Here is a 247,027-nt window from a genome sequence, read left to right on the forward strand (position 1 = left end):
CTGCGAAGGCCGCGGGTGGCGATGGCGTCCTCAGTCGCCAGGGGGCGGTGTCGGGCCACAGTGGGACCTGGCGCCTGGTTCGGGCTCTACTTGCCGCAGCTTCCCGCTGGCCTACTACCGGGACCTGGAGGCTGAAGCTCGGATCCCACTGGCTCAGGCCAGTGCCTCGCTTTCTTCCCAGGGATGTCTCTGTGATCAAGGGACACCCCGTCCCTCTATAAACTCTTGGGCCCCGCGAAGCACAGTCAACGTCCTCGTCTCTCGTACCCCCGTTGTGGGCCTTTGCAAAATGGCTCCGTCTCCCCAAGCCTCAGTTTCCCCTTGTGTCGCCTGAGAGAAGGTGGTTAGGAGGACACAGAGATCCAGGCCCTGTCAGCTGGGGGGCCTCAAGAGGGAGTGTACACTTGCATACCTAGGGGCCGCTGTTACCCCTAAGAGTTGTCTGAACTGTGCAACCTGGGCCTGGCCCAGCCCTCTGGCCTCAGTTTCCCCTTCTGACTCACTTCACTGTAAACAGCAGCTATTTATTGAGCACAGCCCCAAAACCAATAGTGGAAAATAATGGAGGAAATAATGTGGGGGCTGGCTCCCAGGCCACTCTCTGCCCCCCTGGCCTAGGTGTGCTGTAGGCCCAGGGTCTGAGGCCAGAGCCTGTCTCCAGCTCTCACCACACCCAAGCCCTTGTTCCACATTCCCAGGCCTGAGGGCACAGGCCACACTCAAGGCCACACAGCTAGGCAGGAGTCCAGCTCCAATGTGCTGGGAGGGTCAGGGAGAGGGTGAGTGGACCTTCTCAGCTGCCTTCCTGCTCCTGCCACCTTCCTGGCCCCAGCGAGGCCAGAGGTGGCCTCCACCCAGAGGAGCTAGGTCTGTCCTGGGGACCTGGATGGACCGTAGCTGATCTCTCTCCTTGTGCCCAAGGCACCCTAGCAGCTAAGATTCTAGTGCAGCTTCCTGTGGCCAGTCTGGAGGGTGCCAAGGATGTGAGGCTGGCCTGACCATCCCAGGCCTACCCTTCCCCCCACTAGCGCTATCCTACCCCACCCACTTGCCTGATTAACTCTTACTCCACTTAGTCATCGTAATTTACAGGGCATCCTCCAGGCAGGGCCTGACAGGCCCCACCCTGTGGGCTGACACAAGAAACCTCCATCTAGCAAGACACTGGGGGAGCTCCTGTAGCCTGGTGACACTTGAAAGAAGGATGAGTATCCCAGGCAGTGGGGACTACGCGTGCAGGAGACCAGAAGCCTGAAGATCCAAGGTTGCCTGCCAGTGGCAAGGGAAGGATCTGGCCTTAAGGCAGGGTGGGAGCTTTAGTCTGAAGTGGGCAGCCAAGGAGGGCTTTAAACAAAGGGTTTATTTTCTCCTGTTCTGTGATCCCACTGTTTATACCAAACACCCCCCCCTTTTTTTTTTGTAACAAAGTTACTAAAGTCTACTTTATTTAGGTTGATACAGGTATATATTAGTTTTTTTAGTTTAATGCAAAGTTTAATTGTGAATATCACTTTATCTTCCACATCCTAGAAACAAAACAGTGTGAGTTTTACTGTGCTAGTTTAAGAAATCCATTCCATAAAGAAATCCATTCCATACAGAAATCCATTCTATACAGAAATGCTGTTGTTTTACTAGAGTTTAAAACTTTACAATCAAATCACTTTACCTTAAAGAAACCTTTAAAGATTAGCATAATATCCTGTAAAAAACTAATTTATGATGTATATCAACAAAACTTGACCCCACTCTCTCCAATAATAAAAACATGTTTTTCTAAATTGTTACTTTTTAAACGATGTGAAAGTATTGAAAATTGGTTGCTGCTGTTAGAATCATCTTGTTTGGAGAAAAATATTCTGTGCTTTACCACTTGCTGCCATGCCTTACAGAGGTAGGGTCTATAGTCTACATCCACATCACATGGGCGTCTAAAGGCAGAAGGCTCTTCTGGTGAGCTAGAGGTTTTCTGCATTAAAGTTTGTGTTGTTGCAACAAGAACCAAGCGATACTCATTTACAAGTTTCTCTAAGAATTGAGAACATTTCTTTAGAGTAGACTCCTGTAAGTTAATGCTCTCTCCTCCATTGACCAGGTCTATCCAGTAGAAGGCTGATAGGCTATCCACAATCAAAAGGCAGAGAGAGGGATGACTACAAAATAAGGTTTCTAGTGAATAAAGTGTAAGAAGTAAGTGTGTGCTACTACTGCAATATGCCAAAAAAAATCTTCCAAGGCAGCATTTTATGACTTCTTCAGAGCTTTCAGATAGTCTATGCTCAAGAACTGTGACAAGTCGAAGCATATCAAAATGGTGATCTGTGTCAATAAATGAGACTTCTACTTCCAGCCCGCCTTCTGACTTTGGAAGTATACATCGTGCTGTTAAATGGTAAAGCATTTCTGTTTTTCCTGTTCCTTCTGGACCATGAAATTCAACAATATGACCATGCACAGGTGAATCTTCATCAGCAAACAGATTTGGTTCTATTTCTTTCAAGGAACTTCTACCTTCAAGTTGGGCAGGGAGCTCAGTCCCAGACTCGGTCCTATGGAAGTCACTACTCATCACCCCGAAGGCTCGGAGCACGACGAACTCAACCTTCCCGCCACCGACGCCATTTATTGACTCAAAACACCCCCTTTGGTAGGGTTAAGTCCCTGACCCCCTCTTCACATTGGTATGCAATTATTTAAGGAAAAGAGGTGTGGGTCTGATAGAAACTCATGAAACCAAAGTCATCCTGGGGATGGGATGGAACTCACAGGGTCTCTTTCCCTTCTCTGACCCTCAGCTTCCCTACCTTTAGTGTGGGGCTGACAATTAGACCTAGCTCACTGGGCAAGCCAATAAGGTAATGACCATGAAACAGCATTTGCCAGTGGGACCTGTCTCTTTAAAAACCTACCTGACCAGGGCGGCGCCTGTGGCTCAGTCGGTAAAGTGCCAGCCCCATATATGGAGGGTGGTGGGTTCAAACCCGGCCCAAGCCAAACTGCAACCAAAAAATATCCGGGCGTTGTGGCGGGCACCTGTAGTCCCAGCTACTCGGGAGGCTGAGGCAAGAGAATCGCTTAAGCCCAGGAGTTGGAGGTTGCTATGAGCTGTGTGAGGCCACGGCACTCTACCGAGGGCCATAAAGTGAGACTCTGTCTCTACAAAAAAAAAAAAAAAAACCTACCTGACCAGCCTAAGCCAGAGCAAGACCCCATCTCTAAAAATAGCTGGGCATTGTGGCAAGCGCCTGTAGTCCTAGCTACTCCGAAGGCAAAAGAATCACTTGAGCCCAGGAGTTTGAGGTTGCCGTGAGCTATGATGCACTCTGCAGAGGGCAACAAAGTAAAACTGAGTCAAAAAAATAAAAAAAAAACCCTACCTTAATCACAAAAATAACATTTGACCCTGTGTCCCTTTTGAAAGATTCAAACTATATAGATATAAAGTACAGGGAATACAAGCTAAAAGGGGGTCCCTTCCTTCTTCCTAGATTGCCTCCCCGGGTACTACCTTCGACAGATCAGTGTGTGACTTCTAGGACATTGTTTTTTGTTTTTGAGACAGAGTCTTACTCTGTCACCCTGGGTAGACTGCCGTTGCATCATAGCTAACAGCAACCTCAAATTCTTCCGCTCAAGTGATCCTCTTGCCTCAGCCTCCCGAGTAGCTGAAACTACAGGAGCTTGCCACAACACCTAGTTGGCTTCCAGTATTTGTGAAACAATACATATACTGGCCAGGTGCACTCATGCCTGTAATCCTAGCACTCTGGGAGCCCAAGGCAGGTGGATTACTTGAGGTCATGAGTTCGAGACCAGCCTGAGCAAGAGAGGGAGACCCCATCTCTACTAAAAATAGAAAAATTAGGGGGGCGTTGTGGCAGGTGCCTGTAGTCCCACTACTCTGGAGGCTGAGGCAAGAGGATCGCTTGAGCCCAAGAGTTTGAGATGCTGTGAACTATGATGATACCACTGCACTCATCAATAGAGTGAGACAGTCTCAAAAATAGAAGCTCAGTTATTGGAGCAAGCTTCATGTAAGTATGGCTATGTCCTTAGAGGACTCAGCAGATGTTAGTGTTATCTCCAGTGACAGATGAGGAAACCTGGGCTCTAAGTTCTTGCCTGTGGCCCCACAATAGTTGGCTCATGCATCAGGCAGATGTTGGCCATATCGCTTACCTTCTAAATCAAGACCTGTTGTGAGGGAAAGGGATACTATTATAATTACTAATACATAATTATGCTGGGAAGGTAGGGACTATCCTGGGCAAATCCTCTAGTTAGTTAAGGATTTTTCTTTCTTTCTTTTCTTTTTTTTTAGAGACAGAGTCTCACTTTGTAGAATGCTGTAGCATCACAGCTCACAGCAACCTCCAGCTCTTGGGCTTAGGCAATTCTCTTGCCTCAGCCTCCTGAGTATCTGGGACTACAAGCACTTGCCACAACGCCCGGCTATTTTTTTGTTGGAGTTTGGCTGGGGCTGGGTTCGAACCCGCCACCGTTGGTATATGGGGCCAGTGCCCTACTCACTGAGCCACAGGCACCACCCTAGTTAAGACTTTTTCAAGTGATAGACCCATTTCCAACAGGCCAAAGCAAAAAAGATAATTTGTCAACTCATGAATGGTAAACATCAGGTCCTCAGGCATGGCTGGATGCAGGGATCCTACTGAGGGCAAGAGCATAGTCTCAGCATGTGAGGGAAATGATCCCCTGGCTCTAGGCTCACAACTGGTGCTCCCAGCAAGCCCCAAAGTGGAACAGGAGCCAGCTTCTGTACAGCAAAACTCACAGCTGGGAAGGATCCTTCATGATTATTTTACCCCTTTGATGATCACCTAAGTAGTTTCCAGTTTCCATTATCAAAAATACATGGCGGTGCCTGTGGCTCAAAGAGGTAGGCCGCCAGCCCCATATGTCGGAGGTGGCGGCCAAAAACTAAAAAAAAAAAAAATGCAGCAGTGAGGCTGGGCACCTGTGGCTAGGGTGCCAGCCACATACACCGGAGCTGGCGATTTGAACCCAGCCTGGGCCTGCCAAACAACAACTACACCCCCCAAATAGCCGGGTGTTGTAGCAGGCACCTGTAATCACAGCTACTTGGGAGGCTGAGGCAAGAGAATTACTTAAGCCCAAGAGTTTGAGGTTGCTGTGAGCTGTGACACCACAGCACTCTACCCAGAGCAACAGCTTGAGACTCTGTATCAAAAAAAAAAAAAAAAAGAAAGAAAAAGAAAAAGAACAATGCAGCAGTGAGGCCAAGGTGGCTCACACCTGTAATCCTAGCACTCTGAGAGGCTCTGAGGTGGATGGATGGCTTGAGCTCAAGAGTTCAAGACCAGCCTAAGCAAGAGCAAGACCCCCATCTCTCCTAAAAATAGAAAAACTAGCCAGGCATGATGGCAGGCACCTGTAGTCCCAGCTACTTAGGGCTGAGGCAAGAGAATTGCTTGAGCCCAAGAGTTTGAGGTTGCTGTGAGCTTTGAACCCACAGCTCTTTACCCAGGGCAACAGAATGAGAATGTCTCAAAAAAAAAAAAAAAATGCAGCAGTGACTCCACCCCTTTAGTACTTGGTAGTCACCCATACCTCTTCAAAGGCTTAATAATGAAATATAAAATTCATTCTGAATTCTTTTATGAAACATTAAAAAATTAAGCAAGTAAACAAGAACCACAGCAGTGAGCACTGTATCTGTAACTTGGCACATGAACAGATATTTGCCTGGGATTAGATGCCTACATGAGGAATGGCTGTGCCCAACAGCATGAGCATTTTCCCTGCAGGGGATGCCTTTCCTGTGGGGGTCATCAGTGCCTGAGTGCTGACCTTGCCAGCACAGGCTGGGATCAATCTACTTGGCTTTTGCCAAAAGGCAAAACAAGAAGTTGTACATTTGCTGGTTCCTGGTACAACTGAATACCTTCATGTGTTTCTTGGCCCACGTGGGAATTGCCTATTCATGCCCCTTGCCATTTTCCTCCTGGGTTTGTCTTTCTCACTAGGAGGAGCTCTTTGTACACTCAAAATTTTACTCCTTTGCTATGTTGTGGGACTCTTTGGCCTTTTATTATTTATTTATTGATTGATTGATTTAGAGACAGAGTCTCACTATGTCGCCCTCGGTGGAATGCTGTGGTGTCATAGCTCACAGCAACCTTAAACTCTTGGGCTTAAGTGATTCTCTTGCCTCAGCCTGCCAAGAAGCTGGGACTACAGGTGCCCGCCACAATGCCCGTCTATTTTTTTGTTGGAATTGTCATTGTTGTTTAGCTGGCCTGGCCTGGGTTTGAACCTGCCAGCCTTGGTGCATGTGGCCAGCGACGTAACCACTGTGCTATGGGCACTGAGCCTGTTTGGCTTTTTAGATGTTCCTGTCCTTATCTAGTTTTGTCCTGGTTTTAGTCTATACTGGCTTCTGAGGCTGAACTCTGGAAGATCAATTGGGTGAGATGGGGAGGAGGTGGGAGCAAGGAGGTGGGCCAAGAGGCTCAGGGTGCAGGTGCAGATCCTTAAAGACCAGGTGAGCTTTGGCCTGCTCCACCCAGGTGGGAGGGCAGGACCTAGGTAGGGTGGGAGTGGGCAGTGGGACACTCGGCCTCTCACCTGGTCCTGGCCACTTCCCATTCTACCCTTACTGGTCTTGCCACCTGGATGGAACACCTTCCTTCTGAAACCTGAAAGTCCACATTTCACAGATAAGTGAGTGGGGCTCAGACAGGTGGAGTTACTCAGCCCAAGCCTCAAGGCTGCTGAGCAGCCAATTAGGTAGAACCAGCTTGTGTCCTTCCCTGAGGAAGCTGCTGCCGCCTCCATCTATACTCAGAGTAGCCCCTGAATGGTGCTCCCAGGCCAGTCATCTGCCATGTACCCCCTGCTCTGATGACAGGCTCCACACACCTTGCTGGGCCAAGCAGGAACTCAGGTCAGGAAGCATCTGTGTATAGTCAGTGAATGATCCCATATCCTCTGGCCACATATGTACCATCCTTCTCACTCTCAACAGGTGACCAAGGAAACACAAACCACCAGAGTTCTCCACACACCCTCAGCTGCATCTGTGCCCACCACTTTGCCTTCCCAAGACCTATCCACGGGGCGGCGTCTGGAGTAGGGCGCCGGCCCCATATGCCGAATGTAATGTGGTGGGTTCAAACCCAGTCCTGGCCAAAAACTGCAAAAAAGAAAGAACTATCCACGCCCCCAGCTGATGGTACCCCTCACATGGGCAGGCCCTGCCCCTGCTGCCTCCTCCAGGTCATCAGCTCTTCTGCATCACTGGTGTTTTGGTCCATCCATGCTGTGCACACACAAGCATGCCAGGCACACACATGGCTGTGTATGCTGCATGCTACTCATGCACACAATGCATTGGTGCCCTTGTGGGTGTGTTCACATGCTCATGCACACCCACATACATGCACATATGCCAGCACAGGCTGGGATCAATCTACTTGGCTTTTGCCAAAAGGCAAAACAAGAAGTTGTACATTTGCTGGTTCCTGGTACAACTGAATACCTTCATGTGTTTCTTGGCCCACGTGGGAATTGCCTATTCATGCCCCTTGCCATTTTCCTCCTGGGTTTGTCTTTCTCACTAGGAGGGTTTTGGTCCATCCATGCACATAACAGGCATGCACATGTTATTCCATGATTTCATTCTTTTTTTTTTTTTTGTAGAGACAGAGTCTCACTTTACGGCCCTCGGTAGAGTGCCGTGGCCTCACACAGCTCATAGCAACCTCCAACTCCTGGGCTTAAGCGATTCTCTTGCCTCAGCCTCCCGAGTAGCTGGGACTACAGGCGCCCGCCACAAAACGCCCGGCTATTTTTTGGTTGCAGTTTGGCTGGGCCGGGTTTGAACCCCCCCACTCTCGGTATATGGGGCCGGCGCCTTACCGACTGAGCCACAGGCGCCACCCCACGATTTCATTCTTTAACCCCACTTGCCCTCCATCTCCCACCCCTTTCTCTACTCCTGTCACAACTCTCTCTTCCCTCTCCTGACACGTTCCGAAACCTTCTTCTCCAAACAGGCTTCACCTTACACTCCATGACCTTTTGTAAAGGGCATTGTGACCTCCATGTTGCCAAATCTGCATTTATCCCTGTTGACCACTCCCTTATCTTTGGAACACTGTGGCCTGCAGTAACCTTGTGCCTTTTTGTCCTCTGAGGTTCTTACCTACCTCCTTTGTTAGAAGCCTCGGGTTCCAACCTTGGGCCCCCACTTATCTTTCCCCCTGGGTATCTCAGGCTTAAAGTACCTCCTTAATATCCATGACCCCAGCTGCCTGCCATGGGGCAGGGCTTTTCCTGGACTGCCACTGCCACAGACTCCTGTGGGCTCTCCTCCCCACGCCCGCATTTCAGCTTTCCTAGACACTTGGGAAGCATCCTAGACTCTCCTCTTCTCACATTCACACCCCAGTGGGCACAGGGTGCCCCATGCTGCCCCTGGGCCCTTGTCCCAAGGAAGAGGGAGTGGTCAGCCGAGACAAATATGGATTTGGCCTCTATCAGGCCTTTCTCTACCCTTTGCGGTTCTTTTTAGCAGCCAGAGCGAGCCTGAAGAAGCCTAAGGCAACTGCACAGTTCCTCTGCTGAGAGCCCACTGGTTCCCCTGGCCACCCTCTGTACCTGAAGCTCCCCATATCTTTCTGAGCTCATGGGCTGTGTTCCCTACCTGGACACACACAGACTCCTGTCTTGGTGGACAAATTCCTCCACAGTGAGGGCTGGCGGGAGGAAGGTATGCTTTGGTCCAGCAGGAGCATAACACAGTGCAAGGTCAAATCCTATTCCAAGATAGTAAGACCCTCTATCCCCTCTCCAACCTTGGGACTTTTCTAGGTGTCTCTGGAAGTTGTGCTCTACCCACTTCTCCTTCTCCAGGATCCTGCCCCTTCATAGCTGTTCACACTGTCTGCTGGGTTGCCTGGGGGCAGCCACGCAGCCTATGAACTCGCAGTGGAGGAGCATGCCCAGCCCCAGCACTGCTGCCCCCAACCTTCCCAGGCACAGACCCCGCCACTGCCTCCTGGAGGCGTGGGCAGGGATGTGCACAGCAGCACTGGGAGGTCACACTCATGCCTGGAATAGGGGACAGCTTTCACCAATAAGAGACTCTGCAGTAGAGACATGACTGGGACCTGAAGGGCAGGTACCCCTGAGGATAAAGCTAAAAGTGACATCGGGAGAAAAAAGGCAAGCCTGTCTGGCACCACAATGGAGCGTGTTAACAATGTCAGGCACCACTGCCACCCCAGGAAAGACCCTCCATAGCTGGAGGATTAGCACACAGCACTTTAGGTTCACCCCGGTGTTATTTTTAAACTGGGTCATGGCTCCTAGGCATTCATTATTATTTTTGTATGTAAGCCTGAAATAACTCACTTAACTAAATAACTCCCAAACCCCTTCTTTCTTCACCTGCTTGTCCCTAGGAGAAAATCCAAGCTCCTCACTGAGCATTAGAGGCCCAGTGGGACCTGACCCTACCCTGACCTCTGTAGCCTCTCTCTGCCATGCTCCTGGCCTTTGCTCCAGCTGTGACCTCTGCCAGAAACGCCTCTCCCCTTTTCCCTTACCCCTGATCTTTCTGGCTAAGTCTATGTCACCAGGCAGCGTCTAAGAGGTGGAGAAATAGGATCAGACTTAACTTTTAGAAAGAGGACTCTGGGATCCTCAGAGAGGAGGGCAAGTGAGGAGGAGAGAAGGAAGGCACTTGCTCTAAGGCCAAATGTCCTGGCAGCTCCAGGAACTTTTCACCTTCAGCCCACTGGTAGCCACAGACATAGCTGGGTCTCAGCTCCAGCCCTCAGAATCAAATGGGGGAAGGGAGTGGGAGCCATAGGGAGTCCCCAGGATCTTTGCTTCCCCACCAGCATACTCAGATGTCCTGAAGGGGCAAGTTGGGTGAAACCCAAGGGAAACTATGGCCTGGAGAAGGGAGAAGACTCATGGAAAGCTGGGGTAAAGGACTCTGATTTCAAGCCTAGTGCTCTCTTGTATCTCTGAGCCCTGGCTGATGAGGTTCCAGGGAACTTCTGAGAGGGATAGTATGGCTTACAAGGTCCCATGCACTGAGAGACCAGTGGGACAGGGCTGTTTTTGTTTGTTTTGCCTTAGTGTGCTCCTGGAAGGTACATGTATGGCAAGATGTATGTGAATGCCTGCTTGCTTTGAGGTGCCAGCTCTGACCCTCTCTGGGACTCAGAGCCTTGTTTGCCTCCTAGGGTTGTCCACGCAGCCTCTCAGGGCACAGTTGCACGGGACAACCAGCTTGTGTGTGCATGTGTGTGTCTGGGAGTGGGTGGTCATGGGGCTGGGGTAGGGGCCTGCCTAGGTCAGTTTAGAAGGCCCTGGTGACTCTGACCCAGAGCCCCCATTCCTAACCCTGACTGGCCGAGGGTAGGAGGGCATAGAGGAGCCAGGATAGGGCTGAGTGTGCAGAAGTGTGTCCCTGGGTCAGGTCCCCTCCCACCTAGGCAGAGGCAGGGGGCTGGGTGAGATGATCTTGGAAGGTGGAGACGGCAACATTGGGGGCTGGGGGATAAGGGTGGGAAAGGGAACCAGAAAGAGCCTCCACATGGAATGTGGGGAGTTTCACCACAGAGACCATGGCTGCCTGTCTCAGAGAATGAGGGTGAGGGGGGCTCCAGGTAAAAGGGCCCCTCTAAGAGGATAGGTGGGGCCTTGGCTGAGCAGTCATTGCCTCTCTCTGGCTTTTAATGTCAATATCTGTAAAACAGACCTGGAACTCCCAGCCACTGGGGTATGAGTGCATATATTAATGGTCTGGGAATGGACACCAGACAGACTGATCCCAGGTTCCTGAGCTCCCAGGTAATGACCCCAAATCCCGGACCCCTTGTGAGGGGTCGGAGTTGAGGAGCTCCAATTCACCACAAATGTCTGCAGAACAGCAGGGGGAGGCCTAGCTTCCTTCCTAGCAGCTCCTCACTTGGAGGCATTCCCTTCATCCTTCCCAGTGCTGATTTTCTGTCAGATGAACTGGGGTCATAATTCCCACTGCTAGTTAGTGGTGGTTGTGAAAATGAAGTAAATCAGGGCGGCGCCTGTGGCTCAGTCGGTAAGGCGCTGGCCCCATATACCGAGGGTGGCGGGTTCAAACCCGGCCCTGGCCAAACTGCAACCAAAAAATAGCCAGGCACTGTGGCTGGTGCCTGTAGTCCCAGCTACTTGGGAGGCTGAGGCAAGAGAATCGCTTAAGCCAGGAGTTGGAGGTTGCTGTGAGCTGTGTGAGGCCACGGCACTCTACTGAGGGGCATAAAGTGAGACTCTGTCTCTACAAAAAAAAAAAAAAAAAAAAAGAAAATGAAGTAAATCAGGTGTGTTGAGACAGAGAAGGGCAAAGTGGGCATGCATAAATAGCTATTTTAGACTGTGAGGTGGCCTGCATTTATAATCCCCAGGTTTGGGAGGTCAGCTTAGGAAGATCAGTTGAGGCCAGGAGTTGGAGACCAGCCTGGGCAACACAGCAAGACTCTATCTCTAAACAAACAAACAAATTAACCGGAGGTGGTCCCACTCGCCTGTACTTCCAAGTCCCAAATATTTGGGAGCATGTGGCAAGAGGATTGCTTGAGCCCATAAGTTTGAGGGTTTGTGAGCTATGATGATGCCACTGTACTCCAGCCTCAGAGCAACAGAAGGAAACTTCGTCTCAAAAAAAAAAAAAAAAAGCTGTCCTCATCCCTTCCTGGAAGGATCCATCTCCTCCTGGAAGGATCAGCTTGAAGCAGGGGCTAGCTTTGCCAAGATCCTGCCCCGTCAGAACGCAGAGGGGGCCCTTAGGAGTTAACAGCTCCTACCTCTAGACGGAGGTTGCACGTATAGATTGGAAAACAGGCCTGAGCAGGTTTTTCCCAAGGTCACGGAAGGTCAGGGCAGAGGGAACATGGCAACGAATTAAATACTGTATGGCCAGTTAAGTTATGCACCGCGGAAAGCAGGGTTCCTACGTCCGCGCGACCAGACTTTCCCTGAGAAGCGGTCCAGCCGCCCCCCACCCACTCACACCGCCTCCCCCCGCCCCCCCCGGCCTGGGCCGCCAGAAACCCAGAGCGCCAGAAACCCGCTCGGGTTCTGGGAGCCCTGCCCGCCTCCTCCAGACTCACCCCGCCCCCGTCGCGGCCCCGCCCCTCTTCTCCAGTTCCCCTCTCCCCAGGCCCCCAGCGTTCGCTCAAGTTTTCCGAAGTTTTCCGCAGGTCCAGCTGTGCGCCCCGCCTGCCGGCCGATGACGTAACAATGGTGCAGCGTGGCGACCAATGGGCGGTGGCGGGGGCTGGCGGCGCGAGCCAATGGCTGCCGCGGACCGTCCCGCGGTCCTGCCCGGCCCGGGCCGCACTGCGCCGTCCGCCGGCCGCCGCCAGCCGCCGGCTTCGGTACAGCCGCTCAGCAATCCGGTGGCGGCGGCTCAGAGCGCGGCCGTGGCGGGCGCGGGCGGCGGCGGCGGCTCCCTCCCGTCCGTTCATCGTGGGACCTTCGCCTGCGGGGACGGCGCGCGCTCCTCCTGCGGCCCCTAGGTTCCCCACGGTGAGCCCTCTTTCCCAGCCCGCTCAGCACGCGTCCGCCGCCCCCCTATACCCTTCGGCACGTGCGGTCGCAGGTGCAGACTTCGCCGCTCAGGTCACTACCCCGCCGATAACCCGGGCTCGACTCCTATTTCTGCGGCGGCCCGAGTTCGAGCTGCCCGCCGCGAGGGGACGCGGAGGAGCTGGCACGCGGTATCGGGCGCCCGGCTTTGCCCTGTGTGGCCCAGCCCCCCATTCACCGACCTGCGGCCGTAACCCTGCCCAGTGACGTGGGGCGGCCGAACTTTACATAACCTGCCTGGCGCCCGGCGGGGACCCACACAGGGTACACCTGGGGCGCTGAGGCCCAGGCTGGGGGACGGGGCCCCAGTCACGGTGTTGCCCCCAAAGGCACTGTGGCTGCAGCCCACCCCACCATGCCTGTGACAGTGACCCAGTGTGTGTGGACACGGCCTGTCTGCTGTCCCAGGCCAGTAGGGAGCTTGGGCCTGAGCTAGAGTCAAGCCTGGGCTCAGGTTGGGACTGGGGGCTCAGAGGAGGTGGTCGGAGCTCAAGTTGGGATCCCTATGGGTTGGGTGTCCCCACTACACCTGGAATGAGTCCAAAATGGGCGCAGGAGACCTGGGTTCTAGGCTTTGCTCTACTGTGACTTGCTCACTGACCTTGGACTAGCTTGTCCCTTGCTGGAAAATGGGATGGCACCATCCGCTTCATGAAGTAGTGGGTGGGCTCAAGAGAAGCAGTGTACCTGGAGGGGACTGCAGGTTGCATAGAGCACCCTCCGCACCAGTCTCTAGGCTGACTTCACCCTCCTGCCTCCTCCCAGGAGCCGGGAATGCTGACAACGCAGCAAACCTGTTTGTGGATGGAGGGCTGGAATCACTCCCTGGACTGCTACGGGAGCACACAGCCAGAGGTCGTCCACACCACACCCATTTCTTACAGATAAGGAAGATGAGGTTCAGCAAGAAAAAGTGATAGACCCATAGCCACAGAACTTGGTGATTGCGGTGCAGGGACCTGGTAAGTGTGAGTCTAGATCACTCCTCTGGTCTGGGGAGAGGCCTCAGGGCTCCGCTCAGGAGTCAGGGGTAAGGGATTAGGGTTGAGTTGGGGATAAGGGGGGCAGGGAGCTTAGGCCGAAGAATGGATTTGGCTGAGCTTCCCCAGCTTTCCTGCTCTCCTCCTGGACTTTATTTGGGTTGGATAGACCTGGCCCAGATGGGAGCAAAACCTCTTTCAGTGGGGTGAAGAGGGGTAGAGGGACTGTGAGGGCATGGGCAGGGAGGGGCAGATGCCAGAGAGAAAGGAAGTTTCAGGGAGGGGGATCAAGTGCAGCTAGATCAAGGATGACAATGGTAGTTCTGGGTAGGAGAGAATGGAGCTGTCGGGAGTGCCTATTAGGTACCCAAGTGAGGGATAGATGGATCTTCTCTCCTCCCTCCATTTCCCAGATTGAGGGGGGTGGCCAAGACCCTCTGCTCGTCTCACTGTGGCCACCTCCGTAGGTGTGCCATTGTCGCAGGGCCCATGCCTTGAGGCCTGGAGGCGCCAGGTGGCCAGCATGCCGTGGGACGCGCGGCGGCCAGGGGGTGGCGCAGAAGGTGGACCAGAGCGCCCGGGAGCAGCGCGCTCACAAGCACAGAAGCAGTGTCGCAAGTCGTCGTTCGCCTTCTACCAGGCGGTGCGCGACCTGCTTCCGGTGTGGCTTCTGGAGGACATGCGCGCCAGCGAGGCCTTCCACTGGGATGAGAGAGGGCGCCCTGCTGCCTATTCCCCCTCCGAGGCGTTGCTCTACGCGCTGGTACACGACCACCAGGCGTATGCGCACTACCTACTGGCCACGTTTCCACGGCGTGCGTTGGCACCGCCCAGTGCTGGCTTCCACTGCTGCTCCGCGCCGGGGCCACACGTGATGCTGGCTGTGCGTTACAACCGTGTGGGCATCCTACGCCGCATCCTGCGCACCCTGCGCGACTTCCCTGCTGATGAGCGTGCGCGTGTGCTGGACAGGCGAGGCTGTAGCCGAGTGGAGGGCGGCGGCACGTCGCTGCACGTGGCCTGCGAGCTGTTGCGCCCTGAGTGCCTCTTCCTGCTGCTTGGCCATGGTGCCTCACCTGGCCTGCGTGATGGCAGTGGTCTCACACCGTTCGAGCTGCTGCTTCGCCAGCTGGGTCGTGATGCTGAGGCCACGGATGCTGATGCCTCTGCTGGGACTCCGACTGTGCCCGGGGAGCCGCGCCAGCGCCCCCTGCTGTTGCTCGACCTGCTGGCATTGTATACCCCCACGGGCGCCGCTGGCTTGGCTCACCGTGAACTGCTGGGCGACCGACTACGCTGGCAGCGGCTACTGGGTGAAGACAAGTTCCAGTGGCTGGCAGGCCTGGCACCGCCCTCGCTCTTTGCGCGCGCCTTGCAGGTGCTGGTCACCGCCATCTCCCCCGTCCGCTTCCCTGAGGCCCTGGACGAGCTACCGCTGCCGCCCTTCCTGCAGCCGTTGGACCTCACGGGCAAGGGCTAGACCCCGAGGATGGCCTAGGCAGTAGAGTTGGGGACAAAAAAATATTTTTCAGAACATTGTACCTGGCACTTTACATATATTGATTTCTCTACACCAGAATCTCTGCCTCTTCTATTGCCCACATGGGTGGCTGGGCCCAGGCGGTCAGGTGGCCTCCAAGCGGCAGGTTTTCTGGGTGCTGCTGGGCCCGTGCTCGGATCTCTGCCCAACCCTGGAAAAGGGTGAGAATCAGCTTCCCACCTTTGATGTAGTACCTCAGGGAAGGTGTGGCAGAGGGGGTGACAGCTGAGTGTAAGCAACAAGTCTGGCCTTGTGTGCAATCAGCATTTAGGGCCTTGTAAACTCCTGACAAGGGCTTGGACTTGATCTTCAGGGCTAGGGAGGGCTGGGCAGGCCCACTCAGCTTGGGGAGCGACATAACTCAAGCTCCTTCTCTACCTTGTTCCCAACCTGGCCACCAACTCCTGGGGTATCTTTATGGCTCCCACTCTTTCTGACCCCAACTCACCCAGGCCTGGGTTTGTCTGTTACCAGCTTTTCTTCCTCCCACCCTCCACCAAGCTGACATCAGGTCCTGAGGCTCTTGCCTCTCACCTCTGCGGTTACAGTGGCCACAGTCCTGGCCACTGGCTACTGGCTGCCTGCCCCTCAGTGGGGTTAGATGTGCCTTCTAGGCCCATCCTTTTTTCTCCACCTCCAGAGGGGGCCTGGGTGGGTTTCCTGGCTGCCCTCTAGTGGGTGTTAGGTGGTGCCCATGGGTGACCAGAAGGGTGGCTGCATCAACCTGTGGGCCAGATTCTCAGCCTGGAGAGCTGTTTTCTTCAGGAAGGTTCTCAATATAGAGACTTTTTTTTTTTTTTTGAGACAAAGTCTCACCGTGTCGCCCTCTGTAGAATGCTATGGCGTCATAGCTCACAGCAACCTTAAACTCTTGGGCTTAAGTGATTCTCTTGCCTCAGCCTCCCCAATAGCTGGGACTACAGGCACCCGGCACAATGCCCAGCGATTTTTTGGTTGCAGTTGTCATTGTTTAGCAGACCGGGGCCAGGCTCAAACTCACCAGCTTTGGTGTATGTGGCCCGTGTCCTATTCACTGAGCTATGGGCACCGAGCCAATATAGAGACTTAATAACGAACACCCTATGATCATTCAGGACACAGGCTTGGCTGAGAAACTGGGTCCATGTCCTGAGGAGCCTTGAGACTGGGGAGGACAGCCAGGCTGTGCTGCCTGGGAATTCTGCTGGGTGGTGAAATTTAACCAGCACCAGCATGGGTTGGAGGGCTGTGAAGTCCTGCCAAAAGCAGAGGGGTAAACGTCTGCTGATGGAGAGTGACCAGTCTTAGCTTGGTGTGGTGGTTGTGGTAGGTGTCTACAGGCTTAGCTACCTGGAAGGCTGAGGTGGGAGGATCACTTTAGTCCAGGAGTTGGAGGCTTCGTGAGCTGTAATTGTGCCACTGCATTCAAGTCTGGGCAACAGGGCAAGACCCTGTCTAAAAAGTGACTAGCCGGATGCCGTGCCTCAAAAACCTGTAATTGTAGTTTTTGGGAGGCCAAGACAGATTACTACAGGTCAGGAGTTTGAGACCAGCCTGAGCAAGAGCCAGACCCTATCTCTAAAAACCAGCTGGATGTTATGGTGGGTGCCTATAGTCTCAGCTACTCGGGAGGCAAGACAAGAGGATCACTTGAGCTCAGGAGTTGGAGGTTGCTGTGAACCATGACGCCATAGCACTCTACCAAGGACGACATAGTGACATTCTTGTCTCAAAAAAAAAAAAATCAGTAGAATGACTAGCCCGGCTGGGTGTCACCCCCTGCCCACCATGTCCCTAATGCCCCTGAGGGGCGGAAGGGTCCAGGGTGCTAGGCCACACAAGAGGGTGAGGAAGCAGCCTGGACCTACCATCCTCTTTCAGGGTGACCTTGGCACCCCTGCGCCCTGGGCCTTACAGTTTTCCTATCAGGGTTTTTCCTTTCAAGAGATTTTGGATCAGCTTCTTGTACCCTATTTGCCCTGAAAAGGGTGTAATTCCCATTCTTGGGAAGTGTGGGGCAGGAGGGAGGGGAAAGGGGATAGGGTACTCAGCCTTCTGATTGAATGTAGACTCCAGGCCAGAGTGAGGACTCCCTTCTGCTGTGTGTCCTTGGCCTGTTAAATAGTCTCTCTGAACCTTTGTACTTGGCGTAGTGGACACTAACATCTTTATAAGCCCCCAACCTTGGGCATCAGGGGCACCTATTCCTTTAGTCTAGAAGATCTCAGTCCTCAGATCAGGTATATCATGGAGATGAGGGGGTTGATTTCCTTTCTTTGGAGGAAATGAAAGTGGAGACTGGAGTGACCCAGGGACAGGCAGTGGTTGCTGGGGCTGGGCCTGTAGGGCCCTAATACCTCAGCAGTTTTAGCCTAGAAAGCCTGGCCACCTAGTGTGGGGGTGAAAGCATAGTGTGCAGACTTACCACATCTCCCCAGGGCTTGGCCCCCCTCCACTGCCCCTCTAGATCTACAGTTACCCCTTGGATAACACCTTCATTGACCCCCTAGATTAGGGAGTGGTCCAGGAGCTGCCTGCCCTCAGGGGGGTCTGCCTGGCTAGGTATGCCCCAGAAGGGAGCCCCACAGAGCCCATTGTCAGGTGACCAGAAAGAGACACCTGGCCTGGTCCTAGAATGCAGGGTGAGGACTGCTAGAGGAATTGTGGGCAACACAGTAGGAGGGAAGCCTGGGCCATTGGCCTCTAACATCACCAGTTTGAGGGGGGCAGTAGGGAGGTGGGAGGAAGCAGAGGCCCAGCTTGGGAGAGGTGAGGCCAGCATCCCACAGCCCTACAGCAGCAGAGCAATGTACTGTGGAACTGCATCTCATTAGGACACCTGTCTCAGTCACCCCACTACCACCACTGGGAACAGAGGATCTAGAGAAAGGTACAGGGCAGATAAGAAGAGCCTTGGGTTATCTGGTGGCTGCTGTTGGTCAGAGGGAGGAAGGGAGGCAGGGCGGGTCTCAGCATAAGCCTTATCAGTCCCCTAGGCTCTCTGGCCTCAGTCATCGTTATCACCCTGGCCATGAGGTTGCAGGACAGAGGCCAGAACCCGTGCAGGTAACCCTTGGCAGATAGCAACTTGACTCTCAGCTGTTGGCAGGTGACCTTGACAGCTTCTCAAAGGCAACCACTACCCAGAACAAGACTCATTTTTCTCTGGGGCAAAGCATATTGGTTCATTTGTTTGGTTCATTAATTCCACCAGTTTCTAAGAAAAACCTGGCTATGGCCAGTTCTGCCCCTTTCCTTATACCCACCTAGGTGCCCAGTGTTCCTAAGGGTCCTGAGCCCTAACCCCAGTTAAGAGTTCAGGGGCCAGGCCTGGATGTGGTGGCTCACACCTGTAATCCTAGCATTCCGGGAGGGTGAGGTGGATGGATTGCTTGAACTCAGGAGTTCCAGACCAGTCTGAGTAAGAGCAAGACCCTACCTAAAAATAGCCAGGAGTTGTGGCAGACCTGTAGTCCCAGCTACATGGGAGGCTAAGGCAAAAGAATTACTTCAGCCCTAGATTTTGAGGTTGCTGTGAAATGTGATGCCACAGTACTCAACCAAGAGTGACAAAGTGAGACTCTGCTAAAAAAAAAAAAAAAAGTTCAGGGGCCAGAATTTGTGGAACTGATACCTGTTAGGACAGTTAAGGCTGAGCCATGCCAGAGCCACCTTCACTTCCCCAAGGTCTCGTGCTAAAACCTGAAAGGGACCTGGTAGGACAGTCTGCTGTCAGGTGGCCTGGGCAAGGTGGCCATGATGCGGGGGACGGAGACCTGTCCCTTCCTTTACTGTTGGTGACATGACCCTGCTTGGTCTGCTTCTGCCTGGGGCTAGCTGTACTTGCTTTGCATGCCACCTTCATGTGTAGTTTTCCTACTGAGACTTTCCTTTTTTCAGATTTCTTCATCAACTTGAAAATACTGTATTAAGAGCAGTTTCCAGTTACGTCTAATACTGTTAAGAACAAGATGCTTCCTGGAAGTCAGGAAAACAAGCTTAGTCACAGAAGGCCACTCCAGAATTGAGCTTTTCTTCAAGGGAAGTAACCGTAATGGAGCCATGCCCTTGGCAGTGCTTGGTTCTGCCCTGTTATTTTTAAAATTCAGGTATAACTTACATGTGATAAAATGCACAGACTTTGTGTGTACTCTGACGACTTGTGACAAATGTCTACACATGGATGACCACCACCCCAGTCAAAATAGAGGTGAACTTTATTTTCTATTGTATTTTCTTTTTCTCAGAGACAGTTTCCTTTCCCTCTGTCACCTGGCTAGAGTGCAGTTGTGTTTCCATAGCTCATTGCAACCTCAAACTCCTGGGTTCAAGTGATCCTCCTGCCTCAGCCTCCCAAGTAGCTGGGACTACCAGTGCCTGCCACACGACCAGGCTAGTTTTTCTGTTTTTAGCAGAGACAGGATCTTGTTCTTGTTCAAGCTGGTCTCCAACTCCTGAGCTCAAGTGATCCTCATGCCTTAGCCTCCCAGAGTGCTAGGATTACGGGTGTGAGCCAGTGTGCCCAGCTTCTATTTTCTATTTTAAAAGAATTTCCTTCTGTTTGTGAAATTCATGCTCGCTGCAGAATACTTGGATTATGCAGAGAAGTCCAGGGCAAGGTATGGTAGGGCCCTGTTGTGGAACATTGACCTGTGCCACTCCTTGGGTGGCTTCTAGAGGCAGAACCCCTAAATGTTCATGAACAAAGGGGCTGACTAACTTTCTCATCACACAACCACTGCTAGCATTTTGGCATAATTGTTTTATAGATTTTTCTGTGCACATTTTTTTCTATGTATATTTTTACATATGTGAAATTAGATCACTTACAGTTTCTATTTTTAACCTTTTATCCTTAGTTTCAGCATTTCTCTATATTGTAAAACACTTCTGTAAATATGATTTTTAAGAAGTCTTTAGTGTTTTTTTTTTCTTTTTACTTTTTAAAGGTAATTTATCTGGAAATTGGAAGGGTCAAAAGACAAAAAAAGCATACACAAAACACTCCATTTAAAAGTAAATCTGTAACTTGAAAAAAAAAGTCTGAGCAAAGTACATAGTTTTATAGTAACCATAAAAAATTCCAGCAACTGGTTGAGGTTTTTGCATCAGTTGGTACATGTGGTAAACAGCATTCCCATGAAAAGCTTTCTGTCCTTCAGCTGTATTGTGTCCAAAGGTAACTTTAGTGAGGATATAAGGTTCATGACTTCTAGGGTTAATGCCATCCACTCAGGCAAACTGACATATCCCTGACCAACTCTAGGGATGTATGAGCACACTTCATGGGGGTGAGAATCAGTTTTGGAGGTTTTAAAAAGATATTTGAATTTTTGCCCCTAATCAAAAAGTGTTTTGCCATCTGGTTTACATTCAAGACCTAGCTGGCTCATAATTCCCATTCTTGTGGATTAGGAAACTTCATCATGAGATTTGAGATATATTGGTTTGGAAAGTTTTCTCAGTTTCTCTTGGCTTCGAAGTCCCCGACCTTGAAGAGGGGTAAGGCCCATTGGAGGCAGATGAATTGGCCGAGGATAAGGAATCTGGTAATGTTCCAATTTCAATCCTGGCTGTGCATTCATCTATACACTGTTTAATCAGGTCTGTGTCTATGAGATTTTTGTTTTTCTGCAACAGTGTTCTAGCTTCATTTAGTATATGCTGTTTTTCTTTGACGGTGTCTTCCATCTGCCCTGATGCTGCCTGCCATCTCCTTGCAAGCCTGAAAATGCTGCGGTAGAGGCCAAGAACTTCTTGTCGTGTTGCTGTTGTCATCTTGGCGACGGCTTCATACGTCTTTGTGTACGTCATGACGCAATCTTCCACTCGTTTTCTTCCTTTCCCCGCCCCTCTCCCATTCTCTCTCCTGGAGCAGGCCAAGTCTTTAGTGTTTATTTTGTGGTTTTTGTGATAACTCAAGTAGCATTAATAACATAAAACAACTTAACGTGAGTACTTGGGCATAGTGGCATGCAACTGCAGTCCCAGCTACGCTGGAGGCTGAGGTAGGAGAACTAAACCCAGAAGTTAGAGGCTGTAGTCCACTATAAACACACCTGTGAATGGCCACTGTACTCCAAACTGGGCAACACAGCAAGACCCGCTCTTTCTCTCAAAAAAAAAAAAAAAAAAAAAAAATTCTCATGCGTGCTCTCGTGCCCTCCCACTGTCTGCCATGGATGGCAGAGTAAGAAGGCTCTTGTAGGTGTGGGCCCCTCAACCTTGGACTTCCCAGTCTCCAAAACTTTAATAAATAAATTTCCTTATAAAAATAAAAGAAAAACAAGTTAATGTTAGAGAGAACCAAATTTTTAAAATGTAAAATTTATTTTTGGAATAAATAATACATTTACATGGCTCAAAATTCAAAAGATACACAAAGATATATACTACAGGTAACCACTGTGACCAGCTTCTTGTGACAAATAGAGAACTTGTTTTTTTCTGCCCCTCCTGGAATTATGAAAAATTTCAAACCAACCAAAAGTTTAAAAAGTATATACTCTTCAACATTTGCATTACCTCCCTTCTCTATGTATGTGTGTGTATACACACACACGTGTGATTTCCTACACAACCATCTTACTATGACAAACCAAAGAAATTCTACCTTGACACAGTTAAGATCCTGTACAGTGCTACTGCAGATATTTCCCCCATGAGCTTTGTGACAGCTACAAATTATTTCATCGACATCACTGTTCCCAAATGCCAGGCTGTTTTCAGTGTTTCCTGACTATAAACAAGGCTGTGCTGTATGTCCTGCTCTGATTTAGGATGTGTTCTTGAAGACAGATTTAAAGAGGTGGAGCTTGTACACAGACTGGGGCTCTCAGCAGGGCTGTGCTAACAGGGTTCCCCAAGCCACTCCTCTCACACCTCTGCCTTGGGTGCTGGGTGCCTGGGCTAGTGGTCTTTCTGTTGTCACAAAGTGTGCTTTGATCTCCATCATCCATATTCAACTCTTAAATATTCTTCCTGGTTTTACAAGTTTTTAAGGTAAATATTCAACATTAATTCATATTAGTTGCAATTATTTTCCTTTTTGATTTTATGTGGGGTGTTCAGTTTGCAATATTTTTACATTTTGAAGAAATCAAATCTGTATACTTAATTTCCTGTCACTTCTGAGTTTAGAAAACCTTTGCCATCCAGAAATCAGATACGGTTTTCCCTAGTTTTTTTTTTTTTTTTTTTAGACAGACTCTCAAGCTGTCCCTCTTGGTAAAGTGCTGTAGCGTCATAACTCACAGCAACCTCCAACTCTTCGGCCCAAATGATCCTCTTGTCTTAGTTTTCCTATTTTTAGTAGAGACTGGGGTCTCGCTTTTTCTCAGGCTGGTCTTGAACTCATGAGCTCAAGCTATCCACCAGCCTTGGCCTCCCAGAGTGCTAGGATTATAGGTGTGAGCAACATGGCCCAGCCTAGGTTTTCCCATTTGATTCCCGGGTCTGGGCACAGTGGCTCATGCCTGTAATCCCAGCACTTGGGAGGCCAAGGTGGGTGTATTGCCTGAGCTCACAGGTTCAAGACCAGCCTGGGGTCAGTGAGTGGCTCAGTGAGTGGGGCGCCAGCCCCATATACCGAGCATGGCGGGTTTGAACCTGGCCCTGGCCAAACTGCCAACAAAAAAATAGCTGGGCATCGTGGCAGGTGCCTGTAGTTCCAGCCACTCGGGAGGCTGAGGGAGGAGAATCGCCTAAGCCCAAGAGCTGGAGGTTGCTTTGAACTATGATGCCACAGCACTCTACTGAGGGTGACAAAGTGAGACTCTATCTCTAAAAAAAAAAAAAAAGATCAGCCTGAGCCAGAGCAAGACCTTGTCTCTAAAAAAAAAAAAAAAAAAATAGCTGGGGCTCGGCACCTGTGGCTCAAGCAGCTAAGGTGCCAGCCACATACACGAACTGGCAGGTTCGAATCCAGCCCCAGGGCCCGCCAAACAATGACGGCTGCAACCAAAAAACAGCTGGGCGTTGTGGCGGGCGCCTGTAGTCTTGGGAGGCAGAGGCAGGAGAATCGCTTGAGCCCAGGAGTTGGAGGTTGCTGTGAGCTGTGATGTAATGGAACTCTACCCAGGGCGACAGCGTGAGGCTCTGTCTCAAAAAAAAAAAAAAAAATAGCTGGGTGCCTGTAGTCCCAGCTACTTGGGAGGCTGAGGCAAGAGAATCACTTGAGCCTAAGAGTTTGATGTTGCTGTGAGCTATGATGCCACGCACTCTTCCAAGGGTGACCAAATGAGACTGTCTCAAAAAAAAAAAGATGATTGCTTAATCCATTTAATACTTTTTGGCCCACATTAGTTGTGAAATCACCTCCCTCCCATATGTGCGATCCTTTCTTAAGATAACTCCCTGTGGACCTTGCTGGGCTGCCTGGCTTCACTAGTCCTTCCGTGGTCTGGGCCCATGTCACAGTCAACACACAGGCCCTGTAGGGGCTCCTACGGAGCCATCACTCTTAGCAGTCCTCACCTGTTTCTTCTTCCCCAGACCAGCAAAGGACAGTGAGGTGACATCAATAGCATGGGTTCAGTTCCACAGAATTGGATTCCAATCCCATTGCTTCCTGTGTGACTTTGAGCATGTTGTTTACCCTGAGTCTCTTTGGGGCTAACAATATTTACCTGGCAGGCTTCAGTGAGAAGGATGTGAAGCTATGAGCAACTCATCCAGCACAGTCCAGGGCATTCTCAGGCACTAATGTTATCTCATGAAGTCTTCCCTGCCTCCCCCGAACAAAAAAAATTCAAATGTGGATTTTGACCAAAATTGAGTTAAATCTACAAATTCCTTTGGAAAAGAATGTCTTTGTATAACATATTTAGTCTTCCATCCAGGAATGTGAAGCTTATCGTCCTTTATTCAAGTTTCTTTTATATCTCCTGTAAAGCTTAGCCATTGTTGGCACAGGCTGACGTTTCTTGTTAAGGTCATTCCTGGTACACTATGTGTCTCGCTGGTGTTCTGGATGTGACCTTTTTGCATGCTAGTTTCCAGTAGGGGACTTCTAGTGTGTGGTTTCATTTGTTGGCTGGAGACACAGAACCTTGGCTGCCCCCAAAGCCTGCCTGCAGTTCTGCGAGGAGATAGCCCAGCCTCACCTCAGTGTGTCCTTCACAGGGCCTACTGAGGTATGGCTAGCTCTCCCGTGGTTATTCCCTCATAACAGCCACCTGGGCAAACTGGTGTGTGTCTTGGCAGTGACTGTGCTAGGAGATCAAGTCTGTGACACACTCCACTGACAGTGGGGCTGGGGTGGCAGATTCTCCCATGCATAGCTCTGGTGTCTGTAGATGGCACCTATTCATGGCTCAAGTATCAGACTTGACCAGGTTTGGAAAAAGTCTAGTTTATTGCACTGTTTCAAAGCACAACTAAAAATTAAAACCAGAAAGGAAACTATAAAGCACTGAAGCTACAAGTAGTTTAAAAGTTACCAACTAGCTGTGGGTATAACTGCACTGAGCCCTGTGAGTTGAGTAGAGCGCTGCCATTCGTGAGGAACAGGCAAGGCACAGCCAACCCAGGAGAGAGCAGCCCAGCCTCAGCGGCCTCTGCTGTCACCAAACTTTTAAAAAGGGCTCTATAAAAGTGGAAGTGTGAATTAAGATCTGAGATTTCAGCATCTTGTCCTCATTTAGACCTGGAAGACCTCCATCTTCATGGCTGGCTGGGTCCTGTCAGAGAACATATTTTATTTCTCTCCACCTGTGGCTGGCAGGGGTTGGGGAGGGTGGGTCCCTGACACTCTCACTTAGTAAAAAACAGGCATCAAGTAACTGGGTCTGGGCCAGAGGCAAGCTAAAAACAGCAGCGACCTGGAGTCCTGCCTTGGAGCTGCTGTGGGGGTGGGGAAGGGCAGTGGGCTTGGGCCAGCCTTGTCCTGAAGCTCTGATACAGATGGGAAGAATGGGTGCTGCCCTGGACTCCAGGGACCCAGGCTGACAGGGTACTGCCACAGCAGGCCCTGGTTTCACCTCCCTGGGGATGTCAACCCAAAGGCTGCCCCCTGGAGCTAGGGGCAGGTCCCGTGACACTCTGTAAGTCCAGGGATGTGCTGAACATGCCTGCCTCTTTGAAGCTACAGGCAAGGACAGTATAGGATCAGGATAAACCACGGGAAAGGACAAAAGGCCTTACAAGAAATGTTTTCAGAAAATACATTTCTCTTCTAAATTTGTAAGATTTGATTTCAAATGAGGTATCTTATATAGGTTTGTAGTACAACAAACAAAAAAGGCAATAATTAGTAGAGTCATCCTCTGAGGATGCGTCTGGTTTTATGATATCTGCTAGCAGCATTAAATATCATTCCCAAGGTATTTCTAAGTTAGCCACCATGGCTGAGTTCCCCATGTCAGCACCCTCCTGTGCCATCCCTGCCAAGGATACACATGCACACTTCCGCATTCTATTTGTATCCATCGGCCTTTATTGTTCTGTCTGAAGTGTGTTCCCCAGGAGGTAGGAGCTTGCCCTATGTATGGGTGGTGAGGGTCTGGCATTGTGGGGCACATGTGCGGCATGTTCTCCATCCTGGCACAGTTGGCCCTGGTGGGCCATCTGGAGCATCTGGGATGGGGTGTGCCCAGAACCTGCATCTTGGGTAGAGGGGTCTAGGATGGAGACAAAGCCATCACTGAGCATACTCAGGGCTGGAAGTGCTAACTTTTACTTGGTTTAGCCTGGGGCTGTGATCAGAACTAATCCCTGTACCAACCTCCCAGGTGTGTCCCCTACTCCTGGCTCTGGCTCATCCTGTCCATGGAAGTCTTCCACCAAGGGAACCTGGAATTGTTTGTTGGTGAGAACAGGACTGCAGCACACGGGTAATGGTAGTGCATGCAACTGGGCAGCGGCTACTGTCTCCCCAAACTCCCCCCACCCAGACAACCTTGGCAAGAGTTCAAAGGTGCTGTCGCCACAGCAACTGCTCCAATTGTTGCAGAGGCTGTGGCTTTGGAAGGAGACAGAAACAAACATGGATGAAAGCAAGTACTCAAGTGTCCAACATGACCAGAGGTGTCTGGACAAGGGCTGAGTGGCATGTACACCAGGAAGTGATTCAGAAACCCACAGGGTCCACTACTGGAGTCTGGCTCCCTCCTGCTCCCATGGCTCCTTCAGATGACCTCCCATTCATCCTCCAGGTCCTCGGGGTGGGGGGTGGTGGACCGGCTGCTCTTCTGAGTGACATATGAGTGGCTAAACGTCTTTGTCAGCCGCTGGAGCAGGTAGCCAGGAGGGCCAACTGCCCACAGCTCATCAGATGCGGTCACTGCAGGGACAACAGCCAATCACACACTTGTCAGTTATGCAGACTGGGGAAAAGAGCACAGATGGAATCAGAAGCCTGGGTCTGGGTCTGGCCAAAGTCCAGCTATGGGGCCCTGGACAAGCCACTTCTCCAGTCTGTGATTCCTTCTCTCAACTTTAAGTCAGGTGTCACAGTACCCTGTCCTTTTCCTAGGAGATTCCAGCAGAGCCTGGTGTCTGGGTCCCTGCAGGGAGAGTAATGGCTTCTGTTCTCACTTTGGGAGAGTGGAACTCAATGGAACAGCTTCTTTTTTTTTTTTTTTGCGGTTTTTGACCGGGGCTGCGTTTAAACCCACCACCTCCGGCATATGGGGCTGGCGCCCTACTCCTTTGAGCCACAGGTGCCACCCGGAACAGCTTCTTTTTTTGATACAGAGTTTCATTTTGTTGGCCTCCCGTAGAGTGTTGTCATAGTTCACAGCAACCTCAAACTCTTGGACTTAAGAGATCCTCTTGCCTCAGACTCCCAAGAAGCTGGGACTATAGGCACCTACCCCCATGCCCAGATATTTTTAGAGACAGGGTCTCACTTTGTTCATGCTGGTCTCGAACTCCTGAGCTCAGGCAATCTGACTGCTTTAGCCTCTCAGAGTGTTAGGATTACAGGCATGAGCCGCTGCACCTGGCCACTGGTGCAGCCTCTTCAAGAGCCCCTGAGGACCCCCAAGGGAACACCACAACCTAGCCCACTGAGCCCCAGCACCTGCCTGTGAAACATGACACGTTTCCCGGAATTTTCTTCCAGTAGTCTCCAGCAGGGTTTTTGTCTGTGATTCCATACCGTCGGGCAAGATCACCATTTGGACAGCGGGCCCACACAGTTCTGGTGCTCAGTGCCAGCTGGGAGGCCTGCAGCCCTGTAGGAAATAGGGAGTCCCTCCTCAGCACCCCCTGCAGATAGGCAGGACCACCACTTCCCATGAGCCTGCTCTCTCCTGAAGCTGCATTCATTCACAGAGCATCCTGGTGGTGACAGAGTGCCCAGCACCAGGCTGGACATGGAGGGGGAGTGAGGCAAAGCATGCCTAGTTGGCCATGCCTGGTGGATGTCTGTTTGCTGGTTCCTACCTGGCACGTGCTCCCAGTCGGTCCCCACAGGCATTTCTTCAGTGATCCCTACTCGAACGTGCACGTTCCACCGGCTGTCGAGTGCCCACAGCATCTGGTCATTGGGGCTGGAATGGACACTGACCAATGTGACCCCGGCAGGCTGGAAGCCAAAAGGGACTTTTGTCAGGGAAGGAGGGGTGTGGTGATGGGAAGAAGGATAGGAGGCTTGGGGAACCAAGATGAGCCGTGGGCAGCACACATCTGACTCAGGACAGGAGGGGCAGCAGTGGCGGTACTGGGAAGGGGGAGTGGACATGGCTTTACCCTTGGTAACACAGGGAAGGAAGAGCTCTTCAATTATCCTCAGAGTGTTGCAGAAATCAGATCCGGGATGGCCCAAACACTAGCCAGATGCCCATGGGGGTGGGGAACCTACGGCCTTCTGATTTCAAGATTGTTCTTTTTTAAGCACTAAAGGAGGCAAGAAGAGCTTCATCTTCTCTGCTATACCCTTTTAAAAAAAAGTATTTGTACTATAAAATTTGGATTCAGTCAAAAGGCAACACTTAAGGACCTAGGAGGGCACATGTTGCCCTATAGCCACAGGTTCTCCAGCCCTGGATGGTCCAAAAGGAAAATGAAGGAACAAAAGGTGGTGGCAGTGGTGGCGGCGGTGGTGGTGGGGGCAAAATGCAGGTTACCCTGGCCTAGTTCTTAAGAGTCTTTGTCCACATTCAACATCTCCAGGCTGCCCACCCATAACCAGAGGCAACCTCCATGCTAGTGAGGGCAAAGGTACCTGGAGGGTCTGGGCCTCTGATCACTGGCAGTGGTGGTGGGTGACCCAAGCCCCCAGAGTCAGGCTGTTCCCTACTGCCTGATACTGCCCAATTTTCTGGACTTCACAGTTGTCCCTGTTGTCTCTGTAGTTTGGGGTCCTGTCTCCCTGTCAGCCTTGCCTGGCCCAAGTGGGACATCAGGTAGATGATAACCACTCAGCTCTCTCTTGGGACTGCCATGAATATGGGGTCACCCTGTGCACCTCCCATCACACTCCATCTACACAGGGCTCTGGTCACATGCCCCTGCCTGGCTGCCTTCTCTCCTCACCCAGTGGCACTCTGGGCAGGGGCTTCCTACCAGAGACCAGATGAACGAACAAATAAAGTGCCCTCCTGGGGGGGCACCAAGTCCCTGCATCTCAGTCCCAGAGCCAGATATTCAATTAGGACACAGAAGATGAATAGAGACACAACAGTGAGAAGGGCAGCACATTTCTACCTGTTATTGACCCTGAGAACTCCTGAAGCTGGCATCTGCCTTGTCTGCATCTTGGCCCTCTAAGGAACATCTAGTCCTCCTAAGACCGCTGCTGAGCTCAGTGGGCCAAAGTTCAGGGTCATGTCCAAAACTAACCCCCGGATGTACCCATTGAGTTCACAGGGAACAACACCTACACCCACTCTACCTTGAGAATGGGAAAGCCAGGGCAGCAATCAGGGACATAGGCAGCAGTGCAGCCCAGGAGAGTGGGGCAGGCCAGGTAAGGACCACACAGAGAGCACCCAGCTTGCCTGCTGACTCTTGGCTTGGGTGGTGGTGGGACTCTGTGTTCTAGAATCACATGTGCTTATGCATTTCTTTTTTTTTGAGACAGTCTCACTATTTCGCCCTCAGTAGAGTGCTGTGGTGTCATAGCTCACAGCAACCTCAAACTCTTGGGCTTAAGTGATTCTCTTGCCTCAGCCTCCCAAGTAGCTGGGACTATAGGCTCCCGCCACAACGCCTGGCTATTTCTTTGTTGCAGTTGTCATTGTTGTTTAGCTGGCCTGGGCCGGGTTTGAACCCGCCAGCCTGGATGTATGTGGCTGGTGCCCTACTCACTGAGCATAGGCGCCGCCCTGGTATGCGTTTCTATTTGTTGCCTTCCCCTATGAGCAGCAGCCACCTGCTTAGCTTTGTTTAATCTACACTTGGTAGCCATGGAACCCCTTTTCTGGATATTACATTTACTTCCTTTCATGAACCTAGGGTTCAGTAGTGCAAATCCTGAGCCAGGTCCTCCATTCTACCAAGGATGAAGGGTAGGGAGGTGGTGCTACAATTGCACATTGGGGGCTGGGCAGAGAGGGCAGGGATGCCAGCCTGCCAGCATGGCAGCATTGAGAGGGGCCGCCTCAGCCCTCCAACCCACCCCTCAAAAAAAGAACAAACCATGGAGTCCTCTGTGGGTGTGGTATCCACCTGCAAGCCATGGCCTCTCTGAACTAAGAAGCATTGAACACTTTCAAGGAAGAACAGCAAACACTAAAAGCATCCTCTGCTGTGGTAGATTATAGATGCTGTGAATTTTTCAGCCCCACTGAGGACTGAGGCCTACAGCCTGTTCTCTGGCTTCTGAACTGTGACTTCTTAGGCCAGCAGAGCATGGTTATGCAGTAGCAGCACCTGTTCCCCTTCTCAGAGCCCAGGCAGGCTGTGAGGAGCTCCCTCTGTCCCTCCCCACTCAGTGAGGCAACATGGAGGGGAAGGGAAAGGAATACTCAGTCTATGGCTGGTGGGTCCCTCACCCCTGCCTCCTGCCAGGGCCCCAGACATGATTCAGAGACAGCCGTCTTTGCTGGACTTTACCTGCTATCCTGAACCAGAGTCATGAGATGGAGCAATAACAAACTGCGGCTTGAAGTCTCTAACTTCTGGAGGAGTATGTTATAGACAATAAGGACAATGGAAAGACAGAGAAGGTGAATTTGGGGAGGGTGCTTGAGAACAGAGAAGATGGCAGTGGAGCCACCACAGGGAAGAGACCGAGATGGACACCAGAAAGGCAGAGGATGGCCACTCCATGGCCAGGCAGCCCCATGCTGTGCCCCTTCTCTCTTCTTTAAATGTAACCTCAAAAATATCTCTGAAATATGAAACTTCCCAGTCTCCCACCTCTGCCCCTGCTGTGAGCCTCCACCCCTCATCAGGCTTTGCCAGGACCTGTTGGACCCCCCCCCCCCCTTACTGCTAGAAGACTCTAGAATAGAATACAGTGGGAATTCCCGGCAAAGCCCAACCTCACCTGCAGCCCCATCTCCTCCTCAACCAGTACTTCCTTCCTGGCACACATGCCCCAACATGCCTTGCTCACCTGGCAAACTCCTACCCATATCGTGAGCCCATTCAAGTTTCCTGCCCAGTCTCAGGAGGGCCCCTGAGTCCTTGTGAGCACTCTGCAGGCAGAGGCCACGACTGCTCACTCTGAGGGCTCTGGCTGATGAGGAAGTACCTGGAAATGAGCCACAGCCACTTGCTTCTCTCTGAAACATCCCCTGAGTCCCCAGCTCCTCACTTGCTCTTGTCCTATAAAAATGTTTTATTGAAGGATAACATACATTAAAAAGGTACACAACTCCTAAGTGTACAGCCTGACGAGTTTCCTGACAAGTGCCCCTGTGTAGCCAGCATTAGATGAAAAAGCCAGTGAGCCATAGCTCCAGATCCCACCCGTGCCCCTGACTGGCTGGCCACACTCCCAATACCAGAGCCCGGCCTGTCTGGATCTAACCTCTCCTCAGACAGAGGAGGCTTGACTCTGAAAGAAATACAGGTACTCCCCTCAGGCCCTTCCTGGAGGTGGGATGTCTGGCCTGCAGACACCCTAGAGAAAGCCTCCAGGAAGAGGGGGATCCAGGCCAGATGTCAGAGGACAGGAGCAGGAAAATGGTCTGAATAGGCTCAGAGCCCGTAGCATAGTGGTTACCAAGCCAGCCAAACACAACAAGGGTGGTGGGTTCGAACCTGGCCCAGGCCAGCTAAACAACTGCAACAACAACAAAACAGCCGAACGTTCTGGTGGGTGCCTGTAGTCCCAGCTACTTGGGAGGCTGAGGCAAGAGAATTGCTTAAGCCCAAGAGTTGGAGGTTGCTGTGAGCTATGATGCCATAGCACTCTACCAAGGGTGACATAGTAAGACACTGTCTCAAAAAAAAGAAAATGGTCTGAATAAAAGTACACAGAGACTCCAATTAATGCTAAGAGGAAAAGCAAGGCCTTCTTATGACTGCATCTCAGTGTATTGTCTTGTGGCATGCCTTTACCTAGCATTTCTCAGGCTGAGTTCTGTGGAACACTAAGCTATCCTCCCTACTGGTGGGGCTCCTGTAGCCCAAGGTCTCTTATCAATTGTCTCCTGGACACCTTGATTTGGAGCTGCGCAATCATCTGTTCAAGAAACGTTGGGCTCTGTGCTAGGTGTTGAGGAAACCTCAACTGCAAAGGAAAAATCTGTGTATGCTCTCTTAGAGCGGGGAGGGTGGGACTCAGGCCAGATAAACCAATGCCATATTGTGTACCAGGAAGAAAAGGGCTAGAAGAACATCCTGACCGTGACCTTGAGTAGAGGAGAGAATGGTCCTGCTGACACATAGGGAAGAGTGTACCAGTAGGCCCAGCACAGACCGAGGGTGGGCTGCAGACTGAGGGAGTAAGTATAATTTCATTCTGAGTAAGGTGGAAGCCACCAGAAGGTTCTGAAAAGAGGAGAGACATGAACTAGTGCATGTTGTGATAGGATCCTTCTAGGGACTGTGAGGACGGGCTGTAGAGAAGGGTGAGTGGAACAGGAACCGTATTCTGGAAGCTGGTACAATAATCCAGGGGGTGGTGGTGGAGGTCCTAAGAAGAACCCATGGGACACTGGCATGGGGATCCTGTGTGTGAATGGGACTCTTTCAGAGTAGGCACCAAGCCACTCTGGGATACTCAGCATACTGTGGTTGGTAAATGAACCAGGGAAAGTGAAGACTGGGATGTGCCTCAGCTGAGAGAAAAAACAAAAGCTTGAAAGTTGGTAAACTGAGGGTAGCTTTGCTGGCTACCCTCTGGGCTGAGTGGGTGACAATGGAGAGGCCAGTCTAGCCTGCTTGGCAGCCTTACCTGGCTAAGCTCTGGGCACACCCAGGAGTATCCTGAGGTGATGCCTGCCAGGTCTTCAAGACCAGGTCCAGGCCAGACACTTGGGAAGATAATTTGCTATCAGGTCAGAAACAATGAAAATCCCTGGACTGCAGAGCAAATGGCTTCATCTTCCTCTGAAGAAAACAGGTTTTTTTTATAGGTCTCATGGTATAGTTCTCAGTGGGAAATAGCACAGGATATTGGGAACAGAGAATTCTGCTCTGCATGTTTACTTAAAATAAACAATAGGTTCTGCTGTGGTTAACAGATGGCCATACTGTGCCCTGTTCTTGTCACCATAACTTGATTCATTAGTAGCCTCACTGTACCTTTGCTGTACTTAATGAACTTTTATTTATTTATTTTTTTTTTGGTTTTTGGCCGGGGCTGGGTTTGAACCCGCCACCTCTGGCATATGGGACCGGCGCCCTACTCCTTGAGCCACAGGCGCCGCCCTGAACTTTTATTTATTTATTTTTTTGAGACAGAGCCTCAAGCTGTCACCCTGGTAGAGTGCCATGGCATCACAGCTCACAGCAACCTCCAACTGCTGGGCTCAAGCGATTCTCCTGCCTCCGCCTCTCAAGTAGCTGGGACTATAGGGACCTGCCACAATGCCCGGCTATTTTTTGGTTGCAACTGTCGTTGTTGTTTGGAGGGCCCGGGCTGGATTTGAACCCGCAAGCTCAGGTGTATGTGCTTGGTGCCTTAGCCACTTGAGTCACAGGCACTGAGCCTCTTTTTTTTTTTTGAGACAGAGTCTCAAACTGTCAACCTTAGTAGAGTGCTGTGGCATCAACCTCCAACTCTTGGGCTTAAGTGATTCTCTTGCCTCAGCCTCCCAAGTAGCTGGGACTCCAGGTGCCCATGACAACACCCAGCTATTTTTTGGTTATAATTGTCATTGTGGTTTGGCAGGCCCAGGCTGGATTCGAACCTTCCAGCTCCAGTGTACGTGGCTGGCACCCTAGGCGCGGAGCTACAGGTGCCAAGCTGAACTCAGATCTTTTTTAAAATCTGTCACCTTTGGATTTGCTTTTCTGTTTTGACTAGTGTTTATTTTTTCAGATGTACCATTATAGTAAATGACTCCACCAAAATAGTGTATGTTCTTCTTGGGCCTGTTCTGAAGGCACAGAGAACTTCTGCCTGAGTCTGGTGCCTTCTGGTTATCAGCTGTGTGTAATAGCAGCTCACTGTCTTTATGTCTATACCAGAAAGTCTAGGGCTAAATAAATCCTTATTTATTTATTTATTTATTTATTTCTTTGAGACAGAGCCTCAAGCTGTCGCCCTGGGTAGAATGCTGTGGCATTAAGCTCACAGCAACCTCCAACTCCTGGGCTCAAGCAATTCTCCTGCCTCCACCTCCCAAGTAGCTGGGATTATAGGCACCTGCCACAATGCCCGGCTATTGTTTTGGTTGCAGCCGTCATTGTTATTTGGTGGGCCCGGGCTGGATTCGGATTCGAACCTGCCAGCTCAGGTGTATGTGGCTGGCGCCTTAGTCGCTTGAGCCACAGACACCAAGCCTATTTATTTTTTTGAGACAGAGCCTCAAGCTATTGCTCTGGGTAGAGTGATGTGGCATCACAGCTCACAGCAACCTCCAACACCTGGGCTTAAGTGATTCTCCTGTCTCCAGCTCCCAAGTAGCTGGGACTACAGGCACCCGCCAAAACGCCGGCTATTTTTTGGTTCCAGCCGTCATTGTTGTTTCGTGGGCTCAGGCTGGATTTGAACCCACCAGCTCAGGTGTATGTGGCTGGCACCTTAGCCGCTTGAGCCACAGGCACCGAGCCAATAAACCCTTATTTAAACAGAGGAAACCCAAACATACTCAAAGGCTTTCAGGCACAGCAGGCATCACTCAGGGCCACATACTGTATGACTCCATTTTACAAAATGTCCAGAAGAGGAAAAACCTTAGAGAAAGTGTGGCCAGGGTCTGGGGAGGGAAGAATGGGAAGTAGAGGGTTTTTGGAAGATGAAAATCTTCTGGAACTAGATAGTAAAGATGGTTGCACAATAATGTCAATGTACTAAGTGGAACTAATGGCAATTTTTTTTTTTTTTTTTGAGACAGAGTCTCACTTGGTCACCCTTGGTAGAGTGCCATAGCATCATAGCTCACAGCAAACTCTTGGGCTCAAGAGATTCTCTTGCCTCAGCCGCCGAAGTAGCTGGGACTATAGGCGCCCACCACAATGCCTGGCTATTTTTAGAGGCAGGGTCTCGCTCTGGCTCAGGCTGATCTCGAACCTGTGAGCTCAGGCAATCCACCTGCTGGGATTACAGGTATGAGCCACTGCGCCCAGCCTACTAATGGCAAATTTTATGTGTATTTTGTCACAATTTTAAAATAAATAAATAAGCCTTGGTGGTTGTGATGGTACTATAGTTTTGCAGTTACCATTGTGGGGAACTGGTAAAGGGTACTCTGGATCTCTATTATAGCTTTCTTTTTTTTTTTTTTTTTTGAGACAAGAGTCTCATTCTGTCGCCTTCAGGAGAGTGCCGTGGCATCACAGCTCACAGCAACCTCCAACTCTTCGGCTTAAGCAATTCTCTTGCCTCAGCCTTCCCAAGTAGCTGAGACTATAGGCACCCGCCACAACATCCAGCTATTTTTTTGTTGTAGTTACCACTGCTATTTTAGCTGGCCAGGGCCAGGTTCAAACCTGCCACCCTCGGTATACGGGGCTGGCGCCCTACCCACTGAGCCACAGGCCAAGGATCTCTATTATATCTTATATGTGCTGAGAATCTACAGTTAACTTAATAAAAAATCTCAATTAATAAAAGAAATTTGGGCTCAGTGCTTATACCTCAGGAACCATATACATCAGGGCTGGCAGGTTCAAACCTGGCCTGGGCCTGCCAAACGACAATGATAATTACAATCAAAAAATAGCCGGGTGTTGTGGCAGGTGCCTATAGTCCCAGCTATTTGGGAGGCTGAGGCAAGAGAATTGCTTATGCCCAAGAGTTTGAGGTTGTTGTGAGCTGTGACGTCACCACACTCTACTGAGGTCAACATACTGAGACTCTGTCTCATAAAAAAAAAAGAAATTTGGTTTATCATATCCAAAATTTTGCCTTATTCATATTCAAAATTTCATAAAAATGGGCCAGGCATGGTGGCTCACGCCTGTAGTTCCAGTGCTGTGAGAGGCCGAGGCGGGTGGATTGCCTGAGCTCAGAGGTTCGAGACCAGTGTGAGTAGCAGTGAGCCAGAGTAAGACCCCGTCTCTACTAACATCAAAAACAGCCGGACGTTGTGGGCATCTGGGGAGGCAACAGGAAAGAGCATCGCCAGAGGAAGAAGAAAATGAACAAAAACCGAAGAAGTATGAACAAGCAAACTGAAATTAAAAAAAAAAAAAAAAACAACAATAAAATTTCATGAAAATGAAAAAAGAAATGCAATTTGTAGAATGGAGTAAATAGAGAATTTAAGATTTAAAACATATATAAAGCACTTGAATGCTTTGCATACAGGCACTTAGCAGTCATAAATTTATACTGTTACAAATAAAGACACTTTTGCTGTAAAAAAAAAAAAAAAAAAAAAAAAAAAAAAAGATTTAAAACAGACCAGGCATGGTGGCTCTTGCCTGTAATCTTTTTTTTTTGTGTGTGTGTTTTTTGGCCGGGGCTGGGTTTGAACCCGCCACCTCCGGCATATGGGACCGGCGCCCTACTCCTTGAGCCACAGGCGCCGCCCTCTTGCCTGTAATCTTAACATCTGCCAGGGCTACAAGACTCTGTCTCAGGTAAAGAAAATAGAAATAATTTGGAAATATTAAAAAATTATGTAAAGTCTTGTTAAGCCGAGAGAGAGAGAACAAACGTGTGTGTTCTGTGCATGTGGAAGTGAGCAGGCAGGCACATATGTGCTTATTTTTCTTTTTTTTAGAGACAAAGTCTCACTTTGTCATCCTTTGGTAGAGAGCTGTGGTGTCACAGCTCACAGCAACTTCCAGCTCTTGGGCTCAGGCGATTCTCTTGCCTCAGCCTCCCGAGTAGCTGGGACTACAGGTGCCCACCATAGTACTCAGCTATTTCTTGTTGCAGTTTGGCTGGGGCCGGGTTCAAACCCGCCACCCTCAGTATATGGGGCCAGCACCCTACTCACTGAGCCACAGGTGCCGCCTGTATGTGCTTACTTTTAAGTGTCCTTTAAACATGGGTTATAGGTTGGGTGAGGGGGAGGAAGCCATGCCCCCTTTCTGGGAGAGTCCAGTGATTTAATTCCAGCCATTGATGTGCTTGGATATTTATAGATCAAAGGATCTATAAATAGATAGATTTATTTATAGAAATAAATAAATCTCAAGGCTATAAGATTTCTCTTAAAAAAAGACCTCATGAGGGAAAAAGCCAAGCTGCTATCCCATGTTCTCAAAAGGCAAAAATTCAGGCAGTGCCTATAGCTCAGTGGGTAGGGCACCGGCCACATACATGGAGGCTGGCGGGTTTGAACCCAGCCTGGGCCAGCTAAAGCAACAATGACAACTGTAATAACAACAACAACAAAAAATAGTGGGGCATTGTGGTGGGTGCCTGTAGTCCAGCTACTTGGGAAGCTGAGGCAAGAGAACCACTTAAGTCCAAGAGTTTGAGGTTGCTGTGAGCTATGATGCCACAGCACTCTACCAAGGATGACATAGTGAGATTGTATCAAAAAAAAAAGTCTCAGTGTCTGTGGTTCAAGCGACTAAGGTGCCACTCCTGAGCTGGTATGTTCAAATCCAGCCCGGGCCCGCCAAACAACAATGACGGCTGCAACAAAAAATAGCCGGGTGTTGTGGCAGGTGCCTGTAGTCTCAGCTACTTGGAAGGTGGAGATAGGAGAACTGCTTGAGCCCAGAAGTTGGAGGTTGCTGTGAGCTGTGATGTCACAGCACTCCTCCCGGGGTGGCAGCTTGAGGCTCTGTCTCAAAAACAAACAAAAATAAATTAAAAAAAGGCAAAAACTCTAGGAACATAACTAATTATTATTGACAAGACTGTATGTTCTGGGGCTGGTGAGGTGGCTCAAGGAGTAGGATGCCAGCCCCATATACTGGAGGTGGCAGGTTCAAACCCGGCCCTGACCAAAAATAAAAAAAATAAATTAAAAAAAAAAAAAAGAATGTATGTTCTTTATTTTTGACCACCAGTAGTACAGGATAAACCACTGCATTATTTTGTTCTATTATCAACATACTCTCTAGGTCAGTGGTTCTCAACCTTCCTAATTAACGTGTTGTTACAAATGGAAAAAAGGGGTTGTGACCCACAGGTTAAGAATCGCTGCTTCTAGACAGAATTTATTGAGACCCTGACTAGACACAAGAGTTCAAGTTAAGATATGAAGTTTTCATGTCACAGACTATTCCCAAAGTGCAGAGGAGGGCCCTGCTGTTGTGTACACACACCTGCCGCCCTCAGTGAGTGTTCTCAAATTAAGAAATTTATCTTGGTGATCACATGCAGTGAAAATGCTGTGTCATTTAGATAACATGAGCTATAAACATGACAAGTTGTTTCCTGGGATCAAGGCAAATTTGTTTTTGAGTCAATGGACAATAGACTTGTTAATTATGACTCCAATGCCTCTTCTGGTATATTTGCCCAAGAGGAATTTGTCTGACTACAGCCACTAAGCCACTAGACTAACGTGATCAGACCACACACTCCTTGGGGAAATGAGTCTGGTAACTGCAGATGCTGGAAGACTACAGCGAGGGTTCCACTGCTACTCACCTCCAGGACATGCACTGGCACCTTCACTAGTGGAAAAGTGCACAGACCGGAAGTCATCCCAGTCCAACTCACCCTGTGATTTTCACTAGCATGCACTTTCTCTCCATTTTTACCAGACTGCAAGCTCCATGAGGACAGGACTACACCTGCCTCCTCCCATGCACACACAGTGCCTGGTGCACAGTAGGACCTTTACCTGCTCAGTGACTAACGGACCCACAGGAAGCCCCGCAGTGTGTTCTGGCTGAACCTCTCTGGAGACCTCCCAACTGGTCTCCCCATGCTGAACCACCCTCCCTGGCTGCCAACATCCTTGTCATCTGCCCCAGGCATCTGGCTGCCCTACCTACCAGCCCAAGGGCTCCCCATCTAGGTGTCACTACCCTCCACACTGCCCTCAGTTTAGGCTGGGGGGCTCACAGGGGACCAACCACACTTCTCATTTTCATCACTCTTGAAGCTCCAAGTGTTGTGGCTTTCCACAGAGTCACTGCTTGAGAAATATGAAAGAAATTGGCAAACTAGAGGATAGCAAGGCCCGGTAACTCCAAAACAGTAACTTGGAGAAAAAGGAGACTATAACAGGCTCAAGAGAAAACAATGCCTCTTACTAACAAAAACTCTTTTCAAGGGTTCACAGAGACCATTTTGGGCTGAAAGGGACCTGGGAGACCAGCTAAGCCCGACTCTTTCACATTCTGGGTAAGGGAAGGGATGTGCAGGGCCAGGGTTGAGTCTAGAATGTAGGTAGCTGGGGCACAGGCTAGAGTACTTCAAACTAGATGCAGCTGAGTTTTTATCATAAGGCAGTGGTTCTCAACCTTCCTAATGCCGCAATGTATTTTCATTGTGAAAAAGGGATCACAACCCACAGGTTGAGAACCGCTGTCAGAAGGAGCTTCAACATGCATGTGCACACATGTGCACACACTCACACAAGTACTCACACATTTCCCTCAGCCAGAATGTGTGTAAACAGAGGCTGAAAGAAAAAAACATTGAAAATTTCACAGCTGAAGGAACTGTTTGTTAGAGACAAATCATTTTGGTAAGGACCTTACGGTATCTGACCTTGGATAGAATTTAGCAGGCATATTTTGGAAACATTAAGGAGGACTGACGAGACAGCCTGCTTGGCAGCACCAAGAGTCACCTGGGCAAGACGCCTTCAGGAAATACCCTAACTCAGATGAGTAGTGATTATCAAAGTGACATGTTGTGCCTTCTACATCACGTTTACTCTGTCCTCCAAAGTTATCTTCCCCCAATCCCTCTATCTCTGTTTTAACATTTAATCCACTTAAAATTTGGCACATCCTGAATTCTGCTTTCCCTTAAGATTCAGGGTCCCCACCACACACCACGCTGCTGCTGTGGGTCAGTAGAGCTCTTAGGAGTCACTGAGGTGTGTGGGTTTGTAGGGTCTTTTGTCACATAACCCTGCGGTGGTTGTACTTTCTTTTATTCTAGTCTATGCCTTCTAATTTCAGATAAGCTTGAAAACCAGAAGCCAATGTTAACAGACCTGTAATTAAAGTAACAGTGGATTCTCAGGGCAAAGGCTGACACACCAGGAGGAGGAAGCAGGAAGCAGGAAGCCAGGTGACCTTGACCTGTGAGGCTCCTGGACTCTGACTCTGGGGGGAGGTGGGTCCTGGCTGCTCAGGGGCCTGCTCTGCTAAGTCCTTGGTCCTCACCAGCCTGACGACCAGCAGTTTTCCAACTGAGGCTTGCATAGCCCAGCTCTGTGGGGCTACCTCAGGGGCCCTGCGGAAGGCATCCCGGAGAGTTTCATGGAAGCAGCTTTGTTGTTACCTGTTGAACACATGTGGCTTAAGTACAAGATTTTATTTGGAGAATAGGTCTCACTGTTAACAATGTTTGAAAACTGGGCCAGGCATGGTGAATCATGCCTGTAATGATAGCACTCTGGAAGGCTGAGGTGGGACGATCACTTGAGCTCAGGAGTTCCAGACCAGCCTGAGCAAGAGCAAGAGCAAGAGCAAGAGCAAGAGCAAGACCCTATCTCTACTAAAAACAGAAAAAATAGCGCAGCCTTGTGGCGGGGACCTGTAGTCTCAGCTACTCAGGAATCTAAGACAGGAGGATCACTTGAGCCAAGAGTTTGAGGATGCTATGACCTAGGCTGACACTAGGGTGCTCTAGCCTGGGGCAACACAGTGAGACTCTTGCCTCAAAAAACAAAACAAAATAAAACTAAACAAACAATGTTTGAAAACTGATGGCCTAGCCAAGTAGGGGTCCAGATGCTGGGTTCTGGACGGAGAGATGCTTCTCTGCTTCTTTCTTCTGGTTGGCGGACTGTGAAGCTAGATCCACTCCCTGGTGACCCCTTCTGCACTGGCTCTAGTGCTTGTGTAGGCCTCTGCATCTGGTCTTTGAAGCACAACTTCAGAGTCCAGCACGAAATGGCATCTGTTAATTGAGGGGGATGTGCTAAAGAAAAACACTCAGAAGTAGGTTTCCTGAGTGGCTGTCACAGTCTGTCATTCCTGAGCAGGGGCTGGCAAAGCCACCTGTGACCTCTCTTCCTGTCCACCCTCCAGATCCTGTCACTGATATGGTCCAGGATGATTACACCCGTGGTCAGTGTTAGGGCTCCCATGCTGCTATGAGACCACAATAGCAGATCCCACAGGCACTGCTGCAGGTACCCTCTGAGAGCTTGTCACCTAGCACTGAGGTCCTGCTCCACTACTGCTTCTATAGGTAGGCTCTGGCACTGGCCTTTTGGTGAGTACAGATTAAGAGGAAAAGGTCTCTGAGATGATCTTTCCCCTCTGCTCCTCCAGGGTCAGGCACCAGTGAGGGCTCCATGTAGCCTCTGTGCTGCTCACAATGTTACTGGGACACATGTATGTCAGGATGGTACTGGCTTCTTTGGGTCTTTGTTTTAACCACTGGGTATGCAGTTGTCAAAGTCTGCACACAGTTGTTAAAGGCCTGCTGCAGAAGTGAGGGCATCCCATCTACACCTATGATTCTTCTCTAGGAATCACAGCCTCCCAGAATGAGAGATAAGGTTAGAGTCCAATATCCTAGAGAAGGAAAATATTTCCTCAGAAGAGATTTTGAAGGAGAAGAGAGCTCAAAACCAATTAACAGGGATCAAACGGAGATAGAGGGGAAAAAGGCAACATGGAAAAAAATAAAAGGAAGTTCCAAAAAATAATTTAAATTTCTTCAAAATGGAACTGGTTCTGTCTGACACCATTCGATATCATTTTTGGAGGTCTTATATTTTTACTGCAGGCAGCACAGTTGTGTTGATCAAACAACTTATCATACAATAGGAAGCCTTACCAACACCTAACTACCACTCAAAGAAGTTTTGAGGATTAACAGAAAACAGTGGATATACTCTAATGATTTATATACCACCAGTACTGAGGAGTTGAAAAGGATGACCTATACCTGTGGTTCTCAGCATTAGATATGTACAAGAGTCACCTGTAAAGCTTTGAAAAAACCAGAGAGGTTTCAGGGCAACGATGACAAAACAAACATGCACATCTACTCTTTTACTCCCTTTTGAACAAAATTATTGTAAGAGAAAGAGTTAAAGAAGAAAAAGAAAAAGAAAAAAGATCAGGGAGGGGCGGCGCCTGTGGCTCAGTCGGTAAGGCGCCAGCCCCATATACTGAGGGTGGCGGGTTCAAACCCGGCCCCGGCCAAACTGCAACCAAAAAATAGCCGGGCGTTGTGGCGGGCGCCTGTAGTCCCAGCTACTCGGGAGGCTGAGGCAAGAGAATGGCTTGGGCCCAGGAGTTGGAGGTTGCTGTGAGCTGTGTGAGGCCACGGCACTCTACGGAGGGCCATAAAGTGAGACTCTGTCTCTACAAAAAAAAAAAAAAAAAAGATTAGGGAGATTGAGAGGAGGAAATAGCCATACAATTTTGGAAGCTGGAAGGTAGATAGAAAGCAGTAAGGACTTAGCAGGCTCCAGAAGGGTGAAAGTAGCTGGGAGTGGGGGGTCTTTAGCCCAGCAGCCCAGTCACATTGCTCTCAGGGCTTCCAATCAGCCGTTTTGTGCCTCACTCTTAAAACGAGGGATGCTGACATTGAAAGAAAGCCTCTGTCACAGAAAAGACAAAATAGGGCAGCGCCCGTAGCTCAGTGGGTAGGGTGCTGACCACATGCACTGAGGCTGGTGGGTGTGAACCTGGCGCGGGCCAGCTAAAACAACGACAACTGCAACAATACAAAAAAGATGGGTGTTGTGGTGGGCACCTATAGTCCCAGCTACTTGGGAGGCTGAGGCAAGAGAATCATTTGAGCCCAAGAATTTGAGGTTGCTGTGAACTGTGATGCCATAGCACTCTACCCAGGGTGACAGCTTGAGAATCTGTCTCAAAAAAAAGAAAAGAAAAGAAAAAAGAAAAGACAAAATAAATGGACAGAAACCAGGCAACTCAGAGGACATGGAAACCATGCAGAAAGAAGAAACTCTAAAAACATCCTCGAGGAGACAAGAGAAGACTCCACAACCATAAAACAACAATCAGAACTTTCAGAAATTAAAAATATGATCATGGAAATAATCTGATAGGATTGGGGGAATGAAGTTAAAAATGTCTTTTAGAAAGTAGGATAAAAGCATAAATAGAATAGAAGAGAAAAGATAAGAAAAGCAGAGGCTAGTTTAGGAAGTCTACAACACAAAAGGAAATATTCCAGCAAGAGCATACAGAAAACAAGAGGGTCAGAGATATAATGGGGTCACCAGCAGAGTGATAGGATATTTTCCAGAACAAAGGACACAAGTTCCCAGCAGAAAGGATGAAAGAGGCCCTCACCAAGGCATATCACTATATATCTGTTCTTAGAACACTGGGAACAAAAAGATCTTACAAACTCTTAGAGAGAAAAAAATGGGTTGAATATCAAGGATCAGGCATCAGAATGGCCTTAGGCTTTTTAATAGCAATACTGGAAGTCAGGAGATGGTGGAAGAAGACCTTCCAACTTCTAAAGGAAAACGATTTCCAACCTAGACTGCTATAGCCAGCCAAGGTCAAGGGTAAACACAGATGAAAGAAGTTCACTCACCCCAAACCCATCCTCAGACTGGAGGATAAACTCCATCAAAACCAAGGAAAGAGGAAAACCAGGCGTCCAGGAAAGAAAGGCTCCACCACAAAAAGCTGACCCTAGGAAAGAAAGGCTCTACTACAAATAGCTGGACCCCAGGCAGAGGGACAGCAAGCCAACCTAGTGCCAGCCAACAGGGTCCAGTAAAGATCCTGATGAGATGGAGATGGGATCTGACATGTCCAAATGAAGGGGGAGGAGATTGAGACAGAGATTGGGGTTGAACATGTAATATTGCCCCAGATGACAAACAAGACGGTCATCAAGTCCAGGGAAAATAAAGTCACACAGGTGTGGCTGATCTCCTGCCCCAGCTTTGCAGAGCCCCTCCTCACAGCATAGCCATGCTGGGTAAGCTGTAGCTATGGGAGGGTGGGTGTGTGGTGCTGACAGGGTAAGGTGATGTGAGAGCTTTGTACCCTTCTCTTCCAGTGAAGAGTCAATCAAAAACACTTAGGGCTAGAAGGATCAACAATGGCTCCCAAAGAAGTTATTCACAGATATATAGCTGAAAGAACTGCTAGTTCTTTAGAGACAAGTGGGTAGGAGACACTTCTTTACACCTTATAGATCCAGCTGACTTGTCAACCTACAGTATTACTGTGATTAAAAATAAAAACCAACCAAAATGTCCAGGCCCCACCCCAGACCTGCTAAATTCGTACCTTCAGGGAAGGGGACAAGACCTGGACATTGTTATAAATAACCTCCTCAGATGGTCTTAATATGGATCTGACCCTTCAGTTTACTGATAGGAAAATGAAGGGGCAGTGATTTTAGGGAACAATCCCAAGGTCACTTGGTCTCACATACAAAAAAGAAAATACACATACTGGTTCAAGTTCTGCTCCCCATGGGAACAGTCCTGGCTGGCAGGGCCCTGGTGTGTAGCTGATGCCCTACCGCAGAGGTGGCCACATCCCATCTTCCCACTGCTCTGTCTAAGGCACCTACATCCAGACCAGCTGGAAGGAATCTCTTGTGGCATCATGGATAGAAGCAACGCTGAGGCCTAACCAGGGTGACCAACAGTGCCAAAAGGCACATATACAGGTGACTGGTCCAGTCACTGAGGGAGATTAATGAGATTACAGTATGGATCAGTTTCCCTTGCTAAAAAACATTCTATGTCAGGTTCCCCACATCTACTCCATCCCAGCCTCAAATCTCACAGATGTCTACCACTGATACAGCAATCTAGGCCAAAAAATTTCCATGGTTCACTACAGACCTTTGTCACTTGGATCCTGCCAAGCCCTACTGAAGAGTCTTCACTGACACCTACTACCTGTGGAACTGACCACAGAGTCTTCAGGCCAAGAGTCAAGGTCTTCTAAAGATGACGCAAAGGATATCTTGAATCTTTGCTTGCCTACAATATCCTTTCTGCATCCTGTCATTCCAGAGGTTTGCTACCAGGATTTATTTAGTATTCAGAGGCAGGAGAAGCTCATGTTTCCCAGTGCTCAGGAGGGTCCCAACAATGGACTGTCTTGTCTAAACCACAAGAGAACTGTACTTTTCCTAACTAAGGAACACTGGGCCAGACTTGCTAGACACTGAAAATGCTTACTGAGTTCAAACATTAGCCTGTCCACAGAAACTAGAGTTGGGTCCCTTAGCACCTGTATTTCTTTTCTTCCATAACCTCCTGCTCCCTCTTCTTTTGGTTATTTATCTTAATTCCAGAGATAGCTTCACTCTTTTCTGTTCCTTCTGCAACAGTTGACACAATGTAGGGAACCCTACCATGTTCATTTAATTTTATTTTACAGTTTGATAAATATTAAAAACAGCTCTACAGAAGTACAACTGACATATATTATACTGCAGGCATTTAAGGTACACAATTCAATGAGCTCGGAGATATGCATCTGCTCATGAAGCCATTGACACATTGCCCCTGGAAATCTCTCCATGCCCCCTCCAACCAATCCCCAAGCAACTATTGATCTGAGTTGGCATTTTCTAAAATTTTTTATTTTATTTTTTTTGAGACAGAGTCTCACTATGTCACCCTTGACAGAGTGCCGTAGCGTCACAGCACATAGCAACCTCAAACTCTTGGAAGATTCTCTTGCCTCAGCCTTCCAAGTAGCTGGGACTACAGGTGCCCACCACAGCGCCCAGCTATTTTTTGTTTGCAGTTGTCATTGTTTAGCTGGGCTGGCCTGGGTTTGAACCCGCCAGCCTCGCTGCATGTGGCCGGCGACGTAACCACTGTGCTACAGGTGCTAGGCCTCTAAAATTTTAAATAAATAAAATTTGTCAACAAATTTAGACAATTTTCAGCTGTATTTCTTCTTTTTTTCCCTGTCATTCTCCTTTTTTCCTTTAGGACTTTGATTTCATTTATACGAGGCTACTTGAGGTGGTCCAATGTTGCGCTAATACTCTGAATGCTTCTCAGTCTTTTTTCTCTCTGTGCTTCAATCTGGATAGGTTTCATACAGCTAGGTCTTCAAGCTCACTAATCTTTTCTTTTTTTTTTTTTTTTGTAGAGACAGAGTCTCACTGTACCGCCCTTGGTAGAGTGCCGTGGCGTCACACGGCTCACAGCAACCTCTAACTCTCGGGCTTACGTGATTCTCTTGCCTCAGCCTCCCGAGTAGCTGGGACTACAGGATCTTTTCTTCTGCAATGTCTACTCTACCATAAATCTTATCCAGTATATTTTTCAGATCAAGATTTTGTCATTTTTATCCCTAGAAGCTTGAGTTTCTAATATACTCCATTTTTCTACTTAAAATACTCAATCTTTCTCCTAGCTTTTTTTTTTTTTTTTTTTGAGACAGAGTCTCACTGTGTCACCCTTGGTAGAGTGTCATGTTGTCATAGCTCACAGCAACCTCAAACTCTTGGGCCCAAGTGATTTACATGCTCAGCCTCTCAAATAGCTGGGACTACAGATACCTGCCACACTGCCCAGCTATTTTTAGAGATGGGGTCTTGCTCTGGCTCAGGCTGGTCTCGAACTTGTGAGCTAAGGCCATTTACCTGCCTCGGCCTCCCAGAGTGCTAGGATTACAGGTATGGGCCATTGTGCCCGTTTTTCCTAGCTGCTGTTTCTTCTTCTTCATCTTTTTCTTTTTTTTCAGTTTTTGGCTGGGGCTGGGTTTGAACCCGCCACTCTGGCATATGGGGCCGGTGCCCTACCCCTTTGAGCCATAGGTGCCGCCCCACTTTTTTTTATTTTTTATTTTTATTGTTGGGGATTCATTGAGGGTACAAAGAACCAGGTTCCACTGATTGCATTTGTTACCTCTTATAATTGTGTCCTCTTATAATTGTGTCCCGTCCCCATCTCTTAGTTTCTTGAACACATAAAATAACAACTATTTTCATGTCATGTCTAAATTTCACCATCTGAGTTATTTCTGGATCGGTTTCTATCACTAGAGTATTTCCCCTCCTTCACTGGAGGTCATATTTTCCTGCCTAGTAAATTTCGATTGGATACCAATGTGAATTTTACCTTGTTGGTGTTGAATATTTTTGTAATTTATAAATATTCTTGAGCTTTGTTCTAAGATGTTGTTCACTAGGAATAGTGTGATCTTTTAGAGTCTTGCTTTTAAACTTTGGCAGGCAGGACCAGAGCTGCATTTAGTATAAGGCTAATTTTGTTTCATAACTGAGGCAAAATGCTCCTGAGTATATATGGTCCAGTTATGGCTAGAAGGAGCTGCCCAACAGAAGACCTCCTGGCTGGTCACTGTGTCACAGACTTCTTCCTCAAACATGGTCTAATCAGGCTACCTGGACTGGTCTTCAGTGGTCCCATAGCAGAAACAAGATAGCAATGCCAGGCGTTAGCCCAGGTTTGCTGGTTCGGCCCCTCCTGCACCCTGGGAAAGGGTGCCTTCTTGCCAGTGTCCATGCCTCATGCTCCCTCTACTTAGAATGTCCTCTGTCCTGCCTGCCTGCCACCCTCCTACTCACCTCTTGAGTTCCTACACCATTACCACCATTATCAGCTCTTGTAAGAGCCTGCTGAGCTTAAGACCCCAATAGCACATCCCCCTCACTGCCAGTTCCGACAAGACTCTGCTCACAGCTCTAGAAAGACAAAGGCCAGAATTTCTGCTTTAAGAGCCCAGTAGTCTGTGTCTCCATTGGAGTCGGTGAATGGCACCTGGATGGGACTACTCTTGCAACACTGCTCTGCACACCATGGGCCTTGAGGACAAGGGGCTGAGGAGTCCTGGCAAGACCACTGACTACACTGAGGCCAGGGACTTGTTTTCTCCAGGTTGTGCTTCTCTCACCTATAGAAGGCAGTGGCTAAGTTGTATGTTTCCCAAAATCTCCTTATAGCTCTAAAATTATTTGTGTGGGGTGGAAGAAGAGGGGAGGACGACTTACAGGGGTTCAGATTTTTATGGGGTGGGAGGGTCCAAAGAGGTCCCCTAGAGCAGACAGGTGCACAATGACCCACAAAAAAATAGGCCCTTTGTGAAAGAGACATATTATTCTCCCTGATTATAAAAAAGTTTCCAGCCCATTATTGGGGGGGGAGGATATGGAAAAGAGACATGAGTATTGTAACAACTCATAATCCCTTGATTTAAAATCATAATTTTTGTTGTAGTTTCTTCTAGGTTTCTAGTGGGATCTTACTGTTTTATTTTGTAAAATTGAAACCATACCACAGATACCATTTCAGAGGATACTGAGAGCAAAATAGAAACGGATAGCACTCAGTGGGTACATTTGAAGACACAGGCAGGGTTCTGGATGTTGCACACCCTGGTAGCAGCTGGGAGGGCACCTCCTTTCTTCCCATGAGGAGGCCAAGCACAGAAAGCCTCAGGGCAAGGTCTGCTAAGTGGCAAAGGCTGGCTTGAGAGCCACTAATCCACTTGAACGGCTCTCCATATCCATATCCTCCAGACACGATTTTAAATGGCCTTTCAGAGTCCATCCTCAATTATTTATAGTATCTGTAATTGTGAGGCCGGGCGCAATGGCTCATGCCTGTAATCCTAGCACTCTGGAAAGTCAAGGGGGGGTGGATTGCTTGAGCTCAGGAGTTCAAGACCAACCTGAGCAACAGTGATATTCTGTCTCAACTAAAAACTAGAAAAATTGGCTGAGCATTGTGGTGGGTGCTTGTAGGTCCAGCTACTCGGGACGCTGAGGCAGGAGGATCCCTTGACCCCAGGAGTTTGAGATTGCTGTGAACTAGGTTGACACCATGGCACTATACCTGGGGATAAGAGTGAGGCTCTGTCTCAAAAAAAAAAAAAAAAAAAAAATCTGTAAATACAAAATATCTGTAATTGTAATGATTTGCAAAGGGGACTTTTTACCACAAGAGCCAGGTGTCACATCTATTCTTACCACATACAATTTCACTGTATGACTATTGCAGAATCACATTTCACTATTATAAATAATATAACAATGGATAGTTTGGGGGACATTCCTGGTTATTTTCTACTAAGATTGATTCTTAGTAAATTGCTCAGAATTAAGAACTATTTATTCCACAAGTTCATTATAATACAATTAGAAAATAGATGTCAACTAAAGGGAGAAAAAAACCCCAGCCATAACAGCACCACCCAATATAACTACTTTAACATTTGCTATATATATTTATAGACTTTTTCAACATATATATAAGATTTTTTTACAGCAAATTGGAATCATATCAAATATGCTGCTTGTAACTGGTGCTTTTACTTAGCATATTATGAACATCTCTCCATGGGAATAAAAACTCTCTGTGGGCTGGGCACCTGTAGCTCAGCTGTTAGGGCACCAACCACATGCACTGGGGCTGGTGGGTTTGAACCCAGCCCAGGCCTGCTAAACAAACAAACAAACAAAAAATAGCTGGGTGTTGTGGTCCCAGCTACTAGGGAGGTTGAGGCAAAAGAATCGCTTGAGCCCAAGAGTTTGAGGTTGCTGTGAGCTATGATAAAACTGCACTCTACAGAGGGCAACGAAGTGAGACTCTGTCTCAATAAAAAAAAAAAATAATAAAATAAAAGCTCTCTGTGAAGTAATGCATAAAAGTTATAGAGTATTTAACAAAAGAAAAATACCATAATTTAACCTCCACACCTTCATAGTAAATCCTTGGTAACATACCCCTTAAGGATCAAGAGACTTTCTAGACCCTAACAGTATAATTAGTAACTTTTTTTCTTTCTCTTGAAAAGTGAAAGGGGGGACTCTTGCTCAGCGCCTGTACACAGTGGTTATGGTGCCAGCCACATACATTGAGGCTGGCAGGTTTGAACCTGGCCCGGGCCAGCTAAAATAAGAATGACAACTGCAACGAAAAAATAGACAGGTGTTGTGGCAGACACCTGTAGTCCCAGCTACTTGGAAGTCTTAGGCAAGAGACTCAATTAAGCCCAAGAGTTTGAGGTTGCTGTGAGCCTTGACACCAAGGCACTCTACCCAGGGCAACGTAGTAAGACTCTGTCTCAAAAAAAAAAAAAAAAAAAAAAAAAAAGGTGGGGACTCTCCAATAGCATTTCTGTCTTCTGCAGTGGCACATGAAACTCTGTAGTGCCTGTCACAGAAGAAAGCAGCTTCACTGCTGCAAGGAGGATGCAGTGTGTGGGGTAACTTCTTTGTGAAATGTGTGTCCAGAAATGAGGCCGACTTGCTATTTAGTGTTATGGGGATTTTTCTGAGACAGTCTTGCTCTGTTGCCCAGGCTAGAGTGCTGTGGCATCAGCCTAGCTCTCAGCAACTTCAAACTCCTGGGCTTAAGCAATCCTCCTGTCCTAGCCTGAGTAGCTAGGACTACAGGCATCTTATAGCACGCCCAGCTAATTTTTCTATTTTTAGTATAAACAGGGTCTCACTCTTTTTTTTTTTTGTAGAGACAGAGTCTCACTTTATGGCCCTCGGTAGAGTGCCATGGCATCACACGGCTCACAGCAACCTCAAACTCCTGGGCTTAAGCGATTCTCTTGCCTCAGCCTCCTGAGTAGCTGGGACTACAGGCGCCCGCCACAACCCCCAGCTATTTTTTGGTTGCAGTTCAGTCAGGGCTGGGTTTGAACCTGCCGCCCTTGGTTTATGGGGCCGGCGCCTTACCAACTGAGCCACAGGCGCCGCCCGACAGGGTCTCACTCTTAATCAAGCTGGTCTGGAACTCTTGAGCTCAAGAGATACTCCTTTCTCAGCTTCCCAGAGTACTAGGATTATAGGAGTGAGCCACTGTCAGGCCTATTTAGTGTTTTTCATCAGGAAATGGAGATAGATTTAACCCCCAAATGAGGAAAGAAAGCTCTAAGTATACCCATGGCCCAGCATATTTATTTTAGAGGGAATAAAGCCTAAAACTCTTAGAGGCAGGCACTTAGTTGTACCTACAGAGCTTGGCTTTGGGTTGTGGGTGCCCCCTTCCCTGGCTGTCTTTGTCCCATGGTGAGTGGGCTCCCAGCTGGGTGGGAACATGGCTGCTCAGACATCTGAAGTAATCCCACCTTCACCAGAAGGGTGAATGAAGGAAGAACATCAAGTACTGCTCAGCACTGTCTAAAAACAGGAGTAAAGGGAAGCAAACTCCTTTCCTTGGCTTCTGTCCTGATGATTCAACGAAAGGCTTAGCTCAGGTGGTGGTGGGGGTCTTCTCTCACATGAGTGTTTTTCTTTTTTCGAGACAGAGTCTTACTTTGTCACCCCTGATAGAGTGCTGTGGTGTCACAGCTCCGAGCAGCCTCAGACTCCTGGGCTCAAGTGATTCTCTTGCCTCAGCCTCCCAAGTAGCCGGGATTATAGGTGCTGGCTATTTTTAGAGGTGGGGGGGGGTCTTGTTCTAGCTAACGCTGGTCTTGAACTCACGAGCTCAGGCAATCCACCTGCCTTGGCCTCCTGGAGTGCTGGGATTACAGGTGTGAGCCACCGTGCCCAGGCATTTAGATTAGAAGTTTTTCTAATGAAAGCTTCCTGTTTTTAGGTGTGAACTTTGCTAAAGATCTTGATGTGTAAGGTTCCATCCTGCTACATCCCTGCCTACAGCATCTATGAGGACTGTCAGACAGCACTTTCACAAGCATTATTATCCATCTTTCTTGTTGAGACAGGATCTTGCTTCGTGCACTAGAGTGCAGTAACATTATCATAGCTCACAACTTCAAGCTCCTGAGCTCAAGTGATTCTCCTGCTTCAGCCTCCTGAGTAGCTGGAACAATAGGCATGCATCACTATGCCTGGCTAATTTATTTTCATTTTTATTTTGTAGATGGGGTCAACTTGCTGTGTTGCTCAGGCTGGTCTTGAACTCCTGGCCTTAGGCAATTCCCCTACCCCAGCTTCCCCAAGTGTTAGCATTGCATGGTGCGAGCCACCCATGTCTGGTTTCATCTTAATATTTTATTCTTCCTTATTCAGCTAACTAAAAATACCTCAAGAAACTGAATTTAAAATATATATTTTTCAATGTTAGTTTGGCTATTTGCCAATTATATTAGTCTTGGTTTTCCAAGCTCCTCTTTTCTAGGCAAAGCTGATAATTCAGAGTAAATGATCCTTGCACAACCAAGGGTGCAAGTACATGTGGAACAAAACAGCTGGAAGCAGGGCCCTCTCACCATGTGAGGCAGGAGCAGAGGGGTTAGAACAGAGGGGACTCTGCTCCAGCGAACATATGGGATGCACAGAAGGATAGCCTGAAAGAGAAGGTAGGCTAGACTGGGTGCCAAAGGCTAGTCTCTCACTGCCACTATTCAAGCACATAGGCCCACAGGACACGAACCATTACATTAGCAACTGGGCTAGTTTTGAGGTTTCTCTAAAACGGACAGAAACAGCAAACTACAAACTCCTAAGATGCTACGGACGACTATATTTTCTCCAAATCCTTCCAAATGTTAACAAGTCTGTGAGTCATTTGTTTTGAATAAATTGTTAAAACTTTACCCCAATACTACTATAGGAGGGAGGTTTCATCAGAGAAGAGCACAAGAAATAAAAATAGAGAAGCTGTTGCTAATTTTAAAAGATTTCGGTTGCTTCACTTCATGTACCCTTAGCATCCATTCCCTGCTTCCATTTCTGTTTCAACTGCAAATACATCCTATATACAGACAAAGAAACTGAAGAACAAATGAAATGAAGTACAGGGTGGACATAAAGTTCATGGGTGATTTAAAGTAGTTTAAATTGGCTTGGCGCTTGTAGCTCAAGCGGCTAAGGCACCAGCCATATCCACCAGAGCTGGCGGGTTTGAATTCAGCCCGGGCCTGCCAAACAACAATGACAACAACAACAACAAAAAAAAAATAGCCAGGCGTTGTGGCGGGCGCCTGTAGTCCCAACTACTTGGGAGGCTGAGGCAGGAGAATTGCTTGAGCCCAAGAGTTGGAGGTTGCTGTGAGCTGTGATGTCACAGTACTCTACTCTACTCAGGGGGACAGCTTGAGGCTGTCTCAAAAAATAAAATAGGTTTAAATTTAAAATATTTTAAATCATCCATGAACTTTATGTCCGCCCTGCATAATAGAAAAGATGTCGAAGCAGACAGAATAGTGCACAGATTGTACACTCCAGTCCCAGAAGATGGGGAACTGCCTCAAATCCCCCACCTCGGATGACATCTCCCTGCTTCATGAGTCTCTGTCCCACTGCGCTAGCTTTGGCGAGGAGACCGAGCCAGATCAGGAGCCGCCAACACCATATCAGGTTTAAAAGATGATATAGTGTGAATGAATCTCATACATTATGGTAAATGGAAGGAAGCCAACATAAAGGGTCACATTGCATTTATAGAAAAGATACAAAACAGGAACCAGTGCCAGTTCCAGTCTATCATCCAACACCTAGTCAGACTCGCCTAGCAACCCAGCTGACTGAAGAGGAACAAATTAGGATAGCTCAAAGAATAGGCCTTATCCAGCATCTGCCTAAGGCAGTTTATGACCCTGGAAGAGAAGGATCAGAGAAGATCTGGGAGTGTGTGATCTGTATGATGGACTTGGTTTATGGGGACCCAATTCGATTTCTGCCGTGCATGCACATCTATCACCTGAACTGTATAGATGACTGGTTGACGAGATCCTTCACGTGCCCCTCCTGCACGGAGCCAGTTGATGCAGCACTGCTTTCATCCTAGGAGACTAATTGAGCCAGGGTCTCTCATCTGACTTCAAGTGAACCATCATTTTTGGGTGGTTTTGATCTTTTGTCATTGAGCCCAAAGAGCCAAGAATTAGGAATTAAGATCATGCACAAAAGTTTCCTAAAAATTCCTGGATGGCTGCAGATGTTGGGGGAAAGTATGTGATATTTTAGAAACTTAGTGGGAAAAGTAGGATGGTATTTTTATGTAAAGCCTTGACCCAGTGTTTAAAAATATAATTGTATTTAGATCTTGTTATTGCTCCAGTACATAAGAATTGCGTAAAGTGTTACAGCCGCTGTATATGTTTAAATTGTGTGTGTGTCGAAGATTAGGAAAAGATAGTAGTTATTTTTCCTAAATGAAATAACTTTTTTCTTCCCTCTACCCAAATTCTTTTCTGAAGTTGCTGGCACTTGGGTCAAGGTTTTATTAAAAGATACATTTTGTGGCTCAAAGGAGTAGGTTGCTGGCCCCATATGCTGGAGGTGGCGGGTTCAAGCTCAGCCCTGGCCAAAAAAAAATTGCAAAAGATACATTTTATAACACTGGCACAAAAAAGGTAGTTTTAAGCTTGTTTGAACAGTTCTTTTTTTTCACTGAAAATGGAATTCATTGCCTTAGGTCTTTTTAAATAGTGTATTATTATTGTTGGGGCTGGCTCTATGCTTGAAAACCAGTTTATTTATAACCTGTGTAAGTGCTATATTCCGTTTGCAGTTAGGAAATGCAGAATTCAAAGTGATCTCCTAGCTTGTAAGCAAACTGAGATGCACTATCCCTTTTCTATAAAAAATGAGTTAATGTGTCAAGAAATAAATTCTAGTAAAGTGGAGTTTAAAGATTACCCTTTCCTGTATGTGTTTAATAATTTTGGTTGTTAATATGGTGATAATTGAAAGTCAAGGTAAATTTTAAATATTAAGAATTCTGATTTATCGAGCTTGAATTATGCCACCATGTTTATGTAAAAAATGAAGGTGGCACCATGGTGAAACTTAAGGAAGTTTCAACTGCTTCTCAGTTGTAACAATTTTGGTTTTTTATCTTTCCTGTGACTTCCTTCCCTCTTGTCTTGACCATAGCAAAAGGATATTGCATCTCCCGTTACTGTAGTGCTAAGGTTAGTGAAGTTATAGAAAACACATCTCAGTCTCTGTTTCTTGGAAAGGTATCTATTAAGTCCTTCTAGCTTACTGACAAGACTAAACAGTGAGAATAAAGATAAATGTGTTTCATGTTTTGCACACAAATGCAGAATTTGTATAACCACATGACTTCATAGTTGTGATCTCAAAAAAGAAGGAATTCCTCCTTTGTCTTTTTTTTTCCTTGCAGTTACTGTAAGAATACTTTAAATCTCTAAGCTTCTGAAGTGTTTAGAGGTAGCGATGATTTAGTAAAGATGTAGTAGTAATGTTTTATCCATTTAGCATGTGTTTGTTTTTCCTTATGTACTCAAAGGTGACTTGTCCGGCTCAGTAATATTACAGCTAAAAATCATTCGTTAGCAAAAGGAGAAGCAGTCTCATCCTAACAGAAATCAGAAGTGTTTCTTCTCATTATTTTATACTGAGTTGGATATTTGCCTCTAACCCTTTTCTACATGGCAAAATTTAAGTATCGTGAGAGTTCATCATAATTGCATTAGAGAGGAATTTAGTATGTCATGGTACTTTGTAAAGATTTGACATTCAACTGTAGTATCTGTATGTTGGTTAATTTCCTTATGAACTCCATGATGGAAAGACTTCACAGTGAATTTGAAAGAAATTAGATTATCAGGTTCTGTTAAATTGTTACATGTATCTTGCTTAAATTTCTGTTTATTAATTTATATATACCCAATTACATAAAGCAAATTTGGAGGAAACAAAAAAAAAAAAAGAGGTCAACTGTGATACAAATATGTAAATTCCTGACTTTGCAAATTAATGATCTTCTCTCTCTCTCTCTTTTTTTTGAGACAGAATTTCACTTTATTCCCATTGGCAAAGTGCTATGGCATCACAGCTCACAGCAACCTCAAACCCTTGGGCTAAAGTGATCCTCTTGCCTCAGCCTTCTGAGTACCTGGGACTACAGGTGCCCGCCACAATGCCCCAAATGGGTTCCCACGTGGAACCAGGCCAGGGTCAGTAAAGCTATTTTTTTTAGAGATGGGGGTCTCAAACTCCTGAGCTCAAGCAATCCACCTACCTTGGCCTCTCCAAATTAATGAATTTTCATCTTTCCACTTACTCCTCATCTCATTCTTTTCAGACCCTCAGCAATTAAAGAAATTAACATGTGTAAAGGTCACCATCCTGTGACACATCACCACAGCACTGTGCTCCACTGTGGTTCTGGCAATTAGTATCCTGGCCCTGGCCTGGGGCCTCAGAGCCATAAAGGGGCCCAAGTCAGAGAGTCACACACATAGGTCTGTGTCCCAGCTCCAGGACCTACTAGCGATGAGCCCTCAGGCAACTTTCTTAACCTCTAAGATGGGGTTTTCTTTTTTTTTTTTCAGTTTTTTGGCCAGGGCTGGGCTCCAGCATATGGGGCTGGCGCCCTACTCCTTTGAGCCACAGGCGCTGCCCTAAGCTGGGGTTTTCTATCTGTCAAACGTAGATAGAAATAGCTACTTTCTGGGTTATTATTGGGGGGAAAGATGTGTTTAGGCACTTAGCCTGGCACAAAGTAAATATCCCACAGCACAACCTGTCATCACTTATTTTTTATTTATTTATTTATTTTGAGACAGAGTCTTACTATGTTGCCCTCGGTAGAGTGCTATGGTGTCACAGTTCACAGCAAGCTCAAACTCTTGGGCTTAAGCAATTCTCCTGCCTCAGCCTCCCGAGTAGCTGGAACTACAGGCATCCGCCACCATGCCTAGCTATTTTTTTGTTGTAGTTGTCATTGCTGTTTGGCAGGCCTGGGCTGGGTTCAAATCCGTTAGCCCCGGTGTATGTGGCCAGCACCCTAGCTGCTGAGCTACAGGCACCGAGTCTATTTTTATTTTTTTGACATCATTTATTTTTAAATAAATAGAGACAGGGTCTTGCTCTTGCTTAAGCTGGTCTTGAACTCTTGGCCTCAAGTGATCTTCCTACCTAGGCCTCCCAGACTGCTAATATTATAGGCATGAGCCACTGCACTTGGCCCGGTCATACTTCTGATCTCAGCAAACTAAGTAGGCAGTCTAGCAGCCTGGGAGAAGGATGCCCTCCTCAGACCATGGGGAGCCCCAAGGGACAATGCCTGGGAGTTGGCAGGCCTGGGTCCTTGTCTGGGCTCAGTCACACTAGTGTGATGCTCGATAAGCTGCTGGACTACTCTGAGGAAAACATTTCCTCATAAGTGAAAGAGAACTCTCCTTGACTTTTCTACTTCTCAAGATAAAAAAGGGTTAAGGACAAGGCAGTGCTTGGAAAAGCCCAGTACAAAGGCCTGTACATATATAAAGCCTGATTTTATTCTTCCCACAGGAACCAATTTGAAAAGTATTTTGTGGGGCGGCACCTGTGGCTCAGTGAGTAGGGTGCCAGCCCCATATACCAAGGGTGGTGGGTTCAAACCCAGACCCAGCCAAACTGCAACAAAAATAATAGCCAGGCGTTGTGGTGGACGCCTGTAATCCCAGCTACTCGGGAGGCTGAGGCAAGAGAATCATGTAAGCCCAAGAGCTGGAGGTTGCTGTGAGCCGTGTGACGCCATGGCACTCCACGGAGGGTGGTAAAGTGAGACTCTGTCGCTACAAAAAAAAAAAAAAGAAAAGTATTTTGCATCTACAGAATGGATGGGCAAAGAAATTTCTTCTGTAGTGCGCTAAAGGTTAACCAAATGAGAAAATGTGGCTCCATTCAGCGGAACTACTGGAAATAATTAATGTTTAACAGTCCATTGAGCAATCACTACTTTATTCAGAGCACAGCTTTGAGGTCTTTTCATGTGAATTTGTTCTATTTTGGCCATTTTCCTGGGCAAAGCTGTTGATCACCATAGTCAATAACGCAGGCTAAATAAAGCTTTCTTCCCTCATTCTAGCTTTGCTTCCTAGAGATTATTCTAGAATCTATATGGAGACAGGAATGGGAATCGTGGTTTCCAATGGTACTCAGTGTAACCCCACTGGCAGGTACCTGTGTGGCCCGAGGCTGTAGGTGTGCAGCAAGCAGAGGCACAGGCAGCTCCAGGTCCAAGCCTGGCTGCTCTCTGCCAGCCCCACTCTCCTATATCCTGGCCTGTGGCTCACTGGGAAAGGATGAGGTGAGCCATTTGACAATGTTCTTTGCCATAACAAGTACTGCAAACCTAGCTCTTGCACTTACCATCCCTTTAATGACCCTGGCCTGTTTCCATGTGGGGGCCCTACAAACTTTACAACCCAATGTTACTGAAGGCACCATTAACTATAAAGAACACTGCTTGGAGCTATCAGAATGATAACACTATCAGCAAAGCTCTGTGCACAACAATGTGTAATAATAGAGATTAGAGTTTAGATGAAATAGAAATTAGAAAAACAATAGAGAAAAATGAACAAAATCAGAAGGAAGTGTTTTGAAAAGATCAACATTAACAAACAATTACACTGGTTAAGGCAAAAAGAAAGCTTTGGGAGGCTGAGGAAGGAGGACTGCTTGAGACCAGGAGTTTGAGACCAGCCTCACCAACATGCCAACACCACCAAAATAAAAATAAATTAAAAAAGAGAAAGAAGATTTAAATTATTAAAATCAGAAACGAAAGAGAGGACATTACTACCAACCCTATGGAAATAAAAAAGACAATAAGAAAATACTATGGGCCAGGTGAGGTGGCTCACACCTGTAATCCTAGCACTCTGGGAGGCCACGGCAGGCAGATTGCTTGAGCTCAGGAGTTCAAGACCAGCCTGAGTAAGACCAAGATTCCATCTCTACTAAATAGAAAAACCAGGCTAGGTGCAGTGGCTCACTCCTATAATCCTAGCACTCTGGGAGGCTGAGATGGGTGGATGCTTGAGTGCACAAGTTCAAGACCAGCCTGAGCAAGAGTGAGACCTTATCTATACTAAAAATAGAAAAACTGAAGAGAATCGCTTGAGCCCAAGAGCTGGAGGTTGTTGTGAGCTATGATGATGCCATGGCGCTCTACCCAGGGTGACAGCTTGAGACTCTGTCTCGAATGAATGAATGAATGAATGAATAAATAAATAAATGGTGTGCACCTGAAGTCCCAGTTACTTGGGAGGCTGAGGCAAGAGGATCACTTGAGCCAGGAATTTGAGGTCGCTGTGAGCTATGATGCCACGGTACTCTACCCAGGGCAACAGAGTAAGACTCTATCTCAAAAAAAAAAAAAAAAAAAAGAAATAAAAATAAAAAGAATCAAAGGATGTGAATACATAGTTTTTTGTTTTTTGAGAAAGGTCTTGCTCTGTTGCTAGAGTGAGTCATCAATCATAGTTCATCACAACTTCAAACTCCTATGATCCTTTTGACTCTGCCTTTCAAATAGCTAAGACTACAGGCCCAGGCCACCATGCCCAGTTAATTTTTGAATTTTTTGTAGAGATGGGGCCTTGCTATGTTGCTTAGGCTGGTCTCAAATTTCTGGCCTCAAGTGATCCTCCTGCTTTGGCCTCCCAAAGTGCTAGTAAGGGGATTAGCCAATGTGCCTAGCCAATACAGAAGAAATGAACACATTAGGTCAATGCAAATCAAAACCACAATGAGGTACCACATTATACCTACCAGGATGACTAGAATAAAAAAAAAATGGACAAAACAGCTGGGTGTTGTGGCTCATACCTGCAATCCTAGCACTTTGGGAGACTGAGGTGGGAAGATCACATGAGCTAATGAGTTCAAGACCAGCTCAAGCAAGAGGGAGACCCTGTCACTACTAAAAATAGAAAAATTAGCCACATGTTGTGGCAGGTACCTGCAATCCCAGCTACTTGGGAGGCTTAGGCAGGAGGATCACTTGAGCCTAGGAGAGTGAGGTTGCAGTGAGCTATTATGACATCACTGCACTCTATCCCATACAACAGAGTAAGACCTTGTCTCCTAAATAAGTCAGTTATATATACAATCAACATATGACTGTAATTCCACTTATAGGTATACATCCAATAGAACCAAATCCATATTTCTTCACAAAGACTTGTACACAAATGTTCACTGCAGCATTGTTCATAGTAGCCAAGAAGTAGAAATAATTCAGATTTTTACCAATTGACAAACAGAAAAATAAATGTGGTCTATCTACAAGATAGCATGTTATTCAATCATAAAAAGGAATAATGAACTAATACAAGCTACAACATTGGTGGTTTCTGAAAACATGATAGTAAGTGAAAAAAGGGCCACATATTATATGGTACAACTTACATAAAATGTCCCAGATAGAAAAAGCTATAGAAATAGAAAGATCAGTGGTTGCCATGGGTTGAGGCGTTGAGGATTGTTCGAGAAAAGGGACTGATAATGGGTAAGGGGTTTTACAGGGAGTGATAAAAATGCTCTGAAATTGGATAATGGTGATTATTGCACAACTTTGGGAATGTACTAAGAACCACTGAGTTATGTATTGTAAAAGAGTACATTTTATGGTGTATGGATTATAACTCTTCAAAGAAATAATACAAAGTTGTTAGAAGAAAAAAGGAATATGTTGACCAGTGATGTACAAAAAGAGTCCACCTGGCTGCAGGCATCAATAGAGTATAAGAACAATAATGAAACTGACTGTAAATTAGCTTACTTTTCATTATCAGTGGATACTGGCTATGCTGAACAATGTCAGTGATAAATATTCTCCATGCAGGGTGGACTGCTCCCAGTGTGCCACTATTAACATGCCAATATGTGCAGAGGAAAACAGAACATGTATCATAATTCATTATGTATAACCTCATGTTTGCAGAGTCTTTCCTTCCTTCCTTCCCTCCCTCCTCCCTTCATTTATTTTTTACAGACAGAGTCTCACTTTGTCACCCTTGGTAAGAGTGCCATGGCGTCACAACTCATAGCAACCTTGAACTCTAGGACTCAAGCAATTCTCTCTCTCTTTTTTATTAATATTAAATCATAGTTGTGTACATTAATGCGATCATGGGGCACCATACATTGGTTTTATAAACAGTTTGACACATTTTCATCACACTGGTTAACATAGCCTTCCTGGCATTTTCTTAGTTATTGTGTTAAGACAATTATATTCTACAAGGGAACACTTCTGCGCTGCTGGTGGGAATGCAAATTAATACGTTCCTTCTGGAAAGATGTTTGGAGAACACTTAGAGATCTAAAAATACACCTGCCATTCAATCCTATAATTCCTCTACTAGATATATACCCAGAAGACCAAAAATCACATTACAACAAAGATATTTGCACCAGAATGTTTATTGCAGCCCAATTCAGAATTGCTAAGTCATGGAAAAAGCCCAAGTGCCCATCAATCCATGAATGGATTAATAAACTGTGGTATATGTACACCATGGAATATTACGCAGCCTTAAAGAAAGATGGAGACTTTACCTCTTTCATGTTTACATGGATGGAGCTGGAACATATTCTTCTTAGGAAAGTATCTCAAGAATGGAAGAAAAAGTATCCAATGTACTCAGCCCTACTATGAAACTAATTTTTGGCTTTCATATGAAAGCTATAATCCAGTTATAACCTAAGAATATGGGGAATGGGGAGAGAGAGGGAAGGGAGGGGGGAGGATAGGTGGAGGGAGGGTAATAGGTGGGACTACACCTGCGATGCATCTCTTTTTTTTTTTTTATCTCCCTCAGTAGAGTGCTGTGACATCACACAGCTCACAGCAACCTCCAACTCCTGGGTGTAGGCGATTCTCTTGCCTCAGCCTCCGGAGTAGCTGGGACTACAGGCACCCGCCACAATGCCCCGCTGTTAGAGACGAGGTCTCACTTTGGCTTAGACTAGTCTTGAAGAAATCCACCTGCTTCAGCCTTCCAGAGTGCAAGTATTACAGGCATGAGCCACCTCATCCAGCTCTTATGCAGAGTACTTTATAGTTCACAAAGTGCTGTCACAGATCTTACTGTCCCCACAGCCCTGAAAGGAGGAAGAGCCACCCCACCAGGACACAAAGCCTTTCTATAGCCATAACCACTAACATCTATGGAACTGCCACAGAACTCAGGACCAAACTCCTAATCTCAGTCAGAGTGTCTCAGCGCACTGCCCAGTCTGATGGGCAGCACTGATGTCTTTGTAACCAGCCCTGCACTTTGTCCTACATCTCAGCCACCTTATTCCTGTGGGCTCGCAATGCCTAGAAAGCAGATGGTCACAAACAAAGGCATTTACCGAAACTCTTGATTTCTTTTCTGACTTTACTTTTTTCTTTTTATAAATCCTTATTTGTCAAGCTTTATTTTTCCAACTAAAGCCATAATTACATGGAATGTCTACAATAAAACCAAAGACTAATCTAAATCACACATAATTTTCACAAATGTGTACACTGAAGATTTTACCTTAGTTTGCTTGACATTTATTTCTGACTTTACTTAAGGGCCCTCTGTTCAAGAACTAACCACTCTCCCCACACCTACCTCCACACAGGGCAACTTCATATCTTTTCCAACAAAGTCACAAGCTGGGGACCACCAGGGGTCTGAAAAAATAACTCACTAAATCACAGGCCCTAATTATAAATTTTAACAGAAATATACTTAGTACAGGAACCAAACCTACTAAAACTTTAGGGATAACTAAATAGTGTGCTAAAATCAAACATCAACTTGTGATTTGGGTGGTGAAACAGTCAAGAGAACAAAAACACCGAACGTTAGAATACACTGTCAACTGAAATATGGCAGAAGTCAGGCAGGGATGGGTGGATAGGAAATAGAATTTCTTCAACAAACCAGAGATGGCACTTCAAAAATGCTGGAGAGAGCATTTCTTTTTTTTTTGTAGAGACAGAGTCTCACTTTATGGCCCTCAGTAGAGTGCCATGGCATCACAAAGCTCACAGCAACCTCCAACTCCTGGGCTTAAGCGTTTCTCTTGCCTCAGCCTCCTGAGTAGTGGAGAGAGCATTTCTGTGACTAGATTTTAAGTGACCTTTACTTTCTTCTTTGTAGTTTTGGGCATGGACTTAAAAAAAAAAAAAAAAAAAAAAAGAGGTGTTCATTTTGTAAAACGTCAGAAACAAAATATTTTTAGTTTGAAAGGGGATAACTTAAGTGTCGGCTCAGATAATATTTAATAATCCGTCCAACTCTAAACTTCACAAATATCAAATTCCATGCTAATCGCTTCTCGGCCTTTTGGCTAAGATCAAGTGTAAATTCCATGTTAAAGATGACAAAGATGGAGAGTGTGCTGGCCCTGGGGACATGTTCCTCCCTCCATTCACTGGGTGGCCTGTAGAGGCAGTTGTGGTCCTTTTCACCCGTAACAGTATTTTAACAGCTTCTATCTCACTGAGGAGCAAGTTTCCACTAGTTACCATTTGCTTACCTGCACAGGTGGCTCAATCATTATCCAGGCAGGAAGCATCAGACTGGGATTTAAAGGCTGGGTTCCTACCCGGAAATAAACTCCACCCTTGGAATCACAGGCCCAGATGTGCTGATTTCCACATGCCAAGCTTGTCAGTTTTATAGCTCCTGTAGACAAATAAAGAAAAAATACACATACTATAATTACATTTGTACAATGACTAAGTTTTCTTTTAATCTATGAACTTTGATTTTTATCCTTCAAAGAGAGAGATGAGGCTGCACTTTTAGTTGACCTCTGATGCTGAGTCATCTGTTTCAGTCCATCCACATTGGGTATGTGCTCCTTGGCTGGGCTGAGATTTATTCTTTTTTTAATTTTTCTTTTAAGACAGAGTTTTCCTCTGTCATCCTGGGTAGCATGCCAAGGTATCACCATAGCTCACAGCAATTTCAAACTCCTGGGTTTCAGTGAACCTCTTGCCACAGGCTCCCAAGTAGCTGGGACTACAGGTAGGTAACAGGTGCCTTAACAGCTGGTTGGTTTTTCTATTTTTAGTGGAGATGGTATCTCACTCTTGCTGAGGCTGGTCTCGAACTCCTGAGCTCAAGCAATCCACTTGCCTTGGCCTCCCAGAGTGCTGAAGGCCTCTGGCTGTCCTGCCACCTGCCAGGTACCACATGGCGTTCCTTCTAGGCTATAAGCAAAGTACCCTGGGATTTATATCTCAAGGTGGGTACCAATGTCAGCTTCATTAGACAGGTGACTATTACTAGCAAATTCTAGATTTGGAAAGAGGGAATTCATATTTATCGATAATCTTGATCTTAATTAGAATTAAGAAAGGCTAGGAGGGGCAGTTCACACCTATAATCCTAGTGCTCTGGGAAGCCAAGCAGGAGTGAGGGGTGGGAGCCGGTTCACCTGGGCTCAGGAGTGCCAGACCCTATTTCTCCAAAAAAAACAAACAAACAAAAAACCCCCCAAAAACAATGGTTAGAGCACTGGCCCTGTTCCCCGGGGTGGTGGGTTTGAACCTGGCTGCCTGGCCTGCTAAACAAAAACAAAAACAAAACAAAAAAATTGAAAAAACTAGTCGGGTATTGCGGCAGGCACCTATAGGGTCAGCTACCAGAGAGGTTGAGGGAAGAGGATCACTTCAGTTTGAGGTTGCTTTGTGCTACGATGACACCAGGACATTCTAAATTCTACTCAGGATAATAGAGTGAAACTGTCTCAAAAAAAAAAAGAAAAGAAAAGAAAAGAAAAACACCCATAAAATTAAGATTATCATAAAAGGAAAGGAAATGCAAAGTACACTTTTTTTTTTTTTTTATTGTTGGGGATTCATTGAGGGTACAATAAGCCAGGTTACACTGATTGTAATTGTTAGGTAAAGTCCCTCTTGCAATCATGTCTTGCCCCCATAAAGTGTGACACACACCAAGGCCAAAGTACACCTTTTAATAAAAGAGATTACACTTGCTAATAGTCTATCTTGCAAAAAAAGCAACAGTCGTTACTGGAGTGCTGGAGGACAGGTTCTCAGCAAGTTCTTTATGTCCTCATTTCAAACTTCACAATAATGATGAACAGATATCACCCCACTTCACACATGAGGCCACTGCCATTCACACCTCATGAAGAGATTTGCCCAAGATCAAATGGCTAGTCTTTTGTCAGATGCATGTACTGTGAATGTAGTCTGTAGCTTGCTTTTTCAATTATTTTTTATTTATTTATTTTTTTTGTAGAGACAGAGTCTCACTTTATGGTCCTCAGTAGAGTGCCATGGCATTATAGGGGCAGTTCACAGCTCACAGCAACCTCCAACTCCTGGGCTTAAGTGATTCTCTTGCCTCAGCCTCCCAAGTAGCTGGGGCTACAGGCGCCAGCCACAACGCCCAACTATTTTTTGGTTGCAGTTCAGCTGGGGCCGGGTTTGAACCCACCACCCTCGGTATATGGGGCCGGCGCCTTACCGAGCCACAGGCGCCGCCCGCTTTTTCAATTATTTAACAGTGTGTTTTGATGAAAAATTTTTAATTTTGATTTTTTATTTATTTATTTATTTTTGGTTTTTGGCCAGGGCTAGGTTTGAACCCACCACCTCTGGCATATGGGACTGGCGCCCTACTCCTTGAGCCACAGGCGCCACCCTTAATTTTGATTTTTAAGCACAGAAAAAAAGGTGTACAGTTACATTAGCTGGTGGTGCTGCCTGAGGATGGAGTTTGGGTAAGACACTGCCCCAAGGCTGGGTGTGCGCTCATGCCATGAACCCAGAGGCACTGCCTTCCCACAGGTGATGCTGATGTCAGATGCAGCCCATGTGAGTGTACTAAAACATGCAGGCATGATTCTGCCATGTGGAAATCTCATCATGCCTTCGGTTATGATATCAACTTAAACCTGCCAATGTACTACTACACGAAAAATTATCATTATTCCTTTGTGCATTTCCTAAAAATGATGATTTCTTTTAATTAATTAACTAAAATGAATTGTATTCTTCTCTTTCATTGATCTTGCACAGAATGTCTTACCAGGGACACCCTAGAAGGAGTGTATATTGAGGGCAACTACGATCTATGCTGCTGGAAAATAAATCTTAAAATAACACAAAAGAACTCCTGGAATTCTTATATTACATATGAAAAGATCTATACAAGTCAAAATAAAATACCTTCAGCAGTAAACTCCAGAAACAGCTGAAACAAATGCTAATTTAAAATTATTTTATGGGCCGGGTTCGATGACTCATATCTGTAATCCTAGCACTCTGGGAGGCCAAGGTAAGCAGATCCCTTGAGTTGAGGAGTTGGAGACCAGCCTGAGCACGAACAAGACCCTGTCTCTACCAAAAATAGAAAAAAAAAAAATTAGCCCGGCATTATGGTGGCTGCCTGTAGTGCCAGCTACTCAGAAGGCTGAGCCAGGAAAAATTGCTTAAACAGGCTGCTTGAGCTCAGGAGTTCAAGACCAGCCTGAGCAAGATTGAGACCCTGTCTCTATTAAAAAATAGAAAAACCGAGGCAAGAGGATCTCTTGAGTCCAAGAGTTTGAGGTTGCTATGAGCTATGACCCCATGGCACTCAACCCAGAGAGACCCAGTGAAATGCTGTCTCAAAAAAATTAATAATTAATTAAAAATAAATAAAAATTATTTCACATTGGATTTTCTTTTTTTTTTTTTTTTGAGAGAGTCTTACTTTGTCATACTTGGTAGAGTGCTGTGGTTTCACAGAAACCTCAAACTCATGGGGATAAGTGATTCTCTTGTGTTAGCCTCCCAAGTAACAGGGACTACAGGTGCCCACCACAACGCCTGGCTATTTTTAGAGATGAGGTCTCACTCTGGCTCAGACTGGTCTTGAACCTGTGAGCTCAGGCAATCCACCCACCATGTCCTTCCAGAGTGCTAGAATTAAAGGCTTGACCCAACACACCTGGCCCCACATTGGAATCTTTGACTGTCCCTAAGAGGAACTCCAGGCAGTGGTGATCATGCTAACAAAGTCACACGGTGACAAAAACACTCTGGCTAGCATCTCCAGTTAGCAGTAAATAGCAACACTGCCAATACTGAAAATGCAGTTCATATTGCAAGGTGGACTTCTTTTTAGAATGTAAAAGCCTACTTAAAGATACACTTTGGTCATAAACCATCTTACTCTAAGTTGAAGAGACAGGCCAAAGATGGAAGTTTAACTGAGGGCAGTTTTTTACCTTACTTCAAGTCTCAATCAGGCTGCCTAAATGCATAAAGTCTATGTGTCTGTGCCATATGGAGATGGTCAGAGACTTTGGCCCCCTGCAAACACTTCCTGGCTCTCAGATCCCCTTGGAGTTAGGTAGGGCCCCATGACTAGTTCTGATGATAGGCTGTGAGCACGGTGATATGTCACTTCCAAACTGAAGCACCACAGAGCTGTCACAGGGCCTTCCCAGCTCTTCCCCTGCTGCAGGGACCAAGACTGTGGAGCCACAGAGGTGGATCAGGAAACTACCACTCAGAGGACCCACACAGTGCAGCTGACTTACACGGAGCATAGCCCACTGTGTGAAGTCACTGCTGTCTGGGTCTTGCTACTACAGTGTAACCCAGCCTAACACACTGAAATTTTTTGACCTGCCCTTGTTTTCTTTTTCTCTCATTAAAAAAAATTTTTTTTTTAGATCTGAAAGCAATGGCATTGGTATTTTAATGAGGATTGTGTTGAATCTGTTAATCACTCTGGGTAGTATAGTCATTTTAACAATGTAGTTTCTGCTGATCCATGAGCATCATGTCTTTCCATCTATGTACATCCTCTTTTCTCTCCTCAGTGTTTCATAGTTCTCCCTATAGAGGTCTTTTACCTCCTTCATTAAATATATTCCTAGATATTTTCTTTTCTTCTTTTTTTTTTTTTTCTGGAGACAGAGTCTCACTTTACTGCCCTCGGTAGAGTGCTGTGGCATCACGCGGCTCACAGCAACCTCTAACTCTTGGGCTTATGCGATTCTCTTGCCTCAGCCTCCCGAGCATCTGGGACTACAGGTGCCTGCCATAACACCCAGCTATTTTTTTGTTGCAGTTTGGCCGGGGCTGGGTTTGAACCCGCCACCCTCGGCATATGGGGCCAGCGCCCTGCTCACTGAGCCACAGGCGCCGCCCGATATTTTATTTTCTTTGTCATTGTTGTGAAAGGTATCACATCTTTGATTCACAGCTTGACTGTTGTTGGCATATATGAAAGCTGTTTTGTGTACAGTGATTTTGTAACCTGAGACTTTGCTAAATTCATTTATGATTTTCCAGGAGTGTTTTGGTTGAATCTTTGGGGTTTTCTTTTTTTTTGAGACAGAGTCTCACTATGTTGCCCTTGGTAGAGTGCCATGGCATCACAGCTCATAGCAACCTCAAACTCTTGGGCTTCAGCGATTCTCTTGCCTCAGCCTCCCAAGTAGCTGGGACTACAGGTGCCCACAACAACGCTGGGCTATTTTTTGGTTGTAGTTGTCATTGTTGTTTGGCAGGCCTGGGCTGGGTTTGAATCTGCCAGCTCCGGTGTATGTGGCTGGCGCCCTAGCTGCTGAGCTACAGGTGCTGAGCCAGGGGTTTTCTATCTACAAGATCGTATCATCAGCAAAGAGTGATAGTTTGACCACCTCCTCCCACATTTGAATACCCTTCATTTCCTTCTTTTGCCTGATTGCTCTGGCTAGGACTTCCAGTACTATTAAGTGGTGAAAATGGGCAACCTTGTCTGCTTCCAGTTCTAAGCAGGAATGCTTTTAATGTTTCTGTGTTCAATATGATGTTGGCTATGAGTTTAACATATATAACGTTTATAATTTTGAGGTATGTTCTAAATCTACTAATATTTTTAAGTGTTTTTTTTTGTTGTTGTTGTTGTTGAGATAGAGTACTACCCTATGCCCTGAGCAGAATGCAACGGCGTCGGAGCTCGCTGCAACCTCAGACTCAGGCTGTGGGCATCCTGCTGCCTCAGCCCCCAAAGCCGCTGGAATTACAGGCGCTTGTCCACGGTGCCCAGCTGGGTTTTTCTGTTTTTTTTCATGAGTCAGGGTCTCATTCTCACTCAGACAAGCCTCAAATTCCTGAGCTCAAGCAATCCTTCTGCCTCAGCCTCCCACAGTGCTGAGATTACAGGCATGAGCCACTATGCCCGGCTTTTTAAGTGTTCTTATAAAAGGGTGCTGAGGCCAGGTGTGGTGGCTCACTTCTGTAATCCTAACATTCTAGCAGGCACAGGTGGGTGGACTGCTTGAGCTCAGGATTTTGAGACCTGCCTGAGCAAGAATAAGACCGCATCTCTAAAAACAGTCAGGCATTGTGGCAGGTATCTGTAGTCCCAGCTACAGGGGAGGATGAGGAAAGAGGATCTCTTGAACCCAAAAGTTTGAGGTTGTTGTAAGCTATGATGCCACAGAACTCTACCTCTGGCAATAGATTAAGATTCTAAAAAAAAGATGGTGCTGAATTTTGTCAAATACTTTTTCTGCATCTATTTAAAGGTCTTTGTTTTACATCTATTTTGTTCACAATTATGTTGTGAATTACATTTATAGATTTGTATATGTTGAACCATCCTTGCATTTCTGGGGTACAGCCCACCTGTTTGTGATTTTTTTGATGTGCAGCTGAATTCAGTTTGCTAAGATTTTATTGAAAAATTTTGCATCTAGGCTCGGCGCCTGTGGCTCAAGCGGCTAAGGCGCCAGCCACATACACCTGAGCTGGCAGGTTCAAATCCAGCCTGGGCCCACCAAACAACAATGATGGCTGCAACCAAAAAAAAAGTCGGGCGTTGTGGTAGGCGCCTGTAGTCCCAGCTACTTGGGAGGCAGAGGCAAGAGAATCGCTTGAGCCCAGGAGTTGGAGGTTGCTGTGAGCTGTGATGCCATGGCACTCTACCCAGGGCAACAGCTTGAGGCTCTGTCAAAAAAAAAAGAAAAGAAAAGAAAAATTTTGTATCTATATTCATAAGGGATATTGGTCTGTAGTTTTCTTTTTTAGTTGCATCCTTTCCTGGCTTTACTACCAAGGTAATATTGACTTTAAAGGGAGGATTCCTTCCTTCTCAATGTTATGGAATACTTCCTGCAGTACAGATACAAGCTTTTCTTTGCAGGTGTGCTAAAATTCATGTGCGGTACCATCTGGTCTGGTGTTTTGTATAAAATCAGGAAAGACTCCAAATAACCAATGTAACCTTAGGTAATAAGAATAAGGCATGAGGCATCACTTCACCAGACTTCAAGTTATACAAGTTTATAGGAACCAAAACATCATGGTACTAGCGCAAGAACAGAGACATAGACCTATGGATTAGAAAAGATAACCCAAAGATGAAACCATCCTTGTATTCCCAACTGACTTTTTACAAAGCAGATAAAAACATATGCTGGGGAAAAGAATTCTTATTTAATAAATGGTGCTGGGAAAACAGGATAGCCACAAGTAAAAGACTGAAATAGAATCCGCACCTCTTACCGCTCACAAAAATTAATTTATGATGGATAAAAGACTTAAACCCAAGGCATGAAACTATAAGAAATATAGAAGGAAATGCTGGAAAAACTCCTTATAAATAATTGGCCAGGGAAAGAATTTATGAAGAAGACCCCCAAAGCAATTATAAATAAATAGGACCTGATCATATTAAGAAGTTACTGCACAGCCAAAGACACAATCAATAAACATACAACCTACAAATGGGAGAAATTATTTGCATGCTATATATCTAATAAAGAGCTGAGAACCAGGATCTACAAGGAACTCAAATTAACAACAACAAAAATCTGATGCCTGTAGCACAGTGGTTCTGGTGCCAGCAGCAAACACTGAGGGTGGTGGGTTTGAACTTGGCCTGGGCCAGCTAAACAACAATGACAACTGCAGCAAAAAATAGCCAGGTGTTAGAAAAAAATCAAACAACACCATTAAAAAGTGGGCAAAGTGGGCAAAATGGGCTTGGCATGTTGGCTCACACCTGTAACTGTAGTTCGCTAGGAGGCTGAGGTTTGTAGATCGTCTTGACCAGCCATAGCCAGAGCGAGACCCTATCTCTAAAAACAGCAGGGTGTTGTAGTCCTAGCTACTTGGGAGGCTGTGACAAGAGGATTGCTTAAGCCCAAGAGTTTGAGGTTACTATGAGCCATGATGCTACAGCACTCTACAGAGGGTGACAAAGTGAGACTCTGTCTCAAAAAAAAAAAAAAAAAAAAAAGTGGGGCAGAGATCAGGTTGTAGCGAAGAGCCTTAGGAGGCATTTTCTCTTGGCTTTTAGAGATCAAATAGAATAAATACTATTTATCTATTTATTTATTTTTTTGCAGTTTTTGTCCAGGGCTGGGTTTGAACCTGCCGCCTCTAGCATATGGGGCTGGCGTCCTATTCCTTTGAGCCACAGGCGCCACCTAAACACTCTTTTTCTTAAGCAGCCCTGTTCTTTGCAATCAGAAGATACTAACCATGAAACTGAGCAAGATGGTGGCCAAGTAACAGCATCCTTGCAACTGGGCATGGGGAGACTGGGGAGAGGAGACTCTAGGCATCTCTGACTGGTGTGATCTGCCCAGAAACATCCTTTTGGGGACACAGGGGACTCAGCAAGAGACTTCTGCACCCCATGAGGAGGACAAAAGCAGTGGAGAACTGGACTCATTGAAACCCTAGTCCAGAGGCACAGTAATTTGAAGAGCAAGAGGAAGTGAAAGGAAAATTAGGGCAAGAAAACAGTAAAAGAGGCGGCACCTGTGGCTCAGTGAGTAGGGCGCCGGCCCCACATGCCGACAGTGGTGGGTTTGAGCCCAGCCCCGGCCAAACTGCAACAAAAAAAGTAGCCGGGCGTTGTGGCGGGCGCCTGTAGTCCCAGCTGCTCGGGAGGCTGAGGCAAGAGAATCACATAAGCCCAAGAGTTTGAGGTTGCTGTGAGCTGTGTGACGCCACAGCACTCTACCTGAGGGAGGTACAGTGAGACTCTGTCTCTACAAAAAAGAAAACAGTAAAAGAAAACTCATGAGGAAGAATCTGCAGAAAAATCCTGGCAACAAGAAAAACAAGTCCAGAGCAACCCCACCAAGGGACCATAAGGTAGCTACTGCAGAGGATCCCACCTATAAAGAAATGTTAGAAATGACAGAAAGGGAATTTAGAATACAGATGATGAAAACAATGAAGGAAATGATGGAAACAATGAAGGAAACTGCTGAGAAAGTGGAAAATAACCAAAAGGAAATCCAAAAACAGAACCAAATAAGAGATGAACAATATGAAGAAAATAGAAAGAATATAGCAGAGCTGAAGGAACTGAAGCAATTAGGGAACTTAAAGATGCAATAGAAAGTATTAACATATTAGATCATAAAGAAGAAAGAATCTCAGAGGTAGAGGACAAAGCTCTTGAGATAAGTCAGTTAAAGAGGCAGAAAAGAAGAGAGAGAAAGCAGAAAGTTCACTGACAGAATTATGAGACTTTATGAAGCATTCAAACGTAAGAGTTATAGGTATCCCAGAAGGGGAAAAAGAATGTCCCAGGGGAATGGAAGCCATACTAGAGAATATAATAAATGAAAATTTCCCAAATGTCACCAAAGACTCTGACACACTCCTTTCAGATCCCAGGTGGCCTCCACTCTAGCAGAGCTTCTCCAAGACACATTGTGATGAACCTGTCCAAAGTCAAGACGAAAGAAAAGATTCTGCAGGCTGCCAGGAGTAAGCACCAGTTGACTTACAGGGGAAAATCCATCAGGGTCACTGCAGACTTCTCTAATGAAACTTTTCAAGCCAGAAGACAATGGTCATCTACCTTAAATCTACTTAAACAGAACAATTTCCAGCCCAGAATTCTACATCCTGCTAAGCTAAGCTTTAAAATTGGCAGAGAAATCAAATCATTTACTGATATACAAACATTGAGGAAATTCGCCACAAGACCAGTTCTACAAGAAATACTTCAACCTGTTCTACACACTGACCATCACAATAGATCAACACCAAAGTAAGAACTCAGTAATTAAAGGACAGACCCAAACTTCCACACTGATGCAAAAGATAAAACTAAGAAATGGACTCTCACAAAATAAGATAAATAGAACACTACCACACTTATCAATTATCTCAATAAATGTTAATGGCTTGAATTCCCCATTGAAGGGGCATAGATTGGCTGACTGGGTTAAAAAACACAAGCCATCCATTTGCTATCTGCAGGAAACATACCTAGCTTCAAAAGACAAATTAAAACTCCGAGTTAAGGGTTGGAAGACAATTTTTCAGGGGTTGCAATCTTATTTTCAGATATATGTGGATTTAAAGCAACTAAAGTCAAAAAAGACAAAGACAGTCACTTCATATTGGTCAAAGGAAAAATACAACAAGAAGACGTTTCAATTCTAAATATTTACGCACCCAACTTAAATGCTCCCAGATTCTTGAAACAGACCTTACTCAGTCTGAGCAATATGATATCTGATAATACCATAATAACAGGGGACTTTAACACACTCCTCTCGCAGAGCTAGACAGATCCTCTAAACACAAATTAAACAAAGATATAAGGGACTTAAATGAGACCCTAGAACAACTGTGCTTGATAGACGCATATAGAACACTCCATCCCAAAGATAAAGAATATACATTCTTCTCATTGCCCCATGGAACATTCTCCAAAATTGATCATATCCTAGGCCACAAAACAAACCTCAACAGAATAAAAAGAATTGAAATTTTACCTTGTATCTTCTCAGACCACAAGGTAATAAAGGCAGAACTCAATTCCAACAAAGACGTTCAACCCCACACAAAGGCATGGAAATTAAACAACCTTCTGTTGAATGACAGTTGGGTGCAGGAAGAAATAAAAGAGGAAATCATTAACTCCCTTGAGCATAACAACAATGAAGACACACGCTACCAAAACCTGTGGGATACTGCAAAAGCAGTTCTGAGAGGAAAATTTATCATTTCAGATGCCTACATTTGAAAAACAGAAAGAGAGCGCATCAACAAACTCACAAGCCATCTTATGGAATTAGAAAAAGAAGAACAGGGTGGTGCCTGTGGCTCAGTGGGTGAGGCACTGGCCCCATATACCGAGGGTGGCAGGTTCAAACCCAACTCTGGCCAAATTGCAACAAAAAAATAGCTGGGTGTTGTGGTGGGCACCTGTAGTCCCAGCTACTCGGGAGGCTGAGGCAAGAGAATCGCCTAAGCCCAAGGATTTGGAGGTTGCTGTGAGCTGTGACGCCGTGGCACTCTACCGAGGGTTAATAAGTGAGACCCTGTCTTGAAAAAAAAAAAAAAGAAAAAGAAGAACAATCTAAGCCTACATCCAGCAGAAGAAAAGAAATATCCAAAATTAAATCAGACATCAATGAAACTGAAAACAAAAGATTGAGAAAATTAATGAAATAAGGAGTTGGTTTTTTGAAAAAATTAATAAAATAGATAAACCTTTGGCAAGACTAACTAGAAAGAGAAAAGTAAAATCTCTAGTAATCCCAATCAGAAATGATAAAGGGGAAATAACTGATGCCACAGAGATACAAGAGATCATCTCTGAATACTACCAGAAACTCTATGCTCAGAAATTTGACAATGTGAAAGAAATGAATCAATATTTGGAATCACACCCTCTTCCTAGACTTAGCCAGGATTAAATAGAGCTCCTGAACAGACCAATTTCAAGCACTGAGATTAAAGAAACAATAAAAAATCTTCCAACAAAAAAATGTCCTGGTTCGGATGGCTTCACACCAGAATTCTATTTTTTTTTTTTTTTGTGGTTTTTGGCAGGGGCTGGGTTTGAACCCACCACCTCCAGCATATGGCGCCAGCATCCTACTCCTTTGAGCCATAGGCACTGCCCTTCACACCAGAATTCTATCAAACCTTCAAGGAAGAGGTTATTCCTGTACTGCAGAAATTATTCCAAAAAATTGAGGAGGAAGGAATCTTCCCCAACACGTTCTACAAAGCAAACATCACCCTGATACCAAAACCAGGAAAAGACCCAACTAAAAAGGAAATGCATCTATGGTGCATCTTACAAGGGTACATGTGAAACTTACTAAATGTAAAATGTAAATGTCTTAACACAATAACTAAGAAAATGCCATGAAGGCTATGTTAACCAGTTTGATGAAAATATTTAAAAGTGTAAACCAGTATATTGTACTCCATGACTGCATTAATGTACATAGCTATGATTTAATAAAAAAAAAATCCTAGCCAATAGATTACAGCTTATCATCAAAAAAGTGATACATCATGATCAAGTAGGTTTCATCCCAAGGATGCAAGCCTGGTTTAATATACGCAAGTCCATAAACGTTATCCCCCTTTATTAACAGAAGCAAAAACAAAAACCATATGATCCTCTCAATAGATGAAAAAGCATTCGATAAAATCCAGTATCTTTTTCTAATTAGAACACTGAAGAGTATAGGCATATGTGGCACATTTCTTAAACTGACTGAAGCTATCTATGACAAACCCACAGTTAATATTTTACTGAATGGAGTAAAACTGAAAGCTTTTCCTTTTTTTTTTTTTTTCTGTAGAGACAGAGTCTCACTTTATGGCCCTTGGTAGAGTGCCGTGGCATCACACAGTTCACAGCAACCTCCAACTCCTGGGCTTAAGCGATTCTCTTGCCTCAGCCTCTCGAGTAGCTGGGACTACAGGCGCCCGCCACAACACCAGGCTATTTTTTTTTTTGGTTGCAGTTCAGCCGGGGCCGGGTTTGAACCAGCCACCCTCGGTATATGGGGCGGGCGCCCTACCGACTGAGCCACAGGCGCCGCCCCAGCTTTTCCTCTTAGAACTGGAACCAGACAAGGTTGTCCTCTGTCACCTTTACTATTCAACATAGTGCTGGAAGTTCTAGCCAATACAATTAGGCAAGACAAGGAAATAAAGGGCATCCAAATGGGAGCAGAGGAGGTCAAACTCTCCCTCTTTGCTGACGATATGATCTTATACTTAGAGAACCCCAAAGACTCAACCACAAGACTCCTGGAAGTCATCAAAAAACAGAGTAATGTCTCAGGATATAAAATCAATGTCCACAAGTCAAAAGCCTTTGTGCATGGCAATGACAGTCAAGATGAGAGGCTAATTAAGGACACAACTCCCTTTACCATAGCTTCAAAGAAAATGAAATACCTAGGAATATACCTAACAAAGGAGGTGAAGGACCTCTATGAAGAAAATTATGAAATCCTAAGAAAGGAAATAGCAGAGGATATTAACAAACGGAAGAACATACCATGCTCATGGCTGGGAAGAATCAACATTGTTAAAATGTCTATGCTTTCCAAAGCAATCCACCGATTCAATGCCATCCCATTAAAATACCAATATCATACTTTCAAGACTTGGAAAAAATTATTCTGCATTTTGTATGGAACCAAAAAAATACCCGTATAGTTAAGGCAGTTCTTAGGAAATGAAACTAACATCTTACAACCATCTAATCTTTGATAAACCAAACAAGAACATAACTTGGGGGAAAGACTCCTTATTCAATAAACGGTGCTGGGAGAACTGGATACCCACATGTAAAAGACTGAAACTGGACCCACACCTTTCTCCACTCACAAAAATTGATTCAAGAAAGGTGGCGCCTGTAGCTCAGTGAGTGGGGCGCAGGGCCCATGTGCCGAGGATGGTGGGTTCAAACCCTGCCCTGGCCAAACTGCAAAAAAAGAAATGGCCAGGCATCGTGGCAGGTGCCTGTAGTCCCAGCTGCTTGGGAGGCTGGGGCAGGAGAATCGCCTAAGCCCAAGGATTTGGAGATTGCTGTGAACTGTGATGCCACAGCACTCTACCGAGGGTTAGTAAGTGAGACTCAAAAAAAAAAAATTGATTTAAGATGGCTAAAGGACTTAAATCTAAGGCATGAAACAATAAAAATCCTCAAAAAAAGCATAGGAAAAATACTGGAAGATAATGACTTGGGGAAAGACTTCATGAAGAAGAATGCTGGGCGGTGCCTGTGGCTCAAAGGGGTAGGGTGCTGGCCCCATATGCCAGAGGTGGCGGGTTCAAACCCAGCCCCGGCCAAAAACTGCAAAAGAAAAAAAAAAAAAAAAAAGACTGCCGTGGCAATTGCAACAACAAAAATAAACAAATGAGACTTAATTAAACTGAAAAGCTTCTGTACAGCTAAGGAGACAACAACCAAAGCAAATACACAACCTACACAATAGGAAAGGATATTTGCGTGTTTTGAATCAGACAAGAGCTTGATAATTAGGATCTATACAGAACTCAAATTAATCCACATGAAAAAAGCCAACAATAGGGCCACACCTGTGGCTCAAAGGGGTAGGGTGCCGGCCCCATATGCCGGAGGTGGTGGGTTCAAACCCAGCCCGGGCCAGAAACTGCAAAAAAAAAAAAAGCCAACAATCCCATATATCAAAGGGCAAGAGACATGAATAGAACCTTCTCTAAAGAAGACAGACGAATGGCTAACAAACATACAAAAAAATGCCCACCATCCCTAATTATTAGAGAAATGCAAATCAAAACCACCCTGAGATACTATCTAACCCCAGCGAGAATGGCCCACATCACAAAATCTCAAAACTGCAGATGCTGGCGTGGATGTGGAGAGAAGGGAACACTTTTACACTGCTGGTGGGACTGCAAACTAATACAACCTTTTTGGAAGGAAGTATGGAGAAACCTCAAAGCACTCAAGCTAGACCTCCCATTTGATCCTGCAATCCCATTACTGGGCATCTACCCAGAAGGAAAGAAATCCTTTTATCATAAGGACACTTGTACTAGACTGTTTATGCAGCTCAATTTACAATTGCCAAAATGTGGAAACAGCTTAAATGCCCACCAACCCAGGAATGGATTAACAAGCTGTGGTATAGGTACACCCTGGAATACTAAATACAGTGATTAAAAAAAAAAAAGGAGACTTTACAGCCTTTCTATTAACCTGGATGGAAGTGGAACACATTCTTCTTAGTAAAGCATCACAAGAATAGAGAAGCATGAATCCTATGTACTCAATTTTGATATGGGGACAATTAATGACAATTAATGACACGGTGGGGGTGGGGGTGGGGGTGGGGGAAGGGGAGAGCAGAGAGAAAGGAGGAGGGAGGTGTGGGGGTAAGGAAGAGCAGAGAGAGGGAAGGAGGGAGGGGGGTAGGGTCTTGGTGTGCCATACCTTTTGGAGGCAAGACACGATTGTAAGAGGGACTTTACCTAACAAATGCAATCAGTGTAACCTGGTTTCTTGTACCCTCAATGAATCCCCAACAATAAAAAAAAATAAAAAGTGGGGCAAAATCCTATGGTGCAGAACTTAAGAAAAAAAGGTAGGTAAAAGAGATGAATAGAAACTTCAAGTGAAGACAGTCTAATGGGCAAGAAACACATGAAAAAATGTTCAACATCTCTAATTATCAGGGAAATAAAAATCAAAACCACATCAGTGTGAACTGGTTTCTTGTACCCTCAATGAATCCCCAACAATTAAAAAAATGAAATAAAATAAAAAAACCACAACGAGATGTCATCTAACTCTAGTGAGAACAGCTCTTACCAAAAAGTCCCCAAAGAGTAAGTGCTGGTGTGGATGCAGTGTACACACTGTTGGTGGTACTACAAACTAGTACAACCTCTACGGAAAGTGGTATGGAGATACCTCAAAGAACTGAGTAGACCTACCATTTGATCCAGCAATTCCACTACTAGGTATTAACCTAAAGGAAAAAAAGTCATTTTATCCAAAAGACATTCCCATTGAATGTTTGTAGCCCCACATTCACAATTTCAAAGACATGGAAAGAACCCAACTGCCCATCGATAGAGCACTACTCAGCCATAAAAAAATGGTGATCTAGTATCTTTTGTAATAACCTCAAAGGAACTGAAGATCATTTTTCTAAGTGAAGTATTGCAAGAATGGAAAAACAAACACCACGTGTACTCAATACCAAATTGGAACTAGTCAATGAACACTTATGCACACATATGGAAGCAAAACTCAACCAGAATCAAGTAGGTGGGAAGGGAGAAGGAGGGGTTAAGTTAATTCACAGCTAGATGTTAAAACGCACACATTCTGGGTGAAGGGCACACTTAGAATTTTGACTTACGATGTACAAAAGCAAAATTACATAACCAAAATATGTACCCCTATAATCTGAAATTTAAGAAAAAAAAGGTTTTAGGTCAGGATTGGTGGCTCTCACCTGTATCCTAGCACTTTGGGAGGCTGAGGCAGGAGGACTGCTTGAGGCCTCAAGAGTTCGAGACCAGCGTGAACAAGAGACACTGTCTCTACTAAAAATAGAAAAATTAGCCAGGTGCAATGGCATGCATCTGTAGTCTTAGCTACTTGGGAGGCTCAGAGGCTAAGGCAGGAGGATCGCTTTAGCCCAGGAATTCAAGACTATCCTACAGAAGACAACAAGGTCCTGTCTCTACAAAAAATAGAAAAATTAGCCAGGCACGTTGGTATGCGCCTATAGTCCCAGCTACTCTGGAGGTTGAGGCAGGAGGATCACTTGAGCCCGGAGTTTGAAGTTGCAGTGAAGTATGATGATGCCACCACACTCCAGCAACAGAGTGAGACTCTGTCTCAGACTGGAACTACAGGCTTGCAACACCAACCGTAGCTAACTTTTCTATTTATCTGTACAAATAGCGGGGGTCTTGGTCTTGCTCAAGCTGGTCTCAAATTCACGAGCTCAAGTGATCCTCCCTCCTTGGACTCCCAGAGTGCTAAGACTATAGGTGTGAGCTACCACGCTTGGTCTGGATTATTCTCTAAATATATGTTTTAGAACAATAAGTGGCACTTATTTGATGTTTCACTATTTATAAAATGCTGCATAAATTATTGCATAGCTGGGAGTTGTGGCAGATTCCTCAGCTACTCAGGAGGTTGAGGCAAGAGGATCTCTTGAGCCCAAGAGTTTGAGGTTGCTGTGAGGTATGACTCCACGGCACTCTACCTAGGGTGACAGAGTGAGACTCAGTCTCAAAAATTATATATAAATAAATAACTCCATAAAATAATCCTAAGTAAATAAATTGACACTTCATGTTTCTTTATTAAATACTATGACCTGATGAATTAAATTAAAAATCATACTAGTTTGCTAAATATTCTATTGACTGACATAATGCATATTTATGTGCACTGGTAAATGAAATGTTATGAGCATCTTACATTATCTGCTAGGTGATGTAAAGTTTCCTCCAATAACTAGAATTTTTTTTTTTTGGAGACAGAGCCTCAAGCTGTCTGTCACCCTGGGTAGAGTGTCATGGCATCACAGCTCACGGCAACCTCCAACTCCTGGGCTCAAGCGATTCTCTTGCCTCCGCCTCCCAAGTAGCTGGGACTACAGGCACCCACTACAACGTCCGGCTATTTTTTTTTTTGGTTGCAGTCATCATTGTTGTTTGGAGGGCCCAGGCTGGATTTGAACCTGCCAGCTCAGGTGAATGTGGCTGGTGCTTAGCCACTTCAGCCATAGGCACCAAGCCACTAGGATTGTAATATTAATAAATCCATGCAAAATTTCATATTCAGTCTCTACAATTGGGTTCAGTAACCAGCTATTTAAGAATTCTCTTAATTTAATCTTAAAGCAGTAACTGACTCAGTAATTTGTACAGGGGTGGAAAGAAGAAAAATGTATTTTTTTTTTAAGGCAAAGTCTCATTCTGTTGCCCAGGCTAGAGTGTTATGGTGTCAGTCTAGCTCACAGCAACCTCAAACTCTGAGTTCAAGTGACCCTTCTGCCTCAGCCTCCCAAGTAGCCAGGACTACAGGCAACTGCCACCAAATCTGGCTAATTTTTTCTATTTTTAATTAATTAATTTAGAGACAGAGTCTTACTATGTTGCCCTTGGTAGAGTGCCATTGAGTTACAGCTCACAGCAACCTCAGACTTTTGGGCTTAAGTGATTCTCTTGCCTCAGCCTCCCAAGTAGCTGGGACTATAGGCCCCCGCCACAATGCCCAGCTATTTTTTTGTTATAGTTGTCATTGTTGCTTAGCAGGCCCAGGCCAGGTTTGAACCTGTGAGCCCCAGTGTATGTGGCTGGCGCCCTAACCACTGAGCTACAGGTGTCGAGCCGAACTGGTCTGAGCCAGGAAGGCAGCTTGAGCTGTGCTGGAAGCAAGAGGTGGGAGGCCCAGGAGAACTGGCTCCAGCAGTGTGAAACCTATCACAATGCCATTCACACTGTATAATGCTCCCCTGGGAGGGGCTGGGGCCAGGAAATAGCTCTGCTTCATCCAAAGTGTGCAAACGAGCACAGCCTCCCATAGTGCTCAAGATTTAGGAGTGGGGAGAACATACTATGCCCTGGTCTTTTACTCTTCCCAAAGAGTCTAGCAGTTATCTCCTAATTAGTCTGAGTAGGGGTTGCTAGAGAAAGGCTCAAGACCAATAGGGTGTCTGAACTCTGAACAAATGAGGCTTCACAGGCAGGCAGCAGGGTCATCCAGCACCAATGTCAGGCTGCTCTCAGCCTCAGTCTCACCTTGTCAGTCACTGTCAGTAACTGGGTAGAGAGGACAAAGGCTCTCACAAAGCTAGAAGGTAACCAGTAGGTCTAAAGGATAATCAAAGTTGCCCTGGAAAAATCCCTAGCTTTGGAACAGAGCTTGTGTTTTTTTTTTAAGAGACAGGGTCTTGCTCTGTCTCCTAGACTGGAGTACAAGGGCGTGATCACAAGGTAGCTCAAGGTAGCCTCAAATTCCTAGGCTCAAGTGATCTCACCTTAGCTTCCCGAGTACTTAGGACTATAGGTGCATGCCACCATGACTATAGGTGCATGCCAATTTTCATTTAATTTTTTTTTGTTTGTTTTTTATTGTTGGGGATTCACTGAGGGTACAATAAGCCAGGTTACATTGATTGCAATTGTTAGACAAAGTCCCTCTTGCAATCATGTCTTGCCCCCATAAAGTGTGACACACACCAAGTAATTTTTTTTTTTAAGAGATGGGGTCTTGCTCAATGAATCCCCAACAATAAAAAAAATAAATGAATAAAAAAAAAAAAAAAAAAGAGATGGGGTCTTGCTATGTTGCCCAGACTGGTCTCAAATCCTGGGCTCAAGTGATCTTTCTGCCTTGGCCTCCTGAGTGCTGGGATTACAGGAGTGAGCCACTATGCTCAGCCAAAGTTTGCTTCTTTATTTGGTAATCAGCTCGCTTCTTTAGCTAGCTACATTATGTTCAGGGGACTTGTCAGACAAAAGAATGTGACGTCTAAACATCACTCTGGAGAAGCCCTGGCGCTGAGGATGCTGAGCACTGCTGTCCTGGCTCAGGCTTGTCCCAGGCAATGCCCATTGTTCAGAGTGGTGAGAGGCCTCCATCAGCAGGAATCACACAGATACTGCAATTCAGCCAAGGGATGGGTGAGGAGGGAGACAAACAGCTTTCCCTCTCTTATTGAATTCTTTCTTTTCCTCTTCTTTGTTTTTTTTTTCTGGGTGAATACATGTGGTTGAGTTCGCAAACATTAAATACTTGTGCAATTCAAGCCCACTACATAACCAACAAAATGCTGCTGTCAGTCTAAAGAATGGGAAACCTGACAACAGGGAAGCATTCCTCAGTACTAATGAAAGCTCAAGGCTCACCCGACCCCTAGGAACCAATTGGCACAGTTTCCACCTTTAGACTAACCACACTTAAGGTGCTGGTTGATCAAGAATTTATTCAGAGAATAAGCTAATGTTGTGGGTTTATTTTATTATTTCTTGGGATATGAATAAATTATTTACAAACAGCACTGCACTTCTCAGCCTACTCCATTTAACTCTTGAGGGGAGATGCAGAGAAAGCAGTGCAGTAGATGCACATCACCTCTCCTGGTGGCATGAGAACTGACACCCACACTCACTGAGCAGGTGCTCGGTGCCACTCCTTGGAGGAGACAGACAAGTGTGGCATTGATCCTCTCACAGGGCACATCCACGTTTTCAGATTTCAAAGTCACAAAGCTTTGTCCCACCCTCAAACAGACTGACAGAAAAGCGTCAAAAGCATTTTATGCAGTTCTTAGTGACAACTTCATGTGGGTATATGCTTCCTCCTTAGGTTGTGAAAACCTCACAAATTGACAAAATTAAGAGGTCCATTTAATCTGGAAGAGTGGCCAACTGAACTCCTGAAATCCAGCAACTTACAAACATCATCCAAGACCTGACAAGCTGAACACAGTCTGGAAGCCTCTGTCAGATGTCTTGCCCTGATATAGTTTGGTGGCAGTCAGGACACTGGCAAGCATACTCACGAAAGAGCCGTACCTAGTTGGGAAAGGTCCAGCTTGGTCCAGTGCATGCCTGTGGGGCAGCTCTTGGAGAGTGTCCGGATAAACACCTGGCCGAAGTTGTCCAGGGCCCACAGCGCATCCTGGCAGGCAGCATAGGCCCTCATCTCAGTGTCGGGAGGCAGCTGTACTGTAGAGGGACGGGACTGTGCACTGTGGGCACTGATGCTGCACAGGTCCTTGCTGCTCTGACATAGCCACAAGGAGCTTCCTGCAGAAAGTTTTACATTTGTCATTGAAGTGCTCTGTCTGTACTGAGCCACCCACCCTAAACACACAAGGCAGCCTCTGCCTCCCGGAAGATACCCAAATCTGGCTGTAGACACCAGCCAAACCCACACCATAGGAGCACACCATAGTAAGCATCCTATACTTGAAGTAAGAAGGCAGAGGAAAACACCATGAACATGCCTGAAATATTTTAAGGAAATGAAAACAGGGCTTATGAGATTTTATGAAGGCTATAATGTTGGTTTAGCAGCTCTGACCTCTCATTTACAATAGACAGGGAAGTTTTTTATTTGAACAAAGGCACCAGAACATTTTAATATGGAATGTTACGTTTCACTAAAAGGAAAGGACTATTGAATCAGTCCCCTGAAGGGAATAAGGATCAGCAAGTCCTCAGAAGGATAGCACCAAGGAGCTCTCCCTGTCTTTCTGGTGATGGGGCTGAGGGGTGGGCCAGCTGCTGCAGAAGGCTTTGGAGGCTGGAAATCCTTCTTTTCCCATCCTTGCCTCACAATTACAGCCTTTCATTCTGTTGTTTTTTTTTTTTTGAGACAAAGAGTTTCATTACGTTGGCTGGTAGGGTACCATGGTGTCACAGCTCACGGCAACCTCAAACTTTTAGGCTTAAGCGATTCTCTTGCCTCAGTCTCCCAAGTATCTAGGACTACAGGCACCCGCCACAACGTCTGGCTATTTTTTGGTTGTAACTGTCATTGTTGTTTGCGGGCTCGTGCTGGGTTTGAACCCGCCAGCTCTGGTGTATGTGGCTGGCGCCCTAGCCACTGAACTACAAGGCACTGAGCCTCATTCTCTCTGTTTTTATAGGGTCCTTTAGGTTTAACAGGTTCTGTTTAAGATCAAAATTGTCCTTGGGGAAGTTAAAACCTTACAATATTACATTCTTTCTTTCTTTATTATTTTTTTTATATATATATATTTTTTTGTAGAGACAGAGTTTCACTTTATGGCCCTAGGTAGAGTGCTATGGCATCGCACAGCTCACAGCAACCTCCAACTCCTGGGCTTAAGCAATTCTCTTGCCTCAGCCTCCCAAGTAGCTGGGACTACAGGCGCCTGCCACAACACCCGGCTATTTTTTTGTTGTAGTTCTGCCGGGGCTGGGTTTGAACCTGCCACCCTCGGTATATGGGGCCGGCACCTTACCGACTGAGCCACAGGTGCCGCCCCACTTTCTTTCTTTTTTTTTTTGTAGAGACAAGAGTCTCACTTTATAGCCCTCGGCAGAGTGCCGTGGCATCACACAGCTCACAGCAACCTCTAACTCCTGGGCTTCAGCGATTCTCCTGCCTCAGCCTCCCGAGTAAGCTGGGACTACAGGCGCCCGCCACAACGCCCGGCTATTTTTTGGTTGCAGTTCAGCCGGGGCCGGGTTTGAAACCGCCACCCTCGGTATATGGGGCCGGCGCCTTACTGACTGAGCTACAGGCGCCGCCCACAATATTACTTTCTGAAGTATTTTCTACAACCTGTGGCCAGATATGTCTTGGAATTCACCCTTTTTTGATTCTGAAAACTTAAGGTAATGGCTATGCCACGGCTTTATTTAACAGCCAAGAAAGAACCAGGCAGCTGCTCCAGGGAGGGGCAATAATGTTCCTGTAGCAGCACCTACACAGAATCACAATCAACAGGATAGAAGGACTGTAAGTTGCCCCACATCAGATTAGGCCAAGTTTCAGTACCAAATTAATTTGTGCCAAACTTGAGAAATAACTTAGCATTTTCAGAGATTTTTAGATTTAAGAATTGTGAACAGGGCAATCTGGAGAGTTAAGAATTTATTGTACTGACCAACTTGCCCACATCCTAGTGGGACTAGTGGTTTGAACTAACCAAACTGCTTTCTCTTAACCATAGACTTCATAGTGTGTTCCCATTTAATCTTCAGTGGAATACTGGGAGGAGGTACTACTATTTTCCAGAGAGGTCACCTGACCACCTGGCACCAGCTTACTGGGTGGAGCATTGCCTTTTCTGGCTCCAAACCCCATGTTCCGTGAGGGACTATGAGCTCTGCCCAGAGTGCAAGTCCATGGGAGTATCCCCTGTAGGAAAAGTCTGCCTGTTTGGGGTATAAATGTGGGCCTCATAGCCACAAACTGTGAATAAGAGGGAAAGAGAGTCCTAAGAGGTGACAGAAAAATTCACCAGGGGAAATGGGAAGGTGTCAAAGAAGCAATGGTCCTGTAATATGTCATACAGCAGGAAGTCACACTGTACAATCTCCTCCTTCAGAAGGATGTTCTGCCTTTAGACCCCTTTAGCTTCACCATGCCAGATCCCTTTTAGGGGATCTCCTGGCCAGGCCTATCTATCTTAGGGACCTTTGGTTCAGCTAATAAGGGCTTCTGGCCCATGACCCCACCATGTCTACAATCTCAGAGATCCAAGCAGCTGCACCTCTATCACCAGCTAGGCATGGTCACAGGGTGGTTCTCAATGGCCAATCTGTACACTAGATTTCCCAACAAGGCTAAGACTGACCAACCTTCCTTTGTGGGAGCAGCAGAAGCCAAGACAAAGGCCCATTTTGTAGCAGAAGCTGTCCCACGGGGAACAATATTATTCCAGTAGGTGCCTGGAAAAAAGAAATAGGAAGAGTATGTTGAAGAAAAACACAATAACAAAAACACTTCAGAGTTTACATAGCTGGCCTTCAAGCCCTCTTCCAGCTAACTGCAGAGTGTCCTTCACTTAAGCAATGAGCCTGTATAGTATAACATTTCTTTTTCTCTGAACACCATCAAACAGAGAGACATCTTCCCCAAGGTAAGAAGAGATTGGAGAAATTCACAAAGCAGGGAGTTTACTCCCAGAAACAAACTCCCACAACTCATGGAGTCAGACCTATATTCACAGACCTGACCAAAGCCTCGTATAATATTTATTTATTTTTTTACCTTTTTTTTTTTTGAGACAGAGTCTTGTTTTGTCATTCTTAGTAGAGTACCATGATGTCGTAGCTCACAGCAACCTCAAATTCTTGGGCTCAAACAATTCTCTTGCCTCAGCCTCCCAAGCAGCTGGGACTACAGGTGCCTGCCACAATATCCAGCTATTTTTAGAAATGGGGTCTCGCTCTAGCTCAGGCTGGTCTCAAACTTGTGAAGTGAGGCAACCCACTCGTGCCTTGGCCTGTTGCTAGGATTGTAGGCCTGAGCTACCTCATCTGGCCTAGAATACTTTTTAAAATCACATTTATTGGGTGGTGCCTGTGGCTCAGTGGGTAGGGCGTTGGCCCCATATACCGAGGGTGGCGGCTTCAAACCTGGCTCCGGCCAAACTGCAACAAAAAAATAGCCGGGCATTGTGGCTGGCACCTGTAGTCCCAGGTACTTGGGAGGCTGAGGCAAGAGAATCGCCTAAGCCCAGGAGTTGGAGGTTGCTGTGACACCACAGCACTCTACTGAGGGTGACAAAGTGAAACTCTGTCTACAAAAAAAAAAAAAATCACATGTATTTATTTTGTTGCTGCTGCTTGTTTTTGAGACAGAGTCTCACTTGATCACCCTGGGTAGAGTGCTGTGGTGTCATAGCTCACAGCAACCTCAAACTCTTGGGCTCAAGAGATTCTCCTGCCTCAGCCTCCTGAGTAGCTAGGACTACAGGGGCCTGCCATGACGATTTTTCAAATTTTAGTAGAAATGGGGTCTCGCTCTTGCTCGGGCTGGTTGTGAGCTCCTGAGCTCAAGCAATCCACCTGCCTCAGTGTTCCAGAATGCTAGGATTTACAGGCATGAGTCACCACACCCAGTTCTTGTATAATATTTTTAACAGTGGCAATAATTTTCCCTCTGGGAATTAGACAATTCTCTCTTATTAGGCTCTTTAGGTTTGGATGGATTTTTCCATTTAAAATGTGAAGTTATTAATATAAAAAATGAGCTCCATTTTTTTTTAATAGAGACAGAGTCTCATTTTGTCGCCCTCAGAAGAGTGCTGTGGCGTCACAGCTCACAGCAACCTCCAGCTCTTGGGCTTAGGCGATTCTCTTGCCTCAGCCTCCCGAGTAGCTGGGACTACAGGCACCCTCCACAACACCTGGCTATTGGCTATTTTTTTGTTGCAGTTTGGTCGGGGCCGGGTTCAAACCGCCACCCTTGGTATATGGGGCCGGCGCCCTATCAGAGCCACAGGTACCGCCCCATTTGTTTTTCTTATATCATAATCGGTTTCCAGGGGAAACACACTATCCAGACATGGGGATCAAAATTTTATGAGCACTAGATTTAAAACAAAGGGAGAAACTACTCATAAAGTATAATGAGTACCTCCATTATAGACATTTTATACCATTGGCACTAAATTATCCTTTCAAGTTATCCTGAAGCTTTTTTTTCAATGCTGGCTTTAAAGTAAAGCTGCCTATAAAGCCAATGTAAAAACTGAAGCAATTCACCTACCTATGAGACTTCCTTTAGCAACATGGAATTCATTCTTGCCTGAGGAGATCCAGACACCGCTGTTATTGACTCCTAGAAGGCTCGGCTGGCACTGAAGCTGCTGAGACCAAAATGCCATACGCAGTTTATCTGCTACCTTTTCTACAGGTGCTTGGGCTGCTGTGGCCACTGAGTGTGTGGCGTGGATTATTGTCTGGAACAAGCTGCACTGGTCAAACACCACATAGTCTGTGATGCTCACCTGGAAGTAGACGAGTAGAAACCCTGCTATCAGTGAAGTCACAAGTGCCTGCTCTCTGCCTTTGAGGGAGAGTTCTGGGTTTGCCTCCATACTTCTGAATTTCTAGTGAACAAGATGATCAAATACTCAGACACAAACTGTGCACTGGTGCATGTGTGAAGAGACTAAACCAAGCATAGCAGGATACCACCAAACTGCTAACTATAACTCGTTCTGAGGGCTGGATTCAAAGAAATGGAAGAAAATATTCTAATTTTATTTTACACACTTTTATATTTATATAAAACCCGTTATATGAACTGTTATAAAAACGTGTTGTTTTGTGATTAAATATCACTTCCTTATGCCCCTTCTAAACAATCTTTTATTCTAATCAGAGTAAGAACAACTTTGCTTTTAAATTCAGGTATTTCCAGTGAAAACAGTGTATAATACTTAGAATCAAAACAGGGATTTAAAAAGGTATGGTAAGTAGGATAAACTAATTTATGATCTAATCTGGGACTACTAATAATAATGCCATGTCAATAGCATAAAAATAGAACCATCCTGGGCATTTAAAATCTAACCCTAGCTCAAATGCATCAACCACTTCTATAACGTTCCTGAAAAGCATCTATAAAAACACCTCCAGAGAGACTTCTCCAATCACCTCCCCTGAGAGAAACTTCTCCCTTGTCAGGAAGCTCTGATAGTAAGGAAGTTCTTTGTAAGATGAGCCAAAATCTGATTCTGCATGACTGTCACTCAAATTTCTGCAATGCCGTGTTTGATCACAGAGAACATCACTAGCATAAATGCTGTACTCATGGACAGCTCCATGCAGGCCCTATTCCCACGTCATGAATGATGACATGTTGCATCAAAGTGACATCACTATTGCAAACCTAATTTATAATAAACGAAAACAAATAAAAAGGAAATTATTGTACAAGTCAGTACTGCCCTGCCCCTTCTGGTCTTTGGAAGGGTTCACACTGACTACGATCCACTGCCCTAAGTGAAGTTTATGCCAAGGCTTTAACCTCATTGGGGCCCCAGATCTCACTGCAGAGCCTGGAGCCCTATTTTGCTCTCTCATGGGGGTCCCAGCCTGAATGCCAAGGAAACGACCCTCTGGAGACTTGGATACACTACAGTGCCTCTTGGAGACTTGCAGCACAGAATCTGTGATAGACAGCTCAAGAACTCTGCACTTGGTTGGCACTCAGCTCACCACGGGGAGCTGTGACTCTGCCAAAGCCACACACAAAGTCTGTGACAGACTCAGCCCTATCACTCACTGCAGATAGGCCGGACAAAAATTAAAAGAAAGAAAAGAAACATTTTGCACTCAAACATAACACTGGCTGTAACACTATAAATAAGTCTGATAGTATTTAAAATAAATCTGCGGGCTTGGTGCCCGTAGCACAGTGGTTACAGCGCCAGCCACATACACCCAGGCTGATGGGTTCAAACCTGGCCTGGGACAGCTAAACAACAATGAAGACTGCAACAAAAAATAGCTGGGCATTGTGGTGGGCGCCTGTAGTCCCAGCTTCTTGGGAGGCTGAGGCAAGAGAATCGCTTAAGCCCAAGAGTTTGCTGTGAGCTGTGACACCATGGCATTCTACCAAGGGTGACATAGTGAGACTCTGTCTCAAAAAAAAAAAAAAAAAAAAAAAAAAATCTGCTTCCAAGTACCTAATAGATGGTTCTTTCAAATTTCTCCAAAGATACTGTTCTGAATATCATGATAAAACAATATTTAATTTTCTTCTTTCTACTTAAAAACAACTTAGTACACATGTATACATACAAGTCTATGTATATATGGTTATAAGTGCACAGAAGGTATTTTAAAATCATTTGCATAACTTTATCAAATATTACCTAGTATATTAAATTACAGACATATGTATACAATACACATATTTATCAAAAAGCAAACAGAACTTATTTTTCCATTCTCATCTGAAAGACCTAAGAATAGCCAATATAAGACAAGTCTTCAAAAAAGTCCAATAAATAATACTTGAACCAATGAAGGCCAGGTGCAGTGGCTCACACTTATAATCCTAGCACTCTGAGAAGCTAAGGCAGGAGGATCCCTTGAGCTCAGGAGTTTGAGACCAGCCTGAGCAAAAGCAAGACCCTGTCTCTGCTAAAAATTAGCTAGGCATCATGGCAGGCTCCCTGTAGTTCCAGCTATCCAGGAGGCTCAGGCTGGAGGATCCCTTGAATCCAGGAGTTTGAGGTTGCTGTGAATTAGGCTAATGCCAGGGCACTCTATCCTGGGCAGCAGAGTGAGCCCCTATTTCACAAAAAACAAAACAAGGGGCCAGGTGCGGTGGCTCGAGCCTGTAATCCTAGTACTTTGAGAGGCCGAGGGGGATGGATTGCCTGAGCTCATGGGTTTGATTCCAGCCTGAACAAGAGTGAGCTCCATCTCTAAAAAGAGAGGCTGGGCATTATGGGGCACACCTATAGTCTCAGCTGCTTGGGAAGCTAAAGCAAGAGAATTGCTTGAGCCCAAGAGTTTGAGGTTGCTATGAGCTATGACACCACGGCACTCTACTGAGGGTGACAAAGTAAGACTCTGTCTCAAACAAAACAAAACTCTAAACCAATGAAGACATAATACTTAAGAGACATCACATATTTCACAACTGTTGACTGTCAGTGCAACCTTACCTACCACACTGGAAGACTGTGGAAGCTATGCTAATACTAATGGAACCAAAAAGGGGGAAAAGTAGACTCCACTGAAAATCCATTCTAGGCCACTCTGGCTGAGGCCAAATCACATGAAGTTAGCTTGATTATACTCTCCTCCTTTTTCTCAAAGTGTTTCCTTTTCTGGTAGCATGTGAGAAAATTCTCCTCTCTTTGCTGAAATAACATTTACTTAGACACCTTTCAAATACTCAGAGATAGATGAATTTAATTGGGTTGGGTTTGGTTTTCAAACCTATTGTCTAGCCTCTAAGTGCATTTGTCAGAATTAAACATCATATAACATGAAAAATGAGTACTGACTAATTCAATGTCTTTAAGAAAAAGAGAGGGGTATGAAAAGGTAGAGTGGACCCCCCCTACCCCCAGCAAGGAAGACCCCTAGCATGTGGCCACAGAGCTGAAAACCTACTTGCCACCAATGGTCTTCATCTCCTTGGGGCTTCTTAGAAATAATGCCAGTTCTAAACCACAGGTTTCCATGGATATCCAGGGCCCAGAGAGTCTGCTGATCTCCAAGAGTTATGCAGACAGGCTCTAAAGCTTGCCTTTCACTGAAAACAAGGAAAAGAACATGGGAGTCAGTACCCGCACACAGCATGCCCAGCAGGTCTAAAACTGTGGCACAGAGTGTCTGCTGGTGGGCATGGTGTGGGAAAAGGATCGTGACTCTCCTCACAAGGAATGGATCATCGAGTGCTAGGAAGGAAGTTTGAGTGTGAGTTAAATTACCGTGCAATATAAATTGACTAAATGTGTGATAGGTTCTGAAAGATATACTGCTGACCCAGAATGGTAGGGAACTGTCTCAAGAAAAAAGTAAGAAGGCACAAAAGGAATTCAAGACCTATGAGTGCCATCTCTCTAGTCCCTCCTTTACCAAGGGAGCAACTGCAAATTCCCCCAACATGTCAGGCTGAGTTGTGCAGAGGCTTCCCTCTCTACCAAGTATTCCCTTTCCCTCCTTCCATCTGGGGAAGTATTCCTCAGTTTCACAGCTCCATTGAGGGCCCACTCTGCATGCTGCCTTTCTGACCTCTGCAGTTGGAGTCTACATCTCTTTTGGCACTTCGTGCTCCACACTCTTATTTAGAATCATCTATACCCTCTGGTCCTTACTGTGTATGTGGCTCCCCACTAGACTAAGGAATAGTTAGGGCAGGGCTTAGTCCCAGTCATCTTGGCACACCCAGTCAGGATAGTGCTGACTCAAACAGGGATTCACTAAAAGTTTATCAGGTTGTTGAATTTAAATCAAGAATACCTTAATCTAGTTTTTCTAAGGATTATTAATATTTCAACACTAGTAAAATGATTTGATGGCAGTTCTATAATAAAATATTGAATGGTAAGCAGTAGCCTAATATATTATAGCTCAGAGATCAATTTTAATTGACTAGGACAGAAATAAAGAAAAATATGTGGATCTAAGCCATCATAGACTCTAAACAGAAACTATCCAACAATGAGGAGTCTGAAAAGAGCCCAGGAAGACAGGCTCATGGCTCTATGATGTTCTGAGTTACATGGAGGGCAGCAGCGTTTTATGTATTTATTTATTTATTTTTTTGTAGAGACAGAGTTTCACTTTATGGCCCTCGGTACAGTGCCATGGCATCGCACAGCTCACAGCAACCTCCAACTCCTGGGCTTAAGCGATTCTCTTGCCTCAGCCTCCCGAGTAGCTGGGACTACAGGCGTCCACCACGACACCCGGCTATTTTTGTTGTTGTTGCAGTTCAGCCGGGGCCGGGTTTGAACCCTCCACCCTCGGTATATGGGGCCGGTGCCTTATTGACTGAGCCACAGGTGCAGCCCAAGGTAGCAGAGTTTTTTAAAAACTGAGCTCTGATCCAGTTCCCCGGCTGGTGGTGAGGCAGACAGAGTGTCTCTAAGACTTGGCCGCTGAAGTTGGCTCTGGATTCAAGAGAACACTATTACCAGAGCCTTCAGGGGACTGGGTTTGCCTAGAAACAGGCTCACATGGTGCCTTACAAAGAGTCAAGCTGACAAGAGTGATGAGAGGAACAAATAACATGCTGCAGAAGTCCCTGCCCATGCAGGTACCTGACGATGTCACACTTCCACTGCTCCCCTTCTGGACAGAAGCTGCTCACACCCTCCCGGTACAAGAGGGCCCTCTGCTCCGTCAGCGCCCACACCACGCTGTTTCGGGCTGTGATCTGGGACAGCGGGTAGGGACAGTCAACCTTTACGGCTCTGGCGCAGGGGCGATCCACGCTAAGACCTGCCAGGAAGGTGGGAAGAAGACCCCAAAGACACACAATCAGGAAATCAGGACTTCACATCTCATTTTGATTCTGTTGTTGGCTTCTTTTTCTTTGTTTTGATACTTTATGTTCTTTCATAACAATAACTGCTTTTTCTAAGCAGTTATAACATCTACTTGAAGCAGTTCTGGACATTCTGAAAGCTGAAGACACAACAACTCAGAATTTTCCAGTTTCCCAAAGTAGATTAAGAAGTTCTGAGAGAACATGAAAGCCAAGAGCAGGAGAGCAGCCAACAAACCCCAGAGGCTACAGACAACCCAGACCTCTCTTACCCTCAGGTGGTGACCCTCATAACCTCAGGGAGCAGAGGGGGCTCGCCAGCCATCCCTATAGAGAGAGTTCCAACACAGCAGCCCCTCCGGTCTGCTTTAACCCGGGCCAATCTTCCAGGCCAATCTTTCATCTTCCAAATGAAAACCTGAATTTCCCAGTTGAAGTCTGAGGTCCACCACAATGCAAGGCTATGGCAGGGCCAGAGCTCAAGGTCCCTGACTCTCCATCCAGTGCTCTTCCCCTTGCCTCTTTGTGAACTACCAGTAAAGAGTGTTTAAATGAGCTCAACGGCCACTCCTAAGAAAGCTGGCAGAGCAGCTGTCACAAAAAACCCATATTCCTTACTCTTAATTAAGTCCCAGTACTCAAATTTGCTCTCTCACTAATCACAAAAGGATCAATCACAGCCCTTGGGTTGTATCTCCTTACACTAAACTAGTTGGGACTCACCTGAAGGGACTCGCCTAGGCCAACCCCTGGAGACTCTAATCCCATAGGTCTGGGTAGGGCCAGGCTCAGCTGAAATCAGTGCCCTGGTGAGTCTTCTGACAGTACTGATTAAGAGGTTATCCTCTTCTCAACCCTACCCCAGAAGCAACCACTTCCCCCATGACCAAAACCCAAATGTCCTGGAAGCTAGATGTGCACATGCCTTGCCAGAGCCATTTTCATTTAAAGGAAGACATAGGAGCTAGAATAAAGGCCAGGGCTCAAGGTTCTTACACATCTGGGCAAGGACCTTCCATCTCAAAAATCGTTCTCAGCTAACAGTTCATAACAGAGATTAAAACATTCTCTTGGAATCAGCAATATTAAATGGTTAGCAGATTGATCTTCGCATAAATCCAAAATAGCCTTTTGACAATCAAAAAGAACTCCTGCCCCACAATCCTTCCCAGACACTGATAAATTACATTGCTTGTGGAAAACCATTTCCCATTTTGCTGACAGTATATAAACACTATCATTGCTGTTTACTTTTAATAAACAAGTCTCACTGTGCCACTTCCAGAAGCTAAAGGCTTCCCCAAGGGCAGTTTCCTAGGACAAGCTGAACTGCTATTTAGACCAAATTATTTCTTCTTGTTTTTTCCTGATACACATGTAAATAAGTATATAGGAGCTAAGCTTTGATCTGGCTGAAAAAAAAAATGCAGCCAATTATGCTTAAAGGAGGAAATGATTCTTTTTATTATTATTCTTTTATTTATTTATTTTAGTGAGTAATACTAGCTTTTATCTTATGATGGAGGAAATGATTCAAATGTCATTTCTCTGTATTCTTTCCTCCTAAGATTGGATATTGCAGCATAGGTGATATGCAATAGTTAGCCATAGGAGAATAAAATCCTATTTCTGTAACTCAGGATAATCCTATTAATCCTATGTTAAATCTGTGTCAGTAACAGGAAACTGCTAACACATTTCAAATGGCAAATACTCTACCCAGAAGTGTTTTAATTTAAACTGATTGTTTTGCCTTTTAGTTATTGTGACTGTTATAAACATGTTTCTGCCAAATCAGGGTGCACCAGAGGCAGTGATACTAGGGCTGGCAGTCATGAGTGCAGCCTCTCACCTGTCTGCAGGTACAGGTCCCCGCTCGTTCTGATGATCCAAGCTGTGTCATCACTCAGGGCCACAAACACTGCCTGGGGCAGGGCTTCATACCAGTGCCGCTTCCCCTTGATGGTGACCTTCCCACAGGCAAAAGCTCGGTTAGATTTCTGTTCAATCTTCCAGAGAAGGGCTCCTGTGGAAACAAAAATAATCTTCAATGCCCAATAAATATTAGAATTATCTACAGGAAAAATGTTCATTCTGGGCACTGCAGGGGATAGAGATTTCTTTTTCTATTTTTTTTTGTAGAGACAGAGTCTCACTGTACCGCCCTCGGGTAGAGTGCCGAGGCGTCACACGACTCACAGCAACCTCTAACTCTTGGGCTTAGGCGATTCTCTTGCCTCAGCCTCCCAAGCAGCTGGGACTACAGACGCCCGCCACAACGCCCGGCTATTTTTTGTTACAGTTTGGCCGGGGCTGGGTTTGAACCCGCCACCCTCGGCATATGGGGCCGGTGCCCTACTCACTGAGCCACAGGCGTCGCCCAGGGATAGAGATTTCTAAAACAAATTCTGTGGCGTATACTCCAACTGGTTTGACCCCTAGGCCACCTACCAGAGGTGCAGCTTTGGATGTCATGTCACTGAATGTTTCCAAGCCTCACTTTCCTCATTTGTGAAGTAGGGCTCTCATCTACCTTACAGTGATTTTCCTAAGACTAGAGTTAAGAACACATCAGCAGTATAGCACATAGAGCTGGGCACCGTAGGCGCTCATCACTTGGGCAGAAGAGTTATGATCACATCATCAGGTGTGGTGAGATAAATACTCAAATAAACATCACGAGGCAGAATCTAGTACCCTAGAAAAGACTGAAAACGTCCTCCAGGGATTCAAAGAGATGAAGCACTTCTGGACAGCTAAATGGAAAAGATGGATAAAAAGGATGCATTTGAGCTGGGTGTGCCTGTTTTCAATCAGAAGGGGATTCTGGGTCGGGTGTGGTGGCTCACGCCTGTAGTCCCAGCGCTGTGGGAGGCCGAGGCAGGTGGATTGCCTGAGCTCAGAGGTTTGAGACCAGTATGAGCAGCAGTGAGCCAGAGTAAGACCCTGTCTCTACTAACATCAAAAACAGCTGGACGTTGTGGTGGGCATCTATAATCCCAGCTACTGGGGAGGCAAAGGGACGGAGCATCGCCAGAGGAACAAGAAAATGAACAACAAAAAAGAGTACTTCAAACGAAGAAGAATGAACAAGCAAGCTGAAATTAAAAATTAAAAAATAATAATAAAAAGAAGGGGATTCTGATGATCAGAGATAAAAGAAGACAGGGGAGGAGGAAGGGAATACAGGCAAGCACTTTAAATGGAAGCTGTAGTCCAGGCTGATATGAGCAAAGAGGAAGAAGCACCAGGGAATCACCAAGAGTGTAGCCAGGCTAGGCTAGAGTTGTCTGTTGAATATCTACTCGTGTGGCACCAGGAAAAACATGGGCTGAGAATGTTAAACTCAGGAAGACAGAGAGTTCCAAGTAGCACAACAAGGGACTGAATGGTTTGGAAATACAAAGTAATTAATATAATCAGGGAAGAACTGACTTTTCTAAATGGCTAGGGAGTGGAACCCAAAGGTAAAGATCAAACAGGTAAACACAAACAGGAAAAGAATTATAACACATGATTGTATAATATCAGCTAATGGAGTGGGCTGTTATTTCAGCTAGTCTCTATGGAAAAATATCTTTCAAAAAAGCAGTGGAAGGGGTGGCGCCTGTGGCTCAGTCGGTAAGGTGCCAGCCCCATATACCATATACCGAGGGTGGCGGGTTCAAACCTGGCCCCGGCCAAATTGCAACCAAAAAATAGCTGGGCGTTGTGGCAGGTGCCTGTAGTCCCAGCTACTCAGAAGGCTGAGGCAAGAGAATCGCTTAAGCCCAGGAGTTGGAGGTTGCTGTGAGCTGTGTGATGCCACGGCACTCTACCGAGGGCCATAAAGTGAGACTCTGTCTCTACAAAAAAAAAAAAAAAAAAGGCAGTGAAAGAAAGCAAGTATAGGGTGGTGCCTGTGCTCAGTGAGTAGTGCGCCGACCACATATATCGAAGGTGGAGGGTTTGAACTCGGCCCTGGTCAAACTGCAACAAAAAATTGGCAGGGCGTTGTGGTAGGCACCTGTAGTCCCAGCTACTCAGGAGGCTGAGGCAAGAGAATCGCCTAAGCCCAGGAGCTGGAGCTTGCTGTGAGCTGTGACACCATGGCACTCTGCCAAGGGCAACCAAATGACACTCTGTCTCAAAAAAAAAAAAGAAAAAGAAAAAGAAAGAAAGTATAACGACTCTGAACAGACTACTTATTTATTTATTTATTTATTTATGAAACAGAAGTTAACTTTGTCACCCTCAGTATAATGCCATGGCGTCATAGCTCACAGCAACCTCAAACTCTTGGGCTTAAGCAATCCTCTTCCTTAGCATCCCTAGTAGCTGTGATTGCAGGCACCTGCCACAGTACCTGACTGGTTTTTTTTTTTAAGAGACATTCTTGCTCAGACTGGTGTTAAACTCCTGAGCTCAAGCAATCCACCCATCTGGGCCTCCTACAGTGCTAGGATTACAGGCAAGAGCCATTGTGCTCAGCCTGAACACACTAATATTTTCTTTTTTTTTTTTTTTTGTGGTTTTTGGCCAGGGCTGGGTTTGAACCCGCCACCTCCGGCATATGGGACTGACGCCCTACTCCTTGAGCCACAGGCACCGCCCCCACACTAATATTTTCAATAGTCACAAAGACCAGGGAAGGGAAATTCATCCAGTAACTAAAATTACATAACTATAAAGTTATAAAGGGCAGGTCCAAAGCCATAGACTCGGCTTTGTCTAACTTCTACTCCAACCTCCTTACAGTAAGCCAGTTATTTGGAGGTTAAAACAAAACAAAACAAAAACCTAAGAAAACAAAAATTCTACTAGAATGGTACAGAATGGCCAACACTGAGAAAAAACAAACAAATGATTCCATTTAGATAAAGGAGGTCTTTAAGCCTACTAATACCTCATTCAGGAAATTCAGCTCCAATTCACTAAAAATGGCCTAATAATGGCCTGAAAGAATGAATGGACTTTTCCTTTTACAGTCAGGGAATAGATTATACACCAAAGCAGATGGCTCATTAAAAAAGAATTGCTAAAAAGGCAGCCAAATAATTGTAATATATCCAAGAAACCCATAGGCACATCTTCATTAGTTTATTTGCTATAAAGCAACCCTGAGAAACAAAAACACATTTTATATTTATAAGCAGTTAGCATTCAAATATTCCTAAAAAAACACACCCTCAACATTCAAAACTTTTTGTATAGCTCACAAAAATTTATTTATGGGTTACCATTGCAATTAATAAAAAAACTAAAGCTCAAACTGAATTTACACCATGAATTGATGTCAAACCCTGGGCAAGAGGCAAGTGTGCTGAACGCACAGCAGTGGAAACCTGACACTGACACAAGAAAGTCACGTGCTAAGACGTCTGCACCTAGAGCTGGGCATTGGGGAGCCAGGAGGCGAACCTGAGGGTGAGACTGCCACCTGCTGGACAGCATCTTCAAACTTCTGCCAGCGCAGCCCAGCGCTTGGCAGTGCACTGCAGAATAGGCCGCCTTTGTAGTCCAGGCACCAAATATACTTCTCCGAGACCGCCAAGCTGAGTATGCCATAGCCAGGACCTGAGTAGCCCATCCAGCTTTCTGCAAACTAACAAGGAGAGAGCCTGGTGAGTTCTACTGTTATCAACAAAAAAGTGAAGTGAGCAGAGTATCATGAAAATGATATAGCTGAAAGAATCTTTGAGAAGTCATGTTGAAACCCTCTACCCCTGCTATCTTTGTATATCCCTCTAATAGAAACCCTCTGAAATGGGAGCCGTTGTCTCCTTGGTAAAGACCCCATAACATCCCTAGATAACACTTTGTCCTATAAAAACATCCTTCCTAAGGTATTACTTGGAGTGCTGTATCTCCTTACAAAGGATCTGGTTTTATTCTATAGGTATACTTCACTTTACACAAAGAGGTGTGCTCTTTAACTTCTGTGTGCAAATCAATTCTCTGTAGTCTGATCATTACAGACTCATTGAAGAAGCAACACCACCACTAGTTTTTTGTTTGGTTTTTTTTTGCAGTTTTTGGCCAGGGCTGGGTTTGAACCCACCACCTCTAGCATATGGGGCCAGCGCCCTACCCCTTTGAGCCACAGGTGCCACCCACCACTAGTTTTTTTCACAATATTTTTTCTTTTTTGAGACAGAGTCTCACTTTGTCACCCTGGGTAGAGTGCTCTGGTGTCACAGCTCACAGCAACCTCAAATTCTTGGGCTCAAGTGATCCTTTTGCCTCAACCTCCTGAGTAGCTGGGACTACAGGCATCCACCACAACACTCGGCTATTTTTAGAGACCTGGCTCTTGCTCAGTCTGGTCTTGAACTTCTGAGTGCAAGCAATCCACCTGCCTCGGCCTCCCACAGTGCTAGGATTACAGGTATAAGCCATCATGCCCGGCCCTTTATCATATTTTTTTGAGCACTGATCCAATCAGAAACATGGCATGGTATATAGCAAAGGCTGCGGGGAGCTTGGCTAAGACACCTTGTCTCAATTTTGTAGACTAGGGTTTCATTGCTAGGATTCTTCTCAAAAGCAAAGCTAAATAAAGTTTCTATACTTTAATAATTTTTTAAAACTTCAATGAAAATCAATGTATTTGCACAAATACCCATATAGAAGTTAAATGCTTCAAAGAGAATGGTGTCCAACCCTTCTCAATCCCGCCTTGCTCCCTCTGGCAATCCTTATTCCCTCCTCTTCCTCCACAGGAAAAAAAAAAGTCCACAATTTTTTTGGCTTTCCAGCTCTCTGGAGGGAGAGAAAGTTTGGGAGAAGTTCTCTTCAAAGGGCCAGAATTCCTTGCACCTAAGTAAGGTCTACTCTGGATATTTAAATTCTCAATACCCCATCTCACAGTCTGCCTTGGTTGATAACTGTCATTGGCTCAGTACCCTCATTGAGTCCCACTCAATGGCAATGACCTGAGCATGTATCCAGCTCTAAGAGACTCTGAGGCTCACAAAGACAGGATCCACAACTGGCTGCCATCTGCACTATGGTATCCTCCATACAAACATAGAGCTTGACAAGTGAGGGCACTCAAGAACCACTAGGTTGAACAGATGAGCACAGGATGACTGATAAAAGCCCAACCTCCTGGCATTTTGTCTCAAAAGAAGCAGTAGTTTTCACTTTTGAGGCACAACAGCACAGAGTATGAGAGGGGGTCCTGGGGCCTGCTCTGCCTCTCACTTGCTATGTGACCTTGCACAAGCCACTGAACTATTCTGGGCCTCAATTTCTTCCCTGTAAAATGGGGACAACACTATATTTATTTCATAGTTTGCTTTTTTAGAGAAATAAATGGGTTGAACTTGAAAGTGCTTAGCAAGTATGGTGCCCCATGATCGCATTAATGTACACAGCTATGATTTAATAATAATAATAAAAAAAGAAAGTGCTTAGCAAGGCATTTCCACATCACAAGAGCTGACCAAATCTCATACAATGTTAGCATGAGAGAACCCAGTGGGACACATGGGGAAAGATATTTGGCTTAAGTACACAGTTGTAACCCACAGCTTACATCGACAATTAGTAGGAAATGTTAAAATACAGTTTTAAAACCAAAGACATCCAATAATAACTACTTGCTTTAGAAAGTAAGCACATTAAAAATATTTTTTCTTTAATATAAAATGCTCAGGAACAGTTAATTATCTCCTAATGATGTGGGCTAGGAGAAGCCACTGAAGACTAGATACCCCAAACATGGCTCCCACACAACTTTCAGGGGAGCCCTGGGACTGCAATTCAGTGGTGGAGGAGACAGTGGTTCTGGAAATTGCCTTGTTTGTGCTGATGGTTCCTCAGAGATGTTCATTTGAGGAGATATAGGAGTCTCATACCACAGCCAGGATGGTCACATAAAAAAAAAATAATAATAGCAACAGGAGTCTCAGCCTTAAAATTGTTCACAGGTTTCTCTACTCCACTGGTGGACAGTCTTCTGCCACTGGTTTTCTGAGATAACCCCAGGTCAATTCAGCTTTTGTTGATAAAGTGGGTAGTGGACTCCACACAAAAACATTTTTTGGGACAGAGTCATGCTCTGTTGCCCAGACTAGAATGCCATGGCATGAGAGTCAGCCTAGCTCACAGCAACCTCAAATTTCTGGGTTCAAGCGATCCTCTTGCCTTAGCCTCTCTAGTAGGTGTGACTATAGGAATGTACCACCGTGCTCAGCTAATTTTTTCTATTTTTAGTTGAGTAACTCCTGAACTCAAGGGATCCTCCTGCCTCAGCCTCCCAGAGTACTAGGATTATAGGCGTGAGTCACCACACCTGGCCCATCACAATAAAAGTTTTAAAAAAGTATCTGGGTATGATGGCGTACACCTAGAGTCTCAGCTACTTGATAGTCTTGAGATGGAAGGATTGTTTGAGCCCAGGAACTTAAGCTGCAGTGAGCTATGATTTCACCGTTGCACTCCAACCTGGGCAAAAGAGTGATATCCTGTCTCTAAAAATAAAAACTAAACAGGCCAAGTGTGGTAGCTCATGATCCTAGCACTCTGGGAAGCTGAGGCAGGCAGATTCCCTTGAGCTCAGGAGTTTGAGACCAGACTGAGCAAGAGTAAGATCCTGTTTCTACTAAGAATGGAAAAATTAGCTGGGCATTGTGGTGAATGCCTATGGTAGTCCCAGCTACTTCAGAGGTTGAGGCAGGAGGACTGTATGAATCCAGAAGTTTGAGGTTGAGGTTGCTGTGAACTAGGGGGATGCCACGGCACTCTAGTCTGGGCAACACAGTAAGACTCTGTCTCAAAAATAAAAACCAAATCACACAAAAAATTTTGGCCTACAGCTTTTCAATGAGAATATAATTTCTTTTCATAAGAAAGAAAATAATCAGTCTTGCTAATCATTCCCCTTAAGTAAGAAAGAAACCTTAGATACTACCTTTCCCACTGCCTAAGCCCACCCACATACCTGATCTGACTTAAGTAGTCCCATGTCATCTGCTCCAGGCTGGCTCAGGTCCTGCACGGAGCGACTAGCTCCAAGCTCTGTCATGCTTGTCTCTGAGGCTGAAGATGGAAGCCCGTGGGCATAGATGTCCTCCTCATCACTGGATGTCAATGCCTGTTCCCGTGAAGGGTATTCAAGCCAAGGCTCATGGGTACAGGCCGCCAATGCAGAGATGGGAGTTAACTGTCCTCCCATGCCCCCCAAATCACATTCATAAGTGGACATTTCCTCCTGACCTCTGTCACTGTCAGTGACAGTATGCCAGGGGTTTGAGCCAAGGTAGCTAGGGGCCCCCACGGTGGTTAGGATATCCTGCTCCTTACTGGGCTCCTCAGCACTGCCTTCATCAGTTCTAGTTCCAGGCAGCCACTGTTCATGCTCGGCAGCTGGGACCCAGGTGAGGCTGGAAGGCACCATGAGTGAGTCGAGAAGGGAGGCTTCTGAAAAAGTGCTTTGGGGGTTATTGGACTCTACACCCTCCCCATCATGGGCCTCAGCAGAGTGCTCCTGTTCTTGGATGGGTAACTGTTTGCTATTTGGTCTACCATCTGCAGGACAAGGCTCCTCTTCCAGCTCTGTGACATCATCGCCTTCTACCTCTCCCCTAGGGAGCAAGGGTAAACTCAACATTCCACCGAGTGGCTCCAGCCCATGTGCATGGTTGCAGCGTAGAATTTCAGTTCTAATCTCATTTTCTTCATCCATTAAGACAGGACCAGAGTCAGGTACTGCCGGAACACTAAATGTTTCACGGTCAGTATTTTTTTGCAAGATACCATTCACCTCAACACTGAGGTTGCTTTCTTGGTCAGGAGACTCTGTGCTCAAGTGATCCACACTACTGCCCAGAGCACCTGAGCTCATGGATAGCAAGTCTGCGTTCAAGGATTGGGGACTGTCCCCAGGAAACTCGGAGCAGGGAGTTGACTCCAGGGAACTGTGACAGGTACTCCTGCTTCCACCTTCTAATTCAAAATAAGAACATTCAAAATAAGGCAGGACTCTACATGAAGATTAAGAAACTGAGTTAAAAACAAATTTTTGGCTCAAGAAAACAAATATTTTGAACAAAGGGTATTTTGTGGATAAAAAATAAACCTTGTAAGTACAAATTATTCCAACACAGGGATGATTTACATGTATGCAAATATCAGACACACCAATAGGCTCTAACGCTTCACTCAAGAAATACTAAAAAAACAAAGTGAGATGCTCAACTGTATCACAGACCAAATTTTAAAAATTTTAAAATGCTTAAGAATCTGATAAAATTTTCCTTCAATATTGCAGTGATAGTTAGCTAGACAGGCTTAATAGGCACCAACAATTAAAAAGTTAAAACAATTTTCAATGTTAAATCCTGTATTTGGTAACATATCCAATACTAAATGTAAAAGATCTCATCATACAACAGTGCAAATTGTCTTCCTATTTCCATGACCTTCCACCCATGTTCACAGAATCTCTGTTTTAATGGTATGCATAAATAAACATTTTTATTTTAATATTGAAAAATAAAAGACCTAGACCCTTTAAAATGGGGTTCTGTCATTGAACCTTGTAGAGACATATATGTGTATGTATTATCTGTTAATGTGTGAAATACATTCCTTTGGTGAAGGAATGCATTTGTTTTCTGAAGACCTCTGCTTTCCAACCAACGTGCCAGCACTCATTCAGGGGGAAGCAGCATTCCTAGCATGGGCAGATGTGCAAAACTCCCAAAGCATTGGTAAGACTGCCCCCCAGTGAGCTGTATGAGCTGGTGGGTACTTAGCTACAGCTGGTACCTGTCTTCTTCTTCTTCTTCTTTTTCACTCTGATAGGTTTCACAACAAGCTCCTGATCAAAGTCTTCAGAGCTAATGATGCTGAATCTCTGCGAGGAGGGCTGGCCACCATTGCCCGACTCGGGGGCTGCCTGAAGTTCGGGCAGCAGGAGCCCAGAGCTGCTGTTGGTAGAGTTGAGCGAGCTGCTCCTGCTCCTCGGCTCGCTGGGCACTGAGCTGGTCACAGAGGAGCCTCTGAGCCTTGTCTCAGGAACTGTGGCCCCCACTGGTTTCTCCACATGCTGCACGTGGACTTGCTGTGAACATCCTGACATCTCCAGACCATCTCTCACTGAGAAAGAAGAATTGAACTTTACCACTAGTAATCCAAGAGAAAGTCAATGTGCACTGATTCGGGCTTACTAGCCCTGATACTAACTGCCACAGAGGGAATTAAGGTTCCAGCCTGCTCAAGAACTGAACAATTCTAAGTTCATAGAAATCAGCAAAACTAAAAGAAGTGCACAAAAGATTCTGAGAAATAGTTTTTGTTATCCTGGAAACTCATAGATCAAAATCAGTAAAATAATTTGCCATATCCATGTCTTGTAAATAACTCAATAGTAAGTTAATGCCACTAAGAATATATCATTTCTCCCTTCAACTTACAAATTCTTTATAAAGGAGAGATGCCCATGTATAAAAAACAGGTTTAGTTATACTTCAGACTGTGCCTTGAATATACTTTAATATTACTCAAAGGGTATTTGAAAAATATATGTGTCTATATAACTAAATTTCTTCTTTTTTTTTTTGAGACAGAGTTTTACTGGGTAGAGTGCCACGGTGTAACAGCTCACACCAACCTTAAACTCTTGGGCTCAAGTGATCCTCTTGCCTCAGCCTCCCGAGTAGTTGGGACTACAGGTGCCCATATGGCTAGTCTTTCTATTTTTAATAGAGATGGGGTCTCGCTATTGCTCAGGTTAGTTTGGAACTCCTGAGCTCAAACGATCCTCCTGCCTTGGCCTCCCAGAGTACAACGATTATAGGTATGAGCCATTGTGCTTGGCTATAACTAAATTTCTTGAAATTCAAGAAGGGAAAGGTAATTTTCCACTACAACAAACTCAAGACAGAGAAGTACATTAACGAAGTCAGCACCAGTGCAAACAGAGTGGAATGAGGATCAGGCTGCAGAACACAAATCTCTGCACTCTGTCCCCAAGACACAGGGCGGTGAGTTTCCCTAGCAGTGGACTCATCCTTCTCTCAACATGACACAAGGTTACTATAGCCAGAATGGTTCCAGTTACAAGACTGCAGCCCACTCTGATCCATTCAGCCATCCTTTCATTACTGAGTATTCACTGTATCCCAGACACAGTTTCAGGTTCTGAGATATGGCGGTCAATAAGACATAGGAATTCCTGCCCTTGTGTGCCCAAATTCTAGAGGGGTTGTTCATGAGAGGCAGACTGGGGGCTACCAGAGTGTGCACCAAAGACTGGAGGGGCAGGACTCTGCTCTGAAGTGACTTGTTGAAGATTATGTAAGTTAGCAGCAATCTACAGCTATGCTTTCTAATTTGGCAGCCACTAACCACACATAGCTATTTGAATTCACATTAATTAAAATTAAAGGCCTTTTATGATTCAGTTCTTCCACTACATTCATTACATCGCAAGTACCCAGCAGCCACGTGTAGACAGGGGCCACCTATGAGACAGTGCAGATGCAGAGCACGTGCATCACTGTAGAAGATCTACTGAACAGCAGGGGTCAGGGTTTAGCCTCTTGGCTCCATGCCACTCCTCTTTCTGTAAGTCACATTGCGCCTTGATTGTATTGCCTTAGGGGGCCTAGCTCATGAATTCAAGAATCAGAGCTTATTCTTTCATTATAAAAATTATGATTTCAAAATATTCATCCCAACTTGCCTTTTATAACTTAAGAGGTAAATGGCAGCAATGAGGAGAATGATGAAGGGGCCTGCACAGCTGTTGTCACCATCAGGAGTAAGTTCACTGATAAGACAAATATATAAAGTATCACAGATGTGTACACAAGAATATATATGAAGATTCTTTGGTCTTTAAAGTCTGGGATTTATGAATTACACAAAAAAAGTCAAAAGCATAGAGAATCTCACCAGGTGCGGTGGCATGCAACTGTACTCCCAAATACTTGGGAGGCTGAGGTGGGAGATGGCTTGATCCCAGGAGTTCAAGACCAGCTCGGGCAACACAGTCAGACCTCATTCCTCTCTCTCTCATTTTAAGATGGGGTCTCACTCTGTTGGCCAAGCTGGAGGGCAGTGACTCAGTCATAGTTCACCACAGCCTTGAACTCCTCAGCTCAAGCAATCCTCTTTCCTCAGCCTCCTGAGTAGGTGACACTACTGGCATGTGCCACCATACTCAGCTGATTTTATATTTTTTAGTAGAGATGGGGTCTTGCTATGTTGCCCAGGCTAGACCCCACCTCTTAAAAAGAACACAAGGAAGGGCAGCGCCTGTGGCTCAAAGGAATAGGGCGCCGGCCCCATATGCCGGAGGTGGCGGGTTCAAACCCAGCCCCGGCCAAAAACTGCAAAAAAAAAAAAAAAATACAAGGAAGTATGGTGCTAAGGGTAAAAAAGTACGTCCCAGATGACAGATTTAAATCTTCTACAATCTTATGCAAATCTATGTCTTTTGGCATATTAGTCTTGCATACTTGGACATAGCAAAAAGGATCAGTAAAGCAATTTCTGGCTGAAGTGGTGGCTCATGTTTGTAATCCTAGCACTCTGGGAGGCTAAGATGGGAGGTTCATTTGAGTTCAGGAGTTTGAGACCAGCTTGAGCAACAGCAAGACTCTGTCTCTATTTAAAAAATAGAAAAATTAGCTGCGTAGGTGCCTGTAATTCTAGCTTGGTGGAGGAAGGAATACTTGAATCCAGGAATCTGAAGTTGCTGTGAGCAAGGCTGACACCTTGGCGCTCTGGCCTGGGTAACTGAGTGAGACTCTGTCTCAAAAAAAAAAAAAAAAAAGTAAAGCAGTTTCTGTTTTCCCCTGTTTACCCAACCTCCCTATCTTCCATACCCATGAAAGCAACTCTACCAAATTGGAGACCCTGTCTGATGAAAGCCTTAAAGTCAGTAACTTTCAAGAAATGTATTATAAACATTACTTTAAGAACCATAAGGAATCCTCCAAGTCCCCCTTGCTTAAATAAAGTTGCAATAGTTCAGTAACATAATGGTAAGTCTAATAGGCCAGACAAGGTCGACTGCCTGAGCTCATGGGTTCAAGACCAGACTGGGAAAGAGCAAGACCCGGTCTCTAAAAATAGCAGGGTGTTGTGGCGGGCACCTGTAGACCCAGCTACTTAGGAGGCTGAGGCAAGAGAATCACTTGAGCCCAAGAGTTTGACATTGCTGTGAGCTATGACATCACAGTACTCTACCAAGGGCAACAAAGAAAGACTCTTATGTCAAAAAAAAAAAAAAGAGGGGGAGGGGGTTTACAAATTAAAACTTGTGATTACATACAACAGAGTACTATATTCCCATCACATACATAATGAATACAAACCTATTGATGTGAGTCCTTCAGGCCTGCTTGAAATTCTTATAATGTTCCTATCTCCCTTTAAGAAAAATATTTCATTTTCTGTGCAGGAAACAGACACAATATCACCTGCTCCTTCCAAACCAGCAATTGTGGCCTGTCAAAAAACAAAACCACAAAACCAGACAATAGTAATAATTCAAAGCATAAAAAACATGTATAAGAATCCAAATAAGCCAAACGATAATTGTACTTTGTTACAACAACTTTCTGAAAATTCTTAGAGTAAATCAATCAAGTGAGTAGGAGTTTGAGAGACTCCCTTACGGGATGGGACCTCTGCTGTCTGCAGCCTACCCGTCACCTTTGTTCTTATCCCTGCTTCAAGTTTACAGGCCAATTGAATACTAATCCTTCATGTTCATGTGTCTGGAGTGTGTGTTTCTCTGGGCTTGAATTCCTTTCCTCTCCCTGTTCACTGAGGAGTTCCACTTAGAGCCATATACCATTTCCTTGAGAAGCCGTCCCTGACAAGCTCATCTTGGCAATGCCCAGGGCTCCCCAGTAGCTCATAGCACTTTTTCCAAATCTCCATTTGGTACCTCACTCCTGGGCTAGAATAATGTGCAGGCACATCTAGATTCCCCTACTATGTACTCCTGTGGGAGAGAATAGAGTGTACTGCAACTCATTATTTTTGAATGAAAAATAAAAGTAGGGAAGATTCCATCAGCATCCTATGAGAGCAGATGGCAACAAAACAAAGGGCATCCTGAGCTGACACTGACTTAAAGACAGTTCTTGTGTTTCAGTCAATAGCACAAATAAAATAGTTTAATGGAAACGATAAAGAGTATCTAAGTTCATTGCTATTTTTTTCTTTTTTTGAGACAGAGTCTAAAGCTATCACCCTATATAGCATGCCATGGCATCACAGCTCACAGCAACTTCAAACTCTTGGGCATGAACAATTCTCTTGCTTCAGACTCCCAAGTAGCTGGGACTACAGGTCCCCACCAGAACACCCGGCTGTTTTTTTTGTTGTTGCAATTATCATTGTTGTTTTAGCTGGCCCAGGCTGGATTCAAACCTGCCAGCTTTGGTGTATGTGGCCAGCATCCTACTCACTGAGCTATGAGCACCATCATCATTGCTAATTTTTTTTTAAAAAGTCTGATCAACAGCTGGAAACATGAGATTAATTTCTGAAAGCTATTAATCACACTGCCTAGAGACAGTCCACACTCTGATGGTAACTGGCAATGTCTGATCATAAACAGTCCCTCTGTCTCCATTTCACTGCCTATAAAATGAACTTAATTATACCTACTGGGTAAAGCATCAAATAAGCGTTCAGATGAAAGAAGTGATATGCAATTACAAAGTATCATGATGCCACTAATTAATAAGCACATACAAGTTCAACAAGTATCCAGAGAAAAAAGAAAAGTTCTCTTAACTGAGGAAAGAGTACAAAATGTCCTCCGAAATATCCCTTATAAAAGAAACAAACTCAGGGCTAAAAGGCACTTTGGTAATTCCCTAATCCAATACTCCCCCATCCTTACCCTATTTTATAGATAAGGAAACCAATTTCAGGCAGATGAGAGTCCTAGTTAAAGGCAGAACTAGGCTAGAAGATTCTAGTCTGCTTCTGCTCTATTAGGTCGCTTTTCTTTCTACCAAAGCAGTATTACTAGTCATGGCTGATAATAGTAATTAAGAAGGTTTCAATGAAATGCATGTAAATTCCTTTTCTGCTGACATATGCCAAATAAGAAAATCCTTTACTTCCCATAGTCAGGCTCTCTTATGAAAGAAAAGGGTGTTTGTCAGAAGCCTACTGAACTCAAGAAGATGAGCAAGATGGGGCCTCGTTAAGAGTCTGAAGCTGAGGAGTGGGAGGGTGAGGCAGGGAGATTATTTTAAAAAGCGCAAAAGCTATCAACAATCACAGGAACCATCTTATGGAACTGGAAAAAGAGGAACAATCTAATTCCAAACCTAGCAGAAGAAAATAAATAACTTAAATTAAATCAAAGGTTAATGAAATTGAAAGCAAAAGAATCATTCAGAAAATTAATGAAACAAAAAGTTGGGTTTTTGAAAAAATAAATAAAATTGACAAACCTTTGGTCAGATTAACTAGAAACAGAAAAGTAAAATCTTTAATAACCTCAGTCAGAAACAATAAAGAGGAAATAACAGATGCCACAGAGCTACAAGAGCATCTCTGAGCACTACAAGAAACTTTATGCCCAGAAATTTGATAATGTGGGAGGAAATAATTAATACCTGGAATCACACCTTCTCCCTAGACTTAACCAAGAAGAAATAGATCTCCTGAATAGACCAATTTCAAACACTGAGATCAAAGAAACAATAAAAAATTTCCCAACAAAAAAATGCCCTGGTCCAGATGGCTTCACACCAGAATTCTATCAAACCTTCAAAGAGCTTATACTCATACTGCAGAAATTATTCCAAAAAATTGAGAAGGAAGGAATCTTCCTCAATATGTTTATGAAGCAAACATCACCCTGATACCAAAACCAGGAAAGACCCAACTAAAAAGGAGAACTTCAGACCAATTTCATTAATGACTACAGATGCAAAATTCTCAATAAACTCCTAGCCAATAGGTTAGAACTTCACAGTAAAAAAATTATACATTATGATCAAGTAGGTTTCATCCCAGGGATGCAAGGCTGGTTTAACATACGCAATTCCATAAATGTAATTCACCATATCAAGAGAAGCAAAAACAAAGACCATATGATCCTCTCAATAGATGAAGAAAAATCATTAGATAAAATTCAGCTTCGTTTTCTAATTAGAACACTTAAGAGTACAGGCATAGGTGGTACATTTCTTAAACTGATCAAAGCCATCTATGACAAGGCCACAGCTAATATTACACTGAATGGAGTAAAAGGGAAAGCTTTTTTTTTTTTGTAGAGACAGAGTCTCACTTTACTGCCCTTGGGGTAGAGTGCCGTGGTGTCACATGGCTCACAGCAACCTCCAGCTCTTGGGCTTATGTGATTCTCTTGCCTCAGCCTCCCGAGCAGCTGGGACTACAGGCGCCCGCCACAACGCCCGGCTATTTTTTTGTTGCAGTTTGGCGGGACTGGGTTTGAACCCGCCACCCTGGGTATATGGGGCCGGTGCCCTACTCACTGAGCCACAGGCCCCGCCCAGGGAAAGCTTTTTCACTTAGAACTGGAACCAGACAAGGTTGTCTTCTATTGCCACCACTATTCAACATAATATTGGAAGCTAATACAATCAGGCAAGAGAAGGAAATAAAGGGCATCCAGATGGGGGGCAGAGGAGGTCAAACTCTCACTCTTTGCTGATGATACGATCTTAGAGAACTCCAAAGACTCAACCACAAGACTCCTGGAAGTAATCAAAAAATACAGTAATACCTCAGTATATAAAATCAATGTCCACAAATCAGTAGCCTTTTTATATGCCAATAACAGCCAAATTGAGAAGCTAATCGAGGACACAATTCCCTTCACAGTAGCTTCGATTAAAAAAAAAAGCAACAAAAAAACCTAGGAATATACATAACAAAAGAGGTGAAGGACCTCTATAAAGAAAATTACAAGACCCTAAGAAAAGAAATAGGAGGAGATATTAACAAATGGAAGAACATACCAGCTCATGGTATGGGAATAATCAACATTGTTAAATGTTGGGAATAATCTGGGAATAATCAACATTGTTAAAATGTCTATACTTTCCAAAGCAATCTATAGATTCAATACAATCCCTATTAAAATACCAACATCATACTTTAAAGATTTGGAAAAAATAATTCTTCATTTTGTATGGAATCAGAAAAAAACTCGTATAGCCAAGGCAGTTCTTAGTAATAAAAATAAAGCTGGGGGGATCACCCTACCATACATTAGGCTATACTATAGGGCCACAGTAATCAAAATAGCATGATAGTAGCACAAAAATAGAGACATAGACATTTGGAACTGAATAGAAAACCATGAGATGAAACTAACATTATACAACCACCTGATTTTTGATAAACCAAACAAAAACATACAATGGGGAAAAGAATCCCTATTAAATAAATGGTGTTGGGAGAACTGGATAACCACATGTAAAAGAGTGAAACTGTACCCACACCTCTCACCGCTTACAAAAATTGATTCAAGATGAATAAAATACTTAAATCTAAGGCATGAAACATTAAAAATCCTTGAAGTGTGGGGAAAACACTTGAAGATATCATCCAGGGGAAAGCTTTTATGAAGAAGACTTCCATGGCAATTATAACAACAAAAACAAACAAATGGGACTTGATTAAACTGAATAGCTGCTGTACAGCTAAGGAGACAATAACCAAAGCAAATAGACAACCTTCAGAAAAGATATTCACATATTATGAATCGGACAAAAACTTGATAACTAGGATCTATAGAGAACTCAAATTGATCGACAAAAAGAGTCAACAATCCCATATATCATTGGGCAAGAGACATGAACTCTCTAAGGAAGACAGATGAATGGCTAACAAACTATGAAAAAAATGATCATTGTCCCTAATGATCAGAGAAATGCAAATCAAAACTACCCTGAGAGAACACCTAACCCCAGTGAGAATGGCCCACATCACAAAGTCACAAAGCTGTAGACACTGGAGTGGATGTAGAGAGAAGGAAATACTTTTACACTGCTGGTGGGACTGCAAACTAGTACAACCTTTTTGGAAGGAAGTATGGAGAATCCTCAAAAAACTCAAATTAGACCTCCCATTTGATCCTGCAATCCAATTACTGGGCATTTACCCAGAGGGAAAAAAAATCCTTTTACCATAAGGACATTTGCAGTAGACTTTTTTTTTCTGAGACAGAGTCTCACTTTGTTGCCCTAAGTAGAGTGCTGTGGTATCACAGCTCACAGCAACGTCCAGCTCTTGAGCTTAGGCGATTCTCTTGCCTCAGCCTCCCAAGTAGCTAGGACTACAGGCACCTGCCACAACGCCTGCCTATTTTTTTGTTGTAGTTTGGCTGGGGTGGGGCTGGCACCCTACTCACTGAGCCACAGGCACCGCCCTGCACTAGACTTTTTTTTTTTTTTTTTTGTAGAGACAGAGTCTCACTTTATGGCCCTCAGTAGAGTGCCGTGGCCTCACACAGCTCACAACAACCTCCAACTCCTGGGCTTAAGCGATTCTCTTGCCTCAGCCTCCTGAGCAGCTGGGACTACAGGCGCCCACCACAACGCCCGGCTATTTTTTGGTTGCAGTTTGGCCGGGGCTGGGTTTGAACCCGCCACCCTCAGTATATGGGGCCGGCGCCCTACCAACTGAGCCATAGGAGCCGCCCTGCACTAGACTTTTTATCACAGCTCAATTTACAATCACCCAAATGTGGAAACAACCTAAATGCCCACCAACCCAGGAATGGATTAATAAGCTAGGGTATATGTATACCATACAATACTATTCAGCCATTGAAAGAGATGGAGACTTTACATCTTTTGTATTACCTAGAGATGGAATGCATTCTTCTTAGTAAAGCATCACAAGAAGGGAGAAGCAAGAATCCAATTTACTCAATTCTATTTTTTTTTGAGACAGTCTCACTTTGTCACCCTCAGTACAGTGCTGTGGCATCAACCTCAAACTCTTGGGCTTAGGCAATTCTCTTACCTCAGCCTCCCAAGTAGCTGGGACTACAGGCACCCTCCACAATGCCTGGCTATTTTTTGTTGTCATTGTCATTGTTGTTTGGCAGGCCCGGGCCGGTTCGAACCCATCAGCCCAGGTATATGTGGCTGGCGTCCTAACTGCTGAGCTACAGATGCTGAGCCCAATTTACTCAATTCTAATATGAAGGTAGTCGATGATCTAATACAAGGTGGGGAGTAGATGAATGAGGGAGCAGGGAGAGGGGAGGAGTGTGGGGGAGTCATGGGGTATGGCACACCTTTTGGGGGCAGGACACAATTATAAGAGGGACTTTACCTAACAAAGGCAATCAGTCAAACCTAATTCTTTGTACCCTCAATGAATCCCAAACAATTAAAAAAAAAAAAAAAAGAGCAAAAGCTCTGCTCTTGAGATAAGGAGAAACTGAAATTGAATGGCTTTGTATTAAGTCTCTAGATCTGAGCTAAGTATAGTGGTGGGCCCCTATAGCCCCAGCTGCTTGGGAGTCTGAGGTGGGAGGATCTCTTGAGCCCAGGGCTTTGAGTCCAGCCTGGGCAACATAGCAACCCCCTGTATCTTAAAAATAAATAAATAAAGTTCCTAAATCCTTCTCTAATGGTAATCTGCTATCATCGTGATTTAAGCAGAAACTGTTGCCTACCAATGCTGGAAACTTGCCCAAGATATGTCATCAAATAAAAGCAAAAGAAAAAAAGGCAAAATGATATAGCCCCATAAAGGTAAGAATAGTCAGAAAAATATTACCCCCCAAAAAAATAGAAAAGAAAAAAAGATGATACAAATAGATTATAAAGAACACAAAATTTCTTGGCAGCAGATAGGATTGTGAATAACAAAACCTAATTATTTCTTCAAATTTACAAAAATTATGAAATCTTCATTTGAGTCCCTGACTGGCCCAAAGGAACAAGTAAAGCATTAGAATCAAAACTGCTCCTTTTATCATTCTAAGTGCTCTGAAGCAGGACAGCTTGTAGATAAACATTCTCTTGCCTACAGAAACAAAGGATGTGGTACAATCCCTTTGCTTACCTGGTTGATGGTGTCTAGAAGATAGATACTATATTCATTCCAGCTCAATACCCAGCCTTCTTGAAAGAAACAGGAAACCAGCCCCAGGTGCTTCTCAGGTAAGGTGCAACCTCCCCTGTCTGAGGATTCCAAACGCGGGTACAGTTCAAAAGGCTTGACTCCTCCAGCAAAAACATCTTTTAAAATAAATGTGGCTTGAACAGTTCCATGGACATCAGCCTTCCATAGCCGGAGCCCAGGCCGTGATGCGTACAAGGTTAGATCACTTTGCTTACAGAGTCCTGGTATAAAACAAGCACCAAATTTCCCAGTACTAAAATTAGAAGAAAGAAAGAAAAACAGATGTGGACTGATTTAAAGTAATACAGTTGTCAACTCCGATATTAACTATAATAATTTTTTGGCTAAACCTAGGAATTAATTTTTCCTCTTTTATACTTTTTGATTTTTTGATACTTAAACCCCACTGTCATCACTGTACCCAGAGGCCCTCCCTCACACACCTTCACAAGTATATGGCTCACTGAGCACATGCTCTGGTTCCATGAGAACCATTCACTGAGTACCTGTAGCAATGTGCTACATCTGGCATTTTACTGCCACTCTCCTGGGTAATCCTCAGGACGTGCAAATGGGGGCAAGTACAGTCCTGTGCTGTCTAAAGATGTTTTTGGTCAAGGACAAACTGCATATACATGTACGATGGTGGTGCCATAATCTCATAATACCGTTATTTTTGCTGTAGCTTTTCTATTTTTAGATATACAAATACTTACAATTGTGCTACAATTGCCTATAGCATTCAATATACCGTGCAGGTTGATAGCCTGGGTGTGTAGGAGGTTGTACTATTTAGGTTTGAGCAAATCCACTCAATGGATTTGAGTTGAGTTCACACAATGGTGAAATTACCTCATGATGCATTTCTCAGAGCATATCATGGTCATTAAGGTGCATGACTATATTACAACTTCCATTTCACAGCAGAGGAAACTGAGGAAGGTGATAAATCCAGGTCTGTCCTGTCCATCATCTCCCTGCTCTGAAGTTCTATTCCTTGGGACGTCTGATTGCTGTGTTCACTCCAGTGTCCTGATAGAATGAGGTTCACGTCTAGAGTCACAGCAACCCATCTATTTTGTTGTCCATTCAGAATTTCTTTAAAACTATCAAAGTTTCTAATTTTCCTTCTAGTTCCCAAGTTTGATTTTTTTTTTCTTTTTTAAATTATGAAATATCTGACACAAGCAAAAGAATGTTATAGAGAGAGTCAGGCTCATTTAAAAATGTTCTGAGAAATGTGTCATTAGACAATTTCATCCTTTTGTGAACATCACAAACCTGGATGGTAGAGCCTACTACATATCTAGGTTGTATGGTACAGCCTATTGCTCCTTGGCTACAAACCTGTACACAGCATGTAACTGTACTGAGTACTGTAGCCCACTGTATACAGTAGGAGGCATTTGTGTATCTAAACATGTTTTAATATAGAAAAGGTAATGACACATGGTGCTGCAACATTACAACAGTAACAGAAATTTTCTAGCTCCATTAAAATCTCATGGGACTATCGTTGTATATGTGGCCCACTGTTGACTGAAATGTTGTCATACAGTGCATGACTGTGTATATATAGCTATGAAGCCTAATAATAAAACAGACACCCAGGAACTCATTCCCCTATACAATGTAGGAAATTCCTGTTCCTATGCAATTTAGGAAATAAATCATTAGCCACTCCAGGATGCTCTCTCATGCTTTTAGTATTTCTTGTCTTCTCCTGCCCCACATATGACTACTGGATTGAATTTTTCATTCATCATTCCCTTGCTTATATGGATAGTTAATGTACATATCTATTCATCCGTAAACATTATATAACTCAGTACTGTTTATCTTTCATTTTCATAAAAAAGTATGATGCTAACTGTATACTTTAACAACTTGTTTTTTTTTTTTCATTTAATATTATGTTTTTAGGGCTGGGCAAAGTGGCTCATGCCTGTAATCTCAGCACTTGGGAGACTGAGGAGGGTAGACTGAGCTCACAGGTTTGAGACCTACCTGAGCCAGAGCAAGATGCTATCTCTAAACAAAGTAGTTGGGCACGTGGCAGGCACCTGTAGTCCCAGCTACTTGGAAGGCTGAGGCAAGAGAATCGCATGAGCCCAAGAGCTACAGGTTGCTGTGACCTATGATACAAGGGTGCTCTACTGAGGGTGACAAAATGAGACTCTGTCTCAAAAAGGAAAAAAAAAAACATTGTTTCTAAGATTCATCCTTGTTGATAAAAAGGAACTATGGTGCTTGTTCATTTTCAGTGTTCTGTAGCCCAGTAAGCTGTCCTTGCTTAACACTGTCCATAAGTTCTTAGATACTGACTGAGCCAGGCGAAGTGGCTCACACCTGTAATCCTAGTACTTTGAGAGGCTGAGGTGGTGGATTGCTCTGAGCTCACAGATTTGAGACCAGCCTGAGCAAGAGCGAGACCCCATCTCTAAAAAGACAGCTGGGCATTGTGGCAGGCGCCTATAGTCCCATCTACTTGGGAGGCTGAGGCAAGAGAATCACTTGAGCCCAAGAGTTTGAGGTTGCTGTGAGCTATGACATCATGGCACTCTACCAAGGGCAATAAAGTGAGACTCTCGCCTCAAAAAAAGAAAAGAAAGAAAGAAAGAAAGAAACTATGACTGTAAGTAAAACAATCTAAAGCAGAAGTTTGGATAACATCGTTTCCCTTAATGTTGTTTCATTATAACATAGATGGGGACTAAAATTATTTTCATCATATGTCATTTCACTTCAAGTCACTGTTTCCAAGAATGTACTGACAACATTAAGACTTACCATACTCCACAATTTATTCATTCTTTGTGGATAGATATTTGAGTTGTTACTTTTTATTTTGAACTATAGTATGAATAAGTATTGTTGCACATATCTCCGAGCACCATGGTCCCCAACCCCTGGGTTGTGGACCATACCAGTCCATGGACTACTGGAATCAGGCTACCTAGCAAGACGTGAGTGGGCGTGAGGCCAGTGAGCAAATCTTCATCTGTATTTATAGCCACCCCCATTACTCATATCAGCATCTGAGCCTTGCCTCCTGTCAGATCAGCAGTAGCATTAGATTCTCACAGGAACATGAACCCTACTATAAACTACACATGTGAGGGATCTAAGTTATGCCCTCATTATGAGAATCTAATACCTGATGATCTGAGGTGGAGCTGAGGTGGTAATACTAGTGCTGGGATCATCTAGTTGAAGGAAAACAAGCTCAGGGCTCCCACTGATTCTGTATTATGGAGAGTTTTATAATTATTTCATAACATATTACAATGTAATATTAATAGAAATAAAGTAAACAATAAATATCATGTACTTGAATCATCCCCAAAGTCCCTCCGACCTCTATGGAACAGGGTCTTTGGTGCCAAAAAGGTTGAGGACTGGTCCTAGCATACATATCTAAGAGTTTGCAAAGGATATTTCAGGAGTAGAGTTGTTGGGTTGCTGGGAACATAGTCAAGTTTAGATGACAAATTCAAACTTTTTCTAATGTGATTATATCAAGCTGTACGCCCATAAGCAACTTGAGTTCTCTTTATTACACATATATTTTTTTTCTTGAGATAGAGTCTCACTTTGTCACCCTTGGTAGAGTGCTATGGTGTCACAGCTCACAGCAACTTTCAACTCTTGGGCTTAAGCGATTCTCTTGCCCCACCCTCCCAAGTAGCTGGGACTACAGGCGCCTACCACAACACCTGGCTATTTTTTTTAGAGACGGGGTCTCACTCTTGCTCAGGCTGGTCTCAAACCTGTGAGCTCAGGGCAATCCATCTGCCTCGGACTCCCAGAGTGCTAGGATTACAGGCATGAGCCAACGCACCCAGCCCCTTTATTTAACATCTTTGTGAACACTCAGACTTCTACCAGAGTTCAAATTTAAGAGTTTCAGTTCAAACCTAAGCTTTGTTGGTTTTCTCTTCCAAATATTTCTCAGACTGTAAAAAGTAGAAAGAGTGCTGGCTTTAGAGGGATGCCTGGCTTAATGTCCAGCTTTGACATTTAACAGGTGTGTGATATATGTAGTTATTTAACCTTTCTAGATTTAACCTTTCCCAATCTGTAAACCTGCCATAAATCCTATCTAAAAGGCAGAGGTGAAGCACAAAAAGCAAAGCCTGTAACACTGTCAGCCCCCACAAACACTCAACTGCCCTGAATAAGACTGCAGGCAGCTTCACCTATGTTACCACTACATGCTTGACACAATGTATGTTGTGCCTCTTTTCTAACTCTCCCTGCACACAGCAGCACACCTAACCCTTCCAAGGACCACCCCTAGGGCTTCACCCCACACAGTCACGCACATAGTTATTTGGAGGGTTTCCTTGCATGTCAGCATCTCATTAGCTCTCTGTGGCACCTCAAAAACTAAATACTTCTGCATAGGGTCAAAGGAGAGTATCATTTATCAAATTCAGCTTTTTTTTTTCTTGAGACAGAGTCTCATTATGTCACCCTCAGTAGTCCCATGGAGTCACAGCTCACAGCAACTTCAAACTCTTGGGCTTAAGCCATTCTCTTGCCTCAGCCTCCCGAGTAGCTGGGACTACAGGCGCCCGCCACAACGCCCAGCTATTTTTTGGTTGCAGTTCAGCCAGGGCCGGGTTTGAACCCACCACCCTCGGTATATGGGGCCGGCGCCTTACCGACTGAGCCACAGGCACCGCCAGGGGGATCCAATTTTTAATCTGTTCTTCAATTTATAGGACTTCTTTAAAATCTCTTGTTGCTTCTACTTTGGTTTTGCTCACCTTATATAACTAAAGCACTCATTTTAACCAACATTTGCGTTCCTATATGCTGAGACACCACGTTTGGTGCTTTGGATAATAGAAAGGATAAGATAAGGTCCTCACCCCGTCTCACAGCACAGTGAGGCGGATGTGTGTATGAACCATTACAATAGCATCTGGGAAGTGGCATTTCTGAGGTACAAAAAGCTGCTCAAGGAATTCAGACCAATGTGAAACCCTGGACTGAGCGTGGGAAAAAGGTGAGACCTTGAACATAAGTGGGCTGTTGCAGTAGGATCCTGGGAGTGACTGGTGAGTTGGGAGAAGGCAGTTAAGCTGTAAAGAACCTGCTAGAACCAGGTGTAAATTGTCTTAGAACCCAACTCAGCCACAGTCTACTGTCAGTGTGATTCTGTACCATTTCCTGATGTCATGTTGAATTTGACATTAATAACTTCAACTTTTAAGGTCTGAGCTTTGCAGTATTCTAAAATCATAAAAAAAAAAAAAAAGATTCTTAATTTTGGTGGAGAATATTTCCAGGAAAGCCACTGATGATTTAAGAGAGTACTTTAGGCTTGGCGCCTATGGGTTAAGCAGCTAAGGTGCCAGCCACATACACCTGAGCTGCTGGGTTCAAATCCAGCCTGGCCCACCAAACAACGAGGGCTGCAACCGAAAAATAGTCGGGCGTTGTGGTGGGCGCCTGTGGTACCAGCTACTTGGGAGGCAGAGGCAAGAGAATTGCTTGAGCCCAGGAGTTGGAGGTTGCTGTGAGCTGTGATGCCACAGCACTCTACCCAGGGCGACAGCTTGAGGTTCTGTCTCCAAAAAATAAAATAAAAAAAAATAAAAATACTTTTAAAAAGAGAGAAAGAAAGAGTACTTTAAAGCCAGGCATAGTGATGCACACCTGTGGTCCTAGCTCCTCAGGAAGTAAGGCAGGAGGACAGCCTGAGGCCAGGAGCTTGAGGCCAGCCTGGGCAACATGGTGAGACCCTATCTCAAAGAACAAAACCAAAAAATATTTACTTCCCTTTATAGGCCACATTAATATGAAACAAGTGTTTTCTGGTTCACAAATTCTAACCATCACGTTAGTGTTTTCTAATTTTGTGCATAGTATATGGTGTATTCAGAGGCCCAAATGGGAGCATGACAGTCTATGATGGGTGAGTGGAAGGATCCAAAGAAGCCCTGACATTGATCTCAACCATCAGAAGCCCACAGACCAGCAAAATGGACATGGCGACAGTGATAACTGTTTCAGAACCTGGTACTGGCTCTGACATGGGCTCAGGCTCCACATGTATAATGCTGACTGCAATGTGCAATGCGCAATGCGCTGCTGCCACAGAGGACTTCCCTAAGGATCGGACTCCAGGAGACCCAGTCACAGGTATGGAGAGACATCTGACACATGAAATAATACAACACAACACAGGGGAGAACAAAGAGAGCAGCCTTATAATTCACAGCTGGGGATAGCCCGGCCTTGAGGTTTTCTGGAAGTAACATATACATAGTCTGGTCTGAAGAGGCTCACAGACTTGATGAGCAGACCCCCCCTTGCTACAAGTTTCCCTTGTCCTACCACATTCCTCTGGAAGAACATCCTGGCCAGATTTCAGGCTAACTCCTCCATGAGAGGGCTCTCCTGAGGCTGTGACCTGCACTCTGTGCCACCACTGTGTTCCCTCTGCAGGCCTGCCCACAACACACCAACATGCCGCAACAGTCCCTTTTTAAAAACTCCCATGGGGGGGTGTGTGCCTGTGGCTCAGTGAGTAGGGCACCAGCCCCATATACTGAGGGTGGTGGGTTCAAACCCAGCCCTGGCCAAACTGCAACAACAACAACAACAACAACAAAAACTCCCATCGGGCTCGTGTTCCCCTCTGGGAACCATCTCTTCCTGTGTTCCCTTCTACAAAAAAAAAAAAAAAAAAGATTCCTCCAAAAAGATGTCTGTATTCACTGTTCAGACATCTTTTCAGACCCTCCAATGTTTCAGCCCTGCTATTCACAAGGGAAATCACACATGGCCTCCATGCTGTCCAATCCAAAAGCCTGTCTCAGCCTGTATCTAAGGGCCCAACAGCTCCTCTGACCCTCTATGTGGCCTGAAACCTCACTCCCCAACCTCCCAACACCAGCCTTCCTTTCCTAGCAGTGCCCTCCTTCCACACACTGATGGCACCAGCGCATGGCTCCCCCAAGTGAGCAAGGAAGCCGCACACTGGGCATCCATCTGCTCACTCCAGCTCTCCACTGGGAGGAAGAGGATTCTATGAGTCCACAGCAGACTGTTTTATCTCCTCTTTCCTCCCACATCCGGACACATGACCAAAAACTTTCTCCTGTCCAGGCTTCTTTGTATCATATGCAGCATCTCCACTTACCCAGCCACACAGGTCACCACCTAAGGAATCATCTCAGTCTCATGTCTCTCATAGCCCAGAGCCAATGCGGCAGCACTACCTTGGGTACATTCCCACCACCTGCCCTGTCTGCCCCAGCACGGGCCTCACCATCTTTCACCTCATCTCCTGCAGCCCCACTGCTGGCCCCTGGAACTGCCACTCTTGCCCCTTCTGGTATATTTCTTTTCTTTCTTTCTTTTTTTCTTTGGAGACAGAGTCTCACTCTGTCACCCTGGGTAGAGTGAGTGCCATGGTGGCACAGCTCATAGCAACCTCAAACTCTTGGTCTCAAGAGAGCCTCTTGCCTTAGCCTCCTGGGTAGTTGGGACTACAGGCCTGCCACAATGCCCAGCTAGTATTTTTCTTTTTTTAGAGATGGGGTCTGCTCTTGCTCAGGCTGGTCTCAAACTCATGAGCTCAAGCAGCCTACCTGCTTCAGCCTCCCACAGTGCTGGGTATAAAGGAGCCATTGTACCTGGCTCCTTCTGGTATATTTTCAAACAGTAACCAGAGTGTCATTCCCTGGTCATAACCCTCTAATGACTGGCCACAGCAGTCAAAAAAGCAGTCACCCCCTACTCCTAGCAGGGCCCACACAGCTTATGGGAAGAGATCCCCCCAACCCCTGTGTGCAACACACCCGGCCTTGCTACTCAGATACTCGGTGTGTGGGTCCCTCTGCCTCAAGTTCTTCTTCAGGAATAAGCTCAGGCCATCCCTCAGGAATCTTCTCTGTCTTCCTATTAAAAGAGACCCCATGTGCCCTGCTTCCTCCTCTCTGGCCCCTGCCTCCCAGCTTATCACTACGGAGCACCAATATGCCTGTTTCATGCCTGTCCCCACAGGCGTGCATACTTCCTCAAAGCATAGGTCTGTATCTCCCAGGTGAAGAGTGTCTGGCATAAAGCAGAGACTCACTGAGGAGATTTCAGGGCTGGATGGACAGATACTGCTTAGGTGGAGTCATCCATATGTCAGTGTGTCGGTGTCACATGTGTCTGACGACCTAATTTTCTTCTCTGGCTGAGACCTGGACATAACTTCCATCTATCGGGCATCTCAGACTCAGCAAGTCCAAAACAGAACTCCTGATGCCCAACTTGGTCCCCCCCACCCACCTATCTCTCCCATCTCTGTCAATGGCTACCCCATCTAATGAGCTGCTTTAGCCAAGAGCATAAAAATTATACTTTATTCTTTCCTTTCTATCTCCAAACTGCTTCTCCTTTCAACTACCCCTATCCTTTTAGTGATGATGTTCTAATGCAGCCTCTACCTGTCCCCTGGGACCCCTGCAATGGGCCTCTCCCTGCTTCCTTAAATTAATTTTCTACACAGAACTAGGGTGGGCTCTAGAACACAGTTTAGAGTGTTATTCTTCTGCCTGAAGCCCAACAATAGCATTCCATGGCACCTAAAATAAATCAGGGCACCGCACCCCCTCCCAAGCTGGCCTATACTTTTCTCTCCAACCTCACTTTATACCAGTGCTCGAGCCCGTCTCTGGCTCCTTGAATATCCAAGCCCTGGCCCAACTTGGGACCTTGGCCTGTGGAGTTCCATAAGCCGGAATGCTCTTCCACCAGCTCCCCAAGGCTTTAGGCTTCAGCTTAACTATCACCACCCTATGGAGACCCTTTCTCACTATTCTATCCCAAAGACGATCTAACTACCATCTAAGCTAGTAACAAGAGAAAGGCGAGCCTTTAAGATGTTTCCATTGGGCAGCACCTGTGGCTCAAAGGGGTAGGGCGCCAGCCCCATGTGCCAGAGGTGGTGGGTTCAAACCCAGCCCGGGCCAAAAACTGCAAAAAAAAATAAAAAGATGTTTCCATTTATTCCCTGTTAACCTCCATTTCTCTAAGGCTCCATAAAATATCCCTCCTTCTGAGAAAAGGGTCATATTTTCTTGTTTCTGTATCTTGGGACAGCTCCTGGCACAGAGAATGCTTTTAATCAATGTTACCAAAAACCTGACCACACAGACCACTGTTTGGAGAGGTTCACAGAAACTGCTCAGGTCTCCACACAAGAAGTTAGAAGGCTGGTTAAGTGAGACTGTTACATGACTCATGTGTAAGGTAACTGGTTTTTAAATCTCTTTACCCTCTGCCTTCCTTCCAAAAACACAATAAAGCAAGACACTGACAGATGAACTGGGACAAAATGCTGGACAGAAGAGTAGGATATCACAGAGGAAAAGTCAGAGCTAAGTTCTGCAGAGCCACTGTGTCTGAGCTACAAACCTCACTTGAATTCTCCAGGGGTCCATGGGAAGATTACTATTATAAAAAGGCCAGATTGTTGATGGACTTAAGAAAGGATTCAGCATGGAAAACAAAAGCTGAAGGGCAGGCGTAAGAGTGTCTTTCAACCACTAAAGGGCTTCCATGCAGATAAGAGAATAAACTTCCACTGTGTTGCTATAAAGCTTAGGACACAGAGTAACGGGTTGAGAGCATGACCATAGCCGCTGGCTCCACCCATCTGGCCCCCCAGACCCTCCCCAGTGGCCTGTCACGGGTGGCACCACCAGCCTCGGGCTCTCATCCATGCCTGCCAATCTCAGCAAGTTTCCAAGTTGCCTGCTCTCACTTTCCCCCAGGGCCAGCCTCAAACCCTCTCCATGTTTCTTTCCATCCACTGTCCTGCCGAGATTCTTGGTAAGCAACAGTGCCCTTTACTGGAAGACACAAAATAGGAAATCCTCCAATTCCCATCTGCCAATCTACACCCAATGCGCACTGGTGCCACCCTCTATTCCCCCATCCCCATCTTGACTCCTCATTCCCTCTTTTCAGGATAAGGGGGATAAACAGCTCTACCACTCTACCCATTTCCTCAGCCTGTCCCCATGAAAGCTGGCTGTAGAATTCTGCAGGCATGATTTATGAGCTGGGTGGGGACAATGCTTTACAGGTCACCCATGAATTCCAGCTGCCTTCTTCCACCTAGCTGTTATGACAGGTGGACTTCTCTTTGCTGCCTTCTCTCCAGGTAGCTGGTTAAAGGAGGAGCAATCTGAAGTGGAACCCTCCCTTTCCTTGGCTTATCCCACTCATCCTGCAGGCCCCATGCTTTCAGGCAGTCTCCTCTGATCCCTCAGCTAGAGAGAAGGCAGTTTAAACTCATATAGCACCCTGTATGTTGGTCCATAGACAGCTAACACAATTGTTTTGTTTTGTTTTGCTTTTTGCAGTTTTTGGCCGGGGTTGGGTTTGAACCCGCCACCTCTGGCACGTGTGGCCGGCGCCCCACCCCTTTGAGCCACAGGCCCTTTTTTTTTTTTGCAATTTTAGCTAACACAATGGTTAACAAGCATTTGTCTGCATTTCAATTTCCACAGCAGAGGGCTCAGATGATGCCCTATTCATTGCATCATCCCCAAGCCTGCCACAGTCCACAGAGACACCCAGCAAACATTCACTGACTGTCATGCCCCTGACTCTTTCCTAGGCCTTTGCAGAGGGGGTGCCTGCACGAGGAGGCAAGAAGCATTTAAAAATCTGTATACTTTCTTTAAAATGTTCTCAGTAGATAGTTCCAAGAAGAATCCATAAAGATCTAATACAAAGACCAGATCTCCCAGGCTCCTCCACAGAATGGAGCACCCTCTGAGGCAGAGTAGCTGCACCTGCAGGGTCCTGTAGCTCCTCAGTCCAAAAAACTTACACTTCCAATCTGATGCTGAAAGGAGGAGTCCGAGACAGGCACGGGACCCTTAGGTGCAACTGGAAAATGGACAATCCAAGAAAACCCAAGATTTTGCCACAAGGTCCAACATTCAGGCCAAACTGGAATACTTGTGAAGCTTACCTTTTCCTTGGTTGTGTTCCAATTTGCTTGACAGATTTTTCTTCAGTGTAAAAAAGCAGACTTCTCTGCAAAGTAGACACAAGCAGTACTTTGTGGCTATAATCCAGCTGCACAATTGAAGAAGGCTCCTCTAACACCAAGTGGGAGTTACAAATGCCCTGTCAGAGAAAGTCCAGTTAAACCTAGTATGAGTGCTAAGCGACAGTAACCTGACTTCTGTTATAATTCGCAAGCACACTTTCTCCTAGTAGTATTTAGGTCAATTTACACCTTATGACAAATGCTTTAATTCTCTTCAAATTTAGTGTCAACTCACTGCAGTAAGATTATTTGGAAAAGTCGTTACTAATGAGAAAATAGTCAATGCTAATCTACCTCTTGCTATATCAAGTTTGACAGGAAACATTTAAAAATCTGTATACTTTCTTTAAAAATGTTCTCAGTAGATAGTCCAAAGAAGAATCCATAAAGATCTAAATAGAAATGTCATACTGTGCATATTATAGTACCGCCCCCAGAATCCAAACACCCCAGAACTCGAACGACTTGGAATCTTAACGAAAAATTCAAGCATATTTTGCCCAAAATCTGACACTGCCTTGGAATCCAAACGCCCAGCATGTTGTTCGTGTGTTCTTGTGCATATGTTTCCCCAGCGCTCAGGCCACCCATGCGCTTTGTTGTTCAGTTCGTTGTCAGAAGCTGTAGTGAAAGCATGGTGTGTGATTTTCGCTGCTATTTATGTGCTTTTCTGCCTATTTTGTGTTCATGTGTGGCTGATCTTGCTACTATGTTTGGGATGCCTAAATCGACTGTATGATTTTGAAAAATAAAGATGCTATCAGAGCAGCTAATCTGGTGAATGAAAAGTATGGAAGAGATGGAAGAACTTCTCTTAGTTTGAATTAATGAAATTAATCACAGCTGGCTGGTTTTGTGATTTCTGAGATGATAATTTATGAGAAAGCCAAGGTCCTCCAGGATGATTAGTGAAAGACACGCCTGATACTAGTGCTCAAAAGGAGGAGTTCAAAGCCAGAAGGGGGTGGTTCAAGAACTTAAAGAAAAGGACTGGGATCCATAGCGTTGTTATGCGCAGAGAGGCTGCCAGTTGTAATTCACAAGCAGGGGAAAAGTTTGTAAAGGATTTAAGGAGTTAGTGAACAGTAAGGGGTATGCTTTGAAACAAGTATTCAAGTGTGGTGAAACAAACCTTTATATTTTTATCAATTTATATTTTTATTCAAATATTATTTTGTTAATATTTTACCTTAAAATCCAGAGTATTTACTTTTTTTTTTAGAGTTTTACTATTTTGCCCTCGGTAGAGTGCTGTGGTGTCACAGCTCACAGCAACCTCAAACTCTTGGGCTTAAGGGAGTCTCTTGCCTCAGCCTCCCAAGTATCTGGACTATAGGTTTCTGCCACAACACCCAGCTATTTTTTTGTTGCAGTTGTCATTGTTGTTTAGCTGGCCAGGGCCTGTTTTGAACCCACCAGCCCTGGTAAATGTGGCTAGCACCCTAGACATTTGAGCTATAGGCACCGAGCCCAGAGTATTTACTGTTAAAATCATTTTGAAAATTTGAATTTGTGGGACCCAGGAACAGATGAATCCAGTTTCTATTATTTTGTAGGGGAAAATTACCTTGGAACTCAAATGATTTGGAACTCAAATGGGGTCCTGGAACAGATTAAGTTCGGATTCCAAGGTATCACTGTATTCTATCATAAAACACAATGGAATGGGACTTTTTTTTTGAGACAGAGTCTCAAGCTGTCACCCTGGGTAGAATGCTATGATGTCATAGCTCACAGCAACCTCCAACCCTTGGGCTAAAGTGACCCTCTCGCTTCAGTTTTTCTATTTTTAGTAGAGAGGGGTCTCAATTTTTGCTCAGGCTGGTCTTGAATCCGTGAGCTCAAGCTATCCACCCACCTCAGCCTCCCAAAGTGCTATGATTGTGGGTTTGAGTCACCAGGTCTGGAATTGGACTTGCTATAAAATTATCATGACAATGATGAGCACTCAAAGTTCATATTATACTCTCCCCTCACAAAGAATTCAAAGCAGTTTTGAGGATACTATACCTTTGACAACTGGAAGAGGCAAAGAAATTCAAATGGTATTAATATAAAATGGTATTATATATAATATTATACATAAACACAAAATAAAATTATAAAAGCCATTTTATTGCTAACATAAACTACACTTCAGGGTGTTAAGAATCTGATTTGTGAGTTATTTTTCCCCTGAAGCAGTTTCACCAATTGGTTATAAAATATTGCTGCAATATAACATAACTTTTTTTCAGGGGAAAGGAGCATCTGTCAGATGTATTGATAAAATGTACATAGAATAGAATTTACCCTTTTTTAGGTATACAATTCTATAAATTTTTTTTTTTTTTTTTAAGAGACAGAGTCTCACTTTGTTGCCCTTAGTAGGGTGCTGTGGTGTCACAGCACACAGCAACCTCGAACTCTTGGGCTTAAGCAATTTTCTTGCTTTAGTCTCCCAAGTAGGTGGGACTATAGGCACCTACCACAATGCCGGCTATTTTGTTCTTGTTGTTGTCATTGTTATTTAGGAGGCCCGGGCGGGGTTTGAACCCACCATGGGTGCATGTGGCCAGTGCCCTAACTGCTGAGCTACAGGCTCCAAGCCACAAGTCTATAAATTTTGACAAATCTGTAGTCATAGACCACCACCACAATCAACATAGAGAAATTTCACCACAGGTCCCCCTACTTGAAGTTACTCAGAATATAGTTTTTCAACTTTTCACTTAGTTTCTTTTTTTTTAGAGACAGAGTTCCACTATGTTGCCCTCGGTAGAGTGTTGTGGTGTCGCATCTCACAGCAACTTCAAACTCCTGGGCTTAAGCGATTCTCTTGCCTCTGCCTCCCAAGTAGCTGGGACTACAGGCACCAGCCACAACATCCGGCTATTTTTTGTTGCAGTTGTCACTGTTAGTTTAGCTGGCCCGGGGTAGGTAGGTTCAAACCCACTAACTTCAGTGTATGAGTCTGGTGCTGTAATCACTGTGCTACAGGCACCGAGCCTTCACTTAGCTTTTGACAGGATTTTATTATGCCGTATTTTGCAAAACCTGCATTCTCCCACACCTTTTTTACAAATCTTATTAAGCACTATGTCTTTTAAAATAATTATCAATTTGGCCAAAAAATGATGAACAATCTTTTTCAAATCTGATTTTTTTCTCTCTTTCCTGAATGGAGGTACATGAGCAGTCCTGTTTCCTCACAAGCCTGCCCACAGGGTTGGGGGAGGAGGGGAAAGACATGTAGCAGTAACTGTGGCAGCAGGAAAGTACAAAGACAATGGACCCTTTATAACCTCAACAAAATATTTTCCTATGGAGCAGCTCTCAAAGTGAGGTCCACAAGCCTAGAGGGTTTCTCTAAAACCCTTTCAAGTGGTCTACTAGGTCAAAACCATTTTCATAATAATCTGAAGATGTTATCTGTCTTTCTCCCTGGGCTGACATTTGCACTGATAGTGCAAGAGCCATATGGGAAGAGCTACTTGGTACCTTGCCCAAATCAAGGCAGCAGCACCAAACTCTACTAGTTGTCATTGTACCCGTCACCACCACAGGCTCACAGCAAAAACGTGTGCACTTGAGAAGGGCTTTGATGAAGAAAATTATAATTTCACTAAATTTTGACCCTTGAGGGTAGATATTTTTGTATTCTAAGTGACAAAAGAACACACAGCCCTTCTGCGCACTGAATATACTGGTTCTCTCAAGGAAAGCTCTTGTGCAAAGGTTAGAACTGTAAGCTGAGATAGCTGCTTTTTTCACAGAACACAATTTTTTACTTGAAATACTGTAATTATTCAAACTTGGGTATTAAGTAGACATTTTCTCAAAAAAAGCAAAAAACCAAAAAGTGACCCTTATCACTTCAAGGAAAATAAATGAGCGTAATTTTTCATTTCAAGTGAAGATTAGAATTTTGAAAACTTGTATCTGTCCCTGTACACTTGACCAGATTCTCAATAGTACTCTCCTAATCAGAATGCTCGTGATTTGATATTGTATAATAAAATGTATCAGTATTCGGAAGTGCTGCATCACTCTATTAACCAAATGACCAATACACAATGTTCAAAATCATACATGGCAATAATAGATTTTAATGTAACAAAGCACAGAAAATACATTATGTTTTCAGATTCCACATTGTAACTAACCTTTAAAGAAACTATCATTTGTCATTTGTAATTGTAACCTTTAAAGAAACGATCTTCTGTCAATTTGAGGATATTATTAAAGAAGAATATTCACAATTATCTGAAAAGCCTACGTAATGCTCCTCCCATTTCCATCTAGCTGTCTGTGTAAAGATAGACTTTTTTTCAGATACCTCAACCAAAACAGTGTATTGTAACAGATTGAATGCAGAATCCAACTGTCTTCTATTAAGGTAGATACTAAAGAGATTTGTAAAAATATAAAGTAATGCCATTCTTTCCACTTGTTTAAAAAATTATTTTCACAAAATGTTATTTATATTAACATATAGTGGATTTATTATTATTTCAAAATAATTTTTTTTTAATTTCTCAGTTTTAATTTCTAACACAGTGTACTTGTTTAGATACAAGCCATATAAACAAAAACTCTCTGGGGTCCTCTTTATAAGAGTGTAAAGGGGTCCTGAGACTACAAAGTTTGAGAAATACTGCTAGATAACATTTGTTAATAGGTCAGTCTTGGATCAGAAGCACTGAAAGTCACGAAGCTAATAATTGCTGAACTCCTACAAAGCACAATGAATGAAGGCTAAAAATAAGAAAAAGAAAGGATCATGATACCAAGGAGCTCAGTCTAGCTGGGAGAAACACGGCAATACAAACAAAACACAACACAGGCAGTCATAATGCCACACATGCAGTGGAAAAGGTGTGGGCTTCAGAGCAGAACCTTGGTTTGAAAGTGAGTTTGTACTCTTGGGCTAATTACTGGATCTCTTGGAGCTACAATTCCTCATTCTCATTTGTTTGGAAATAAGAACACAAAGCTTCAAGCACTGTTGTAAGGATGAAATAACAAATATGTAGAAGGTGGGGACTGAGGACCATGCTGCTGCCACTACCTGTTACATGGGATCATCTCACACAGGCCAGGCACAGCTAATGGTGAGTTCTCTACCCACTGAATTAATGAACCTTTGTCCACAATTATGATTGGAAAATGCCTGACATCACTCCTACTGAATTTTCAAGGAATTAGGAATCATAGCTTATTTTTAAAGTAGTAGTAATTATACAACAGTAGAATGAAAAATTCTAGTAGGCCAACTTTTTAGTCACAGAAGTAGGAGTTTATAAAACATTAGAAAAGTCCATGAAAGAAAAGGTTAGCCAGGCATGATAGCATGTTCCATTAATCCTAGCTATGGGGAGGAGTTTCAGGCTGCAGTGAGCTATGATCATGCCACTGCACTTAAGCCTGTCTCATGATAGAGTGAGACCCCATCTCTAAAAAAAATAAAAATAAATTTTAAAAGATCAACAAAGAAAGAAAATGTTATAAATAATAAGATTATATATAGCCAGGCATTGTGGCAGGTGTCTGTAGTCCCAGCTACTTAGGAGGCTGAGGCAAGAGAATCACCTAAACTCAGGAATTAGAGGTTGCTGTGAGCTGTGATGCCATGGCACTCTACCAAGGGTGATAAAATGAGACTCTGTCTCTAAAAAAAAATACTACTACTACTAATAAGATTATAGAGGGACTATGACTGAAAATACAAGCTAACCAAAAATATAATTATGAAAATGATTTTCCAAAACATAAGAAGGCAAGAGCCAACAATATTTCTAAAAATAATTTTACCTGGTCTAGATCCAAAGAAGAATAAACAATTTTCCCCTTGTCATCGCCAGAGAACAATTTCATTCCATTGGGGCTCCAAGCCAGAGCTGTAATGCTATTTTTATGAATACCAGCAACGTCAAATCTTCGAAGCTATGAATAAATGATAAAAATACACACAAGGAAAAGAAAAGGATAAATGCTGTGATCTAGGGTTATGTGGACAAGGTATACATAAACGCTACTATTTATGGAAGAACTACTTTCCCCAATCTTGTTTTCCATGCAGAACTCTGCATGAGGTTCCATCTGTCTATTCACCCTCACAACCCACAGAGAACACACCAAAAGATTAAGCAAAATTGAAATTACCCATATGTGTTTTATGCCAAAAGTCCAACCAGAAATAAAAATGTTACCCAATTATAAACAGCACAATGTTAAGCTTTTCTAAGCACACATTTTCAAGGTGAATGAGAAATTCTCATTTTAAAATCAATGATGAATTTGCCAAGAAGTCAAAAAGTGCTAAAATTATGAGTTCTTACCTGCTTATTTCTCCCTGGCAAGGAAGAGACAAGCTGAAACACTGTGACCCTGCCTGAGGCTGTGCCTGCTGCCACAAGGTCATCGAAGCAGCTCAGCAGCTTCACCACAGTGATGGGTTCAGTTCTCCCCTATAAGAGAAAATATTCAAAACCCGTGAATCTGTAACCAGGTAAGCTTTTTTGGAGGGAGGACCATTACACACCAGTGAATAGGTAGGCTTTGAAAATGTAAAATAAAATTACATTACCAAAGTAGTGAAAAACTTCATCAAGTTGTAACCCACAAAGACATTCCTTGCACTCTGGGCGGCTGAGGCGGGTGGAGCTCAAGAGTTCAAGATCAGCCTGAGCAAGAGTGAGATCCCATTTCTACTAAAATCAGAAGACCTGGCAGGCGTTGTGGCAGATGGGTATAGTCTCAGCTACCCAGGAGGCTGAGGCAAGAGGATGGCTTGATCCCAGGAGTTTGTGGTTGCTGTGAGCTATGATGCCATGGCATTCTACCCAGGATGACAAAGTAAGACTCTGTCTCAAAAAAAAAAAAACAAAAAAACACCCTCCTTTTCCTTTCTCTCTCTCTTTTTTTTTTGGTAGAGACAGAGTCTCACTGTACCGCCCTCGGGTAGAGTGCCGTGGCATCACACGGCTCACAGCAACCTCTAACTCTTGGGCTTATGCGATTCTCTTGCCTCAGCCTCCCGAGCAGCTGGGACTACAGGCGCCCGCCACAACGCCCGGCTATTTTTTTGTTGCAGTTTGGCCGGGGCTGGGTTTGAACCTGCCACCCTCAGCATATGGGGCCAGCGCACTACTCACTGAGCCACAGGCACCATCTCCTTTTCCTTTCTCAAGTCCCCATTCCCCAATTTTTTATTATGTTAAAATAAACATAACATAAAATTACCACTTTAACCGTTTTTAATTGTACCTTAAGGGGTATTCAATACTTTTATAATGTTAAGAAACCATCACCACCATACATCTCTGGGATTCATTTAATCTTGTAAAATTCAAACTTGGCTGGGCCTGGCATCTCATGCCTCTAATCCTAGCACTCTGGGAGGGTGAAGGGAGAACAATGTTTACTCTCAAGAGGGTGAGCTTGAGAACAACCTGAACAAGAAAATAGAAAAATGAGCCAGTCATCATGGCAGATACCTATATGCAGTCCTAGCTACTTGGGAGACTGAAGCAGGAAGATCACTTGAACCCAGGAGTTTGAGACCAGCCTGAGCCAGATCAAGACCTTGTCTCTAAAAATAGCCCGGCGTTGTGGCAGGTGCCTGTAGTCCCAGTTACTCGGGAGGCTGAGGCAAGAGAATCACTTGTAGCCCGAGTCTGAGGTAGCTGTGAGCTGTGATGCCACAACACTCTACTGAGGGTGACAAAGTGAGACTCAGTCTAAAAAAGAAAAAAACACAACAATTTTTTTTGGTGGAATCTTTAAGATTTTCTACATTATGAGATCATGTAATCTGCAAACAGATACTTATGTTTCTTCCTTTCCAATTTAGATGCCTTTTATTTCTTTTTCTTACCTAACTGTTATGGCTAAAACTTTTAGCAATGGATTGAATAGAAATGAAAAAGGAGGCATTTTTGCTTCATTCTTAATCTTAAGAGTAAAAATTTTCAGTCTTTCATTATTGAATATGATTGTCCACTGTGAGTTTTTCATATATGGCTTTTATTATATTGAGATTGTTTTCTTCTACCCCTAATTGTTATGTTGTGTTTTTTAATCATAAAAGGGTGTTGAATTCCATCAAATGGTTTTCTGAATCAACTGAGATGTGTTTTTTTTTTCTTTCCTTCTGTTAAAGTGATGGATTACATTGACTAATTTTCATATGTTAAATTATCCTCACATTATAGAAATATAATTCTATGTTTCTATTCTACTTCAGTCATGGTATATTATTTTTTTAATATGCTGCTAAATTTTGTTTGCTACTACTTTCTTGACTTTTTACACCAGTGTTCAACATTTTGCATCAATGTTCATGATGGATTTAGTATGTGATTTTCTTTTCTTGTGTCTCACTTTAGTATCAGTCTAATTCTGGCCTCATAGGATGAGTTAAGAAGAGTTTTCTCCTATTCAACTGTTTGCAGTTTGAGAAGCAATAGTGTTAGTTTTTCTTTAAAACATTTAGTTGAAAATCCACTGGTGAAGCCATTATGCCCAGGGCTTTTTTTGTCAGTGTGTTCCCACTTCTCCCTTAGAGATAGCGTCTCTGTCACCCGGGCTAGCATGTAATGATGCAATCATAGCTTACTACAGCCTCAAACTTCTGGGCTCAAGTGATCCTTCCACCTCAGCTTCCCCAATACCTAGGATTACAGGTTCATATCATGCTTTGCTAATTTTTTTTTTTTTTTAGAGATGGGGTCTTGCTATGTTGCCCAGGCCGTAGAACTCCTAGCCTCAAGTGATCCTCCCGCCTCAGCCTCCCAAAGTGCTAGAATTAGAGGCATGAGCCACGACATCCAGCCTCTCATTTTTTCTTAGTCCATCTAGCTAAAAGTTTGTCAATTTTGTTGATCTTTCCAAAGATCCATTTTTGCTTTCATTGACTTTATTGTTTTCCAGTCTATTTTGTTTATCTCTGTTATAATCTTTATTTCCTTCCTTCTGCTACCTTTGGGTTTAGTTTTTCTTCCTTTTCTAGTTCCTTAAGTTGTAAAGTTAGGTTGAGGTTACTAATTTCAGAGGCTTTTCTTATTCTTTTATTCTATTTTTTGAGACAGAGTCTCACTTTGTTGACCTTGTGGAGTGCTGTGGCATCATAGCTCGCAGCAACCTCAAACTCTTCAGCTCAAGCGATTCTCTTGTCTCAGCCTCGTGAGTAGCTGGGACTATAGGTGCTCGCCACAATGCCTGGCTATTTTTTTTTAGAGATGAGGTGTCACTATAGCTCAGGCTGGTCTTAAAATCAGGCAATCCACCCTCCTTGGCCTCTCAATGCTAGGATTACAGGTGTGAGCCATGGTGCCCAGCCACTTTTCTTATTTTATTTTTTTGAGAGTTTCACTATGTCACCCTCAGTAGAGTGCTATGGCTTCACAGCTCACGGCAACCTCAAACTCCTCGGTTTAAGTGATTCTATTGCCTCAGCCTCCCAAGTAGCTGGGACTACAGGGGCCCGCCACACACCCAGCTATTTTTGTTGTTGTTGCAGTTGTCATTGTTGTTTAGTCAGCCGGGGCTGGGTTCCAACCTGCCAGCCACAGCGCATGTGGCCAGCACCATAACCACTGTGCTACAGGCACTGAGCCCACTTTACTTACTCTTTTAATGTATACATTAAAAGCTATAAATTTCCCCCTCTGCACCAAATTGGTTATATCCCATAAATTTTGGTATATTTTCATTGTCATTTATCTCTAAGTATTTTTGAATTTCCTTGTGATTTCTTCATTGACTAAAGAGGGCATTGTTTAATTTACACAAAGTTGTGAGTTTTCCAGTTTCCCTTGTTATTTTCACTTTATCTTTTAGTTGAAATAAGAAGATACTTTCTGTGATTATTTTTAAAAAAAAACCTATTGAAGGACCAGGCATGGTGGCTCACACCTATAATCCTAGCACTCTAGGAGGCCAAGGCAGGTTGGATTACTCCAGCTCAGGAGTTTAAAACCAGCCTGAGCAAGAGCGAGACTCCGCCTCTAAAAAGAGCAGGGTGTTGTGGCGGACGCCTGTAGTCCCAGCTACTTGGGAAGCTGAGGCAAGAGGATCACTTAAGTGCAAGAATTTGAGGTTGCTGTGAGCTATGATGCCATATCACTCTACTGAGGGCGACAAAGTCAGATTGTCTCAAAAATAAATAAAAATAAAAATCTACTGAGACTTAAATTTGTGGCCTAACACAAAGGTCTCCAACTTTTTTGACATCAGGGACCAGTTACATGGAAGACAATTTTCCTATGGAAGGTAGGGGGAAAGACCTGACAGGAGGTAGAGCTCAGGCAGTGATGGGAAACAACTGTAAATACAGATGGAGCTTTGCTTACTAGTCTCCTGCTTATCTCTTGCTGCATGGCCCAGTTCTTGACATGCTATGGACTGGTACCAGTCTATAGCCTCGGGGAGTCTAATATATGATCTCTCCTAATAAATGGCCCACGTACATTTGAGAAAAATGTGTATGCTACTGTTGCTGAGCAGAGTGTTCTGTACATATCTGTAGAGCTAGTTAACTTATTGTGTTAAGTTTCCTTACTTGCCTTTTGTTTGGCTTTTCTAACCATTACTGAGAGGGGGATACTAAAAGTTTCTAACTTATTGTAGAACTATTTATTTCTCCCTATATTTCTGTAATTTTTTCTTTATATATTTTGATGGTCTCATTATCAGATACGTAAATATTTGTAATAATACCTTCTTGCTGTACTGAGACTTTAATTAATACACATGTATATAATGTCCTTCTTTGTCCCTTTTAAAGTTGCTGTTTTTTTAAAGTCTATTTTGTATTATTTTAGCATAGCTACCCTGTTTTCTTTGTTACTATTTGCATGGAATGTCTTTTTCCATCCTTTCACCTGTAACCTATATGTATCTTTGGTTCTAAAGTGAGTGGGTCTCTTTGAGTTCTTGCTTGGAGTTTGGTGAACTTCCTGGATGTTTATGCTCATGTTTTTTATCAAGTTTGGGAATGTACCAGCCATTATTTCTTCAAATATTCTGTCTCTCCCCCTCTCTCCCTCTTCTCCTTTTATTACACAGATCTTAGTCTGCTTGGTAAGTCGCACAGGTCCCTTAGGATCTGTTCAGTTTTCTTCAGTATTTTTCTTTCTGTTCCTCAGACTTAAAAATTTTAATTGTCCTATCTTCACAATTGCCTTTTTTAAAATTACAATTAGAACATGGTTTATTCTTTAAGTGTAGAGATATGTGATTTAACCCTTGCCTGGCATGGCCTTAGGTCTTATTTATGAATTGATATCTTACTGACACAAACAGTACATTCCCTTAGTCTTATGATGTCTATTTTAATATCAATGCTGGGCAGTTGTTGTATCCAAACTACCAAAGGGAAGGCATATAATGAGGTGTGTTTGACCTCCCACCTGAGTCAAGACTCAGAAGGTTTCTCTGGGGCCATCTTGGCTAAGGAAGGAGGCTGTTCAGTTGGTTGGGGGTTTAGGATTTTGTTTTTATTTCTCAAATTAAAGTTTAGTTTAGTAATCCTCAACTTATAAGAGAGCAGGGGAAAGTATAAGGGTTCAATAGTAAAGTACGTGGATGCTAAAATTTTATTAAATTTTACCACATTAAAGGCTAGCGGGGAGATGGAGAAAACATTTCCAATTAAGTCTTTGAAGCGATTTGTGTTTTTTCTTCTCAAAGGGCTTTATCTCTCCTCTGCCGTTTAAGAGGTGGATCTTTGTGATTCTCTAGATTTATGATCTAGTTCTTGTAGAGTACAGCAGCAAGAATCTGAAAGGTGATGCTCAGAATTTTCTTGTTAGGAGTCACATTTCTCCCTGGGTGAGCTGAACTTCCTGCCTCCAAGGACATGCCTAACACAGCTCTAGCTTGTTGCCGAACATCCTCAGCAGAATTAGCATCTTTGGAAAAGCTGTAACAGTGCACTATGGGAAGGAGCTCACTCCTGCATGGCTTCTCATCTAAAAGGGATTTGAAACACTAAGAAACTCTATAGGCTTTGCTGGCAAGTTCATGACAATGTGCACAGAGTGTTTTATTTCTTTCGACAGTCCCAGCTACTATATTAACTCTTCTTTAATTGGTCCTTGGAAGAAGTCTTTTTCATCCAAGTTGAAGACTTTCACCTTTTGGTCCACATTATTTAATTTACAATTGTATAACAGGCATTTATAGGATTCAGGATTGAGATCATTGGCAAATACAGCACAGTTTTTCTTCGTTGCTAGAATGGCAAAGGGCACAACCTCAGCAAAAACATCAAATAGGAGCTCCTCAGGTTTGAGAAGTTCTATGATATGGCTATGTTCTGTAGAGGGATAAAGATTCCAATAGACTTTTTTTTTTTTTGAGTATCACTTTGTCACCCTTGGTAGAGTGCCATGGTGTCATAGCTCACAGCAACCTCTAATTCTTGGACTCAAGGGATTCTCTTGTCTCAGCCTCCCGAGTAGCTGGGACTACAGGAGCTTGCCACAACCCCTGGCTATTTTTAGAGACAGGCTCTTGCTCTTGCTCAGGCAATCTACCTGCCTCAGCCTCCCAGAGTGCTAGGATTATGGGTGTGAGCAGCTGAGACTGGCTTCCAATAGACTTTTGAAAAATCAAATTCAGGGTGGCACCTGTGGCTCAGTGAGTAAGGTACCGGCCCCATATACTGGAGGTGGTGGGTTCAAACCCAGCCCCGGCAAAAAAAAAAAAAAAAAAATCAAATTCATAGGTATGGTTTTCTCAAACCTTATTCATCAAGCTCTCTCCAGACAGTACTTCTATTTGGAAATTTAAGTATGTATTGTCAATATTATTTACTGCTGAGATGATTCCTGGATTTTCATCAATTATAATTTAGTCAATTAAATGGTTGAAAGGTAGCTGATGATCTTGAAAGTTCAAGGGTGCAATATGTCCAACTCTGCTAAACCCTAAAGTTACATCTTGACCTTCAGGAAGCACAGCTTTCAAGATTTCTTCTGACTTAAAATTTTCATAACTTAGTTCCACATTATATTTAGATATTAAGCTATATTAAAATACTGAGTTCTGCTTTCTCAAAAGAATTATAACTAAATATTTTATAGGTTAGGAATTCCACATAATTAGTCTGCTTTCTTCATCTTCTGGATCTTCAATCACATATTTTGGGTCTAGGTGCTAAAGTGCTGCCCTTTTAAGTGTTGGCATCAATTTATTATTTCTTTCTTCACTTCAAGCACTGGAATGGTGACTGTCTTTTTAAAAGCTGTTCTATCAAGCTATGTCATGCCCCAAACATCAGAGGGTAGTGAAAACAATTCAGAGTCTCTCTCATTTGTTTCTATTTCTGACATAGTTGAGCATCATTTTCTTTGACCCAGTAAGGAAATACCAGGTGCTTTCCTAAACTTTTGTGTCAGCCATGTCCAAGCTAGTAGAACCAAAGATTCTGATTCATTTATGCTACAGCTTGCCACCTTTAGAAATCTTCTTGAGAATCCAAATGGCCTCCATAAGATCCTCATGCTGTGGTGCTGCTCTGAAAGGAGATGTAGACAGATGAGCCAGCCTTCAATGACATCATCACTGCTAATTCTTCCTTATGCATGCTCATATCTGCTTCTGAGTCCCTCTAGAGAAATTTCATTTCAGTTATTATATGTTTTGGTGCCAGAATTTCTTTTTGGTTTCTTTTTAGATTTTTATCTCTTTATTAATATTTATATTTTGTTCATATACCATTTCCTTGCCTTTCTTCACCAATCTTCCTTTAGTTCTTTGAGCATCTTTAAGGCAGCTATTTTAAAATCTTTGTCCAGGCCAGTCGTGATAGTCGATGCCTGTAATCCTAGCACTTTGGGAGCCTGAGGCAAGAGAAATGCTTGAGGTCAGGAGTTCCTGACCACGCTAGGGAACACAGCAAGACCTTATTTCTACAAAAAAATACAAAAATTATCCAGATGTAGTGGTATGTGCCTGTAGTCCCAGCTACTGGGGAGGCTATGGCAGAGGGATCACTTGAGCCCAGGAGTTTGAGGTTGCAAAGAGCTATGATTGCACCATTGTACTCTAGCCAGGGCAAAAGAGCAAGACCCTGTTCTCAAAAAAAGAAAAACAAACAAAAAACCCTGAAAATATTTTATCTAGTAGGCTCATCATCTGGTCTTTCTCAGGAACAGTTTCTACCAATATATTTTTTTCCTTTGAATAGAACATGTCACTTTTCTTTTTGTGCTTGTGATTTTTTCAGTGAAAACTGAAACACTTCAATCAAATAATATGATAAATCAAAATCAGATTCTTCCCTTCCTGAGTTGATGTTTTCTATTATTCTTTTTTTTTTTCTTTTTTGAGACATCCCACTCTGTTGCCCTGGCTAGAGTGCCATGGCTTCAGCCTTGCTGACAGTAATTTCAGGTCCTAGATTCAAGGGATCCTCCTACTTCAGCCTCCTGAGTATGAGGGACTACAGGCATGCAATGCCAACACCTAGCTAATTTTTTCTATTTTTAGTGGAGATGGGGGTTTCACTCTTGCTCAGGCTGGTCTTGAACTCCTGAGTTCAAGGGATCCCTAGCCTCAGACTCCTGGAGTGCTGGGATTACAGGTGTGAGCCACTGGGCCTGGTCCATTCTTTTTTTTTAATCTTTTAGAGACTTTGTCACTAAAAGAAGGGTGTCACTTTGTCACCCTTCATAGAATGCCGTGGCATCACAGCTCACAGCAATCCCCAGCTCTTGGGCTTAGGCAATTCTCTTAGGCAACCACAATACCTGGTTATTTTTCATTCTTTTTTTTTTTTTTATTGCAGGAAATCTGTGCCAAAGATTAGCCTGAGGTATAAAATTAAGGTCTTCTCAGGTGTTTTCTGTGCCTGTACTTTTCCTTGAACATGAAGAGTCACTTTCTAACTTTCCTCCTTGAAAGTTAGTTCAATAGGAGGAAGACAGAAAAAAGTCCAACTAGTCTGCTTTTCAACATCCTATTCTTTAATGTCTGGCTCCCAAAAGAGGGGAAAAAAGAAAAAGTAATAAAGCAGGAGGAAAGGGACTTTAAATCCCCAGGAAGTTCTTTAAATCTCCTGGAAATCACGTCAGCTGGAGGGGGAGGGACTTTAACACTGGGGGTTGGGCTGGGTGCTGTCAGCCCTGTGCACTGGGGGTGGTGGGTTCAAACCCGGCCAGGGCCTACCAAACAGAAAAAAAAAATTGGGGGTCAGTGTGTAGCAACAATGACCACCCACCTCTTTGCCTATCTGTGATGAGAAATAGTTGTCAGCAAGCAATCAAGAGCACAGATCCCAAATATTTGGAGGAAACGGTGCTTTTTAAACTATCCCAGCTTCCAGGGCGGCGCCTGTGGCTCAGTCAGTAAGGCTCCGGCCCCATATACCGAGGGTGGCGGGTTCAAACCCGGCCCCGGCTGAACTGCAACCAAAAAAAAATAGCTGGGCATGTGGCGGGCACCTGTAGTCCCAGCTACTCGGGAGGCTGAGGCAAGAGAATCGCTTAAGCCCGGGAGTTGGAGGTTGCCGTGAGCTATATGATGCCATGGCACTCTACCGAGGGCCATAAAGTGAGACTCTGTCTCTACAAAAAAAAACCCCCCCAAAAAACCCCAAAAAACTATCCTGGCTTCCACAAGCTGCATGCAAGTTGTCCCAGGAATAAATGCACAGTTGTTTCCATAGGGCTGGGGGTGGGATTGGGGGGATGGGTAGCTGCTACTATGGGTAAAGCCTCAACAGACTCTAAAGTACCAAAACAGTTACATCAGACAGATGCTGCTAATGCAACTGTTGTTCAGGTATAGAGAAAAACTACTGGAACTTCCTAGTCCACCATCTTCCCAGAATCCTTCTTCCTTTCTAGGATTTTAAACTTTGAAGTGACAAAAATAAACAAAATCCCCTCATTTCTTATGAAGGGAATGCTCATCAATAAAGTATGAATATACTGAACTCTTATTAAGGAGCTTCAATAAGAAACTCTCTTCCCTGCTCCCACACCCATCCCTGCCAAAAAACAAAACAAAACAACCCAGGATCCTGGAGTCAGAAGAGCCATCACATATCAAATTCTACTTTACTCCATCTGTCTCAACGTGGACAAGTCATTCAACCATTGTGAAGTGATACTTGTTGTTCATATTCTACCTGCGTCATAGGTCTGCTGAGAGGATTAATGAGATGATACACCTAAAGTTGACTTATAAACTGATTCCTGGCATGTTTTGGTTCTTTTAGATCAATAATCATATCAAATAGCACTGACTCAAGCTTAATATGTTGGTTCATTAAAAAGTCTTGCACACAGATATTCAGGCTTCCAGCCCATCCAAGTTATCTTTTTTTATTTTGAAAGTATTCATTTAGAAAAATAACCCAACTGTTTGACAGTTACAGCAATATCTCCAGTAAACCACAAAAATCTTTGATATAGTAATTTACATAGTAATCAATCTGCCAAATATGTAAGAATACTCTCCTCATTCTGGGTACCGAGTAAGCTACTATAGCAATAGAAACTAAAGTAGATCATGGTCTCAACGCTTTTATTTATTTTTATTTTATTTTTGCAGTTTTGGCCAGGGCCGGGGTTTGAACCCGCCACCTCCAGTATATGGGGCTGGCGCCCTTCTCCACTGAGCCACAGGCACCATCCTCAGCCCTTTTAAAGGTTAGCTACAGCAATGAGACAAGGCACATGACAAGCTTCCTATAGTGAGCTGGGGGTGGTCATGATGGAACTTACTTTCATCTAGTACTTTATAATTTTCAGGGTATTTTCTTTTTTTTTTTTTTTTTTTGTAGAGACAGAGTTTTACTTTATTGCCCTCGGTAGAGTGCCGTGGCGTCACACGGCTCACAGCAACCTCCAACTCCTGGGCTTAGGCGATTCTCCTGCCTCAGCCTCCCGAGTAGCTGGGACTACAGGTGCCTGCCACAACGCCCGGCTATTCCCGGCTATTTTTTTGTTGCAGTTTGGCCGGGGCTGGGTTTGAACCCGCCACCCTCGGCATATGGGGCCGGTGCCCTACTCACTGAGCCACAGGCGCCGCCCTAGTTTTCAGGGTATTTTCATGGGTGATAAATATATCTAGTACCAGACCATGATATAAGGTAAGAAATAGGATTTTAAGTTACAGGAAGGAAGGAAAAGGGGGATCTCTTGAAGATTCCTGATTTTGCCAGTGTATCAGTCAGAGGCATTTCTGATAATCACGATTAGAAGCAGGACAGAAAACAGAGTGGGGCCACGAAGGAAGGCTAGCTGGCAACTTTTTGCAATAGTTCAAGCTGGAGTAAGTTAGGACCTAGTCTAGAAAAGCGTCATAGAGAATGCGTATGAAGGCAGTAAACTCATGATGAAGGATTTCATCAAGACCTTGTGAGTACGGTAACAATGAAAACAGAACAGATGCTCTTCTTCATTGTTCTCCTGTGCCAGGCACCATGTTAAACACTTTACATGTGTTACTGAATCCTCAAACAATTAATGAGGGTGCTGTAGTTATCCTCATTTTACAAATAAGGGGCTGAACTCCAGAGAGATTAAGTAATTTGTCTAAGATTACAAGCTAGTGAGAATCAAGAGTCAGGATTCACACACAAGTACTCTCTAGAGCCCTTGCTCTGCCTCTGTGCCTTAGGCTTTCTCCGTGCACAAATCCAAAGGGCTTATTGATGGACAGTTTGGCAGGCTTATGAAGAGGAAAAAGAACAAAAAGGACTTCTATGATTTGGAGTTGGGTAATATGAGATTGATCGTACCATTAGTAGCATTCACTGGCATTACTTTGAAGGGAGTGGGTGACATGATATGTTTTAGATTATGCAGAGTCTTAATATGGCAGCATGATGTTGGAAAAAAATATTTTCCCTAGAAATCTGTAATTATACAAAGCACCATGCTAGATATTAAAGTAACTCACTAGCGATCTTGCTATGTCACAGCATAAGTTCAAAATGGTTGTATAATTTTTCTGAATGAATAGTTCCAAAATAAAAACAATCACTTAAGTGGGCTGGAAGCCTCAATATCTGTGCACAGTGCTTGTACATGTGCTTTTAATAAACCAATGTGCTAGACTTGAGCTATAATGTTATTTAATATGATTATTAATAAATGTCATGCTTTTTTATCTAAGAAGCAAAACATCCCAAGAATCAGATTATCAACATTTAACTATAGTTCAGACAGAAACAGAATATGAGGCTTCAACTTTGCACAATACAATAGTCTAGCTACTCCAAAAACATCCCTCTTCAAACACCTAAAAATGCTGAGTAAAATATATAACACATCCCTTTAAATGTACAACTGAGTTTTCAAGGAAATAAGGAAAATCCACAGGAGCCAAAAACAAAACAAAACAAAAATGCTGCCAAAACAGAACAGAAGCCAGCCCTGAAGCTACACCCTAACCTGCCACTATTGGGCAAACACCTAGAAGTCTTGGTTTTCCAAGCTAAGCAGATGAGGTGGGCAGCTGGAACTGAGATTCTCTGCAAAAGCCAGAAGCTCCACCTAGACAGTTAATCTGAAGTGCTTCTAAGTGGGTAGCACGCCAACGTACCCAGCACTGGCAAACATTAACTCCATCTGTGGAACACAGTCTCTACCCAGGTTCCTCAGATCTCTCAAATACTAGGATTAACCAAATAGCTTAAATTAGAAACTGCCATGAGGAAGTAGGCTCCATGAAGAATAGTCAACTAAAACAAGCAATAATAGCATTGAAAAACCCTATGTATTTCATTTAGAACTGAATAGATGCAGAACATTAAAGAAATATGCTTAAATTATTATTACTATTTTTTTTTGAGATAGAGTCTCACTTTGTCACCCTCGGTAGAGTGCCACGGTGTCACAGCTCAAAGCAACCTCCAGCTCTTGAGCTTAGGCAATTCTCTTGCCTCAGCCGCCCAAGTAGCTGGGACTACAGGCGCTCCCACAATGCCTGGCTATTTTTTTGTTGTTTGTTGTAATTTGGCTGAGGCCAAATTGAACCCGCCACCCTCGGTATAAGGGGCCAGCGTCCTACTCACTGAGCCACAGGCGCCTCCTGCTTAAATTATTTTTAAAAAGGAAATAGACATGTAACCAACTATCAGAAATAGAGAAAAATGAAAAGAACCAAGAGAATTTAAAATCTCACTGAATGGAATAAATAGAAAATTAGTCACAGCTGAAAAAAAAGGATTGCACTAAATGGCAGATATGAGGAAATCATCTACTATACAACAAAGAAAGATGAAAAGATAAAAATATGAAGAAGTTAAGAGATACAAAGGATAGAATATGAAAGTCCAACCTACATATAATTGGGATTCTAGGAGAAAAAAAAAGAGGATGAGGGAAAGTAATCCTTTCAGAGATAAAGGCTAAATATTTGCCAAAATTGGTTATAGACATGTATGCTCACTAGCTGAAGCTTTGCTTAAGATGAATAAAAAGAAGAGTTTACTGCAGGTCAATTCACAGTTGCCAAGATACAGAATCAACTCAAGTGCCCACTAACCTATGAATAGATTAATGAACTGTGGTATATGTATACTACGGGATACTAGTCTGCCATAAAAAAGAAAGACTTTGCATCTTTTTACTAACCTGGATAGAGTTCGAGAATATTCTCATTAGTAAAGTATCATAAGATTGGAAAAGCAAGTATCCAGTGTATTCAATACTCATATGAAGCCAGTAGATGAACTAATACACACCCACATAAGAGAAAAACTCAATTTAATTCAAGTGGGGGAAAGGGCAAGTGAAAGGGGGCAGAAAGGAGGATGGGGGGGAGAAGGGAGGAAGGAGCCGACCGATGTGCTCTCACCTAATGGGCACAACATAAAGGTATATGGAACAATTCCTAAGTGTGGGACACAACTATAACAGGGACATTACCTAACAAACATTGTAACCTAATCTTCTGTACCCTCATATTAATTTGAAATAAAAAAAAGAAACAGACACACACATACATCTTACAATGAAACAGTAAAACCTCAAAAATAAGGAAAAGATACTAATACCAGAGATAAAAGATAAACCACCAGAAATGAATAATTACTTAAAAACAGACTTTTTTCTTTTTCTTTTTTTTTTATTTTTAGAGACACAGTTTCACTTTGTCACCCTCAGTAGAGTGCCATGGCGTCACAGCTCACAGCAACCTGCAGCTCTTGGGCTTAGGCGACTCTCCTACCTCAGCCTCCTGAGTAGCTAGGACTACAGGCACCTGCGACAACGCCTGGCTATTTTGTTGTTGTTGTTGTTCTTGCAGTTTTTGGCGGGGGCTGGGTTTGAACCTGCCGCCACCTCTGGCATATGGGGCCGGCACCCTACTCCTTTGAGCCATAGGCGCCACCCACACCTGGCTATTTTTTTGTTGCAGTTTGGCCAGGGCCAGGTTCAAACCCACCACCCTCGGTATATGGGGCCGGCGCCCTATGCACTGAGCCACAGGCGCTGCCCTAAAAATAGACTTTTCAACAGCAGCAATGGAGTCCAGGGGACAGTGGAATATGGAATATGATCTTCAAAGTGCCAAGAGAAAAAAACTGTGAATCTTGAAAATTATACTTGTCTACCCAATTCAAAGAGAAAGACACAAACAAAAAATTGAAATTATTTACCACCAAAAGACCTAATCACAGAAACTAAACACAGAAAGATGTACTATAGGAAGAAAAAAAAAATGCTGCCAAGGGAAGGGCTGAGAGGAACAATGAGCAAATAAATGGGCAAAAATGTGAGAGAATGTAAATAATGACTATAAAATACAACAATAATAATGCCCAAGTTAAGTGGTAAAAAACAACTAAATTCTAGGCAGTAGTATTATAATAAGAAAAGCCAGATGAAGACATCATAAAAGTATAAACCAATATACCTCAGGAACACAAATTCTTTAAAAACTATTAGTAAATACCGCAAAGATAATGCATCACAACAAAGTGAAGTTTACCACAGTAATGTGAAATTGAGTAAAGATCCAAGTACCAATCCATATAACAATATACATTAATAAATATACAGGTTGAGCAATGCTTATCCAAAATGCTTGGAATCAGAAGTATCTCAGATTTTAGATTTTCTGGATTTTGGCATATTTACAATATACTTATTGATGCAATATTCCTAATCCAAAATTCCAAAATCCAAAATGCTCCAATGAGCATTTCCTTTAAGTGTCATGTCAGTGCTCAAAAAGCATTTTGATTTCAGAGTTTCACCTAAGGGGTATTCAACCTGTACCACATAGAATTATGTACTACGTAGAATTAAAAAAAAAAAAAAAAAATATATATATATATACACACACACTACATAAAGGAAAAAAATCGGATTCTTATCTCAGAAGAAGTATTTGACAGGCTTCAACAACATTCATCATAGTTTTCAGGTAACTAGCAATAAAAATAGATAGAAATAAAATCATCTGTGAGAAATCTACAGCTAACGTAATGGTGAAATACTAAATGCTGAGGCAGGGATGTCTACTCTCACTGTGAACATTATACTGGAAATCCTAGCCAATGCAATAAAAAAAAATTAAAGCCATACAAATTAGAAAAGATTAAGGAAAACTGCCTTACTTCATAGGCAGTCATTATTATGTAGAAAACTCCAAGAAATATTTAAGATGGGATATAAGCAAATATGCACTGTATTAAAAAATCAACTATATTTCCAAATATTAGCAATGAAAAAATCTGAAACTGTTAAGTGGTTCTTATATTATCTGTGAAGTTACATATCACTTGAAGGTAGACTGTAAAAGTTAAATACACATACATGAACCCTAGAGAAACCTTTAAAAAATTAAGACAGAGTTAGTACCTAATAAGCCAAAGTGGAAATATAACAGAAATTTAGTCTCACCCCACTGGCTCACACCTGTAGTCCTAGCATATTGGAAGGCTGAAGCAGGAGAACTGCTTGAGGCCAGAAGTTTGAGATTAGCCTGGGCAATACAGTTAGACCCCCATCTATGCAAAAAATAAAAACACAATTAGCCTGGGTGGCGCCTGTGGCTCAGTGAGTAGGACGCCAGCCCCATATACCAAGGGTAGCAGGTTCGAACCTGGCCCCGGCCGAACTGCAACAAAAAAATACCCGGGCGTTGTGGCAAGCGCCTGTAGTCCCAGCTATTCAGGAGGCTGAGGCAAGAGAATCGCCTAAGTCCAAGAGCTGGAGGTTGCTGTAAGCTGTGACGCCACAGCACTCTACCAAGGGTGACAAAGTGAGACTCCATCTCTAAAAAAAAAAAAATACACACACACAATTAGCCTGATGTGGTGGATCATGACTATAATCCTAGCTACTTGGGAGGCTCAGGCAAAAGGATCATTAGAGCCCAGGAATTTGAGGTTGAGATGAGCTATGATCACACCACTATACCCCACTCTGAATGACAGAGCAAGATCCTGTCTCCAAATAAAGAAAAAAGAAAGAAAGAAAAACACTTTTAAAAAATAATTAATTCAAGAGACAGCAGGAAAGAAAAGAAAAAAAAAAGCAAGGAGAATAGGTGGGATAAATAGAAACAATTAGCAAGATGGTAAGATCTAGGTATTTGAGAAGCACCTAGGGTAATTTTGCTCCCATGGGACATTTGTCTGGAAGCTATTACAACTTGTGACATGTTACTGGTATCTACTAGGTAGAAGCCAAGGATGAGGCTAAACACCTTACAATATATAGGCGTCACAGTTTACAGCAACTTCAAATTCTTGGGCTTAAGTGATTCTCTTGCCTCAGCCTCCCAAGTAGCTAGGACTACAGGTGCCCGCCATAATGCCTGGCTATTTTTTTGTTATAGTGGATTAGCTGGCCTAGGCCAGGTTCAAACCCGCCACCCTGGGTGTATGTGGCTGGCGCCATAACCACTGTGCTACAGGCACCAAGCCAAGACCTGAAAACTTGAATTATACTATCATGTTATTTTGTGTTCACTGAAAAGCAAACCTTAAAGATGGAATTAGGAGGGTGGCGCCTGTAGCTCAGTGGGTAGGGCACCGACCCCATATACAGAGGGTAGCAGGTTCAAACACAGCCCTGGCCGAACTGCAACAAAAAAAATGGCTGGGCGCTGTGGCGGGTGCCTATAGTCCCAGCTATTTGGGAGGCTGAGGCAAGAGAATCACCTAAGCCCAGGAGTTGGAGGTTGCTGTGATCAGTGTGACACCATGGCACTCTACCAAGGGTGATAAAGTGAGACTCTGTCTCTACAAAACAAACAAACAACAACAACAAAAAATAAATAAATAAAAGAAATTAAAAAAAAAAAAAGATGGAATTAGGTAAGGAAGCAAGATATTCATTTAGGAAAACACCTAAGAGGGAAAAAGGAGAAGTTGTGGAGGAGGCAGGAAGAATGATCACATCACAACACAGGTCTATAATCTGGGGAGAAAAGAGGGAAAGAAGGAGGGTTGAAGAGGGAAATCTCAGGCTGCAGTACAACTTAAGAAAGTTTTGGGTAAGTTGGGTGGTGCTTATGATTCAGTGGGTAGGGTGCCGGCCCCATATACTGAGGGTGATGGGTTTGAACCTGGCCCTGGCCAAACTGCAACAATAAATAGCTGGGCGTTGTGGCAGGTGCCTATAGTCTCAGCTACTCGGGAGGCTGAGGAAAGAGAATTGCTTAAGCCCAAGAGCTAGATGTTGCTGTAAGCTGTGACGCCCCTGCACTCTACCGAGGGTGACATAATGACACTCTGTCTCAAAAAAAAAAAAAAAAAGTTTTGGGCAAGTTAATGCGGGTCATCTGGGGCCAAAGTCACATATCGGAGGAGTCATCTTTTTTATAGTAATGAACCTGCCTTAATGTCCCTGCTACAGTCGGCCTGCTGGCTGGGAACAGACAGTGGGAAAGAGTGTCCTACCTAAACACAGTAGGGGATTTAGAGCATGGCAATTCGAACCATCAATTACATTCCCCGCAGCATAAGACAGTAACTTAAATTAGATTATTAGCAAGGGACATATGGAGTAGAAAAACATTAGCAAAAATTTTATTTTATTTTATTTAAAGAGATAAAATACTTGATGATTATTTATTCATTCAACTTTTTTGAGACAGGGTCTTGATCTGTTGCCCAGGCTGGAGTACAATGGTGTGATCATAGCTCACTCTAGCCTCAAACTCCTGGGCTCAAGCAATCCTCCCTCCTGTCTCAGTCTCTCACCACACCCTACTAATTTTTAAAACATTTTTCGTAGAGGTGGGGATCTTGCTATGTTGCCCAGATTGGCCTCAAATTTCTGGACCCAAGCTCTTGTATGCCTCTCCTTGACTGCATACCCAACCAAAAACACTCTCTCGAAAGTAGAATTAATTATTTCCTTGCTTTTATTCATAGCTTTACCACACGTGCGGGTGTCCCTAAACACACTACAGGGTATAGTTTTACCTAGCACACAGATTCACTCTGGTGAATCAGCACATGTAGGGTACAGCCTTCAACCTTCCTGACCCAGATCTTGAATCTTTGTTGTGTCCTGCTACTGATCAGTCCAGGAGGTTATCAAATGATCATTTAATGCACAAAAGATTCTAGTTTAAAACAAAAAGCCAATTTATTATTTTGCAATGAATTAATGCTCATACAAACCAGAATGCTCAGACAGGTACAATCTACACCTTCTTCCCCCACTGGCTGATCTTTGTGTTCTAGACCAAAAGCTAGTTGGCAAGAGCGGCGCAATTTCTGACCAAACCAGTCTGTTAGATCTCAGGAAGGGCCCCACAGCATGAGTCATTTGAGGCACAGATCTCCACCCAAAGCCAGCCACACCAGAATCATAGCACTCAAAGCAATCTCACACCGCACAAGTGAATTGGCCTGATTTCTAGTTTCCCCAAGTTACACAGCAGACTATATACACTCTCCTCTGTCACATTCTCTTCTTTTTTGATATGGGGACAGTTCAGTCTTACTCTGGCTGAGGATTCTACAATCTCTTTAAGACGACTTTGCCCATCTCTGATTTCATCTATTGTGTGTTTAACTCTGATTTCTCTCTTTCCAACTTCCTAGGAGGCATTTACTGTTTGCCCCTATTGCAGCAACATCCTCAAACAGAAATCCAATAATCAAAAAATTTAAGGAAAAAAAGGTTTTTGATTTGAAAGATGCCAGGAATGGTTTTCTGGACAAACCACTAGGATAGCATTCAGTTAACCTTCTTAGGTCCTTGGCAGCAGTTTTCCCTTTATGAATAGGACAAAACCACATCAGGAAAAAGTGTTCTTTGTAAGCAGGTTCTTGGGAACTGTGAAGTCTTGACAAGGCTTTCTTTATGAGGTTCTTTTAGTAGACCAAAGTTTAACCCTCAGTAGAAACTGCTACCATACCACAAAACTAATAGCTCTGAAGTATTTTTAAATATTTAAGAAGATAAAATAAGATATGAATTAATTCATTTCATAAGAATTATTTCACTATTTTCCTTCTTTTTCAATACTCACATAACTTTTTAATGATCTGAAAGTTAAAGGCATCTGCTTTTCTGTAATAATTTTTTTAAATCCACAGATCAGAATGGAATAGGGAATGTCTACTGGAGTTGAAGGAAGCAGCTTAGAGCCTGGGACTAAAGAAGTTCTTAACCTTTAATCCCAGCACTCTGGGAGGCTGAGGCAAGTGGATCGCCTGAACTCAGGAGTTTGAGACCAGCCGGAGCCAGAGCAAGACCCTATCTCTAAAACTAGCTGGGTGTTGTAGTAGGTGCCTGTAGTCCCAGCTACACAGGAGGCTGAGGCAAGAGAATCGCTTAAGCCCTAGAGTTTGAGGTTGCTGTGAGCTCTGACACCATGGCACTCTACTAAGGGCAACATAGTGAAACTCCGTCTCAAAACAACAACAACAACAAAAAAAAAAAAACAATTGAAAGCTGAATTCCTAGTAACCAATGAAGGGAAATAATCCACATTAAGGACACAGATGAAACCCTTGTGTATACTGTAATGCTACCAGCAAACCAGAACACAGATATCACAGGCTCCTAATCACTAGATCTAAGGGTTACCCACTCAGGAGTGTCCAACCTGCAGCCCGTGGGCTGCAAAGAGATTTGTTTTTTTTTTCTTTTTTGGCCGGGGCTGGGTTTGAACCCACCACCTCCAGCATATGGGGCCAGCGCCTTATTCCTTTGAGCCACAGGTGCCGCCCTGCAAAGAGATTTTTTGAGGACTGTTTTGCTTATCTGTAGTGTCCCAAAAAGCATGCACGGCCTTTTTTTATGTTCATAAGTTGTCATTAAGTATTTTTGTATTTAATGTGAGGCCCAAGACAACTCTTATTTTTCCAGTGTGCAGCAGACAAGAAAAAGGTCGAATACCCCTGACTTCCCCTTGAGAAGACATTGGCCAAATGCACCTCGGTTGCTAAGGTGAGAAAAAACATTCCAGCCTAACTACAAGAGGAACTCTACCTAACAAATGCAAACATTGTAACCTGTTGTTTGTACTCTCACATTAACCTTAAGTAACAAAAAAAAAAATTCCAGACCTATTTTAGACTGGAGGCTTTTCCTTCCTTCCTCTTGGAATATTCTATCCCAGACATTTATCACCATGGCAAGCTGGTAAATCTCTTTAGGTCTTTGTTTAACTATCACCTTCATGGTCAGATCTTCCCTGGACTTCAATTATATTTAAAACTGCAACCACCCCGCTTGGTACTCTTTATTCCCTTCTCTGGTTTTTTTCCCTTAGCACTTCCCGTCACCTAGGTTATTTATTTGTTTATACATGTGGTTGACTTCTCTTAGGTATTTCTCTGATTCTCCCTGTCAGACTCTGAGCTCCACCAGATTGCCTATTGCATTCTCTCTTTAGGTCCATCTCCAGTACCTAAAATGAGCTGGGCACATACTAAGCACTTGATAAATACTTGAATTCACTGGGAGAGCAAGCATGGAAAAGCTGCAGAAATGAGAACTAGAATTGTACCATCAGGTATTATGCTATGGTTTGTTAAAAGACAGTTCTGAAAGCAAATCCATGAAATTTCAACAATTTGCTGAATGCTAAGAAGAGAGATATAAATTTAACTTCAAAATAGAAAATTAGAAACTCAGATTGAACTATCTTTTTGGCCTGTGCTTATATATGTCACACCCATATACTCAACAAGTTTATAACATTTTTGTACCTGTTATTAGCTCCTTGCAACATTTTCTTAGTGCTTTTGGCACTAGGCAGGAAGAATTTCTTGTCTTGCCATCTGCCTTCACCCACTAACTTTTGTGGAGAAAACAGCTTTCAAAAGCTTTAAAAAGACACATGTAAAGCTACATTTACCATGTAAAAGGTCTGCTTTCTTTTTTAGGAATATACCTTCATTTAAAAACATGATCCTTCAACTATGCCATACATAACTTACGAGGTTAAACTAAATATTTTTATTTATCTTCCCACCAAAATCTTAGATTTTCCCTAAACTAAATTAGTTGATGCATCTTTAACTTTTCACTTGTACCATGAATCTGGTTTCTATTTTCCTCTAAATGCAGAGATTTGCATGGAAGACATGCCTCCTCTTGTAGGACTTGAGTGTACTAGTAGGCAACCACATTATGTGACCTGGTGCACAAACATGACAGATTCTTTACCTGTAAAACATGAGGATTGTACCAAATGATTCTAAGACACAGTCAGCTCTGATGACAAAAATGACAACATTAATCTTTGTGTTTAGACATGTAATATATTTTTATTGGCAAAAATTCTAATGTAATAATTCTACAGTGTTTAGAGTTTAAAAAGAAAGATACTTCCCTTTCATACTTCCTCCCTTACCCCATCTCATTCTCAATCTCCACCTAAAGTTAAGTAATCATGATGAAATTTCCTCCAGTCTTTTCCTGTATGTCTTACATAGATAAATTACTTTGTTTTTCAAACTCTAATGTTCTAACTCTAAATTCTGTGTTCTTCCCAAAACAGAAATTTTACTTTATACTTCCTTTCTGATTCTCTACAATCACAAATTTTGTATTCTATACACAGTGTGCCCACAAAAAATGCTTTTGATTCTATTCAAGACTACCAAGTGTGGATTTTGGCACACCTGCAACACAGCACTCTTGGAGGCCAAGGTGGGAGGATCCCTTGAGGTGAGGAGTTCAAGAACAGCCTGAGCAAGAATGAGATTCTATCTCCACAAAAAATAGAAAAAATTAGCCATGGGCATAGTGGCATGCACATTTAGTCCCAGCTCCTCAGGAGAGTAAGGAAGAAGATTTGCTTGACCCCAGGAGTTTGAGGTTTTGGTGAGTATGCCACTGTACTCTGGCCAGGATGACAGAGTGAGATTCTGTCTCAAGACAAAAAAAACCCCCCAAAACGTGTATTTGGCTATTGTTGGGTGGGGTATTCTACAAATGTCAATTAGATCAAGTTGGTTGATAGTGTTCAGTTCTTGTATTTTTTTTTCTAAACAAGAGTCTATGTTGCCCTCAGTAGAGTACAGTGGAGTCACAGCTCACAGCAACCTCAAACTCTTGGGCTTAAGCCATGCTCTTGCCTCAGCCTACCAAGTAGCTGGGACTATAGGCGTCCGCAACAACACCTGGCTATGTTTTGGTTGTAGTTGTCATTTTGTTTAGCTGGCCCAGGCCAGGTCGAACCTGCCAGTCACGGTGTATGTGGCCAGTGCCATAACCACTGTGCTATGGCTGAGCCAGTTCTTCTATTTTCTTTTTGATTTCCGTCTTCTATTATTATTACTGAGGAGGAATACTGAAGTCTCCAAATATAATTGTGGATTTGTCTATTACTTCTCTCAGTTATGTCAGTTTCTTGTTTAGTGTTGTGTGAAGCTCTATTGTTAAGGGGAACACACATTTAGGACCACTGTACTTCCTGGTGAACTAACCCTGTTATTATTATGTAATGTCTGTCTTTATCCCTCCTTATTTTTTTGCTCAGATGACAACCTTGATGTTATTTATTTTTTACTTCTTTAAGTGCTTTTTAAAATTTCAAATTAATATGAAGGTACAAATTATTTTTCTAAGTTCAGACAGAGTCTCACTATGCCACACTTGGTAGAGTACCGTGGCATCACAGCTCACAGCAACCTCAAACTCTTGGGCTTAAGCGATTCTCTTGCCTCAGCCTTCCAAGTAGCTGGGACTACAGGTGCCTGCACAATGCCTGACTATTTTGTTGTTATAGTTGTCATTGTTGTTTGGCAGGCCTGGGCTGGGTTCAAACCTGCCAGCCCCCGTGTATGTGGCTGGTACCCTAGCCACTGAGCTATAGGCACCGAGCCAAGGGTACAAATTTTTAGGTTACATTGTTTTGACTTCCAAAGTTAAGTTCAAGTTGTAGTATAGCCATTCCAACTTTCTATTGATTGGCATTTTCATGGTGTATCTTTTTCCATCTTTTTACTTTCTTTTTTAATTTTTTTTTTTTAGAGACACAGTCTCACTTTATGGCCCTCGGTAGAGTGCCGTGGCATCACACAGCTCACAGCAACCTCCAACTCCTGGGCTTAAGCGATTCTCTTGCCTCAGCCTCCCGAGTAGCTGGGACTACAGGCGCCCACCACAACGCCCGGCCATTTTTTGGTTGCAGTTCAGCCGGGGCCGGGCTTGAACCCGCCACCCTCGGTATATGGGGCCGGCGCCTTACTGACTGAGCCACAGGCGCCGCTCCATCTTTTTACTTTCAACCTATCTATATAATTATATTTGAACTGAATTTCTTTTCTTTCCTTTTTTTTTTTTTTGAGACAGAGCCTCAAGCTGTCGCCCTGGGTAGAATGCTGTAGCATCATAGCTTATAGCAACCTCCAACTCCTGGGCTCAAGCGATTCTCCTGCCTCCACCTCCCAAGTAGCTGGGACTACAGGCACCCGCCACAATGCCCGGCTATTTTTTGGTTGCAGCCGTCCTTGTTGTTTGGCAGGCCTGGGCTGGATTCGAACCTGCCAGCTCAGGTGTATGTGGCTGGCGCCTTAGCCGCTTGAGCCACAGGCGCCGAACCTGAATTTCTTACAGACAACATATGGTTGATGGATGTTTTTTAATTTACCCTGATACTTTGGTTTTTTTTTTTTTGAGACAGAGCCTCAAGCTATCGCCCTGGGTAGAGTGCAGCTCACAACAACACCCAAATCCTGGGCTTAAGCAATACTCTTGCCTTAGCCTCCCAAGTAACTGGGACCACAGGCACCCGCCACAACACCCGGCTATTTTTTGGTTGTAGTTTCATTGTTTGGCAGGCCCAAGCTGGATTCGAACCAACCAGCTCTGATGTAAGTGACTGGTGCCTTAGCCGCTTGAGCTACAGGTGCTGGGCCATCACTACAATTTTAAAGATTATCTTTTCTTTTTTTTGCAATTTTTGGCTGGGCCAGGTTTGAACCTGACACCTTCAGTTATCTTTTAATGGTTCTAAAAGTTTAGGAATTTATTTATTTTTTAATTGAATTTTCTTTTATTTTTTGAAACAGAGTCTTGAGCTGTCGCCCTGTGTAGAGTGCTATAGCATCATAGCTCACAGCAACCTCCAACTCTTGGGCTCAAGTGAACCATTTTTTTTTTTTTTAAGACAGAGTCTCACTATGTCGCCCTGGGTAAACTGCCACGGCATCACAGCTCACAGCAACTTCAAACCCTTGGGCTTAAGCAAGTCTCTTGCCTCAGCCTCCCAAGTAGCTGGGACTACAGGCACCCACCACAATGTCCGGCTATTTTTTTGTTGCAGTTGTCATTGTTTAGCAGACCTGGGCTGGGCTTAAACCCACCAGCCTCAGTGTATGTGGCCGGTGCCCTACTCACTGAGCTATGGGCACCAAGCCTCAAGTGATCGATCCTCTTGTCTCAGTTTTTCTATTTTTATTAGAGATGGGGTCTTGCTTTTGCTCAGGTTGCTCTCGAACTTGTGAGCTCAAGCAATCCACCTGCCTCGGCCTCCCAGAGTGTTAGTATTACAGGTGTGAGCCACCATGCCCTGCCAAGTTTAGGAATTTAAAAAAAAATTATTTTCCCTCTCCTCCTCCTCGTGTTAAAAAAATTTGATCAGTCAAACCCATGAGCTATTACTCAAAGAAGAGGAATAGCAGTAGTCCTAATTTTTATGTAAGAAATATTAATTTAACTCTGGGCGGTGCCTGTGGCTCAGTGAGTAGGGCACTGGTCCCATATACTGAGGGTGGCAGGTTCGAACCTGGCCCCAGCCAAACTGCAAACAAAAAGTGGCCGGGCGTTGTGGTGGGTGCCTGTAGTCCCAGCTACTTGAGAAGCTGAGGCAAGAGAATCGCCTAAGCCCGTGAGCTGTGACACCACAGCACTTCAAGGGCAACAAAGTGAGACTCTGTCTCTAAAAAAAGAAAAAAAAAAAAAATATATATATATATATATATTTTTTTTTTTTTTTGGCCGGGGCTGGGTTTGAACCCACCACCTCCGGCATATGGGACTGGCGCCCTACTCCTTGAGCCATAGGCACTGCCCCGAAAAATATATATATTAATTCAACTCTACCTGTAGGGACAGTCTGCCCAAATTGAGATGATGGTGCCACCATTTACTAACTGTCAAACTTAGACAAGTCATTTATGCTTTCTTTGCCTCAGTTATCCCCTTGTAAATGGGGATTATAATAACATCTATCTCATAAAAGTTTTTATGAGGATAAAACAAGTTAATATGTGTAAAAGTTTAGAACAATCCCTCACACACAGTAAGAGCTATATGTGTGCTTATCATTTTTGTTATTTTGAAATGAGCATAGAAGCTCATTTACATTAAGAAAAACTTTTAAAATTAAAATGTTAAGACACTGAATACTGATTTAAATCAAAATATTAAGACACTGAATATCTATTAGAACACAAGTATTTATAAACATTTCTCTTAAATACAGAAGCCCTGTCTTGATCCATAAAAGCCCACTAACCACAGACAGAACAGAATCCCACAAGGCCATATGGGACAAGCCATAACTCAGTTGTGTTTGAGTCTCTCACAAAAGTCACGTACTACAGAAATTGACAAAATGGGTGAATCAGATTGTAATTCATCAGTTCTTAGTCTCAGCCATACCATGGTCGAATAATGTCACCACCAACACATGTTATACACAAAGATGCCTGAGCCAACAGCAGTGCAGAACACAGATTGGTCAGGATTTCAGTGCTATAGAAGTGATCTTATTGGGTGGCTCAAAGGAGTGGGGCGCTAGCCCCATATGCTGGAGGTGGTGGGTTCGAGCCCGGCCCTGGCCAAAACTGCAAAAAAAAAAAAAAAAGTGATCTTATTTAAGATGTGCATTTTTGGCTCTTTGGTCTCAGCCTCAGAAGCAAGACGATGAAGGGAATGTCACCATATGGAAAATGCAGCAATAAGACACATACATTGTGGCACCACTGTGTATTGAAGGTCTACCACCTTAAGAAGTCCACCTGTGGCAAAACAGCTACCATGCCAAGCACAAGAGAAAGTATAACTGGAGTGTCAACGCTAAAAGACAAAATACACACACACACATACACACACACAAAAAGACAAAATACACCAGGACTGGTCAGATGAGGCACCTAAAAATTATATACTGCTGATTCAGGCATTGATTCTATGAAGGAACACCACCTAGACCTAAGAGGGCAGCTGTTGTGATGTGCAGTTCATCTTAAGATTTCAACAACAGGGAGGCACCTGTGGCTCAGTGAGTAGGGTGCTGGCCCCATATACCTAGGGTGGTGAGTTCAAACCCAGCCCCGGCCAAACTGCAACAAAAAAATAGCGGGGCATTGTGGCAGGCACCTGTGGTCCCAGCTATTCAGGAGGCTGAGGCAAGAGAATTGCCTAAGCCCAAGAGCTGGAGGTTGCCGCGAGCTGTGATGCCACGCACTCTACTGAGGGCGACAAAGTGAGACTCTGTCTCTAAAAAAAAAAAGATTTCAACAACAGAGCAAGACCTCGTCTCCAAGGGAAAAAAAAAGAAAGAAAGAAAGAAAAAGAATAAAGTAATGCTAGATTTTTGGAGGCAAGAAAAAAGTTTAAAATGCCAATTTATCACATCCTAGAACACAAGTGTGTCAAACATGGTTTGCGCATAGGTACTAAAGTATAAAGAAAAGAAAGACTCACCTCAAAGTTGTACTTCCTCATCCGGTTAAAGTGCCGGCAGTACAGATACAGCATGCCAATGCTGCTGCCCACTGCGATGTAGTCCCCGTTAGTGTCAAGGGCTGTGAGGTAGACCATCATAGAGCGGAAACCCTTCTGGATCTTTGTGGGTATGGCATTGAGAAGATAGTACAATGGGCAGAACTCTCTGAATGTAACAGGCTCTGATATGGATGCCATGGCCAAGCTTTCCACAGATGGTTTTCAGGCAGGAAAAGGAATGTTTGTCATCCAGGGAACCTAGGGGCTACAGAGCAAAGCATTACAATTCTTCCAATGGCTAGTCATGCCAAAAAGAAGTAATGTTTTATAATGGGAACATGGAACTTTCAGGCAGGTAAAAATTATAACTAGAGCTTAATTAAACAGCAAATAAGGTATCATTAAGATCATTTTTGAGCATTTTAATTAAAAATACACCTAAATATATATTGACTCCTATAATTCATTTTATAGCAAATATTATGGAAGAGTGGAAAGAATACGTAAATAGTTCTTACTCTCAAATAGCTTATGATCTAGATAGGGAGGAAGAATTTCACCATCATAAACAGATACATAATCCAAGCATATTTTGGGGTGTATTTCAAGAGATGAAAATGCTGAATTAAAAAAAAATGTATTCCAAGTTGCCTTTCAGAATGGTCATATAGATTTATGCCTGAAAAAAGTTTTTCCAAAGGATGTCTAGAGGCCACTAAGTCACAAAACCCAGATAAGTCAGGAAAGCTGAATTTGGGGCCAGGTACCAAGAAGACCATGGCAGGCACACAAGAATTCATGCTCTCTCCCTATTCAGGGGCCTCTGGATTATTATTTATTTATTTATTTTTTTTTGGTTGTAGTTGTCGTTGTTTGGCAGGCCCGGGCTGGATTTGAAGCCACCAGCTCTGGTGTATGTGGCTGGCGCCCTAGCTGCTGAGCCACAGGCGCCGAGCCTGGGCCTCTGGATTATTAACTCAGTACCAGGCTTGCCTGTCCCTCACTCCATATTCAGATGGAAGATGCAGGCTGAAAACTCTATCGCAGGGAGAGGGAGTTTCTAGGGACAGACTAAAGAGGAAGTCTAGAGCCACTGATGGCCTCACTGTCCTCGTATGCTAGGTTTAGGAAAAATAATTTAGACTCAACAAACATTTCTGCTGAGACATTTTTGCTCCCCCTCCTTACCCAATTTTCACACAAGCACACATGCTTAACCCTACTCTACACCAGATTTCAGACCCACTGCCACAAAATTAACCCTCTTTTCCCTGAGCACAGGGGAGTGGTTAACGATGCCAGAGTGAAAAAGGCTGGGGCTCAGGGCGATGCCTGTGGCTCAGGAAGTGGGGCACTGACCCCATATGCCACAGGTGGCAGGTTCAAGCCCGACCCTGGCCAAAAACTGCAAAAAAAAAAAGGCTGGGGCTCAAATCCCAATGCTATCCTGAAACCACCTGTGGGGGCACTGGGAAAATTACTTAACCTCTCTACATCTCTGCCCGTCTGAAACCAGATTAATATAACCTACATCATGGTGGTATTACACAGAGTAAATGAATAATGTCTAAAAGCACTTAGCTTTACATCTACCCAGCTGCTTGGGTCATACTGTCAAAGCCAGAAAAGAGGCATCATCCCCTATTCTTCCTCTCACCTCTCCAAGTCCCTGACTCTGCAATTAACAAGTTTCTCCATTTTCCTTCTTAATATATCTCCTATGCATCCTGTTGCCCCTCCCCTAGCTTAGAAACACCATTCTCTCTCACCTGGAGCTCTCCCTGGTGCGAGCTCATCTGCCTGGTGTGCAAAGCTGATCTTGTCATCTTGTCACACCCTTGCCTAACACACTCCAGTGGTCACCATCCTTTTCTGCGTAAAGCCCAAGTATTACTGATTAGAAGAACCTTGGTGATCTGCCCTAGCCCTTTGTGCCTTGGACCTCTAACTGGGCCTCCAGCCATACTGAACTGCTTCTAACTACAACATGCCTCAGCCTCTCAACTTCTGACCTTCAGACTACTCCCTGTCTCTGGAAGGTGCTTTCTTATCTGTTTTAGCTCCTTGGAAGCAAGTGGAAGTACTAAGCAATTCACAAATAAGTGTCAGCCAATGTTATTTCCAATGTTATTTCCTCAAAGTAGCTCTGTGAAATTACGACATTTAGCTTTCAAAAATTCACCCACTTGATTTGGTACCATTCACTGACAGCTCCATTATCTGTACACAGAAAGGGTTCTGAGATGCAGTCTGGCTAGAAGGGAGTAGGGGATTTGCCTTAAAAGTGTATTTGCAGAGCAGACACACTATTCTGACTTACATTATACCACCACAGTATTTGTGATGGTTTTAATGGGTATTATGGAAGGTCAGAATCCCTGGAATCATCTCCTTAGCACAACCAGTGATAATCCTACCAAAGGCAACTTCAAAATGTGTAAGGAGGGAGCACAGGGCTCACCTTGCCAGGTGCCAGCAGGTATTAAAAACTGTCCCAATTCTGCAACAGGTAACAGCATAATCAAATCTTGAATTAAAAGCATTGCTCAAGCTGAAATCCTAGTATTCATCCTGGATTCCTGTCTCCCTCATCCCTACAACAATCCCTCATCTTCATCCATCAGTCATATTTCCAAACCTACCTCCTGCTTGGCCTTTTCTCACCAACTCTATGGGCATGGCTTAATGGAAGCCATCATGTCTCTTACCTGCACTGCCATGGTCATCTGATAACTGCCCTCTACTTCTACACGCACCCCTAGAACTCACACTCCTTCACAGCCATCAGAATGAGCTCTCTGAATTCACAGAAATTAAAAACTTCTGTGCTCCAAAGGACACCATGAAGAAAGTGAAAAGACAATCCACAGAATGGATAAAAATATTTGCTAATCATGTATCTGATAAGAGATTTTATCTAAAATGTATAAAGAACTCTTAAAACTTGATAACAAAAAGACAATCCTATAAGCCAGGCTCAGTGGCATGGCTTTAGATCCATGCACCTATAGATCCAACATCTCTTGGCCCCAAGAATTTGATGTCAGACTGGGCAACATAATGAGACTCTGTCTCTAAAATAAAGACATCTAAAAATAGGCAAAGGGTCTGGCACTCATAGCTCAGTGATTAGGGCACCGGCCACATGCACAGGGGCTGGTGGGTTCGAACCCAGCCCAGGTCTGCTAAACAACGACAACAACCACAACAAAAATAGCCAGGCATCGTGTATAGTCCCAGCTACTTGGGAAGCTGAGGCAAGAGAACTGCTTAAGCTCAAGAGTTTGAGGTTGCTGTGAGCTATCATGACACGGCACTGTACCGAGGGTGACATAGTGAGACTCTGTCTCAAAAAAAAATAAATAAATAAAATAAAAATGGACAAAGGATCTCAGAGCTATTTCTCCAAGTGGCACACAATGGCTAATAGCACATGAAAAAATACTCAATATCATTAAGCATTGCGGAAATGCTAATTAAAACCACAATGAGATACCACTTTACACCCACTAGGACAGCTATATTTAAAAAAAACCCACAGTGTTAGCAACTTGATACATTGCTGGTAAAAAATAAAATGGTACAGACGCTGGAAAACAGTGGGTTTAGAAAAAATAATTTAGACTCAACAAACATTCCTGCTAAGACATTTTTGCTTCCCCTCCTTACCCAATTTTCACATAAGCACACATGCTTAACCCCACTCTACACTAGATCTCAGACCCAATGCCACAAAATTAACCCTCTTTTCCCTGAGCACAGAGGAGTGGTTAACAATGCCAGAGTGAAAAAGGCTGGGGCTCAAATCCCAATGCTATCCTGAAACCACCTGCGGGGACTCTAGGACAATTACTTAACTTCTCTAGATCTCTGTTTGCCCATCTGAAACCAGATTAATATAACCTACATCATGGAGGTATTACAGAGTAATACTACCGTGGAAAACGGTAGTCGCTCCTCAAAAGGTTAAACATGGTTACTATATGACCCAGCAATTCTACTCCTAGATATATACCCAATAGAAATGACTACATATGTCTACACAAAAACTTATACACAAATGTTCATAATATCAATATTCATGATAGCTAAAAAATAAAAACAACCCAACTGTCTGTCAATTGATGAATGAAAAAATAAAATGAGGTCTATCCACATGTTTCCTGATCTATTTCTCGTCTTTACAAGTTCAGTCAATTGCTCTGCTTAATGCCTTTTTCCTTCCTTTTTTCCCCACTAAGTTCCAGTAGCCATTTTGTTCAAATTATATAGGGGCCAATATGAATAAGATCCTCTTTAAACTTGAAGTCTAACTTCTCTAAGAATGAAAAAGGAAAAAAAAAATCCAGTAGGAGGCAGTCTTCTATTGAAAAAGATATGGCTTCAAAATAACTTAAATCTGACAAAAGCTACTTATTAGTCATTCCTTCAGAAGGGGATTATCCTAATTCCATCTTCCACACCATTGGTATCCAAGTCAGTCCTGAAAACTCAAGTAGAGTGCCCTCTATATCTGTACGTAGTTCTGTTTTAAATCTCAAAGGCCAGCCTATGAGCTCCCTGAGAGCAGCAACTGAGTCTAGCCCACCATAACATTCCCACAGACTGGCACAGTGGCTGCCATACAATGGACTCCAAGTAACTACCTGCTGAATAACGAACATGGGTTAATAATAAACACCACGGGTCAGAGGCTTATTAAGGCATATTATAGCTAAGTGTGAGAAAGTACAAAAAGTCTTGCACCTTAAAAGACCAGGAGTTATGGATAACTATGAAGCACTACACTGGCTTCATTCCTAGATTCTGCCCATGCCTGGGATCTGGGTTTGGAGATTTCCCAGAATTTCCTTTCTTAAAGTTTACAAGACCTTGGCTACAAGGAGGTAGTCAATGCCAACTGCAACTGATCACTCCAAGAGATGAGAAAAGGGTGCACCCAGGCTGGTACCACACGTTCTGCCAACAAATGGAACAGAAGCAACAGAACAGAATAAAATTCCTGAATCCCATTTAGAATAGAACAGCAGGGAAGATAAATGGAAGTAAAGAAGTAAAACTAATGAGCCGTTAGAAACATATGTATAAGAAGGAACTGGAGGAATGAGAAAGAAGACAGGCCACCATAGATGGAGGTAACAACCTAGGACTTATCAAGTATTGAAATGTACTGCGTGCCTGGCACTGTGCTTAACTTTACATGCACTGACCCATTTAATCTTCCCAGAAGCCAGAAGTAGAAACTATTATCCTCTCCATTTTACTGGTGAGGACACAAGTGCGGTGAGCCAATAGCATCTGCCTCCAGCACACCGCGAGGGGCAACACTTTGACCTAACCCCGGGTCTGACTCCAGAGCATCCATTCTTTAACCCTCACTACCTATTCTGCCTCTCAGGAATTAAAATTGGGCTGAGAGAAGAGTCCTTCACTTGCCCATTTAACAAATACTTACTGAACCTGAACCTACTGGGTAAGTCAAGGCCTGCTGCCAAGAGCTGATAAGCAGATGCAGGGACAAGGAGTAAGAGGGTCGGGGGACAGAACGCAACGTCAGTCTTCAAACCAAGGGGCTTGAAGACACGGGGCCAGTCGGCAGAAGGGATACCAGGGTGGGGCAGACGAGGAGGAGCCAGGGAAGATGGGGCGGGCAAGACGGCGGCCCAAAGGATTGTGTGGGATGACCCAGGGAGGCCGAGGAGGGGTGGGCGATAACTGCTCCGCTTTGGAACTGTCAGTTTCTGCCAGGCGGCGAGCCAGGAGCGTCCAGGGTTATGGCATTTAGTCTCCGCCACTCCGCGCGGACCAGACCGCAGGCCGGGGATAATGGGGTGAATGGGGACAGTGGAGACCCTAAGGGGTGGAGACGAGGGAAGGCGGCCAGAGGAGGAGTGAGCAGCGGCTGGGAAGCCAAGGAAAGGGCGCGGGGCCGGGCGTCGGGGCTGCCTGCGGCGTCGCCAGACTCACCTCCCGCTACAGCCCCTCCGGACTCGTCGGCCCCGCCGGGCCGGAGGAGGCGGGGATGGACTCTGGGCCGCGGGGCCTGCCGGGAGCCCGTTCCCTGGGCAACCGGGTCGGCACCGGAGAGTCGCGGCCAGGCTCCGCCGAGGGCTAGAGCGGCGGAGCCACAAGTGGCAGCGGGTGGGGCGTGGCGGAAGTGACGTCGTACTTCCGGCGGGAGTGGCCAGGCCTTCGAGTCTCCTTCCAGGGATATCTGCGGATCGGATGGAAGGTGTGTGAGAGGGCTTGCTCCGCGGGTCGAGGAGGCTGTGAGTGTTACGGCTTTGGCCGTAGGCTGGGCCGGAAGCCTGGGGACCCTCCGGATTAAATAGGGGTCTATGCTTTGGTCCATCCCAGAATACTGGCCCCGCGCAGGCTCTGCTCCAGTCAGCTCCGGGGAGAGTTTTGCCAAGCCTTAGTGTTTTCACTCGTGGAGTGACAACTGTATGGGATGATGTTTGCAAAAGAGTGTCATCAGACATGACGCCCAAATTGTAATTGTCACTGTAAGTTAGCATTAACGGAACTCATTGGGTGCGAAGCCTTGAGTGCCCAGCTCCTCCAGAAACCCTTCTCTGAACTCCGCTGCGCAATCGGCCACCGACCATTCTGTTTGTAATGAAAGCTAGTATTAAGGGAGTGCTGTTGATTGTGTGCCGAGTAGTGTTATAAGTACTTTACGTGGATCAGCTCATTGGAACCTCACAGTGATCCTATGAAGTAATATATGTCAACCCCATTGTGTAGATGAGGAGCCAAGGTTCGGAGGAGATGAGCAACTTAGCCACCGTGCTGTGCCTCACTATACTCTGTCCCGTGACTCCTTTACTGGTCTGTCTTTCCCTACTAACCTGTAAGTTTCTTGAAGTCAGAACTGTGCTTTTGGTTCCTAAATATGTACGAAGTATGAAGCAGACTGACAATGAGTCAGATGTGATACTGCCCTTAGAAGCCCATTGGGGGAGAGAAACCCTGAGAAAATTATACTACAGGTAGTAAGAACTATTCCTCCCTTTAACACATTTTACTCAGCACCTACTATGTGCGGAGCGTCTGAAAAGGAACAAGATAGACATAATCCCTACCCTGGTGGAATTCCCAGTCTAGCAGGGAATACAGTACACTGGTGGTTATCATGCTAGCAGATTTATAGGATTTCCCAGATATCTAGACTAACGAGTCCTAACCCAATGTGGGGGATGCAGGAAGACTTCTTTGTGGAAATGACTTTCTAAAAACCAAAATCAGATCATCTCACTGCCCTGTGGAAAGCCTACTGCATGCTCTCTGTTGTACTTAGAATAAATCCACATTTCTTTTTTTTGTAGAGACAGAGTCTCACTTTATGGCCCTGGGTAGAGTGCGGTGGCATCACACAGCTCACAGCAACCTCCAACTCCTGGGCTTAAGTGATTCTCTTGCCTCAGTCTCCTGAGTAGCTGGGACTACAGGCGCCCGCCACAACGCCCGGCTATTTTTTTGGACGCAATTCAGCCAGGGCCGGGTTTGAACCCGCCACCCTCGGTATATGGGGCTGGCGCCTTACCTACTGAGCCACAGGCGCCGCCCAAATCCACATTTCTTATCTTGGCCTATAAGGTTCTAGTTGTCTGATCATCACTTACTCATACATTACCTCTCCTTGTCTATTTCATTCTAGCCACACTAGGTATTTTTCTGTTTTTCAAACTCAACAAAGCTTATTCTCAATGTAGAGCCCATGTTACTGACTCTCCTTTCCTTTTTCTAGCTTCTCATCATTTACATCTCTGACTAACACAGACTCCATTTCATTTTCTTCATATACTTATGATCTGAGCTGATTGTGGTCATTTGTTAATTATCTGCCTTCCCTTTGAAAACTAAGTTCCATGAACACAGTTCTGTCTCCTCAGTCACTTCATCCTTCTATGACTGCATATTGTAGCAATTAGCTGTGTAAGTAAAGAATGAATGAAAAGGCTGGGTGAGGTGGCTCACACCTGTAATCCTAGTACTCTGGGAGGATGAGGTTGGTGGATTGCTTGAGCTCAAAGACAGCCTGAGCAAAAACCGAGACCCCAACTCTACTAAAAATAGAAAAACAGAGGCTGAGGCAGGAGAATCACTTAAGCCCAAGAGTTAGAGGTTGCTGAGAGCTGTGATGCCACAGCACTCTACCGAGGGTGACAGCTTGAGTCTCTGTCTCAAAAAAAAAAAAAAAAAAAAAAGAATGAATGAAAAATCAATATGATGCTTAAAAGTGGAGTCCTAAAGAATACTAGTAGTTAACCAGGTGAGCAGGGTCACATGGTCATAGGAAAAACATTCCAGTCAAAGTCAGAACTTGTATAGAGCTAGTACTAAGTAACACAGTGAATGCATGGGAGAGGATAAAGCCGTAGAAGTGATAGGTAGAGCTCGGGTAATAGAGAACCTTGGGATAACAAGTAAATATTGGATGTTTGCTAGTGTGCCAGGCCCTCACAGCTTCATGTATGTTATCTAACCTCAGTAACCTCATGATATAGGGCTCGGTGGGGTGGCTCACACCTGTAATCCTAGGACTCTGGGAGACCAAGGCAGGTGGATCGCCTGATAGGAGTTCAAGACCAGCCTGAGCAAGAGCAAGACCCTGTCTCTACTAAAAAATAGAAAAACTAGCTGGGGCTTGGCGCCTGTGGCTCAAGTGGCTAAGGCGCCAGCCACATACATCTGAGCTGGCGGGTTCGAATCCAACCCGGGCCCGCCAAACAACGATAGCTGCAACCAAAAAATGGCCAGGTGTTGTGGTGGGCACCTGTAGTCCCAGCTACTTGGGAGGCGGAGGCAGGAGAATCGCTTGAGCCCAGGAGTTGGAAGTTGCTATGAGCTGTGATGCCACGACACTCTACCCAGGGCGACAGCTTGAGGCTCTGTCTCAAAAAAAAGAAAAAAGAAAAACTAGCTGGGTGTTGTGGTGGGCACTTGTAGTCCCAGCTACTCAGGGACTGAGGCAAGAGGATCACTTGAGCCCAAGAGTTTTGTTTTTTTTTTTTTATTAAATCATAGCTGTGTACATTAATGCGATCATGGGGCACCATACACTGGTTTTCTTTTTTGTGTGTGTGTGGTTTTTTGGCCAGGGCTGGGTTTGAACCCGCCAGCTCTGGCATATGGGACCGGCGCCCTACTCCTTGAGCCACAGGCACCGCCCCATACACTGGTTTTATAGACTGTTTGACACATTTTCATCACACTGGTTAACATAGCCTTCCTGGCATTTTCTTATTGTGTTAAGACATTTACACTCTACATTTACTAAGTTTCACATATACCCTTGTAAGATGCACCGCAGGTGTAATCCCACCAATCACCCTCCCTCCACTCCCCTCCCCCCACCCTCCCCTCCCTTTTGTCCTTCCCCCTATTCTTAGGTTATAACTGGGTTATAGCTTTCATGTGAAAGCCATAAATTAGTTTCATAGTAGGCCTGAGTACATTGGATACTTTTTCTTCCATTCTTGAGATACTTTACTAAGAAGAATATGTTCCAGCTCCATCCATGTAAACATGAAAGAGGTAAAGTCTCCATCTTTCTTTAAGGCTGAATAATATTCCATGGTGTACATATACCACAATTTATTAATCCATTTGTGGATCGATGGGCACTTGGGCTTTTTCCATGACTTAGCAATTATGAATTGGGCTGCAATAAACATTCTGGTACAGATATCTTTGTTATGGTGTGATTTTTGGTCTTCTGGGTACATGCCCAGCAGAGGAATTACAGGATTGAATGGCAGATCTATTTTTAGATCTCTGAGTGTTCTCCATATATCTTTCCAAAAGGAATGAATTAATTTGCATTCCCACCAGCAGTGCAGAAGTGTTCCCTTTTCTCCACATCCACGCCAACATCTCTGGTTTTGGGATTTTGTGATATGGGCTAATCTTACTGGAGTTAGATGATATCTCAAAGTAGTTTTGATTTGCATTTTTTTGATGATTAAAGATGATGAGCATTTTTTCATATGTCTGTAGGCCGTGAGCCTGTCTTCTTCAGAGAAGTTTCTCTTCAAGTCCCTTGACCAGCCTGCAGTGGGACCCCTTGTTCTTTTTTTGCTTATACGTTTGAGTTCTCTGTGAATTCTGGTTATTAAACCTTTGTTGGAAACATAACCTGCAAATATCTTCTCCCATTCTGATGGCTGTTTGCTTGCTTTACTTACTGTGTTCTTGGCTGTGCAGAAGCTTTTTAGTTTTATCAGGTCCCAGTAGTATATTTTTGAAGCTGCTTCAATTGCCTGGGGGGTCCTCCTCATGAAATACTAGCCCAGACCGATTTCTTCAAGGGTTTTCCCTGCACTCTCTTCTAGTATTTTTATAGTTTCATGTCTTAAGTTTAAATCTTCAGTGAGAGTCTATCTTAGTTAATGGTGAAAGGTGTGGGTCCAGTTTCAGTCTTCTACAGGTTGCCAGCCAGTTCATCCAGCACCATTTGTTAAATAGGAAATATTTTCCCCACTGAATGTTTTTAATTGGCTTGTCAAAGATCAAATAATGGTAAGTAGCTGGGTTCATCTCTTGGTTCTCTATTCTGTTCCATGCATATACCTTTCTGTTTTTCTGCCATGCTGTTTTGATCACTATTGATTTATAGTATAGTCTGAGGTCTGGTAGCATGATTCCTCCTGCTTTGTTTTTATTTCTGAGTAATGTCTTGGCTATTCGAGGTTTTTTCTGATTCCATATAAAACGAAGTATTATTTTTTCAAGATCTTTAAAGTGTGACAGTGGAGCTTTAATAGGGATTGCATTAAAATTGTATATTGCTTTGGGTAGTATGGACATTTTAACAATGTTGATTCTTCCCTGCCATGAGCATGGTATGTTTTTCCATTTGTTAACATTTTCAGCTATTTCTTTTCTTAGAGTTTCATAGTTCTCTTTATAGAGATCTTTCACGTCCTTTGTTAGATAAACTCCCAAATATTTCATCTTCTTTGGCACTACTGTGAATGGAATAGAGTCCTTAACTGTTTTTTCAGCTTGACTATTGTTGGTATATATAAAGGCTACCGATTTATGAATGTTCATTTTGTAACCTGAGATTCTGCTGTATTCCTTGATCACTTCTAGGAGTTTTTTAGTAGAATCCCTGGTGTTTTCCAGATTTACAATCATATCATCTGTGAAGAGCGAAAGTTTGATCTCTTCTGACCCTATATGGATACCCTTGATCACCTTTTCTTCCCTAATTGCAGTGGCTAAAACTTCCATTACAATGGTAAAGAGCAGTGGAGACAAGGGGCAGCCTTGTCTGGTTCCTGATCTGAGTGGAAATGATTTCAATTTAACTCCATTCAATACGATATTGGCTGTGGGTTTGCTGTAGATGGCCTGTATCAGTTTAAGAAATGTCCCTTCTATACCAATTTTCTTAAGTGCTCTGATCATGAAGGGATGCTGGATATTATCAAAAGCTTTTTCTGCATCAATTGAGAGAATCATATGGTCCTTGTTTTTAAATTTGTTTATGTGCTGAATTATACTTATTTACGTATATTGAACCAGCCTTGAGGCCCTGGAATAAAACCGACTTGGTCATGATGTATAATTTGTTTGATGTGTTGCTGGATTCTGTTTGTTAGGATCTTGTTGCATATTTTTGCATCTAAATTCATTAGTGATATTGGTCTATAATTTTCTTTTCTTGTTGAGTCTTTTCCTGGTTTGGGGATCAGGGTGATGTTTGATTCATAGAACGTGTTGGGTAGTCTCCCTTCTTGTTCTACATTTTGGAACAGGTTGAGTAATGTAGGTACTAATTCCTCTTTAAAGGTTTGGTAGAATTCTGACATGAAGCCATCTGGTCCCGGGCTTTTCTTTTTAGGGAGATTTTGTATGGTTGATGCTATTCAGAACTTGATATGGGCCTGTTCAACATTTCCACTTGATTTTGGCTAAGTCTTGGAAGGTGACGGGCTTCCAAGTATTGGTCAATTTCCTTCAGATTTTCATATTTCTGAGAATAAGTTTCTTATAATATTCATTAAGGATTTTTTGAATTTCTGAGGAGTCTGTTGTTATTTCATCTTTGTCATTTCTGATTGATGAGATTAGAGATTTTACTCTTTTTTTCCTGGTTAGGTTAGCCAAAGCTTTATCTATTTTATGGACCTTTTCAAAAAACCAACTTTTTGATTTATTTATCTGTTGTATAATTCTTTTGTTTTCAATTTTATTTAATTCTGCTCTAATTTTGGTTATTTCTTTTCTTCTATTGGGTTTGGGGTTGGAATGTTGTTCCTTTTCCAGTTGCTTGAGATGTCCCATTAAGTTGTTAACTTCCTCTCTTTCCATTCTCTTGAGGAAGTCTTCCAGTGCTATAAATTTCCCTCTTAGGACTGCCTTTGCGGTAACCCAGAGGTTCTGATATTTCATGTCTTCATTGTCGTTTTGTTCCAAAAATTTGGCAGTTTCCATCTTAATCTCATCTCTGACTCAACTATCATTCAGCATAAGGTTATTTAACTTCCATGTTTTTGTATGAATAGGCAGATACCTGTTGTTACTGAGCTCAACTTTTATTCCATGGTGGTCCTAGAAGATGCAAGGAATAATTTCTATTCCTTTGAATCTACTGAGGTTACACTTGTGACCTAAGATGTGATCGATTTTTGGAGTATGTTCTGTGGGCTGATGAGAAGTATGTGTATTCAGTTTTGTTGGGATGAAATGTTCTGTAGATGTCTGCTAAATCCAAATGTTGGATGGTTAGGTTTAAATCTAAAATTTCTTTACTCAGCTTCTTTTTTTTTTTTGGCCGGGGCTGGGCTTGAACCCGCCACCTCCGGCATATGGGACCAGCGCCCTACCCGTTGAGCCACAGGCGCCGCCCTTTACTCAGCTTCTTATTAGAGGATCGATCCAACATTGCCAAAGGAGTGTTGAAATCTCCGACTATTATGGAGCTGGAGGAAATCAAGTTGCTCATGTCTGTTAGAGTTTCTCTTATAAATTGAGGTGTATTCTGGTTGGGTGCATATATATTAATAATTGAAATCTCATCATATTCAGTATTACCCTTAACAAATATGAAGTGACCATTCTTATACTTCCTTACTTTTGTTGGTTTAAAGCCTATTGTATCTGCAAATAAAATTGTAACACCTGCTTTTTTATGATTACCATTTGCCTGAAATATGGATGACCAGCCTTTCACCCTGAGTCTATATTTGTCTTTTAAGGTAAGTTGTGACTCTTGTATGCAGCAAATGTCTGGCCTGAGTTTTTATATCCAGTCGGCTAACCTGTGCCTCTTTAGAGGACAGTTTAAGCCGTTCACATTAATGGAGAATATGGATAAGTCTGGTAAAATTTTGGGTATCGAGTTTTTTTGTAGAGACAGAGTCTCACTTTATGGCCCTGGGTAGAATGCCATGGCATCACACAGCTCACAGCAACCTCCAACTCCTGGGCTTAAGCGATTCTCTTGCCTCAGCCTCCCAAGTAGCTGGGACTACAGGCGCCCGCCACAACACCCAGCTATTTTTTGGTTGCAGTTTTGGCCGGGGCCGGGTTTGAACCCGCCACCCTCGGTATATGGGGCCGGCGCCCTACTGACTGAGCCACAGGGCTGCCCGGGTATCGAGTTTTTCAAAAGTCCAGTGGACATTTTTAATCCTTTTGCCATTGTGGAAGTTGGAGTTTGATCATAAGTTTCTGAGTGAGTTTACTTTTGTGGTAGAGTATTGGGCTGGTCATTATGGAGGATAGGTCTGGGAATATCCAGAAGAGGATTTGGTTATGGCAAATTTCTTCAACATATGAATGTCATTGAAGTATTTAATTTCTCCATCATAAATGAAACTCATTTTAGCTGGATACAGGATCCGGGATTGAAAGTTATTTTGTTTTAGGAGATTAAAAGTCGATGATCACCCTCTTCTGGCTTGAAAAGTTTCAGCAGAGAGATCTTCAGGCATTCTAATATTCTTCCCTTTGTAGGTAATGGATTTCTTATGTCTGGCTGCTTTCAGAATTTTCTCCTTCATATTAACTTTAGTGAAGTTAATTATGATATGTCTGGGGGATGTCTTATTCGGATTGAGTTGTGCTGGGGTTCTGAAACTGTCCACTACTGAATTTCAGAATCTCTTGGCATGTCTGGAAAATTCTCTTTCATAATTTCATGGACAATGGCCTCTGTGCCTAGCGCAGCCACTTCATCACTTTCAGGGATTCCAATGAGATGGATATTCGCCTTCTTCAAATTATCCCAGAGCTCTCTGAGAGAATGATCTGTTTTTGCTCTCCATTTCTCTTCCTCTTTGAGAGTTTGGGAGTGTTCAAAGGCTTTGTCTTCAATGTCAGAAATCCTTTCTTCTGCTTGCTCCACTCTGTTACTGAGGGATTCTACTGTATTTTTCAGATCTTTGAGGGCTGCAAAATCTTGCTTCACAGCGTCAAAATCTTTGGTGGTTTTGTCTTTAAATTCGTTAAATTCTTGAGACAACTTTTGAATTTCTCCTCGAATTTCTAATTCCGACTTTTGAATTGCTGCTCGAATTTCTAATTCCAAATTTTCCTCCATTTTATTAATCTTGTTTGCCATCCAAATTCTGAATTTGTTTTCTGACATCTTGGCCAGCTGTTTATGAATGGGATCTTCAGTTACATCTGCCATATCTTTCCTTGGGGGAGGGAGGGTTGATCTATTCTGGTTATTCATGTTACCGGAGTTTTTCTGCTGATTCTGCCCCATGATTGTTTTACACCGTTTGATTTTTCCCCTGGAGCTTTGTTGTGGACCCATACAGTGCTATGGCCTGAGAAACTGGGGACCTGTTTGGTGTGGTGGGGTTAAATGGTTCTATCTTGTTTTCAGCTGGTCTCTGTTTCTGTTTGACCCTAGTGAAACAGTTACTCTGGGTTGAAGTCTCAGCTGTGGAGAAATACCAGCAATTAAATCACCCCGCCCCCCACAGGCAACAATTGGAAAAGGAAAATCAAACCTTCCTACAACCACACCCCCAAGGCATCACCTAAATAGTCCTCAGGCGATTGGCTCAGTTCAAAAGGTCCAAATCAATTGTCTCAGTCACCACCTGTCTCAGGTGGGAGCATTTAAAAGGTCTCTGGCAACTGAATCACAGGGATCTGGTGACTACTCTGATATGGCTTGCTCCAGTGCTCTGTGGAGTCAGGAGGACCCACCCAGCAAATAGATCAGTCTGGGAAGAGGCCAAGAGTTTGAGGTTGCTGTGATCTATGATACCATGCCATTCTGCCCAAGGTGACAGAATGAGACTCTGTCTCAAAAAAATAAAAACCTTACGAAATAGATACTATTTTTATTCCCATTTAATAGGCAAGAATGTTGAGGCTTCAAAAGGTTCACTATCTTCCCCAAGATCTCATAGCTGGCAGAGGTGGTATTCAGACCCAGGCAGTGTGGTCTTCACAGTCTAGACTCCAAACCATACAGCTCTTGTGTGTCCTAGATTCTTCAAGGGGACTTTATCCTGTTTGCTATGAGAAGCCTTTGAAGAGTGCTAAGTAGAGAAGGAAAAGGTACATGAGAAAGTTGTGGGAGAACAACCAACCTGAGTTGGCTCTTTGGTCTGGGGGTGCTTCCCAAGGAGTGTTGGGATCTGGATGAATCTTGAAGGATGGACAGCATTAGCTGAGGAAGGAAGGAGAGAAACTGCATGTGCAAAGACCTTCAAGCACATCCCCCCCCCTTTTCAAGAGCTGCTGGGAGTTCATTTTAACTGGAGATTGAGGCAGGCTTCTGGTATGGGTGGACAATGGGCTTCCCCTGAGTTCCAGGCAGGGCAATGGCAGCATTGTGATCATGTATGTATCTCTGGTATCTTGGTGTCTTGAAATGACAAGCACTTGTGAGCCACAAAGCTCTGAACAAATGTAAGGCATCAAAGTGCATGAGAATAGATAGTGGGATTACTAAGGAGTCACAGCTAGATTATTGTGTAGGGAAAGGAAGGGGAACCATTGAAGAGTTTTAGCAGAAAGCCACGACTTTACCTTGTTTCCAATCTTTGAAAGGAGTCAAAGTGCTAAAGGTAAAAACTTTGTGGACCCATTAAGCTTAAAAAGGATTGACTTGTATCTGGTGAATCTTAAAGAAAATCTGGGGCTTGGTGCCTGTACCTCAGCGGCTAGGGCACCAGTCACATACACCAGAGCTGGCAGGTTCAAATCCAGCCCAGGCCTGCCAAACAACAATGACAACTACAGCAAAAAAATAGCCGGGCATTGTGGCAGCCGCCTGTAGTCCCAGCTACTTGGCAGGCTGAGGCAAGAGAATCATTTAAGCCCAAAAGGTGGAGGTTTCTGTGAGCTATGATGCCATAGCACTCTACCCAGGGCGACAGCTTGAGACTCTGTCTCAAAAAAAAAGAAAAAGAAATAAAGAAAATTTGGGCCTGCTATGGTGGCTCACGCCTATAATCCTAGCACTCGGGGAGGCCAAGGTGGGTGAATTGCCTGAGCTCATGAGTTCAGGACCAGCCTGAGCAACAGCAAGACCCGATCTCTAAAAAATAGCCAGATGTTGTGGTGGGCACCTGTAGTCCCAGCTACTTGGGAAGCTGAGGCAAAAGGATCACTTGAGCCCAGGAGTTTGAGGTTGCTACCTCAAACTGGGCATTCTACCCAGGGTGACAAAGTAAGACTCTGTCTCCAAAAAAAGAAAAAGAAAAGAAAATCTGTTTTGTGTTTTTCCAGGAACTTTCACATTCATTCAGACTTCTTAGTCTCCATGTCATTTTTCGTCCAGTTGACATAGCACTTTAGATAACATTACTATTGAAAGTTTCAACAATATTTGCCCTCCACCTGTGATTGTGTATTCCATAATAATTATATTTCTTTTACTCTCTGTCAGCAAAGACTGTTGGAATTGCAACGCCCAGAAAACCTGTCTTATGTGTGAGTGCAAGAAAAATTAAGGACAATGCAGCTGATTGGCATAATTTAATCATGAAATGGGAAACTCTCAATGATGCGGGATTTACTACTGCAAGCAATATTGCCAACCTGAAAGTCAGTTTGTCGTAAGTACCTATAGGTTCTTCATGCTCTAACTTTTCACCTCTAATGGTTGGGCTGAAGTTTCAGGGGAGTCTTTTAGTGTGGAAATTTATTGACATGAATAAATTAAAAAATGAAATACTGAGCACAAAAAGCAAATGGTAAGATGACACATGCAAGTAAGAACTATATATGTAGATTTAAAATACAAAATTATATCACATATTATTCATGGTTATATCTTGATATAAAATTATAAAAATAGATTGGAACGGTGGTGAGCACCTGTGTCCCAGCTCCTGGGGAGGCTGAGGCAAGAAGGATCACTTGAACCCAGGAGTTTGAGGTTGTGTGAGATATGATGATACCACAGCACTCCAGAGCAACAAAGTGAGACTCTGTCTCAAGAAAAAGATTGGAAGGATACAGGTTCAACCCATGATACTGGTATCTTCTAGGAAGAATGGTATTGGAGTGCTATGCATATGGGACATTATCTTCATGCTGCTGTATTTTATTTCTTAAAAAAGAGAAAGGAGGCAGCGCCTGTGGCTCAGTGAGCACGGCGCCGGCCCCATATACCGAGGGTGACGGGTTCAAACCCGGCCCCGGCCAAACTGCAACAAAAAAATAGCCGGGCGTTGTGGCGGGCACCTGTGGTCCCAGCTACTCGGGAGGCTGAGGCAGGAGAATCGGAGGCAGTTGGAGGTTGCTGTGAGCTGTGTGACGCCACGACACTCTACCGAGGGCAATAAAGTGAAACTCTGTCTCTACAAAAAAATATATAAAAAAAAAAAAAAAAAAAGAAAGGAATTAAGAGAAAACTTTTAGAATTAAATTCAGCCATGTGACATCCTTGGCATAGAACATAGAACTGCATGTACTAAGAAAAACAAGCAGGATCTTTTCCTCATAGTGTTCACAATCTAAGAATATGTTGTTTTATTTTTTTTTTATTTTTTTTTTTTTTTTTTGGTTTTTTGGCCGAGGCTGGGTTTGAACCCACCACCTCTGGCATATGGGACCGGCGCCCTAGTCCTTGAGCCACAGGCGCCGCCCTGTTGTTTTATTTTTTAAGAATATGTTTTTTAAACTTAAGGCTATGACCCATGGGACATGAAATTAATCTAGGTGCCACAATCAACATATGGGGGGAAATTTAAACCTAGAAATAGAATAAAAAATATCAAAGTAAGGGTAAGAATTTTTTCATGAAACTTCTTCAACGGGATCTCACCAGGAAAGGTAGCAGAAGCTGAAAGTAAGTATATGCTGTGTTTGAAGGAATTTCCTAAGAGAGCAAGCTGAAGAAAGTCAGGAGATGAAGCCAAGAAGTGAAGACTCTAGCCCAGTGTTTTTCAAACTTTTTCATGGCACACTTGAACCTCTAGTTAAACTTCCACCACACACTTAAATTATGTTGATCAAAAAGAAAAGTAAAAGGCGCAGCACCTATATAGCACATTGGTTACGGCACCAGCCACGTACACTGAGGCTGGTGGGTTCGAACCCACCCTGGATGAGCTAAGCAACAATGACAACTGCAACAGAAAAATAGCCAGGCATTCTGGTGGGCACCTGTAGTCAGCTGGGTGCCTGGCCTCAGCTACTTGGGAGGCTGAGGCAAGAGAATCGCTTAAGCCCAAGGGTTTAAGGTTGTTGTGAGCTGTGACACCACGGCACTCTACCAAGGGTGACATAGTAAGACTGTCTCAAAAAAAAAAAATTAATAAAAATAAAAAAGAAGAGTAAAAAAATGAATATACTTACTGTGCTTTGAACTTCTTTTGAAAATAATTTAATTAATGATCTTTAAAATTTTTTGTGGCACTCCTAAGATCCTCTCACTGCACACCAGTGTGCTGTAGCACATCAATTGAAAATCCCTGCTCCTGGGCAGCTCCTGTGGCTCAGTGAGCAGGGCGCCAGCCCCATATACCAAGGGTGGCAGGTTCAAACCCAGCCCCGGCCAAACTGCAACAAAAAAATAGCCGGGCATTGTGGTGGGCGCCTGTAGTCCCAGCTACTCGGGAGGCTGAGGCAGGAGAATCGCCTAAGCCCAGGATTTGGAGGTTGCTGTGAGCTGTGTGATGCCACGGCACTCTACTGAGGGCAATAAAGTGAAACTCTATCTCTACAAAAAAAAAGAAAATCCCTGCTCTAGCCTGTAGACAAAGGAAAGCTGGATGATATATATATATATGTATATATATACACACACATATATACATACATATATGGGGGGTTTTTTGCATTTTTTTATTTTAACATTGAGAAATTAAAAATATACAGAAGGTACAAAAAATGTATATAAATTTTAAGAAAGGGAAAAACTATACTAAAATTGTAATACTCCATATATACCAATAACAAAAGATGAATACAAGTCACATTTGCCTTCTGCAATTACAAGAGGTGCTCAAAGTGTTACCATCAGTGTTGAGACACTTCTGATTATGGCAAACTACTGCGTGAGCAATGTTGACCAAAGTGTCCACTTGTATTGCTGCCATCCCATCTATGCTTTTTCTACTATACTAACTCCTGTCTCACTTGCACATTGTTTGGTAGCGTCTGGTGAGCGTGTAAACTGTCCCAACACCATAGCAGAAGCAGGACTTGTTGCTTTGCGAGGCCTCCTGAATCTTCCCTTGTACATATCACGCACAGTACCATGTGTCTCAAACTTAGTGTGAATGCTTGTGATTGTTAGGCATGTTGGAGATTCTGTTGCTTATTCGTGCTTCTGTTGTACTTCCACGACGTCCTTGAATTTCAAATACCACTTCAAAATGATCTCACATTCTAACAACTGTGCTTCCTCTATTTTCTTTGACCGTCCTGCCTGTCCCATGGTGATATTAGCTTTTAATTGATTAAGGCCGTCTTTTGAGTGAACGTCATACTACACATTGCTACCGTAATTCAATCCAACTTCAGAGAATATATACAGATAACATCTATTAAAATGTGTATAAATGTTTTTGGCACTCTAGATAGATGAAGGGAGGGCAAACCAATCTACCAGTCACAATTGGCAGAAATACATATATCCTCCAGCTTCTTTGATTTTTCACAATACAAAGTAACCTCTCTCTGGATCAGAGAATTGTTAGCCCACTCATTTTCCCTACTAGTTACTACCCCCCTCAAGAAAAGCAGCATTGCCTCAGAAGCTCCATTCATGCCCTGGCCTTCTAGTAGATGGCCACTATTCTGATTTTCGGGGGAGGCATTATTTTTGTTTTTTGAGAAAGGGTCTTACGCTTTTCCTGAGCTAGAGTATAGTGGAGTCATCATAGCTCACTGCAACCTCCAAGCACTTGGCCTCAAATGATTCTCCTACCTCAGCCTCCCAAGTAGCTGGGACTACGGCATACACTACTACATCTGGCTAATTTTTCTAGAGACAAGGTCTTGCCATGTTTCCCAGACTGTTTCTCAAACTCCTGGCCTCAAGCAAACTTTGCCAAAGTTTGGGGATTAAAGGTGTGAGCTACCACACCTGGTCTCACATGGTTGAATTTAATTGACTTATTCTAGTGCAAAATTGAGTGACTAATGGACATATTCATTATATATAAAAATAATTACATTTGTGTTATAACGACATGAAATAGTATGCTTCTATGAAATATCTGACATAGTTGGGTGGTGCCTGTGGCTCAAAGGGGTAGGGCACCAGCCCCATATGCCGGAGGTGGCGGGTTCAAACCCAGCCCCAGCCAAAAAACTGCAAAAAAAAAAAAAGAAATATCTGACATAGTTATATGGATAATCAGTTTTCTAGAATTTACTATAACAAAATCAGGCAAGATTAAAGAGTTTATTTAGTGCCCATTATTTTCTATTTTGTCCAGAAGTAAAGACAAGGTACAATTAGAGAGCAGCCCAGCTTCCAATGAAAAAGAAGAGCCATATCCAGAATATAATGAAGAACTGGAGACACTGTGTGAAGAATTACAGGCCACCTTGAATGCTTTGGTGAGACCTAATGCTGACCTCCCAAGATCAATGTCACTGACTTTGATAGATATATTTGGGGTTTGCTTGATGGTCAGCCTCATTTCACAATTCCTTCCTTCTCTTCAGCCTCCTCCAGTGGTCTTGTCCTCTACCTACCCCACAAATCTCTGTGTTCCCCAGGATGAAGTCCTAGACACTTTCTCTTCCTATCTTATACATTGTCCAGGGCAATTCCACCCACTTCCAGGGCTCCATATAGTAAATATTGTTAGGCCTTGTGGACCAGTCTCTGTCATGACTGCTCAACCCTGCCATGTAGGGCTGACACAGCCATAGATAATACAGAAGTGAATCCATGTACTGTTACAGTAAAACCTTAGTTATGGACCTTGAAACTTGATATATTTATATAATTTTCATGTGTCACAAAACATTATTGTCCTTGTGATTTTTTTTTCAACCATATAAAAATGTAAAAAGCCATTCTTAGCTTAAAGGCCATAAAAATATAGACCATGGGCCAGATTTGGGCCATGGGTTGTAGTTTGCCCACCCTTGATATAACAAATATGAGACTGAAATTTGTTTCTTTTTTTTCTTTCTTTCTTTTTTTTTTTTTTTTTAAAGACAGGGTCTTGCTCTGTCTTTTAGGCTAGAATGCAGTGGTATCAGCATAGCTCACTGCAACCTTCAATTCCTATGTTCATATGATCCTTATGCCTGAGCCTCCCAAGTAGCTGGAACTATAGATGTGCAATACCACAACCAGTTGATTTTTATTTATTTATTTATTTATTTTTTTGAGATAGAGCCTCAAGCTGTGACCCTGGATAGAGTGCCGTGGCATCACAGCTCACAGCATCCTCCAACTCCTGGGCTCAAGTGATTCTCCTGCCTCAGCCTCCCAAGTAGCTGGGACTACAGGCACCCGCCACAATGCCCGGCTATTTTTTGGTTGCAGCTGTCCTTGTTATTTGGTGGGCCCGGGCTGGATTCAAACCCGCCATCACAGGTGTATATGGCTGGCGCCTTAACTGCTTGAGCCACAGGCGCCAAGCCAATATTTTTATCTTTTGTAGAGACAAGGTCTTAACTCATGCTCAGGCTGGCCTTGAACTCCTGGCCTTAAGCAATCTTCCCACCTCAGCCTTCAGAGTACTAAGATTACAGATGTGAGCCACTGTACCCAGCCTGAAATGTTTGTTTAATGAACTAATTGACTGAACTCGGGTACCCACCATACTAGCCATCAGATGTGGATATAACAACATCTCATTTCTTTCCCAGGCACAGGATCTCAGGTTTTGCATATATTTGAACTTAGCCAACTGAAGCTTACCCATGAACTTTGAATTTTTTGTTGTTGGCGTTTTTTTTGTTTGTTTTGAAACATGGTCTCACTTTGTTGCTGGATTAGAATGCAGTGATATCATCATAGCTCATAGCAACCTTAAACTCATAGGCTCAAGTGATCCTCCTGCCTCAGCTTCCCAAGTCACCACACCTGGCTAGTTTTATTTATGTGTTTATTTATTTATTTATTTATTGAGAAAGAGTCTTATTTTATTGCCCTCGGTAGAGTACCGTGGTGTCACAGGTGACAGCAACCTCAAACTTAAGCAATTTTCTTGCCTCAGCCTCCCAGGTAGCTGGGACTAGAGGTGCCTGCCACAACGCCTGGCTATTTTTTTGTTACAGTTGTTGTTTAGCAGGCCTGAGCTGGGTTCGAACCTGCCAACGTGGGGAGTAGGTGGCTGGTGTCATAACCACTGTGCTACAAGCGCCAAGCCCTAATTTTTTCTTTTTTTTTTTCGTAGAGACAGGGTCTTGCCATTGTCCAAGCTGATCTTGAACTCCTGGCCTCTGGTGATCTTACCTCTGCTTCCCAAAGTGTTAGGATTACAGGTGTGAGCTACCATGCTTTGCCTTATATTTTAACCTTTGTTTTTTCCTTTTTTTTTTTGTAGAGACAGTCTCACTTTCCCGCCCTCGGTAGAGTGCCATGACGTCACACGGCTCACAGCAACCTCCAAGCTTTTGGGCTTACGCTATTCTCTTGCCTTAGTCTCCGGAGCAGCTGGGACTACAGGCGCCCACCACAACACCTGGCTATTTTTTGGTTGCAGTTTGGCCGAAGCTGGGTTTGAACCCACTACCCTCGGTATTTGGGGCTGGCGCTCTACTCACTGAGCCACAGGCGCCACCCTATTTTAACCTTTTTTTGATGGAAATATTTTTAATACTTTACATGCTTTGTTGCCTTTTTTTAAGCGGAATATGCTGAACATAATTGTTTTTCTTCCCAATACCAGTATTCAAATTTAGGATTCTACCTATTCTAAGTCAGACTGTAGGTTTAAAACAGCTTTCAAAAAAAAAAAAAACCTCATTAAATAGTAATTGTATGATATGTCATAGTTTCAAATACACACAAAACATGAGAAAAATGCATTGTGCACATTTGTATAATTTAGACTTTATAACTGAAATGTAATATTCTCCTCAGGGCTTTTGAGGTTTATGGGGCTACTCTTTTAGCTGATCATGTGCTCATGCTGAGCCAAATCCCCAAGATCATCGGATAAAGCCTACTTTTTTTCTTAATTTTAGGACAGTTTTATATTTATAGAAAAGTTAAACAGATAGCATAGATAGTTCCTATAAACTGTCTCCCCCTATACTCAGTTTCATATATTAGTATGTTTCATGTTTCATAAATTTTATGGAACATGTTACCATTGATGAATCAGTATTGATATATCTTTATTAATGAAAGACCGTAGTCTCCATTTCTCCTTAGATTCCTTTTGACGAGTTCAGGCACATTCAGGGTTGACCTTAGGCTCCTTTTGGCTGTGACAGTTTCTTTGTCTTCCCTTGTTTTTGATGACTGACAGTTTTGAGGACTATTGGTTAGGTATTTTGTAGAATGTCCCTCAACTGGGATGTTCCTGTTATTTTTCTCATGATTAGGCTGAGGTTGTGGGTTTTTTAAAGAGGAAAACCACAAAAGTAAAGTGTCATTTCTGTTGCATACTATCAACCTTGGCTGGGGGGGTGTTTGCCAGGTTTCTCTACTGTAAAGTTACTTTTCCCCTTCTATGCTATCCTCTTTGAAAGGAAATCATGTTATCCTCCACCTCCTGGAGGATATGGTATCTATATTAATTATTTAGAATTCTTCTGTATGGGAGATTTGCCTCCTCTGTCCCATTTACTAATTATTTAATCATTCGTTTATATCAATCTAAACCTTATTTGAGACAGTGTCTCACTCTGTCACCTGGGCAAGAGTGCAGTGACATCATTATAGCTCACTGCAACCTGAAATTCGTGGGTTCAAGTGATCTTCCTGCCTCAGCCTCCCCAGTAGCTAGGACTACAGGTGTGTTTCACTATGCCCAGCTAAGCTAATTTTTCTATTTTTTTGGAGTCTCACTGTGTTGTTCATGTTGGTCTCAAACTTCTGGCCTCAAGCAACCTTCCTGTCTCAGCCTCTCAAAGTGCTAGGATTATAGGCATGAGCTTTTGCATCTGGCCATGAATATTTATTTTATAACTAGGGTTGTAAATCGATAATACTATTTTGTTGTTCAAATTGTTTCCACTTTGGCCGTTGATAGTTTTATTGCTCCTATGTCTCTTTGACGTAGTCTCTTTGTTGTGAGGTTTTGGGTTGTTTTTGAATACTTCCTTATTTTATGGCTTTAATAGATGCTTCATGTTTATCTTGTGGATTACTTGCCTCAGTCCTAGAATCAGCCATTTTCTCCAAGGAGCCCTGGTTCCTTTTATTGGAGAATCCTATTACATACAAAGATCTGTGTGCTAGCTGTCAGCTTAGAAGTTCTTTACTCCACTGAATTTATTCTGTTTTAAAAGTGGTTTGGAGGACGGTGCCTGTGGCTCAAGGAGTAGGGCACCGGCCCCATATGCCGGAGGTGGTGGGTTCAAACCCAGCCCCGGCCAAAAACCACACACATACAAAAAAAAGTGGTTTGGAAATAAGTTCTCATTCTGTGTTCAAAACTGAAAGTTTTTTTTTGTTTTTTTAGACAGTCTCACTAAGGCACCCTTGGTAGGGTGCGGTGGTATTACAACTCACAGCAACCTCCAACTCTTGGGCTCAAGCGATTCTCTTGCCTCAGCCTCCCAAGTAGCTGGGACTACAGGTACCCACCACAATGCCCGGCTACTTTTTGGTTGCAGCTGTCATTGTTATTTAGCAGGCCCAGGCCAGACACAAACCTGCCAGCCTTGGTGTATGTGGCAGTGCCCTACTCAGTGAGCTATAGGTGCCAAGGCCAAAACCTTAAGTTTTAAGGATATTTTTTCATATTCTCCTTTAGCTGACGAAGAGAATGTTTCCCAGACTTGACTTCTTTCATAAATCTGATCTTACTGGGGGGTTTGATGCACCACTTTTCCTAAACTGGACTAACATTCATAGTGTGGGCTGTGTTAGCTGTGGGAGAAGATTACTGATACTGAAATGTCAGCTTGGGCTGCTGTTCACACACTCATAGTTCAGGGCTGCACAAGTATTCATAACTCTGTCTCCATACTGATGGCTAAGTTATGGAATTGAGCATGGCACCTCCGGCCTAGATGCCTCCAGAATTTTTGTGCTCTTCTGATCTGTATAAGCTTTTCTTAAAATTAGGTGTCAACAGGGAGCTGCTCCAGGATTCTGAGGGGAGAGCAGAAGGCATGGTATCAAGTTCTGGCTTCATCCTTCCCTAGCTTAACCTTCAGTAGTTTTCCCAGCTGTAAAACAGAAATGATGAGTCCTACCTCTTAGGGTGGGCCAAGTGAAATATCAAACCTAAAAAGATTCAGGAAAGGGGTAAAGTCCTTTAACGGGTCCTAAATTTAGTGCCGCTTCATCTATAATCAGAGGGTGGTCAGAAGGGGGCCCAGTTTAAGGAATTCAGAGCTCAACGATCTACATCTTTAATTTTCACCTCCCTTGTATATAAAATCAACTATACTCAGGAGTTAGAAATTTGGTCTTTAGAGACCTATGCTACTTAAATCTGAACTCCTGGTTACTTCATCCATTTCTTTAACACATCCTTATATAACTCCAATGATGTACTTCATAAATACTAACTCACTGCATCACTCACCACTTGTGAAGGCAAGTGCTTTATTTGAACCATTCTGTGCTGCCTCGTGTATAAAAGGGAGAGTGTTACTATCTCCCACAAGTGATAGCTTTGGGACTTAGGTCAGAGGTTGTGTGTGCTGAGTCACCACCCATGTCACTGTTCCCTTTCTGCATGGAGTATGTCAGGCTACGTCTCATTATTATCGTTTTATAATAAGGAAACCAAGGCTCAAGGAGGTTTCAGTAAACTCAAAGATAGTTAATACAAGAGAGTCAGATATGAGCTCATTTAATGCCTTTTTACCTATCTCGAAGTAAAAGCATCAAGAGCTTGCCTCAGGGTTCCTCCAGGTCTTTGGAGCTAAAACATGAGTACCATTAGGAAATCTTAGTGAAGTGAGACTCAGCAAGCTTTCTCTTCTAGGACTGGAAATTTGGCATTTATTATCAAAGTAATCCAAATTAATGAAATCATAACAACTGTCTGCCTCTGTCTTCCTAGGAATTTGGTATGCGTGGAGTTAACAGTGTTTATAGTTATTGGAATTTTAGTCTCAACAGACTTATACTTCTTACCTCTGAAATCTTACAGATATTGAACTTAAGACTGGAGATTTCCACTAATAGTCTCATATTCCAAATTAATATCTTTACAGACCAAAATACAGATGAAAATGGAAAAGCTGTCTTCAACTACCAAAGGAATATGTGAACTAGAAAATTATCATTATGGGGAGGAGAGTAAACGACCCCTCCTGTTTCACACATGGCCTACAACCCATTTCTGTAAGTAGTTCTTTCTCAGGTAGAGGTTACAAGAATGTTTAGTATCATTTAGATCTGGTATTTTAAACTGACAAGGCTTTAAAATTCCATGCAGAAGTATCATTGGGAGGAAGGGAGTTTAGGGACATCTTAAAATAAGCATTTCTTCTTGGCTTTAACCTAATCATCAGTGGAGAATATTAAACATAATTAGAGAACCATGAAGCAAGTTACGACTATTAGCCCTCTAAAACCAGTGGGTAGAATGAGTTCCACCACCTCTTTGGAGGCAGAAATCTAGAATTATTATTTTTTATTTTTTAGGAAGACAGGTTTTCTTTGTTGCTTTGTTTTAATTAAAAAATAAATTAAGGTCATGAAAGCCAACCTCATGGAAGAATGCTCTTGGGGAAAATGAAACTCATTACTTAAATAAACTCTATTGAGATATTACTTGAAGAGTTACTTTAGTTTTATTGGTTCAAAGGAGGAGGAAACTGATGTTGATTTGAGACTTCATCTAGAGGAACGTGTTCATAAAGTATTGTCAGTCTGAGGTGAATCTCCTATTTATAATCACTGCCAGTCACTTAAGGCTTAAGTATAAAAGGTCATATCTACTTTTTAATTTCATCCTACTTACAAGTTTATCTGTCTGCACCAGTAAGAGTAATACCATTTCATCCTTCTTTATCTTGGTACTGTTGCTAATTCTTATTTTTAATAAGAAGCTTTAAAAAATGTGGTTCATCCCAAGTCAAGAGTACTTTCTTGAATTAGTATGAAGGGCAACTTAATGTCTGTTCCAGATGAGGTTTCCCGAAAGCTTTCTGACATGTACAGGAAGGAACTGCTCCTGAAGCAAACTGTGGTTGAAGAGCTTGCACATTCCTCGGACCATGACCTCACCCTGAGCTACTTGTCAATGTGGCTGTACCAGCCCTACGTGGAGAGTGACAGCAAGCTGCACCTGGAAAGCATGCTGCTTGAAACAGGGCACCGAGCACTGTGATCTCCCTGAACAGCTTGGTGTGTGAGAGCAACCTTCAGCCTCAGGGCCTCTGCAATCTCCACATCTCCCCTGGTGAACGCTTTCCTGTGTAGGACCTAGTGCTGTAAGTCAGGATCTGATAGCCACTGACTGTCTTAGGACTGCCCTCTGGCCTCTCCAGCCCTCCTCACAGTCTCTTGGCCACTCCCAGCTGGCGCTGCTTGCCAGTCAGCCTCTTGTGCATCTGTGGTGACTCTGTCCCTTATGAGTGTTTCTGAGTGAAATAAATGAGCTCCTGAACAGAATGATTTAGTAATCTGGTTTCTATAAATTAAGTGTACTTTACTTATAACATTTGTGTAGAAAATCCCTGCTTTAATGTCTTCACTTTATACTTATTTGTACTGTTGAAATGTTTATGAGAATATATTAGTTTTTGGTAATTACAACTAATGTTTATAATCCCATAGAGTTAACCAAGTAAAGTTTGGCGTCATAGAAAGGAAAAATACATACAAAAAAAATGGCCACTGCAAGCATATTCTACTGAGAATATGACTGGCCAGGTAAATAACTTTTGCGTCACTCTGACACAAATCTCTGGCAAGGTTTGCAGCCATTTCTATGGTTCATGTATTAGGTTAGAATAAGGGAAAGGTGGCAGTTTGAAACAGATTGAGGAGGCTGGCCAAAAGCTAGGGGGGTGGGACACTGGAGTTCCTAAAAGCCTACTTTAAACTGTTGTTTTCTGTTGCATTACTTGTTGATTGCCTTTTTTTTATTTGAGACAGCCTCAAGCTGTCACACTGGGTAGAGTGCCATGGCATCACAGCTCACAGCAACCTCCAACTCCTGACCTCAAGCAATTCTCCTGCCTCTGCCTCCCAAGTAGCTGGGACTACAGGCACCTGCCACAATGCCCGGCTATTATTTTGGTTGCAGCCGTCACTGTTGTTTGGCCACCCGAGCTGGGTTCGAACCCACCAGCTCAGGTGTATGTGGCTGGCGCTTTAGCCACTTGAGCCACAGGCGCCGAGCCTGTTGGTTGCCTTTTTATTAACATAAATTCTCTAGGCCCAAATTATATACTTAATAATAGGGGTTTTCATGTTTGTTTTTTGTTTTAAGACAAAGTCTCTCTGGCTTGGTGCCCGTAGCACAGTGGTTACCGTGCCAGCCTCATACACCACGGCTGGCAGGTTTGAACCTGGCCCAGGCCAGCTAAACAACAATGACAACTGCAACAAAAAAATAGCTGGGCATTGTGGCAGGTGCCTGTAGTCCCAGCTACTTGGGAGGCTAAGGCAAGAGAATCGCTTAAGCCCAAGAGTTCGAGGTTACTGTGAGGTGACACCACAGCACTCTACCGAGGGCGACACACTAAAACTCTGTTCTCAGGCTCGGCACCTGTGGCTTAAGCGACTAAGGCACCAGCCACATATACCTGAGCTGGTGGGTTCGAATCCAGCCCAGGCCTGCCAAACGATGATGGCTGCAACCAAAAAATAGCCAGGTGTTGTGGCGGGTGCCTATAGTCCCAGCTACTTGGGAGGCGGAGGCAGGAGAATCGCTTGAGCCCAGGAGTTGGAAGTTGCTGTGAGCTGTGATACCATGACACTCTACCCAGTGGGACAGCTTGAGGCTCCATCTCAAAAAGATAGATATACTAAATAAATAAAGACAGAGTCTCTCTCTTTCACCTGGGTAGAGTACATTGGTGTCATCATAGCTCACTGCAACCTCAAACTCTTGGGCTCAAGTGATGCTCTTGCCTCAGCTTCCCGAGTAACTGGGACTACAAACAGGTGCCACCATGCCTGGCTGATTTTTAGTTTTTGTAGAGATGAGATTTTACCATGTTGCCTAGGCTGGTCTCAAACTCCTGGGCTCAAGCAATTCTCCCACCTCGGTCTCCCAAAGTGCTGGGATTACAGGCATGAGCCACTGGCCTCATTTTAGATTGTTTTATTTTTAACTATTAATATTAAAATATTACTGGCTCGGCACCTGTAGCACAGTGGTTACGATGCCGGCCACATATACCCAGGCTGGAGCACTTGGGCCAGCTACACAAAAATGACAACTGCAACAAAAAAATAGCCAGGTGTTGCAGCGGCACCTGTAGTCCCAGCTACTTGGGAGGCTGAGGCAAGAGAATCGCTGAAGCCCAAGAGTTTGAGGTTGCTGTGAGCTGTGACACTACAGCACTCTACCGAGGGCGACATACTAAAACTCTGTCTCAACAACAAAAAACATATAAATACTACCTATGTAAGTTTATGGAGACTATTTTAACTTTTTATTCTCTAAATAAGGACTTAACTGTATAGAATTTATAGCCAGGAGGACCTCAGAAATCTACCACCTCTAGCTCCTTCTGCATTCTTTTTACAGATGAGAAAACAGTGACCCCTAGTCAGATCTGGAGTTGTCTGAAGTTACGTGCTACTCAATGGCAGTCCCCAGATCTGCTTTCTTTTAGTCCATCTTGATTTAATGAGAATATGGGTGTAGCTCCCAATCATTATTTTCTTTATTTTTTTGCCAAGCATTTACCTACTACCTGTTAGCCCTGTGTTCAGAACTAGGGACTCAAAAACAAATCATATACTAGCCGGGCGTTGTGGGGGCGCCTGTAGTCCCAGCTACTCGGGAGGCTGAGGCAAGAGAATCGCTTAAGCCCAGGAGTTGGAGGTTGCTGTGAGCTGTGTGAGGCCAGGGCACTCTACTGAGGGCCATAAAGTGAGACTCTGTCTCTACAAAAAAAAAAAAAAACAAATCATATATAAAATCCACTGGAGACTTTGGACCAAGAAGGCAGACAAACTTTAGTATAACACATGCTACCACTGCTTACCAGGAAAAGAAATCAAAGAAACTTTATGCTGTGTGGTAATAGAGTAAGCTGTTTGAAACGGAAGTTATAGGGTCCTAGGAACAAGGCAACATTTCTTAGGATTTCTCTTCCCTCTGCCTTTGCTGTATTTATTAAAATCTAACTATCATAGAAGTAGACACTCAGAGTCTAATAGTCTGATACCACATGGTCACCCTTTGGCAAAAATGGTGTTGTCCGCTAGGGGCTGCCCTGCTTGCTGAGGAAACCAGCTGCTGCAATGAGCTGCGGAGGCAGTTAGGCGGGACAGGGCCCCAGGCAGCTCTGCCCCCCAGCTGCCCACCTGAGACATCTTGGCGTGAGGCCCATCTGCTGTCAACTTTATGTTTGGGGGGGTACCTAAATAAATGCGCTTCACAGGATACAATGAAATAATTAGTACCACCAACGACATTTCATGTATTTTTGACAGTGTACTCCCTGAACACACATCAGTATCCTGCTCAGGAGAATTAATGGAAAGGATTGATACTGCTAAGGACAACCAAGTGAAAGAGCTAAATGCTGAACAAAAATAATGAATCTGCTGAGCAATTTCTATCTGAAAGAAAACAAGGAAATAGTCAGAAACCAATACAGGATTTCCTTAGTTAAACATAGTTATAATCTTCACGTCCAGAAATCCTGCCAAATTGATAGTAAAGGAATACTAAAGACTAGAAATCCACAGAATCAAAGGCCAGGAGCAGTGGCTTATAATCCTGGCACTTTAGGAGGCCAAGGCAAGAGGGTTGCTTGAGGCCAGGAGTTGGAGTTGCAGTAAGCTATGATGATGATGCTGTACTCTAGCCCAGGAAACAGAGTGGAGACCCTGTTGAAACAATAAATAAATAAATAAAATAAAAACAGCAAAAAAGAAAGAAAATTAAGCAAATGAAAAAAACAAGGCAGTTATTCTGGGGTGGGAGGGAACCTCACAAGAAAGAAAATGTCATCATAGTAACACCAGTAAGGCTCAGCAGTAAAGGGCATTTATATCACAATGTTAGCATTAGATATGGACTAAGTAACAATTTGTGACATTCCTACAATGGATGTGAGAACTGAGAGGCATGTGAGCCTGTGCTCACATTTCATAGGGGTCTGCCAATATTATCTGATATGACTAAAGAAAAGAGCAACATAGATGTAATTCAGAAACACAGAAGTAAGTAGCTAAAAAGGAGGAACGTGGGACTGAGTGGAAGCGATGGCTGAAGTTGGGCCTGCTATTGCTCATCACAAGCCCTTTGGAATTATCTGACGTTTTGTTTTTTTTTTTTTGTAGAGACAGAGTCTCACTGTACTGCCCTTGGGTAGAGTGCCGTGGCGTCACACGGCTCACAGCAACCTCTAACTCTTGGGCTTACGTGATTCTCCTGCCTCAGCCTCCGGAGTAGCTGGGACTACAGGCGCCGGCCACAACGCCCGGCTATTTTTTTGTTCTTGTTGCAGTTTGGCCGGGGCTAGGTTTGAACCCGCCACCCTCGGCATATGGGGCCAGCGCCCTACTCACTGAGCCACAGGCGCCGCCTATCTGACGTTTTTATACCATCTGCATGTTACTCCTTAGGTGAAAATAAAAATTTATCTTTAAAAAATGTGCCTAGGCTGGGTACAGTGGCTCATGTCTATAATCCTAATACTCTGGGAGGCCGAGGTGGGAGGAGTGCTTGAGCTCACAAGTTCGAGACCAGTTTGAGCAAAAATAAGACACCATCTCTACTAAAAACAGAAAATTAGCTTGGCGCTCTGGCAGGCACCTGTAGTCCCGTATAATTGGGAGAATGAAGGAGGAACCCAGGAGTTTGAGGTTGCTGTTCACTAGGCTGACACCATGGCACACTCGTCTAGGCAACAGAGTGAAACACTATCTAAAAAAAATTGTGCCTAAGAGGGAAGTAAATATCCACTCTGCCATAACTCCTTTTCTCCCACTGGTTCAGTTCACCCCATTCCTATGGCCACTTGGGAAGTTCTGAGGCTGTTGTGTCAGAGGTGCCCCACCCCGGGTACAGCAACAGGGTCTGTCATGTTTTCCAGGCAACACAAGAAGAGAATTTTCTTTCATTACATTTACTAATAATAAACAATGACTGAACATGGCCTAGATGCCAAGTTTCATGACAAATGCTGAAAACATGTCCTCAGGGAAGCCCCTCACCAGCCACCCCATGGGAGTCACTCAGAGGGTCCTTGTCCCAGGTCTGTGCTCTAATGACCGTTGCCTCCTCCACCTAGCCTGAGTATTTGAAATTACAAGTACTATGTACACAAAACAAAGTTGTATATGAGAAAAGGAAATTGGTTTATTGTATTATAATAAAACTACTATCTATGACTAGAGGGTTGCCATGTACAAGCTGTGCTATATATCTGTCTCTGTATAATACTTGGGAACCCTGCAAAGGCCAGCCTTGAATATAAGGCACAGGCCACTCCCAGAGCAGAGCCTGGAGTCCTGCTCACTGCCATCAATCCTGGCCCAGGCCCACAGTAGCACTCGGTGGGCACATGGCTGATAAGTGAGTACACTGCTTCAGAGGCTCCAGTGTTTTCAACTCTGCAGTGAAGTGAGAGTATTTTTAAATTATATCACTTAAATTTGCTAACTATTCATAGTAGCACATATGCAATGGCACAATAAGATGTGTTGGGATATTCAATAAAGTAATGGCCTGTAGATGAAAAATGTAATAGGGCCTTGTCCAGACCATAGCTTGTGTTAGTTACCTGATAGGGGTTATGAATGATCTTCCAGAAGAAGGGTCCTGTCCATCTCCAGGATCTCGAGAGGGAACTCGTGGCGTTTTCATGGGACTCTGGGCTTCTGAAAAGTGACCATGAGTCTATGGGACACAACCACAGGCTGACCTGAGAGTGTGGCTCTCCTAGGCAACTGCAGCCTGCTCATCTTCTGGCTGTTCTTGTCCTACTGAGAAATCCAACCTTCTGTTCATACTGGATCCCACTTTGAGATCAAGTGAGAGAAGACATCTGCCTCCTATCAGTGAAAGGGCTTTGGGAAATGCTGACCCCTGAGAACCTAGCCCATCCCTCCACAGCAGGTGCTGGAAGGAGCACAGCACCAGGATAATGCGCAGCCCCAGACTCCAGCTCTGTCCCTGAATCTAGGTAGCCCTCTCTGCTCGGGGCCTCTCCTGACAGTCTCTGCCAGGTATGAGGAGAGAACAGCTGCTCTTGCCTAAGTGTGGAAAAATGACCCCCACCACATGATAGCCCAGGAAAACATTCAAAAGAAAAGAGACTCCAGTAAGGGACTTTAAAAGTAGGATATCAAAGAACTAGGGTTTTAATAAGTCATCCTATCATGTAAGCCTCACTTTCTTCATCCATAAAATGCAAGTAGAAATGAATTTGTTGGGCGGCTCCTGTGGCTCAGTGAGTAGGACGCAGGCCCCATGTACCGAGGGTGGCGGGTTCAAACCCAGCCCTAGCCAAATTGCAACAACAACAAAAAAAAAAAAAAAAAAAAGAAAAAGAAGAAATGAATTTGTTTCCCTATTTATTTATTTTTGTAGAGACAGAGTTTCACTTTATGGCCCTAGGTAGAGTGCCATGGCATCACATAGCTCACAGCAACCTCCAACTCTTGGGCTTAAGCGATTCTCTTGTCTCAGCCTCCCAAGTAGCTGGGACTACAGGTGCCCGCCACAACACCCGGCTAAGTTTCCCTATTTCTTAATAAAATGTTGCCCAAAATGGATAGCTTATTGTTTTAATTGAACCAGCATATCACCCAGAAGGGGAGAGAAGACTGTTTGGGGGGAATAGGCATGGCATATGAATAAGGAATAGTGTAGTGATGTTAATTCCAACAGTCATCAAGAGCTTATAAGAGGCTGAGCACTGTGGCTCACACCTATAATCCTAGCACCCTCGGAGGCTGAAAGCAGGAGGATCCATTGAATTCAGGGGTTCAAGATCAGCCTAAGCAAAGCAAGACCCCATCTCTACTAAAAATAGAAAAATTACCCAGGCACGGTGACACGTACCAGTTGTCCCAGCTACTCAGGAGGCTCAGGCAGGAGGATTGCTTGAGCCCAGGAATTGGAGGTTGCTGTGAGCTAGTCCGAGGCCATAGCACTCTATAGCCTGGGCAACAGAACAAGACTCTGCCTAAATAGTTTGTGGGAGCTGGATATGTTGGAGGGGTATGTCATTAGGTAATGTATCTGCCCTTATTATGATAAACTCTACCCAGAGATGTAGACATTAGAATAGAAAGACATTATTACCATGAAGGCTACGTTGAACAGTTTGATGAGAATATTTTAGATTGTATATGAAACCAGCACATTGTACCCCTTGATTGCACTAATGTACACAGCTATGATTTAACAATAAAAAAGAAAGACATTATTATTCTTTATAAATAAAAGTTCCTTTGTGTCAGTATTGACACTAGAAAACTATACATTGCTTGAAACAGATCTTCTTTGGATAAAATACATACATATCTAGGATCTGACTCCTTTTCACTGTGAGGGCTCTGCCTCCACAGTGAAGAATGACTCCACAGTTTCCAGAGGAACTCCTTCTGGTGGGCCCATCCGCAGGGCAGGCCCCTCTGCATTGGTTACTATGACAATGTCCTCCTCCTGTGACACTATTGTACCTGGATGGGACAAGATAAGCCCATCAGAAGTCTGAATAAAAATCTGCTCTTGTCCCTGAGACAATAACTCCTGGCACCCATTGGTCATTTCAAAAGCCACAGCCTCACCTATAACAACCATGCCCTCCAGTTCTCTCTGGCCAGAATGCACCTCTACCCCACAGGGGAACCAGTTCAGGTACCCCAAGTGGCTTCTAAAACACCCTTCAGTCAATAGTGATCCATCTGGGCCAGGCTGAGGCCCAGGCTTGGACACAGTCCTATAGATGCAGTCTACTGGCATGCTATCCAGGGACAGAATTTTCTCAAGAGGAAGGGCTATAACCTCTGTAAACAGGTCGTTGCTAGGACTGGATTGCTGGCAGTTGAGGTGGGGGTCGCACATCTTGTGAAGGTTTCCTGCCTCTGCACTTCCAGACCCACCAGGCAGCAGAGACTCCACCCCTCTACCTGATGACAAGATGCTGTAGACAGCTGGGCTCCTCAGGCTGTCCCTGATGTCCTGGTCTGAAGAATGTTCCAGAGCACTCTCTTCAGGGAATGCCGCCCTCTGTGTCTGGGTCAGACTTCTGGGCTCTTCTAACTGAGTATAAAGAACTGACCCACTGTCATCCTGATAGGAGGAAGGAGGGCCCACAGACCCACTCCTGGCTTCTAAGTCAGCAAACGTCTTCAGCTGCTGGCCTGCATGTAGGATGCTTTTGTTACTATCAGAAACCATCATCGTATGGTTTTCTTCAGAATGGGGAGACATGTTCCCATTTACTGGAGGGGTTAAACCTAAACAGTTTGGAAAAACAAGTAAACATACATGTCCTGTGTTATGGCTCATTCACTCTGCAAATGAACAAGCTAATCCAAACACACTTTTTTACAAAAACAAATTTTTAAAACATAAATTTTCCTTGCTACTTGGGATTGGTAGCAATTTTTGATGTATTTTTTCTTTTTATTTTTTTGAGACAGAGTCTTACTTTGTTGCCCTCGGTAGAGTGCTATGGCATCACAGCTCATAGCAACCTCAAACTCTTGGGCTTAAGTGATTCTCTTGCCTCAGCCTCCTGAGTAGCTGGAAGTACAGACACCTACCACAACATCTGGCTATTTTTGGAGATGAGGTCTCGCTCTGGCTCACGCTGATCTCAAACTCTCAGTTCAGGCAATCCACCAGCCTTAGCCTTCCAAGTGCTGGGATTACAGGCATGAGCCACCATGCCTGGCCTTACACCTGAGAGGCTTTTCAAAGAAGCTTTTCCACACTCATCCCAATACCCATGGACCCAGAATTCCAGGGCAGAGGCCCAGGCCCTGTGTTTCAAAATAACCTCCTCAGGAGATTCTGACAGATACACTACACTTGAGAGACTGTGGAGAAACACTGTCCTGGACCCCATCAGGACCCTGAGAAAATCACCTTGTTCATCGCCAAGTCTTCCACATCTGTGACACAGGGCATATAACAGATACTTAAGAACTATTGATGGTGCCTCACACTTATAATCCTAGCTTGGGAGGCTAAGGCAAGAGGATTGCTTGAGCCAAGGAGTTCAAGTCCAGCCTAACCATGAGCAAGACCCCATCACTAAAAAAAATATAAAAATTAGCCAGGTATGGTGGTGCACACCTGTAATCTCAGCTACTCAGGAGGCTGAGGCAGGAGGATGGATTGAGCCCAGTAGTTTGAGGCTGCAGTGAGCCATCATCACAACACTGCATTCCAGCCTGAGTAAAAAAGAAGACCGTGTCTCAAAAAAACCCAAAAAACCTGTTGGCTCAGCACCCAGAGCTCAGTGGTCAGGGCGCCGGCCACATACACTGGGGCTGGTGGGTTCAAACCAACAATGACAACTACAAAAAAAAAAAAAAAAAAAAATCACTGGGCATTGTGGTGGGCACCTGTAGTCTCAGCTACCTGGGAGGCTGAGGCAAGAAAATCGCTTAAGTCCAAGAGTTTAAGGTTGCTGTGAGCTGTGATGCCATCTCTACCGAGGGTGACATAATGAAATCTGTCTCAAAAAAAAAACAAAAAACAAAAAACCTGTCTGTTAAACTGAATTGAATTATAGGACTGATCTTAGCCTCCAAATAGTCTCTTCCAGTTTGAGACCTTACGATCATGCAAGGTATCAGGTAGCCCGATAAGACTTCAGAAGGTCACATAATTGTTCTCAGAATGCCATATGTTCAAAATGTCTGGTTGGTGAGTTCTGGCTAGAGCCAGAATAGAAGCCAAATATGTCTTGTTTTCAAATGTTAAATCTTAGCTGGCATATAGAGCCAAGTGTCATGAAAACAAAGCATAGATACATGCATCTCTGGGACTCATCTCTGCTCAACCCTTTGGAATCCTCCTAGGTGCATCTCACTCACCACCGTGAGGCAGTCTCCATTTTAATAAGACACTTTAGAAAACCTCAAAGACTTCAAGACGCATGGGGAATGAATATGGAATAAGGCATTGGGAAGTAGGGATAAAATCTGAGAAACCAGAGGGTTAAATCCAGCCACAGGAGCACCCAACCCTGAGGCAATCCTATGCAGATCTGTTTGTGCCAGCAGGGCTGTGTAGCCACAGGGCACACCCCATAGTGTTTTACCCTCACTGGCAGTTGGAGCACGTAAGAGCCCATGCTTCTCACAGCCTCCACTGTTGGCAGCAAGAGACTCTGTGGTGTCCCTGGGGAGAGCTTCTCTTCTGGGCCTTTTTACTGAGGCCAGCCCCTCCTCTGCCGCCTAGGAAGAGAAGACCCCATCAGCTAAGACTAGGAAGAAACAGACAAACCTGCACTGTCCATCTCTACCTGGAGAACAGTGTTGTGAATTGAAGAAGCCAAACTACACTAATGCAATGTGAGCAGACAGTAACTGGCACCCACGTGAAACCATGCCCACCTCATTTTCCCTCTTCTGTCTGCTAGCTTCCTCTAGCTGCTCCCCATCCATCTCTTGGCTGGGATGATTGGGTAGAATGCAGTCTGGATGAATTGCTTTTTCCCTCCAGAATTCTTCTGTAATTCCTAATGACTCAGCAACCTAACAAGAAATAAACCAACAGAAATAAGCTTGACCCAAGTCACACACAACCCTGTTCACACATGAGAATTACATGACTAGGAACAGAAATCAGCTTGACCCAAGTCACACACAAGTCTCCAGAAGCCTGTTCACACTGAGAATTACATGAGTAGGTTTAAATCTATGAAGTTCTTTTGTACAGTGAGATGCCATCTAGACAATGAGAAAGATGAAGATACAGTTAGATGAAACAGCAACGATAAGTGGATCATTACCAAAACTAGAAGGTTCTGTGTGAGCACAGTTTAGAAGAGGAGACTAAAAAGAGTCTTTTCAAAAAATCAAGGCCAGGCATGGTGGCTCATGCCTATAATCCTAGCACTCTGGGGGGCTGAGGCAGGAGGATCTCTTGAGCTCAGAAGTTGAAGACCAAGTGGAGCAAGAGTGAGACCCTGTCTTTACTAAAAGAAGAAAAATTAGCTGGGTGCTGTGGCGGGTGCCTGTAGTCCCAGCTACTCAGGAGGCTGAGGCAGAAGTATCACTTGAACCCAGAAGTTTGAGTTTGCCGTGATCTACGCTGATGCCACCACCCTCTAGCCTGAGCAACAGTGTGAGACTCTGTCTCAAAAAAAAAGTAGGCTCAGCACCTGTAGCACAGTGGTTACAGCGCCAGCCACATACATCAAAGTTGGCAGGTTCGAACCTGGCCCGGGCCAACTAAACAACAATGGCAACTGCAACAAAAAATAGCTGGGCATTGTGGCAGGCGCCTGTAGTCCCAGCTACTTGGGAGACTGAGGCAAGAGAATTGCTTATGCCCAAGAGTTGGAGGTTGCTGTGAGCTGTGGTGCCATGGCACTATACTGAGGGTAACATCGTGAGACTCTGTCTCAAAAAAAAAAGGTAAAACACTTTGCTGTCACAAACTTAATGATGTTTGCTAGCTGATACCAACTTTCCCTCCTTTAATGAATTTTCACCGGTCTCTTCAGAAACACAATCCTGCCTGCTGGTGGAAAGTTGTGGGTTTGGGGGCATGAGAGAGCTTAGCTGGATCCCAGCTTTTCTGCTCATGGCCCATCTCCCTGAATATCCTCACTGGTGCAAGAGAGATTACAACTACCTGGGAGGTTTGTGTGGAGATTCAATTCCACATGCAAAGCCTACGTAAAGCCACAAACGAAAAGGTATTAAGTGACAGCTGTTATCATTTCTACACGGGCATTATCAGGAATGGGCCACAGAGCCCAAGATGGACATGAGGCACAGAAGAAGGACAGCAGGACGAAATAAAGTCTTCATTGTATATGTAATTGTTAACTTTCATTTTATTTAATTAATTAATTTTTTTTTTTTTTTTTTTTTTGAGGCAGAGTCTCACCCTTGGTGACACCACAGCAACCTCTAACTCTTGGGCTCAAGCAATTCTCTTGCCTCAGCCTCCCGGGTAGCTGGGACTATAGGTGCCTACCACAATGCCCAGCTGTTTTTAGAGGCTGCATCTCACTCTGGCTCAGGCCGGTCTTGAACCTGTGAGCTTAGGCAATCTACCTGCCTTGGTGTCCCAGAGTGCTGGGATTTACAGGTGTGAACCACTGCACCTGGCCTGTAATTGTTAACTTTTAAAATAAACAAATGACTATTTTAAACCATGACAGCATGGTGACAGCCAGAGAGGACCATTTAATTCAGTGTTTCCCTTTCACGGGGGAGGACACTGAGACATAGGGACCCCATCAGAGGTAGTTAAGTACTTGCCAGTACAGATATTGGGTCAGAACCTGAATAGCCCAAGCCACTGGTCACCATGAAAGGTCATGGGTTAATCCTATCACATGATGCATGCTCTGTCCAATGCAGTTTTTTTTTTGTAGAGACAGAGTCTCACTTTATGGCCCTCGGTAGAGTGCCGTGGCCTCACACAGCTCATAGCAACCTCCAACTCCTGGGCTTAAGCGATTCTCTTGACTCAGCCTCCCGAGTAGCTGGGACTACAGGCGCCTACCACAACGCCCGGCTATTTTTTTTTGGTTGCAGTTTGGCTGGGGCCGGGTTTGAACCCGCCACCCTCGGTATATGGGGCCGGCGCCTTACCGACTGAGCCACAGGCGCTGCCCTGTCCAATGCAGTTTTATCCAAACCAAGCAAAACTACTTTAGTTCAAAACTTATTTTTGTAAAGCCCTCAATATAGGTAGAGACCATTTGATAATGACAACAATATTGAAATGAGACTTGTTTCAAAATGATAACTATTGGCCCCTGTGTAACTCATCTCCAAAAATCTACATAAAGAATAAAACAATGTCCTAAGGTATTAACTGTGGTCATCAGTGAACAGGAGGATTATGGCTTTCAATTTCTTTTTTGAGACAGAGCCTCAAGCTGTTGCCCTGGGTAGAGTGCTATGGCATCATAGCTCACAGCAACCTCCAACTCCTGGGCTCAAGCGATTATCCTGCCTCTGCCTCCCAAGTAGCTGGGACTACAGGCGCCTGCCACAACACCCGGCTATTTTTTTTTTTTTAATTAAGTTTTTTTTTTGTTGTTGTTGTTGTTGCAGTTTGGCCGGGGCCGGGTTTGAACTTGCCACCCTCAGTATATGGGGCCAGCACCGTACTCACTGAACCACAGGCACCACCCACGCCTGGCTATTTTTGGGTTGCAGCTGGTGGGCCCTGTCTGGATTCGAACCTGCCAGCTCAGGTGTATGTGGCTGGTGCCTTAGCCGCTTGAACCACAGGTGCCGAGCCAGGCTTTCAATTTCTTTTAGCTTATCTGCATGTCTCAGTTTTCTGGAAAGGCACTTATTGCTTAAAAAACAAAACAAAAAAAAAAAAATTTTCTCCTGGAGAGAAAAGGCTAAAAAACAGTAATATTAAAAATTAAAACTAAACAAAAACTTCACTTGATAGAAAAAAAGCTAAAAAGAAGTTGACAGTGAAGATGTCATTATAAAAGCCTGTTGATTCACAGACCTCCTTCTTTTGGCTAACTCTAAGAGCAAAACTCTTTTTGCCATGTGAGATTGTTACCTTATTATTCCTTATTTCCAGGGGCTCCTGAGAACATGAACCAGAAGTATTGAGGTAATCTTGACACATTTTCTTAACCATTTTATGCAACTCTTCAAATTCCTTATATACAGCTGGGAAAAAAGGCTTTGCCAGATGAACTTTTTCAACCTTCATGAAGATAAAGATTAAGAAAAAAAAGTTTAGGCTGGGCACAGTGGCTCACGCCTGTAATCCTAGCACTTTGGAAAGATGAGGCATGTGCATCACCTGAGCTCAAGACTTTGAGACCAGCCTGAGCAAGAGTGAAACTCTGTCTCTACTAAAAATAGAAAAACTAGCCAGGTGCTGTGGCAGATGCCAATAGTCCCAGCTACTTGGAAAGCTGAGGCCAGAAGATCCCTTAAGCCCAAGAGTTTGAGGTTGCTGTGAGCTGTGATGCCATAGCACTCTACTCAAGACAAAGGAGTGAGTCTGTCTCACAAAAAAAAAAAAAGAAGGAAAGAAGGGAGGGAGGGAAAGAGGGGAAAGAAAGTAAAAAAAAAAAAAAGTTTTAAACCTGAGGCAATCATATGAAAAATACAGAAAGGAACCTCAACAAAGGACACATGTTTCTCAGCCCCTCTGCTTCCCATCAATGGTTGGTGCTTCCTTTCACTCCCCAGTGAGTACCTGCTATGTGCCCTGCACAGCATGAGGAAGCTAGAATGGGCCTGAAGAGCAGGCCAAGGAAATGACCCTGGGTGACTGCAACAGAGGGTGTGGGTGAACTCCAAGGCCAAGGATGCCAAGGGAGTGGAAAGGGGAGGCAGAAAGGCAGGCGAGGCCTTCAGTTCTGCCATCATGGGATGTGTGGGGTACAGTGGCCTGGGTGTCAGAGTGGGCACACAGGGAGCAGAGCCTGGGTAGAGGAAACCAGCTGGGGTGGGAGGGTCCAGGCTGGCTGATCCCTCCATGCCAATTAAAACAGTCAAGGGAGGCCAGGTGGGGTGGCTCACGCTTGTAATCCTAGCCTTCTACGAGGCCAATAGCTTGAGCTCATGAGTTCGAGCCTGAGCAAAAAGCAAAACCCTGTCTCTACTAAAAATAGAAAAACTGAGGCAAGAAGATTACTTGAGCCCAAGAGTTGGTTGCTGTGAGCTATGGTGCCATGGCACTCTGTCCAGGGCAACAGCTTGAGACTCTGTCTCAAAAAAAAAAAAAAACAGTCAAGGGAGTGGGTAAGTCCCTGCCCAAGAGACCCAGCCACATGGGCACCTCAATTCGGCTCTGTCCTGCAGAAGGGAAATGATTACAAAAAGCTTGGCTCTTTCTAAAATAAATATAAAAGATGCCTTCCTAAATAACTTCAAGTCAACTCTTCTATCATTTAGAAGCACTTAAGAGACTCACCTTCATCAGAAGAAATTCGTATACAGTCACAGCCTGAGCCAGCTGTGGTAGAGCCAACTCCACTAGGTCCTCCTGGTCACACTGTTGGAGAAACTACCAGAACAAAGCATTTTAAAAAAAACATTATAACAAATCTGCAGTTTATTTGAAGTAATTCAGCTTCAAAAACTTTAGCTTAAAAAAAAAAAAAACAAAACTTTAGCTTCCAGCTCAGCATCCGTAGCTCAGTGAGTTGGGCACTGGCCACAGGCAACGGAGCTGCTGGGTTTGAACCCAGTCCAGGCCTGCTAAACAATAATGACAACAACAACAAAAAAATAGCCGGGCATTGTAGGAGGGACCTGTAGACACAGATACTTGGGAGGCTGAGGCAAGAGAACTGCTTAAGCCCAAGAGTTAGAGGTTGCTGTGAGCTGTGACACCAGAGCACTCTACCAAAGATGACAGAGTGAGACTCTGTCTCAAAAAATAAAAATAAAATCTTTTGGCTCAGAGCCCGTAGCACAGTAGTTATGGTGCCAGCCACAAACACTGAGGCTGGTGGGTTCGAAACCAGCCTGGGCCAGCTAAACAACAATGACACTGCAACAAAAAAATAGCCAGGCATTGGGCAGCACCTGTGGCTCAGTGAGTAGGGCACTGGCCCCATATACCAAGGGTGGCGGGTTCAAACCCAGCACCAGCCGAACTGCAACAAAAAATAGCCGAGCGTTGTGACAGTCACCTGTAGTCCTAGCTGTTCGGGAGGCTGAGGCAAGAGAATCACGTAGGCCCAGGAACTGGAGGTTGCTGTGAGCTGTGTGACGCCATAGCACTCTACCAAGGGCGATAAAGTGAGACTCTGTCTCTACAAAAAAAAAAAAATAGCCAGGTATTGTGGCAGGTGCCTATAGTCCCAGCTACTTGGGAGGCTGAGGCAAGAGAATCCCTTAAGCCCAAGGGTTTAAGGTTGCTGTGAGCTGTGATGGCACAGCGCTCTACCCAGTGGGACTCTGTCTCAAAAAAAAAAGAAAATAAAAAATTTTAGCTTACAGCAGTCCCAGAAAAAAAATAAGTAACGGTCATAAACAATAAAAGAATACATTTTGAGGGGTTTGTTTTTAATACTGTCATGGCTTTATTCAAAACCCAGTATTAACTTCAATACAAAGTACAAAAGTATTAACTTCAAAGTATTTATTTATTTATTTTTAACTTCAAAGTTTTTTTCCCCCGCCCCTCTCCCCACTTCAAAGTTTTTTTTTTTTTTTTTTTTGAGACAGAGTCTCACTATGGCACCCTAGGTAGAGTGCCTTGGCGTCACAGCTCACAGCAACCTCAAACTCTTGGGCTCAAGTGATTCTCTTGCCTCAGCGTCCTGAGTAGTTGGGACTACAGGTGCCCGCCACAATGCCCAGCTATTTTTTTGTTGCAGTTGTCGTTGTTTAGCTGGCCCAGGCCAGGTTCAAACCCGCCACCTTTGGTGTATGTGGCTGGTGCCGTAACCACTGCGCTACGGGCACCGAGCCACTTCAGAGTTTTTAAAGAGTTTTTTTTTTTTTTTGAGACAGAGCCTCAAGCTATCCCCCTGAGTACAGTGCCATGGCATCACAGCTCACAGCAACCTTTTTTTTTTTTTTTTAAAAGACAGAGTCTCAAGTTGTCACCCTGGGTAGAGTGCCGTGGCGTCATAGCTCATAGCAACCTCCAACACTCGGGCTTAAGTGATTCTCTTGCCTCAGCCTACCAAGTAGCTGGGACTACAGGTGCCCGCTACAACGCCCAGCTATTTTGTTGTTGTTGCAGTTCTCATTGTTGTTTTAGCTAGCCCAAGCCGGGTTCGAACCTGCTAGCCTTGGTATATGTGCCCAGAGCTCTACCCACTGAGTATGGGCGCTGCCATTAAGGAGATATTCTTTCTTTCTTTTTTTTTTTTGAGACAGAGTCTCACTATGTCACCCTCGATAGAGTGCCAAGGCACCACAGCTCACAGCAACTTCCAACTCTTGGGCTTAAGCAATCCTCTTGCCTCAGCCTCCCAAGCAGCTGGGACTACAGGCACCCCCGCCCCACAACGCCCAGCTATTTTTTTGTTGCATTGTTTAGTTGGCCCTGGGCCAGTTTCAAACCCATCACCCTCAGTATATGTTGCTGGCACTATAACCCACTGTGCTACAGGTGCCGAGTCAAAGGAGATATTCTTTTTTTTTTTTTTTTTTTTCACCGAAGCAGAAGTTGCTTTAATCAAAGGGTGAAGTCCTCAATCAGGGAGACCTCACTCAACCTTTGGTGGTGGGGTCTCAGCCTACCCCCCACATGCCCTGAGGCCCCTCAGGAAGGAGGGAGCAGCTGAACAGCAAATTATGGCAGAGGTTAGGCATGGGAATGAGGAGACACAGGGCAGGGGCAGGAGCAGGGGCAGGGGACTGACAGAATGGGAGTACAGCTGAATGGGGCAGGACGAGCTTAGCCCGATGTTTCTACCTGCAGGCTGGCTGAGGTGGCTGTGCAGCGGGCAGAGAAAGGAGATATTCTTAAGGAACTTAACATATTGCATACATACTACCATACAAAAATCATTAAAATAGGGTCAAAAACTTCTACAAAATGTAAAAGCCACCCCTACTTATTTCCATGAAAAGACCACCCACAAAGCTAAGTAAGTCTTAAAATTTATTAGGAGGCAATAAGTATTATTTTCCAAATAAAGAACTGTAATTTTGATGGCATAGTAAGATAATTGATAAGAAAGTCAATATATAGATTTCATTTTAAAAATAAGTATTTTATAATCTGGCATAGTATGTATGCAATGAGAATTCTTAGGGACTAGAAGAGGGCATTACAATTTTTAAAATCAGAAGAATGTTAGCCTTCTGGAGATTGCAATCCCCCTATTACAAAACTTATTGTAAGTGTTTTGTTTCAGTTAGTTGCACAGCTTTTTTAGTCACTACACAAATAACTTCATAATTTTTACTTTAAAACACCAAGTCATACATTTTAAACTAAAAAGCAACAGCAGTAGTACTATACTCAGGAATTTAAATGAGTCCCACTACAGAAGCATAATTTCAATTAATTTGCTGACACTAACTTTTTAAAAATGTAGACTAAGTCTAAAGTCTACACTAAGTCTAAAGTCTAAAGAAGCAATTGCCTTAAACATGGAACCTCCATGAAAAGGGAGATGTGTTGGTTTACTCACTGTATTTCACTTAGTAGCCATATAAGGAGACACATACACTTATCCCAAATATTTTCTATTTTTAATAGATACCCATTTGAAAACAAATTTTTTGGTTTTGTTTTGTTCTTTTCTTTATTTCTTTTTTTTGCGACAGAGTCTCTCTCTGTCACCCTGGGTAGAGCACCATGGCATCATAGCTCACAGCAACCTCCAACTCTTAGGTTTAAGAGATTCTCTGGGCTCAGCCTTCTGAGTAGCTGGGATTACAAGTGCCTGCCACAATGCCCTGCTAGTTTTTATATTTTTCACAGAGATGGGGTTATGCTCTTGTTCAGGCTGGTCTGTAACTCCTGAGCTCAAAAATCCACCAGCCTTAGCCTCACAGAGTGCTAGGATTATAGGTGTGGGCTACCACACTCAGCCTGAAAACAAGTTTTTTTTGTTTGTTTGTTTGCTTTTTTGCTGATCCTGATAATGTTCCTTATTACTCTGCTATACAATGTCATAGTTCTGAAACCAGATGGGGGTGGATACATTCTCATTTGGGACAATTCTTAACCATTGAACAAAATCGTCAGAGACCATGCTATATTCCAGGTATATCAGCCCATCTTTACTGTCCTGTCTACATGAGGATCGTGCCACCCTGGGGGAAAACTCAAACCAAAACCAGCATGGAACAAACTCGCCAATAGAATGGAAAATGGGAGGTATCCATAGTGACATAAAAGTAAGAAAAGTAGTCATTTTATACATAAAACAAACAAGTATACACACGTGTCAGGAAGGGACCTCTAGAATGGGTAATAAAATTGCAACAGTGATTCTGTCTGGGTAGTGAGATTAATGCTCATTCCTGTTTTCTTCTTTATGCTTATGTATAATTTCCAAATAGCATCTGATTTAACTTTTATCCCTAATATAAGAAAATGGATATCCATCTATTTGGACTGGAAGGCAGACATTACTGATTGCCATCCTGCCTTCTCCCTTTTCCTTGTTAAGAGAAGAACACTTTTATCCAGACATTGAGAGTAAGCATGTTCAGGAAATCTGGGCCTAGGCCAGGGGACTAAAATCAAAATTGTTCTAAACCAAGTGTGTTAGTTGATGTCCTAGGATTGCCATAACAGACTGAGATGGTTTGAAAAAACACAGATTTCTTCGCTGTGGAATCTAGAGGTAGAAGTCTAAAATCAGTGTGTCATCAGGGCCAGGCTCTCTCCAGGGGAAGATTCTTCTTTGCCTCTTCCTGGTTTGTGAAGGTCACCAGCAATGCTTGACACTGCTTGGCATGTAGGTACATCACTCCAAGACTCTGCCTCTGTGGTCACATGGCTCTGTGTTTCTTCTTCTTTTTTTTTTTTTTAATTTCAAGTTAATGTGAGGGTATAAACAACTAGGTTACAATATTGCATTTGTTAGGCGGAGTCCCTCTTGTAGTTGTGTCCAGCACCCAAGAGGTGGTGGGCACCTTTATATTGTGCCCATTAAATTGGAGCACACCCATCGCCTCCCCTCTTCCTTTCTCTCCTCCTGATTCCCTCCCCCCAACTTGAATTGAATTTTTATCTCATATGGGCGTGTATTAGATCATCTACTGGCTTCATACTAGTATTGAGTACATTGGATATTTGCTTTTCCATTCTTGGGATACTTTATTAACAAGATTGTGTTTTAACTTTATCCAGGTTAATACAAAAGATGTAAAGTCACCATCTTTGTATGGCTGAATAGTATTCCATGAGACACATATACTGAAGTTTGTTAATCCATTCCTGGGTTGATGGGCATTTAGGCTGTTTCCACATCTTGGTGATTATAAATTGAGCAGTGATAAACAATCTAGTACAAACGTCTTTCTGTGCTGGGAGAACTGGAGAAACATGTAAAAGACTAAAACTGGACCCACACCATTTACCACTTACAAAATTTGACTCAAGATGGATAAAAGACTTAAATCTAAGACATGAAACAATTTTTAATTTTTTTTGAGACAGTCTTACTATATTGTCCTCGGTAGAGTGCTGTGGTGTCACAGCTCACAGCAACCTCCAGCTCTTGAGCTTAGGTGATTCTCTTGCCTCAGCCTCCTGGATAGCTACAGGTGCCTGCCACAACCCCCGGCTATTTTTTTGTTGCCGTTTGGGTTCAAACCTGCCACCCTCAGTATATGGGGCCAGTGCCCTATTCACTGAGCCACAGCACCGCCCCCCAAAATAACCAACTTATTATTCAAGAGACTATTGTCATTTCATGTTGACTGCTTTGGTTACTTTGTAAGTAACTTTAAAACCTTATGAATAAGGGCATGGTAGCTAACATGTGTAATCCTAGCCCTCTGGGAGGTTGAGGCAGACGAATAGCTTCAGGTTGGGAATTTCAGACCCCAAGAATGAGACCCCATCTCTACATAAACTAGAAAAATTAGCCAGGCATGGTGGCACGCACCTATAGTCTCAGCTAGTTGGGAGGCTGAAACAAGAAAATTATTTAAGCCCAGGAGTTTGAGGTTGCAGTGAGCTATGGTGACCCCACTGCATTCTAGTTAAGGTGAGAAAGTGAGACTGTCTCCAAAAACAAAACGAAGAAAAACATCAAAAACACTTTATGAATGAAATGCATCAGACTACACCTGTGTAAAAGTGATCATGTCTTAATTATGAGCTACAAATGGATAACACAGCAAGCTTGAATTAGAAAAATTAAGATTCTAGGGGCAGCGCCATACCTCAGTGGGTAAGGCCCCAGCCACATACACCAAGGCTGGCAGGTTCGAACCTGGCCACAGCCAGCTAAAACAATGGCAACTGCAACAAAAAAGTAGCCAGGCGTTTTGGTGGGCGCCTATAGTTCCAGCTACTTGGGAGGCTGAGGCAGAAGAATGGCTAAAGCCCAAGAGTTTAAGTTTGCTGTGACCTATGACACCAAGGCACTCTACCTAGGACAACAGCTTGAGACTCTGTCTCAAAAAAAAAAAAAAAAAAAAAGAGTCTCGGTGCCTGTGGCTCAAGCGGCTAAGGCGCCAGCCACATACACCTGAGCTGGCAGGTTTGAATCCAGCCGGGGCCTGCCAAACAACAATGACTGCTGTAACCAAAAAATAGCCGAGCATTGTGGTGGGCACCTGTAGTCCCAGCTACTTGGGAGGCGGAGGCAGGATAATCGCCCGAGACCAGGAATTGGAGGTTACTGTGAGCTGTGATGCCATGGCACTCTACCCAGGGTGACAGCTTGAGGCTCTGTCTCAAAAAAAAAAGAAAAGAAAAATTAAGATTCTAAATAAATTGCTAGGGAATTGCTAGGGGAGGAGTCAATGAAAATTTTCATACATAATAATATGATCATTAACAGACTAGTAAACCGTATTTGGAATGAGGCAAAAAAAGTAAAACCACATGTTTCCTATAAAAAGTTACACATTACCTTCTATAGGGACAGCTATCATACATGAAGAAACAAAGAAGATGAGGTCACTCTATCGCATACCCTGGAACATTATGGAATTTGGTCTTAGAATGATTTAGTCATCTTCTTCTTCTACATCATCTTCAGCATCTTGTTTCCTCTTTTCCCCTCAAAGAGTTTCTTCTTTTTTCCCTTATTCAACACGGCCCCATCATTATCTACTTCATCTTCAATTTCTTCTTTCACTGAGTGTAAGAGGCTTCCTGATGCTTCTCCCTTTCTCTATTCTGAGTCAGCTTCATCTTCATCCCTATCTTCAACCTCCCCCCTTCCTCATCTCTTTCAGGTGGGCAAGCTTCATCTTCCTCTTTATCATCTTTGTCTCCATCCTTATCCTCCTCTTCAGAATCTTGTGCTTTTATTAACCTCTAATTAAATATAATTATGTGATTTGCTGTAGGAGTTCAAAAATACTTTCTCTATAATTTTCCACATTTGTGATCTCACAGTTAAAAAAGTCAAAACTTTTTTAAATTTTTAAGATTCTGTAGAACATCTACTATACTGAGATCTATGATTTTGTTTCCCCTGAGATTAAAGTGAACAAGACTTAGACATTTCTCTGCCAGGACTTCCAGCTTCCAGAAATTATATTGTCACTAAGCTCTAATTCTTGGAATTTATTTAAGCTGAGAAGCTGAGCAAGTGAACTTAGTTCCAGGTTAGCCATACTCAAAATCTCTATTTCTTTAAAAGTATCATTCAGGCTCAGCGGCTAGGGTGCCAGCAACATACACCAGGGCTGGCAGGTTTGAACCCAGCCTGGGCCTGCCAAACAACAATGACAACTACAACCAAAAAATAGCTGGGCATTGTGGTTGGCGCCTATAGTCCCAGCTACTTGGGAGGCTGAGGCAAGAGAATCTCTTAAGCCCAGGAGTTGGGAGGTTGCTGTGAGCTGTGATGCCACAGCACTCTACCTAAGGTGACACAGTGAGACTCTGTCTCAAAAAAACAAAAAAGTATCATTCAAAGACAGGGTTTTGTTCCATTGCCCAGACTATCCTCCCACCTCAGACTCCTGAGTACCTGGGACTACAGGCCTGAGCCATCATACCTGCCTACTTCTTCTATTTTTTGCAGATTCGGAGCCTGGCTATGTTGCTCAAACTGGTCTCAAACTCCAGGCCTGAAGCAATTCTCCTGCCTCGACCTCTGAGAGTTCTGGGATTATAGGCAGGAGCCATTGTGTTTGGCCAGGATTCAGGATGTTTAGATGTACAGTAGCTTATGTCTCAGTAGCAGTCTAAATAAACATCACGAATTCTGATGATAAAAGGCTGATAGCATTCACTGCTAAACAGCTAACACAACTGAGTTCTTTTGAAACTTTGACTTAAAGTCTAAACTGTCATATTAAAAAAAAGTATCAGGCTTAAATGATACTTGATAATTTAATTATCAAGAACTAAATCTGTCACCTCCCCAGGAGCTCTGTTCCTTAACTCCAAGTTAATCTTCTTCATCTTCATATCCTGCTCCTGATCTTCTACTACTACTCTCCTCCCTTCCCCTTTCCTGCCTTTCCGGATACCCCTACCCTAAAATTTTAAGAGATTTGGAAATGAATGAAAAGAAATGCAAATACAAATGCCCACTACCACCAAATAGGTGTTGGGTAGAAAGAAGAGAGCAGCAAATAGTCAAAGGAGTTGGGACTCTAACTCAGCTGTCCCCACCTCCTTGCTCACACATAGCACTGTGCTCACACACACACACCTCACAGTTCCTTCCCCATCAATGGCTGCTCAAAGACTCTAGAAGAAAGCATGTGACACATTTGGTAGCCCTGAAAGAATTTCTCAATAACTAACAAGCTGGTGCAACACAAACATAAAGGACAGAAAGTTCCCCAAAACTCAGCAGCTAGGCAACTCCATACTAGAAGCATTCTGCTTTATCAAATATCTCATTTGTTTGCCCATTACCAAAGTATTGTGATCCATTCTGGCTTCAAAGTTTGAGTCCCCACAGACAAGCTCTGACAAGTTCCTGGGTATCTGGCCCTGGAATGAAGACAGAGCAATGAGGAAATGTGCGGTCTGCCCTCCTGGGCTCACTGACTAGTATGGGAGACAGAAATGCAAACCTACGACACCAGAGGCTGTGCCACATGACCTAGGTGACCAGCACAGGAAGCAACTGTTTATGCCAGGAGCTCAGGTGCAGAGAAGACAGAAGCACAGTTGGAGGCAGCATCTCGGACTAGCAGGCCAGGAGGTCTAAGGGCAGCACAGGCCTAGGCTGGGAGGAGCCAAAGTTTTGGATTACTTTCTTTTCTTTTCTTTTTTTTTTTTTTTTTTTCAGTTTTGGCCAGGGCTGGGCTTAAACCTGCCACTGCCGGTATATGGGGCCGGTGCCCTACTCCTTGAGCCACAGGCGCCACCCTAGATTTGGATTACTTTCTAAAGGTAGGTGCGGAGGGTGGTTTTAGGGGCATCCCTTGGATGGTGCAGAGAAGCAGTCAGAAGACTACTGCCAAAGTACAGGCAGGAAAAGATGAGGACCAGGTGAGAACAGGGGTGTAGGTGGGCAAGAGATGCACAGGGGGCACAGTCCTTGGGGCTTAGTGACCACAGGACACAGGCAGTGAGTGAAGGAGAAAGGGTCAAGAATGGCTGTGGGTTCCCAGCTTGCATCCCCAGAAGATGAAGCAGCCCTTGACAAGGCAGGGCTGAGGTAGACAGGAAGCCAGCTTGTGGGCTCTGCTCAGACATGAGACATGGAAAGTAGAGGGCACACTTGGATAAAGATGTTTCATTTAAGAGATCCAATGCTCCAGAAAGGTCTACCTATAGCCGGATGTTGTGGCAGGCGCCTGTAGTCCCAGCTACTCGGGAAGCTGAGGCAAGAGAATCGCTTAAGCCCAGGAATTGGAGGTTGCTGTGAGCTGTGTGAGGCCACGGCACTCTACGCTTAAGCCCAGGAATTGGAGGCTGCTGTGAGCTGTGTGAGGCCACGGCACTCTACCGAGGGCCATAAAGTGAGACTCTGTCTCTACAAAAAAAAAAAAAAAAAAAAGGACTGGAAAGGGTTCAGACGAGGGCTACAGATGCTCATAAAACAGGCAGAAAAGCTAAAGGAAAGCCTTTTATTTTTCATAAGACAAAGATATTTAATTATAGCCAGGTACAGTGGCTCATGCCTGTGATCCCAGAAATTTTGGAAGCCAAGGCAGGAGGAACCTTGAGCCCAGAGTTCAAGGCTGCAGTGAGCTGTGATTGTACCACTGTACTCCAACCTGGGCAACAGAGTGATACCTTGTCTCCAAAACAAAGTTTAATTATGACTTTCAAAAACACTTAGAAAGAAATGGCCAGCTTATTTCATCTCTACAGGAAGTGCAGGAAAGTCAGAATATAAGGTATTACCTTGTCATGACCTGGCCTAAATTCCAGATGAGCTTAATAATAGCAAACAGGGCATCCTCTCAATTTTCTGCTTAATGCTCCCATCCCCTGACATTCTGTCAACTGACTGGCTTGCCTATTATCTTTCTCCCCCAAGAGCAGGAGCTGTGTCCATCTTGTGCACACTGTCCTCTTCATACCCAGAAAAGGGCCTGATACTTATACCCAATAAATGTATAAATTAGTGTCCATTTCTAGGAGCAATTCTAACCTGTAAGAGTTGAGAATGGCCCCATTACCATTTAGAAAACCATTTCTATTGTTTTTGAAATTGCTTCCAGGTAAACACAGGTTATAATTATTCCAAACTTACAAAGGCAAGCAGCTCTTGAAGCTACATCAAAGGCCCAAAAGCAGTGCCTGTGGCTCAGTGGGTAGGGCTCAGTGGGTATACCGCGGTTGGTTCGTAACCCAGCCCCGGCCAAACTGCAACAAAAAATAGCCGGACCTCAGGAGGCTGAGGCAAGAGAATCACCTAAGCCCAGGAGTTGGAGGTTGCTATGAGCTGTGATGCCACGGCAGTCTACCGAGGGTAATAAAGTGAGACTCTGTTTCTAAAAACTAACAAACAAACAAAAAAAGGCCCTATTAGCATTTTAAACAGACAAAACTTATGAATTATCTCAGATAAGGGTCCTCCAATTCTCTGTGGAACCAATGGGGCATTGTAAATCAAGTTGATAGTATCATTATATCAGGGTCACAGACTAGCTTGGGCCTCACTCAGACACCCTTTCTTAGACATTATCACACACCAAATAGACATCAAATAGCCTGGATTCAAATTCTGGATCTGCCACCTACCTCAAGGATGATCTTGTGCAAGTTATGTAGCCTCTCTGAATTCCAGATTATCTACTAAGATGGGGTAACACTTACTATATAATGAATACTTACTGTATGAATGAATGAATGAATAAATGAATTGAGGCCTATAAGGACCTTTTATCATGTTGGCATCAGGTCAAAGACTACCCTACCTCTTACTTCTAAAGATCAATCAAGGACTATCACAATACAAGCTCAAATGAGAGTAATGCTAACTTACCAGGGTGTAAATTTGCTGCTAGAACAAGTAACATTATAGTTTGCCTCAAGAAAGTTTCTAGGAAATCCACTTCCTCTCTGAAAACCACCACTTCTTCTTTTTGTATATATTTAGGCTCTGGGCCCCCTAACAGCCACTCTTTCTGGAGGCCAGTCGTCTTACTAACTTACCTCATGTTCTCTCTTGCTATATTTTCCACTTCTTCTCTCTTTTTTTTTTTTAAGAGACAGAGTCTCACTTTATTGCCCTCGGTAGAGTATTGTGGCGTCACACAGCTCACAGCAACCTCCAACTCCTGGGCTTAGGCGATTCTCTTGCCTTAGCCTCCTGAGTAGCTGGGATTACAGGCACCCACCACAAAACCTGACTATTTTTGTTGTTGTTGTTGTTGCAGTTTGGCCGGGGCCAGGTTTGAGTCTGCCACCCTCAGTATATGGGGCCATTACCCTACCCACTGAGTAACAGGTGCCGCCCATCCACTTCTTTTCTTTAAGGTATTCACTTGGCCATTACCTGGCAAATAAATATATTCTAGTCTAAGATAATTTGCGTGAGTTTAGGGTTCTAATTTTCTAAGTCAACCCAATTAAATTCAACTAATTTCATTGTTTTCTGAACTGCTTCACATAAACACAGGTTATGATGAACTTATTGTCATTTTAATCAGGTAAACCTGTAAATTATTTCAGATAATATTATCCTTGAATTTATTACATATTTTATCCAATTATATTTCAGGTGAAATGTTTAGTTGATCTGGGTATTTTGCTTTTAAATTCAGAAGGCTAATAGTGAATTGGCACATGCCATGCCAGAGAAACACATTTCGAGCACAGGGTTGTAAGAGTGATGTACCTCCTTAAGCCTGGCTTTGCCCTTGGATGTTTTCTGTCCTCCTGCTACAGCAGGGCTCTCGTGTGGCTGAGGTGCTCTTCTCTGCTGAAGGATGGCTGTGCTGGACTCCGCACAGGTCTCAGAACATCCACTTCCAGATCCCAGGTGTTTTTCTGATACCCAAAAAGCAGAATGACTTCCATTTTCTGGTTCAGACACCAATGCCTCTTCAACTTCTACATACTGACCATTCTAGACAGTGTTGCACACCCAAAAATAAAATAAAATAAAATCATGCTTTATATACTGCTATAAAAACCTGAAAGCAGAAAAATATCAAGTCAAAAGCAAGAAACTCACTGAATTAATTTCTTCTTCACGTAATCAAGACATGTTAACTATAATCAATGCATCTTAGACTTTCCCAACAAAATATCCCTTTACGATACTGGATGAATGTTAGCCATAGCAGTAAAGAGTCTGGGCTGCTAAACTGTAACCCTGGGTGTTGATGAAAAGGAAATAAGAAACTTCTCTGATACGACTGTCATCTTAAAAATTGACCTGAATTTTGTTTCTAATTCATAACTTATCCATAACCTTTTTTATATTTCTATTTTTTGAGACAGAGTGTTCCTTTCTTGGGCTGGAATGCTCTGGCATCAGCCCAGCTCACAGCAACCATAAACTCCTGATTTCCAGTGATACTCCTGCCTTAGCCTCCCAAGTAGTTGGGACTATAGGCACACACCACTACACCTGGCTAATTTTTCTATTTTTAGTACAGATGGGGTCTTGCTCTTGCTCAGACTGGTCTCAAAACTCCTGAGCTGAAGCAATCCTCCTGCCTCAGCCTCCCAGAGTGCCACTAATGTACTCCAATGTCCATGGATGAGCATGGCTTTTTGAAGAGAATTCTGGATCTGACGTTGTCTAGCAATTTTGTCATTCTCTGCCAATTCCCTCTTCTGAAACTAGGAATAATAATATATCTATACATCCCAGGACAGATAGAGGTTAAATGAGCAAATAGAAAGAAAGTATTCAGCTACCACAGAGTATGTCCTCTTAACTCTTAAAATGACTTTTCTCCAAGTGGCACCTGTGGCTCAGTGAGTAGGGCACCGGCCCCATACACCAAGGGTGGGGGGTTCGAACCCGGCCCCAGCCAAACTGCAACAAAAAACCAGCCAGGCATTGTGGCAGGTGCCTGTAGTCCCAGCTACTCAGGAGGCTGAGACAAGATGTAGTCCCAGCTACTCGGGAGGCTAAAGCAAAAGAATCACCTAAGCCTAAGAGCTGGAGGTTGCTGTGAGCTGTTACGCCACGGCACTCTACTGAGGGCAACAAAGTGAGACTCTGTCTCAAAAAAAAAAAGTAAATTTTTAGAGAAGTGACAAATGAAAACGACTTTGAATCTCTACTGGAGGGCAACTTGAGAGATAGTAAATAACTGGCAAATAAAGTTAATTAGTAAAGATAATGTAGATTCCTCTACTATCAACTCCAAGCTGACAAGAGTCTAAAGCAGGGCGGCACCTGTGGCACAGGCTCCATATACCAAGGGTGGCAGATTTGAACCTGGCCCCAGCAAAACTGCAACAAAAAAAAAGCCGGGCATTGTAGCAGGCGCCTGTAGTCCCAGCTACTTGGGAGGCTGAGGCAAGAGAATCATCTAAGCCCAAGAGTTGGAGGTTACTGTGAGCTGTGATGTCACAGCACTCTACCAAGGGCGATAGAGTGACACTCTGTCTCAAAAAAAAAAAAAACGTTTAGATAAGAGTCTAAAGCTATCTTCAGTGGCTAACTTTTGTTTTCCTGGTAGGGAGAGGGGCAGGATACGTTTTATCTTTGCAAATCTATGTCTTGCTTTTAGGCAAATAGAAAGAAGGCAGAGAACATCTGCTTTTTATTGTCAACAACTTTTCATATTTTGAGGAGGCTAATTATGGTCTCCCAAATTACCCTGGCCCTGCTAAAACTTAAGGAAAGTAGGATAATGGCTTGGTGCCCATCGCTCAGTGAGTAGGGTGTCGGCCACATACACCAATGCTGGCGGGTTCAAGTCCAGCCTGGGCCTGCTAAACAACAATGACAACTACAAATAAAAAATAGCTGGGCATTATGGCAGGTGCCTATAGTCCCATAGTGCCTACGGAGGCTAAAGTAAGAGAATCACTTAAGCCTAAGAGTTTGAGGTTGCTGTGAGCTATTATGCCAGGGCACTCTACCGAGGGTGTCTTTTTTAAGACATAGTGAGACTCTGTCTTAAAAAAGAAAAGAAAAGTAGGCAAGTTTTTCAAAAGTTGGAGTTTTACCATCCAGGAGAGGCACAGAACCACATAAAAGAAGCAGCCTGATCTAGAGTGTGGGCTTTGAAGTTAGAAGATCTAGGACTAATTCCCCTTGGAGAGAGACCTAGATGTGCTATGACCTGGGATGGGTCAATCATCCTCTCTAAGCCTCATGTGCCTCATTTCAAGAAGGAATTATTGCATCTACCTTTCAGGGCTCTCATAGAATTAAGAAAATTTCTGTGATACTCCTCACACAAAGGGCCTACATAAAGTAGGCATGCAATAAATGGCATTGTCGTTGTTATTCTTATTGAGGGCAGTGCTACAGGGCAAGATAGTATTTTTTAATTTTAACAGGGCTATCCCATGGTTCTACAACTAGACCTCAATATAGATCTCCTGGGCCCGAGAGTATCAGCTCAAACTTTAAGGCACCAATCTGTAGGCCTTACCCCTAGTAGCCACAGCCTCACCCCTCCCTCAAGACCCCTGCTGCACTATAGTGAATGAGGGGGCCAAAGCAGGCAGGTACTCATTTTTCATATCTTCCAAGTCACTAGTTACAAACTCTCAGGAAGGAATCACAATGGAGCCAGATATAGTGGCTTGCGCCTATAATCCCAACTACTTCAGAGGCTGAGGCAGGAGGTTTGCTTGGCCCAGGAGTTTAAGACCAGCCTGGATAACAGAGTGAGACTCCATCTCTACAAAAATTTAAAACGTTCCAGCCTAGGAGACAGAGCAAGACCCTGTCTCTTAAAAAAGAAAAAAAGGAATCACATTGATTCCAGTGCTGGTTTCTCTATTTAACACTTCGAAAACTACAAATTAAGGTTGAACATCCCAAATCCAACAATCCAAAAGCTAAAACTTTTTTTTTTGAGACCGAGTCTCACTTTGTCACTCTTGGTAGAGTGCCATGGTGTCACAGCTTACAGCAACCTCCAACTCTTGGGCTTAAGCGATTCTCTTGCCTCAGCCTTCCGAGTAGCTGGGACAACAGGCACCCGCCACAGCACCAGCTATTTTTTTGTTTTCAGCAGGCCAGGGCTGGGTTCGAACCCATCAACCCTGCAGGGTGCTCAACCAGTAAAATGCAAATACAGTAGACCGTCTGTAAGTTGACCACCCAAGAGACTGTAACAAACTGATCAATATATGGAGGTGGTCGAATAAGGAACTATGTCTACTATACTGATAAGTTCATGTGGTGCATGTGTGGTCTATGAAAATTAGGTCAACTTAAGAAGGTGGTCAATGTAGGGAAGTTGTCAACTACGGAGGTTCTACTGTATTCTAAAATCTGAAATCTGAGATACTTCTGGTCCCAAGAATTTTGGCTAAGGGATACTCACCCATACTCTCACTATAATTATCTAGACAAAACAGAGACACAAATAAAATAACAGCCAATACACGTTCAAGAAAAAGGAAGAAGTGAATTTAAAGTAGAGTAGGAGGAAGACTACACAGACCTGCCATTTGTTAAAGTTATCTAACTGCTATTTTAAAAATAATTTGCCTATACCATATGGCACACAAAAATACATCAGACATGTTTGATAAGTTAAAATCTCTAAATAAATTTCAATATGGTAAAGATCATCAAAATTGACAGCACTTCAGCTATGTGAAATAAGTAAAAATCAGAAAAATACTCAAATTACTGAAATCAGAAGTGAAAATGGGGATGCTACTACTAATCTACAGGGAAAAAAAAAAGAATTATAATAGGGGCCAGGAGCGGTGGCTCAAGCTTTTTTTTTTTTTTTTTTTTGTAGAGACAGAGTCTCACTGTACCGCCCTCGGGTAGAGTGCCGTGGCGTCACACGGCTCACAGCAACCTCTAACTTGGGCTTACGCGATTCTCTTGCCTCAGTCTCCCGAGCAGCTGGGACTACAGGCGCCCGCCACAACGCCCGGCTATTTTTTGGTTGCAGTTTGGCCAGGGCTGGGTTTGAACCCGCCACCCTCGGCATATGGGGCCGGCGCCCTACTCACTGAGCCACAGGCGCCGCCCAGTGGCTCAAGCTTTTAATCCCAGAACTCTGGGAGCCCAAGGCAGGTGGATTGCCTGAGCTCACAGGTGTTTTGAGACCAGCCTGTGCAAGAGCAAGACCCCCATCTCTAAAAATAGCTGGGCAATGTAGGGGGCGCCTATAGTCCCAGCTACCTGGGAGTGTGAGACAAGAGAATCACTTGAGCCCAAGAGTTCGAGGTTTCTGTGAGCTATGACACCAGAGCACTCTACAGAGGGCGACAAAGAAGACTCTGTCTCAAAACAAAACAAGGCTTGGCACTTGTAGGTCAGTGAGTAGGGCACCAGCCACATACACTGAAGCTGGCAGGTTCAAGCCCAGCCCGGCCTGCTAAACAACAATGACAACTGCAACCAAAAAATAGCTGGGTGTTGTGGCGGGTACCTGTAGTCCCTGCTACTCAGGATGCTGAGGCAAGAGAATTGCTTAAGCCCAAGAGTTTTAGTTGTGACCTTTTAGTCACTGCTAAAAGAAAGAAATTAGAGATGACATAAATGGAAATACATCCTTTGTTCAAAAATTGGAAGTTTTTATTTTTTTTTTTTTTGAGACAGAGTCTCGCTTTGTTGCCAGCTCACAGCAATCTCCAACTCTTAAAGCTTAAGTGATTCTCTTGCCTCAGCCTCCCAAGTAGCTGGGACTAAAGGCACCTGCCACAATACCCGGCTTTTGTTGTTGTTGTTGCAGTTGTTGTTGCTGTTTTAGTTAGCCGGGGCTGGGTTTGAACCCACCACCCTCAGTATATGGGTCCGGCGCCCCACTGAGCCACAGGTGCTGCCCCCAAATTAGAAGATTTAATATTAACATGTACATACTACACAAAGTGATCTGCAGATTCAATGCAATTGCATCAAAATTTCCCATAAAGTTTTTTTTACAGAAATAGAAAAATCCATCCTAAAATTCATATGGAATCTCAAGGCATCCTGAATAGACAAAACAATTTTGACAAGAATAAAGCTGTAGGGCTGAGTGTGGTGGCTCAAGCCTGTAATCCTAGCACTCTGGGAGGCAAGGCAAGGGATCACTTGAGGCCAAGAATTTGAGGCCAGCCCAAGCAACATAGCAAGATAAAAAACATTTCTTTTTTGAGACACAGTCTCACTATGTCTGGGTAGAGTGCCATAGCATCACAGCTCACAGCAACCTGAAGGTCTTGGGCTTAAGCGATTTTCTTGTCTCAGCCTCCCAAGTAGCTGGGACTATAGGCGCCCACCACAATGCCCAGCTATTTTTTGGTTGCAGTCGTCATTGTTGTTTGACAAGCCTGGGCTGGATTTGAACCCATCAGCTCCGGTGTATGTGGCTGGCACCCTAGCTGCTGAGCTATGAGCGCTGAGCCACAAAAACAAAGAATTTTTAAAATTTGCCATGTGTGGTGGTGCATAGCTGTAGTCCCAGCTACTCAGGAGGCTGAGGGAGGAGGCTCGCTTGAGCCTGGCATTTTGAGGTTGCAGGCAGCTATGATCACACCACTGCATTCTAGCTCCACCAACAGAGCAAGACCCCGTCCTTAAAAAAAAAAAAAAAGTTCCAGAATGGGCAAAACAGGCAGCGCCCTGCCACATACACTGAAGGCAGCGAGTTCAAACCAGGCCTGGGCCTGCTGAACAATGACAACTGCAACCAAAAATTAGCTGGGCATAGTGGTGGGTGCCTATAGTCCTAGCTACTTGGGAGACTGAGGCAAGAGAATAGCTTAAGCCCAAATTTGAGGTTGCTGTGAGCTGTGATGCCACAGAATTCTATGCAGGGCGACACCTTGAGATTCTGTCTCAAAAAAAAAAAATGATTGGTTTGATGTAAACACCTCAGATTGTATAAAAAAATCAACAACATTAGCCAGGTGTTGTGGCGGGCGCCTGTAGTCCCAGCTGCTCAGGAGGCTGAGGCAAGAGAATCGCATAAGCCCAGGAGTTAGAGGTTGCTGTGAGCCGTGTGACGTCATGGCACTCTACCAAGGGAGGTACAGCAAGACTCTGTCTCTACAAAAAAAAAAAAATCAACAACATTGTATCCCACATATACATAAATATAGTCATGATCTATGTATATATGACTTAATAAAAAAAAAAAAAAAAGGGCGGCGCCTGTGGCTCAGTGAGTAGGGCGCCAGCCCCATATGCCGAGGGTGGCGGGTTCAAACCCAGCCCCGGCCAAAGTACAACAAAAACATAGCCGGGCGTTGTGGCGGGCGCCTGTAGTCCCAGCTGCTCGGGAGGCTGAGGCAAGAGAATCGCGTAAGCCCAAGAGTTAGAGGTTGCTATGAGCCGTGTGACGCCACGGCACTCTACCCGAGGGCGGTACAGTGAGACTCTGTCTCTACAAAAAAAAAAAATAAATAAAAATAAAAGTCACAACTCTATGATCTAAGATTTCATGTTAAGACACTTGCTACAGGGGTGGCGCCTGTGGCTCAGTGAGTAGGGCGCCGGCCACATTTGCCAAGGGTGGCGGGTTCAAACCCAGCCCTGGCCAAACTGCAACAAAACAAATAGCCGGGCGTTGTGGCAGGCACCTGTGGTCCCAGCTGCTTGGGAGGCTGAGGCAGGAGAATCGTGTAAGCCCAAGAGTTAGAGGTTGCTGTGAGCCGTGTGACGCCACAGCACTCTACCGAGGGCGGTACAGTGAGACCCTGTCTCTACAAAAAAAAAAAAAAAGAAAAAAACTTGCTACAGAAGAAAAAAATAAATTTGAAGTAAGTCAAAAAGAAAAAAAAAAAAAAGAATGGGCAAAACAGCTGGGCACAGTGGCTCACACCTGTAATCCCAGAACTTTGGAGGTCGAGGCCGGTGGAAGGCCTGAGCTCATAGGTTCAAGACCAGCCTGAGCAAGAGCAAGAGCAAGACCCCATCTCTAAAAATAGCCGGGTGTTGTGATGGGTGCCTGTAGTCCCAGCTACTTGGGAGGATGAGACCAGAGAATCGCTTGAGCCCAGGAGTTTGAGGTTGCTGTGAGCGATGACACCACAGCTCTCTACCAAGAGTGAGAAAGTAAGACTGTCTCAAAAAAAAAAAAAAAAAAAACGTACAACATACAGAGAGGACAAGCTGAGCATCTTGGTACTGTTGAAAGTTCAGGAAGCAGGCGGTGCCTGTGGCTCAGTCGGTAAGGCACCGGCCCCATATACCGAGGGTGACGGGTTCAAACCCAGCCCCGGCCAAACTGCAACCAAAAAATAGCCGGGCGTTGTGGCGGGCGCCTGTAGTCCCAGCTACTCGGGAGGCTGAGGCAAGAGAATCGCTTAAGCCCAGGAGTTGGAGGTTGCTGTGAGCTGTGTGAGGCCACGGCACTCTACCAAGGGCCATAAAGTGAGACTCTGTCTCTGCAAAAAAAAAAAAAAAAAGAAAGTTCAGGAAGCACTGCTGTGGACTGCCATGGCCTTTCCCAACACTCTGTAATATCAGTGTCAGCCATGATACTCTGTTGACATGATTTGATGGCTGCACTCCCTTCAAATCATGTGAACAAAGATACACGTCTTCTGACTTATTTGGCAGCTGTGCAAACACCAGCGGGATCCAGGGTACCCAGCTACATGACTCTAGTCCTGCCTTTGCCTCTGCCCCCATGAGACAATGTAATGGTTCAAGGATGGGCAGACAGGGGCAGAAACAAGGATACCATACCGAGGCAGACATGTTACCTGCAGGTCACCCCGTGCTGATTCTGTCTCTGTGGCATAGCAGGAGAGGGTGCCTTCCCCCTGTAGAGCAGCTGGTGTGGACAGCTCCAGGAAGGTCCCTTCCTCCAGGCACCCTTGGATCACACTCCCACCAGCTTTCTCAGAGAGCAGCTTCTCAGGTTCCAGCTGGCCATGCCCTGGATTAAGTTTAAAATGCCGGGCAAGTCCCCCCTTTCCTATGTAGGATTTTTCACAAGTGTGACACTTAAAAGTTTTGGGCCTCAGAGAACAGCTTGATAAGTCAAAGAGTGCCTGCTTGTCCCTCTGGTCCTCATCTTCTTCCACACTTAGTTCTGAATAATCATCAGAATCTGACAGATGACCATCTGCCAAATCCTCTGTTTTTATGAATTTATAATCTTTAGCTTTATATTTCGGAGGCCGAGATATCCGTCCAGAACGTGTTTTCACTTTTAAAGATTTTTTTAATTTCTCAGTATGTTTTGTATGCAAGTTGGAAATAAATAAATGAGCTGAACTGGATGAAACAGGTGTTACCACTGGTGGGTCAGAGGCTGACAAAGGAGTCAATGTGGAGCCCTGTCCATTTGAAGGCTTAGGGGTTGTGAGTATCTTTGCAGGGACTTGTTGGGGGGCAGGCAGTGGCCTCTGTATGAACACCTGAGCAGGAGGCTGAGGCAAGTCACTCAGAAAGCACGGCAGGGGCCTGATTCTCATGAGGGGCTGAATCTTGAGCAGCTGAGGGTTAGTGACACAAAGTCCCACACGGCTGGAACTGCTGCTGGAGGGCTGGCTCTGTCTTGGTGTTTTGGGCTGGATGGTAGCCAACAGGGGCATTGGCCTTTCCTGACATTTAGGCTCTCCAGATGTCACCTTGACACAAATGGCTTCTAGTTGCTTAAATATAAAAAGAGGAAAAAAAGAAAGAAAAGAAGCATTATGCTTTATCAATGTTTCCACAATTTTTTTCTCATTGTAAATCCACCATTTAAATTGTTTTCTAAATTATGTCTTAGATGTAAGTCTATGTAACATATTAGTACTGTTTACAGAGGTATTTTTCAACCCTTTCTGACCACTGACCAGTGATACATTTTAGATCATGACCTAGTATACTTGTGTAGAAACATCTGCACATATACATGAAGTAAAAAGTTGATGAAAACACTTGCCATTCCTAAGTAAATGTCCTCGAATGGTATCTACTTGACATCACCTTTTTAAAAATACTTGTCATAATCCACTAAATTGATTTCATGAACCATTCAGAGATAATATCCTTTATAGTTTTACCAATTTACCAATGTGTTTTGTTTTGTTTTGTTTTTTTGTAGAGACCGAGTCTCACTTTACTGCCCTCGGTAGAGTGCCGTGGCGTCACACGGCTCACAGCAACCTCCAACTCCTGGGCCTATGTGATTGTCTTGCCTCAGCCTCCCGAGCAGCTGGGACTACAGGCGCCCGCCACAACGCCCGGCTATTTTTTTGGTTGTTTGCAGTTTGGCAGGAGCTGGGTTTGAACCCACCACCCTCGGCATATGGGGCCGGTGCCCTACTCACTGAGCCACAGGTGCTGCCCTACCAATGTGTTTTTAATTGGAGTTCTTAGTACTCTAAATTGGAATTAATTCAATAGGTGGACTCGTTTAAAAAGAAATGTTTTTAATGAAATTCTGGAAACCAAAAAAGCCATAAAGAACAACGTAACCGGCTCAGCGCTTGTGGCTCAAGCGGCTAAGGCACCAGCCACATACACCTGAGCTGGCAGGTTCAAATTCAGCCCCAGCCTGCTAAACAGCAACGACGGCTGCAACCAAAAAATAGCCGGGCGTTGTGGCAGGCACCTGTAGTCCCAGCTGCTTGGGAGGTGGAGGCAGAATCGCTTGAGCCCAGGAGTTGGAGGTTGCTGTGAACTGTGATGCTATAGCACTCTACCCAGGGCGGTACTCTACCCAGGGCAACAGCTTGAGGATCTGCCTCAAAAAAAAAAAAAAGAACAATGTAACCAAGGTTTCTACTACTCATGAAACACAACTGCTTTGGGTATAGCCATCTGATATTCTCCCAACCTATATGCCTTTTTCTTTTTTTCTTTTTTGAGACAGTCTCACTCTATTGCCCTGGGATTGAATGCCATGGTGTCACAGCTCACAGCAAACTCAAACTCCTGGGCCCAAGTGATCCTCTTGCATCAGTCTCCCGAGTAGCTGGGTCTACAGGCACCCACCACAATGCCCAGTTAATTTTTCTATTTTTAGTAGAGACAGGGTCTCACTCCTGATTAAGATGGTCTCAAACTCCTGAGCTCAAATGATCTACCCGCCTCAGCCTCCCAGAGTGCTGGGATTATAGATATGAGCAACTGTGCCTGGCCTATATGCCTTTTTCTTGACCCTATCCTAAATTTGCTGTTTACCACACTTATATTTTACTATTCATACTGCATATGTAGATAACCCTAAAAATACATAGTTCAGTTTTGACATGTTTTTAAACTTTATATAAATTATATAATCTCTTATAACTTTATAGGGCTTTCTCAGGTTTTCACTTAGTTTTGCTTTGGGAATTTTATCCACATTCCTGTGTGTAGCTCTCAGTGGTTTATTTCCTCTACAGTAGGAGTTCATCTCCTGTTGATGCACAGGTGGTTTCCAACCTTCTGCTCTTACAGTCTGTTCTGAACCTTCATGAATATGTGTGCATATACATCTGTCAGTTTCTCCAGGGGCACAAAGCTGGGAATGGGGCTACATATCTTTAACAACTTTTTACAAAAATAACTAACAAACGCTAGGCGTGGTGGCTCATACCTGTAATCCCAGCACTCCACTGGGTCTGTGCTTCTGACCCATATTATCCCCCATAGTAAGCCTGAGGCAGAGGTGGGTGGATTGCTTGAGCTTAGGAGTTCAAGACCATCCTGAGCAAGAGAAAAAGACTTCGTCTCTACTAAATATAGAAAAACTAGCCAGGCGTGGTGGCAGGTACCTATAGTCCCAAGCTTCTTGGGAGGATTGCCTGAGCCCAAGAGATCGAGATTGCTGTGAGCTATGATGACACCATGGCACTCTACACAGGGCAACAGAGTGAGACTCTGTCTCAAAAAAAAAAAAAAAAACTAACAAAATTTTAAGTACATGTGCTTTCTGACCCAGCAGTTCCACTTCCTGTATTCCATAAAAAAAACGCTCACATTAGGGTGGCGCCTGTGGCTCAAGGAGTAGGGCGCTGGCCCCATATGCTGGAGGTGGTGGGTTCAAACCCAGACCTGGCCAAAAACCGCAAAAAAAAAAAAAAAAAAATGCTCACATGGGCACAGAGATTTATGTTCAAGGCAGCACTGTCTATAACAAAAAAATCACCTACCACTAGGTGTTTTTTGAGAGGGCTACCTTTAAAGACATTCCGCAAACACTGGCCAAGTGCCAGAGACTCTGTTATAGATGTTAGGGATACAGCTGTCACCAGCTGAGGGAAAAACCAGGGGTAGCAAAACAGACAAGCACTTTCCTCCAGGAAGAAAAGACAAACCTCGTTTTCCAGAGGTTTCCAAGGTTTCTTAACCTTGGCACAACAGACATTCTTTCTTTCTTTCTTTTTTTTTTTTTTTAAAAGAGTCCTCTTTACTTTTTTATTTATTTATTTTTTGTGTGTTTTTTGGCCGGGGCTGGGTTTGAACCCACCACCTCCAGCATATGGGACCAGCGCCCTACTCCTTGAGCCACAGGTGCCACCCCCAGACATTCTTTCAATGATTCTTTTTTTTATATATACAAATTAGTAGTTTATTTCTTCCTGTAGTATTATAATTCCAAAACTTATATTCCAAAAATATGCTAGAAGACTAGAATACATGCTGCTGTGATACAGGATATTATTGGCAGTGCCTACCCGGAATACTCCAGTGGCCCAGCAGTGGCAGGACACCCAGCCTGTGTCCAGCCTCTCACCTGCAAAGACCTCCTGGGCCAGGCCCAGCAACACACAGGAAGACAACGCTACAAAGCAAGGCTTTGTGCAGTAATACAAACATTTAGTTAAAACCCAGCTGGGTATTTGTCTATAGAGTACTTCCTATATCAGTATAACACAGCTGAAAGCAGACGTCTCCAGACAATGATTCTTTGTTATGGTGGCTATCCTGTGCACGAAAGATGTTGAGCAGCATCCCTGCCTTTACCCACTAGATTCTAGCAGCATTCCCAAGTCATAATAATCAAAAATATCCCCAGACATTGCCAAATGCTCCCTGTAGGGGAAAATAACCCTCAGCTAAGAATCACTTACGTGGGATCACCAACAGGCCCTTTGGACTCAACCCTCCTTTAGTGGACAGGCAACAAAAATGTCTCACACAGCAGAAAAATACCCTCACTGAAGGCTCAGTGCCTGAGCTCAGCGGCTAGGGTGCCAGCCACACACAATGGAGCTGGAGGGTTCAAATCCAGCCCAGGCCTGCCAATGACAACTACACAAAAAATAGCTGGGCACACGGTCACCTATAGTCCCAGCTACTTGGGAAGCTGAGGCAAGAGAATCACTTAAGCCCAGGAGTTTGAGGTTGCTGTGAAATGTGATGACTCGGCACTTTACCAAGGGTGGCACAGTGAGACTCTCTCAAAAAAAGAAAAAAATATATATATATATATTTTATATATATATTTTATATAATATATATATATAAAAAATATATATATAATATATGTATATATATATATATATATATATATATATATACACATTGTATATATATTGTAGCAGGCGCCTGTAGTTCCAGCTACTTGGCAGGCTGAGGCAAGAGAATTGCTTAAGCCCAAGAGTTTGAGGTTGCTGTAAGCTGTGACACCACATCACTGTACCAAGGGGACAGCTTAAGACTCTGTCTCAAAAAAGAAAAAGAACCAAGAAACCAAGCTGGAGTACAGCTCTTGTCTGTATACATGCTATACACTACTACAAAAAGCAGAGATATGGCTCGGTGCCCATAGCACAGTGGTTGTGCGTCAGCCACAAGCACCAAAGCTGGAGGGTTTGAACCCAACCCAGGCCAGCTAAGCAATAATGACAACTGCAACAGAAAAACAGCTGGGTATTGTGGCAGGGCCTGTAGTCCCAGCTACTTGGGAGGCTAAGGCTGAATCACTTAAGCCCAAGAATTTGAGGTTGCTATAAGCTGTGACACCACAGAACTCTGCCAAAGGTGACATAGTGAGACTTTGTCTCAAAAAAATAAATAAAAATAAATAAATAAAAGCAGAGATAATCCAACATTTTGGTTTACGAAGAAGTGTACAGAGCTAGTGAAAATGCCTCAGGAGTCCCTGCTTCCCCTCCTACTTGGTGAATCAAATGACAACTAAATTGACTTTGCATATCCTTCAAGAAACTCATGTTTTGGGCGGCGCCTGTGGCTCAGTGAGTAGGGTGCCGGTCCCATATGCCGAGGGTGGTGGGTTCAAACCCAGCCCCGGCCAAACTGCAACCAAAAAATAGCCGGGCATTGTGGCGGGTGCCTGTAGTCCCAGCTACTCGGGAGGCTGAGGCAAGAGAATCGCGTAAGCCCAAGAGTTAGAGGTTGCTGTGAGCCGTGTAACGCCACGGCACTCTACCAAGGGTGGTACAGTGAGACTCTGTCTCTAAAAAAAAAAGAAACTCATGTTTTGGGCAGCACCTGTGGCTCAAGTTGAGTAGGGCACCGGCCCCATATACCGAGGGTGGCGGGTTCAAACCTGGCCCTGGCCAAACCGCAGCAAAAATATAGCTCGGCGCCTGTAGTCCCAGCTACTTGGGAGGCTGAAGCAAGAGAATCGCTTAAGCCCAGGAGTTGGGGGTTACTGTGAGATGTAATGTCATGGTACTCTACCCAGGGCCATAGCTTGAGGCTCTGTCTCAAAAAAGAAAATAAGAAACATGTTTATTGCACTACCAGTCACTTAGAATTTCTCTTGGGATAGTACCAGATAATGCCATTAAAAGAATACACACACATAAACACAAACACATGCACACACACCCCATATCCTATTGTTTTAGGATAACCACAGTGGCAAAGCTAGTCTAATAATTTATTTATCTGCTCTCCAAACTGGCTTACCATGTGGGTATTATTTTGTTCTGTTTATTTCATCCAGCAAATTTTTACTAAGTATCTCTGAATAGGATACATAAACTTTAGCCAAGCCCTAGTCTCACCCTTGAGATGGTAAGTAGTTTCCCCTGCTATGCCTCAGTCCCTGCAGACCTATTAAATCTGAACTCCTGGGATGGAGCTGTGAGATTTGTCCTTTCAAAAGTTCCACTGGTGGTTATGAAGGCAGATGAGATTCCCTAATGAACACAGACAAGGAACACAGTACAGCAGATGCAATCAAGAGACAAGGAAAGCCCAAATGCTAGGCTTTCCAGAAAAGATCTCTGAGGGGGTGCCTTGAAGACTAACTTTTGTCAGGTGAAAAATGGCATTCTAGGGCGGCGCCTATGGCTCAGTGAGTAGGGCGCCAGCCCCATATGCTGAGGGTGGCGGGTTCAAACCCGGCCCCGGCCAAACTGCAACAAAAAAATAGCCGGGCGTTGTGGCGGGCGCCTGTAGTCCCAGCTACTCGGGAAGCTGAGGCAAGAGAATCGCGTAAGCCCAGGAGTTGGAGGTTGCTGTGAGCCGTGTGACGCCACGGCACTCTACCGAGGGCAGTACAGTGAGACTCTGTCTCTACAAAAAAAAAAAAAAAAAGAAAAGAAAAATGGCATTCTAAGTGTAAGGAAAAAACTGTGTAAATGCGTGGATGTATGAAAAAGGGCAAGGCAACTTGGATAGTACTGGAAATAATTCTGTGAAGTGGGAACAGAGAGAATGAGGAGAGGCTGGAGTCTCTGAGTGTCCACTGGGTCTGTGCTTTTGACTCTTACTATCCCCCACAATAAGCTCTCTGCCTTGTCTGAATGCACTCCACGGGAAACCCTGGAACACCGCCTCCCTCTTGTGCATTTTTGACTTGGACCCACTCGTCCAAATCTAGTTCACATACCTCCCCTTCAACAAAGTCACTTCTAATCTCCTCAGCCAGAAAATCTCCCCTACTATGAAGGTACTCAGTTCTTTATTTCTATCTCTAGCTTTCTGACCTTAATTAGAACTTATCTGGTTCATGATTTACCTTCTATTATTTCACAAATTCCTTAGAGGCAAAGTACACCCCTGTTTTGCCTTTGTGGCCTCCATGACAGTGAGGTCTAAAAGCGTATTAGCAGAATGGACCACAAAAGGTACATTATTTCAAGTGCATGCAGAATTTATAACATCTCTGTTAAATTAGCTACAGAATATAATTCTATCATGCTCCCTAACCTTGATTAAGCTTGCTTTCATTTTATGGAAAATGTATCATTTTTGAACTACTTCATTTGTCACTCCAACTCCAAAAGGCTGTGGCCACATCCAGAAAGGTACGGTGAAGAATACATGGGCTCTGAAGTATGGCCACACCTGAGAGACTTTGGGCAAAGTCACTCAACCTCACTGAGCTTGTTTCACATCTGCAAAATGCTGATACAAAACCAAGAGTTCTGTAACCCGGGAAATAAACCCACTGAGAAAGGGCATTTTGTAGTTATAGAGTGCTTTCACGTATTCCATTCACTAAGTGTGTAATCAGGCACTGTGGTTACAAATGGGCCTTGGCACTTGCTGTGCCATTCATCTGCAAAGCTAAATCAGGGCGGCGCCCGGTATAGGGCGCCAGCCCCATATACCGAGGGTGGCGGCCCCGGCCAAACGAAAACAAAAAAATAGCCAGGCGCTGTGGCAGGCACCTGTAGTCCCAGCTACTCGGGAGGCTGAGGCAAGAAAATCCTCTAAGCCCAAGAGCTAGAGGTTGCTGTGAGCTATGACGCTACAGCACTCTACCGAGGGCAAAAAAAGAAGAAAAGCTAAATTGGTTCCTTTTAATCCATTCAGGTCTCAGTTCCAGTGTCAGGCCTATGGGACCACCAACTACTCCAAATCAGCCCCTTGTCTCTCCCAGAACCTGCCTTATGTTCATCGAGTGTGTTCAAGACTGCACCTTCTGCACTTATGGCAGAACCCAAGAGCAAACAATGCTCAATATTGTCTGAGTCAGCGGACAAAGAACTGTAAGAACTAAGTAGCACGGAGGAGCCTAGAGCAGGGCTGTGAAAACAAGAGAAGGCACGAGGGCGTCCCAGGCAGAGAGCCCAGACTAAGCAAAGCCTCCTAGAGCGAGGAGCTTTGGAGGTGCTGAATACGCTGGGGCAGTGACAGGTGAGGGCTGGCTGCTGTCCCTAAGGAACTTAGCTTGGAGACTCTCAGAGCTTAAACGCGGGCGGATACTGGCCTCTGTAGGCCGAGCAGCTCCAAGACCGATGAACTTGCCTCGCTGCAGGTCTCGGGCCCTCTTGGCCTCAGTTTTCCCCACGTCCCTCCCGGGCCTCACCTGGGGCGGGAGCAGACGCGGCGGGCGCGGGGACTCGTCGCCCGGACCCCGCTGCAGGGCAGCCTGTTTGGCCGCGTACCGCAGCCGCCGCGCCGCGTCCTGCAGCATGAAGGGCGGCGGCGGCGGCTCGACCGGCGGCTGTGCCTTCGTCACCTGCTCCAGGACCCGCCACAGCTGGTCGGGGCCCAGCGGGGCCAGGCGCGCTGCGCTGCCACTCTGGCCGGGAGGACCCCGATCGCCGCCGCCGCCGCCGCCATCCTCGCTGCCGCCCTCGGCTTCCAGCTCCGCGTCTGCCATGGCGGCGGAGACGGAGACTCGAACCTGGTCGTCGAGCGCGGGCGACTCCAAAGTGCGTCACCTGGGAAAGGGGCGGGCTACGAGTGCCCGGCAGTCCAAGACACCTCGGAAGCGACCGAATCTGACCGGGTGGATCGGCCACGGATCTGAGCTAGCTTTGTCTTTTGCCAGACAGCAGCAACTTCGCCAAGGACCTGTAATCAACCCAGCAGACCGACCTTAGTTTCTTAATATCTGTTGTGGATGTATTTAATTCTCAGCTGTCACCTCCTCCAGGAGCTATCCCGGATCTCCCAGCTGAGGTCTTTGGGATTCCAGAGCCCCCGCCGTAACTCCACACTATTCAAATATTCTCAAAGGCATCATTCTTCAGAATCACCTGAGGCTCCTGTCTGGATATGCAGATTCCTGGGCCCCATCCTCAGACATTCTGATTTATAGATCCAAGAGCCGACCCAAAGTTTGTATTTATTCCCAGCTTCCTCCCTCCCCCTCAACCCTTGAGTGGGAAAACTCTAAGACACACTTAGGGCCGGGCGCAGTGGCTCGCTTGAGCTCACGAGTCCGGAGACCAGCCAGAGCCAGAGCAAGACTCCGTTTCTAAAAACAGCTGGGCATTGTGGCGGGCACCTGTAGTCCCACCTACTTGGGAGGCTGAGGTAAGAGAATCTCTTAAGTCCAAGAGTTTGAGGTTGCTGTGAGCTGTGACGCCACGCACTCTACCGAGGGCGACAAAGTGAGACTTTGACTCAAAAAAAAAAAAAGTTTGCATTATTAACAAGAGCGCTCCGAGCGCCTCAATTTTTTCTATGTCCACCCCGTATATACTCATTTTTTCCTATGTCCACCCCGTATATACCCACCCAATCAGACTGGGTGCACTTTGAGGGCAGTGATGATATATTGCTCATTCAGCACCCAGAACAGGCCCTGGCCCACAGTGCCCTCTCAGAGAATGAATGATCGGGAGTGGATGAATATGTGTGTATGAATGAATGAATGAACCCACCCTTTTCACATTTTAGTCCTGTGCATCCAGCTCCACGGTAATCTCTTTTTTTTACTATGGTGGCTCTGTGTGTCTTCCCACAATGTCCTGTAGCTGCAGTGTGGACACTTCTCAGCTTCTCTCCTCAAGGAGGGCAATAGGGCTTCTGTCAGCAAACACCTCAGTAAGCTGACTTAGTAAGTCACCATCCCTTCCCTGTGGGATATACAGTTGAGGTGTCAAGAAGGAGAAAACTGGTGTTTGCAGCACAGTATAATGAGTGCCATCATTTCAACAAGGGGTAGACCAGGGAGCAGGCTGGTGGCAGAGAAGGTTTTGGAAGAACTTATGATCATTTTTTAAAATCGTTTTTCTCCCAAAAGATCATCATTATCATAATCATCAATACTGGTCATGCTTCCTGTTGTGGAACTCACTAAGGATTGGCCAGTAGGGAGATTGGGAGATCAGATTTGTGATATTTGATTCAATTCTGTAATCTTGTCCTTTTTGTTTAAGTTTTCTTTTCTTTTTTTTCTTTCTTTTTATTTATTTATTTATTTATTTTTGAGACAGAGTCTCAAGCTGTTGCCCTTGATAGAGTTCTGTGACATCACAGCTCATAGCAACCTCAAACTCATGGGCTCAAGCAATTCTCTTGCCTCAGCCTCCCAAGTAGCTGGGACTACAGACACCCACCACAAGACCCAGCTATTTTTTCGTTGTTGTTGTTGTTGCAGTTGTCATTGTTGTTTTAGCTGGCCTGGACCAGGCTGGAACCCACGGGCCTCAGTGTATCTGGCCAGGGCCCTACCCACTGAGCTATGGGGCACCACCACCTAACTTTTTGTATTTTTAGTGGGGAGAGGGTCCTTGCTCTTTCTCAAGCTGGTCTCAAACTCCTAAGCTCAAGGGATTCCTCCCATCTCAGTTTACAAGATTGCCGGAATTACAGGTGTGAGCCACCATGCCTGGCCCTTTTTTTTTTTAACTTTTCAAAGAAAGTTCTTCTCATCCTCCCATCCTCAGATGTCAGAAAGTTCCCCTTTTTGAAACTTGGATAAGTTTGATGAGGAGAGGTCCCCTCCAACTCCTAAGCCAAGAACTGCCCATATGGAACATGGTACCCTATCTTATCTTTTTGAACTTGTTGGGAAGGAAAAACTTTTCCTCTATCCTCTTAGGTTACATGTTTGGGGGACTTTGAATAAAACTGACAAAAGACAGGGTGGCACCTGTGGCTCAAAGGAGTAGGGTGCCAGCCCCATAAAGCCGGAGATGGCAGGTTCAAGCCCAGCCCTGGCAAAACAACAACAACAACAAAAAGAAAAGACAGATTGAAAGAAAAAAGACAGAATTAAACCATGCATTTGTATTAATGTATATAAGAGAACTTATGGGAAAATGTGACTCCAGGACAGGAGGTGAAAAGAATTTGGGATTTATATACCATATTAATAGGGAAAAGGGAGGGGCAGAAAGATACTTTGGGGGAAAAAAAAAGACTTGAGGAGAGACACACAGATGGGAGATTTGATGATTTTGTGACAATGTCTGTCTAGGTGTAGTGCTGACTTCTCTTCAGTGATAAAAGTCAATCTTTCCTAATTGCTCCTCAGGAGGGGATTTATGACAATAGAGGTTTTTTGAGTTGTTTTGGGAGACTCTGTTTTTTGCAGATAAGAGATTTCACGAATTCAAATGCTTCAACTAAAAATAATTTTCATGCTGCAGTGGCCTTATTCTGAACCTCTTCTAGTTCAGATAAGTATGTGTTTAGGGCAGCAATCTTTACCAATTCTCCATGCTGTGTTCCTTACATCTATCAAGGTGCCTAGTGCACATATATTGCAAGGTGTGTGTGTGCAGGTGCAAGGTACAAGGTATATGTGTGCAAGTGTCTGTTTTAGGTGTCAGCAGTCCCAGCTTCTAACAACAGTCCCTTTAGGTGGTGTTCATTGAGAACTTTTACTATACCCTGAGCACTAATAAGAGCTTAAGCTTGTGATCTGTGGACTTGGAACTGCTATTTAGGTCAGAGCTTAACATATACTTGAGGAAAGAACAAATAATATAGTAGAGGTTTCCTTTGCAGATTTGTCAAAAACACCTGGAGGTCCTGCTGGATCCCAATATAAAATGGCATTGACCCTAGAAACAGTCTTTTTGTTAAACTGAACACACCAGAACACTCCATCACATGAACCATGGGTTCATCCACTGCCCTCTGGCGGCAAAATTCAACACCAAGACAAAGAAATGTGAAGGCTAAGATTCCTCTGAAAAGAAAAAAATTAAAAAGGCAAGAGAATGTTTCAGATACTTCCACAACCAGAGCCCATTACTAAAAGCATGGCAGTCATTCATTGGCTAGTCATGGCTTCTTGTGGATTGGGATTTGAGTCTCTCGTTTCTCTCATCTACTCCTTTGCTTCCTGCCTAGAACACTGCCGGGCATATACTAAGCTCTCCGTAAACGTTTGTGGAATGAATTAACTCCAGACTTGGACTTGCAGCTTTAAGAACTCCAGGAACATTGGGGTACCCGCGAGAGCCTCGGAACACTAGACCGTGACGTCTGTGATATCTGTCTTCATTAGGCAGTGCCTCCAGGCAAGCCAAAGTCTCAGGAAATGTCGGAGGTGGGGGTGGGGGGTGTCTTATTTGCATAGGTTTGGATATCTTGAGTTTCCTTTAAAATGGTAAATCTTTAAAGGCCTAACCAATGACCTCCTGAAACACACGCTACGAGGCTCGTAGGCGCAGGACGTCTAGTGGCCACGCCTGTGCGCGCCGGAGGCTCCGTACTTTCTCCCCGAGGGACTCCTGGTACAACTTCCTGGCAGAGTATAGCAGGATTACGTCCCTCCCTCCTGTGTGCATTCCACGAAAGTAATATTTTTTAAAAATGCTCAAAATAATTTTGTAAATTTTGAAAAACCTACTGGCTTGGCCCGTACGGGGATCGAACCCGCGACCTTGGCGTTATTAGCACCACGCTCTAACCAACTGAGCTAACCGGCCACCCGCTGCCACGTCCTCACCAAGACGCCTATAAAGTCTACAGTGCCCCCCACCCCCGCCACGTGCGGAGAAGCATCTACTGGCTAGGTCTGCTACGCTGGCTGCTTCGCGTTTGGCTCTCGCTGCGACTCTTGTCTTCCTCATTGTTATCCGCGTTGGCCAGATAAAGAAACTGAGACCCAGGGTGTGCTAAAGGAAAAACGGAATTGTTTTCCTGCAGCTAATCCAAGGCTTTCTTTTTTTTTTTTTTAGAGACAGAGTCTCACTGTACCGCCCTCGGGTAGAGTGCCGTGGCGTCACACGGCTCACAGCAACCTCTAACTCCTGGGCTTCTGCGATTCTCTTGCCTCAGCCTCCCGAGTAGCTGGGACTACAGGCGTAAACCAAGGCTTTCAACAGGGAAAATGCAAATTGCACAAAGGAGGCTGAACTCCGGAGCAAAAAGGTTTCACATTCCAACTCAATGCTATTTTTATTATCTCTGAGAATGCATGCAGCGAGGAGACTTTGTGTATCCAGAGTTTTTAGCATGGTTAAATAAACCATGGAAAAGCAAAGGGATAAAGAGCCATTGAATTCCCTACTGCTCAACAAACAAAGGCAGTTGGGGTCTTGGCCTCCTTCCTTTTTTTTTTTTCATTGTACAAGTGTATTTAAAAATTCATATATTGGAATCTAAAGCCTTGGACATAATTTTTAATTTGCTTTTTGTACTTAGTATCCTATCATAAGCCTATCCCTAAGTAATTGAAAAGTGTCATTGCATTGTTTTCTCTTTTGCAAGCACTTTGTCATGTGAACAGAATGTATCATGGTATGTTTCACTAAGTGGAAACAGAGTTTCCATGTTTCATTGAGTGGGTAAGTCATAGCTTTCTTCTCTTTTCTCTCTCTCTCTCTTTTAGCATCTGGGAAAATGTTTTCATTTTGCTTTGACTTGTTAACTGAGCACATGAATAAATCACATGGTACAAGGCAGAGGGTTAAAATAGCCGCTGAGTGGACAACTGCAGTATCCATCCCAAAGGGATATGGTCTGTATCCCAAAAAGGAGGACAGATGCTAGTAAGACAAAACCTGACCATAGCCACTCCCCATCCTGTATGTTCCTGGGGCCTGTTGGTCTCTGAGAGGGCGTGACCGTGGTGTGCTCCTATGGCCTACTTGGCTCCAGGAAGAGAGGACCACTTTTTCATACACGCTGCTTCTCTGTTCTGACTACTCCTATAAACTGCTTCAGCATCATAGAAGTTCCCTGTGGCAACCAGCAAACACCATATCTAGCTGATCTTAACAGATTATATTGAAACGATGTTAGGCAGCTCACCCTACCAGGAACAGCTAGAGGACAAGGTATAGAAAAACGGACAATTGGGGCAGCCCCTGTGGCTCAGCCTGTAAGGCGCCAGCCCCATATACCGAGGGTGGCAGGTTCAAACCCGGCCCCGGCCAAACTGCAACCAAAAAATAGCCGGGCATTGTGGCGGGTGCCTGTAGTCACAGCTACTCAGGAGGCTGAGGCAAGAGAATCGCTTAAGCCCAGGAGTTGGAGGTTGCTGTGAGCTGTGTGAGGCCACGGCACTCTACCGAGGGCCAGAAAGTGAGACTCTGTCTCTACAAAAAAAGAAAAACGGACAATTAAAGACACAGATAGCACTCATTAAGCCTGGCAGTGGAATCAGCTGTGAATAAAAAAACACCTAATTCCTATGCTCACAGAGCTAACAGATATTCGAATAAACAGACAATGTTGGGTATTGTGCCTAGTATACATAAACTGTGCTGGAGGTTGATTAAGTTTCCTGAAGTCTAGGACACTTAACCATTCAAAGAACAAAGATGAATGAGTGTAGGCCAAAGACGGTAAAGCCTTCTCATGATGCAGGCATCCTTCATACAGCAGAATGTCCAGAGCACACTGTCTGGCCTACTATGTGTTCAATAAATAGGTGAACTGGATGAACGAGTTAATTCAAAAATCACCTTACCTTTTAAAACAGTCATTTCTCTGTTCTTGAACAAATCAAGTCATTTCTCTATTTGAGCATTTTTCTTCTGGCCCAGCCCTGATAATCCTGCAGCATTTAGCAAATAGAACTTCAGAGTCTGGCCAGGCATGGTGGCTCACACCCATGATCCTAGCACTTGGGGAGGCGGAGGTGTGTGGATTGCTTGAGCTCAGAGGAGTTTGAGACCAGCCTGGACAAGAGTGAGACCCCTGTCTCTACTAAAAATGAAAAACTGAGGCAAGAGGATCATTTGAGCCCAAGAGTTTGAGGCTCTCCATGGCTCTCTACCCAGGGTGACACAGTGAGACTTGGTATCAAAAAATAAAAAGTAAAAAAAGTAGAATTTCGGGCGGCGCCTGTGGCTCAGTGAGCAGGGTGCCGGCCCCATATACCGAGGGTGGCGGGTTCAAACCCGGCCCCGGCCAAACTGCAACCAAAAAATAGCCGGGCATTGTGGCGGGCGCCTGTGATCCCAGCTACTCGGGAGGCTGAGGCAGGAGAATCGCTTAAGCCCAGGAGTTGGAGGTTGCTGTGAGCTGTGTGAGGCCACGGCACTCTACCGAGGGCCATAAAGTGAGACTCTGTCTCTACAAAAAAAAAAAAAAAAAAGTAGAATTTCAGAGCCTGGTAAGGTGGCCCACACCTTTAATCTCAGCACTTTGGGAGGCCAGCAGGAGGATCACTTAAGGCCAGGACTTCTGACCAACCTGGGCAACATAGGGAGGGTCCATCTCTACAAAGAATAAAAACAAATTAGCTGCGTATAGTGGGGTGCAATGGTGGTCCCAGCTACTTGGGAGGCTAAGGCAGGAGGATCACTTGAGCCCATGAGTTCTAAGTTACAGTGAGCTATGATGGTGCTACTGTACTCCAGCCTGGCTGGGGGAGAGGGGAGGGGAGGGCAGGTGTGGGAGTAAAGGTGGAGGCACAAGGGGCAAGGTGAAGCCTGTAGGGTATCGCAGAGCCAAAACTACAGTGCCACCCAAGAGGGTACCAGTGTGGGCTCTGGGGCTGGCAGAGCAGTTTTCTTCTCTGGACTTCTCTCTCCACTTCTTACCCAATTGTACAGCAAACAAATCCTAATTGTCCTTCTTCAAGTTAGGAAAACACTAATTTATACATTATCAGAATTAAGTTATTGTGTGTAGGGGCTTTATGTGAGGCACTTACCTTGGATTTTATTTATTTATTTATTTATTATTTTTGAGACAGAGTCTCAAGCTGTCGCCTTGAGTTGAGCGCTGTGGCGTCACAGCTCACAGCAACCTCTAACTCTTGGGTTTAAGTGATTCTCTTGCCTCAGCTTCCCAAGTAGCTGGGACTACAGGGGCCCGCCACAACGCCCCGCTATTGTTTTGTTGTTGTTGCAGTTGTTCTTATTTTAGCTGATCCGGGCAGTTTCCAACCTGCCAGCCTCAGTGTATGTGACTGGTGCCCTACCCACTGAGGTACGGACACTGCCTTATTTAATAATTTTTTTGAGACAGTCTCAAGCTGTCACCCTGGGGAGACTACCATGGCATGATCATAGCTCACAGCAACCTCCAACTCTTGGGCTCAAGAGATCCTCTTAGGCCAGGCACGGGGCCTCAAGCCTGTAATTCTGGCACTCTGGGAGGCCAAGGTGGGTGGATTGCCTGAGCACATGGATTCACCACCAGCCTGAACCAGAGTGAGACCTCATCTCTAAAGATAACTGGGTACTGTGGCAGGCACCTGTAGTCCCAGCTACTCAGGAGGCTGAGGCAAGAGAATCTCTTGAGCCCAAGAGTTTGAGATTGCTGTGAGCTATGACACCGAGGCACTCTACCAAGGGTGACAAAGTAAGACTCTATATCAAAAACAAAAACAAAGCAGATTCTCTTGCTTCAGTTTTTCTATTATTAGTAGAGATGGGATGGGGAGGAGGTCTCTCTCAGCCTATTTTCTTTTTTTTGAGACAAAGGGTCATTCTATCAACTTGGGTAGAGTGTCCTGATGTCATAGCTCACAGCAACCTCAAAGTCCTGGGCTCCAGCAATCCTTTTGCCTCAGCCTCCCGAGTAGCTGGGACTACAGGTAACCGCCATAATACCCAGCTATTTTTAGAGTCAGGTCTCGCTCTTGCTCAGGCTGGTCTTGAACTCCTGAGTGCAAGGCCTCCCAGACTGCTAGGATTACAGGTGTGAGCCATTACTTTGGATTTTAAATACTAGTCCATTTTCTTTAAAGTCAACTGATAAAATGTGTTATCCCTTTTATAAATTGGAACCTTTGGTGTGACAATAAAGGCACACAGTATTAGTTTCCTAAGGCTGCCATGACGAAGAATCCTGAAGTAGGTGACTGACAGAACAGTAATTTATTGTCTTATAATTATGGAGGCTGGATCTGAGATCAAGGTGTCTGCAAAGCTGGTTCCTTGTGAGAATGTGAGCAAAATCTGTTCCTGGCTTCTGGGGATTTGCCAGCAATCTCTGGCCTTCCTTGGCTTATAGAAACATCACCCCATCTCTCTCTCCAATTTCTTTCTTTCTTTCCTTTTTTTTTTTTTTTTTTGAGACAGAGTCTTACTATGTCACCCTCAGTAGAGTGCTATGGCTTCACAGCTCACAGCAACCTCAAACTCCTGGGCTTAAGTGATTCTCTTGCCTCAGCCTCCCAAGTAGCTGGGACTACAGGCGCCTGCCACAACACCTCGCTATTTTTTGTTGTTGTTGCAGTTGTCATTGTTGTTCAGCTGGCCTGGGCTGGGTTCCAAACTGCCACCCTTGGTACATGTGGCCAGTGCCACAACCACTGTGCTATGGGCAGCGCTGAGCCTCTTTCTCCATTTTCATATGACGCTCTGTTTGTGTGTCTGTGTCCAAAATTCCTCTTTTAGTAAGGACATCATTACATTGGACTAAGGTACATTCAAATTATCTCATTTTAATTTGATTATCTCTGTAAAGATCCTATTTGCAATTAAGGTCTTCGGAATTAGGACTTCAGCATACCTTTTTGGGGGCACACAACTGAACACATAACACATACACTTTTATTTATTCTCTAATTAAAGCTTTAATTGTAAAACAGACTATAACGTAAGTTAAATTGAAATAAACCCCAGTAAATGTTATAAATTAGATGTATCTGATTTTCTTAAGTTCTTCACATATCTAATGTAGCTTTTTTTTTTTTTCTTTTTTTGAGACAGAGTCTCACTCTATCATCTCTGGTAGAGTATTGTAACATCATAGCTCACAGCAACCTCAGACTCTTGGGCTCAAGCAATTCTCTTGCCTCAGCCTCCCAGGTAGCTGGAACTACAGGCACCTGCCACAATACCTGGCTATTTTTAGAAATGAGGTCTTGCTCTGGCTCAGGCTGGTCTTGAACTTGTGAGCTCAAGTGATCCACCCACCTTAGCCTCCCAGAGTGCTAGGATTACAGGCGTGAGCCACCGTGCCTGGACTCAATGAAGATTTTGTAAAGTTAAAATATTATATTAATAGCTTGGCACTTGTGGCTCAAGTGGCTAAGTTGCCAGCCACATACACCTGAGCTGGCGGGTTCGAGCCCGGCCCCAAACAACAATGACCTGCAACCAAAAAATAGCAGGGAGTTGTGGCAGGTGCCTGTAGTCCCCGCTACTTGGGAGGCGGAGGCAGGAGAATCGCTTGAGCCCAGGAGTTGGAGGTTGCTGTGAGCTGGGATGCCAGGGCACTCTACCCAGGGCGAAAGCTTGAGGCTCTGTCTCAAAAAATAAATAAATAAATAAATAAGGAACATTAAACAAGTGCATAATTTACAAAGTCATGTAACACTAAAAAAATAGCATTTCTCTACTCTATCCCCTACAAAATGCAACTCCCCAGAGGCACCAAACTGTGAACTTTTTTTTTTTTTTGAGACAAAGTCTCAAGCTGTCATCCTGGGTAGAGTGCAGTGGCATTGTAGCTCACAACAACCTCAAACTCTTGAGCTCAAGAGATCCTCTTACCTCACTTTTTTTTTTGCAGTTTTTGGCCGGGGCTAGGTTTGAACCTGCCACCTCTGGCATATGGGGCCGTGCCCCAAGCCTTTGAGCCACAGGCGCCGCCCTACTATTTTTATTTGAGATGGGGGTAGGGGGTGTCTCACTTTGCTCAGGTTGATCTCAAACTGTGAGCTCAAGCAGTCCACCCGCCTCAGCCTCCCAGAGTATTAGGATTATAGGCATGAGCCACTGCACCTGGCCAACCACTGCAAACTTTTTTTTTTTTTTTTTTTGAGACAGAGTCTCATTATGTTGCCCTCTGTAGAGTGCTGTAACATCACAGTTCACAGCAACCTCTAACTCTTGGGCCTAAGCAATTCTCCTGCCTCAGCCTCCCAAGTAGCTGGGACCACAGGCACCTGCCACAACACCAGCTATTTTTTTTTTTTTTTTTAGTTCTAATTGTCATTGTTGTTAGGCAGGCCTGGGCTGGGCTCTAACCGCCAGCTCTGGTGTATGTGGTTGGCGCCTAGCCTCTGAGCTATAGGCACTGAGCCCACTGCAAACTTTTAAAGCAGCTTCTTCTGTTTTTCTTACTCCCATAAGTTTATTAATATAATTATATTGCTATTCCTTGATTTTTTTTTTTTTTTTGCAGTTTTTGGCTGGGGCTGGGCTTGAACTCGCCACCTCCAGCATATGGGGCCAGCGCCCTACTCCTTTGAGCCACAGGCACCACTCTCTTGATTTTTTTTTGAGACAGAGTTTCACTTTGTTGCCCTTGGTAGAGTGCTATAATGTCATAGCTCACAGCAACCTTAAACTCTTGGGCTCAAGTGATTCTCTTGCCTCAGCCTTCCAAGTAGCTGGAACTGCAGGCGCCCACCACAACACCAAGCTGTTTTTAGACACAGGGTCTTGCTCTTGCTCAGGCTGAGCTCAGGCAATCCACCCGCCTGGGCTTCCCAGAGTGTTAGGATTACAGGCGTGAGCCACGCCGCCTGGCCCTCTTCCTTAATTTTTTTCAATTTCATTTTTTTTTTTGTTTTGTTTTGTTTTTGTAGAGACAAGAGTCTCACTTAATGGCCCTCGGTAGAGTGCCGTGGCCTCACACAGCTCACAGCAACCTCCAACTCCTGGGCTTAAGTGATTCTCTTGCCTCAGCCTCCCGAGCAGCTGGGACTACAGGCGCCAGCCACAATGCCTGGCTACTTTTTTTTTGCAGTGTGGCCGGGGCTGGGTTTGAACCCACCACCCTCGGTATATGGGGCCGGCGTTACCGACTGAGCCACAGGCACCGCCCTCAATTTCATTTTTTTTTAAGACAAAGTCTCACTCCATCACCGTGTACATTTTCTGTTGACTTCATTCTATGCCAAATGAGGACATAGTTCTTTTGCTAACACTGCCTCAAAACATTTTTTCCATCTCCTATCATCACAAAATAATAATGCTATGATGATGATGATGCTATCATCATATTTTTAGTTAAACTAATATTCAGCATTTACATTGTTATGACTACATAAACATTGTTTTGAGCCATGCCACATAGTATACCATAATTACATTTGTTTCCGTTTCCCTCTGTTTGGTTTCCTTGCTTGGTGTTTTTTGTTTTGTTTTGTTTTTGAGACAGAGTCTCATTCAGTCACCTCGGGGTTGAGTGCCTTGGCATCATATCTTACAGCAACCTCAAACTCATGGGGTCAGGCAATCCTCTTGTCTTGGCCTCCTGAGTAGCTGAGACTACAGGACCCCAACCCCACACCTGGCTAGTTTTTCTATTTTTAATAGAGATGGGGGGGTCTCACTCTTGCTCAGACTGGCCTCAAACTCCTGAGCCTTTTTTTTTTTTTGAGATAAGATCTTATTCTGTTGCCCAGGATGGAGTACATGCCCACAATCATAGCTCACCGAAGCCTCCTACCTCGGTCTCCAAAATAGCTGGGATTACAGGTGGGCAGAACCATGTCTAGCTAATTAAAAAAAATTTTTTTAGCCGGGCGTTGTGGTGGGCGCCTGTAGTCCCAGCTACTCGGGAGGCTGAGGCAGGAGAATCACCTAGGCCCAGGAGTTGGAGGTTGTTGTGAGCTGTGTGATGCCACGGCACTCTACTGAGGGCGATAAAGTGAAACTCTGTCTCTACAAAAAAAAAAAAAAAAAAAATTTTTTATAAAGCCAGAGTCTCGCTATGTTGCCCAGGTTGGTATGAACTACTGACCTCAAGTGATCCTCTGCCCCAGGCTCCCAAAGTACTGATATTACTGGCATGAGCCACTGTGCTCTACTTGCAATGTTTCTTGATTATCCAACAAATATTTATTGAATACCTATTCTGTGCCAGGCCCTGGGTTAGATTCAGGCAAAAAAGCAACAAACATTTGTATACTGCTTCTCAGATACCTCATTTGATCTTTTTTTTTTTTTTGCAGTTTTTGGCTGGGGCCAGGTTTGAACCCGCCACCTCCAGCAGATGGGGCCAGGGCCCTCCTCCTTTGAGCCACAGGCACTGCCCTCATTTGATCTTGCCTATGACCCTTTGTGTCAGTATTTTCATTCCTACTTTACAGAAAGAATAAAACAATGGTACTGTAACTAGGCTGGGGTCACCTGGTGTGAGTTTCTCCCCTACCACTTTAAGAACTGAATTTTAATCTTTTCTACTCCTTTTAAGGGAACCTTTTCTTACACTTTCTAAATATATTCCTGAGTGCCTTTTTCTCAAAGACCTGCCCAGATTCCTTCCTAGACTGAATTTTACCTATTTTTGCATCCTCACTGTCATGATCTCATTTTTAGTGCTTGGTTAACTACCATTCTTCATGTTAACGTCAATGACTAATGTTCCTGCTCCTCCTGAGTTCATATCCCTGTTCAAATATAGTTTCCTCTGAGATATGTTTATTACTTTCTAAAATGAATCTAATCTGTAATATCTTTAAGTAGATTTGCATTTTGCCCACCTTACTAGTACTAACATGTTTGAAATGTCTATACCCTAATTTTTCTAACTTCTGTTTACTGGCTCAAATATTAATTAAGATGTTAAGCAAAGGGGCTGGGCGCTGATAGCACAGTGCTTACAGTGCTGGCCACATACACCAAGGTTGGCGGGTTGGAACCCGGCCAGGGCCAGCTAAACAACAATGACAACTGCAAAAAAAAAAATAGCCAGGCAATGTGGTGGGCGCCTATAGTTCGAGCTACTTGGGAGGCTGAGGCAAGAGAATCACTTAAGCCCAAGAGTTTAAGTTGCTGTGAGCTGTGATACCACAGCACTCTACCAAGGGTGACATAATGAGACTCTGTCTCAAAAAAAAAAAAAAAAAGTTAAGCAGAAGGAAACAGGTTATCTGCTAAACATAGCCTCACTGTTGAATCCCTTGACTTTGGAAAATAGGGGAAAATACTAAGATATGGGATGAACAAAGAAATAGTTTTAGAATGAGTCAGAAAGCTCAAGGGCCTATGTTTTGGTAGCGCTCATGCAGATTTTAAAAGGGGAGCTCTAAGGTGCAGTGTGATTCCATTTCACATGCATCTCTTGAGCATATAATATATGCTAAGCTACTGGCACCATACATGCTGGGCAGGCAAGGGGCTCAGGGTGAAGGCCCTCCCTGGAGGAGCTCACAGCCTGTTGCTTACTTATTTGTCCATTTAGAGGTGAAGTGGTCCAGCTACGCAGGTAATGAGGCCATACAGCTGAAATCTGAGATGGCTGACCCCTCCGCTGATATTTGAGTGTTTTTATCACAGGGAGAGAAGTTCCCTGGTAATCATTCTTTTTTGAAGCAGCATTTCCTCTTTCATTTGTAAATAAAGAAAAAATATGGAATTATCTAGGCCAGTGGTTCTCAAAATATGGTGTGATGCAGCAACATCAGTAGCACCTGGAATTTATTTTATTTTATTGAGACAGAATTTCACTTTGTCACTCTTGGTAGAGTGCTGTGGTGTCATAGCTGACAGCAACCTCAAACTCTTGGGCTCAAGTAATTCTCTTGCCTCAGCCTCCCTAGTAGCTGGGACTACAGGCGCCTGCCACAACGCCTGGCTATTTTTTTGTTTTGTTTTGTTTTGTTTTGTTTAGCAGGCCCAGGCTGGGTTCAAACCCACCAGCCCTGGAGCTTGTGGCCGGGACTCTAACCACTGAGTACAGGCACCCAAGCACCTGGAATCTGGCTAGAGATGCAGATTCTTGACCTCTACCCAAGACTTAGATTCAGAAACATTGTGGGTGGAGATCCTTGATCTTCCATTTTAGAGGCCCACCTCCAGGTATGCTTGGAACCAGAGGGGCAGGTGAGGGCTCACATCCAGCAGTCCCTGTTCACCTTACCTGAGGCTATGTCTACCCACAGGGAGAAACTTGTTCTAAATCCTCCACTGAATCAGTCTCATTTACAGTTTTATTTCTGAGAACCACGTGTCCACATGAAGGTGAAAAGAAAATCCATTAGCTCCTAGTGAGTCAGGAAACAATGAGTCTGGGTCTCACCTCCTAAATGCATTCACCTGTTCACCTATTTCATACACTCTGCCCTGTAGGGTAGATAAAAGACAAGTGAGGGCTCAAGGAGCTTAGAACCTACCTGGGTAGAAAAAACTAACATGCTAAAGACAAAGACCGAAAGATAAATGTGACATAAGGGGAGAGACCATAAGTAGAGAAGAGATAGATCAAATTCCAATGGTTTGGAGAGATTAGTTGTGGTTTCTACAAGCCAACAAAGATAGTACCACCAACAATAATATACCAGCAATAATCACCCTTTATTTTTTCAGTTTTATTGAGATAAAATTCATATAACATAAAATTCACCATTCTTAGCTGGGCATTGTGGCGGGCGCCTGTAGTCCCAGCTACTTGGGGGGCTAAGTCAAGAGAATCGCCTAAGCCCAAGGATTTGGAGGTTGCTGTGAGCTGTGTGATGCCACGGCACTCTACCGAGGGCGATAAAGTGAGACTCTGTCTCTACAAAAAAAAAAAAAAATTCACCATTCTAATCATTTTAACACATACAATTCAGTAGTTTTTAGAACACTCACAAAGTTGTTCAACTATCACCTCTATATAATTCCATAACACTGCCATCCCCCCCAAACCCAGACTTGTTAGTAGTCACTTCCCATTTCCCCAATGTCTCAGCCCGTGGAAATCACTAATCTTTCCCTCTCTATAGATTTGCCTATTAGGCATTTCCTATAAATGGATTCATATAATAAGTGGTCCTTTGTGTCTGGCCTCTGTCGCTTAGCTTAAGATTTTGGAGACTCCTTAATGGGTATGTATGATGGGTATGGGGTTTCACTTTGGGATGATGAAAATATTTTGCAACTAGATAAGAGACAATGGTTGGTGTTTTTTCTTTCTTTCTTTTTTTTTTTTTTTTGAGACAGAGTCTTACTTTGTTGCCTTTGGTAGAGTGCCATGGCATTGTAGCTTACAGCAAAAACTCTTGGACTCTTGCCTCAGCCTCCTGAATAGCTGGGACTACAGGGCTTGCCACAATGCCCAGTTTTTTTTGTTTTTTTTTTTTAAGACGAGGTCTCACTCTGGCTCAGGCTGGTTTTGAACCTGTGAGTTCAGGTAATCCACCGCCTTGGCCTCCCAGAGTGCTAGGATTACAGGCATGAACCACTGCACCCAGCCAACATGGTGGTTAAACAACAATGTGAATGATCATGCCACAGCTCTCCAGCGTGGGAGACAGAGGGACTAGTCTCTTTTTTTTTTTTTTTTTGTAGAGACAGAGTCTCACTGTACCACCCTTGGATAGAGTGCCGTGGCGTCACACGGCTCGCAGCAACCTCTAACTCCTGGGCTTAAGCGATTCTCTTGCCTCAGCCTCCCGAGCAGCTGGGACTACAGGCGCCCGCCACAACGCCCAGCTATTTTTTGTTGCAGTTTGGCCGGGGCTGGGCTTGAACCCGCCACCCTCGGCATATGGGGCCGGCGCCCTACTCACTGAGCCACAGGTGCCGCCCGAGGGACTAGTCTCTTAAAAGAAAACAAAAATCTAGAAGAATAGTTATCTCTTTCTTGTTCTCTCTCTCTTTTTTTTTTTTGAGACAGAGTCTCAGTCATCCCAGGTAGAGTGCCGGGGTGTCATTGTAGCTCACAGCAACCTCAAACTCCTATGCTTGAGTGATCCTCCTGCCTCAGCCTCCTCAGTAGCTGGGACTACAGGCATCCACAACACCCGGCTTATTTTTCTATTTTTTTTTTAGTAGAGACAGGGTGTCACTGTTTGCTCAGTACCATCTGGAACTCCTGAGCTCAAGGAATCCTCTGGCCTTGGTCTCCCAGAGTGCTAGGATTACAGGTATGAGCCACTGTGCCTGGCCTTCTCTTTGATTTTTAAGAGGTCTTTTATATATTAAGGAAATTTGCCTGTAGTAACATATATTGCTATTTTTCCACTTTATATTTGTTCTTACATTCTTCTAGCATGAAAAAGACAAAATTCCCAAAATTTATAGAGTAAATTGGCTTTTATTAGTGATTCATCACAAATTAGTGCAGCCTCCATTAAACAAAATAATGAAAGCTCTCATTGGGCAATTTCAGAACTATGGGGTTTATAAGGTGGGAACAAAGAAACAGAGCAGAAGTTGGCTGTCAGATTAGTTCAGGTTACTTTTCTTAGGAAGGGTAAGAACAAAAGGGACTTTTTTATTACAATGACTCAGGAATACCGGAACCTCTTGCTTTTAAGAAAAACTGATCTATTTTGGGATTTATCTACATCTTTAAAGTTACATTTTGCTTATGTACATTTAGCTTGAGTGAGTCCATTTTGGTTTGGTCTAGTTTGGGACCTAGCATAGGCGCTCAGTCCAAAACAATGGTTTGCTGGGCGGCGCCTGTGGCTCAAGGAGTAGGGCACCGGCCTCATATGCTTGAGGTGGTGGGTTCATAAACCCAGCCCCGGCCAAAAAAAAAACCGCAAAAAGACAAAACAATGGTCTGCCATCATTTTTAATACTGTTTTTTTTTTTTTAACCAGGAAGAAATTTAGAATTTCATGTTGTCACTTTATGGCCCTCGGTAGAGTGCCGTGGCATCACACAGCTCACAGCAACCTCCAACTCCTGGGCTTAAGCGATTCTCTTGCCTCAGCCTCCCGAGTCACTGGGACTACAGGCGCCCGCCACAACGCCCGGCTATTTTTTGGCTGCAGTTCAGCCGGGGCCGGGTTTGAACCCGCAACCCTCGGTATATGAGGCCGGCGCCTTACCGACTGAGCCACAGGCGCCGCCCGTTGGAGAGTGATTTAATAGCAACCTACATTTAAAAGGTGACTTTTAACCTATTGACTCCTACAGAAACAGTGAAGTGTGCTTAAAGATATGCACGAGGATATTTACTGAAGTAACATTTGTAATAGTAAAAAATTAAGAAGCATCTGTAGGGAAATGGTTTAAAAATGAGGTCATTCTGACTGGGTGAGGTGGCTCAGGTCTGTAATCTTAGCACTCTGGAAGGCCCAGGTAGGAGGAATCCCTTTGAGCCTAGGAGTTCCAGACTAGCCTGAGCAAGTGTGAGACCCTGTCTTTACTAAAAATAGAAAAATCTAGCTGGGTGACAATGGCCAGTGTCTGTAGTCCCAGCTACTGGGAGGCTGAGGCAGGAGGATCCCTTGAACACAGGAATTGGAGGTTGCTGTGAGCTAGGCTGACACGATGGTACTCTAGCCTCGGCAACAGAGTGAGACTCTTGTCTTTAAAAAAAAAAAAAAAAAAAACAATAACAACAG

General features: G+C 44.3%; 6 protein-coding genes, 1 non-coding gene and 2 pseudogenes across 10 annotated transcripts; 3 read left to right on the forward strand and 6 right to left on the reverse strand.

Annotated features, from left to right (window-relative positions):
* Window positions 1-1,729: 1,729 nt before the first annotated feature.
* Window positions 1,730-2,583, reverse strand: LOC128594370 (DNA repair protein XRCC2-like). The gene has a single exon (XM_053603095.1). The coding sequence runs from the start codon at window positions 2,567-2,569 to the stop codon at window positions 1,730-1,732; it is 840 nt and encodes a 279-aa protein (XP_053459070.1). The 5' UTR covers window positions 2,570-2,583.
* A 9,803-nt stretch (window positions 2,584-12,386) lies between these two features.
* ANKRD9 (ankyrin repeat domain 9) lies at window positions 12,387-15,174 on the forward strand. 2 transcript variants are annotated; one of them, XM_053603093.1, is made up of 3 exons: window positions 12,387-12,561; window positions 13,387-13,583; window positions 14,069-15,174. In XM_053603093.1, the coding sequence occupies exon 3, from the start codon at window positions 14,125-14,127 to the stop codon at window positions 15,079-15,081; it is 957 nt and encodes a 318-aa protein (XP_053459068.1). In that variant the 5' UTR covers window positions 12,387-12,561; window positions 13,387-13,583; window positions 14,069-14,124; the 3' UTR covers window positions 15,082-15,174. The 2 variants fall into 2 exon arrangements, with proteins under 2 accessions (XP_053459068.1, XP_053459069.1); XM_053603094.1 differs by having other exon boundaries at window positions 13,506-13,583.
* A 148-nt stretch (window positions 15,175-15,322) lies between these two features.
* On the reverse strand, window positions 15,323-22,913 carry LOC128594371 (LYR motif-containing protein 1-like; annotated as a pseudogene).
* Window positions 22,914-22,964: 51 nt separating this feature from the next.
* Window positions 22,965-163,954, reverse strand: TECPR2 (tectonin beta-propeller repeat containing 2). Its single transcript, XM_053601267.1, has 20 exons — window positions 163,825-163,954; window positions 157,837-158,122; window positions 131,074-131,202; window positions 130,547-130,678; window positions 124,673-124,830; window positions 113,620-113,932; window positions 106,911-107,043; window positions 103,354-103,683; window positions 101,525-102,528; window positions 97,999-98,182; window positions 94,451-94,624; window positions 92,372-92,552; window positions 90,717-90,858; window positions 87,346-87,586; window positions 85,431-85,520; window positions 82,668-82,901; window positions 62,861-63,009; window positions 27,508-27,649; window positions 27,147-27,296; window positions 22,965-26,401 (listed from the first exon to the last, which is right to left on the reverse strand). The coding sequence occupies exons 2-20, from the start codon at window positions 158,053-158,055 to the stop codon at window positions 26,247-26,249; spliced, it is 4,260 nt and encodes a 1,419-aa protein (XP_053457242.1). The 5' UTR covers window positions 158,056-158,122; window positions 163,825-163,954; the 3' UTR covers window positions 22,965-26,246.
* On the forward strand, window positions 52,826-53,378 carry LOC128593341 (RING finger protein 11-like). Its single transcript, XM_053601272.1, has 2 exons — window positions 52,826-52,948; window positions 53,052-53,378. The coding sequence occupies exons 1-2, from the start codon at window positions 52,826-52,828 to the stop codon at window positions 53,376-53,378; spliced, it is 450 nt and encodes a 149-aa protein (XP_053457247.1).
* A 29-nt stretch (window positions 163,955-163,983) lies between the features above and the next one.
* CINP (cyclin dependent kinase 2 interacting protein) lies at window positions 163,984-186,013 on the forward strand. 3 transcript variants are annotated; one of them, XM_053601269.1, is made up of 5 exons: window positions 163,984-164,089; window positions 174,731-174,899; window positions 178,740-178,860; window positions 184,609-184,738; window positions 185,527-186,013. In XM_053601269.1, the coding sequence occupies exons 1-5, from the start codon at window positions 164,083-164,085 to the stop codon at window positions 185,727-185,729; spliced, it is 630 nt and encodes a 209-aa protein (XP_053457244.1). In that variant the 5' UTR covers window positions 163,984-164,082; the 3' UTR covers window positions 185,730-186,013. The 3 variants fall into 3 exon arrangements, with proteins under 3 accessions (XP_053457244.1, XP_053457246.1, XP_053457245.1); XM_053601271.1 differs by having other exon boundaries at window positions 163,995-164,089; window positions 178,737-178,860; XM_053601270.1 differs by having other exon boundaries at window positions 164,066-164,126; window positions 178,737-178,860.
* A 5,860-nt stretch (window positions 186,014-191,873) lies between these two features.
* On the reverse strand, window positions 191,874-229,357 carry ZNF839 (zinc finger protein 839). The gene is given in 9 exon segments (XM_053601268.1): window positions 191,874-193,162; window positions 193,164-194,002; window positions 195,820-195,955; window positions 196,115-196,255; window positions 199,272-199,421; window positions 200,643-200,735; window positions 212,593-212,823; window positions 220,554-221,450; window positions 229,004-229,357. Coding segments are annotated over 9 exon segments (2,973 nt in total). The 5' UTR covers window positions 229,301-229,357; the 3' UTR covers window positions 191,874-192,973.
* Window positions 203,774-209,188, reverse strand: LOC128593343 (acidic leucine-rich nuclear phosphoprotein 32 family member E-like; annotated as a pseudogene).
* Window positions 229,358-233,238: 3,881 nt separating the features above from the next.
* TRNAI-AAU (transfer RNA isoleucine (anticodon AAU)) lies at window positions 233,239-233,312 on the reverse strand. The gene has a single exon. It is a non-coding gene; the product is annotated as a tRNA-Ile (tRNA).
* Between the last annotated feature and the right edge of the window lie 13,715 nt (window positions 233,313-247,027).

This window comes from Nycticebus coucang, chromosome 9 (assembly GCF_027406575.1).
Source record: "Nycticebus coucang isolate mNycCou1 chromosome 9, mNycCou1.pri, whole genome shotgun sequence".
Taxonomy (NCBI): domain Eukaryota; kingdom Metazoa; phylum Chordata; class Mammalia; order Primates; family Lorisidae; genus Nycticebus; species Nycticebus coucang.

What these genes read in the sequence shown, in the direction of transcription:
- LOC128594370 (XM_053603095.1), bottom strand. Translation starts at nt 2,569, where the DNA reads ATGAGTAGTGACTTCCATAGGACCGAGTCTGGGACTGAGCTCCCTGCC.
- ANKRD9 (XM_053603093.1), top strand. Translation starts at nt 14,125, where the DNA reads ATGCCGTGGGACGCGCGGCGGCCAGGGGGTGGCGCAGAAGGTGGACCA.
- LOC128593341 (XM_053601272.1), top strand. Translation starts at nt 52,826, where the DNA reads ATGGGGAACTGCCTCAAATCCCCCACCTCGGATGACATCTCCCTGCTT. An exon ending in AGCCGCCAACACCATATCAG is followed by an intron (nt 52,949 to 53,051) that starts GTTTAAAAGATG and finishes GATACAAAACAG; the next exon opens with GAACCAGTGCCAGTTCCAGT.
- TECPR2 (XM_053601267.1), bottom strand. Translation starts at nt 158,055, where the DNA reads ATGGCATCCATATCAGAGCCTGTTACATTCAGAGAGTTCTGCCCATTG. An exon ending in CTTCTTTGGATCTAGACCAG is followed by an intron (nt 124,831 to 130,546) that starts GTAAAATTATTT and finishes TTTCTCTGACAG; the next exon opens with GGCATTTGTAACTCCCACTT. An exon ending in TGATTGAGCCACCTGTGCAG is followed by an intron (nt 27,650 to 62,860) that starts GTAAGCAAATGG and finishes TTTGGCTTCCAG; the next exon opens with CCTGCCGGGGTCACATTGGT.
- CINP (XM_053601271.1), top strand. An exon ending in AACCTGAAAGTCAGTTTGTC is followed by an intron (nt 174,900 to 178,736) that starts GTAAGTACCTAT and finishes TATTTTGTCCAG; the next exon opens with AAGTAAAGACAAGGTACAAT. An exon ending in ATGGCCTACAACCCATTTCT is followed by an intron (nt 184,739 to 185,526) that starts GTAAGTAGTTCT and finishes TGTCTGTTCCAG; the next exon opens with ATGAGGTTTCCCGAAAGCTT.